We start from the raw sequence: 248,622 nt of genomic DNA, 5'->3' as shown, positions 1-248,622 counted from the left end.
ATACTCTCCCCTCTCCTCTACTTTCTCTACACCAACAACTGCACCTCCACAGACTCCTCTGTCAAGCTTCTTAAGTTTGCGGACGATACAACCCTGATTGGACTGACCCAGGATGGGGAGGAATCAGTCCATTGACAGGAAGTGACACGGCTGCCGTCCTGGTGCCACCGCAACAACTGTAAGTCTTAGGAGAGCTCCCCCTCCCCTCCCCCCACTCACCATCAACAGCACCACAGTCATATCTGTGGAGTCATTTAAGATCCTTGGAACCATCATCTCCAGGGGCCTTAAATGAGGGGGCCACCATCGACTACATAGTCAAAAAAACTCAATAGAGGATGTACTTCCTGCGGCAGCTGAGACAATCTGCCACAGGCAATGATGGTCCAATTCTATACTGCAATCATAAAGTCTGTCCTCACCTTCTCCATCACAGTCTGGTTTGGCTCAGCCACCAAGCATGATATCCGGTGGCTGCAGCGCATCATTCGATCAGCCGAGAAGGTTGTTGGCTGCAACCTTCCCCCCAATTGACAAACTGTACACTGCAAGGGCCAGAAAGCAAGCAGGTATGATCATCTCGGATCCCTATCACCCTGGCCACATACTCTTTGAAGTACTTACCTCTGGAAGACGACTCCGGCTTGTCAAAGCCGCCACAGCCAGACATAAAAAAAGTTTTTTTATCACAAGCTCTACTCAATAGCCAAAAGTCTGTAGCCTCCTTGTGCTCTGGTATTTTCTTTCATTCTTCAAATGTTTAAATTTTAATGTTTTATTTTTAATTGTCTACTGTATATCGTGTTGTTACTTGCGAGCAAAGCACCAAAGCAAATTCCTTGTATGTATACATATTTGGCTAATAACATGTATTCAATTCAATTCAATACTAAATCCCCTCAGTCTTCTTAGACAGTAGAGGTGTTGATGGGCATTCTTTGTAATTGCATCAATGTGCTGGGTCCAGGACAGAGCTTCCAAGATATGCACGCCCAGGAGTTTGATTCCTTCAGGAGTGAAAATATTCTTATCGATCTCTAGATGTAACTCACCAGACAGTTGGTGCTCAGAAGCCATTTGAAATGGCCTAACAAGGCACTGGCTTGTACCAGAACTGCTACTGAAACAAAGAATGAACACAGATGGGCCACACAGAATTGCAGTCAGTTCCAGCCCAGTCATCCTTATGAACCGCTCCTCACAGACATCTGCGGAATTGTATCTGAATTTTAAGAGCTGTCCCGCAGATTAACCAAGCAAAGGGGTCATAGAGCTGTACAGGACATTCGGCCCACTGGACCATGCTGACCAGGTTTCCAGGTTGGGCTAGTCCCATTTGTTTGTATTTACCCCATATCAGGGCTCGAAATTAACAGTTGCCTGGGTGCCAATGGCCACCTAAAGTCCCGCCGGGCAACCTAAAAGCCATGCCGTTTTGCCCGGCTTGGCAAGCACCTGCCATTCAACTCTGAACAGGGCCCCCCTCTCTATCTCTCTCTCTGTCACACTCCGTCTCTGCCCGCCATCCGTGTCCGGGCCGCCGGGTTCCATTCTATGATCTTTGGCCGAGTCTCGGGTCTCCGCTCTCTGGCCACTCCTTATCTGCCGGCACAGCCGGCCGGCCGCCTTGCACATGCGTACTGCCACGGCCTGCACATCCTCCCCCTGCACATGCGCACAACCATGGCCAGCACATCATCGGCCACGGCAACTGGTCGGCGCCGGGCACTTTCTCCCTCCCTTTACATTGTGGGAGATCTGGCCGCCATTGCTGTACATCAATATACATCAATGATTTAGATGAAGGGATTCAAAGTAACATTAGCAAATTTGCAGATGACACAAAGCTAGGTTGCAGTGTTAAAAATGAGGAGTGTGAACTGTGAGGAGGATGCTATGAGAATGCAGGGTGACTTGGACAGGTTGGGGGAGTAGGCAGATGCATGGCAGATTACGTTTAATGTGGCGGCAAAAACAAGGGGGCAGATTATTATCTCAATGGGGTTAAGTTAGGTAAGGGGGAGGTACAGCGAGACCTGGGTGTCCTTGTACACCGGTCACTGAAAGTTGGCGTGCAGGTACAGCAGGCAGTGAAGAAAGCTAACGGAATGTTGGCCTTCATAACAAGAAGATTCCAGTATAGGAGTGGAGAAGTTCTTCTGCAGTTGTATAGGGTTCTGGTAAGACGACATCTGGAGTATTGTGTACAGTTTTGGTCTCCTAATTTGAGGAAGGACATCCTTGTGATTGAGGCAGTGCAGCGTAGGTTCAAGAGATTGATCCCTGGGATGGCGGGACTGCCATATGAGGAAAGATTGAAAAGACTAGGCTTGTATTCACTGGAGTTTAGAAGGATGAGGGGGATCTTATAGAAATATATAAAATTATAAAAGAACTGGCCAAGCTAGATGCAGGAAAAATGTTCCCAATGTTGGGCGAGTCCAGAACTAGGGGCTACAGTCTTAGAATAAAGGGGCGGTCATTTAAGACTGAGGTGAGAAAAAACTTTTTCACCCAGTGAGTTGTGAATTTATGGAAGGCAATTGGTTGCACTGGATTTTATTTAGGGGTATCAAAGTAAAGGGGGCTGAATACTTTTGCTCGCCATACTTTTCAGTTTTTTATTTGTAAATAAATTTGAAAACCATGTATCATTTTTCTTCCACTTCACAATTATGCGCCACTTTGTGTTGGTCTATCACATAAAATCCCAATAAAATACAATTGCGTTTGTGGTTGTAACATGACAAAATGTGGAAAAGTTCAAGGGGTGAAAACTTTTGCAAGCCACTGTAGATAGATCTCTAGGGGTCAAGGGATATATATGGGGAGAAGGTAGGCACGGGTTATTGATAGGGGACGATCAGCCATATTTAAAAATAAACAGCCATATTTAAAAATAAATTGGATAGGTATATGGACAGGAAAGGAATGGAGGGTTATGGTCTGAGTGCAGGTAGATGGGATTAGTGGAAAATTAATGTTCGGCACGGACTTGAAGGGCCGAGATGGCCTGTTTTCCGTGCTGTAATTGTTATTATATGGTTATATGGTTATCTGGTTATATGATCCCAATGAATGGCGGTGCTGGCGAAGGGCCGAATGGCCTCCTCCTGCACCTATTTTCTATGTTTCTATGTTTCTATGGATAAATGTGAGGTTATCCACTTTGGTATCAAAAACAGGAAGGCAGATTACTATCTAAATGGCGTTGTTGGGAAAAGGGGAAGTACAATGGGATCTGGGGGGTCTTTGTTCATCAGTCTATGAAAGTAAGCATGCAGGTACAGCAGGCAGTGAAGAAAGTGAATGGCATGTTTGGCCTTTATAACATGAGGCGTCATGTATAGGAGCAAAGAGGTCCTTCTTCAATTGTACAGAGCCCTAGTGAGACCACACCTGGAGTATTGTGTGCAGTTTTGGTCCCCTAATTTGAGGAAGGATATTCTTGCTATTGAGGGAGTGCAGCGTAGGTTTACAAGGTTAATTCCCGGGATGGCTGGACTGTCATATGCTGAGAGAATGTAGCGGCTGGGCTTGTACACTCTGGTATTTAGAAGGATGAGAGGGAATCTTATTGAAACATATAAGATTGTTAAGGGTTTGGACACACTAGAGGCAGGAAACATGTTCCCGATGTTGGGGGAGTCGAGAACCAGGGGCCACAGTTTAAGAATAAGGGTAAGCCATTTAGAACGGAGATGAGGAAACACTTTTTCTAACAGAGAGTTGTTTATGGAATTCTCTGCCTCAGAGGGTGGTGGAGGCCGGTTCTCTGGATACTTTCAAGAGAGAGCTAGATAGTGCTCTTAAAAATAACGGAGTCAGGGGATATGGGGAGAAGGCAGGAACGGGGTACTGATTGGGGATGATCAGCCATGATCACATTGAATGGCAGTGCTGGCTTGAAGGGCCGAATGGCCTACTCCTGCACCTATTATCTATTGAAAGTGGGATAACGTGTGAATGGGTAGACAAAAATGCTGGAAAAATTCAGCGGGTGAGGCAGCATCTTTGGAGCGAAGGAAATAGGCAATGTTTCAGGTCGAGACCCTTTGAAGTCTGAAGGATGTGAGGGTGGGGGGGACGGGAAGAAGAAAGGAAGAGGTGGAGACAGTGGGCTGAGAGAGAGCTGGAAAGGGAAGGAAAAAGCAGGGACTACCTGAAATTGGAGATGTCAATGTTCATACCACTGGGGTGTAATCTGCCCAAGCAAAATATGAGGTGCTGCTCCTCCAATTTACGGTGGGCCGCACTCTGACCATGGAGGAGGCCTAGGACAGAAAGGTCGGATTCGGAATGGGAGGGGGAGTTGAAGTGCTGAGCCACCATGAGATCAGGTTGGTTATTGCGAACCGAGCAGAGGCGTTGGGCGAAGCGATCGCCAACCCTATGCCTAGTCTCACTGTTGTAGAGCAGCTGACACCTAGAGCAGTGGATGCAATAGATGAGGTTGGATGAGGTGCAGGTGAACCTCTGCCGCACCTGGAAGCCTATTCCTTCACTCCATGGATTTTGCCTCACCCGCTGATTTTCTCCAGCGTTTTTGTCTGCCAACGGGGTCCCACCGCTGGCCACATCTTCCCACCTCTCCCCTGTCGGCTTTCCCTGCTAAATTCATCTTTTTCCACCCAAACCTCCCCCTCTCCTGGCACTTTCCCTTGCAACCGCAGGAAATGCTACACTTGTCGCTTTACCTCCCCCCCTTGACTCCATTCATTGAAGTGCTGAGCCACTGGGAGAGCAGGTTGGTTATTACGAACTGAGTGGAGGTGTTGTGCGAAGTGATCGCCAAGCCTGCGCTTCGTCTCACCGAGGTTGATCATACGCTGAATAATCCAACCACATTTTTGTTTGGAAGTGGAAAGAAATAATAGAAATTGCATTCATTGCAATGTATGAAAAGAGTTGAGATACTGTATTATAATTTTGCTGCATGTCATTTGTGGTATATATCATGTCTTGATTGGTGAATATGTTTAGTTTGTGACTTTATTTGAAGCAGAAATAATATGTGAATGCTTCATTGAGCATAATTCCGACTGGTAACTACGCACTTCGTCCGAGCACTTTATCGCACGTGTCATGCAAGCCGTCTTAGATGACCACCTAAACTGTCATTTGGCAACAAAAAAACTGCCTAGGTTGCCCGGCTGGCAGCAGAGAAATAAAGTTAAGTGTGCTTCTTAACCCACCCTATCCACACATCTGTCCAAATGTATTTTGGAAGTCGTAATTCAATCTGTTTCTGTAAGTTCCTCTGGCAACTCATTCCAGATACAAACTACTGTGAGTGAAAATGTTGCCCATGAGGGCCATCTTAATTTTTTCCCCATTCACCTCTAGCCTATACCTCTAGTTTTAGAATCCTCTACCCTGGAAAAAAAGCTGTGAGCATTCACTTTGTCTATGCCCTACATGATTTTGTATACTACAATAAGGCCATGTCTCTGCCTCATGCATTCTAAAGAAGAAAGTTCCAGTTTATCCTGCCCCCGCCCCCCCCCCTTTAACTCAAGCTCAGAAGTCCAGGCAACATCCTGGTGAATCTGTACACCACCTTTTTCAACAATGACATACTTCATCAAACCAGGTGACCAGAATTGCACACAATACTTACTATTGTAGTGCGTGGGTCTCAAAATGAGGCAAGTAGTCTGAAGTTTGAGAAGCACTATACTTTAATTCCTCCCGGTTCAGGGGAAGATGAAACCAGGAAAAGATGGCACCCAAACCCTGCCTTTTATACCCTCCGGCTAAGGACCGCCTCCGGACTGCGCCACTCCTGTGCCGAGGGGTTCGGCAGTATAATGGCACGACCCTTAGGAGCCGCCACAGGACCCCCCCCCAGAACCAGAGGCACAAAACGCACCGGCGGGCGCACGACCCGGCCGGCCCGCGTGCGGAAGTCAGCAGATCCCGGGGCTTGCGGGGGCGTAGGTGGAGGGACAGGTCGAGGGACCGGCGGGAGGACAGGTGGAGGGACAGGTGGAGGGAGTCATGAGGGGGGGCACCCTCGGGGCCGAGGTTGAGCAACCAGCACCAGCTGGTCAATGTCCAGGTGCGCCGGCTTTAAACGGTCAATCGACGGGCCCTCGTACGGCCTCTGGAGTGGCGTCTGGTGGGCATCACGGTGCAGGAAGACGTATGGGCAGTCCGTGAGGGCCATTGGCACGTGTGGGCGAAATGTCCCATGGCGGGACGTTGGGACGGGTGCGAGCCTGCCAACTCGCTCGCGAAGGCGTTGAAGGGTGGAGGAGGGCGTTTCCTGCTGCTCCGGCGTCGACGGCACGAACTCCCCGGGCACTGTGAGTGTCGACCCGTACACCAGCTCCGCCAAGTCCTCTTTGGGAGCGGTCCGGATGCCCAGCATGACCCACGGCAACTCGTCCATCCAGTCCGGGCCGGTGAGTCGTGCCTTCAATGCCGCCTTCAGCTGCCGGTGGAACCTCTCCACCAGACCGTTAGCCTGCGGGTGGTAAGCCGTGGTGTGGTGCAGCTGCACCCCCAGCAAGCGAGCCATGGCTGACCACAGCTCGGAGGTGAACTGTGGCCCCTGGTCGGAGGAGATGTGCGCCGGCACCCCGAAGCGAGCAATCCAGTGCGCGGACAACGCACGAGCACACGTAGCCGATGAGGTGTCAGCCAACGGAATGGCCTCCGGCCACCGCGTGAAGCGGTCCACCATGGTCAAAAGGTGGGTGATGCCCCGGGACGGTGGAAGGGGCCCCACAATGTCCACGTGGAGATGGTCGAACCGCCGGTGAGGTAGACCGAACTCCTGGAGAGGTGCGCGGACATGGCGCTGGATTTTTGCCGTCTGGCACGGGATGCAGGTGCGAGCCCAATGGGCAACTTGCTTGCGCAGACCGTGCCACATGAAGCAAGCTGCCACCAGTGCCGTTGTCGCCCGGATTGATGGGTGAACCAGTCCGTGGATGACCTCGAACACTCTCCGGCGCCAGGTGGCAGGGATGATGGGGCGCGGCTGACCGGACGACACATCGCACAGGATTGTCACAACCCCAGGACCGAGAGGGACATCCTCAAGACGGAGGCCGGAGATGGCAGTCCTCGTCGTGGGCACCTCGTCGTCCGTGAGCTGTGCCGCCGCCAGAGCAGAATAGTCCAATCCGGGCGCCACCTCGAACACGGCATTTATAGCAGGGCGGGACAATGCGTCGGCCACCCGGTTCTCTTTCCCCTTGACGTAGCGGATGGCTGTGGTGTACTCGGAGATGTAAGCTAACTGCCGCTGCTGACGTGCGGACCAGGGGTCGGAAACCTTCTGCAGGGCGAAAGTGAGCGGCTTATGGTCGGTGTAGGCGGTGAACGGGCGGCCCTCCAGGAAGTAACGAAAATGGCGCACAGCCAGGTACAGAGCCAGGAGCTCACGATCGAACGCGCTGTACTTGGTCTGCGCGCGGTTGAGGTGCCGACTGAAGAAGGCCAGAGGCCGCCAAACTCCGCCTGTCAGCTGCTCCAGTACAGCACCAACTGCCGACTCCGAGGCGTCCACAGTGAGAGCAGTTGGGGCATCTTCCCGCGGGTGCACCAGCAGCACGGCCCGAGCAAGGGCCTCCTTTGCGTCGTCGAAAGCTGCCTCCGCCTCGTGGGTCCACTCAACGCTCTTTTGCTGCCCACCCGCCAGAAGTTGATACAGGGGCCGCATGATGTGGGCCGCGGATGGCACGAAACGATGGTAGAATGCCACCATGCCGACAAATTCCTGCAGGCCGCGCACCGTGCGTGGGCGGGGAAACCGACGGACGGCGTCAACCCTGTCAGGCAGGGGAACCGCGCCTTGCGCAGTCACGCGGTGGCCGAGAAAGTCAATTTCGTTGACCCCAAAACGGCACTTGTCCAGGTTGATGGCCAAACCATGCTCGCTGAGCCGCTGACAGAGCTGTCGAAGGTGAGCGCAGTGTTCCTGCTGTGAACGGCTGGCCACCAGGATGTCGTCCAGGTACACGAACACGAATTCGAGGTCACGACACACCCCGTCCATGAGGCGCTGAAAGGCCTGTGCAGCGTTTTTGAGGCCGAACGGCATCCGAGTAAACTCGTAAAGCCCGAATGGCGTGATGATAGCCGTCTTGGATACGTCATTCGGGTGAACCGGGATCTGATTATAACCCCGCACCAGATCCACTTTTGAAAAAAATGTGGCCCCAGCCAAATGGGCCGTGAAGTCCTGGATGTGGGGTACGGGGTATCGATCCGCTGTTGTTGCAGCGTTCAGCCGTCGGTAATCCCCACAAGGTCGCCAGCCCCCGCTTGACTTAGGGACCATGTGGAGTGGGGACGCCCAAGAGCTGCTCGAAGGGCGAACGATCCCCAAGGCCTCCATCGTGTGGAATTCCCGCCGTGCCAGACGCAGTTTATCTGGTGGCAGTCGTCGTGCTCATGCATGGAGTGGTGGGCCGGTAGTCGGGATATAATGTACAACTCCGTGGCTGGGGGTTGCTGAATGAAACTGCGGAGTGAGATGTCCGGGAACGCAGCCAAGATTCGTGCGAATCGGGAGTCCACGGACGCCAGTGGCCGTCCCACCGGTTGACTCAAGCGCAACGTGATCGGCTCCATTGTAGTTGCGTTGACCAAACGCTGACGCCCGACGTCCACCATGAGGGAATGCGTCCGGAGAAAATCGGCCCCGAGCAATGGTTGGGAGACGTCGTCAACGGTGAAGTTCCATGAAAAATGGCAGGAGCCGAGCACGATGGGAACCATGCGCAGTCCATATGTGCGGATGGGGCTGCCGTTCGCCGCGGTGAGGACGGGCCCCCGCTTACCGGAACGAATGTCGGCCAGCGAAGGGGGCAGGACGCTGAGCTCCGCTCCTGTATCCACGAGGAAGCGGGTCCCGGAGCGCCGATCCCAAGCGAAAAGGCGGTGAATTTGGCCGGCCACCGCGGGGACTATTGGCAGCCAGCCCAGGCGTTTCCCGGGAACGTGCATGGCTGGCGGCATTGTCGTGCTGCAGCACCCCAGCGCTGATGGAAATAGCACCAGCTCCTTGTGTTGGTGCTATTTGGAGCTTGCCTGCCCCTGCTGGTGGTGCCCCGCCCCACCGGAGGAAATCGGGAGCTGCTGGGTTGACGTCATCGGCGTGCCTGCCGACGGCCAGCGCGTTGACGTCATCGGCGTGCCTGCCGACGGCCAGCGCGTTGACGTCATCCGGGCGCGTCGACCTGAGCGCGACCTCGTCTCTGCTGACGCCCAGCGCGCTGACGTCATCAGGGCGCGCCAACCACATGGCGTCGGCGCGCCTCCCGAGGGCCCGAAGGTCGGCAAACGAGGCGTCGGTGAGTTGCAACCTAATGTAGGCCGGCAGCAGATGCAGGTAAGTGCACTCGAACAACAGGCACGGCGTGTGCCCGTCTAATAACGCCACCATTTCCTTTAGGAGGGTAGATGGCCGCCGGTCGCCCAGGCCACCCATATGCAGGATCCTACCTGCCCGCTCCATCCTACTTAGTCCGTAAATTTGGAGCAGGAGCTATTTCAGGCCGAGGTATTTATCATTGTCCGGGGGGGCTGCGAGGAAGTCCGATACTTCTTCCACAGCATCCTGGTCGAGGGCTCCCACCAGGTAATAGAAGCGGGTGGCATCGACCGTGATGCCCCGCAGGTTGAACTGGGCCTCCGCCTGCTGGAACCAGATGAGCGGCCGTGTGGTCCAGAAGCTGGGCAGTTTCACGGAGACCGCGTCCAGAGACAGGGTCGGGCTGGCGTGTGAGGAGGTAGGGCTTTGTTCTGTCTCCATCATGATGCCAATGGAGCGTCGGGGGTCACCAATGTAGTGCGTGGGTCTCAAAATGAGGCAAGTAGTCTGAAGTTTGAGAAGCACTTTACTTTATTTCCTCCCGGTTCAGGGGAAGACAAAACCAGGGAAAGATGGGACCCAAACTCTGCCTTTTATACCCTCCGGCTAAGGACCGTCTCCGGACTGCGCCACTCCTGTGCCGAGGGGTTCGGCAGTATAATGGCACGACCCTTAGGAGCCGCCACACTATTGTTACATTTATTATTCTTACAGCTATCTGTAATTTCCCTATATATCTGCTCTTCTAATTCCTGATGTCTAATGGGAGGCCTATAATTCAGTCCCATCAAATGATCATTTCCTTCCTGTTTCAAAGTCCTACCGATTTAGCATCACGTTGATTCCCCAGAATGCCCTCTCTAAGCAGAGTAGTTATGTCTTCCCATATCAATAAGGCAACCCTTCACCTCTTCTCTTACCTGCATCTCTATCATGTGTGTGGTATCTGTACCCTGGAACAATGAGCTGCCTTCAAAATGTTGAAATGCTGTCCTCATGGAATAATGCCTTATGCTATGCCAGACTCCATGTACACAACTGTTGAATATCCCCACCAATGTTAAGCTGCTGAGAAGGAGTAGGCCTGAGAGTTGGTTGGGGTTGTTTGAGAACAACCTAAGGAATTTGTCAAGCCTGTGCCTTAGACCCACCATCTTCAACTGGTTCATCAATGACGTTTGTTCCATTATAACATCAGAAGTGTGGATACTTTCTCTGGTTGCATAGCATTCATGTGCATGTGGAGATGGGGACTCCACCAGAGCCCAGCCTGTGAATGCAGAGCAGAACAGCAGACAGCCAACCATGTCATCTCTAGGTACCCACCAAATGGAGCTCAGGGCCTGGCAAACATTGACGCAGAGACAACAACCTGGCTGTTCAACACCCGACTTGAGATCTAACTATTCCTTTGGTTTATGTTTCATTCGCATGAAGAAGATGACCCATTCAGAATAGTGAAAGGCTTGAGTAGAGTGGATTTGGAGAGGATGTTTCCATTAGTAGGAGAGTCTAGAACTAGTCATAGCCTCAGAATTAAATGATGTTCTTTTAGGAAGGAGATGAGGAGAAATTTATTTAGTCAGAGAGTGAATCTGTGGAATTATTTGCCATAGACAGCTGTAGAGGCCAATTCATTGGATATTTTTAAGAGATAGATAGATTCTTGATTAGTACAGGTATCAGAGGTTATGGGGAGAAGGCAGGATAATGGGGTTAGGAGGGAGAGATAGATCAACCGATTGAATGGCGGAGTAGACTTGATGGGCCGAATGGCCTAATTCTACTATTCCTTATGACCTTATGACCTTATTCACTTCCTCCTCAAATGATGCAGTCCACAAAATGATGCAACGATCTGAACAACATTCACTGATGCGTGGCAAGTTCCATTTAAACCACAAAAGTGTCAAACACAGCGCATACTAATGTGTGGCATCTCTGTGAGGTATCTCAGCTGCATGGAGGCAGAGACGAGAGCTCTTCAGCGCGTCGTCCACAGAGCACAGAAGATTATTGGGTCACAGCTACCAGCCTTGGAGGGCATCTACTACACACGGTGCCTCAGGAAGGCCATCAGCATCCACAAAGACTCCTCACACCCTTATAATGGACTGTTCGAACTGCTACCTTCCGACAGACGTTACAAGGCCTTCTAAGCCCGCACCTCCAGACTCAGGAACAGGTTCATCCCCAGAGCCATAGCTGCTCTGAACCGGCCCTGCTGAGTGCCCTCCCCCACCCCCATGAACTGTCTCCCCCGGATGGTCATGTCACACATCGACCCGGCACAGATACATTTGCACTTTAGATTGTTTTGACTGTTTTACTGTTTTATGCCCCTGTCCCACTTAGGAAACCTGAATGGAAACCTCTGGACACTTTGCGCCCCACCCAAGGTTTCCGTGCGGTTCCTGGAGGTTTTTGTCAGTCTCCCTACCTGCTTCCACTACCTGCAACCTCCGGCAACCACCTGCAACCTCCAGGAACCGCATGGAAACCTTGGGTGAGGCGCAAAGTCTCCAGAGGTTTCCGTTCAGGTTTCCTAAGTAGGACAGGGGCATTAATGTTCTTTTTATAAATCATGTTTCTCGGGGTATCTAAATCTAAATTTTATTAGTTGTTTAAGTTATGACATCAGATGGAAGCTGCATATCAAATCTCGTTGCACATATGTGCAATGACAATAAAATATAGTATTATTAATATTATTACAAATAACTATTTTTAACAAGGATGAGTGTATTCACCTTCCCTTGATATTTAATAGGATTGTCATTGATGGGTCCTTCACCTTTGATAACTTGGGAATCACATTGACTAGCAACTCAGTTGAACCAGCCACCATCTTTTAGGACAAGTCAGGAGTGTGTTGGAATAGTCTTTACTTATAACCATATAACCATATAACAATTACAGCACGGAAACAGGCCATCTCGGCCCTACAAGTCCGTGCCGAACAACTTTTTTCCCTTAGTCCCACCTGCCTGCACTCATACCATAACCCTCCATTCCCTTCTCATCCATATGCCTATTCAATGTATTTTTAAATGATACCAATGAACCTGCCGACACCACTTCCACTGGAAGCTCATTCCACACCGCTACCACTCTTGCCTGGATATGTACAGTGTCACCCAGATTTAAAAACCATAATAATTAAATAAAATTCCAGAGCTCATACAGACAAAGGGACATGCATTCCTACATCTTTAACAACTCATTGAGAATCTGACAGAATATTACAATTTATTTCTAGGGAAATTGAGTATTTCTTCAATCTTATTGGTCTTGCTTCAATCCTAATGGGGCATTATGATTTGGAAATATATTGGTTTCCTTCATCATTAATGGGTCTTAATTAATTTATTCATCATTAATAAATCCCAACAGCGCTTCCCAACAGCTCTGCAAGTAAGCCTTCACCAGAATATATCAGCCAGTAAGGCCAACTTATTAAATGGCTGAACAGGCTTGAGGGGCCAAAAGGTTTTTTCCTACTCCCAATTGAAGGTTTTGTATGTTGGTATGCAAGAAGGCAGTTGAACATCACTTTCTCAAATGCTTGCATCAAAGCTTGTGATACCAGAAACTAAAATATTTGGATGTATCATATTTTAGATGTAAGAAAAGTCAACAACGAGTCTTATCATCAAGCTTGCATTTGCTCGCTGGAATCAATGGAATGTGTTTCAGACATTGATATTTCATACATAGGCTGCTTTGAAAATTGAATTACTATTTTTTTACAGCATTACAGTTCATTATACTGCATTCAGATTTAAATTTTAAAGGCATACTTTAATGATTAATCTTTAAATTAGGTCAAAACATATGCTTCTTTTTTGTAGGCACAAATAGGATCTTTATCCTACTGTAGTAATGGACAGGATCTTGCCACACCATACCCACAATTATCATGCTTCTGTCTTGTGTTCAACAGTTCAATCATATTTAATTGTCACAGGCATGGGACCGGATATGCTCACATGCATCAGACTATTCATTAGTAATAGCTGATAGTTGAATAAAATATATATTCATCCATTCAGTAATTGATGTCTGTCAAATTAGCAATGGTTACAGTAGGAATGAGTGAAAAGCTTAGCATGTCTTTTTTATCAAAGGGTATAAGGTTTGTATTGTGCTCTAGATATTTGCTTTTAGTATAAACTAGACTAAGTGGGACCCGTTGGGTCCCATGTTCACATGGGAGGGCTGGTCCCCCAATGCAATATTCCACCTCTCCACCAATTACAATATTGGTGGCCAGTGCGATGGGGGGGGGGGGGCTTTCTGGAGCGCTAGTATGGGTGTTGTGGGCTGAAGGGACTGGTTTCCTGAGGTCTAGTATGGACATTGTGGGCCAAATGGATTCTTGGGCTGGCAGCTCAGTCACTCGAACTGGCAGCTCAGACACTCAGGCATGGCAGCTCAGTCACTCAGGCCTGGGGGGCTGGCAGGTCAGTCACTCAGGCTTGGTGGGCTGGCAGCTCAGTCACTCAGAGCTGGTGGGCTGGCAGCTCAGTCACTCAGAGCTGGTGGGCTGGCAGCTCAGAAACTACCAGAAATTCTGCCCAAAACAGGTGAGAGACTCTGTGAGAGAGAAGGAGGGAGTGGGTGCAGAATCAATTTTAGACATTTTTCATCTTTTTCTACAGATCACAATAATGAAGGAGGAAAGTCTCTCTTGGAGTGGATCTCACAGGGAGCTGATGAAGGGAGGGAGAAAAATACTGGGGTAAGATTTAGTACTTACAGGGGGAATACTTACGGATGGGCCGAAGATACACATCCTGGGCTAGTATAGGCCTGATGGGCCGAAGGACTCCTAAAATAAATCTCAGTGAAATCTCAGTGAAAGGCACTTTTTCTGCACTTTTTCTGGCTTTTTCTTGCCCTGGCACTGACCTTTTGGGCCAAAATGCTCCTCCTGCGCTAATACGGGCATTTTGGGCAAAGGGGACTGGTTTCTAGGCTAATAGGGGCCGTGGGCCGAAATGAGTGTTTTCAGGTAGGCCAAGGGTGGACTGGAAGTTGACTCACTCACTCACGGCTGGTGGGCTGGCAGTTGACTCACGGCTGGTGGGCTCACACACACACACCCTCCATCACACACACACACACACCTTCCATCTCACACACACATGCTCACAGCCACCCACCATCTCACACTGACTCACACACACTCACATACACACAACATATATATGATTGTAAAACTCTCTTGAATCTACTCACGAGGCTGAGCGCAGCCTTGGCACTGAGCAGGACTTCTGGAGTGAGCAGGACTTCTGGAGTGAGCAGGACTTCCAGAGTGAGCGGGACTTCCAGAATAAGCGGGACTTCCGGAGTGAGCGGGACTTCCAGAATAAGCGGGACTTCCGGAGTGAACAGGACTTCCGGAGTGAGCAGGACTTCCGGACTGAGCAAGACCTTTGGACCAAGCAGTGGAGGGCCAACAATCCAATCCATTCCATTTCAAGTCAAGCACAGCGCAGGGCCAACAATCCAATCCATTCCATTTCAAGTCAAGCATATTGCAGGGGCAACAATTCATTTAATTTCAAGTCAAACATACTGCAGGGCCAACAATTCAGTTAATTCACGAGGCAGGCACAGTTCAATTAACTCATGGGGCCGGCACAGTTCAATCAGCATGGCACAGGCACAGTTCGGTTCACACACGGCATATAATCATGGTTCTGGACTCAACTCTCACTCACGGTCTTCCAGAGTGACTGACTCATGTCCGGCATCCAGGGCTTTATTCTCCTGGACCCCGGAAGGGGCATGACCTTCATCATGGTGTTGACAGGCGAGAAGACAAATCAGCTGATATCACGATATCAGTAAGAGGCGGAGACAGTAGGTTATGTGGGAGAGCTGGGAAGGGGGAGGGGAAGGAGGGAGAAAGCAACGACTGCCTGAAATTAGAGAAGTCAATGTTCGTACTGCTGGGGTGTAAACTACCCAAGCAAACTATGAGGTGTTGTTCCTCCAATTTGCGCTGGGCCTCACTCTGGAGGAGGCCCAGGACAGAAAGGTCAGATACAGAATGGGAGGGGGAGTTGAAGTGCTGGGCAACCGGGAGATCAAGTTGGTTACTACGGACTGAGCGGAGGTGTTTGGCGAAGCAGTTGCCGAGCCTATGCTTGGTCTCACCGATGTAGAGCAGGTGACACCTACGACAACAGATGCAATAGATGAGGTTGGAGGAGGTGCAGGTGAACCTCTGTCTCACCTGGAAAGACTGTTTGGGTCCTTGGATGGAGTCGAGGGGGGAGGTAAAGCGACAAGTGTAGCATTTCCTGTGGTTGCTGGGGAAAGTACCAGGGGAGAGGGTGGTCTGGGTTGGAAGGGACAAATTGACCAGGGAGTTATCGAGGGAATGGTCTCTATGGAAAGCAGAAAGGGGAGGAGATGGGAAGATGTGGCCAGTGGTAGGATCTCGCTGGAGGTGGCGAAAATGTCGGAGGATTATATGTTGTATGCGCTGGCTGATGAGGTGGCAGGTGAGGACAAGGGGGACTCTGTCCTTGTTATGAGTAGGGGGATGGGGAGTAAGAGCGGAGCTGGGGGATATAGAGGAGACCTTGGTGAGACCCTCATCTATAATAGAAGAGGGAAACCCACATTCCCTACAGAATGAGGACATCTCCGATGCCTTGGTCTGGAACACCTCATCCTGGGTGCAGATGCGACGTAGACAGAGGAATTGGGAGTAGGGGATAGAGTCCTTACAGGAAGCAGAGTGGGAAAAAGTGCAGTCAAGATAGCTGAGCGAGTCAGTGGGTTTGTAGTAGATGTCAGTCAATAGTCTGTTACTTACGATGGAGATGGTTAGATCAAGGAACGGTAGGGAGATGTCGGAAATGGTCCAAGTGAATTTGAGTGCTGGATGGAAATTGGTGGTGAAATGGATGAAGTCAGTGAGTTCTGCATGGGTGCAGGAGGTAGCCCAAATGCAGTCATCAATGTAGAGTTCTGGAATAGGGCCACGGTATGCAGGGATTGTTTGAAGTACCCGACAAAGAGGCAGGCATAGCTAGGGCCCATGCGCATGCCCATAGCTATGCCTTGCATTTGGAGGAAATGGGAGGAGTCAAAGGAAAAGTTGTTAATGGTGAGGAGCATCTCCTCTAGGAGGAGAGCATTAAGACCTGGTCTTAAAGCCGTCCGTTTCTTCCTCGACCGTAGAACCAACCAATTTCCATCTACTAATACTCTCTGCCACTTAGCGGAGATGGTACGTTGAACAATCCCTGTTTGAGGCGTACCTACGACAGCAAAAATTGTTGTCACTGCCTCCGAAAATATTTCAAAATGTTGAAAATTTTATGGCAGTCGCCTGTAGTCGCCCAAAAAATCACCTAAGTGGGACAGGCCCATAAGGCAGCAACTCTACCGTAGCACCACTGTGCCACCATGGCTCCCTACAGGTTTATTTCTCCCTTTGTCCTCTTTGTTCCCCCTTTCCTCAACAACCAGCTGGTGACATCTGCAGTAATGCACACGGACGCTAGTAAACAGGAGATCCATTTCAACTCAACAATTAAAGAAGTAATTCTTCTTCTTATAATATTATATAATATAAACACACAACACATCTTGAAAGTAAGTGAACCTGCCAGTAGCTAGCTTGCAATCCCTGGTAGGCTCCAGTACAAGCTGCTCTAATAATTCATCACTCCACAAACTCCCTTTCTTGGGGTCAAGTTCCAACCTGATTTTCCCAGTCTACCTGCATGTTGAAATCTCCCATAACAACCGTAGCATTACCTGTTTGACATGCCAATTTTAACTCTTGATTCAACTTACACCCTATATCCAGGCTACTGTTTGGGGGCCTGTAGATAACTCCCATTAGGGTATTTTTACCCTTACAATTTCTCAGTTCTATCCACACTGACTACATCTCCTGATTCTATGTCACACCTCGCATGGGACTGAATTTCATTCTTCACCAACAGCTACCCCACCCCTCTGCCCACCTGTCTGTTTTTTTGATAGGACGTTTACCCTTGAATATTCAGTTCCCAGCCCTGGCCCTCTTGCAGCTATGTCTCTGTAATTCCCACAACATCATACTTGCCAATTTCTAACTGAGCCTCACGCTCGTCCACTTTATTTCTTATACTTCCCACATTCATATACAGTACTTTGACTTTGGTATTCACATCCACTCTCACTATTGGCCCTGACCTTACTCTCTTCTTATCCCTTCTCGACCTTTCCTTCCCATTAATTTGGGAGTCTTTTGTAACTTTTGCTGTACTCACTTCCTACTTCCCCTTTAACTCCATCTTTATACTCCCAATTTGCCAATCCCCCCCCCCACTATTTAGTTTAAACCCACACGTGTAGCACTAGCAAACCTGTCTGCCAGAAAGTTGATCCCCCCCTCCAGTTGAGGTGCAACTCGTCCCTTTTGTACAGGTCACCCCTACCCCAGAAGTGGTCCCAGTGGTCTATAAAGTTAAATCGTTGCTCCCTGCACCAGCCCCAAAGCCACACATTCAGATCCCCTATCTCCCTGCATCAGCCCCAGAATCCCCTATCTCCCTATACTAGCACAAGATACTGGAAGCAATCCAGAGGTAACCACCCTAGAAGTCCTGCTTTTCTGTCTTCTTCCTAACTCTCTAAACTCACGTTGCAAAAACTCCTTCCTCTTCTTCCTGATGTTGTTTGCGCCGACGTGCACAACTACTGCCGGCTGTTCACCTTCCCTCTCGAGGATGTTCTGAATTTGGTTTGTGACATCTTGAACCCTGGCACCAGGGAAGCAACAGACCATCTGCGAGTCTTGCCTGCCGCCACTAAATCTCTCCCTGCACTGGAGACCCGACCTTTTCTCGTCGGGTTTCCGTTGTCGTTGGGGCCGCAACGAGGAGCGGCCTCCAACAGGAAGAAGCCGGGGACTCTGGTGCTACTCACCGTCGCCGTCGCGGGGCTGGCCGAGTCCGGAACGGTTGGAGCGGTGGAGGAGCACTGCTGCTGCTGCTGCCGCTGCTGCTGCTGCTGCTGCTGCTGCCGATGCCGCTGCTGAGTCAGAGGCTGCTGCTGCGGGTCTGCGGACGGCGGCACCGGGAGCCCGCGGATCCCTGGAGGGAGACCGCTTTTCGGGGCTCCTGCAACGGCTAATTCTCCCGCCCGTGTTGCGGGGTTGAAGAGCTCCTGGAGCGGGGCCTGACACCACTGCCCCGCGCGGCTTGGAATGGCCGCGGGACTTTGCGAGCGCACACCGGGGGCTCGAACATCAAGACCCGGTGTGCGACCTCGCACCACCCGGCGTGGCTTCAATGGCCGCGGGACAATCGCCATCGCCAGCCGGGGGCTTTGACTTTGACTCTGACATCGGGGGGGGGGGAGAGTGCAGGGGAGAGATAAGTTTTTTTTGGCCTTCCATCACAGCTATGTGAGGGATGTTTATGTAAAATGTAATTATGTTGTGTCTGGGGTCTATTTGTGTGTAATGTATGGCTGCAGAAACGGCATTTCGTTTGGACCTCCAGGGGTCCAAATGACAATTAAATTGACTCTTTGACTCTTTGACTCTTTTTTTTTAGAATCTCCTGTCCGCACCTCGGACATTGGAGTCACCCTCCAGTATGGCTCTGCCCGACGTTGGTCTCGCTAGTAGAGTCTCATCGCTCGGATTGAAGCCACTGACCTGTTCGCCTCGCGGTCTGGAAGCGTCATCTGCCATGACAGCTCCCAAAAGGGTGTACCTGTTTCCATTTGGCACAGCCACTGGGGTATCCTGCACTCCACGGATCCTCCCCTTTCTCACAATCACCTGCCTTCGCTCTTCCTTTATCCTTGGCATGACAACCTCATTGTAGGTCCTGTCCAGGAAACTCTTGTTTTCCCAGATGGCCCTGAGGTCATCCACCTGCTTCTTCAGTTCCCCAACACGTTCATTAATGAGCTGCACCTGGACACAATTTCTGCAGGTGTAGTTTCCAGAAGCACCAGCAGCGTCCCTGTCTTCCCACATCCTGCAGGAAACACACTGCTCCAACATGCCTGCCATTTGCAGTATAATGTGGATAAATGTGAGGTTATCCACTTTGGTGGCAAAAACAGGAAAGTAGATTATTATCTGAATGGTGGCCGATTAGGAAAGAGGGAGATGCAACGAGACCTGGGTGTCATGGTACACCAGTCATTAAAAGTAGGTGCAGCAGGCAGTGAAGAAGGCGAATGGTATGTTAGCATTCATAGCAAAAGGATTTGAGTATAGGAGCAGGGAGGTTCTACTGCAGTTGTACAGGGTCTTGGTGAGACCACACCTGGAGTATTGCGTACAGTTTTGGTCTCCTAATCTGAGGAAAGACATTCTTGCCATAGAGGGAGTACAGAGAAGGTTCACCAGACTGATTCCTGGGATGTCAGGACTTTCATATGAAGAAAGACTGGATAGACTCGGTTTGTACTCGCTTAGAATTTAGAAGATTGAGGGGGGATCTTATAAAAACTTACAAAATTCTTAAGGGGTTGGACAGGCTGGATGCAGGAAGATTATTCCCGATGTTGGGGAAGTCCAGAACAAGGGGTCATAGTTTAAGGATAAGGGGGAAATCTTTTAGGACCGAGATGAGGAAAACTTTTTTCACACAGAGAGTGGTGAATCTGTGGAATTCTCTGCCGCAGAAGGTAGTTGAGGCCAGTTCATTGGCTATATTTAAGAGGGAGTTAGATATGGCCCTTGTGGCTAAAGGGATCAGGGGGTATGGAGAGAAGGCAGGAACAGGATACTGAGTTGGATGATCAGCCATGATCATATTGAATGGCGGTGCAGGCTCGAAGGGCCGAATGGCCTACTCCTGCACCTAATTTCTATGTTTCTATGTTTCTATTTCTTCTTTCTCACGGACTTTCAAGCCAATAGTCTCTTCTCTCTGCTTCTGCTTGCTGCTTCTCCAAGCTCCATGTAAGGACTGGCATCATGTTCAGTACATACATTTTGGGCCAGGGGATCTGTTCCTGTGCTGTACCTTTCTTTGTCCTAGCTACATACTTATAAAACTCTCATCTTGTATATATGTGTGTATATATATGTGTGTGTCTATGTATGTCTTTTTTTGTATCTTCGTCAAAACGCAATGCGGTAGAGCTGAAATATTTCCACATTCTTACACATTTTTCCCGTCCACACCATAATCAAGTTCCCTTCAGATTTCATGCTATATTTCACGTTATTGATGATTAATTTTTTTAAAAGAGCCAGCAGCTTCCAGTGATGATATCACAATGCCATCTCACAAGCCACCAATCACAATGGGCTCTCATTTACACAGGCTACCGAGTGTGACAATGACATCACAATGGGATGTTGCCAACAGAAATGGGGGAGAGGAAGAGAGTGGGAGAGAGGGAGAGAGGGAGGAGAGAGAGTAGAGGGAGAGGGAGAGAGGGAGGAGAGAGGAGAGGGAGAGAGAGAGGAGAGGAGAGAGGGAGAGGGAGACGGGAGGGAGGGAGGAGAGGAGAGAGAGAGAGAGAGAGAGAGAGAGAGAGAGAGAGAGAGAGAGAGAGAGAGAGAGAGAGGTTGTGTCTCCCTCTGTTCTGATGGCTGAGAAGTTTTGAAGCAACCATTCAAGGTTTTTGTCAATGGAAGAGGGACAGACGCAATGAGATTTCAAAGTTTGACAACGTTGGACTGCTGAAACTTTCCTTTGTTAAAGGATTTCTCCATTTATTGAGGAATTCCTGCGTTCTTCTGGAGCGCCGTGGGAGCGGCTGTGGGTGGTGGATTACCAAGAGTGACCGGAGATCGGGGGGTAGGAAAGAGTGCAGTGTTTTTGTCGTTCCTAACACCGTATCTCTGCCCCCATACTGTTTTGCCCGGAGCAGGGTGCCTGGGCTTAATGAGGAGAAGGTACTTTTTATCTCCGGCAGTTTCCGGAAACTCGGAAGGACAATGAAAAGCCTCCCAAGAACTGCTCTCCGCTGTGGAAGTGAGTGTGGGGATTTTCCTTACTTGGCTGGAGAGAACTGACTCTGTTGCTTATTCGGACTGTGACTGACTCTGAGATGACTCTTGAACTGACACTGCTGGTGTCCCTGTTGCTGGTTTGTGCCACTGTCAAGATGACCGGGGCTCTGTCTCGGGCTCGGAGTTACACAGCTGTGGTTTAGGCTGCGGCTTTGGGGCCAATCGAGGATGAGCCTTACATTGACTTGGGTGGAAAAACATACGGAATCTCGGTCCAAACCGGGTTCCTGCGGAGCAGGGATGCTATAATGAAGGGCATGCATGATCTTTTCCAGAAGGATGTAATTGCCTCTGCCGAGGTTGCAAGGGGGAAGTGTGGGATGATACTAAAGTCCCAGGATGATGTGGCCTTAGTTCTGGAGAAGGGGATCACAATGGGGGGTGGGGGTCTTTATACCGGTGGAACTGTGGGTGTCCATCGTGAGACCGGTTTTCCTACGGGACGTTCCCACGTTCATCCGGGATGTGCAACTTTGTCCACACTGGCAAAGGTTGGGGAGATGCGGTCTAGGTTGACTAGGCTTATGCTCCCCTGGAGTGACCCATGTCTCTAAGGGACCTTGAGTTTCAGCAGGAGGCAGGTTTTCATGAAGGTGGAAGTGGGGTCGGGCGCTGAGGGGAGCTTTGTTGTGGAGCATGAGGGTGAACCTTACCACGTGTGTTGGAGTTGGGGAGAGGCACGGTGTCATGCGTGTAGAGAGTTTGGACATCTCCGCAGGGATTGTCCCAATCGCCGGGCCGATGCTAGAATCCTTAACGCAGTGGCTCAGGAATGCACTGCTGGCCCATCCGGGGAGGCCTGTTATGCCTCAGTGACCCGGGGCAGCACTGCTGACCCATCTGGTGGTGCCAACTCCACCTCGGCGGCCCAGGGCTGTGCTGCCCCCCGCCCCCTACGTCCTGAATCTGTGGCGGTGGTTGATGGCGAGGCGCAGGGGAAGGGCGAGGGGAGGGGAATGGCTGGTGCAGAGAAAGAAGAAGTCCAAGAAGAAGAATAAGCACCTCCATGCGAGTCAATCGCAAGTGGATAGGCCCTTGCCCAGACCTGAGCCCACCCAAGGGTGCCTGTTGGCCCCGGTGAGGTCCAATACGTACCTGGTGTGACTCAGCAAGGAGCTGAGGAGGTTCAGAAGGGGGCAGGGGAGGTTGAACGTGGGGTGGAAAAGAGGTAGTGTGGAGGCGGATGGTCCTTCCTTTGTGGAGGTCACCGTACTGCCGCATGCCAGCGGGACTAAAAGAAGGTGTGGGCCCGGAGAGGGAGAGCAAGATCATGGGCCCAAAGTAAGGGGGCAGCCTACTTTGAGACCTTCCAACCATGTTGAGGATGGTGGCCAAGAACTAGTGTCCTCTGGGCCGGAGATTGGCCCTTTGCTTCAGGGACCTTCTGCAGGTGCTACCGTACCAGTTACTGGGGTTGACTCCCCTGGAAATGTGTCCTCTGGGCCGATTGTTGTCTCCTCGTCTCAGGGGCCTTCCGAGAGTGTTATCTCACCGGTTATTGGGGTTGGCTCCCCTGGGAGTGTGTCCTCTGAGTCGGAGGATGCCCCTTCATTTCAGGAACTTCCGAGGGTGTTATCACACCAGTTTTTGGGGTTGACTCCCATGGAAATGTGTCCCCTGGGATGGGGGATGAGCAGAGACAACCCGAAGATGGAGTCTCGGGGGTAGAGGCAGTTTTCCAGTCTGTGCTTCTTATTAGAACCACGAGAGTTGCTGTGGGGTGTTGCCCCACCGGCAGAGGTAGTAGGGGAGACTACAGAAACACCGGCTCTTTCAGTGGGCCTTAGTGAGGTTACTCCGCTGGTGGTGGGAGGCAGAGACGCTCTGGGTGTTGCTGGTGGAGCGGGTACCCTGTGTGCGGTGGGGGTCGAGGCTGTTTTGGGTCGCGACCCTCATTCGGATTCCGGGGTGCCTGCGTTCTGCAGGCCCTGGGGATGCCTCTTATTTTTTCTTCCCCAGGCCCAGACATAGAGTGGGAGAGTGCAGGAGCCTGGCCTTTCACCAGACAGCTCATTGCTGTCAGGGATACCTGGACCCTCCCTCAATATTGATACTGGGGGTGGTGACATGCCGGAGGAGGGGGAGAGTGATGCAGCCAGCTTGTGCAGTGGGGTGGGCAAGCTGACAGCTAGCTGTAGTCCTACAAACTCAGACAATGACCTTGAGCGCACTATAGGGATGGATGGTGCTCCAGATGTCAGTGGGTTGACGAATTGCCCGGATTCCAGTGCTGTGTCTCGAGGGGCCGTTATCTGCGAGATTCGGGACTTTCTGAAAATAAACAAGTACTCTGACTAAAATCGAGGCAGCTGGGAGACGTTGGACGGATCTGCCGGGATTTATTAAAACACTTCATATTATCCTTGTCAGCAAAGACAGTGGTCTTCCCGAGTCTGAGAAACGTCAGTTTGGGAACTTTTTGAAGTTCCTAAGAGAGAGGGTCCCCGCTCCCATGAGGAATGTGAGGAAAAAATTCTAGTGTGTTCGCACATTCACAGTTGCCAGTCTAAACCTAAATGGTGGTAGGGGGGACTTTCGTAGATTTCATCAAGTATCAGTCCTCAGAGAGGGGAAATATGCAGTGACTTTTCTGCGAGAGGCATACTGTTGTTAGTGATGAACACACCTGGCAACTGGAGTGGGAAAGGGGGGGGGGGGGGGGGGGGGGGGGGGAGTCTACATGAGCCACCTCAGCACAAATTCGAGTGGGGTGTCGGGTTTCCTGTTGGTCCGGACTTTCCAGCCAGAGATCCTGAAGATGCAGGAAGTTGTGCCAGGTCATTTGCTCTATCTAGCCTTGAGCCTGGATGGCATACCGTTACATCTTGCAGGCCTGCCTACTTCAGGAGGTGACTGCTCTGTTGAGCACTATTGATAGTGGAGAGTGTGTCTTACTTGGGGGGATTTCAATTGCACACTTGAGGTGCGAGATCGCTCTGGTACTCAGTGTGCCCTACTGTAGTGAAGAAGTTGAGAGGTTTGATTGATTATTTTGAGTTGGTTGATGCATGGCGGAACCCCCACCCTGATTCCAGTGCTTTTTTCGCGGAGGTCTGAGGGGTGTGGTTCCTGCATTGATCGCATGTATCTCTCTGGGGCGTATGTCTCCTGTGTCTCAGCGGCCTCAATGTGGCTGGTGCCGTGCTCGGACCACTGTCTGGTATGAATGGACTTTAATCCAGCGCGCACGCGCGGCTAGGTCCACATACTGGACCGGCTGCTGGGGGATCGGTGTTTCCGGGAGTCATTCAGTCGGTTTTGGGTGAAGTGGAGAGAGAGTCAGCGGGGCTTCCCTTCCCTTAGGCAGTGGTGGGATGTTGGAAAGGCTTACATCCATTTCTTTTGTCAGGAATACACGTGGGGGTCGGCCAGAAGGCGGGACTCGGCCATCGAGAGGCTCAAGAGGGAGTTACTCGACGCAGAATCTCGCCTGGGTCGGATTGGTGAGGACTCCTGTGAGTATCAGGAGAGGAAGGAAGCTTTGAGGAACCTGCTGCTTGAGCGGTCCTGAGGCGCTTACATGAGGTCGCGGGTCCAGATGCTGCACGATCTGGACCATGCATCACCTTTCTTATCTCTCTGGAGAAAGGGTGGGGAGCCCGCAAGCAGCTCGTTGAGCTGCTCACGGATGATGGCTCCTCTGTCACAGATCCACAGAGGATCAGTGCTTGAGTTCGGTCCTTTAATGGGTCTCTGTTTTCCGCTGATGGATTCAGCGGGGAAGCTGAGCGGATCCTGTGGGAGGGTCTACCAACTGTGGACAGGGAGGTGTTTGAACTTCTTGATGACCCCTTATCATTGGAGGAGTTGACTCATGTCCTGCACCAGCTCAGGAGGGGCAAGTCCCCTGGGCTGGATGGGCTGACGGTAGAATTTGTGAGAGCCTTCTGAGATATCCGGGGGGGTGATTATATGATGTTCCTGGGGGAGAGCCTGGTGACCAGAGAGATGCCCCTCTCGTGGCGTAGGGCAGTCATTGTCCTGCTGCCCAAGAAGCACGAACTCCGCCTGTTGAAGAACTGGCGCCTGGTCTCTCTCCTCTGTACAGAGTACAACGTTTTTGCACTGGGCTCCGTGGTGTCCCAACTGTTCCACCTGGACCAGTCCTATACAATCCCTGGCCGGTCCATTCAGGATAACATGCACCTGGTTAGGGACCTGATTCATCTAGCCCAGGGTACTGGTCAGTCAGCTGCATTTCTGTCTCTTGATCAGGAGAAGGTTTTTGACAGGGTAGACCATGACTTCGGGATGCTGTAAGCGTTTGGATTTTGACCGTATTTTGTGAGCCGGTTTCGGCTTTTGTACGCTGCAGCGGAGTGTCTCGTGAAGGTTAATGGTGCGTTGTAGGCTCCCATTCACTTTGGGAGGGGGGTTTGCCAGGGGTGTCCCATATCTGGTCAGTTGTATTCAGTCTGTGTGGAGCCGTTCCTATGTCTTCTTCGGAAGCGGTTGACAGGCCTGGCTCTACCAGGACCGGGACTGGAGGTGTTTAAGAAGAAACTGCAGATGCTGGAAATTCGAAGGCACACAAAAGTGCTGGAGAAACTCAGCGGGTGCAGCAGCATCTATGGAGCGAAGGAAATAGGCAACGTCTCGGGCCGAAACCCTCTTCATGACTGGAGGTGGTTCTTTCGGCTGATGCTGATGATGTACTCCTCATGTTCACTGACCCTGTTGACCTGCGGAGGATGTGTGGCAGCCAGCATGTTTTCTCGGCTGCATCGGCCGCCAGGATTAACTGGAGTAAGTGTTCTGGACTTTCAGTGGGTCAGTGGCAGGTGGACTCCCTGCCGGAGGAGATGACATTGTAGGCATGGAGCACCACGCACCTCCTCTATCTGGGGGTTTACCTGAGTCCCACTGAGGATGCTTTGCCAGAGAACTGGCTGGAGCTAGAGACAAAAGTCATCGCCCGGCTGGGGCGCTGGTCAGGCCTGCTTGGAATTCTTTCTTTCCAGGGTAGGGTGCTGGTCATAAACCAGCTGGTGGCCTCCATGTTGTGGTTCTGGCTGGTTACTCTTGTCCCGCCCTCTATCTTTGCAACTGCATTACAGAAGAAGCTGGTGGATTTATTTTGGGGAGATAGGAAGCACTGGGTTTCCGCAGCGGTCCTGAGTCTCCCGTTAGAGGAGGGTGGCCAGTCATTAGTATGCGTGTGTACCCAGGTGGCGGCTCTCCGTCTCAGATAGCACTCTCTGGCCACGTATTTTTTCCGCCGGGGTCATTGCCTAAGGGGGGGCTTCACGGCTCCCGGTGGTGGGCATCAGTCGACCCGCCTTACGGGGTTTGCCTAGTTTCTATCGTGATGTGCTAAGAGTGAGGAATTTGGTTGTTTTCAGCCAGCGTGTTGCTCCACAGGGGGAGGGCATGTGTTGTGTCTGGGGGATTGGCCGGTCCTCACCCTGTCATGGTGGGTGTCGAGGAGAGGAGTGTGCTTAGCGTAGTTTTGACTGAGCTTACTCCCGCTCTGTCGGATTTGCTCATCGGGGCCAGGATCTGGGATATTGCTCGGGCACCGGGTCCACACAAATTGAGCCGCCTTTCTGAGATTCCCAACGTGCCATTTCATGATGCGAAGAGATGCATACTGTACAGAATGCTCCTGCACATTCTGCACCTCCTTCCCTTCATCTTCCGTCCGGACACACCTTGGCGGTCCGTGTTACCACCTGAAGGCGAGGGCGGTCCCTGGTGGAGGTCCCTCTAGAAGGGAGTCGTCCCCCTTTACATTGGGGACTTGGGGTGGAGAGTGTTGCACAGAGCGGTGGCGTGTAATAAACTTTTGAGTTCACAGACTAGCCGGCCGCCTGTATTTTCTGTGGCGAGGAAGAGACCGTGTTCCATGCGTATATGGATTGTGTGAGGTTGCTACCCCCATACCAATATCTGAAGGGGCTTTTCCTCAAGTTTTGGTTGCATTTTAGTCATACGATCCTGGTGTTTGGACACAAGACAAGGAGTGGGGAGAACCGATCAGGGGGGGTGGAGCTCCCCGTCAGTTTTCTCCTGTGCCTGGCCAAAATGGCCATTTGCAGGTCCAAGCAGCGGGCGGTCGATGGTCACACCAGAGTCGGTTGTCTGCCCCTCTTCCAGGCCTATGTCCGTGCTCGCGTGTCCCTGGAGAGGGAACACACGGTGTCCACGGGGAGGGACTCGCGTGGGGTCGAGAGCATTGTAAATAATGACTGTACCATTGTACATTAATGATTGCTTGATGTATTGTAACCTTTGAATGTGTTTTGATATGCTGTGTAATGCATTTTGCTGAATAAAGTCCTTGAAAAAGAAAAAAAAAGTGAGTGAGAAAGAGGGAGAGAGAGAGTTGCTTGAGAGGGTTTGTTCAAGAAGGAACTGCAGATGCTGGAAAATCGAAGGTAGACAAAAGTGCTGGAGAAACTCAGCGGGTGCGGCAGCATCTATGGAGCTGCATAGATGCTGCCGCACCCGCTGAGTTTCTCCAGCACTTTTGTCTACCAGTGCATAGGGAGTGGCTGAGAAAGTGGGATAACATAGAACTAGTGTGAACAGGTTTTCACTGGTCAGCGTGGACTCGATGGGACGAAGAGCCTCTTTTCATGTTGTATCTTTCAATCAATCAATCAATCAATCAATCAATTCACTAAGTTTACTCTGCAGCCTCACTCTACAATCTCAACAGCGAGATGTACAAACATAACAATATAATTAAAACAACGTTCAGCCCAGCTTCTTTTCAAATCAGACCATCGTGAGTTGAAAAATGTCACAATTCCTTTATTATTGCAAGGTTATCACACTGAAATGCCTGAACTAAGTGCATTACTAAATATTGTATTCAAATTTATTGTCATTGTCTCAATTAGAGACAACGAAATGAATTTCCCTTTATAGTCAGTATCATAAAAATAAATAAATAATAAATATTAAAACATATTAAAAAAATAAAATAGAATTAAAAAAAAGCACAAACACAGAAAGTCCACGACACAACATAACACAGTGGCACCAAGGTGAGGAAGGCACCATAGTCCAGCCAGCCTCCCCTCCGATCTTCCCAGATGTTCATCCGTGGTCGGGGATAAATAACTCAAATAACTTATACGTTATAGTTAAATAAGTTAAAATAACTTTGACTGTTCAAGAAGGCCCACCAGCTTCTTCTCCGGACAAGTATTGATGGAAATAAAAACCTAGAGTATTCTCCACATTCCAAGTATAAATGTGAAAATCTATTTTCAGTGTCCACGTTTACGTGCAATACTTCTTATGCTTGTTGGCAATGCTGTGACAGGCCCCAACAATATTAAAAGTTGTCTAACATTGAATTCCAATAGTGGCATTCACTTAGATTAGAACTCGTTTCATGTAAATGATTCAAAAATAAGTTTGAGGAACTGCAGTCTACCTTCTTTCTAGGCACGTTGCAGGCATTGGAATTCCATTCAGAATTTAAACCAATCACAAATAATTACCCCTTCTAGTCTGTGATCAGTTCTCAACCTTTCACATTATTTTGCATTTTCACTCAAGCCTGCTGGGCATTTCAAGCATTATTTTATTTGAGTTGTTCATAACAGCATATAACATACACAAAAGGACACAAATTTCAGGAACATTTCAGCAGGTTAGGCAGCATCTCTGGAGAACATGGATAGGTGTAGTTGCAGATTAAGACCTTTAGTCAGAAGAAGGGACTCAATCCGAAACTATGCCTATCCATGGACTCTGGAGATGCTGACTGACCTGTTGAGTTTTTCCAGCACTTTGGATTATTTTGTGTATTAACCAGCATCTGCAGTTCTTTATTTCTTTACAACAGTTTTGTTCTGCTTTCTGTTCACATGCATGTCCCTCTGTTGTATCTGCTCCAGAGTGATCAGCTGCATCGACAGACCTTCAACACTCTCACCTTGGTTTGGGAACAGCTCCATCCAAGACCCGCAAGAAATTCCAACAAATTGTGGACGCAGCCCAGACCATCACACAAACCAGCCTCCCTTCTATTGATTCCTTTTATACCGAACGCTGCCTCGGCAAGGCAGCATAGAAACATAGAAACATAGAAAATAGGTGCAGGAGTAGGCCATTCGGCCCTTCGAGCCTGCACCGCTATTCAATATGATCATGGCTGATCATCCAATTCAGTATCCTGTACCTGCCTCCTCTCCATACCCCCTGATCGCTTTAGCCCCAAGGGCTACATCTAACTCCCTCTTAAATATAGCCAATGAACTGGCCTCAACTACATTCTGTGGCAGAGAATTCCAGAGATTCACCACTCTCCGTGTAAAAAATGTTTTTCTCATCTCAGTCCTAAAAGATTTCCCCCTTATCCTTAAACTATGACCCCTTGTTCTGGACTTCCCCAACATCGGGAACAATCTTCCTGCATCTAGCCTGTCCAACCCCTTAAGAATTTTGTAAGTTTCTATAAGATCCCCCCTCAATCTTCTAAATTCTAGCGAGTACAAGCCGAGTCTATCCAGTCTTTCTTCATATGAAAGTCCTGACATCCCAGGAATCAGTCTGGTGAACCTTCTCTGTACTACCTCTATGTGTCCTTCCTCAGATTAGGAGACCAAAACTGTACGCAATGCTCCAGGTGTGGTCTCACCAAGACCCTGTACAACTGAAGTAGAACCTCCCTGCTCCGTTACTCAAATCCTTTTGCTATGAATGCTAACATACCATTCGCTTTCTTCACTGTCTGCTGCACCTGCATGCCTACTTTCAATGACTGGTGTACCATGACACCCAGGTCTCGTTGCATCTCCCCTTTTCCTAATCGGCCACCATTCAGATAATAGTCTACTTTCCTGTTTTTGCCACCAAAGTGGATAAGCTCACATTTATCCACATTATACTGTATCTGCCATGCATTTGCCCACTCACCCAGCCTATCCCAGTCACCTTGCAGCCTCCTAGCATCCTCCTCACAGCTAACATGCCCCCCAGCTTCATGTCATCCGCAAACCTGGAGATGTTGCATTCAATTCCCTCATCCAAATCATTAATATATATTGTAAATAGCTGGTGTCCCAGCACTGAGCCTTGCGGTACCCCACTAGTCACTGCCTGCCATTCTGAAAAGGACCCTTTTACTCCTACTCTTTGCTTCTTGTCTGCCAGCCAGTTCTCTATCCACACCAATACTGAACCCCCAATACCGTGTGCTTTAAGTTTGTATACTAATCTCTTATGTGGGACCTTGTCGAAAGCCTTCTGAAAGTCCAGATATAACACATCCACTGGTTCTCCAATATCCACTCTACTAGTTACATCCTCGAAAAATTCTATAAGATTCATCAGACATGACTTACCTCTTTTATAAATCCATGCTGACTTTGTCCAATGATTTCACCACTTTCCAAATGTGCTGCTATCCCATCTTTAATAACTGACTCTAGCAGTTTCCCCACTACCGATGTTAGACTAACTGTTCTGTAATTCCTCGTTTCCTCTCTCCCTCCCTTTTTAAAAAGTGGGGTTACATTAGCTACTCTCCAATCCATAGGAACTACTCCAGAATCTAAAGAGTTTTGAAAAAATATCACTAACACATCCATTATTTCTGTGGCTACTTCCTTAAGTACTCTGGGATGCAGCCTATCTGGCCCTGGGGATTTATCGGCCTTTAATCCATTCAATTTACCAAACACCACTTCTCGGCTAACCTGGATTTCACTCAGTTCCTCCATCTCATTTGACCCCCGGTCCCCTGCTATTTCCGGCAGATTATTTAAGTCTTCCTTAGTGAGACAAAACCAAAGTAGTTATTCAATTGGTCTGCCATGTCCTTTCCCCCCATGATCAATTCACCTGTTTCTGGCGGCAAGGGACCTACATTTGTTTTAAGTAATCTTTTTCTCTTCTCAAATCTATAAAAACTTTTGCAGTCAATTTTTATGTTCCCTGCCAGTTTTCTTTCAGCATGGATGAGTTGGGCTTGTGATAATCAAGGATGAGTATCCCCTTCCACCTATATGCCTTCCTCTGGCTTCACAATTTGCAATCTTCTATCCTTATCTCACACTGTTTGTCTTTTCATCTCTGCCCTTTGTCTAACCATCCGCAAATCAAAAATCTCCCTCACCAGTATCCACCTATCACTCAGCTGCTTTGTCCAGCCACAACTTTCTTTCAACTTTCTCCTCCCCACCACCACAATCATTCTGAAGAAAATCCTGACCTGAAACGTCACGTATCCTTATTCTCCAGTGATGCTGCCTGACCCACTGAGCTACTCCAGCAGTTTGTCTGTGATGGTTTGGTAAAGCCACTGACACCCATAATAACCTTGACTTCATCACCTCTCACTCTGCCTCTTGCAATAACCCAATCCCTTATTTTCAATTTCTGAATCTCCACCATATCTGCTCCCAAGAAGAAGCTTTCCACTGCCAATTATTCCAGATGTCCTCTTTCTTCAGTAAATGTGGATGGAGCCCTTACCAACATCTCCTCTGTGTCCCATAGTACTGCACTCACTACCTCTCCCCTCAGATGGAACAAGGATAGAGTTTCCCCTGGTACACAAAAATCCTGGAGCGAAGGAAATAGGCAACGTTGTGAGCCGAAACCCTTCTTCAGACTGATGGGGGGTGGGGGTGGGGGGACGGGGAGAAGAAATGAAAAAGGAGGAGAGCCCGAGGGCTGAGGGAGAGCTAGGAAGGGGAGGAGACAGCAAGGGCTAGCAAAATTGGGAGAATTCAATGTTCATGCCCCCCGGATGCAGACTCCCCAAGCGGAATATGAGGTGCTGTTCCTCCAATTTCCGGTGTTGCTCACTCTGGCCATGGAGGAGACCCAGGACAGAGAGGTCAGATACGGAATGGGAGGGGGAGTTGAATTGCTGAGCCACCGGGAGGTTAGGTTGGTTAATGCGGACCGAGCGGAGGTGTTCGGCGAAACGATCGCCAAGCCTCCACTTGCTCTCACCGATGTAAACACGAGTTTTCCCTGATTCTCATCTTTCACTTTACCAGCCTCCATATCCAGCATGTTATTTTCCAACATTTCTGCCACCTTCACCGTGATCCCACCAAAAGTCACATCTTCCCATACCCAGTCCTTTCCGCTTTCCATGGAAATGAGTTCCTCTACAATTCCTTGGTTTGACAATTCCCATCTAATGTGGGCCCTCCCCAGGCACTTTCCCCTGCAACCACAAAATATGTAACACCAGTCCCTACACCTCCATCCGGGGTCCCCAGCAGTCCTTCCAGGTGAGATATAGATGCGCATGCACCTCTTCCAACATTATCTATTGTTTTTGGTGATTCCAAAGTGGCCTCATCTGCATTGGCAAGACCAAGCATAGACTAGGTGACTGGTTCACCAAGCAATAATGTTCTGTCAGTCAAGGTTTGCTGGATCTCCTAGTTGCTAACCATTTTAACTCTCCTTCCCATTCCCATGCTGACCTTTCTGCCCCGGGTTGCCTCCCTTGCCAGAGTGAGGCCACATGACAATGGACGAACAGCACCAAATATTCCAGTTAGGCAGCTTATAACTCAAATCTCTCATTTTTAGCTTTCTCCCCCCTGCTCCACTCAGTCTAAATGTCCCAATCCTAAACGTGGTCACAGATGCTGCCTGTCCCGCTGAGTTCTCCAGTATTTTTCCAGTTCAGTATCGGGCCTAACTCAGATATTTATTGAAGTGGAACCCTCCAAGTGCAAAGTTGCCCCTCCCTCCCCTCATAAGCAGCAGTCAGTAACCATTTGGAAGCTTTGGTTGCATCTCGAATTACATGAAAAATTTAGTGGAACATAAGGACAATATGCACAGTGTGTTTGTGTTTCATCTCATTGTAGTATCTGGCTTCCAGCACCACATTTACAAATGATCATTGTGCATGATTTATTGGGCAGGGTGTGTGGGAGAAATCGGATAGCTCGTCAAGCAGAGAATGTTTTCTAAATCTTTCAGAACATGCATGATTAATTGCAAAACACAATCGCTAGAGGAACTCAGCGGGTCAGGCAACATCTGAGGAGGGAATGGACAGGCGAAGTTTCGAGTCGGGACCCTTCTCTACATTGGAGTCTGTCCGTAGAGGGGGGCATTTTGCTTGAATATGAATCCGCATGCGAACAATAGAATGCATGAAACGTGACCTAAATATGAAACAATACACACGGCCAGCCTATTCACGATAAACAATAACACATATTATACATATAACCTAATATGTTGTCGTTTTATCTTATCTCGCAATACAGAATCCCTTTTTTCTTTTTTGAAAAAGCGTTCACAGGAGGAAATACATTTATTATTAATCAGTTGTAATGTCTTATTTTGTAGCTGGCTACTTCATTCAGCCTTGGTATTTTATTTTATAATTGGACTGGGCCATCGGGAGTACCCGCCCACCAGCAAGCAGTAATTAACACCATTCCGTTCGTTCCACAGATGCTGCTCGATCCGCTGAGTCCCGCCAGCAGATTGTTTGTTACTCGAGATTGGCGCATCTGCAGCCTCTTGTGTCTCCACTCATTTACACTATTCCCACACCGATTCCATTGTATTGTCCCCTTCACCCCATCAATTCCTTCCAGATTTTGCTACTCATCCACACCACGGGATCATTCCCAGCATCGACCAACTTACCAATAATTTAACTCCAACAATCGAATATTTTTATAGATAAATAAATTGTATTGCTGTATTTATTCTTGGAGTAATTACCATTGTTAAAGCCGCTGCCCATTCACAATAGCGAATACGACTTTGGGATTTGCATTCTTCCCATAACATTAACCATCAGCGACTATTACCAAAATCCAAGGTTGAGCCCAAAGAACATCTGCAGATGTTATTTTATGTTCGTACACATAACATTCGGATTGTAATTATCTTGTATTTTGAGCAGCTTTGCTTACTGCTGCAGAGAACACGATGAAAGTAAGACTCCAGTGTGATTTCTAGCGTATGAAGAAAGTAATCTATCACCTGCCCTAACACCTGACAGTTGAGAAAGATCGGAATGTATCATGGACCCTGCAGGAGGCTGCAACGCCGTTGGCACAACGCCATCTAGAAAATAATTGCTAAATTGGCAAATGCATGCCAAAACCATTCAGTGTATGTTCGATACCTTACTGTAACACAATCCTTCTGGATTTATAAATCCATTCGGAAACTCTTTGCAGTGGACGTAATTTTATGTTTAAACCAATTATCCCGTCATGTTCGCATACATTTGTGCTCACCGATTAGACAGAAAAGTCCAATCATCGAAGTTCTGAACTCATTTATTTATCCTCCTGATGCCAATGTACAACAATGTCAGCCAGGTACCTTCTATGGTTTTGCCGGGTATCATTAATACATTATATTGTGCTCCTGCCAAAAACATTGAGAAGTGGAACTGGAAGTCCCGCCCCTTGCATTTCATAAGTTCCATCGTTCCAGGCGTTATACAACATTCTGCCAGTCAGAATAAGTTTAAAAGGAAAACCCTTTTCCCGGCGCCTTATGCCAAGGCTTTTGGCACATACACGGGGTGAAAGTGGCAGGTTTACATGTGTTTGTTCCTGTTGCAGGTTGGTATTGATGGTTGCGAACCCGGCTACATGTATCTGAAGCAGAATGAGAAAGTGGTTCAGATCTGATCTGATCTGACCAGGCTCTGAATTTTAATTAGAGACTGCTCGTCAGCGACCGGTTTCCAGCTTCTAGCGCGGTGCTGATGAATCGGGGACGTGAGCTCGCGTTTAAATCCACCCCTCTCTCTCTCTCTCTCCTTTTCTCAGACCAGACATCTCGGCTGTGTGGGGCATTCTCCGTACTTAAGCCATGGGCGACTCGCCTTCAGATCCAGCAAGGTCTTCATATAACCAGACGGTGACCGAAGCCAGGAACGGCCATTATTCCAGCCAGCAGAACCAAGAGTTCAAGATGGAGAAAGATAACGAAATGAGGATAACTGAAAGCGCGCAGTCGGGAGATATGGTGGAGAACAGAGGTGAGTGTGTGATCCGCAGTTCCAGCAGGTCTAGGGGCTGGTAGTTGGGAGCCAGCGGGCGGAGCGGAGCGCAGAGCTAAATCAAGGAAATGTCTGCCTGCCAGTGACTTAACAGAGAGATGGAAACTTTCCGCTACCTAGTTACATAATGCAAGTGATCAATAGTGGGCACAGTTTCAGTTTAAACAGAATACTATTTTATAATTAATGAGACCATTTAGGTGATTTCATGTATATTATTTTTAAGACTATTTTTATGCGAAGTCCAACCGTCTCTAGCTCCAACAGCTTAAAACTGACGAATAAATATGCATGAATTATTAAATACACCAAGTGTGAAGCTTCAACTAAATTTCAGTTTAGGAAACTTAACATGCCCGAGTAGACTAAATCAGACTGCCGGAATGCACACAGTAAAACACCATCCCGCTGCCAATAGTGCCTCCACTGAGCTGCACACTTGCCTGAAGAAGGGTCTCGACCAGAAACAAGCGTCACCTATTCGTTTCCTCCAGATATGCCGTCTGACCCGCTGAGCTACTGCAGCTTTTTGTGACTATCTATCTGCACTCTTGCCAGCACTGGCGAGACCCATAAAATTAGGACAGAAGATTTATTTCTTCCTCGCCTCTCCCCCAGGTTTACTGGAAAGCAGTCAGAAGCTGAAACCCCACGAGGCTCAGAGTTACCGCAAGAAGGCATTGTGGGTGTCCTGGACCTCTATTGTGGTCACTCTATCGCTCGCCGTCGCAGCTTTCAGTGAGTACAATACATCCAACTTTACGCAGTCCCCTTACCCTCCCTCCTTGCAGTGGGCACACTTGCCATTAACAAACGAGCCATTTTATCACCATAAAAGTGTGAAACGATAAACTCCAATTGTATGTATGTTGAAATGTTCAATTTTGCTGCTGCGGTGAATAAAATGCTCTGGAGGACATTTGTCACATTGAAACATCTTGCATTCATGTCATATATCGATCCTGAAGCATAAGCCGCCGGGAAATGATTTGGCAGGTTGAATTCCGGGGACAAGACACCGACTTTAATGCTGAGCATTTTTATGAAGCAGCCAGATTTCACCACACAGAGATACAAATCCTGTTAAACCAGGATGCCAATAAAGACGGCTTTCTTTTTATTCCAACCGTGCCTCTGAATGTTAAGTATGTTAAATGGTTGACATGATAAATACAATAAAAATTGGACATTGTACTTTGATTAGCTAATCCAATACATGAACACGTTTTTTTATAATCAACAGCGTAACTCAGTGTCTGGATGTCATTTGTATCATGAGCATCTATGTTAATTTATCCTGCGATTATCAGGATGAAAGAGTTTTGCTTTGCATTTATCTGCAATTGCATAAAGCAAGCATACATCTTTTGCCATGATTCAACATGGCACAATAATGTGTTTAAGGAAAAAAATGTAATATTTGCAAAATAGATTTAAGAAAAGCCAGGACAAGATGGAAACTTGTGAAAGCAAATGGTAGAGTTTGGAGAGGTGATGATTGAAATGAGTAATATATTGGATTGTAGTAGAATTTGTGTAAATGGATGCTCAATGGTTAGTGGAAACTCAGCGAGTTGAAAGGCCCATTTTTGTTCCATATAACTCAATGATTCTATGATTCTATAACCGTTATTTTACATACAAGTTACAAATATAAACATGCTTGTGCTTTCACCCATCTTTTCCATTATATGGACCCAAAATGCTGGAGTAACACAGTGGGACAGGCAGCATCTCTGGAGATGCTGAGATGCTGTCTTTTCTGCTGAGGTACTCCAGCATTTTGTGTCTTATCTTCAGATTAGGCCATCAGCTGCAGTTCCTTCCTATACAATTTGTTTTCCCATTGTATCTTCTCTACCTCTCCTCAGTCATTTTCATCTTCATGATGGTTTTTATCTGTATGCCTGTTTTCTAACTTTTATTCTCAATTTTGCTTGGCTGCTTACATTGTTAAATACTCTTGCACTTTCCCCTGCAACCACAGATGTAACACCAGTCCCTACACCTTCTCCCTCACTTCCATCCAGGGGCCCTAGCAGTCCTTCCAGGTGAGGTAAATTGTTTATTTTAAATATAGGATTTCCAGCTTTTCCTTGTATTATTGCTGTCCTCACGAAGGTAATGTGTTAGATTGGAGTCAATGGCAATCCACTGGGAAATTACTGATGTTTTTTTGAAGATAATATACAATTACTAGTGGAAGATATAGCGTTTGGAAATAAAAAATATTGAAATTTTTAATGTATAGGATGTATTAGGCCTTTAAATATATTTTTGAAATAATTTTATTCAGTTAAGGAACCATTTCATATTCTGTCAACATCAAGGTCAGTGACATCCTACAAGCATTACTTTTTCTAAAAGTCAAATTTTTGTGAAACATTGTACAGAAGTTTAACTAATCTGCAATGCAGTCAGCTATACAAACTTGAATTATCTACACAACTTTATACAGTGAAACACCCAGTCACATCAGAGAAAAGTTTGTAACCAAAATCAGTTGGAAGAGAAAAAAGGGTAGGAGGCAGAGCTTCAGGGGGAGAATTACAGAATTTGGAGCTCAGGAAGATGAAGTTATCTGTGGGGAGTGGTGGAGTAAGGAAAATCTGGAAGATTATGCCGTAGTGATCACAGAGGTTTCAGTGATACTGGGTTGTTATATCTACAAGGTTACTGCACTGCTGTTGACATTGTTGTATGCATTTACCAAAAATATTTGATAAATTAAGTGAGAAAATATTGTCAATGGTTGCTTGCAATGGAACAGCAACATAGATGTGCAGGCAGGAGATGCAGGCTCACACCGAAGATAGACACAACATGCAAGAGTAACTCAGTGGGTCAGGCAGCATCTCTGGAGAACATGGATAGGCGATGTTTCGGGCTGGGATCCTTCGTACTGATTGTGCTGGGGTGGAGGGGAAGAAAACTAGATTAGAGGAGAGGACAAGTCAAAGTCATGCAAGTAATAATTCAGTATAGGTGGGGGGGGGGGGCTTTTTTGATAGAGGTGAAAAGGCAGAAGGCGTGAGAGAAAATGATTGGAGTTGCAAATTGTGAAGCTAGAGGAAAGAATGTAGGTGGAAGGGAAGGGGGAGCGGAGATGCAGGTCCAGGTGGGGTACAGGAGAGAGAGGGTGGGAAAAGAAAGGGGGTAAAGTCTTGGAGATGGCAGTCTTTGCCAGGTTAACGACAACCGCTTGCTTTCAATTCACCATGCAAAAATAAATATGGGTGCCGAATACTTATCTATAACTGTAGACTTGATTTGAATGACAAAAAAAATGGAAAGGGAATCAAGGAGAGTTGAAGAGGTTGAAGGTGAATATATTAATGAATGAATAAGTTTATTGGCCAAGTGTGTATACAAACAAGGAATTTGCCTTGGTGCTCCTCTCGCAACAACACGACATACAGTAACAATTAAGAATGACACAAACAACATTAAACATTAAGAATAAAACATTATATTTTAAACATGTGAATGAAATAAAATACCAGAGCAAAAGGAAGCAACAGACTATTGGTTATTGAGGAGAGCTACTGCTTGTGGGAAAAAAAGCAGCTTTGACAGTTCAGAGTCGTCTTCTAGAGGGAAGTGCTTCAAAGAGTTTGTGGCCAGGGTGAGAGGGGTCAGAGATGATCTTACCCACTCGCTTCCTGGCCTTTGCAGTGTACAGTTCGTCAATGGGTGGAAAGTTGCAACCAACAACCTTCTCAGCTGATCGGACGATTCACTGCAGGCTCCAGATTTGTCGTGCTTGGTGGCTGAGCCAAACCAGACCATGATGGAGAAGGTGAGGACAGACTCTACGATGGCAGTATAGAATTGGACCATCATTGTCTGTGGCAGATTGTGTTTCCTCAACTGCCACAGGAAGCACAACCTCTGTTGGGCCCTTTTGACTGTGGAGTCGATGGTGACCGCCATTTCAGGTCCTTGGACATGATGGCTCCAAGGAACTTAAAAGACTCCACAGATGTGATTGTGATGTTGTTGATGTCGAGTGGGGAGAGGTGAGGGGGAGCTCTCCTAAAGTTCTGTTACAAATAAAAAGAGGTGGGATAATGATGAAAGAACAAAATAGGTTGGAGTTAGAAGGGGAAACGTGGGAAATTAATACAGAAAATGTGCGTTGACATTGGTATGGGCCTGTTGCAGTATGTGGTATGATGAGAAATTTGGCAAAATCAAGCTTAGAACTGACAAAAGCATTGAAGGATAATGTGGATCAAAGCACGCAATAATGCAATGATGCCCTGAAGCAAAAAGAACATGACTCAGCTCCTCTGAAGATGATTGACAATATGTGCATTGTGGTTTATGCTCATTAATAAAACTGTAGTTTGGGAATTGTAAGTCCAGCAATGGACCAAGAAAGAAGGACCACTTATAAACTAATTTCTTTGGCAGAGTGGTTAAAAAAAGCATTGGAAAGACAGTTAACAATCCATATCAATGAACTTCATTCAAAAGTGATGAAAAAACATTAATCTGAAATGTGGCGCTGTTTCTCTTTCTACAGATTTTGCCTGACCTGCTGAGTATTCTGTCATTTACAGTTTTTTTATGTCAGATTTTCAGCAGCTGTAATTTTAAAATTTTCAATGATAAAAGAATAGTACTTTTTGGATCATTGTTGCGAACAGATTAACTACAGTGTAGATCTACCTCATCAATTGATTATCTGCATGATGTTATCTTATCAAACTGCATATATTCGTTTTCCAAAATTGTATTTTATTTATAAGCTTTGCAATATATGCAGTGCATTCATATGCCTCTATCATCAACAAAAAAAACAGAGCAATCCACTTCAGGGTAAGTTTCATATTATTTTGACTTGATATCAATTTGGCTTTTACATATTTTCCATTATGAATATATTTTTATGTTTCCCACCTCAGAGCACAAATTTGGGAGGGTTGTAAACCGTGGCTTTTGCCCCACAAAATATTTGCAGTTGCTATACTAGATTTCATTTCATATCTCAGCGTAATGTCTTGGAAAACAAAAGGTGCTGGTGTGCAACATTTGTAAAGGACAGCTCCCTTCATTGAATGACGAGGATTTTTTTTTTGCAAAGCCTATGGGTATGCCTCAGTAAGTTAATAATCTTCTAGTTCATTGTTTACTGTCTCAGTGTACATCTCAGGGAACAGTCCTTGGAGAAGAATCCCATGTTACATAACAATTGGTAATGAACCTTGGGACAGGACATGGCAGTTCTTGGCAAATGTACATCTCAGAATAAAATGGTTACATACCACAATTTTGCCAGGACTTAAGGGCCTGAGTTATGGGTGAGTTTGGACAGACTGGGACTTTATGCCTTGGAGCACATGAGGCTGAGGGGTGATCTAATTGAGGTGTATAAGATCATGAAGGGGTGAATGCATAGTTTTTTACCCAGAGTAAGGGAATCAAGAAACATATGGCATTGGTTTAAGGTGAGAGGGGAAAGATTTAATAGGAGTATTTAATGGAATCTCTATGTTCGCAATATATTTTTGATCTCCAGATAAAATGGAAGAAAGTTTACATAGTTGTTCTGATGCAATATCCAATTGGTAACACCCACATATCATCTAAACTCATGACAACAACACTCAGTGTGCCCAATTCCTGATGATTTGTTTTTCTGAACAAGTTTGTCCTTGTTGTGCATTTCTCTTGCATTGTCGACTGCTCAGTGTGTTAAATTCAACACAGTGGAGCATGGTCGATGAATGGAAGCAGTACACATCTCAAATGAAATTTCAGTCCTCATCAATAGATTGATAATATGGGCAATGAACTCTATGTCAAGGAGCATATTATCTCATTTACTTATGATATCAATGTGTGTTTCATTTGACCATCAGGTGAGATCTTCAATTCATGCTTGTATCCTACCTGCTCAGCATAGCAAAGAATTGCTATGAACTACAAATTCCATTTGGTCACTTCTGTTTATTCACACAGAGACGCATTGCAACGATCAATCTATTATTTCTATGTGGGGAAATAAAATAATGTAAAAATCAGTGTGTGAGATGCGCAGAGACTGAGTTATTTTGTATTACAGGAAGCAATTGAAATGATTCTAGCAATGATTTTCCCAGTGGCAGGTTGCAGGAGACTGTTTTATAAAAATCAGAATTGAACTATGATTTCTTGAGAATGTTCACGATTACTGTGTCGGAGATTCTCTGATATGGTCTTGTATTAGCAGTTGAGGGAGGCGAGATAATGAAGTTGTCCCGTTTGTACTTAGAAGGGTCTCAACCCGATACATCACCCATTCCTTCTCTCCAGACTTTATTTCAGCGGGGGTTTTGTGTGTTCTGAACACCTTCATTTTCAGCTGTTGGATAACCTTTTCAATCTCATGCTGGGCTGTGACAACACTGAAGGTGCAGTGGATAACATGCTATCAGAAGGAATTAATTGAGTATAGAAGCTGGGATGTAATGTTAAAATTGTACAAGGCATTGGTGAGACCAAATGTGGAGTATGGTGTACAATTTTGGTCGCCCAATTATAGGAAGGATGTCAACAAAATAGAGAGAGTACAGAGGAGATTTACTAGAATGTTGCCTGGGTTTCAACAACTAAGTTACAGAGAAAGGTTAGAAGCACAGAAGGTTAAGGGGGGACTTGATAGAGGTCTTTAAAATGATGAGAGGGATAGACAGAGTTGATGTGGATCAGCTTTTCCCTTTGAGAATAGGGAAGATTCAAACAAGAGGACATGACTTCAGAATTAAGGGACATAAGTTTAGGGGTAACATGAGGGGGAACTTCTTTACTCAGAGAGTGGTAGCGATGTGGAATGAGCTTCCAGTGGAAGTGGTGGAGGCAGGTTCGATGGTATCATTTAAAAATAAATTGGATAGGCATATGGATGAGAAGGGAATGGAGGGTTATGGTATGAGTGCAGGCAGGTGGGACTAAGGGAAAATAATTGTTCGGCACGGACTTGTAGGGCCGAGATGGCCTGTTTCCGTGCTGTAATTGTTATATGATTATATGGTTATATGTTAATTGTATTTGCATCAAATGCACCATTTTGCAAGAGGAGGTCTCCCAGAGGGCACTGACTTCATTCTGTCCACTTGATTGCTCCTCTGTTTTTGGCTGTCACTGTTGTAGGAGCTCTGGTGTTTGGTGCATAGGCAGTCTCAACAGTACTGAAGTATCCACTAGCATCATAACTGTTGGCAAGTTTCTAGACCTCCTGGGCTCTTTCCATCTGCCATTTGCCATAGGTTACGAGTTTTAGATTTGATGTTGGATGTAACACTTCAGATACTAATATTATTTATCTAGTTGTGATGGTGGTTTCAGGACATGACTGATGTGTGTTTCTAATTTATTAGCTGGATCTTTTGCATTTTTGGTATAAACCAGCATCTGAAGTTCCTTGTGTAGAAAGTAACTGCAGAAGCTGGTTTACACCAAAGATAGACACAAAATTCTGGAATAACTCAGTGGGACAGGCAGCATCTCTGGAGAGAAGGAATGGGTGACGTTTTGGGTTGAGCCATCTAAAGAATGCAGTTTCTTTCTACACTCTTTTCAATGAAAGAGGGCTGTTGCTGTGGACTGTGCGCATGGACTGTGCAGAACCATGTCTTGGTTCAATAGCATGGAGCTTCAAAAGATTGTGGACCATGACCTTAAGTATTTGCTTGCCAATGACTCACATTCTCCCCAAATGGATATAAACATACTTGACGGCTTCTTCTTTAGCCTTCCTCCTTTAATCTTCTTCCCTCAATGCTCCTTGAAGCTCATCCTTTCCAACCCTCCCTTCTCCATTCCACCAACATCTCACTATCTCTTTTCTTCAACTCTTCCATTCCCCACCACTCTCTCTCCCACCAACTCTCCCTTTCTACTCCTCACACTCTTCTTCCTCATCACCTCATTTGCCAGTGTTGCTGTGTGCCTGAAAAATGAATAAACAATCAAAATATGTGGAACAAATTACTGTTGAAAATGTGTGAGGCAAAACCAAATTGGAATAGTACCTGAGTAAAATGTAAATGCTGAGAGTGTGAGAGGTGAATAGCAAGGGAGAAGATGCATGGAATATAAAATGGAGACCAAATCAGCAGACGAGCCTCTTTCTGTGCTGTATTTCTTTTATTATTCTTTGTAAAACTATCACAAATAAATCTAGTGGGAAACTTCAGAGGGCGTTTCTTTATGAAAGGAGTGATGGGATGTGGAATGGTTAAGATACATAACATGAACATGGTAAAGGGATTGAGTATAGCAGTTGGGAGATTATGTTGCAGTTGCATGAAGGGCCTGTCTCACTTGGCGATTTTTTTGGCGACTGCCGTCATCATTAACTGACGTATCAGGTCACCGAAAAATACGCGGTGCGACGCGGCGTGATGACGTATGACGCACGGTGTTTTTTCAAGTGTCGCAACATATTTTTGTTGCCGCTGGAGTTTGAAATGTTCAAAATCTTTAGGTGACACTCTCATGACGCTGGCAGTCACCGAAAAAACGGCAAGTGGGACAGGCCCTTAAGATGTTGGTGTGGCCACATGCAGAGTATTGTGTTCAGATTTGGCCACCATGTTATAGGAAGAATGTTGTCAAGCTGGAAAGAGTGCAGAGATGATCTATGAAGATGTTGCCAGGACTCAAGGGCCTGATATATAGGGTGACGTTGGGCAGGTTAGGACTTTATTCCTTGGAGCACAGGGGATGAGGGGGCGTACAAAGTCATGAGAGGAATAGATTGGGTAAACACACAGTCTTTTGCCCAGAGTAGGGTTAATCGAGAACCAAAGGATATAGCTTTAAGAGGAGGGAGGAAACATTTAAAAGGAACTTGAGGGTAGCTCTTTTACCCAAAGAGTGGTGGATGTATGGAACGAGCTGCTGGAGAAGTTTGTTGAGGTCGGTATTATCACAACATTTAAGAAGCATTTAGACAGGTACATGGATAGAATAAGTTTAGATGGATATGGGCCAAACACAGGCAGGTGGGACGAATGCAGATGGGGCATGTTAGTCAGAGTAGGCAAGTTGGGCTGTTTCCATTCTGTATGATTCTATGCGTCTATAAAACCTGATTAGATCATACAGGAGAAATAAATAGTAGGGTAGGGTGGGAAGGTAAGAAGATAGGCAGAGGCATAGATGGGTTTTATCTTTAAGTCTGTTAGAACAGCAAACCACTTGAACTAAATCCATTTTTAATGAAGCAGTTCTGATTAATGATTAATGTCAAAAAGTTTTCCTTTTTTCCCAGTGTCAGCGAAATATAACTCATTAAGTTCTCTGTATCCCTATTATCAGCTCTGAACCTGTGCTGGTTGCTTGAATCTGTGACTGACTTAAAGTGCAATTTCGTGTGGCAGAAGGTTCAAATAAGTTTTTTTATACTTACTTAGCTATGCTTTTTTATATTCTTACAGTTACCCAACCTACACAGTTTCTTTTTGTACTTCAACATCAATTGAAAACATTAAATATATTGGCAATTGGCACTGGCAACATATAATATAATGAGAAAAGAGTCAGATAAGGTGACGCAGTGGTTCAGATTGTGCAATCAGGTTAACATTGGCTCAGAGACAGCCGCACACAAAGACATTACAGTCTCTGTGGTGTGGATTCCCCTACACCCAACATAGTTGTAACTCTGGCGTCTGCGACATGAGATATTTGATGTCCAATGATAGTGCTTTCATCAAATAGGCTTTATCAAGGAAAACATTTGCAGATTGTAACCCAGGTTATAATTTTCAATGGACTTGTAGGATGTTTTATAGAGTCAAATGAATTTAGGGACATTTATTGTGGATTAAGATAGAGGCTGAAATATCATAAACAAAGATTAAAAACTAATTATAATAGAAAAGAAAGTGCTGGAATCACTCAGCGTGTCAGGCAGCAAATGTGACGAGTGAAACAAAGTTAAATGTCCTTCATCAGAATCAGAAAAGTGGGAAAACTAGTTAATTTTAAATTATAATGAGGGAAGGGTGGATAGGATAAAGGAATTACTCTGATAGGGTGAGGCCCGCAAAGGGACAGGTAAAAACTGAAATGCAGAGCAGCCTAGCCGATCATCCTTGAGCATGAAGGAGAGTTCCAGTGATCTCATAGGACCTCGTAGGACCACGTGTCGACCATGCTGCGAGTTTGAGTTGAGGGCAAACTTTTCTAAACTCACAGATTAGGTCGCCGCCGTGGGACAGCCCCTTAACTGTGGGGAAGATCCGAAGATTTGGTGGGGAGTTCAGAAAGGTTGACAGGCCATGATTTAAACTGTTACGGGGATTGCCCAACGACAGTGGTTGGCTAAAGCAATGGAAGGCACTTGATTTCTGAATCTGGAAATCCTCAACTAGCAAACTCAAGTAGCCAGAGTTAATCTAACACTGTGGTCAAATAGGAGAAGCGCTGTTCTATTATAAGCTCAACATTTCTAACCCATCTCTCAGAATTTTCTTGGTTGCGCAGTACCACCAATCCTGCCTATATAGCAATTGGTTAAGGGCAGGTTGGTGCCAGGATTCAGGGCTCTATCTTTTAAAATTCATCTCAACTCAAACCCACCTATTTATGGGTATTATATTTCCCCCTCTACTAATGAAAAATGTAAACCCAGTTTTCTGTTTTGCAGGATTCTATTTCCATATGCCAGGGTCTTCCTTATTATTTCCTATAATCTTTGGTTCTGAATGAGAAAGTCTAGCCTAATGTCCTCCTGGACCAGTGTGGTTATTTATGATATCAGTTTTCTAAATTCTAATTCAAAGTAAATGTTTACAGAAATTGCCCATTTTCCTTTTTGATCAATCAGAGGAATTTTGCCTTGATGCCATTTTACTCTTGCTCATATATTTTCTTTCTCCCAGGTGTGTGGTGAGGCTTTGACTGTCTTTTAAATATTTTACGAGATCACTGAATCTGTTCGGTTGCTAACAGAATCTTAAAATCTATTACCAAGTGTCAAGATCGAGAATCTTAATTATGTGTTAAAAGTATTTGCAACGGCACTATTACAATTTATCTGAATGGCCAGGATACAGTATGTGAGGTGCATACGAAATTAAGATTTGAAATTCTGCCGTACTGCAGCAAAACTTGTGAAATTGCTGGCTTAATTGAATGCTAATGGCATGTTGGCCTTCCCAACAAGAGGAGTTGAGTATAGGAGCAAATAGGTCATTCTGCAGTTGTACAGGGCACTGGTGAGATTACACATGGAGTATTGTATGCAGTTTTGGTCTCCAAATTTGAGGAAAACATTCTTGCTATTGAGGGAGTGCAACATAGGTTCACCAGGTTAATTCCCGTGATGGCGGGACTGTCATATGTTGAAAGAATGGAGCGACTGGGCTTGTATACACTGGAATTTAGAATGATGAGATGGGGATCTTATTGAAACTTATAAGATTATTAAGGGATTGGACACGCTAGAGGCAGAAAACATGTTCCTGATGTTTAAGAATAAGGGGTAGGCAATTTAGAACGGAGATGAAAAACTTTTTCACCCAGAGAGTTGTGAATCTGGGGAATTCTCTGCCTCAGAAGGCAATGAAGGTCATTTCTCTGGATGCTTTCAAGAGAGAGATAGATATAACTCTTAAAGATAATGAAGGAATATGGGGCGAAGGCAGGAACGGGGTACTGATTGTGGATGATCAGCCATGATCACAGTGAATGGCCGAAGGGCCGACAGGCCTACTCCTGCACCTATTGTCTATTATTGTCACTTGCTGTGACAGTGATGCCTACACAGCACAATAGCTCCCTACACTATTTGTTCCTTTCATTTTTCCAGGACCATACAACTGAATGGCCACTAAAATCTAGGTATTTGAAGAAAATCACAAAACCCAGATGGCGAAGGGCACCAACGAAAGTAATTGTGAGAAAGCATTTCAAGAGAAACATACATTAAAGGCTTATGAGCATGTTGAAAGAAAGAAACAGGAGTTGCCTCAAATCCATTCTTCCATACACTGAGGTCACAGCTGATGTGTGACCTAATTTCAGACATGTGCATTTTCTTTGTTTCCTTTAAAGCAATTTTAGATTGCAATTAACAATTGATTGCAGTCTACAGAGGAGAGTTCCAAACTTCTGCCATTGTTTGAATTTAACATTGTTCTAACTTTGTTCTTTGAAGGTATAGCTTAAACAATAGTTACCAGTCATAGCCTTCGAACCTGGGAAACAGTCCTCTCTACTTACCCTAACAGCTCTCTTAAATAAACTGATCAAGCCATCTACTAATCGTCCAGACATTAGAAAATGCAACCCTAGGTTTAGTTTAATTTATAGTTACTTTGGCCCTTGAGTCCACGCCGCCCATTGATCACCAGCTCACTCTAGTTTTAAGTTATCCCAACTTCTCACCCACTCCCTTCACATCAAGGGAATTATTAAAGATGCCATTTAATCTACAAACTCGCACATCTTTGGGATGTGGGAGGAAGCCAGAGCACATAGAGGAAACCCATGTGGTCACACAGCCAGCACTCAAAGATTGAACCCGAGTTTCTGGCACTGTGAGACAGCAGCTCTACCAGTTGCATCTCTGTGCCACATGCTGTAATTCCTCACTGTAACCTAACTATTGGGAATAGAGGTCTGTGCTAAAAATCTACATCAGCAAAATCAATATTCAGGGCAGTTCCCAGGGCACCAGTGACAGGGAATGAATATGTATACCTTGGAATCCAGATATAATTTTTCAAAATCCATATTTTCTTCCGTTCAAAGCAAAATTATGGTGCCTAGAATTTGCCATAGTTCCTGACATGACCTAACCAGGATTTAATTTAGCTGTAATATATATTTTAACTCCTTTGCATTCTGAACATTTCGTTGTAAATGCATTTCGTTGTCTCTGTATGAAACCTAACATTCCGGTATGAAACCTAACATTCCGTTCACTTTTCTTTATTTTTTAAACAATCAATGTATGTAAATGGTTTAATCTCTTTAGATCTCTTCCATTCAGAATACAATCTGATTTATTCTACTTAGATTTAAAGTGGATGACTTCACTCTTGCCTATATTGAAATCCAGCCTCACAATTCTGCTCCAAAATTTCATGTGTGGTCTTATGCCTTCATCTGAACAGCTCACACTGCTGCCTATCTTTGTATCATTGGCAAGTATGGATATAAGGCTGTCCATCCTGTCATCAGTTTTCAATAAACACATTGAATGATTGAAGCCCCAAAGCAGATCCAATGTGATACTTTCTGCACCATTATTTAGACTATCTTCTCATCATGTACAGTGTCCTCTCTTCCCGTGTCACATGGCACTCCTAGTGCATCCTAGTTTTATTTTATGTGGAGAGATAAGAATTCAAAAATATATGAAAGAGGATTCCTGGTGAAAAAGGAATCTTGTTTAACATAATTATGGTTAATTCTGTAACAAATTAATTTAACAATCACTGCAAGAGGAAATTTTGCTAATGCATTTACAATGATAACCGACAATGGAAAAAAGACAGACATATTCCTGTCTAACCTTATTGCAGCATCCCACTGGGATCTGTGATGGGTCTTCAATTATTCACTGTATTTATTAATTACAGATGAGTTACATTCATTAATGCTGTTTGTTGAGTAATGTGAAGGTGACCCGTTAAAATTCTACCGCCGCCTTTCGCTCCCAACCTTTCATTGTCTAAACTTTATTTGGTGATAATATATTAAATGATTTAGTGATTAAATAATATATTAATAACCTATGAAGTAATTTCATGATAACAAATTACAATTAAAGCTGCAGACTTGGGGCATCAGAGTCCTGTTGTACTAACACATTGTTCTTTTGGAAAGATAAGTTACTTGCATACAAGTATGGCAGTCTAGCTGTTGCTTTTTGTAGAATCAATGGTCTAACTTGTCTATGCCGACCAAGTTGCTACCTAAGCTGGCCCTATTTGGCTGTATTTGTCCCATGTCCCTCTAAACCTTTTCTACCTAGGTTCCTGTCAAAATGTTTATTAAGTATTCTAATTGTGCCCATCTCTACCACTTCATTTGGCAGATTGCTTCAGCTACCACCCTCTGGGTGAAAAAGTTGCTCCTCAGAACCGCTTTAAATCTGTGGGCCTGTCCCACTTAGACGATTTTTCAGCCGACTGCCGGCGACTGTCAAGTTGGAAACAGGCCATCTCGGCCCTACAAGCCATGCCGACACAACTTTTTTTCCCTTAGTCCCACCTGCCTGCACTCATACTATAACCCTCCATTCCCTTCTCATCCATATGCCTATCCAATTTATTTTTAAATTATACCATCGAACCTGCCTCCACCACTTCCACTGGAAGCTCATTCCACACCGCTACCACTCTCTGAGTAAAGAAGTTCCCCCTCATGTTACCCCTAAACTTCTGTCCCTTAATTCTGAAGTCATGTCCTCTTGTTTGAATCTTCCCTATTCTCAAAGGGAAAAGCTTGTCCACATCAACTCTGTCTATCCCTCTCATCATTTTAAAGACCTCTATCAAGTCGCCCCTTAACCTTCTGCACTCCAGAGAATAAAGGCATTATCTTTGTAAAACTGACATCCTGACTGCTACAACATTGCTCTATGCAGCATTTTGCAGAGCTAACCCTGTTGGCCTGGTCGGTATCGATTTCAGCCCAAATTGCTAAATAAGATTATCCTATTGTTATCAGATTGCAGTTTGTGTGATTTGGCATTAGCAATTTGTTTCTACATTGCAGCACTGATGGCACATCAAATGCAACATTGATTGTAACATGAAATGCATGGTATGAAAAAAGTTATTTTAATTTTAGACTAGTTTGTAACGAAAGCTATGTGACAATTTACAGAATAATAATATCTGTTGATAATTTGAAAAAATAATTGATGTTATAGATTTTGTACAATTACATGGCTTCAAATATGAAATTTTGAAGAATTGTTATAAAATGTATGTTGCTTCAACTCTTCATGAAAAATTAATTTGTCAGAAAATTATGACCTTGAATAGTATATGAATAGTATATAGAGATAATTAGAAGCTTTTGAGGCTTTACATTCTCTGTAGATGTATGTACATTTTGCAAGTGTCTATACTGATGGCCCACATGACCTTATGGATGAAGCTATCATTTTATTCAGATTCAGATTAGTTTATTGTCATATACACCAGGGTGCAATCAAATTCCTAGTTTGCATGTAGCTCATATGCTAATCAGCATAGCGCAGGGGTGGCATATAGTGGCGCAGTGGTGGTGTTGCTGCCTCTCAGTGCCAGAGGCCCAGTTTCGATCCTGACTATGGGCGCTGTCTGTACAGAGTTTGTACGTTATCCCCATAACCGCATGGGTTTTCCCCGGTTTCTCTTGTTTCCTCCCACACTCCAAAGATGTACAGGTTTGTAGATTACTTTCATTTTGGTATAAATTGTAAATTGTTCCTAGTGTGCCGGATAGTGCAAGTATACGGGGACTGCTGGTCGGTGGGCTGAAGGGCCTGTCTTGAGCATGTCGCACTCCACTGAATCAATGCAGTCCTATGGTCTCCTCAGACCATTGCTGTATCATTCTCTTCTTTGGTGCCTTGCACTCCTATCTCTGTCTGAAACAGTACTGACAGATGATTAATCTGGCTGAAATGAGGGTGTAAGATGGATTGGCAGGTGACAGACTTGACAGTGAAATGAAAAAAAAAAATGAAATTTCATTTTTTTTTTCATTTCATTTTTTTCATTTCATTTCATTTCATTTCATTTCATTTCAAATGCATGGTATGAAAAAAGTTATTTTAATTTTAGACTAGTTTGTAACGAAAGCTATGTGACAATTTACAGAATAATAATATCTGTTGATAATTTGAAAAAATAATTGATGTTATAGATTTTGTACAATTACATGGCTTCAAATATGAAATTTTGAAGAATTGTTATAAAATGTATGTTGCTTCAACTCTTCATGAAAAATTAATTTGTCAGAAAATTATGACCTTTTGATATTGTCAGGTGAATAGTATATAGAGATAATTAGAAGCTTTTGAGGCTTTACATTCTCTGTAGATGTATGTACATTTTCGCACGTGTCTATACTGATGGCCCACATGACCTTATGGATGAAGCTATCATTTTATTCAGATTCATATTAGTTTATTGTCATATACACCAGCAATCAAATTCCTAGTTTGCATGTAGCTCATATGCTAATCAGCATAGCGCAGGGGCGGCATATAGTGGCGCAGTGGTGGTGTTGCTGCCTCTATATGCCGCCCCTGCCAGAAACCCAGTTTCAATCCTGACTATGGGCGCTGTCTGTACAGAGTTTGTACGTTATCCCCATAACCGCATGGGTTTTCCCCGGTTTCTCTTGTTTCCTCCCACACTCCAAAGATGTACAGGTTTGTAGTTTATTTTCATTTTGGTATAAATTGTAAATTGTTCCTAGTGTGCCAGATAGTGCAAGTATACGGGGACTGCTGGTCGGTACAGACTCGGTGGGCTGAAGGGCCTGTCTTGAGCATGTCGCACTCCACTGAATCAATGCAGTCCTATGGTCTCCTCAGACCATTGCTGTATCATTCTCTTCTTTGGTGCCTTGCACCCCTATCTCTGTCTGAAACAGTACTGATAGATGATTAATCTGGCTGAAATGAGGGTGTAAAATGGATTGGCAGGTGACAGACTTGACAGTGGTGTAGGATTGGTTCAGAGTGTTACTACTTGTGTGGTGCAGGAGACATGCTGATGGTATTTGGGAGTGTTTTCCTCAAGTTTGCTTGATTGAAGTCTCCAATGATGATGAACAAGACATCAAAGTTTGCTATTTCAAGAGTGTTGATGAATGAGTATAATTCTTCCAGTGCCATCTTGGCATTGGCTTGGGATGATATTTAGACCATCGATAAGAAGCAGATTGAATTTCCATGGGAGATGAAAGGGATGATCTGGTATTCCAAGTCAGGATTGACTGTCACATCGGCACACTGTGAAACATTGATCATAAAGCATATACAACCACCTTTTCCCTTGCCTTAGGATTCCATATGGTCTTTACGATAAATGGAGAAACTCTCAGGTTGTACAGCAGGATCATCTGAGTCATGGGTAAGTTGTGTTTCAGTGAAACAAGGAAGACAATACTTCATGATCTCCCTGTGAACTAGCAGCCTTACTCTCACCTCTTCCAGTTGATTCCCAAATGGTTTAACATTAGCCAGAAGTAAGCTGGGGAAGGAGTGTGTGCAAAATCTCTGTCATTTTTACCACACTTGGAGCCCCCACTGACTGCCACGGTTCCATGGTTTGTTTGTACTAACTACTGTGCCAGTAGATCGGGTCTAATATAGGTCAGTTGATCCAAGAGCTACTTTGTTTTAGCGATGATTGACAGAAGAATTTCAATGCTGAAACTAATGACTTCCTCCACACTGGATTAGATAGATAATAAGGAGAACCAATTGTTTTAAGAGGGGGTCATGTAAAATGTTGACACTCTCTTGCATTACGTTTAAAAATGAATTTAGCAGAAAATACCAGATACCTTAAGTTTTCCCTGTTAACAACACGAGTCAATGCATGTACCCAAAAAGTAATTTTTCAGTAGTCATACTGAGCAGTGGTATTAATTAAGCAATTTCAGTGATATTTCCAATGGTATTAAATTACTTCAGACAAATATTATAAACACGATAAGACTTATTTAGAAAGGAGAAGAACAGTGATTTCCTGGTGTCTTATTTCTCTTGTGTGGGTGTTTGTTCTGCAGGGCAACCAGGCTAGAATTCAATCTGCTCTGTAAAAGAAAGGAAAATCTATCATTATGTGGCATGATTACGTTGGGGGTTAAGATGACCTGAAAACGCAGCTGGGTTTGAACTACGTGTGAAATACTGACGGCCATTCTTTTATAAATCTAATTTGTTAGAATTAAAGCACTGCTGAAAGTTCTATTCATTAAACAAAATTAGTCACAATTCTAATAACCTCTGCTTTACAAGATGATTTGTCACCCTGTAAACTGCTGCTTAACAAGATGACCTATTTGTGCAGTGTACAGAGTTTGCATGTTCTCCCTGTGACTGCGTGGGTTTTCTCCGGGTGCTCCAGTTTGCTCCCACCTTCCATAGACCTGCAGGTTTGTGGGTTTGTTGGCTTTTGTAAATTGTTCCTAGTGTGTAGGATAGAACAAGAATGAAGGGCCTGTTTCCACGCTGTATCTCTAAATCAAACTAAACTAAACTGTGACTATGCAGTCATTAGGTGGGAGCTGCACTTTCCATTTCAAAGTTGTGCTGGCTTGTTAACTAGTAACGAGTTTACCCTATAATGTAGGTCAGTGGCAATATTAATTACATTACCTGTTCTCAAATGAAAAGCTCTAAATACAGGAACAAACTATTTGAGTAGGTAGATTTACGTCATTTAAAAGACATTTGGACAGATTAATGGATAGGAAAGGTTTGAGGGTATGGCATTGGGGACGATGCTCTCGCAGTGAGATGAACTCATAAATATATTTTATTTGTGAGATGATACAATACGATAGAACTTTAATTGCACCAGGAGGCCAACAGTCATGAAACACAAAATACATGAAACACAAAATACACGAAACATGAAATTAAAGTGACGAGTGGAAAAGATTGGGGACGTGCAAAGATTGGGCGGGGGGTGTGGTGGGAGGGGGAGGGGAGTCAGTCTACCCCACGACAGAAGGGGAGGATAACAGTTTGATAGCCACAGGGAAGAAGGATCTCCTGAGGCGTTCTGTACTGCATCTTGGTGGAACCAGTCTGTTGCTGAAGGTACTTCTCAGGTTGACCACTGTGTCATGGAGTGGGTGAGCTGTATTGTCCAAGATGCTCTGCAGTTTGAGGAGCATCCTCCCCTCCAAGACCACCTCCCATGAACCCAGATTACTGTTGATAAGATTACAGTGGTAAGAAAGTCCAGGACCACATGGGGAAGTTGTCCCTCACCAACAGTGCACATGTGCAGTGTCCTGGCAATCTTGGTTTGAAGAGGGGATGCTAACAGTCTCTAGATTACCCTGGCAGCTCAGTCTTTGGCTCTGTGTTTGGCGCAGTCCCTTGTTGTCCATGGGCGGGAAGAAGCACTAGCATCTCAGGCTTGCCACAGCCACTCAGTCTTAGTCTCAATAGAGGCCGCAGCGGCCTAAGATTTCTTCCCGGCAGCCCAGTCTTGGACACCTGGTGGCGCTGGTGGTCTCAGGTTTGTTATAACGGCTCGGTCTTCCTTGGGCCTACAATGGGAATACAGCTGACAGGCAGACCCCCTGGTCCTTTTGGCTGCAACACCTGGATATTGATGGGGAGTAGGCTGACGAAGTTCAGGTGGCCAAACCAATATCAGCTAATTGGACCCAGGTGTTATAGAGTGTTGTGAGCAATTTTGGGCACCATACCTGAGGAAGAATGTACTAGGTATGGAGAGGGCACAGGAATGAGTGGGCTAACATATGATGAGCGTTTGAAGGCATTGGGCCTGTACTTGCTGGAGTTTAGATGAAGAACCTCATTGAAACATACAGAATAGTGAACGGATTGGATAGAGTGGATGTGGAGAGGATGTTTCCACCAGTGGGAGAGTCTAGGAATAGAGGTCATAGAATCAGAATTAAAGGACGTTCCTTTAGTCAGAGAGTGGTGAATCTGTGGAATTCTTTACCACAGAAGGCTGTGGAGGCCGTCAATGGATATTTTTAAGGCAGAGATTGATAGATTCTTGATTTGTACAGATGTCAAGTGTTATGGGGCGAAGGCAGGAGAATGGGGTTAGGAGGGAGAGATAGATCAGCTATGATTGAATGGCGTAGAATTGATGCGCCGAATGGTCTAATTCTACTCCTATCACTTATGATCTTATCAGTCATAGTTGGGATTGGTCTCTCCTGGCATGCCAGCCAGTATTAGGGATCAGAACGACATCTGAGAGAGGGGATATGCAGGTAATGTACTTCGGGCCAAATGCAGCCCGATGCACGTAGTTTAGGAACACACCTTGTATGGCGTGGACAATTTAGGTCGAAAGGCTTGTTTCGATGTGTATCTCTGTGACTGCTTGAGTGACAAAAGCTTAAAAAAGAAATCTTACTGTATACATCGTTACTTATTCATCTATTCTGCTGTGATCGATCGGATGTTAATTTGACATGTGGGAATCCACAGTAATCGATTTCCCTTTAAATAGGCAGCCAATATCGGTCATATTGCAAAGGTGACTTTTATGGGGCTTATGTTAGTGTTCAAACATATGAAACATTGATTTAAATTGAAAGTCAAGATAGGTTGCACTGTTTGCAACTGTAATAATTCTGAATATTCAGTTTTTAAAGAGATATTGATCAAGTGCAGACCCGTTGGGTCTGCTCCCCCAGCGCACCCATCCCCTACCCGTAGCCCCCACGGGTGACGTGGTCCTCCAACTCCACCCATTGCCGAAGGTAAGATTCGAGCACTCCTCAGCAAAGATCATAGCTCGTGATCCTCCCCCAGCACTGGGGTTGAAAAAAAAATCCCAATAGCACCACCCCAATTGCAATACCAATTGACCCTCCTGCTCCTGTTCTGCCAGGAGCTATGATGGCAACATTGTTGCAAATGTGCACTTCCTGTGAGATGCCATTGAGCTGAAAGGTTCAGAGTGTTCCTGCCAGTGGTCCTGTCTTGCAACTTTTTATCGAAGTGTGTTGGAAGCTGTGAGGAATGATTTTAACAGGAAAAAATAAATTAATTCAAAGTTTTTTCAGATTTTTGAACATTTTCATTAATAACTCGAGAAATAAAGCATGACATTTTTAGATAATGTGATTTTGAACTCCAGGGGAAAATCTCTACCAAAATATGTAAACATTTTACCGTTAGTGCGTCGTTTTTTCAAGAAGATGTGATATACACAAACAAATAAACACACACACACACACACACACACTCACATGCAAGATCAGACTTTTAATAGTTATATGATATGATATACTAATTGTTGTACAGTTTAAATCAGCCATGATAATATTGAATGGCCTACTTTTGAACCTATTTTCTATGTTTCTATGTTTCTATTTCAGATAATGTGAAGTGGAAAATGCTTACATTTGTAAATATATAGCTTTTAAAGATATACAATATGAATAATGTGATTTCTGCAGTAATAATAATAATAATAATAATAATAAATAATAAATAATAATACATTTATTTGTATAGCACATTTAAAAACAACTCAAGTTGACAAAAGTGTTTCACATCAGTGCAGGTGCTAATTTGATACACACACCGGTAGACAGACCTAACAACACAGACATAAACATACATAATATTAGGTTAGATATTTCTGAAACAGAGTAAATTATCCTATAATTTACATTGTCCATGCATTAAAATTTAAACACATTTGTCCACATGTGCTACATTATTAAAGTGGTGCTGCAAAGGCAATTTTATATTATCAGATCCAATGAACAGGCCAAACAATAAACAAGATTCAACATGGATTTGTGCCTGGAAGGTCATGTTTAATTAATCTTCTTGAATTTTTTGAAGATGTTACTCGGGAAATTTGATAGGGTAAAGCAGTGGATAATGTCAATGGACTTCAGTAAGTATTTGACAAGCAAAATGGAAGGTTGGTTAGAAATTCAATGGTGACTATTAAGGGTGGAGTAGCAAGATGGATTCAACAGTGGCTGAATGGGAGATGCCAGAGAGTAATGGTGGATGGTTGTTTGTCAGGTTGGAGGCCAGTGACGAGTGGGGTGCCACAGGGATTTGTGTTGGGTCCACTGTTGTTTGTCATGTACATCAGTGATCTGGATGATGGTGTGGTAAATTGGATTAGTAAGTATGCAAATGATACTAAGATAGGTGGGGTTGTAATGAAGTAGAGTTTCAAAACAGAGAGATTTAGGCCAGTTGGAAGAGTAAAGATGGCAGATGGAGTTTAATGCTGATTGTGAGGTGCTACATCTTGGTAGGATAAATCAAAATAGGACGTACTGGTAATGGTAGGGAATTGAAGAATAGGTACAGGATCTGGGAATCTGTGCACAGTTCCCTTGGAATCTCATGTAGATAGGGTGGTAAAGAAAGCTTTTGGTGTGCTGGCCTTTATAAATCAGCAGTATTTTTGTCTACCTTAAATTTAATGCACTGTCATTATCTCTCTTTTTTTCCCTTCCAAACTGACCAATGTCTAATTCCTCCAAATTGAATTTCATCCAAGATCCATTTCCCCATTTCAAACATTTGTAATCTTCTATCGAAATTTTTAAAATGATGAGAGGGATAGACAGAGTTGACGTGGAAAAGTTTTCCCAGTGAGAGTAGGGAAGATTCAAACAAGAGGAAATGGCTTGAGAATTAAGGGACTGAAGTTTAGGGGTAACGTGAGGGGGAACTTCTTTACTCAGAGATGGTAGCTGTGATTCAGAATCAGAATCATTTATGTGTCATTTGGACCCCTGGAGGTCCAAACGAAATGCCGTCTCTAGCCATGATAACACACAAAATAGATATTACAGGTTATCACAACTGTTACATTTAACATAAACATCCATCACATAACTGTGGCAAGGCCAAAAAAGAGCTCCACTGCTGGTTCATGTTCCCCCCCCCCCGATGTCAGAGTCAAAGTCACCCCAGTTGAAGCCACGCCGGGTGAGGTCGCACACCGGGTCTTGGTGTTGGTGCCCCCGATGTGCGCTCGCAGAGTCCGCGGCCATTCCATGCGACACAGGTGCCCGCCTCACAGCTCTTCAGCAACTCCGGAGAAGTCTTTGTGCAGAAGCCCCGAAAGCGGTCTCCCCCCCAGGGACCATGTGCGTTTCCTCGTCCACAGACCTGTTGGTGTGAAACATAGAAAGCAGCAGCAGAAACATAGCACCAGTAGCAGCGAGAGCAGCACCACCAGCAGCGCTCCTCCACCGCCCGCACCGGCCAGCTCCGCTCATGAGGTGAACGACACCTGAGTCCCAGTTGGAGGCACTCCTCGTTACCCACAAAACGACGTAGACCCGACGAGAAAAAGGTCGGGTCTCACAGGGAGAGATTCAAAAAGTCCTGACCCTTTGTGGTTCTTGAACTAAGTTGTGACCATGTGCGTTTCCTCTGGGTGGTCGTGATTCCACTCGCACCCCAAAGACATGTTGATTAATTGACCACTGTGTGGGTGTTGTGGCAAAATCTTTGGGGAGTTGATAGGAACACAGGGAGAACAAAATGGGATTAGTATAGGTTGGTACCGGATGGTCATCCATATTAAGTGGAGCAAAGGGCCTGTTACTATGTTGTGTGACTTTAGAACTCAAATTTTGTTTATGGCAGGTCTAGACATAGGGTGTGTAACATTCTCGGAGTGGAGAGCTCTGTGTAACCTAGAGGCAACTCGCCAGATCCTTTCGGGGGTGCAATAGTTACTACGTCATGACGAAATACTTACCTGCGTAAACTATTTCATTTGCATTCAAAAGAATTAGCACTATCTGTTTCTGCTTTTTGAGCATATCATTCACAGATTTACCACTTAAGTTTGGAAATAGTGGCCTTAATGTTTATTCATCAGGGCAGTGGATGAAGGGAATGATGGTAGATAGAAAACATGAAGGTAACATTGGTGCAAATGCCTGGCAGAATTAATATTAGCCAGTCATGCCCAGAAATGCCCCAGCTAATTGCCCAGAAAACAGTAGTTGACATAGATATAAATGAGTATCATGAGGTGTGATCTAACCCACAAAAAATGGCTTTTATGCAGCTGAAACACTATATTCTCCAAAGATAGACACAAAGCTGGAGTAACTCAGCGGGACATGCATCAGCATCTCTGGAGAGAAGGGTGACGTTTTTCAGAGAGACCCTTCTTCAGACTGAAAGTCACTGAAAAGGGAAACGAGAGGTATGGATGATGATGTAGAGGATGGTGATGATATAGAACAGTGAATGAAAGATATGCAAGAAATTAACGATGATAAAGGAAACAGGCCATTGTTAGCTGTTTGTTGGGTGAAAACGAGAAGCTGATGCAACTGGTGGGGGAGGGATAGAGAGAGATAGGGAATGCCAGAGTTACTTGAAGTTAGATAAATCGATATTCATATCACTGGGATGTAAGCTGCGCAAGCGAAAGATGAGATACTGTTCCTCCAATTTGCATTTAGCCTCACTGACAATGGAGGAGGCCTAGGACAGAAAGGTCAATGTGGGAATGGGAAGGAGAAAAAGTGTTTAACAACCGTGAGATCAGGCCACCATGTTTATTTTCTCATTTGCACTGTTGTACTTATTTATGGTATAATCTGCCTGGATAGTACGCAAAACAGATTTTTTTACTGTAAATCCGTACACATGACAACAATAAATCAATACCAATACCAAACTAATAACGTGTTGTCCTAAATGGATCAATGTTCTTGGCAAGTATCTATTATCTTCATTTTATTTATTTGTCAGCATTATTTTGAACAATATTGTTGGTTATACCATAATTTACAGCAATCCTTCTACGTAATTCCCTGCAGACATACATATTGTGCGACACAAGAGACTGTAGATGCTGGAATTTTGAAAACCAAAAATCTATATTTTTTCCTTATTGGCTATCAGTTACTTTGCATATGTTAAATTAATCATTTTGATAAAGGTACTGACCTGAAACATCACTGATTGTTCTGAAGAAAGGTCCCGATATCAATATAAAGTGAATTTACTTTTCCTGGAAATATTTTGTTACAAAAAAAGAAAACTGCTACAATGCTGATAGCCCATTACTGAAAACAAAACTGAATATTTATTGGAAAATATTCCCATAATTTCACTATACTGGTACAGCTGCTGCCTCACAGCTCCAGAGACCAATGTCCGATCCTGTTTGTGTGGAGTTTGCAAATTCTCCCTGTGACCATATTAGTTTCCTCACAGTGCTCCAGTTACCTCCTCCATCCCAAAGGTGTGCGGATTTTTACGTTAATCAGTATCTGTAAATTGCATAGGGAGTGATTGCAGAAGTGGGATATTGTAGAAGTAATTATCTGGTAAAGGGGCTGTTCTTTCGATCAATTCAATATTTACATATAAAATAATCTATACAAAGAGATAATGAAGGTTTCAAATCATAAGGAGCAAATGCCTTCCTTAATCAATAGGGAACACAGAATAGCAGGAACGGAGAATGACAAGCATTTCTGCATTTCCTTTCAGTCTGTAGCAGCAAATATATTTACCGAATCACAGAGTAACTGGTAACTATGCCCTTGCAGTGTAAAGCTAATGGTTGAAATCGGATACAGAAACATGGATTCACTATCCATTATTACTTCAATATCAAAACAATCACCTGCATCAAATAAAGCTGTTGTAAGGTACAATGACACCAGTTCTATATGTGAGGTGGAGTGGTGGGAAATCACCTGACCAAAGATAAACATATTTGAACATCGTATAGTATATCTGTAATGGAATTGGCGGATTTGCTAATAACACTTGGTATCTGTAAATGATAGGCTACATGATATCCATTGTAGTATATGAGAGGAAGGGCCTTACACTCAACATCCTTAAAACAGGGTACTCTGCCAACCTGCCTCCGCTGCAAGACACTGCCCTATGAAAACAAAGGATCATGGTGAGACCCTGCAAGATGTGCACCACTTTCCGTTGTCCCAGAAGTCACCTCTCAGTAAAGACAGATATTAATGACGAATTTCACCCCTTTTTTCAAGATCAAGATCAAAAGACACAGTCTCCCTGGCAGCACTATAATTCTACTGACAGCTTACATCTCAAGGCATTGGAAAAATGCCACCAATGCTGTGTCTGTCCATTTCTCCAAATGAATTGTAGAAATAAATGAACTAAGACCAATGATCTCTTCCAGCCTGATATTGGACACCTAGATTTCATTTTATGCATTTAAGAGATGCCGATTTCTCGGGCTGACACAGTATTTAATTGCTCATCCCTAAGAGATGGGCAGAATTGAGAAGGTGGTGGTGAGCTGGCTTTCTGAGCTGCTGTAGTCCTTGCGGCGTGGGTACAGCCACAATGTTGGTAGGGTGGAAGCTCTTGGACTTTGACCCAGAGAGTGAAGGAAGAGCGATATATTTCAATGTCAGAATAATGTGTAGTTTAGAAACATAGAAACATAGAACATAAAAGAATAGGTGCAGGAGCAGGCTATTTGGCCCTTTCGAGCCTTCAATATGATCAATACCCCATTCCTGCCTTTTCTCCATATCCCTTGACTCTCTCTTGAAAACATATAGTGAATTGGTCTCCCACTGCCTTCTGTGGCAGAGAATTCCATAGATTCACAACTTTTTGGGTGAAGAAGATGTTCCTCCTATCAGTCCTAAATGGCCTACCCCTTATTCTTAAACTGTGACCCCTGGTTCTGAACTCCTCCAACATCGGGAACATTTTTCCTGCATCTAGCCTATCCAATCCTTTAAGAATTTTATATGTTTCTATAAGATTCCCTCTCATCCTTTTAAATTCCAATGAATGCAAGCCCAGTCGACCCATTCTTGCATCATATGTCAGTCCTGCCATCCTGGGAATTAACCTGCTGCACTCCCTCAATATCAATAATGTCCTTCCTCAAATTAGGAGACCAAAATTGCACACAATACTCCAGGTGTGGTCTCACCAGAGCCCTGTACAACTGCACTAGGACCTCCTTGCTCCTAAACTCAAATTCTCTCGCATTGGCCAACATGCCATTAGCTTTCTTCACTACCTGCTGTACCTGCATGCTTACTTTCAGTGACTGATGTACAAGCAGACCCAAGTCTTGTTGCACCTCCCCTTTTCCTAATCTGACACCATTCAGATAATAATCTGCCTTCCTGTTTTTGTCACCAAAGTGGATAACCTCACATTTATCCACATTATACTGCATCTGCCATACATCTGCCAACTCACCCAACCTATCCAAGTCTCCCTGCAGCCACATAGCATCCTTATCGTAGCTCATACTGCCACCCAGCTTTGTGTCATCCGCAAACTTGGAGATGTCACATTTAATTCCCACGTCTAAATCATTAATATATATTGTAAATAACTGGGGTCACAGCACCGAGCCTTGCAGCACCCCACTAGTCACTGCCTGCCATTCTGAAAAGGACCTGTTAATTCCTACTATTTGCTTCCTGTCTGCCAACCAGTTCTCTATCCATGCCAATACCCTACCCCCAATACCATGTGCTCTAATTTTGCACACTAATCACTTGTGTAGGACCTTGTTAAAAGCTTTTTGAAAGTCCCAATACACGACATCCACTGGCTCTCCCATATTCATTCTACTTGTTACATCCTCAAAAAATTCCAGATTAGTCAAGCATGATTTCCCTTCACAAATCCATGCTGACTTTGACCAATCCTGTCACTGCTTTCCAAATGCGCTGCTATAACATCTTTAACAATCGACTTGAGCATCTTCCCCACTACCGATGTACTGGTCTATATTTTCCCGTGTTCTTGCTCCCTCCTATCTTAAAAAGTGGGGTTACATTGGCTACCCTCCATCCACAGGAACTGATCCCGAGTCGAGAGAACATTGGAAAATGTCACCAATGCATCCACGATTTCTAGGGCCTCCTCCTTGAGTATCCTGGGATGCAGGCCATCAGGCCCTGGGGATTTATCTGCCTTCAGTCCCAACAGTTTATCTAACACCATTTCCTGACTAATGTGGATTCCCTTCAGTTCCTCCCTCCCACTAGATCCTCAGTCCCCTAGTATTTCTGGGAGATTGTTTGTGTCTTCCTTAGTGAAGACAGAACCAAAGTACTCGTTCAACTGTTCTGCCATTTCCTTGTTTCCCATTATAAACTCACCTGTCTCTGATTGTAAGGAAGCTACATTTGTCTTCACTATTTTTTTTCCTTTTTACATATCTAAAGAAGCTATTAGAGTCAGTTTTTATATTCCCTGCAAGCTTTCTTTCATGCTCTCCCCCCCCCCCTCTTAATTAAACCCTTTGTCCTCCTCTGTTGAATTCTAAATTTCTCCCACTCCTCAGGGTTGCTGCTTCCTCTGGCTAATATATATGCCTTTTCCTTGGATTAACACCATGCTTGATTTCCCTCGTTAGCCACGGTTGAGCCGTCTTCCCCATTTTATTTTTTCGCCAGACGGGGATGAACAATTTTTGGAGTTTATCCATGCAGTCTCTAAATCTTTGCCATTGCATCTCCACCGTCAACCCTTTAAGTATAATTTGCCAGTCTATCCTTGCCAATTCCCGTCTCATACCTACGAAGTCCCCTTTCTTTAAGTTCAGGACCCAAGCTCCGAATTAACCGTGTCACTTTCCATCCTAATGCAGAATTCCTTGTGCTTGGAAGACAACTTCCAGGTGATGGTGTTTCCATGCTTTTCCTGGCCTTGTCCTTCTGGCTAGTAGAAGTTGTGGGTGTGGAAGATGCTGACTAATAGATGTTGATGAGATGCTGCAGCACGTCCTGTAGTTGGTACCATCTGCTGCTACTTTGGAATGATTGTATGTTTGTGAATGAGGTGTCTATGAAGCAGTCTGCTCTGTCCTCCATGGTGTCAAACTTCCTGAATGTTGTTGGAGCTGCACTCGTCCAAGCAAGTAGAGAGTATTCCATCACATTCCTTGAGTTGAGATGGTGAACGAGCTTTGGGGTGTTAGATTGTGAGTTATTTGCAACAGGTTCCTAACCACTGACTTCCTAATTACACTTTGATGGATACACTGGGCAGCTGATGTCCACCATCAAGCTTCCAAACTCTGTAATGGGAAGTGACTCCTAAATAGACAGAGGTGAAGATTTAAGAATGTGCTCAAAGCTTCTTCAAAGAAATATATCATTTTAACTGACTACCTGGAATCTCTGACTCAGGATCTAGGAGGAGAAGGGGATGCATTAGGAATGTAAAGTCCATGCATGAGGGAGCACACCAAATGAAAAACTACCAGCATTAAACACTATGTGCCCCACCAATGGAAGAGTACCTGCATTGCCTTTACAAGTCACAGCAGAATGCACCAAACCAAAATGCATGTAAAGAAGCTAATATCTTTCTTCAGTCTGTGTTTTTATGTAGTTAAATCAGCGCCTCTGGGAACAATTTTAGCAGTTCACTGGCAGGAAGCCCATAACATCAAGATAAACAAATGTAATTCTGTGCCTGGTCCCACCAGCTTCCTGAAGAGCAGAGTTAAATTAAAATTTACCACAGTTTGTTTGAGTTAAATGAAATCATTCAAGCATGAAGGTCCCAGGTTACAACAGAGTTCCATATCTGGTAACTGTTCATAAATGGAACTGTTCATCAGTTGGAAATGAACAAATACTGGGATAGGATCGTTTGCCGGCACTGGGCCTGTACTCACAGGAGTTTAGATGAATGAGGGGGGACCTCATTGAAACATATAGAATAGTGAAAGGCTTGGATAGAGTGGATGTGGAGAGGATGTTTCAACTAGTGGGAGAGCCTAGGACGAGGCGACATAGCCTCAGAAAGGATGTTATTTTAGGTAGGAGATAAGGAGAAATGTCTTTAGTCACAGGGTGGTGAATCTGTGGAAATCATTGCCACAGAAGGCCGTGGAGGCCAAGTGAGTGTATACAAGGCAGAGATAGATAGATTTTTGATTAGTACAGGTGTCGGAGGTTATAGGGAGAAGACAGGAGAATGGGGATTGGAGGGAGAGATAGATCAGCCATGATTGAGTGGCAGAGAAGACTTGATGGGCCAAATTCTACTCCTATTCCTTATGACCTTATGATTACAGAAAGTGCAAGCAGGCACGGGAAAAGTGATTGTCAGCCGGCCTTACTGACACGGTGAGTGAGCAGGTGAGTCAGCGTTCCCAGCTCTGCTTGGCTCAACTCAGCCCATGATTGTTGTGGCTTGGGGGGAAGGGGAGAGAAGAAAATGCCCCAATTTCATCAGCAGGCGATGCCCACAGCTCTGCAGCTAATCCATCCCTGTTCATTCCAGCGCTCTCAAAAGCTTGATCATATGTACATGGAGTGAATAAGTTGGGCATTTGTCACCCCAGGAGGACTTATACAAACATAGAAAGTCATAGACAATTAGGTAGCAGGAGTAGGCCATTCGGCCCTTCGAGCCTGCACCGCCATTCAATATGATCATGGCTGATCATCCAACTCAGTATCCCGTACCTGCCTTCTCTCCATACCCTCTGATCCCCTTAGCCACAAGGGCCACATCTAACTCCCTCTTAAATATAGCCAATGAACTGGCCTCAACTACCCTCTGTGGCAGAGAGTTCCAGAGATTCACCACTCTCTGTGTGAAAAAAGTTCTTCTCATCTCGGTTTTAAAGGATTTCCCCTTTATCCTTAAGCTGTGACCCCTTGTCCTGGAATTATATTATGGGAATTCTCGGAAACTCAGTGTATAATAAGTCGGAGGTTAAATGCTACCTTCTCCTTCAACATGAAAAGCAGAAAATAAGTCACGCTGATGTTGCAGTTTGACATTATTAGGAAATTAAGTAGATCCTAATGTAGCATGTGTGATCACTGAGGGTCAGGCAAATGTGATTGTTGATGCAGTTGACTTTATTGAACACTGACTGCATTATAGAGGAAATACACTCTGTACATAAAAAAAACGAACATCAAAAAATAAGTTGAATGGTTCTTTAATCTTGTTCCAACATTTATAGATCATGTTTTATCTGATCTCAGCGTCAACTCCATTTGCCTCATCTCCATAATCCTTGATTCCTGTAAAGTTTTTTTTCAAGGCTGGAATCTAAATTCCAGATTACAGAAATCTGAATTGCCTAAATCAATATCAATGTTTTCTCTTCGTTCTGGAATTCACGTTTGTTAACTTTCTTGACAATGCCTTCCACAGTGTACACCTGGGCAGGTTGCGGCTCAAATGTTCTACGCTAAAACAAAATAACTGTAGCGCATTTCAGGTAGTCAAATGCCATAATCCCGAAAGGGATACCAACCAATATTATACATGCTACTTTCTCCTTCAACAATGAGAAAGAAAGCAGAAAATAAGCATCTAAAATTCTGAGGGCATCTGTTACCGGCCCTGATTTGTCCTGGTCTTTTCTTGCTTCCAGTTTCCCCCTTCCTGCCCCCACCTCCCCCAATTAGTCTGAAGAAGAGTCCTGACCTGAAACATTGCCTATCCATTTCCTCCAGAAATGCAGCCTGACCTTTTGAGTTACTCCAACATATTGTCTATCTTTGGTATTACCTATCATCTGCAGTTCATCTTCATTACATTATATCGAAAATACTTATCCTGTCTGAAGCCAGTCACCCATATTCTTTGCTAATTTTCACAGGTATTTGATTGATGAGAAATAAAGTAGGATTTTGAAATTGGCTTTCAATTTCCAGACTTCTGCATAGCAATGTTTAGCTATGAGGTTCTTGCTTGATAGTTAAATCCATTATTTCAATGGAAATCTATACCTAAGCTGAGTAGATCTTTCCGATATCTGCACTATTCTCCTTATATTCCCTTTTTTCAATGAAACTGACCATCTGCTTGAGAATGTAAACACTATATCTCAGGCAAACATAAAATGCTAGAGTAACGCAGCAGATCAGACAGCATCTGTGGAGGGAATAGATGGGTGACGTTTCAGATCGGGACCCTTCTTCAGACTGATCTGCTACTTGATCCTCCCGAGTTACTTCAGTACTTACAACTCATTTTTATAAAAATCACGCTCCATTGGCCATTACTCAGCCGGCATGCTCTGCTGATCAAGTTCCTGCTGTAATTCTTGAAGATCATTATTCTGGTTTGGAAAGTGCTTCATTAAACCATAAAAAATTTAATAAGGGTTTAATAATTACACTTTGGTAGTCATTTAAATGGTACCAAATTAAAATTGCCCCTTTTCAGGATTTGGTCTTCACTGTAAAACATTTTACTCCCACATAATTGCTACATTATTTATTGAAAGTCACAAAGTTGCATGCACACTGACACTAGTGATGGTCCTGCTTGAATCTGTGTGCTTAAAATGTCAAACGGCTTGAAAAGCAACACCGTAATGGTGATATCCGTATGAAATGTTTATTGGGCTGTTCTTCATAAAAAATTTAATTACTCGCAGCTGCTCTTCGTTAAAGTAATAAAACCTTTAATCACCGTGTTGATTCTCTGAAAGTTTGTCATTTATAAATCCTTTTGGAAGTGGGAAATGTTAGTCTCCACACTGCAATAACAAAGGGTTTACCCCCTTCCTTTGCCTTGGTCACTTGGAGAGCAGGTATATAATTAAGCAAGAGATTTGTCTGTACTTTTAATTGGCAGGTGATAGACCAGTTTTCTATCAATTATTCTAGATTAAGAAAGGATGAAATCAATTTACTTTTGATTCCTGATCATTATGCTCTGAAGCTTCTGGAAAGAGTACATTAAAATATCAGCAAATGTTGTGGTTAGACTGCAGTAAACATACAAAGTATATGAACATATAAAGGAAATGTATTTCCTGGAACAGATACTAAAGGTGAAATGCCACATGATGACACACTTATGGTAGTTCCATGATTCACTGGCAACATGGAGTATGCGCAGGCTGGTCACAAATATTTACTGTACATTGACTGTTAAATATAATAAATGTATTTCTGCATGGACTGAGATTGGGTTGAATATATTTGTATTTCAATGATGCTTTGTGCTCTTGAAAAACAATCACCAATTTCAAAATCAAGTTGACTTAATCTCTATACTGCTGCAGCGTCGTGCCAAATTGTCATCCATCACATTCTATACCCTTGTGCACCATCACTCAGTGAGAAGGCCCTGAAACGATAGACAGTAGGTGCAGGAGTAGGCAATTGGCCCTTCGAACCAGCACCGCCATTCAATGTGATCATGGCTGATCATCCCCAATCAGTACCCCGTTCCTGCCTTCTCCCCATATCCCCATATCCCCTGACTCTGCTATTTTTAAGAGCCCTATCTAGCTCTCTCTTGAAGGCATCCAGAGAACCTGCCTCCACCGCCCTCTGAGGCAGAGAGTTCCACAGTCTCACCACTCTCTGTGAGAAAAAGTGTTTTCTCATCTCCGTTCTAAATGGCTTACTCATTATTCTTAAACTGTGGCCCCTGGTTCTAGACTCCCCCAACATCAGGAACATGTTCTGAGCCTCTAGTGTGACCAAACCCTTAACAATCTTATATATTTCAATGAGATACCCTCTCATCCTTCTAAACTCCAGAGTGTACAAGCCCTGCTGCTCCATTCTCTCAGCATATGACAGTCCCACCATCCCAGGAATTAACCTTAACCTTGTAAACCTCCTCAGCGGCGTGGCCGACTCTGGTGTCCACGCCGCTGAGGACGTCCCGCAGCCCCGACGTCGGACTGGTATCATCTCGGCGAGCGGTCATGGACATCGGGCCGCCCGTAGCTGCAACTGCTGAGGGCTTGGGGAGACCCTGACCACGGGGAACAGTGGAGGAAGAAGACTGACTTTGGTGCCTTCCCACACAGTGGGAAACTTTGGTTCTGCTGTGTGGGGATGTTTTGTGTTGAATTCTATAGTGTGTTGAGTCCTGTTTATTTTTATTGTATGGCTGTATGGGAATTCATTTCACTGTGCCATCTGGCACACGTGACAATTAAATCTATCTTGTATCTTATCTTGTATCTTGTATCTTGCCCTCCCTCAATAGCAAGAATGTCCTTCCTCAAATTAGGGGACCAAAACTGCACACAAAACTCCAGGTGTGGTCTCACCAGGGCTCTGTACAACTGCAGAAGGACCTCTTTGCTCCTATATTTGATTCCTCTTGTTATTAAAGGCCAACGTCATTTGCTTCCTCACTGCCTACTGTACCTGCATGCTTACACCCGCTATTTAGATAGTAATCTGCCTTCCTGCATTTGCTACCAAAGTGGATAACCTCACATTTATCCACTTTAAACTTCATCTGCCATGCATCTGCCCACTCCCCCAACCTGTCCAAGTCACCCTGCATTTTCATAGCATCCTTCTCCCAGTTCACACTGCCACCCAGCTTTGTGTCATCTGCAAATTTGCTAATGTTACTTTGCATCCCTTTATCCAAATCATTGATGTATATTGTAAATAGCTGCGGTCCCAGCACCGAGCCTTGCGGTACCACATTAGTCACTGCCTGCCATTCTGAAAGGGACCCGTTAATCCCTACTCTTTGTTTCCTGTCTGCCAACCACTTCTCTATCCATGTCAGCACTCTACCCCCAATACCATGTGCCCTAATTTTGCCCACCATGTGGGACCTTATCAAATACTTTCATAAGTCCAGGTACACTACATCCACTGGCTCTCCCTTGTCCATTTTCCAAGTTACATCTTCAAAAAATTCCAGAAGATTAGTCAAACATGATTTCCCCTTTGTAAATCCATGCTGACTCGGTCCAATCCTGTTACTGCTATCCAAATGTGCGGCTATCTCATCTTTTATAATTGACTCCAGCATCTTTCCCACCACTGATGTCAGGCTAACTGGTCTATAATTCCCTGTTTTATCTCTTCTGCCTTTCTCCCACCTCCCCCTTTTGTGACAAAGAATTCCACAGATTCACCACCCTCTGGCTAAAGAAATTCCTCCTCATTTCCTTCCTAAAGGAACGTCCTTTAATTCTGAGGCTATGACCTTTAGTCCTAGACTCTCCCACTAGTGGAAACATCTTCTCCACATCCACTCTATCCAAGTATTCGGTACGGTAAAATGAAAAAATAAATAAGGAAACCTAAGAGCTTGTAGTCTTGGCAACTAGAGGTGATGTTGGCACTGGTGGGCATGATCAAGAGTTGGCAGAGAGCAGACATTTCAAGTGTGTTAGAGCTGCAGGAGATTGCAAGGCAAGGCAAGGCTTTGGCATGAATTTTAAAATTGAGGTGTTGCAAAATTCAGGGCCACGAGGTAATGAAATACTCTGATAGGGTGAATAGGACTAATTAAATCAAGTTAGGTTTATTGTCAAATGCACGTACGGTGAGACACATCTATAACAAAATACTATTATTTAAAATGAGTTGTGTAGTCTGATGTGATTTTTTGTTACTGAAACTTAAGCAGAGCTGAGTATTTAAACAAAGAAATACACTCCAATAATCTTACAAACGAGTACTCAAGAAAAAATTGGATCTTAACATTTCAAATCTAATTCATATTCCTGTAAGAATTAATATTCAATAGGATAAATGAAGATAATAACATACAATTAGATTACTATGAGGATGGTTCAGTTCTCTCTCATGAATATGAATATTTCATATGTAGCAGATGGCATAGAGGTGCTTGCCTGTTACTTCAAACTGCTTCACTTAATACCTCAGAAGTGTTACTTAGTTTGAATAATTTTCAAAATAAGTTTAAAGTTTATTTTTTATTTCATTGCTCTGTGCATATATTAATTCCAATTTTAGGTAACCATCTCACATCCCTCCTGCCCCACCTGGACTTGCTCCTATTTCTCCACCCACCCTCCCTCTCCTGAGACGTCACAATTCACTACTCCTCAATTATTTTGTCTCACATTTTCTGTTGTTTTTCCTCTCTGATTCTGCCTATCAACCCCCCCCCCCCCTTGCCCGTGTTCCCCTGTTACCTGCCACATTTTCTCCTGTGCCTCACTATTCCAGCTTTCTTCCCCTTTCTACCATCAGTCTGAAGAAGGGTCCTGACCGGAAATGTCACCTATCTATGTTCTCCAGAAATGCTACCTGACCCTTGGAGTTATTCCAGCACTTTGTGTCTTTTTCTACTTAGGTTATGACTCACTTGCTGTTCTCTCTATGGTCCAGCACCTTTCTGTGTGACCAGTAACTCCACCATGTAAATGGACCAATCCTACACTCCCAATAAGAAATGCAATCCTATATTGCAAATCTCAATTTGTGTAGGTTTCTGCAGTTGGAAGCAAAGAAAGGAAATACGATGAATATTCTTCCCAAGTATCAATGAGATTTTGAAACTCGCAGTGCATTCAGAATGTCTTCAGGCCCCTTCCCTTGTTACGTTACAGCCTTATTCTAAATTGATTTTTTAAAATCACCAATCTACACACAATACCCCATAATAAAAAAGCGAAAACAGGTGTTTAGAAATTTTTGCAAAGTAATTAAAAATAAATTACTGAAATATCACATTTACATAAGTATTTGGACCCTTTACTCAATACTTTGTTGAGGCACTTTGGCAGCAATTACATCCTGAAGTCTTCTTGGGTATGACGCTACAAGCTTGGCACACCTGTATTTGGGTAATTTCTCCTATTCTTCTCTGCAGATCTTCTCAAGCTCAGTCAGGTTGGATGGGGAGCGTAGATGCACAGCTATTTTCAGGTCCCTCCAGAGATATTCGATTGGGTTCAAGTCCCGGCTCTGGCTGGGCCACTCAAGGACATTCACAGATTTGTCCCAAAGCCACTCCTGCGTTGTCTTAGCTGTATGCTTAGGGTCGTTGTCCTGTTGGAAGGTGAAACTCCGCCCCAGTCTGAGGTCCAGAATGCTCTGAAGTAGTTTTTCATCAAGGATCTCTCTGTACTTTGCCCTGTTCATCTTTCCCTCGATCCTGACAAGTCTCCCAGTTCCTGCAACCGAAAAACATCCCCACAGCATGACGCTGCCATCACCATGCTTCACCGTAGGTATGGTATTGGCCAGGTGATGAGCGGTGCCTAGTTTCCTCCAGACGTGACACTTGGCATTCAGGCCAAAGAGTTCAATCTTGGTTTCATCAGACCAGAGAATCTTGTTTCTCATGGTCTGAGTCCATTAGGTGCCTTTTGGCAAACTCCACGCGGGCTGTCATGTACCTTTTACTGAGGAGTGGCTTCCGTCTGGTCACTATACCACAAAGGACTGATTGGTGGAGTGCTGCAGATATAGTTGTCCTTCTGGAAGGTTCTACCATCTCCACAGAGGAACTCTGGAGCTCTGTCAGAGTGACCATCAGCTTCTCGGTCACCTCCCTGACCAAGGCCCTTCTCCCCTGATTGCTCAGTTTGGCTGGGCGGCCAGCTCTATGAAGAATCCTGGTGGTTCCAAAGTTCTTGCATTTGAGAATGACGGAGGCCACTGTGCTCGTCAGAACCTGCAATGTTGCAGAAATTGTTTTATACCCCTCCCCAGATCTGTGTCTCGACACAATCCTGTCTCGGAGGTCTAAGCTCAATTTTGAGTGTCATAGCAAAGGGTCTGAATACTTTCGTAAATGTGATATTTCAGTTATTTCTTTTTAATTACTTTGCAAATATTTCAAAACACATGTTGTCACTTCTTCATTCTGGGGTATTGTGTGCAGATTGATGATAAAAAATGAATTTAATCCATTTTAAAATAAGGCCGTAACGTAACAAAATGTGGAAAAAGTGAAGGGGTCGGAATACTTTCTGAATTCACTGTTTGTATCTTCCCAAGTATCAATGGGATTTCAAAACTCGCCTATTAACCCGAATAACATGCAAAAGAGATTTTCACTCCTGCTTTGTATTATGCCAACAGACCTTACAATGGCTTCATCGACCATCTCAGAATCCACTGAACTGAATTGGAATCAAGGCAGTTACATTCCCGAGAGGTTGTTTCAGATAAAAAAATTCTGGCAAAGCTTTTCCAGGCCAGGCTCTTTCTAAACAACACACTATTTGTTTTTGCTCTAGACATAGAATGCAAAATTAAACGGTAGAATCAGTCGTATAGTCCCTATAGTATAAAGTTAAAGGCAAGACGCTCCATCAAAGAGAGATGAATGCATGCTGTATGCTCTATTTCACAGAAACAGGGTTCACTTCCAGCTCTCCAGTCAGGGGATATGGGGAGAAGGCAGGAATGGGATACTGATTGTGGATGATCAGCCATGATCACAGTGAATGGCAGTGCTGGCTCGAAGGGCTGAATGGCCTACTCCTGCACCTATTGTCTACTGTCTATTGCATGAAATATATAACTTTTGGGGGTTATTTTACTGCTTATGTGTTACAAAGATTCTAAGCATCTATTATGTAAACTACCAGCAGAAAGATTGAGAATCACTTTCAATTTATTGGAAATGCAGGAGCTTCAGGGGGCGTTGCCTCCTGAACCAACACCGGGCGCTTCCCCTGGACCCTGCCGGGGGTATAGCTGGCCTCCTGGACCCCCGGCCAATACTTCCTACTTTTTTCTGGAGGTGAATATCATGCTTAATCCACATTGCTTAAAAATTCTGGGTCTATCGTATGAGAAGGGGTTTAAAAAAAAAATAATATTAATGATATAGTGTGATTCATTACAAAATAATAGTTAAAATAAAAATTTTAAAGTTATTAAAGTATCATGTAGGCTAGCCTAAAACATAAAAATTTCAAATTAAGGATGTTTCATTCTAAATATATTTAATATAAAATAATTATTTTGAGGACCAGACCTCGGGCATTCGAGTCTGGCACTGCAGATTCATATGCGAACTTCATATTCATATTATATTAGATATTAAAATCAAATTCATATTAGATATGACCTTGAAAAGGCAGACAAAGAAGCTGTAAGGTACGTATGTAGATGGATGGTAGAGGGGGGAGGGGGAGGTGGGGGTGGGGCTATATAAAGGATGGGAGAGGAATTGATGAGAATATCGGGAGAATAAAACGGGACTAATGTAAATGGGTGCATGATGGTTTACATGAGCCTGATGGGCCGAAAGACCTGTTTTTGTGCTTGGACTACTTTAAGAGCTTCATACAGATAAATACAGATAGAAATGATTTGATGCTTGGTAGAATATTGTGGAACAACGGGGAAACATCAGGCCAATGATGTAGCCATTTAACAGTAAATAAGATGGAATATAAAGTTACAATATAGTGTATAATATAATATAATATAAAGATTTCCTGGAGTTTCTCTTCATTTGTAGAATTTAACAGTGTAGAAAAGAGTTCAGGGGAAAGCTTATTCATATACTGTAGAAATTACAGTATGCTGAACCATTCCTTCTTGAAATAGTACCTCAGGCATTATATTTATTGTGTCTCATAAGATTGTATATATTACTGTTTTGAACCAATTCTCAATTTGAAGAACTGAGTTCTGTTTAGCCAGAACAATGACCGCGTTTGTAAAATGTTCATCTTCTGGTTGGGTAAGCCAGTTAAATCTGCCTTCTAGTAAAGGTGTCACTCTAGCAGTGGCAACTATATGATGTGCAATAAAGATACCAAGAATGCTTTAGTTTCCGTCGGGTAATTTTGCACTTTGGTGTGCAGTGGCCACTTTTATAAAATAGATTGGAAAGTTCATAGATATTGGTTTGTTGTTGGAAATGACATCTGTCGTTTCAAGTTTGTGTTGTAACAAAATCCCATTTTGTGCACATTTATTGAAATAAATCTGCTGATCAATAATTTTCCTGCTGTAGCCATAAAGACTAGCATGTTTCTTTGCTTTCTTAACAAAATTGCATTATGTGAAAATCCTCACATAGTTGGTTGCTGATTGAAAACATTCTATTTGGACTTTTTTTTTATGATTCTTGCATATTTTATATACCACATTCTTGCAGCTCTCAGTTGATGCTGAAATATCAAGGAAATTAATATTTCATCAACTTGAAAGGATATTTTTATGTCTCCATTATCATTAATATTGTACAAGATTCCAAAAGTCAATGTCAACTAAGGTAGGAAAAGAGAAGGCAAAATTCTTTAGCTTTCGTCTTGCCATCCAGATGGTCAGTTTTAGCGATTGCAGTTTTTCATGCTGTTGAATAAACTTCTGTTGTTAGTCTTTATGGATGGGAAATTTAAATTGACATAAAATTCACATGAATTTATTAACTATACTGCTCTTCATTTGAACTAAGGGGTCAAATGTTCAATATAAATTCTAAATGTTGGTGCAAAGGTATTAAATTGAACACTGCAGCAGACTATCAGAACCCAGAGGAAGAGCATTTTAGATTTTATTTAGAGAATTGATTGGGGTTTCAATACAGAACCTTCTGACTCAAAGGTGAGAGTTCACTCAACTAAACGCTTGTAAACATAATTTATTAATGCATTTGTTGAAATACATGCTTCCTTGATATACCTAGGCTTGATCACGTGAGATTATTTATCTTCCTCAGTTACTTGACATGTTTTTTCAAGAGTCAAGAGTGTTTTATTGTCATATGTCCCAGACAGAATAATAAAATTCTTAGGCAGCAGCACTGTGGAATATTACCGAAACGGAACAATGAAATCCTTGCTTGTAGTAGCATAGCAGGCCTATTAACACAATTATAGCGAGACACACGTTCGAGAACAAGGTGATCTTTATTGGCAGATGGAGTCAGACACTCGCACGCTGAGAGTGAGCACTAACTGATTCCCTTCAGTTGCAGTTGGGCACACCCGTGACTCATGATGTAATCTTCCCGCCAAACGCAGTCATGTGCCCTATCCAGTTCTACTAATGAGGGTTTGATCCATCACTGGCCCAACCACCAGATGGCGCCACACAATATACATTGATAATATTTATAATAAAGAAAACCTCAATAAGTTAATAACCACAAAACTAGTGCAAAAAAGCCTTGAATCCTTAGTGCAACCAAAGACAGTCATGGTTCAGGTTAATGTGTTGTGTCCAAGAACCTGATGGTTGTTGGGAAGATGCTATTCTTGATGCTGGAGGTCACGGTTTTCAGACTTCTGTATCTTCTTTCCAATGGTAGAAGTAAAATGAGAGATTGACCAGGGTGGTGTGGGTCTTTGATGACATACTGTATCTCCTCAATCTTCTAAGGAAATAGAGGCATTGATGGGTTTTCATTATGGGTGTATGAATGTTGCACTAAAAGTTATTCAATTTATCCTGTATCTGTATACTGTGGGTGACTTAATTGTAATTGTCTGTCATCTTTTCACGGACTGGATAGCAAGCAACAAATAAGCTTTTCACTGTACCTCAGTACACGTGACAATAATGAACTATGCGCTGGGCCCAGGACAGAACTTCTGAGATCTGCACACCCAAGAACTGGAAGTTGTTGAATTGTATTTGGCCTATGGAAGATGGTAGTGGAATACCTTTGAGAATGGCTATCGTCTCTTACTGAAAATGCTCCCACAATGTTGTCAGATAGGGATGGACCCAGTAACAAATAAAGACTGGTGATACATTTCCAAATCAGGATGGAGTATGAGTTGCTGCCTTTCCATTTCTGGTGGTAGCATTGACTTCGGCGACTTTGCCTAGTCTCCTTCTGAAAGTGGTGCATGGACTCCTGCATATGCAGAACCTCTCGCTGTTGTTCGTAGAGTCGTGAGGACAATGTTGGCACATTGAGATGTGTGATCGCAAAAATGGCCACCTTTGCCTGCAATCTCCTGCATGCAACACAATGACTTCCAGATATAAGTTGCGTCAATACCCTCTCTTTATTTCAGAGGAATTATTGGGGTCAACTACCATAGGTTATCCTTAGCTGCTATTTTGAGCTTATGGTTAATGTACATCAATGCACAAAATTGGAACTAGTGCTTCTTAAGTGCTCGTGTCTTTGTACAAGTGGCAGAGATGAAAATCCCATGTGAAAAGTCTTTAGAACAAATCCATGTGGTTTCCTCGGACAGCACCATTTTAACACAATTTCATACAATCCACATTTTGTTTAGGTCTTTGTCTCTACAATAACACCCGTTCAATTGCATGCTGTACATGAACGTAGAGTCATCTAGATATTCTAGGGGCAATATGATATTATAGTAGAGGTGTGATGGGAGATGAACTATTAGGGCCAAAGCTCTTGAATAAAGATCCAGAGTTTAAATCCCAACAGGTCCTTGGGGCCCAACTTGCCCATATTGGCCAACATATACCATCTACACTAGTCCTAGCTGCTTGCATTTGCCCCATATCCCTCTAAACCTGTCCTATCCATGTATCTGTCTAATTGTTTCTCAATCTTTATGATAGTCCCTGCCCCAACTACCCCCTCTGGCAGCTCGTTCCATACCCCAACAAAGACTATTGACCATAAATCCATCAAGACCAATTAAATTATTAAACTATAAATCTAGTATTAGTAGTGGAGATCAAGAAATTACCATATTGTAAAATTCATCTACATCACTGATGTCCTTTAGGGAATGAAAAATTATGTTCTTATCTGTAAATAATTCCAAACGTAGACAATGGCCTGGCAAGTCACCCATTCCAAAGGACAGTTAGGGATGAACATTTTATCTTGCCGTTATATTTGCATCCCGTGAATCTATAAAGAAAATACAATAATTTTTTGTAATTTTATATACAGACCATCTGTGATTTAATTTAAATCTACTTAGAGAATTATTTTGCACATGAATTTTTTGGCACAATTTAATCTATTCTGTTCTGGGTACTATTTTGCAACAGTTGATGTTCTTGTGCTGTGGTTCCACTCGCCCAATTCTTCATAATTTTGGGTTGCTGTTAGCTGGAGAATTGCATTATATTTGGCACTCTATCTTTGTTTGCCACAGTCAAAGACATGTAATTGCACCAAATTGAAACAGTGTGCTATTGGGATTAGAAAAAAAATCAATGGTGGATCTGCAATGCTGAAGTTATTTCAGATGATAGACAATTTTCTGCTCACCAATATTATATTTAGGGATTCAAAAGATGAAATGATAATGTACTAATGTTCTTTAAAGAAAACTGATTAGTTCATCTGACATGAATGCATTAAAGAAATTTCACTGGGTTGAAATAGGTGAGAACTAAATCAACACAGAGGTCACTGAAGAAATGGCAAGGACTTTCGTTGAAAATAATTCCCCTCGCTGTAGACCTCAAATGAGTCAGAATGTTCCTCTAGCATAATTACAGCTTACTGCTTAACTGAACTTGTTAATCTTTCACCCTATGAAATGACTTAATAACAAAATACTAGGTCCAAATGTGTTTTCATCAATTGAACAACCTCCAGCAGTCTATTTTTCAATGTTTTGGGAATTAACACATGTTAATATGATAATTACTTGTTATACAGTCAAGTGGAAAAATAATTGCAGCAATAACCTACTTTACTACAGTGAACAGTTGCTGAGTTTGATCTAATGATGCTTTGATTTGTAAAGTGAGATATAGGCAAGGTTAAGGTGGAGAGTTTTGCATTGCCAGCAGAATATAAATCAGGATATATTACTTACGAATGCACCAACTGGATAGCATTAATCTTTTGTTCGCTGTTCCCTACAGCATCAGGTAATTTAAATATCATAGTGGTTGCATTACTGAAAGAAAGGATAATAAGGCAGCTCAAAGTCAATTATAAAATTCTTTTTAGATTATCAAATGAAATAATCTTTAAAATAGTAATAGCTGACGATGGAGACAATATAGTATTTTATTTATTTCATGACACTTTGCCAAATTGATGGTACTACCATTGATCGACAAAGGTAATGCCATTGAAGAGGTGGTTACATATTTTCTTATTGTCCATGGCTATTAACTGGTACAGTTGTGGCATGAATGTTAATGGTTGGGTGTGGTGTCCTAGGTTTGAAATGGTTGACCTCCAACAGCAGCAATCATCTTCATTTCCGGTAGATATGAGTGCAGTCATGGGGAGTTTTCACTACTGATTGCCACCAATTTCCGTTTTACTAGGGGTTCCTTGATGCTCCACTAAGATAAATGAATTTGTACTTTAAAGGCAGGCACTTTCTTGTTGCTTTTACTTGACTTGTATACATCATTCACTTAAGCACACATAACTTCTAATATATTTTCAGAAGTAATACAATTTTGTGAGCCATCAGAAATAATATCTGTTCCTTTTGGTTTGTAATATTAATGTCATAGAGTTAAGCAACACAGAATAGGTCAGAGGATCATAAGTGATAGGAGAGTAGTAGGCCATTCGGCCCATCAAATCTACTCATCAAGACTTAAAAACTCATCTCCCAAGCCTTTCTTGATGTCCTCTGAGCGAGGGCTATATGTATGTAGTGATCTTTGTATTTCATCTATGAACCACTGTTTGTTATATTATTCTTTTACCAATGTAAAGCACTTTGGCCAACGAGAGTTATTTTTAAAATGCGCTATATAAATAAAAGTGACTTGACTTGACTACTCCGCCATTAAATCATGGCTGATACATCTCTTCCTCCTAACCCCATTCTCCTGCCTTCTCCCCATAACCTCTGACACTGTACTAATCAAGAATCTATCTTTGCCTTAAAAATATCCACTGACTTGGCCTGCACAGCCTTCTGTGGCAAAGAATTCCACAGATTTACCACCCTCTGACTAAATAAATTTATCCTCAATCCTAAAAGAACATCCTTTAATTCTGACAAGTGCTCATCATAGGTTAACCTACTCATTCCTGGGATAATTATTGTAAACCTCCTCAGGACCCTCTCCTGACCCAGCTCATCCTTCCTCAGATATAGTGCCCACAATTGCTCACAATCTTGTGGCTCAGTTCGTCCATGCTGACCAAGTGTCTAAACCGAGCTAATTCCACACACCTGCGCCTGACATATCCCTAAATACCTCTCCTGTTCAGGTACCTGTTCACATGTCTTTTGAATGGAGTAATTTTCCCAATGTTTAGCATTTCCTCTGGAGAGCTCATTCCACATATACACCATTCTCCATTTGAAAAACTTGCCCCTAAGGTCCCTGTTAAATCTTTCCTTTCTTAACTCAATTACATTTACTTAACTGCAAATATTCTTTATTGTAAAAAAAAATGAACTTGATATATGTAAGCACCAACAAATTTACAAAGCCATTTTAGCACAAGAATGTTTTACATTTTAGTACGTCATTTCTAATATTAATTGTATTTTATCCCAGATAACTGGCACAGACTTGTAGGGCCGAGATGGCCTGTTTCCGTGCTGTAATTGTTATATGGTTATATGTTATATGGTTATAACTAATCAATCATGCAGATTTTTATTCTGTATGCAGTTTTATTTGACGTTTTATTCTCTCTGGCGTGTCTATTCCATCCTGATCCATATTGCTATTTATATCATACGGTGGACAGGAACTTAGCAGATCCAGATATGTATGCCATTGCGGTTGAGTTAGCCTTAAATATTTAAACAGAACATTCTGCACTCAAAGCATATGCCACCCACTTACTTGACAGAAGCTGTTCCATGGAGATTCAAGTTAAATGCATGCCTCACAACTGACCTCAATTTGAGGTTTGATTCACTACAAATATGGGTACTGAGGAAATAATACTTTGCATCCAAGAATAGATGTAACATGGATATAAATTACTTGGAGAAAATAATTGGAAAGGTTCTGAGGGAGAGCATCAATCAACGTTAAGAGAAACATAGTTTAATTACCAAAAGTCGGCATTAGCTTGAAAGCAAAAAATTACCATGCAGACACCGGAAATCTGAAATGTGAATTGAAAATGCTGGAGGTACTCAGAATGTTAGGCAGCATTTGTGAAGGGAAATACAGAATCAACCTTTCACAATCATGGAGTCATACTGCATGGAAACACCCCTTTGGCCCAACTCGTCCATGCCAACCAAGATGCCCCATTTGCTATTAAATCTTTCCCTTATCATCTTAAATGTATGTCCTCTGGATCTTGGTACCCCTGCCCTGAGTAAAATGACTGTGCATTAACCCTATCCTTCCCCCTTGTAGTTTTATACAGCTCTACAAGATCACCCATCAGACCTTGCATGTCCAGCCTTTTCTTATAGCTCAGTCCCTTGAGTCCTGGCAACCGTAAATATTCCTTGCAGCTTAATAATATCCTTCCTAAAGCAGGGTGATCAAAAATGAACACAATACTCCAAATATATTCACCAACGTCTTGTATAACTGAAACATAATGTCCCTACTTCTGCACTTGGAACCTTGACTGATGAAGGCCAATATCCAATAGCCTTCTTTACCATTCTACTTGTGATGCTACTCCTAGATCCCTCTGATCTACAACACTCTCCTCGACCCTACCATTCACTGTGAAGGTCCTGCCCTCCTTTGACTTCTCACAATGTAACACCTCACACATACCTGAATTAAACTCCATTAGTCATTCATCAGCCCATTTGCCTGGCTGATTATGATCCTGTAGTAATTCTTGATAGCCATCTTCACTGTAATCACCTACTTAGTATCATATGCAAACTTACTAATAATGCCAGCATATTCTCACCAAAATAATTGATATAAACCACAAATAGCAATGGGCCCACTGCTGGTCACAAGCCTCCAGTTTGATAAACAATCTTCCACCGCCACCCTCTGCTTCCTTCCATGAAGCCAATTCTGTATCCAGTAAGCTATCTCTCCCTGGGACCCAAGTGATCTAACCCTCCACACCTTACAGAACCTTATCAAAGGCTTCGGTAAATCCATATAAACAATGTCTATGGTCTTGCTCTCATCACCCTTCTTGGCTACTTTGCAATCATATAACCATATAACAATTACAGCACGGAAACAGGCCATCTTGGCCCTTCTAGTCACTGCCGAACACTTACTCTCACCTAGTCCCATCTACCTGCACTCAGACCATAACCCTCCATTCCTTTCCCGTCCATATACCTTTCCAATTTATTTTTAAATGATAAAATCGAACCTGCCTCCACCACTTCTACCACTCTCTGAGTAAAGAAGTTTCCCCTCATGTTACCCCTAAACTTTTGTCCCTTAATTCTCAAATCATGTCCTCTTGTTTGAATCTTCCCTACTCTCAATGGAAAAAGCTTATCCACGTCAACTCTGTCTATCCCTCTCATAATTTTAAAGACCTCTATCAAGTCTCCCCTTAACCTTCTGCGCTCCAAAGAATAAAGACCTATCTTGTTCAACCTTTCTCTGTAACTTAGGTGCTGAAACCCAGGCAACATTCTAGTAAATCTCCTCTGTACTCTCTCTATTTTGTTGACATCTTTCCTATAATTTGGCGACCAAAATTGTACACCATATTCCAGAATTGGTCTCACCAATGCCTTGTACAATTTTAACATTACATCCCAACTTCTATACTCAATGCTCTGATTCATAAAGGCCAGCACACCAAAAGCTTTCTTTACCACCCTATCTACATCAGATTCCACCTTCAGGGAACTATGCACAGTTATTCCTAGATCCCTCTGTTCAACTGCATTCCTCAATTCACTACCATTTACCATGTACGTCCTATTTTGATTTGTCTTACCAAGATGTAGCATCAAGATACCAAGATCTAATCAAATTCATTAGACATAATGTCTCAACTACTAAACCATGCTGACTTTCCCTAATCAGCCCCAATCTATCCAAATGCATATATATTTTATCCCTCAGAATCCTCCCCAGTAACCTACCTACCTACCACAGACGTTAGGCTCACCAGTCCATAGGTCCCAGGCTTTTCCTTGCCAGAGTTCTTAAATAGAGGCACATTAGCCACCCCTCCTGTCACTTGGCATCTCACACGCGTCTAACAATGACCTATCTCAGCCAGGGCTTTTGTAATTTCTTCTCTAACTTCCAACTGTGTCCTCGGATATATCTAATCTAACATTTTCAAAGGCATCCCACTCTTTAGACATCCTTTTGCCCACAACCTACCTACTCCAAATAGTTTTCGAAAGTTTCTGTCTAAATCATCAAAGTTGACATTGCCGCAATTCAAATTTTAACTTGTGGTCCCACCCTGTCCTAATCATTGAACTCTCATAAAATTATCTAGTTTCCAGAAAACCATTTGCCTGCAAATAACCTACCCCAATCAACTTTAGCAAGTTCTTGTCTAATACCATCAAAGTTGGCCTTGCCCCAATTGGAAAAGTGAGAAATATATTTCAGTTGCAGACAGAGAAAGGCTTGGAGAGACAAAAGGATCAATAACCATCACAAGCAAACAGAAGCCAATTCTGACCCAAGGTCATCGCTGTAACATTAGTGTGCAGGAAGGAACTGCAGATGCTGGTTTAAACCGGAGATGGACACAAAAAGCTGGAGTAACTCAGCAGGACAGGCAGCATCTCTGGAGAGAAGGAATGGGTCACGTTTTGGGTCGAGACCCGAAAAGGGTCTTAAGAAGGGTCTCGATCCGAAACGTTACCCATTCCTTCTCTCCAGAGATGCTGCCTGTCCTGCCGAGCTACTCCAGCTTTTTGTGTCTCTCTTCATTGTAACATCAACTCAGTTTGGTGTTCTCTATGAATGCTGCCTGATCCACTGAGCACATAAAACATAGAATAATACAGTACAGAGTGTGATGACAGGTCTCAACCCGAAACTTCACCTATTCCTTTCCTCCAGAGCTGCTGCCTCTCCTGATGAGTTACTCCAGCATTTTGTGTCTATCTTCAGTGTAAACCAGCATCTGCGGTTCCTTCTTACACATAGAACAGGGCAGAATAGGAATAGGGCCTTCAGTGCACAATGTCTGTGCTGAACACCTATGTGTTTGCACATAAGCCATATCCCTCCATTCCGTGCATATCCATATACAAAAGTCTACCTCCACCACTGCCCCGGCACTCAGCACTCACAACCCACGGTGTAAAAAAAAACTTGTCCTGCACATCTCTTTTAAACTTTGCTCCTCAGCTTAAAGCTAGTCCCGCTAGTCTTTGATGTTTTAATTTGTCAACCCACCCTTCCATCATTCTCTTTCATTCAAATTTCCAGCAAGTGCTGGAATCTGCTTCTTATGGTTCCAGACTGTTTCTCTTTTGCCTTCATTTATCTCCCTCTATCCACATTCTGCCAGGCAGATCAAATATGCTAATTCAGCATTCAGCATGCTGTCTTGGAGGGCAGAAAAGGCACATCACCAGGAAAGTCTATCACAGATATTCCCCCTGTGCTCCTCACCCCTCCCGGCGAGATCAAGCGTAGACTAGGCGACTGTTTCGCCAAATACTTGTGCACAGTCCACTTGGGCCTGCATGATCTCCCGGTTATTGACCATTTTAACTTCTCTTCCAATTCTCATACTGACTTTTCGTCCTGCGCCTTTTCCATTGCCAGAGTGACGCCACGTGCAAACTGGAGGAACAGCGCCTCATATTCCGGCAGCTTTCAACCTAACTGTATGACCATTGAATTCTCCAATTTTAGGTGACTTACCAACAGCAATCCTCCCCTTTTCTTCCACATGCCCCATCTCAATGTGCATCCATTTCTTCCACTATCAAGCTCCTCTTTCCCCTTCCTCCATTCACTTGCATCTATATCCCTTCCTCTGGCTTATCATTTTGCGCTTCTTCTCTCCTTATCTCACATCCTTTTTTCTTCTTTTCCTCTATGGCATTTGTCTACCCATCTGTCAATTGAACCCTCCTCACCTGTATATACTATCACTTGCCTGGCTTTGTTCCTCCTCACCTCTCTTCCAGCTTTCTCCCTCGTACAGCAATCAGTCTGAAGATGGGTTCTGGGCTGAATCATCGCCTATCCAGGGCCAGAAATGCTGCCTGAACCGCTGAGCTACTCCAGCACTTTGTGTCTTTTTTTTTGCAAATCAACATCTACAATTCCTTGCGTCTACATTCTATAGTTTTGCAATTAATCCACACATTTTTCATCTGTTTTTTCCCATTATTTTATGCTCAGTTTCGAATAATAACTTGAAATAAGCAAGACCACGAACAGAGGGTTTCATTGTTTCATGTTATTCACATGCAAGGATGCCTGTGGTGAAAGCAGTTGCCCTTTATCTGCCAGTGCTGGATTTTGCAAAGATTTTAAAGTTGACATCACCAGAAGCAATTTGTTGCTGCTGCTGGCTTCATTAGACAGATTCATTAGATCATACAGCACAGAAATGGGACAAGACTGTCCACCTCATCCTTGCTGATCATCGCCTATCTATGCTAATCCCATTTACCTGCATTAGGCCTGTATCCTTCAATGCCTATCCTATCTGTGTACTTGTCCAAATGCCCCCTAAACATTGTATTAGTATCTGTCTCGTCCTCCTCTTCAGGTATCTTGTTCTGGCCAACCACCACTCACTGGTGAAAAACACACCTCTGATCTTATTTACATATCTCCCTCCTCATCTTAAACACATACCCTCTAGTTCTAGGCTTGGTTGCCCTGGGGAAAAAACCTGATGGTCTATCCTATCTATGAACATCATAATTTTACACAACTCAATATAGATCATCCTTCATCCTCCTAGGTTCCTAGGAGAGTAAACCGAGGTTATCTAATCTCTCCTTACAATTACAACTCTCCATTACCGGCAAGATCCTAATGAATCTCATCTGCACTTTATCGCTCCTGCATCAATTCTGTATTGAATATACAACTGATCTTTTATGCTAAGCACGATGAATAATGTTTGAATAAGGTTCTGGATTGATGGAATTTATTATTTATGAAAAATTAATAGCATCTTCTGTTGAAGGTCATAGCCAATTTGACCTTAATATCCACATGTTTTTTGTAACCAAATTTGATCATTCATTATTCAAGAACATTTCTACAATGTCTTTGAAATATCTTGGACAAATCTTCAAATCTTTGGTTAGTTTCACCTGATTATCAAAGCTTTCACTGTTTTATTTGCCTTTGGTTATTCAGGCACTATTTTAATCACACTGTTCAAATATTAAATTTCATGACTTATATAACAATTACCAGAATGGTGACGTAAATACCTGGATCATTGAAACATGTTTGGAACAGTAGAATTCGGCCTTGGTTGTCTGGTCTAGATTCACTTACAGATTATTGTGGTAATTAGTCAGTTTATCAGATTTGTGGAAAAGAAAGAGCACTTGGTCATAGTAAATAATCCAGCATGTTTCACTTGAACATTTACAAAAAAATTAAGTTTAATTTAATTTTCCATTTAATTAGGCTACAATCCACTAATCTCTACTCTATTCTCTTTCAGCCGTTTCCATAATGAGACACAGTGCATCGTCCTTTGCCTTTGCTGTAAGTAATACTGTGTACATCAACACAGAAGTGACATTGATTTGTCTTTAGTTGCCTGGATTCGATACACTTATGTTGTAGTGTATTGTACTCCACTTCGCATGAAGTAAATATCGTATCTGCCATTCAACATTTCCTGACCTGTATCCACCTATCACTTGCTACCTCTTTCCCTAACCCTCTCCCCCTCCGCTTTATACTGACTACTTCCCCTCTACTTTTTCAGTCTAGATTAAGGGTCTTGACCCAAAACATCGACTGTCCATTCCTCTCCACAGATGCTCTCTAACCAGCAGAGATCCTCCAACAGTTCTCTATATTTTACTCCAGATTCAACATCTGCAGTCACTTGTGTCTCCAATTTTAAGTGGATTTTACCAGAAATAACAATGTACAGGAAATCATATTTCATTGTCTATTCTCAATGTAGTACTTCGATATATAAAAGCAAAACAAGATGAATTATGATTTTGATTTAAGTTAATAACTTTTTTCTGTTTTTTTTAATTTGCAGCAGGAACATTTTCACCATAAAAATGTCATAAAAAAAATATAAATCTATATATTGAATTTCAGGCTTTTGTAATTACATCAGATTAACTCCCATTCTTAAGAAACCTGATGTAAAATGATAAACAGCCATCTAGAATAAAGATTTAACGCATTATCCATGATAATGGATTTGCACTGGAATATATTTAGTAAATCATGTATTCCCATGCCCAATACATAAATAACACATAGATTCATATCTGTGCGATAACGATCTTCTGAAGAAAGTGTCTGTCTCTTCTAGTTTGATGCTGTGTTGGATGTAATATCTTCTGCAATAGTACTATGGCGATACAGTAATGCAGCAGCTGTGCATTCAGCCTATCGGGAGAATATGTAAGTCTATCTGTATTATTTTATGACGATTCTACAAACATTAATGATAGATCACATCTGTAATCTGTAATACCTTCTATTGGTTAAGGCGCTGGTTATGTATCTGACTTAATGCTCTTCAAGACCTCCCAACAACTTCTTAATCTCAAATTCTCCTGGCATTTTAGTATTCTCCTCACCGTTCTCACTGTCCTCCATGTCCTTTAATAAATATGAACTTGGACTTGATCTTTCGCTTGGTGAAAATAGATGCAAAATGCTTGATTAGTACATCATATACATCCCCCGACTCCAAGCCCAAATTCCCTCCTTTATCCTTGAGTGGTCCTATCCTCTCCCTGGTTACACTGTTGATTTTAATGTAGGTATAAAAAGCCATGAGACCTTCTTTAATCTGACTCACCATTTTGTGGACCCTTTTGGCACTTCTAATCGGAGGAGATATTTCCTCCCTTTATATTCCTCAAAGGCCCTGTTTGATTTTATCCTCTTAAACCTTGCTTGTGTTCTTTTTCTCTTTTTGATCAACTTTACAACCTTTTTGGTCATACGAGGTTCCCTTACTTTGCCACCCTTCTTGTTGGAACTTGCCCATCCTGAGCTTTGAATGACTGCCACATGTCAGACGAGGGCATATCCAATAACAGCTGCTCCCTGTGCACCCTCCCAGGCTCCTGCCTAAGGATGATGTAATTTGCTTTACCTCAATTAAACACCTTCAATAAGGACCAGCCATATCCCTATTCAAAGTAATCTTACGAATTATGGAGTTGTGATCACTATCACAATCCCTCTGCACATCAAACCCGTTAAGGGTCTTGTCATTAATTATATATTTTCTCCTTACTCCCAAAATGTAACAGCTCACATATGGTCAACTTAAACTCCATCTGCCAATTTTTCACCCAATTCTGACCAACTACTCTAGTCCCTACCTGCCTGCCTGCCTCTCTAGTTTAAACCCTTCCGAGTAGCTCTGGTGATCTGTCCTGCAAGGCTATTGGTCCCCCACCAGACAAATGGTCTTGACAACTGTTGAAGATGTTTCAAATCTACTTTGTGGATGGAGCTTGTTCTACACTCTGCAGCTAAATTAATTACGTTTTGCTAGATCCAAAATATAATGCAGGACTTCAAGGTCATAGATCTATGGTCTATGATCATAGATCTGTGATCTCTTTATGACCTCTATGACTTCAATCTTGAGGATCAGGACAACATGTGGCAGACAGCTGTTTAATGGCATATATAGAAATGAATCAATCTATATTTACTATTGTAGGTCAGTGGTGAGAATCTAGTCCATTTTTGTTTTTAAATACCCTGATTTTTTTAAATTAAACATTTCTAACCAGCGCCTATGAACTTGTGTTCAATGCCATGTCCATTGAATGTTATTGTATAGAACCAAATGATGCAATAGGTGACATTGTTACAGAGTAAAACCATAAATGCAGACAATTTATATATGATTTTTATGCTTATAAATTCTTTTGAATAGTAATGAAGCAATTTATTTTTGTCAATCCATGTGTAAGGTGCAATCAATGTTTATTGATTGAAAAACAACATCCTGACAAGCCTATTTATAGTTCAGCTAAACTGTTATTCACACAAGTTTGTCATTGTATAATTAATTAATTTAATTCAATCTGTGCGTGTCTTGCCTGCTGATTAGCATTGTTTGGTGTGTAATTATTTCACATTGTTTCAGCTGTTTACTAAGATTATTCCTTTGAAACCAAAATATGATTCTGTGTTTGATTATTGTGATGGAACCATTTGGGTCCTGGTACATTATACTGTGACATTGAACATATCAAACTGCAGTAAATATTGATATACCTATGTACATTTCTCTATTTCCTCAGTGCTATCAATCTCATGCCTTAGTGCTGTCTTACTTCAAAACATCTCTTGTGGAGTAGATATCCCTGCTAGACCACTGCTTAATTGGTCCTATTTTGTTTATCACATAGCAGAATTCTGAACCCATCCAAGCCTAGAATGTTAAGGGAATATCTCATGATCTTGTATTCTTAGTAGGAATGCTATGCTCAAAATGAGCACACCTCAGGGACAGAACTGCAGTATTATTGTCCTGCATTGCATTCCTCCATTACTTGGATTGTCCCTTGCAAGACTCAACATAGCCCAATTCATTCTGAGGGATTTAGGCTGTGTGTTTAATATAACGCAGGGAACATATCAGCATTATTAAAGGGCTGTAGCAATCAGTTGTTCGTATTTCATGGGACTTACAAAATGAATTCACTGGAAAGCATTAGAAACTGTCCTTTAAATAGGAGCTAGATTTTATGATACATGTAATGTGTAATAAGCCATTCATCATTAAGTGATATACTGTAGCGGCACTTGCTGGTGCTCGCAAGAATCGAACCCTGCGGTCGGAATCCGCGCGCACGTGACTCTGGGAGGGGTCGTGTTTTCAGGGCTCTGCCCTTCATTCATTGTGAGACCACCGTTGTGGTCAGTTGTGTTTTCAGTGGCAATTGTCAAGACCGTGATCGGTGAATCACATTGTGAATAAATTTGATTCAAATCAACCGTCTGTTGTCTTGATCTGCCAAATTGGTGACCCCGACTCGTCTAACGGGAATTAGACGGTAAGAACATGCAGGACAATTACCTTCCTGCCGGCGCTGCGGGAGCCCAGCAGGACACGGTCAGCCTCAGACTGCCCACCTCGCCTATATATCCGAGTTCACAACTGACATTCGGCATGTGGCTGGGAGACTCAACGTTGTGGCCGACGCTTTGTGCCATCCGGCAATGCCGTCAGTCTCGGCGTTGGATCAGGGGCGTCGACTATGGTAAGCTGGCAGCGGCCCAATGGCGGGCTATCACGATGTCGATTCTGGCCTTCGGCTAGACGAGGTGCCTTGCGGCGCGGCTGGTGTTAAGGTCCTATGTGATGTCTCCACAGGCAGAGCCCGCCCGGTAATTCCTGTCAGTTGGAGGAGGCGGGTCTTCGATGCGGTCCACGGTCTGGCCCATCCATCCATTCGGACTCCGCAAGCAGGTGGCTGCCTGGGCTCGTGCATGCATTCCGTGCCAGACTTCCAAGGTTCAGCATCATGTGCGGCTGCCCACACAGGATTTTGCTGTGCCTGATGGTAGAGTCCTGCATATACACGTAGACCTTGTAGCCCCTTGTCATATTCGTGGGGTGCCACACACCTGCTTACAGTGGTGGACAGGTTCACTAGATGGCCAGAGGCTATCTCGCTATCGGATACCTCCGTGGAGGCTTGCGCCCGGGCTATGGCATCCAACTAGGTCGCCCGTTTTAGGGTACCCTCCGACATCACCACAGACCGCGGGGCCCAGTTCACCTTGTCTCTGTGGTCGTCACTGGTGCAGCTATATGGCGCCCGTCTGCACCAAACGACAGCTTATCACCCGGAGGCGAATGGGCTGGTCGAGAGATTTCATCGGCACCTTAAGTCGGCGTTGAACGCCAGGCTCACCAGTCCGGATTGGGTGGACCGGTTGCCTTGGGTCCTCTTAGGCATTCGTAAAACGCCTTAGGAGGACCTGGCCGCCTCCTTGGCCGAACTCGTTTACGGCTCAGCATTGCGGGTGCCATGGGATTTCCTGCCTGCCGTCCGCGGTCAGGAGGTTTTGGCTTCGGCGGTGCTGGCCGAGCTTCATGAACGGGTGCGTGCGTTGGCTCCCGTCCCTAACTCCAGGCACGGGTCGGCCTCGGTGCATGTGCCAGCGGCATTGCAGAATTGTGTTTATGTTTTCCTTCGCAGGGATGCTCACCGCTCGCCACTGCAGCGGGTTTATGAGGTGCCATTTTGCGTGCTGCGAACCGGAGTCTCCACATTCACGTTGGACGTGCGTGGCCAGGAGGAGTTCGTCTCCATCGGCCACCTCAAGCCCGCTCATGTGGACGAGGACAGCCCAGTGGTAGTGGCTACACCGTGGCGTAGAGGTCGTCCGCCGGCCATTCAGCCCTTCCCTAGCACTCCTGTTCCCGGCTCTATTTCGCCGGTCCCTGTTGTTACGCCCGCCCCTTGTTCGTGGTTTTCGCGTCCTCCCGGCCCTGTTCTGCCGGTCCCTGTTGTTACACCCATCCCGCGTTCGAGGACCACGCGTTTAGGCCATACCATTCGGCTCCCGGTCCGTTTCCGTACCTCAGTTTCTGGGGGGGGGGGCCATGTAGCAGCACCCGCTGGCGCTCGCAAGTTTCAAACCCTGCGGTCGGAATCCGCGCGCACGTGACTCTGGGAGGGGTTGTGTTTTCATATGATTTTCAGGGCTCTGCCCTTCAGTCATTGTGTGACCAACATTGTGGTCAGTTGTGTTTTCAGTGGCAATTGTCAAGACCGTGATTGGTGAATCACATTGAGAATAAATCTGATTCGAATCAACCGTCTGTTGTCTTGATCCGCCAAAATTCACTCACACAATATTGTTAAAGGGAATTGATAGGGAGAATGCGTAGTCTTTTACCCAGGGTAGGGGAATCAAAAGCGAGAGGATACAGGTTAGAGGTGAGAGGGGCAACATTTTCACTCAGAGGGTGGTGGGTATGTGGTCGGACCCAAAGATCTTAGAGTGAAGCAAGATAGGTTACTCTCACGCAAACGTGAGGTACGGTCATGGGCGGTTTCATGGGTGATTACAGGACACATTTTAGCAAGCTGACTCCGCCATCTTGTTCCGCCATCTTGCTCCGATTTCTTGCTCCCGCCTTCTTGCTTCTGGCCAAAGATTGGATCCGCAGCGGGGAGAAGGAGTGCAAGGCCCGGGGCAGCGGGGAGAGAGAGTGCGGGGTCCGGGGCAGCGGGGAGAGAGAGTGCGGGGCCCGGGGCAGCGGGGAGAGAGAGTGTGGGGCCCGGGGCAGCGGGGAGAAGGAGTGCGGGGCCCGGGGCAGCGGGGAGAGAGAGTGCGGGGCCCGGGGCAGCGGGGAGAGAGAGTGCGGGGAGAGAGAGTGCGGGGCAGCGGGGAGAGAGAGTGCGGGGCCCGGGGCAGCGGGGAGAGAGAGTGCGGGGCCCGGGGCAGCGGGGAGAGAGAGTGCGGGGCCCGGGGCAGCGGGGGAGAGGGAGGGGGGGGCCCGGGGCAGCGGGGGGAGAGAAGGAGGCCCGGGGCAGCGGGGGAGAGAGAGTGCGGGGCCCGGGGCAGCGGGGAGAAGGAGTGCGGGGCCCGGGGCAGCTGGGAGAAGAGAGTGTGGGGCCCGGGGAGAGAGAGTGCGGGGAGGGAGAGGCGTGAGAGAGTGCGGGGCAGCGGGGAGAGAGAGTGCGGGGTCCGGGGCAGCGGGGAGAGAGAGTGCGGGGCAGCGGGGAGGTGCGTGCCCGGGGCAGCGGGGAGAGAGAGTGCGGGGCCCGGGGCAGCGGGGAGAGAGAGTGCGGGGCAGCGGGGAGAGAGAGTGCCCCAAGACAATGTTTCTTATTTACAATGTTTCTTATTTAATGTCCCTTGTCTAGTCTGAAATAAAGTTCATTATTGGTTTAGAAGAAATATAATTGTGTGTGTTATATACATTTATATAATTTTCATGTATGTGTGTTTATAAACATTTTATTCCTTAACAAGAATCAACAGAATTATGAACTAACAGAATTATGAATCTAACCCTATAATCACGCACAAAAAGTCCCCCCCTGTCAATCACCCTGCGAGTCGGGTCGGTTCCGGTTACTACAAAATCAACTCAAACACTGTTTGTGAGCCATTTAAAAAGAAATGATTTAAAAAACATTAAAAAAGACAATTACCAGAATCAAATTTTATTCTTGACAAGAAGTTTGAACTGACAGATTTATGAATCTGACCCACACAAACTGTTGCCCCGCAACATTGATTACAGTGCGAGTCGGGTCGGGTTAGGTAGGCTCAGGTTGCTAAAATGGGCGTGGAAAATGCCCATGATCCCCTCCATAGCGTACTACACGTCAGTCCATTGCATTTAGCAGGAGTAGCCTATCTTGCTTCGCTATAAGATCTTTGGTCGGACCTCCCACATGAGGTAGTTCAGGCAGGTACTATAACAGCATTAAAAAAACGCTGGACAGATACACGGATAGAAAAGGTTCAGAGCGATATGGTCTAACCTGAGGCTGGTTTAATTGGGGCATCTTGATTGGCATGGACGAGTTAAGGGTCTGTCTCACTGTGGCGATCTAATCCGCGAGTTCTGGCGAGTTTGCCCTCGACTCATACTTGTAACATGGTCGACACGAGGTCCTAGGAGGTCTTTGTAACTCTCCTTCATGCTCGAGGGTAGTCCCTGCGTACTCGAGGCCTCAGCTAGGTCGCGGCGTATTTTTCAACGAGTTGAAAAATGTCGCGAGGAAAAAATCGATACTTTTTTTTACTCGTAGGTTTAGTCGAAGTAGGTCGTAGTAGGTTGGCATATTATTCATAGGTAATCGAGGGTAGTCGAAGGTAATCGAAGGTAGTCGAAGGTAGTCGAAGGTAGTCGTAGATAGTCTTCAACATAGTCGAAGGGAGGTCGAAGGGGATCGAAGGAGGTCGTCTTCACTCTCCATTATTCGGAGTCCAATTTTCGTGAAGCGTAGCTAGTCGAAGGAGGTCGAAGGAGGTCTTCTACATAGTCGAAGGAGATCTTCAACATGACATTTTTTCAAACTCTCCTAAACTCTTCTAAACTCGCGAATTAGGTCGCCGCAGTTGGACAGCCCCTTTAGGCTGAAGGGCTTGTTTCCGTGCTGTATGGCTATATAAGAAACATGGGGCCAAAAGTAAGAAATATAGTTCAAAGACAGTGCGCCTGATTCCAGAAAACATTCAAGAACATAAATATATTTCTCAGCTGCTTGGTTCAGTAGCAAAGGCTTAGAAAAAGCACAATCGTCCAAAAGTAATTCATTTAAAATAGAATTATTGAATTATGTTTATTGCATTATATTACATCTCTCAGTTATTGCTAGAGTAAATTGGTGGGAGACAAAAAAAGTACGTAGCGAATGAAGGCTGAAATGTAACTAGATAATAAATTGGAATGAAGGCACAAGGTCAGCTGATATTAGAACCCACTACTTCAATCCAATTTAGCGCAGCAAAACCATTCATGAGATATTTTTAGATTTCCGAACTATTTAGGCTGAACATTTGTGATGTTCAGGCCAACTCGGTTTCAAATTTGGAGAGAGAAACAGACTGAATAGTTCAGGTTAAGGACCCTTCATTAGAATGGAAATAATGAGAAAATATATTTAGTTTAATTTTGGTTAGAAATACAGCTCGGAAACAGGTCATTTCCCCCCCCCCCCCCCCCCCCCCCCCCCCCCCCCCCCCCCCCCCCACCCCCCCCCCCCCCCCCCCCCCCCCTCCCCCCCCCTCCCCCCCACCAATCCACACTGACCAGCAATCCCTGCATACTAAAGGTATCCTACACACACTAGAGACAATTTATATTGATACCAAGCCAATTAGCCTGCAAAGTTGTATGTCTTCAGAATGTGGGATGAAACCGGAGATCCCGGAGAAACCCACACAGGTCACGGGGACAACGTACAAACTCCGTACAGACAAGCACCCATAGTCAGGATTGAACCCTGGTCTCTGGCACTGAAAGGCAGTAACTCTACTGCAGCCCTACTGCACTGCCATGCAGGGGCGGATTAAGGCTCACTGGTGCCCTAAGCACTGACCAATCTTGGTGCCCCCCTCCTTTCCACACTGACCCAGTCCATTTTAGTTGTTGACCTGTCTGACCAGATATACAATGCAGGTTGCAGCAGTACAAAAATGTATTCATATGATAACACAATATACTGTACAAACTAAGCCAAGCTTGGGCTACATAAAGTTCTACAAAAATGCAATACAACATCTATTTTAATATTTCACAAGTTAAATGTATCAAAGTTCCAATATTCATGACCTGAAAGGCATTTTTCTACATTTCATTTTCGCAAAATCACTGATAACATCCTCGAAATTAATACTTCTCAGAATGTCTGCTTGAATTGTTAATATACACAGTGAGTCGAGTCTTTCTTGAAGCATAACTGATCTATTTGGGTTTTTTACACGTTTCAGTTGTGAGAAAGACCTCTCTGTTGTGCAGTTGGTGACCATTAATGTTAAAAATATTCTTAAGGCAATTTCAACATTTGGAAAGGCACTCTCTAGTTTGTCTTCTGTAATTGTGTTGTAAAGTTCCATGTGAGTGAAAGATGTTTTCTTGGTTGTTTTAAACCTATGAAGAACATATGAATGGAACTGCTGAAGCTCTGTAGACAAAGTGTTGTTCATGTCATCTGGATAAGCATCAATGAGTGTCTGACAAGTCTTTGAGTACCTTTCACTTTCTGATAATTGGGAATTAGCACCTTGTTGGTGGCATTAGGAACATCTGTCAGACAAGAGAATCTGTCTGCTATTTCAGTGACACCTTTCGTCTCCTCATTTCCGTTTCTAACTTTTCAACAATTACATAAAAAGTGGAGATTACGGAATTTGCCTCTGGCACTGAGAATGACCTCTGGTGCATTTCCATCGTTGGGCATTCTCTTTCTTATACGCTTACGCGTTTGAGTTGCTTTATTCTACATCAGGGAGCATGTCCTTTGCAAGTGATTCAAATCTCTCAAACTCATCTCTTGATGTGTGCAACTGGTCTGCCAATGATGAATACAAATCAGCACATGTTTGCAAGATCACATTTTCACTTTGAAGAAGTTGACTTGTTCTATGAAACTTTTCTAAAGTTTCATTCCAAAAATTCAGCATGAACACAAATTCCAGTTCTTGCATCTTGTTTGCAATATTCTTTGCCTCCCTTCTAGTGTCACCTTTTTGCAACTGGTCATCTGATAAATCTTCCAAAGCTTCCAGAATCTTGAAGAAAGAGTTGATAATTGCTGCAGTTGCCACAGCATGTGCTTCCTATCTGGTGTCTGAAAGTGATTTCAACACTTTTTCATTTCCAATGCAATCTTGGAGAATTCTCCACCGAGCAGTTGAGGCTGAAAAGATTGTGTAGCGCAGTTGTACAGTGGAAAAGAAATCTACTGCAACTTGACAGCAATCCACAACATTTCGTCCAACTAAATTTAGTGAATGAGCTGCACAGGGTACATAAATGGCAAACTGATTTGCATCCAAAAGTTTTTGCTACATGCCATTGTAACGTCCAGACATGTTGGCAGCATTGTCGTATGACTGCCCTCTGCATTTAGCAAAATCCAATTTACAATCATCACATAAGTACTTCAATACCTGCTGTGCCATAGCTTCACCAGTGTGGTTTTGTAATTCCAAAAATGTGATAAATCGTTCAACTGGCTGTCCACTTGCAAGTATCTGAGCACTATGCTCAGTTGGTCAACATACGAAAGATCAGGCGTTGAGTCCACAGACAGACTGAAGTACCCAGAAACATTAATTTTGTCAATGATGACGGAGTGCACTTTCATTGCCATTAACTCAATAAATTCCTCACATATCATTTTGGACAGGTACGAAGGGTTGCCTTTTCCAGCATTGCCATACCGTGATATGTGAGCAGCCAAGAATGGGTCAAACTGACTTATCAATTCGAGTAGCCCCAAATAATTCCCATTATTGAGACACCTAAATTTTTCCACTTTTCCTCGGAATGCCAATCCTCGTTCAGCCAGTGTGCAAATGACTGCTACAACACGCCGAAGCACATTCTCCCAGTAATTGTACTCCTCTTCAATTTGTTTTTCCAGTGGCTGTGTCAAGCCTAAGCCTTGTTTCCGAGTTAAATATGTCGGTAGGTTGTACTTTTTTCATGGTTGTCAATTACAGCAGTGTTTCGCCAGTCACTGAATCCTTCATTTCTAACTAAATGTGTTGAACCTTTGGGCGCAAATAGTTTACAAACAAAACAGTAAACTGATCCTTTTGAAGGAGAGTACAACAGCCATTCTCTCTTGTAGTGTTCACCATTGGCTTTTATTCCAAAAAAGATTTTCTGTGAACAGTATCTCTTTGGCTTCCCGCTGATGAAATTGCGACACGATTTGTCAAATGGCCCATTGTGGTGCTGACATTCACTGGGTCCACAAGCAACCCAATAAGTCACATCATCACCATAAAATTCATCCCACAACCCTGGGTCCTTAGCTTTGTTCATTTCATCCTTGGTCAGTTCTCTAAACTCCTTGGACAGTTCAAAAGCATTTACACATCTTGTCGTAGAACTAGGTCCAGGTTGTGGCACTTCATCATGTGCAACGTCATCATGAAAATCTGGCCTTGCACCAACACTGCCTGTTTCTGATGAAGGAGATAGATTTGATTCACTTGCTGTCTCTGAGGACTGAGACTGGTTTTGATCTGGATCATCTTTCTCTGCAGTTTGTAAGAAGAAATCTGTCAGCTTTCCTGTCTTGGCTACAACAGACAGATTATTTTGCTCATTCTCTTTTGGACGTTTTCTCTTTTGCGCACCACTCAACTGAACACGCTTAATTTTTGACGTTTACATGGGGCTGAAATTAAAAAGGGGCAGAGAGGGTCATTGAAATGACTGTCATGACAACTGAATTTGGCTCCATCATTTTACTTTTAAACACATGCTATGACACTGCACCTCGTCAACAAAAAATAGCTTAAATCAGGCAAAAGTAGACACAAAAAGTCTCAAAAAAGATCGACAGATAAGAGACGACTATGTATACTAATTAAATAAAGGATCATTGAAGCTGTATGACATCTTACCAGTGCAGTGGCCTTAGATTTCCAAGGATATCGCACACATCATGTCTGAGGCACAGAGGTCAGTCAAGAATATTCCACAACAGGAAACATGTGACAGTGTTAATGATCTTACTGACCAACAGAGGTCCGAGTGCACTGCACCAGCAGTGCCCCTTGTGGTACACCTGGGAAGATAACCCTAGGGTGCACCATGATCATGAAACAGAACATTATGATCAATTTGCACTAGTTTTATCCATTTTTTTTTTTACAAATCTTCATTCGTTTTTTTTCTTTTCACCCTTTTCCCAACTTTGTGGTGCCCCCTTTGGCTCTGGTGCCCTAAGCACGTGCTTAGTCAGCTTAATGGTTAATCCGCCCCTGCTGCCATGCCGCACCACCATTTTTCAAGTCACAGTGAAGGAGAGGTGTGGAGAATGAATCTCTGCAAAAAGTGGTAGATCTCCACTGGGAGATATCTGGGAGCTGATGTTCAGAGTGGCAGTGCTCAGTTCACCAGATTACAATGACATTAACCTTGTCAGACAAAAATGCTGGAGAAACTTGATCCTTAGTCAATTTGTCCCTTCCCACCCAAACCACTCCCTCCCCTGGTACTTCCCCTTGTAACCACAGGAAATGCTACCCTTGTCGCTATACCTCCCCCCTCAACTCCATCCAAGGACCCATGCATCCTTTCCAGGTGAGGCAGAGGTTCACTTGCACCTCCTCCAACCTCATCTATTGCATCTGCTGTTCTAGGTGTCAACTGCTCTACATCGGTGAGACCAAGAGCAGGCTTGGCGATCGCTTCGCCCAACACCTCAGCTCAGTTCGCATTAACCAACCTGATCTCCAGGTGGTTCAGCACTTCAATCCCCCTCCCATTCCATATCTGACCTTTCTGTGCTGGGCCTCCTCCATGGCCAGAGTGAGTCCCACCACAAATTGGAGGAGCAGCACCTCATATTTTACTTGGGTAGTTTACACCCCAGCGATATGAACATTGACTTCTCCAATTTCAGGTAGTCCTTGCTTTCTCCCTCCTTCCCTTCCCCTTCCCAGATCTCCCACAGCCTACTGTCTCCGCCTCTTCCTTTCTTTTTTCCGCCTCCCCCCCCACCTCCCCACCCCCACATGAGTCTGAAGAAGGGTCTCGACCCGAAACGTCACCTATTCCTTCGCTCCATAGATGCTGCCTCACCCGCTGAGTTTCTCCAGCATTTTTGTCAACCTTCGATTTTTCCAGCATCTGCAGTTCTTTCTTAAACTTCACCTTGTTAGAGGTTTGATGACAATGCTAGGGATGGTCTTTAGTAAAAGCTTAGAGGTGGGAAAGTTAAACTGAGTCAGGGCAGAGGAAAAATTGAGATTGGCAGTGTTAGTTAATGATAAATAGATCAGAGGAGCCTCGGCTTCCATCTGCTATGTCATCATCTCCTTGAATTTTGAGCTCATTTTCATAGTCTTCACCTCCATGCCTATAACTTGGCCAGAAATCTTCACTGCAAACTGTGGACCTTTCTGTAACTTCAACCCATCCTTCTGGCCTTTAGCTTTCTCCCAATCAGTTCTTCACCCTCTCACTGCATGCGGTAAGCCTTCTTCACCCGACTATCAACTTGTGCTGGTATTCTCAGGGAACTATGGACTTGCACCCCAAGATCCAATTGTATAGCTATGCTCTGAAGGATTTGGCCATTTTCCATATACATTCCTCGTACATTCAAGCTACCAAAGTGAAACATCTCATACATTTTTGGATTATCCATCTGCAGTTACTCTGCCCTTATTTTAAACTATTCTATATCCTACTGTATACTTTGACAATCTCTCTCATTATGTACATGTCTGCCAAAAGGGACCATGAAATGTCCCTGTTTTGTAAGATTTAGTGGAATCCCAAGCCACTTTATTCATATATTAAAACAAGAGTGTTTACTACGGAAAGGATAGGATGGGATCATTTAAGGAGGGAATTTATGCCTGGAGCCAGAGTATGTGAATGAGGTACAAAATGAATACTTTGCATTTGCATTCACCAAGGAGAAGGGGTGAAATTGGAAAGGGTGAAACCAAGGTGAAATTGGCGATGAGTATGCTGATGTTTTAGGGCATGTCCCCAGGGCTTATCCAGGGTGGATAAGTCCCCAGGGCTTGATGAGACCTACTGCAGGTTTTGAGAGAGGTTATGGAGGAGATTGTTGGAAGCTTGACACAAATAATTGTACAACTACCAATGGAGACTAAAGCCCCTGTCCCACTTTCGTGAGTTACTCACAAATTCTCCCGAGTTTTCCCCTTGATTCAAACTCGGAGAATTACGGTAATAGCCAGCCGTAGGTACTCGGGGCTATTTATTTTACTCGTGGACATTTTTCAACATGCTGAAAAAACGTCCCGACTTACCTGATGCCCCAAGTACCTACGGCTGGCAATACGAGCCACTACGAAATACCTACGGACGCCTACGGCCTCCTACGGACACGCTGCGGACTCGCTACGGACATTCTCCAAGTTTGAAGCAAGGGGAAAGCTCGGGGGAGTCCGTGAGTAACTTGGGAAAGTGGGACATGCCCTTAAGCATTTCTGACTGCTTGCTGTAGTGGCATGTTTGCTCTTTGCTTTATGAACATTGTCTTGTGCCATTGCAATGGACATATGTACAAGTGAATGCTATTTTGCTGGGACCTAGGTAACAAACTGTGAGTTATTCCAGTTTCACAATTTGATTGTTTTAAGCTTGTGACTATAATTTTACCTCAGAGTGAAAGCTAATAACATTGGAGCTTGGAAAGAAATTATGAGATTTTGACTTTCCTGTTCGATATTACTTTGATTTTAGTAAAATAAATAAACAGACTTCTTGAACTGCTTCGTTAATGAACAAAAAACACATTCTATTCAAATAATGAGCTACAATAAAATCTGTCAAGATCTAAAAATATCGAAAACTCTTGGAATAATCTTGGAAAAATTGCTGTGTCCAATATTTTTTATTGCCCCTGTCTTTACAGGAGACTCCTTTTGCCATCCTGCTGTGGGAGATACAGTTCAGAAATGCAATTGTTTAATACAAATTTAAAGATCTGCAATTTAAATATGAATTTAATTATGAATTATTTCTCTGACAGTGATGTGTGTTTATTTCCTCCAGTAGAATATATTAAAATATGATCTAAATTAAACTATGTCAGCATCATTCCCAAGGGCCTGTCCCACTTTCCCGAGTTACTCACGAATTCTCCCGAGTTTTACCCTTGCTTCAAACTCGGAGAATGTCCGCAGTGAGTCCGTAGTGATTCCGTAGGAGGCCGCAAGCGTCCGTAGATATTTCGTAGTGGTTCGTAATTCCAGCCGTAGGCACTCGTGGCATCAGGTAAGTCGGGACGTTTTTTCAGTATGTTGACAAATGTCCATAAATAAAAATAATAGCCCCGAGTACCTACAGCTGGCTATTACCGTAATTCTACGCGTTTGAATCAAAGGGAAAACTTGGGAAAGTGGGACAGGGGTTTAATGAGTGAAGATCTATTTATTCAAGAATTCAAAAGGCTCAAAAGAAAATATTCACTAATATAGGCATTTAATATTGCAAATATCATAATCAAATATCACATAGATCAGAACAATGTACCCCAGAAATTATTCCTCCACTTGTTACTTTGTAATTAGATTTTCTTAGTCGTTGTTTGTCAGTTTTGTAATTTACACTCACAGATGGTGATGAGTTGAAAATTGAATTATCTCTGCTAAATTGGCACTTGGCATGTGTTAATCAACATGTTATGCTGCGTTGTCAATCCTTATTAATGGTGTTAGGAGCAGAAAGCGATGATGGAGGATTCCAATGTGTTTATTCCTCACAGCCAGTTTCTTTCTATTAGGTATTTATTCTTGGTTAGTTTGCCTAATTAATGTCTTGTTCACTGGATTATGTAATATGATTTGGTCCATTTATAAACTATTTATAACATTTTTTGTCACTAAACACTTTCATAGTACCAAAATTAAGGAACAACTACTCTTTGAACTCTGAGTCTGCGCATTCTCTGCAGTTGATGACCAATAATGCACCGTCCATTAAAATGCTATTTATAGGCTTCCATCCTATAGTTGGCAGAGAATTTGGCAATATCAGCTCTTGAGTAGTTGTCAGACATCACTAAATGAGAATCAGGTTCAGTAGCTGAAGAACTGATACAGAGCAGAAAATAATCTCAAAAGGTTGCTCTGGTGGTGAGTATGTGGGAACTGCGACATTGAAGCTTTTCTTCTGAAGCTGAAGGTTATCTCGAGAGAGGAGCAGTTTGAATGGAGATGACAGAAATGTTAATGTTGTGTCATGTTAGGTGCACACCTGGGAGCAGGAGAGGGACAATTGCTGGAATATTTGGAAGACAAGCTATCTGATTGGCATTTCAATGTCAGCATGGCACAGCATACCAATGGCTACAATACTAGAACTCATTTAACTAATCTTTAACTGCACAGGGATCACAGGGCATTCTAGGGCTGCTATCAAAGTACATTTGTTCTTTGAGCATTGAAGTAGGTCAAGCTGTAAACACCAGACAACACTATTCATTATGCTGCATGTCAACATAGTTACATAAAGTGGATGAAAGAAGACCCTGATCCAAAATGTCACCTATCCATCTTCTCCAGAGATGTTGCCTGACCAGCTGAATTACTTCAGTGTCTTTTTTTCCTAAACTAGCATCTGCAGTTCTTTTAGTTTAGAGATACAGCCCCTTCCACCCTTCAGCCCACCGGGTCCGCGCCGACCAGTGATCCCCGCACATGAACACTATCCCACACCCACAAGGGACAATTGTTTTTTTAACATTTACCAAGCCAATTAACCTTCACAATGTGGCTGTTGATGTGGGAATCTAATCATGCTTTTTTCCACTTCATATGCATATCCCAACCATATTTACCTATTTGAGAAGACTTTGTATAAATGGCACTAATGAATGTGAAGAGGTGTGAGAAACAAGTAACTGCAGATGCTAGTTTACAAAAAAAGACACAAAGTGGGTAATGCAGCATTTCTAGAGTAAATATGATTACAACTTTAAAAAAAAATTGTACTGATATATATGTATAGGAAGGATTTGGAGGGATATGGACCAAAAGCAGGCAAATGGGACAAGCCCAGAAGGCCAGATTGGTTGGCTTGGACATGCCATGATGAAACAGGTGGACAAGAAGATGTGTTTCTGTGCTGTACAACTCTATGAATCTCTGCGCATGTGATGCTGTTGCAAGCAAGATTTTCATTGTGTCTGTACCTCACCGCCCTTGTACATACAGTATGACAATAATCTTGATCTGACTTGACTTCATCTGGTTCTACCCATTAAAATGAACGGTCCTGTTTGGCTGTGCCAGGTTGAGAATGGCCTGAGAGCAGCAATCAGTTGTGTGCAAGTTTTTTACTTCTGACTGTGCTTGGAAATCCTTATTTTTTGCAGTTACATAAGTGAATATCAGGAGTTATAACTGGAACTAATGTCTTTTAGCTCATTAAAAAAAAAATTTGGGCTGACTCATTACTTTTACTGTCCAGCTCATAAAATGGCCACTTTTCATCTTTGATGGAATATAGAAGGTGGTGTCTGCTCAGCTGGAAAGTTCATGAATATGGGTCTATTATTCTTAAATAAAAACGAGTAGGTGCAGGATGATACTAAAATGAAAGTTACATGAACATATTAATCTAATCAATCACCAAAGCAAATGCTGGCCATTGGTGAAAAATGTTATCAATTCTTGAAAACAAATCGAGTTTTGCTTTGTCACTATCACAGCTGATGGTTACATTTTCTTCCAAGTTACATAATTTTGCAGATATTCCCTCATTGATCTTCACTTCAGCTCTACTGAACGTTGGGCTGGATTCCCACTTTATGTGCTCATCAGCAATAAGGCAAAATTCTGAAATGAATGTACTCTTCTGTGTTTGGAAAGAGTTTACAAATCGTGTCAGGACGTGGACTTGTCATGTTGTTTCAGGAGATACGTTGGCAGGCAGTCAGATGTTCTACTGAGCCCATTGACTGGCCAGCCCCAAATTGCTGTATGTTGTACTGTCACCTCATTTTTTTTGTTTACTCTCACAAAGACAGCACATAAGTATTTAAACCTTGTACTTTAGTTTGGTGGCCATGAACTATTGTCTGGGGCTGTAGCACAGCAGTATGTGGATTTTCTGGTCATTTTAGAGAAATGATAAAATATTGCAAAATATGCAACCCTTTTGGGTTCACATCTAATTTTATCTCTAGCCTTTGCCCAACAATATGCCTATCTGGGAACCCCATCCCTCACCTGAGGTCATCTCTTTGCTGACCGTGATTTCTCTGGCCCCTTCTTGGTACCAGTTTTTTTCCCCACTCCCCCTTGCAATCAGTGTGAAGGGTCTCAACCCGAAACTTCACCTATCCATTTTCTCTAGAGATGAAATGGATGTCTATCTTTATGTCTATCTTTGGCATAAACCAGCATCTGCAGTTCCTTGTTATTCCAAAGTAAGTGTTGTTTGTTTGATGCTCGTGTAGATGACAGGTATGAGTGAATAAAACTTGTTTTTGCTTCCCTTGTTAGTCTTATTAAGATAGCCAATCACAACTAACTAAAAGCACTGTTACAACTGTTCTACCCTGTATTAGGTGTGGGAGTCAGCTATTACAAAAAATGCTCAAATAGTCAACCTTTGAATTAAATAAACCTAGAAGTCTCAAAGTGATCATCAATTTTTGCTTTTTAAATTCAAGCCCCATTCTGCTTACTAAAAGTGGACTTAGCATCTGAACATGAATCATAATCACATCACCTGACTCATCCACCGACCAATTACTTAATGATGATTCAGTGTTTATCACAAGTGCTAACTTAACCCAATATGATATAAATTCCACCTATTGTGCTGGCAGGTTGTGCAGATCCGTACAGACCTTCCACTTAAGTCTGAAAGATTGCTCCATATTGTGAATGTGTTCAGCAGGTAGTAAGGCCATTAATAAAACCTTTTTTTTAAAATTGTGGATATTTTGTGTACTTCATGAACCTAAACTAAAAAGGGTTTGTGTAATATTTTGCTGGCTTTTCTCTAATTTTGAACTAAAAATAAAATTAATGTACAAAATTATTCTTCTGAACTGGAATTTCCACACTACCTGTGGGTCTCCTTGTTCTGATGTCTCCACGAGATTATAACTGGAGAATTGTACTGAGTTCCTTCTTCCCCTTTTCTGATGCGGATTGAGCCATGATGAAACAAAGTCCCATTTGAGAAATAAATGTACTCTTTGTTGTGACTATGAATTAGTCACAAGGAGATTGGCCCTCTAGGTGTAAAATGTCTTTATTTAGCAGGACAAGCAGATAATTTGGAGAATGTATCTGAAAAGTCTTGAAATAATCTTACTGAAGTCAAAGTACATCCATGTTTTATACCTTTTCAGCACAAAGATAACCGAAGATTGATGAACGAAGTTTCAGTCGTTGTAATTACATAGTTTAATTCAATATTTTTGGTATAGACAAGTAACTTTGTAGAATTACATATTTATAATGGGACACGTCTTAACTGACACGCCACCTGTGAATATTCAAAATCTATGGATGTTCTGAAGCCTTCTGAGTCCAAAACTCCATAGTATTTGTGGGACAGCTCCCTGGATTTATAATCACACTAAATATTGATTGATAGAACAAATAAATCTTTAATTAAGTATTAATTCAGAGGATGGCTACCTGATCCATTCCCTGATCTCATCCTGCGAATTTCAATGTTGGCCAATCTGAAGAAAGGTCTCGACCTGAAACGTCACCTATTCCTTTTCTCCAGAGATGCTGTCTGACCTGCTGTTACTCCAGCTTTTTAACCATATAACTATTACAGCACGGAAACAGACCATCTCGGCCCTACAAGTCCGTGCCGAACAACTTTTTTTCCCCTTAGTCCCACCTGCCTGCACTCATACCATAACCCTCCATTACCTTCTCATCCATATGCCTATCCAATTTATTTTTAAATGATACCAATGAACCTGCCTCCACCACTTCCACTGGAAGCTCATTCCACACCGCTACCACTCTCTGAGTAAAGAAGTTCCCCCTCATATTACCCCTAAACTTCTGTCCCTTAATTCTGAAGTCATTCCTCTCATTTGAATCTTCCCTATTCTCAAAGTGAAAAGCTTGTCCACATCAACTCTGTCTATCCCTCTCATCATTTTAAAGACCTCTATCTGATCCCCCCTTAACCTTCTGCGCTCCAGAGAATAAAGACCTAACTTATTCAACCTATCTCTGTAACTTAGTTGTTGAAACCCAGGCAACATTCTAGTAAATCTCCTCTGTACTCTCTCTATTTTGTTGACATCCTTCCTATGATTTGGGCGACCAAAATTGTACACCATACTCCAGATTTGGTCTCACCAATGCCTTGTACAATTTAAACATTACATCCCAGCTTCTATACTCAATGCTCTGATTTATAAAGGCCAGCATACCAAAAGCTTTCTTTACCACCCTATCTATATGAGATTCCACCTTCAAGGAACTATGCACGGTTATACCCAGATCCCTCTGTTCAACTGTATTCTTCAATTCCCTACCATTTACCATGTACGTCCTATTTGATTTGTCCTGCCAAGGTGTAGCACCTCACATTTATCAGCATTAAACTCCATCTGCCATCTTTCAGCCCATTTTTCCAAATGGCCTAAATCACTCTGTAGACTTTGGAAATCCTCTTCATTATCCACAACACCCCGTATCTTGGTATCATCTGCATACTTACTAATCCAATTTACCACACCTTCATCCAGGTCATTGATGTACATGACAAACAACAAAGGACCCAACACAGATCCCTGAGGCACCCCACTAGTCACCTGCCCCCAACCCGATAAACAGCCATCCACCATTACCCTCTGGCTTCTCACATTCAGCCACTGTTGAATCCATCTTGCTATTCCTGCATTTATACCCAACAGTCGAACCTTCTTAACCAACCTTCCATGAGGAACCTTGTCAAAGGCCTTACTAAAGTCCATATGGACAACATCCACTGCTTTACCCTCGTCAATTTCCCTAGTAACTTCTTCAAAAAATTCAAATTTTTGTGCCTATCTTTGGTTTAAACCAGCATTTACATTTCCTTCCTACACATAAACATTTATCTATTGTTTTTTTTCTACATGTAATTGACAATAGTACAAAATTGAGATGTCCTACACCCAATGACTAGTTTCAATGTCCTTAAATGGATGGACGTGAAAGGTGAACAGATTTCATTTATATACATGTCTACCATCTATATAGTCACTGATTAAAATTGACAATCATTCCTTACACTTTAGAAGTGCTCAAAAAGAGGTCACCGCCCTTTCCAGCCCCTGGAATATAAACAAAGAACAATTTGAACAGTCTTTAGTAGGATCATTTTTTATAAGGTTTGTCTCCTCAATGTGAATTTCTCCTCCGCAGAGCTTGCATCGTCTTGGGGGTTATTTTTCTTGTATCAACCATCTGTATTATTGGCAAAGCCATTCATGACCTTGCTACAAAGCTGCTTCCAGAAGTGGTAAGCTGAATATTTCAAAGAGACTTACGTTTACTGCTGTAACTTGATATGAACCATTATGTCTGAACTGTTGGATAGTCACCAATTATCAAGTATGACTAAGTTTTTAATAATAATTTAAAAACTACTTGTTGGATATATCACATTTGTGGAGTGTTATTAAATATTTTTCACCATGGTTGTTTAAAATAATAAACATTTATAAGATGTTACATTAGGACAAGTTTGTTACCATAGCCCACTCATAAATAAAGGACAACACGCACTGTGAAGGTTAATGAGGTGTACTATACTATTGAAAAGAAACAAAGAAAAAAATCATTAGACTTTATGAATTCTGCATTGTCTACAGATGATATAAGATGTATGGCATTATGGACTTCCCTGCATTGTGGTGACCATTGTTATCTATTGTCTGGTATAGGGGGGGGTTGCACGCAAGGTCATCGGGTCAAAGGGCATGACGCACAGAGCAGCTCAATCCATGTGGAGGACATGGCAGCCTACGGCATATACTGTTAATACACAAAACGCGTACTTTCTTACCAGTTCAAAACCGCCGAAATGGTCAATTTTTGTGCTGTAAATAATTGTGGAAATCGGGGTAACCGTGAGAGACATTTATCCTACTTCAGAATTCCAAAAGTGAGGAGAAATTATGTTTGAGAGAAGCGACAGCTGAAGGGACAACAACAGCTAAAGTGGTTGGCGAACATTGGCCATGCAGATATCAAGATTGAAAATATTGGGAATTATTGCATTTGCTCACTGCATTTCATCAACAGTAAGGCATTATTTCAGGGTTCAGGATGTCATGAGCCGAATTCAGAATATCCTCGAGAGAGAAGGTGAACAGCCGGCAGTAGTTGTGCACGTAGGCACAAACGACATCGGGAAGAAGAGGAAGGAGGTTCTCCAACATGAGTTCAGAGAGTTGGGAAGTAGACTGAAATGCCGGACTTCTAGGGTGGTTATCTCTGGATTGCATCAGTACCTTGTGCTAGTGAGGACAGGAACAGGGAGATAGGGGATCTGAATGTGTGGCTGAGCGGCTGGAGCAGGGAGCAAGGATTTAGATTTATAGACCACTGGGATCTCTTCTGGGGTAGGGGTGACCTGTACAAAAGGGACGGGTTACACCTTAACTGGATGGGGACAGACATTCTGGCAGGCAGGTTTGCTAGGGCTACACGTGTGGGTTTAAACTAAATAATGGGGAGGAGGGATTAACAAATTGGGAGTATAAAGATGTTGAAGGGGAAGTGACTACAGGAAAAATGACAAAAGATTCTCGAATTAATGGGAAAGTTCGAGAAGGGACAACAGAGTAAGGTCAGGGCCAATTGCGAGCGGTGCGAGGGGGGAAGTGAATACGGAGGTCAAAGTGCTATATATGAATGCGCGAAGTATAAGGAATAAAGTGGACGAGCTTGAGGCTCAGTTAGAAACTGGCAAGTATGATGTTGTGAGAATTACTGAAACATGGCTGCAAGAGGGCCAGGGCTGGGAACTGAATATTCAAGGGTATACCTCATATCGAAACGACAGACAGGTGGGCAGAGTGGGTGGGGTTGACCTGTTGGCGAGGAATAAAATTCAGTTCCTTGCAAGGGGTAACATTGAAACAAGAGATGTGGAGTCAGTATGGATAGAACCAAGGAATTGTAAGGGTAAAAAGACCCTAATGGGACTAATCTACAGCCCCCAAACTGTAGCTTGGACATATGGCACAAGTTGAATCAGGAATTAGAATTGACATGTAGCAAAAGTAATGCTGTGGTTGTTATGAGAGATTTCAACATGCAGGTAGACTGGGAACATCAGGTTGGTACTGGACCCCAAGAAAGGGACTTTGTAGAGTGCCTTCATGATGGATTCTTAGAACAGCTTGTATTGGACCCTACCAGGGAGAAGGCAATTCTGGATTTAGTGTTATGTTATGAACCGGACTTGATAAAGGACCTCAAGGTTAATGAGCCATTAGGAGGCAATGACCATAACATGGTCAGGTTTAATCTACAATTGGAGAGGGAGAAGGTAGATCGGAGGTGTCAGTGTTGCAGTTGAATAAAGGGGACTATAGGGTCATGAGGGAGGAGCTGGCCAAAGTTGACTAGAAAGATACACTAGCAGGGATGACAGTGGAACAAAAATGGCAGGTGTTTCTAGGAATAATACAGAAGGTGCAGGATCAGTTCGTTCCTAGGAGGAAGAAAGATTCAAAGAGGAGAAAGGGACGACCATGGTTGACAAGGGAAGTCAGGGAAAGTATAAAGATTAAAGCGAAGAAGTACAACATAGCAAAGATGAGCGGGAAGCAAGAGGATTGGGTAATGTTTAAAGAACAACAGAAGATAACCAAAAAGACAATACGGGAAGAAAAGATGAGGTACAAAGATAAGCTAGCCAAGAATATAAAGCAGGATAGTAAAAGCTTCTTTAGGTATGTGAAGAGGAAAAAATTAGTTGGACCATTAAATACAGAAAAAGGTGAATTTATTATGGGGAACAAGGAAATGGCAGATCAGTTGAACAGGTACTTTGGATCTAAGGAGGACACAAGCAATCTTCCTGATATAGTAGTAGCCAGAGGATCTGAGGGTGACAGAGGAACTGAAGGAAATCCACATTAGGCAGGAAATGGTGTTGGATAGACTGATGGGACTAAAGGCTGATAAATCCCCAGGGCCTGATGGTCTGCATCCCAGGGTACTTAAGGACGTGGCTCTACAAATCGTGGATGCATTGGTGATAATTTTCCAATGTTCTATAGACTCAGGATCAGTTCCTGTGGATTGGAGGGTAGCTAATGTTATCCCACTTTTTAAGAAAGGCGGGAGAGAGAAAACAAGGATTTATAGACCAGTTAGCCTGACATTGGTGGTGGGGAAGATGCTGGAGTCAATTATAAAAGATGAGATAGCCGAACATTTGGATAGCAGTAACAGGATTGGTCTGAGTCAGCATGGATTTACAAAGGGGAAATCATGCTTGACTAATCTTTTGGAATTTTTTGAAGATGTAACTAGGAAAATGGACAAGGGAGAGCCAGTGGATGTAGTGTACCTGGACTTTCAGAAAATATTTGATAAGGTCCCACATAGGAGATTAGTGGGCAAAATTAGGGCACATGGTATTGGGGTAGAGTGCTGACATGGATAGAGAAGTGGTTGACAGACAGGAAACAAAGAGTAGGGATTAACGGGTCTCTTTCAGAATGGCAGACAGTGACTACTGTGGTACCGCAAGGCTCGGTGCTGGGACCGCAGCTATTTACAATATACATCAATGTAGATGAAGGAATTCAAAGTAACATTTGCAAATTTGCAGATGACACAAAGCTGGGTGGCAGTGTGAACTGTGAGGAGGATGCTATGAGAATGCAGGGTGACTTAGACAGGTTGGGGGATTGGGCAGATGCATGGCAGATGAAGTTTAATGTGGATAAATGTGAGGTTATCCACTTTGGTAGCAAAAATAGGAAGGCAGATTACTATCTAAATGGCGTCACGTTGGGAAAAGGGGAAGTACAACGGGATCTGGGGGTCCTTGTACACCAGTCTATGAAAGTAAGCATGCAGGTACAGCAGGCAGTGAAGAAAGCGAATCGCATGTTGGCCTTTATAACAAGAGGAATCGAATATAGGAGCAAAGAGGTCCTTCAGCAGTTGTACAGAGCCCTAGTGAGACCACACCTGGAGTATTGTGTGCAGTTTTGGTCCCCTAATTTGAGGAAGGACATTCTTGCTATTGAGGGAGTGCACCTTAGGTTTACAAGGTTAATTCCCGAGATGGCTGGACTGTCATATGCTGAGAGAATGGAGCAGCTCGGGATGAGAGGGAATCTCATTGAAACATATAAGACTGTTAGGGGTTTGGACGCGCTAGAGGCAAGAAACATGGTCCAGATGTTGGGTGTCCAGAACTAGGGGCCACAGTTTAAGAATAAGGAGTAAGCAATTTAGAACGGAGATGAGGAAACACTTTTTCTCACAGAGAGTGGTAAGTCTGTGGTATTCTCTGCCTCAGATGGCGGTGGAGGCGGGTTCTCTGGATGCTTTCAAGACAGAGCTAGATAGGGCTCTTAAAAATAGCGGGGTCAGGGGATATGGGGAGAAGGCAGAAACGGGGTACTGATTGGGGATGATCAGCCATGATCACATTGTCCGGTGGCGCTGGTTCGATGCACCTATTGCCTATTTCTGTTTTTTCTTGATTCCTTTGGTATCTAAAAAGTTTCAGAAGTGATAAATCTGGTTGTACAATTTTAAAATCGCCCATTGTTCTCAAGTGGGTTTTTACATGCAAAAAGAAAACGCTTCTGAAGCTAAATTTATCATTAAAAAAACTTCAGACTTACGAGTGGTGTGTGTGGAAAAGTAAGTTTTCTATCATTATGCTATTGAGATGTATATTTTGGTAAATAATAAAATGTGCTGACAGCTTAAACACCCACTATCTTTCATAGATATTGTCATTTTGCTGAGGTTGATTATGTCCAATTAACAGCTAACAATTATGCCATTCCTTTACTTGCATCTGAGTAAAATGTAATTCAAAACCCACGTATGGTTTGCGATTTTTTTAATGATAAATTTAGGTTCAGAAGCGTTTTCTTTTTGCATGTAAACGCACTTGAGAACCATGGGCGATTTTACAGTTTTACAATTTTACGGCCAGATTTATCACTTCTGAAACTTTTTTGATACCAAAGGAATCAAGAAACAACACAAATAATGCCTTGATGAAATGCAGAGCATACGCGATAATTCCCAATATTTTCAATCTTGATATCTACACGGCCAATGTTCGCCAACAACTTTAGCTGTTGTTTTCCCTTCAGCTGTCGCTTCTCTCTACCATCATTTCTCCTCACTTTTGGAATTCTGAAGTAGGATAAATGTCACATGGTTACCCTAATTTCCACAATTAATTTCAGCGCAAAAATGGACTATTTCGGCGATTTGTAACAGGTAAGAAAGTAAGCTTTTCGTGTATTAACAGTGTATGCCGTAGGCTGCCATGTCCTCCGCATGGATTGAGCTGCTCCGTGCATCACGCCCTTTGACCCAATGACCTTATGTGCAACCTCCCTATAACTGGGTGTGGAGGGTAAAGATTGACTAGTTCAACCCAAGGCTGGGTGGGAAGAAACGCGGTGTTGGGGGGGTAAAACTAGCGAGAAATCACTGGCCAGGAAGCCACAGAGCCCTCAGCCTCATACGTGTTGCACCAGGGACACGCCCTGTACTCACGCAGCATTCGCTGCTCAAACTTGCTCCCACAACTGGAAGCACGTCAAGTGGTGCCAATGCCATTGGGTAACCCGGAGGAAGTGGGAAGGGGTGGGTGCAACAGGAGCCTCACAGTTACCAGACGACTGAGGCATGCATCGCCAGGACTTCGCAGGAGTAGTTGGACTCATTGCCTCTTCATCCAGCACTCCGTGATCTCGTTTCGTGGCAGCCCCTGCAAACCCGTACCCAAATGCAATGCTCTTTAAGAATGTTTTACTGCTGCTTAACACATGCCACCTCCCACCACGAGCAGGTGCCTCGGCCCATAAAAAAAGAAATCCATTATATAGAGATCCGTAATTGTGAGGATTTGCTGTACAGTAGTTTTCTAGACTTGCAACTACATATGTCGTTCAAGGAATATAGTTTTGTTTACATGTTTAAAATGTGTACATTTCTAAATTAATCAGATCCTTAATAAAGGATTGGAAAATAATATATTTGGATCATATTTGATACCCTCAGTGCATGCAGAAAAGTAAATATGTGGTCATTTGTAGTCATTGAGCTGCATTTGGCTCTTCAATGTATTGCTCCTTCGCAGTGTGTACCTGAAGAGCCTCTTATCTCCCTGCACATAGAATTTTCCCTGCATCCCGTCTTCTCAAGCTATGCCTCATACCCTGGGAAAAAGACTATGACTGCACACTTTATCCAAGTCCCTCATGATCGTATACACCTCAATAAGGTCACAACCTCATGTGCTCTCACACAAAATTACCAGCCTATCCAACTTCTCCCTGTAGATCAGGCAACATTTGGAAGAATCTCTTCTGCACCATTTTCAACTTAATGACCTCCTTCCTATAGCTGGGCACTGCACAGAATACTTCTAGTGTGGTCTCATTAATGACTTGCAGTTGCATCATGATGTTCCAATCTTTTTACTCAATGCACTTCCCAATGAATCTAACGCCTTCTTCACTACACTGTCCACCTGACTCTCCATTTTCAGGAAGCCATCAGCTGTACTCATTATCAGTTATCTGGAACTTCCTGGCCGATTAATTTGTTGAAGAGATGGGAATAGAATTGAGCATTGAGCATTAATCATCAGCACATATACCAACTTTTAACCTTGTGATTGAAGAAAGGTGATATGATGAAGAAGTTGTAGATAGTTGGCCCTAGAACCTTGATCTGTGGAACTCTTTTAGTGAAGTCTTGAGGCTGGGATGATTGACCTTCATCAATAACTTTTACTGTGAAGCAAGTTGCAATGTTTTGATAAATTACAACAGCAGTTATTGGTGCTGGTAATTTTGTTTTACACTTTTAACACTAGTTAATAATGTAATTGACAGTTTTGATACCTTTATATGTCCATGGTATATCTGTATATAAACAAGATACCTTATCAGACATTGTTGCACTAAAGAGGTATTCTTTTGTTTTAAAGGATGATTTTCTTTTTAGTGTATCCATTATTAGTGGAATCCTCTGCAGTATTTTGGCTGTGGTTAAATTTATGCTTGGTAGAGTCCTCACAAGCAAAGCCCTGATAACCGATGGTGAGTATTGATAATTTGTGGATGTTCTGTACTGTTATGTGGTCAACTTAAATACTTTGTTTTAAAAGAGTTCATCGAATACTAAGGGGAAATTAGAAACATGAGGTAAAGACTACATTATATGCCTAAAATAATGTAGGATCGTTACATCAAAAAAAGCACCGAAAGACACTTTTCTTACCCTTGAATTATTTTTATTGAATTATTTTGTATTTTTCTTTTGTATACCCGATTTTATTTATTTATTTATTTTAATTAATTTTATTTACATAATTTGCCTTGTTTAATTATTTCCCTCTCCCCCCAAAAAGAAATATGGCTAGAAATTCTGCATCTAAATTTTAAACTACGTAGAACAACTTTCATTCATGTTGAACCATTAATGGGGGAAAATATCTGAAGGGAATTCACAGAACATTACAACATTAAAAAAATGGTAGGGGTGGGCTATGCAACCTCTACAGCTTGGTCCACCATTCAACAAGATTATGATTTTTTTTTTTACCTCAAGGCCCCTTTCCTGCATTAGTCCTACATTTTTTAATTTACTTAATAACAAAATAATCTACTGATTTCTATCCTGAATATTCTTGGGGCTGAGCCTTCACATCTTTCTTGGTCCCTCTGCTCCAGAGAAAACAATCCAAGTTTGCCCAACCTGTCGTTATAGGTAAATACTCACTAATGCAGGCAACATCCTGATGAACCTGTCCTGCACCCCTCTTCAAAACCTTTGCATTCTTCCTATAGCAATGGTGACCAGGATTGCACACAATACTGCAAAAAAAAGGTCAAACCAATGTTTTATACTATTGCAACATTGCTTCCCAACCATTATACTCAATGCCCTGAGTGATGATGGCAAGTTTACTGCATGCCTTCAACACCCTTTCTACAGAAAGATCATGGCATGCAAGCCCATAGCTCCATGAAATTAGCCAATTTGGTTTGCTGATTTCATGGAGCTATGAGCTTGTATCCCAAGATCTATCTGTACATCAATACTTCCAACTATCCTGCCATTTACAGTATATTTTCCTCTTATAGTTGCAACACCTCAACTTGTCATTGAGTCTTGGTGTACATATAGCTGCTGGTGTACATATGGTGTACATATAGCTGCTAAATTTGTATAAGATAATTATAAGCAGTTGAATAAGGGGTGGGAATTAATAAAAGCTTTTGCTTCTTCCTGCTCCTTTTCGGACACATTCGATTTCATTTATTTATAGATATTGTTTATGACACTTTATAAATATTCTTGTTTTGTTTTTTGTATGCTGTTTCACACTTGCCTTTTATTCTTTTATTCTGTTCGAAATAAAGAATTAAATAAATAAATAAATAAATAAATGAAGTATGTAAGATCATAAGGCATAGGAGCGGAATTAGGCCATTCAGACGAGAGTCCACTCCGTCGTTAAATTAAGCCAGATTTATTTTTCTCTCTCAACCCTATTCTCCCTCTTCTTGCATTTGAGGCAGCAGAGGCTATGTAACGCCCTTCAGGCGCTGCAGCCAGTTCAATGTGCTGTTCTCCTGTCTTATCCCCATAATGTTTGAAGCTCTTCCTGATCAAGAACCAATCAATCTCTGCCTTAAAAATACCCAATGTCTGTCTCCACAGCCATCACAGAGTCACACAGTACGGAAACTGACCCTTCGGCCCAATTTGCCAATACTGACCAAAACGTCCTATCTTTGCTAGTTCCTTTGGCTCATATCCCTCTAAATCTTATCTATCCATGGACCTGCATTAATGTTAAATGTTGTTATAGCACCTGCCTCAACTACCTCCTCTGGCAACTTGTTTCATATTACCCACCACCCTGTGTGAAAAAGTTGCCCCTCTATCAAATATTTCGCCGCTCACTGTAAACCTATGTCCTCTGGTTCTTGATTCACCAACTTTGGGTAAAAGACTATGCATTCGCCCTATCTATTTATGTCATGATCTCATATACCTCAATAAGATCACCCCTTAGCCTATTGCACTACAAATTCTTAACCTGACGAACCAGGACTTGAGTACAGACCCCCAAATCCTGGCAATATACTCGTAAATCTTCTCGCCACTTTTTCCAGCTTAACATCCTTTCTATAGGAGGGTGACAAAAACTGAACAAGTGTGGCATGACCAACATCTTATACTGCTGTAACATAACATGCCAACTTAAATTGGTAGATCGGGCAGCATTATTAGATAATGAAAGAGCCAACACTTCAGCTCAATTACTTTTTAATTAGGACTCAGGGGTGTTGGTCTGAACAAAAGACGCTGCTCCTCTATCTACAGATGTTGCCGAACCTGCCGAATGTTTCTAGCAATTTCTATTTTTTTTAACAAATATTAAATAGCTTGTTTTTTTTGCTTATTGTAGACCAAGTTGTTTAGAAGAACATCTCTGAAGCACTTCTCATTCAGCTATAATTTGGCAATTGTCCAACTTCTATTTGTATTTTGTGTTTTGCAGGTTTTAACTCGTTAGTCGGAGGAATCATGGGATTTTCTATACTGATCAGTGCAGAAGTCTTTGATCATTATGCTGCAGTCTGGTATTTGGATGGTACCATAGGTATTCTCATTGGAGTGATCATTTTTGCATATGGAATAAAGTAAGCTTCACTTTTCTTAAGGATAAAATTGTTATAGAAACTGGAAACACACTGATTCAAATTACTTCCCTTATTGTTTGTTTTAAATACAAGAGTACAAATCTGTCCAACAGGTTAATTTGAATCATTGAAATACATTCCAAGCGTCATAGAACTCATAGAGTGATACAACTCAGAAACAAGCCCCCCGGCCCACCTAATCCATACCATACTGAAAACTATACAAAATGCTGGAGTAACCCAGCTGAACAGGCAGCATCTCTGGATCGAAGGAATGGGTGACATTTGAAGTCGAGACCCTTCGTCAGACTTGACCCAAAATGTCACCCATTCTTTCTATCCAGAGATGCTGCCTGTTCTGCTGAGCTACTTTGGCACTTTGTGTCCATCTTTGGTGTAAACCAGCATCTGCAGTTCCTTCCTACACCATAGAATGTATTGATCAGATTTTTTTAGGCACTCAGCTAAGTGTCAGCGATGGTCAAATGACAGCACACTTAACATTTTGGATTGTAGCAGTCTCATCTCCACAGCAGATATCATTGCAGAGTTTACTGCATTGTTAGAGGTGTCATTCAGTGGATGATATGGCAAACTCTATCCATTAACAGGCAACATGCCAACTGTTAATTACAAGGCAGGAATTGCCAGTTATTATAATGGTTACCATTGGGGTCACAGTAATGCTGTTACATAGTTTCACTTTTGGTGCAAAGAAAGCATTGTGATAGTACATTTTTACAGCTGATATGTCAACTCAGTTCCCATACTAGTTCCATGATTGGCATGATCTTTTGGTGGCAATTCAATATTAAGTGAGATGATTCAATTGAAGTGAGGTGAATTAACATTGGAAGAGCCATAAAAATGGGGCGGAAACAATAAATACTTGACCTCGAGTCCCTGCCTAAAGAAGCAGAGATACCAATCTCACCCAACGTGTCTACACCAATGGTTACCAAATGCCGAATGACAGGATTGTTTTGAACTGGAAGGGAATAATGAAAGACTTAGAGAAAGTGGACATGGAGAGGATGTTTCCAGCAGTGGGAGTAGAACCAGCGTCAGAATAAAGAAGGAGACATTTGTTTAGCCAGAGGGAGGTGAATTTGTGTATTTCACTGGCTACAAAGATGGTAGAGGACAAGTCATTGGGTATTTTTAAAGCAGAGATTGATAGGTTCTTGATTAGTAAGGGTGTCAAAGGTTATGGGGAGAAACCAAGATAATGGGGTTGAGAGGAAAAAATAGCACAGCCATGGCAGAACGGACCTGATGGGCTAAATGGTCTATGCTCCTATGTCTTTTGAACGTTTGAGCCATTTGGCTCACTTGCTTTATGAGTACTCTCTGTATAGAAATCTAATCATGCCCATTCTCCTATTTTTTCAACATAGTCCGACAATATGTTTTAACCTTTAACCTTATCCAGAGATTTAAAGGTCACAATTGAATCCTCACTTTTGAACATTTAATACACTGTATTAAAAAAATATCCTCATAATTCCTGGATCTTTTTTCCAATTAATTTTATACCTGAGATGTGCAAATTTGCATTGGGTCAGTATTTCCATAAGATCAGATAGTTGAAGGCAAAGTTAACAAAGAGGAAATGATTTCAATTCATGGACTCTGTCAGTGGTACTACAGAAAGAGGGTTTTAAGCTTTAATTTGTAAAGTTTCAAAGTAAATATTGGTAGGAGGTGAGAGGAAATTTAGAACGTTAAAGAAAAAGGATAGGATGATTCAGGGTAGTGAAACAGATAATGATAATCAGAAGACACAAGAGAACCCATTTGGAGCAAAACCAAATGCTGGATGAAGTCAATGGGTCAGACAGCATCTATAGAGACAGAAGGATGGTCGATTTTTTGAAGATGAGAACCTGCATTAAAAATTAAGCTGATGGAGCCAAGTGGGGGGAGGGATGGGGTACTATAGAGATAAAGGAGTGATTAATATCAGATTGTGTCAAGAAGCATAAGAGTTGGGAAAAATAATACAAAGATAAATTGGATGCTCTTTATCCAAATGCATAGAATGGAAAACGCACAAATGGAAATAAATGAGCCATTACACAGAAGGTTGTGGTTACAAATTGACCCATGTTAGGTTAATTCCAGGATACTTTCCGAAATGGAATACTTTCAGAGAGGGTAAATGGAATGGGAAGAAAGGTATTCCTAACAATATTAGTTAGATTCCAACTGGTGAACAGACTATTTACAATCTAATATTGTGCAATGAGGAAGGTTTAATTACTAATCTTAGTTCTAAGGCTTATAAGGAAGTTATATAACTTCCATATAAAGACTGGAACTGATTTAGTTAAATGTGAAATCAGTTTCTTAAATCAAAACAATGCAAACCATGGCAAAGAGTTGTCAACAATAAATAAACTAAGAGACTATATTTAAAGACATGATAATGGACTGTCAATGGCTAGTTTTAGTTATATCCAATTTGTATATCATTTACAACAAATATATATCCCTCTTCAGACATAAAAATCCAACAGGAAAGGTAGTCTAACCAAGGCTAATTAGGTTAATGATCGCATTAGATCAAAAACAACGTTTATGAAAAAGCAGGAAGCTTGGGAAATGGCTACATTTTGGAAATCAGCAGTGGATCAATTGAAAGAAAAGGGAAATGAGAATACCAGAATAATTTAGTGAAAAACATTAAAAAACAAAATGTTTGTGGTAGTGTAAATATTAGCATAAGTTAATGTAGATTACACATGGACCAGCAAAATTATTTTGGGAAGGAAATGGCTGTGATTTTAAGCAAATAATTGATGACATTTAGAATGCCTTTAATAAGATGCTACAAGTGAAGATATTGAACAAAAATTGAGCCAAGGGAGATTGGAGGTAATATATTTAGAATGGATTGAAGATTTGGGGATATTAAGCGTATTGAAGAACACATTGTGATATTGTTGGCCAGATAGTTATCAAAGGTCACAGCAGCATCTTAATCAGTTGTGTAAGTGGACAGAGGAATAGTTAATCAAGTTTAATGCCGATAAATGTGATCTGGTGGATTTTGAGAAGTCTAACCACAGTAGGAGGGATCTAGGAGTGCAGATATGGCGTACCTTGAAAGTGGCATCACAGGTGGATAAGGTGGTCAACTTGACTTTCAGCACATTAACCTTCAGCAGTCAGGGTATTGAGTATAGGTCGAAGATAGACTCAAAATGCTGGAGTAATTCAACGGGACAGGCAAAGCGTCTCTCCAGATGCTGCCTGTCCTGCTGAGTTTAGCATTTTGTGTCTACCTATTCAGTATAGAGGTTGGGTTGTTTTGTTACAGCCGAACAAGACATTGGTGGGGCCATTGCCCGTCATAGGTAAGCTGGGCTGAAGGGCTTATTTCTGGGCTGATGCCTGGGCTTATATTCACTGGAATTTAGAAGGATGAGAGGATATCTTATAGAAACATATAAAATTCTTAAGGGATTGGACAGACTAGAAGCAGGATATATGTTCCCGATGTTGGGGGAGTTCAGAACCAGGAGTCACAATTTAAGAATAAGGGGCAAGTTATTTAGGACTGAGATGAGGAAAACATTTTCAGCCAGAGAGTTGTGAATCTATGGAATTCTCTGCCACAGAAGGCAGTGGAGGCCAATTCATTGGATATTTTCAAGAGAGAGTTAGATATAGCTCTTTGGGCTAACGGAATCAAGGGATATGGGGAGAAAGCAGGAACGGGGAACTGATTCAGGATGATCAGCCATGATCATATTGAATGACGGTGCTGGCTTGAAGGGCCGAATGGCCTACACCTGCACCTATTTTCTATATCCCCAAATAAAAAATCAATTAAACAACTGCAGCTTATCGAAAATGCCGCTGCCAGAGTCTTGACCAACACCAAGAAAATGGACCACATTACACCTGTCCTTAAATCTTTGCACTAGCTCCCTGTGTGTAAGAGGATAGATTTTAAAATTCTGTTACTGACATACAAGGCACTGAATGGTCTAGGTCCAAAATACATCTCTGACCTACTTGTTGTATATGAGGCACCTAGACTCCTCAGGTCTTCAGGGACAGGTTTACTCTGTGTTCCCAGGGTCAGAACTAAAAAGGCTGAAGCAGCATTCGGTTTTTATGCTCCACACCTGTGGAACAAGCTCCCTGAACACCTGAGGTGTGCACAGACTGTAAGCGCATTTAAATCAGGCCTAAAAACACTGTTGTTGACTATAGCTTGTCCATAACCCGACATGCAGGTAATCTTAACCGTCTAATTTTAACCCTTTTATGTGCTTTTTAAAATCGTTTTATTGTTTCATTGACGTTGTTTTATTATTCATACATTTGTCGTATTGCTTATTTTGCAATTTTTAATTATTGACTATTTTATTTTTTCTTTCTTGTAAAGCACCTTGAATTGCTGTTTGCACGAATGGTGCTATACAAATAAACTTGCCTTGCCATGTGTGATTGTATGACAAAGAAATACATGTAACCATGAATTGCAAACCAGGTGTGAGGTGCTAAAGTGTGCAATTTAACTTTTCTGCTTTCTTCTAGGCTACTGGTTGACACAATCCCACGAATAAAAGCGACTCGTAATTATGAAACCTTTGAATGATGGACATAATGATGGTATATAGTGATGCTCAATTCTACAGGAAGGGAGAAGTTATGACGTGGACAGAATCACTAAAGCTAACCAAATCAAAGCAGTAACTGGAAAAAAAGGTTGCAATTGTTGCCCCAATGCTCAGTTTGTGGACAAGAAAACATTTTTTTCTGACCAAACACATTTGCTAAATTTGGTGGACTTCTAATATTTGAGGCTGAAGATTATACTTTGTCCTTCATATTTTATAAACAGAGGTAACATACACATTGTCATTCATAGAAATTGTAGACTACAACTGTCAGCTGTCTGACCAACAAATTCCACGTCAATTGCCCATTCTGTTATCTGATGTCCCATCTACCTTGAAGGATGTAACTAAATTAGTCCCATATACAAAACATGTGTGGAGAGAGCATGTGGTCAGGGTGCCAATAGGTGGTGGTGGGGGGGCGGGTATAGGCACCAACTCCCCTCCCTTCCCAGCTGATTTGGTTTGCAGGTAGTAAATTAGCAATGTTGAAACCCAGGTCAACTCACAATCATGTGGAGCACACCAGTGCTATTCCTTCTTGTGTGCCAACAAAGATGTTAAAATACCCCTTTTCAGTATTTTTTTTAATGTACAGGGCAGAACATATATGTGCAGAACCCTGATTCTAATTGACAACCAGAGCATTGTACACTAATTTGTTTATTAACAATGTAAAAGCAATTATTGCTTGAACTAACTGTTTACTTTCTTTGAGCATGGCAACCCCAGTACTAGAGTAATTGGAATGTTAATCTGCCTGGTGCTTGTCTACTGGAATGAACTGTTAAAATCTTTACCCAAACATTATTTTCTTTGAGCTCCTGTAATACCTAAAAGAAAAAATAAAACATACAAAAATACATTTCTTATTTTTCATTAAGCATGTTTTTAATGCATTAATAAGCACCCTCAAAAGCAGTTTCGCCTACCATCTTCCTAGTATTTCTTCCAACAAACAATTGAGCTAACGCTAACTCGCATGATTTTCATTGTTATGATTAGAATCTCAGATTTGAAATTCAAATATTATGGCAAAATATGAGATACATTTAAAGTATTAAAAGTAACAAGAAGGTGTGAATATATTTTGAATATTGATCAATTTAATTTCACTGAAAAATTTGATGGCAATTAAGTTTAAACATTGTCATTGATAGACTACGTTGCCATGAAAGTTAACTGGGTATAGAATCCATTTCCATCACTAGGCATGCCGTGTCAAACATTTGCCTCATTCATTGGTAGTTATAACTTTTTTAAGTATTTGCAATTTTGTGAATAAAATAGCATTTCAATATATTTACTAGAAATGTTGCAGTGGGTCTGATTCTATTTAGAGAACCTGACATAATGAACTCTCTTATATATAATTCCTCAATCAATATCAGATTTTAGGATGCAGGGTTGTACAGCAGAGTCAAGAGACAATCTGTATTCCAAATTGTCAAAGCATGCAAAATTCTATCAGCTTGAACTAACTTACATCCAAACTATTGGAAAACCTGAAAATGCTATAATACAATTCAAAAGAATGCTAGATGCTGTTAAGGGATGATGTAAGGTACATATTTTCCTACAATGCGGTGATCATTACAGTTGGGTTGAAGATTGAGATTTCACATTCTGAATTAACATAAATTCCAGCATCATTCTTTTTGCCTTCCAGAATTTAAGCCATTTGGTTGCCTTAAAATGTTGGCCAGATTGGAATAAACTATTCAAAACCCTCTTCTGGGATCTAGAAAATAGGTGCAGGAGGAGGACATTCGGCCCTTCGAGCCAGCATTCTTTATGGGAAACAGTCCTTATTCAACACAGAGTGCTCATCTAAAATCAGAGATGTAAATGAGAGAATCAATGCATTTGATCATTGCATCTGCTAGTTCTTTGGTTGAACAAAATTATACGCTGGGGACAGCCCGTATGGCTTCTTTCGTGGCAGGTTATGTCTTACAAAATTTATTGAGAGGTAATGACGATGATTGATGAGGATAGGGCAGTGGATATTGTCGACATGGATTTTATCAATGCATTTGATACCATCCCTCATGGTAGAATGATCTAGAAGATTAAGATGCACAGGGCCCATGGTGACTTGGTTGTTTGGACTCAGTAGACTTACTCAGAAGGCAGAGGTTTGTGGCAGAATGGTGTTGTTTTGGCTGGAGGTCTGTAACCAATGAAATTCTGCAGGGCTCTGTGTTGGGACCTTACATACAAACAGTACATACAATTTGGATGTAAATGTAGATGGGTCAGTTCAGTAAGTCTGCAGAAAATTAGTGGAGTTGTGGACAGTGAGGAAGACTGCGAAAGTATGTATCAGGATACAGATCAGCTATAGAAATGGCAGAGGAATGACAGATAGAGTTTAATTCAAGCAAGTGTGAGGTGTTGCACTTTGGGAAGTTGAATGAAAGGAGAAAGTATAATAATAATAGTAATACATTTTATTTATGGGCGCCTTTCAAGAGTCTCAAGGACACCTTACAAAAATTTAGCAAGTAGAGGAAAAACATGTAAGGGGAATGAAATAAATAGTAGAGACATGACTAGTACACAAATTAAAGACAGAATTCCAATCAAAACACAATATGAGGCAATTCATGCACAGATGAAAAGGGAGGGGACGTGGGGCTAAGGATAGGCAGAGGTGGAGAGATGGGTCTTGAGGCGGGACTGGAAGATGGTGAGGGACACGGAATTGCGGATCAGTTGGGGGAGGGAGTTCCAGAGCCTGGGAGCTGCCCTGGAGAAGGCTCTGTCCCCAAAACTGCAGAGGTTGGACTTGTGGATGGAGAGGAGACCGGCTGATGTGGATCTGAGGGACCGTGAGGGTTGGTAGGGGGAGAGGAGGTCAGTGAGATATGGGGGGGGGGGGGGGGGGGGGGGATGGTGGAGGGCTTTGTAGGTGAGGACCAGGATTTTGTAGGTGATCCGGTGGGAGATGGGAAGCCAGTGAAGTTGTTTGAGGACTGGAGTGATGTGATGCCAGGATTTGGTGTGGGTGATGAGTCGGGCGGCTGCGTTCTGGACCAGTTGGAGTCGGTTGATGTAGGTGGAGCTGATGCCAAGGAGAAGTGAGTTGCAATAGTCCAGTCGGGAGGAGATGAAGGCATGGATGAGTCTTTCAGCAGCGGGAGGTGTGAGAGAGGGTCTGAGTTTGGCGATGTTGCGGAGATGAAAGAAAGAGGTTTTAATGACATGGCGGATGTGAGGCTCAAGGGAGAGGGTGGAATCAAAGATCACGCCAAGGTTGCGGGCCTGGGGAGATGGGGAGACAGTGGTGCCGTCGATGGTGAGAGTGGGGTTATTGATTTTGCTGAGTGTGGATTTGGAGCCTATGAGGAGGAATTCTGTTTTATCGCTGTTGAGTTTGAGGAAGTTATGTTGCATCCAGGTTTTTATAGCTGACAAACAGGTGTTGATATTGGAGAGTGGGGGGAGTTGTGGGGGGATTTGGTGCCGAGGTAGATCTGGGTGTCATCGGCGTAACAGTGGAAGTCCAGGTTGAAGTGGCGGAGTATCTGACCAAGGGGGAGGATGTAGATGATGAAGAGGAGGGGGCCAAGTACGGAGCCTTGGGGAATGCCTTGAGTGACTGTGGCTGTAGCAGAGGTGTGGTTATGGAGAGAGATGAAGTGGGATCTGTTGGAAAGGTAGGAACGGAGCCAGCTGAGTGCAGAACCTTCAATGCCGAGGTCTTTGAGTCTGGTGAGCAGGATGTTATTGTTCACTGTATCGAAGGCTGCGCTCAGGTCGAGGAGGATGAGGATGTTGAGGGAACCAGTGTCAGCAGAGGTGAGGAGGTCGTTGAGGACTTTGAGGAGAGCAGTTTCTGTGCTATGGAGGAGGCGAAAGCCAGATTGGAGGGGTTCAAGTAGGTTATACGCCAGTATGCATTTAATGGCAAGCATTGATGTACAAAGGATCTTGGGGTCCAAGCGTATAACTCGTAAAACTGGCAACACAAGTAGGTAGAGTGGTAAAGAAGACATATGGTATGCGTGCCTTCATCTGTTAGCACATTGAATGTAGGGGTGAAGACGTTCTTTTGCAGCATGTTAGAACTTTGGTTAGGCCACATTTGAAGTATTGTATGCAATTCTGGTTGACCCATTACGGGAAGCATATGGAGGCTTTAGAGGATGACAAAGAGGTTTACCAGAAAGCTGCCTGGATTAGAAGACATTACCTATAAGAGAGATTGGTCAAACTTGAACAATTTCCCCTGGAATGCACCAGGTTGAGGAGACCTGATGGAAGTATAAAAAAATGAGGAGAAGCATATGCACAGTGCAGAGTCAGAACCCCCCCCCCCTCCCCCCTCCCCCGGGTGAAAATGTCAAAGCCCACAGGGCATAATTTAAAAGCATACTTCAAAGATGTGCAGGGGATTATTTATTTTTTTTGAACAGGGTGGTGGATGTCTGGAACTGTTGCCAGGGGTGGTGGAGTATTCGATGGAGGCATTTAAGAGACTTTAATAAGCACATTGAACATGTGCAGACAGATGAGATTAATGGAATTGTGGGCCAAAGGGTCTGTTCCTGTGCTGCACTGTTCTATGTCTGCTTTATATTATTCCTGTTGAGAATTTTGCAATCTTATACTTCTAAAATGTCTAACTTTTCCTTTATTAATTGCAATGATCCTTTTAATTCAGCTACTTGCTGTGACAAAATATACCAAACTCTTAAACATTTACTTGCATAAAGAAATATATTGCTATCTCCAGTGATACTTGATATTTTTTTTTTAAATTGTCGACTCCTCATGAGCAGAAGTAAGTTTAAATAAAAAATTATTCACTCTTTGAAAGATCAAATGAAAGGGTGAACTACACTTCAATAATTTTAATGTAAATTTAACAATAATGAAACTGCATGGTGAAAATTTGTTGTTTTTTTTAACCCATGGCAATTAACATAACATGCAGATAAATAGAATAGGACAGAACTTTTACCTGCCAATCATTTCAGATAATTGATGTTGCAAAAAAGGTGGCAAACTACTTCAACACAATCTACATAATATAATATTAATTAGACTATAATAATTGTGACAAATCAAGATAAGTAGAGTTAGCTAATAGACCCGAGCCAATATTAGATCAAAAATCTTCAAGAACCTGGTCCTAAACACATACTTAAAGATTTGAAAAATCTCTAAATAATGCAAATAAAAGTTGATTAGAACCTCAACTCTCTGAACTCATCAAAAATAAAGCAGAAACTTTTAAAATTCAGTACAACTGAAAGGACGAACCAAATATATATGCCAAACTATTTCATTAATCTGAATACAATGTTTTACATTTTGGCAATTGTAAAACATGCAGATGGCACATGCTAGGAAGTGCCCCAAATTGATCAATTGAACAACATCAAATTACAGGTGTGTCATTCTGCAGTTTTAAAAGAGTTATTTTTAAAGAAAGGTGGCATAGGTAGTCTACAGAATGCACAGGTTAAAGCACAAGACAACTTCAAAACCAAAACCATGTAATGTTCAGTGTGTAAAAAAAAATAACACAAACTTCCATATTGGCAAAATGTTCATCAAACGTAGCGTTATGTGCACAGAATGTTTTTTGTACTTATTTTAAGCTGCAGGAAACTTTGATAAAGATTTAAGTTCAGCGAAAGGAGTGAACAGCCACTTTTGTTCTTTCTAATGTTTATGTCATTCTTGAACAATATTGAAATCCTCAATTTTTGTCACATTTTCATGTCAGAAACAATATGAACATTAGATTAATATAAGACAGCCGAGAAGAGTTTATTGAAGCAAAATTCCCAACCTCGACGAAGGCCTGATTTTAAGTTTTTAGTGTAAATAATAGCATATTGTGAGAACAATAATTGGGAGTTAATTTTGATTGCACTTTGCTGGATTCCTCAACTTTTTAGTCTAATGGAACAATGAAAATCTCATTGTTCCGTTGCCAGTACAAATGACAATTAAACACTCATAATATGATGCAGTTGAATAGGATCTGTGCTGCACAATACATGTGTATGAACTGTGCTTGGAATTTCAAGTTGTAATATACAAAAGTGATTATTAAACTTAAGCTGTGTTTATTTTAAAATGTATTCTGTATGTTTACAAATTATAATGTACATATCAGTTGAAGAAATTCTCTTCACAGAAAAGATTTATTGAAAAATAAAGTTTTTTCTCCTGCTGATCAAAAATTGGAAAGAATTTATATGCTTGCAAGTACAGCTTTCAAAGCACATTTCAATATATGCCATCTGCGAAAATATACAGGAAAATCATTTTCTATTTCCTCACTTAACAACACTATGCACAATCTAAATTATGACTGCCATTAAGTGTAGATTTTTTTATACGTTGATAAAGTAATACTACCCTTAAAAAGGCACATAATTGACATAACATGGCAGCATATCTACAGAAAACATTTAATATTTACAAGCACAACAAAGCAAAGAAAGCAAGTTACAGAATAGCTAAAAAAATTATTCTTTTATATACAAATACGCAACCCTGTTTGGATAAATCTGCTGTTAATGAGGTTTAGCTGCTACTGTTGAAATAAATGTCACTGCTTTTTATTTGCCAAAAGCCATACCAGTACTTATTTTTAAACATTACTGTATTTACATATTCTTCAACCATTAAATTTCATTCAGATTAGGGTTTATAATCAGCGGTATCAAGATATGCATTGAATTTAAGTAAAAATGAATAAATGCAAATTATATATCAATTGTTCGAAAAGGTTTTGTCACCTTTACAACTCACCCATCACTAGGCTGATATCTTCATATTGTTTACAATATAACTGATACCAATCCTCCTTCAATAAATAGTGAACAGTTTTGAAATTTACATTTGTCTCCAGTTGATAATGATTTCTAACCACTATCATTAATACAATGAAAAGAAATCCAGATTGTTACAATGCTGTACTTTAGAATTTCAGCTACAATTCTCTCCAGCACTTTTTGCTGATGGGTCAAACACTGATTCAATTTAGTTTTAGAGAAAGATGATTGAAATTTTGTAACATACCCAAACAATCTGGTGACAAGAACATTTGTTGCTTATTTCCTGTATGCCTAAAATATGTATACTCCTGAGCCTGAAAAGAAAAGTGCAAATATGTAATTCTGCTCAATTTTTATGGTAAACATGATGATTATAGGGAGATTTAAAAAAAATAACACTTTACATCACGCTGTCTATGTACAATTTACAAAAGGAACGATTTCAGCAGGTTGCTACTTAAAATGCCCATCTAGCCAACTTATTTGTGGCCTGAAATATGCCCACTTAACGTCATTTGACAGTTTGGATCAGTAAGTTGGGAACACTGTCAGTATCTTAAACGATGTCTAATAAAGCCAAAAGTACATTTCTTATTTGATGTTTACTTTAATTTTAAAAAATCCTGCAAATGTTTAAATCAAATCTCAAAGCAGGATTTAAAACAATTAACATCTATATTTTAAAATTATTACTGTCAGCAATATCAGCATACAATCCTTCAAATAACTGCCTGTAGTGGTCATAACAAAGATGGAAATAGCATCTGAAATAATGATCATCAGGATTCTCTTATCTGGGTATAATTATATTGAAACATTCCAGTGACGTTGCTTTCAAACAGATGTTAAAACCCTTCGATTCGGATTCTGTTTATTTCTCATGAATTTTAAAAAAAAAAAACCTATTAAGCAGTCCCTTATTTATTTAGCTGGCAACCTTTAATTTTATATTTATTAACATAACTTTCTGAATTTAGAATATTTAGTAGTGCATCTTTCATTTACATCTATACACCAAACCTTGTCAAAAATGACTTTTATAAATGAGAACCCTTAAAAAAAAATTACTTCTTGTTTCCATTGGGGAGATATTTTTTTAATCCTCAACCTCGTTAACCTAGGGCTGAGGTCAATCTTTGTGTAAGAAAGAACTTTAATCACTTCAAGTGAATTAATGTTCGTGATTCAATTTTTTTCTCTCATCAGTGTCCTTTTTGAAGGGATCTTCCAAAAATTAATGACTGATGTTAAGACCACCTAATATCCAAGTTTTCTTTTGCACAAACTAGTTGGAAAAGCAAGTGCTATAAGCATTCTTGACATAAGGCGACTTGTCCCTTCATATAGTCTCTGCATGGACAGACCCTTTTGAAATGTTCATTTGAACCTGCACAACTGAAAAGCAACAAATCGCTCTGGAAAAAACAGTGCTTCTTCTTTTCATCATAAGCTGGAACAACAATATCATTTAGAGATTCAAATGATTGGCATTCAATTCCATATCTGTAAGCAACAACAAAATATCTATTAATTTAAATGCAATTAAGCTGCAAAGCAGTTTCTGTATTTAGAATTATTAATTTTTGCTATTTATTTTCTAGGAACACAAACTTTTCAGAAAAGCTTGTCAAAATATTAGCACAATATAGAACATTGTGTATGATCTTTATTATATAAACACTAGTTAAAGTTCATTAGAACACTCATAAACTTATTATCAATTGGGATTATTCAGGAAGGCAATAAATAACTGCACCGCATTCAATTTAATAGGATACGTATACTTACTTTTGCAAGTCACTGTCTTTATTCAGATGTTGAAAAAAGGATGGTTCACATATGAGCTTATTCTCTTGACAGATCTGCTTGCACGATTGCTTGCGAGGTGCAATTTTAACTTGGAGTGCACTCAATGGAGGCCACATCACTTGACCATGGCAGAAATCCTGCAATGTTGATTTAAATATTCAGACTATGATATATATCATATCTTCAGCAATTAAAAAAAATCCCATTCAGCAAAATATCTATACCATTCATGGCTCACCGTAAGTTTTAAAGTAGTATATGCAAGAAATAATAGTGCTAGTGCAATCCCAGTTGGGCAAATTTCATATTTAAAACAGCTAAATACATATTAACATAAAATTTTATTTTAAATTCACAAAACCAAGCAAATATTCATGCATTGTGTTCGAGTCAGCAAACAATGAATTGCCCTTACCTCAAGGGGCATATTCCCCGGACAATAAGAACAGGAGTGAAAATAATACTTTCACGATTTTTAGTGTTTATTTCAGCAAAGAAATGGAGCTCTTCTATTTTTACATTCTACTTATGGTGAAAGTCAATATAAAAGTGCTTATGTTCTATTCAAGTACTTCTGATGTTATAGAATTTATCTAATATTGTAGAATATTCAAGTGTCATCATAGCTTTGAATTGGATTTGCTGGCGCAAATAGGACAATATCCAATCCAATCCAACTTTATTTGTTAAACACTTTAAGACAACCAATGTTGACCAAAGTGCTGTACAGAAGAATAAACAAGACATCATAAACAGACAACATAACAGAACATAACATAACAGCTCACATAAAGCGCAAAAATTACATATGAAATACAACAATAAATTAAAAGACATAAAACATGAGTAAAAATAATAACCACGCAATAAAGCAATCAAAATAAGAAATTAAATCAAGTAAATAAAGTCGACATCTTACTGGGTATCAAAGGCCACGGAGAAGAGATGGGTTTTAAGAAGTGATTTAAAAACAGACAGAGAAGAGGCCTGTTTAATGTGGAGAGGCAGATCATTCCATAATTTGGGTGCCGACACAGCAAAGGCACGGTCCCCTCTGAGCTTCCGCTTAGTTTTAGGCCCACTCAGGAACAGCTGATTATCTGACCTGAGAGAGCGGGCGGGTGTATAAGGGTGTAGAAGCTCAGATAGGTAGGGCCGGGGCAAGACCATTTAGGGATTTAAAAGCAAATAAAAGAATTTTAAAATGGATCCTAAACTGAATAGGCAAGCAGTGAAATGAGGCTAAAATGTGTGAAATGTGCTCATGTTTACGTGTGCCAGTTAAAAGACGTACAGCTGCATTCTGTACCATCTGGAGACGGGCGATGGAGGACCCACTAACCCCCACATACAGTACATTGCAGTAATCCAGCCGAGTGGTAACAAAGGCGTGGATTACCGTCTCAAAGTGCAGGAGTAGGCCATTTGGCCCTTCGAGCCAGCACCGCCATTCAATGTGATCATGGCTGATTATCCCCAATCAGTATCTCGTTCCTGCCTTCTACCCATATCCCCTGACTCCGCTATTTTTAAGAGCCCTATCTAGCTCTCTCTTGAAAGCATCCAGAGAACCTGCCTTCACCGCCCTCTGAGGCAGAGAATTCCACAGACTCACCACTCTCTGTGAGAAAAAGTGTTTCCTTGTCTCCGTTCTAAATGGCTTATTCCTTATTCTTAAACTGTGGCCCCTGGTTCTGGACTCCCCCAACATCGGGAACATGTTTCCTGCCTCTAGCGTGTCCAAGCCCTTAACAATCTTATATATTTCAATGAGATGCCCTCTCATCCTTCTAAACTCCAGAGTGTACAAGCCCAGCTGCTCCATTCTCTCAGCATATGACAGTCCCGCCATCCCGGGAATTAACCTTGTAAACCTACGCTGCACTCCCTCAATAGCACGAATGTCCTTCCTCAAATTAGGGGATCAAAACTGCACGCAAGGTGCTGGTCTCACTAGGATTCTGTACAACTGCAGAAGGGCCTCTTTGCTCCTATATTCGATTCCTCTTGTTATAAAGGCCAACATGCCATTTGCTTTCCTCACTGCCTGCTGTACCTGCATGCTTACTTTCATAGACTGATGTACAAGGACCCCCAGATCCCGTTGTACTTCCCCTTTTCACAACTTGACGCCATTTAGATAGTAATCTGCCTTCCTGTTTTTGCTACCAAAGTGCTACCTCACATTTATCCACTTTAAACTTCATCTGCAATGCATCTGCCCACTCCCCCAACCTGTCCAAGTCACCCTGCATTCTCATAGCATCCTCCTCAAAGTTCACACTGCCACCCAGCTTTGTGTCATCTGCAAATTTGCTAATGTTACTTTGAATCCCTTCATCCAAATCATTGATGTATATTGTAAATAGCTGCGGTCCCAGCACCAGGCCTTGCGGTACCCCACTAGTCACTGCCAGCCATTCTGAAAGGGACCCGTTAATCCCTACTCTTAGTTTCCTGTCTGCCAACCACTTCTCTATACAAATATATCAAAATACAAATATGATAGATTTTTTTCTCCCCCATCCGGCGAATTTAAATGTTGGTTTCATCAACAGGAAAAAAAAGTTTAAAAAACCTTAAATATAAAAGAGGAAAATCAGAGAATTTGGATAGGAAATGTAATATGAAACAGTAAAACACAGGAATGGGCCCTTTGGCCCACAATATTTGTGTCGAACAGTGAGCCTATTTAAATTTATCTAATCTGTCTGTACATATTTACATCTCTCTATTCCCCGTACTTCCATGTACCTATCTAACAGCTGCCATCGTATCTGCCTCCACCACCACCCGTGGCAATACGTTTATAGCCCCCACCACTGTGTTTAAAAAAAATATGCGATGCACATTTCCATTAAACGTTTTCCCTGATAGTTATCTAGTTATGATAGATCCCTTTTGCCACAAGGGCCACATCTAACTCCCTCTTAAATATAGCCAATGAACTGGCCTCAACTACCTTCTATGGCAGAGAATTCCAGAGATTCACCACTCATTGTGTGAAAAATGTTTTTCTCATCTTGGTCCTAAAATATTTCCTCCTTATCCTTAAACTGTGATCCCTTGTGCTGGACTTCCCCAACATCGGGAACAATCTTCCTGCATCTAGCCTGTCCAACCCCTTAAGAATGTTGTACGTTTCTATAAGATCCCCCCTCAATCTTCTGAATTCTAGCGAGTACAAGTCGAGTCTATCCAGTCTTTCTTCATATGAAAGTCCTGACATCCCAGGAATCAGTCTGGTGAACCTTCTATGTACTCCCTCTATGGCAAGAATGTATTTCCTCAGATTAGGAGACCAAAACTGTACGCAATACTCCAGGTGTGGTCTCACCAAAACCCTGTACAACTGCAGTAGAGCCTCCCTGCTCCTATACTCAAATACTTTTGCTATGAATGCTAACATACCATTCACTTTCTTCACTGCCTGCTCCACCTGCATGCCTACTTTCAATGACTGGTGTACCATGACACCCAGGTCTCGTTGCATCTCCCCTTTTCCTAATCGGCCACCATTCAGAAAATAGTCTACTTTCCTGTTTTTGCCAACAAAGTGTATAACCTCACATTTATCCACATTATACTGCATCTGCCATGCATTTGCCCACTCACCCATCCTATCCAAGTCACCTTGCAGCCTCCTAGCATCCTCCTCACAGCTAACACTGCCCCCCAGCTTCGTGTCATCCACAAACTTGTAGATGTTGCATTCAATTCCCTCGACCAAATCATTAATATATATTGTAAATAGCTGGGGTCCCAGCACTGAGCCTTGCGGTACCCCACTTGTCACTGCATGCCATTCTGAAAAGGACCCGTTTACTCCTACTTTGCTTCCTGTCTGCCAGCCTGTTCTCTATCCACTTCAATACTGAACCCCCAATACCGTGTGCTTTAAGTTTGTATACTAATCTCTTATGTGGGACCTTGTCGAAAGCCTTGTCGAAAGCCTTCTGAAAGTCCAGATATAACACATCCACTGGTTCTCCCTTATCCACTCTACTAATTACATCCTCGAAAAATTCTATAAGATTCGTCAGACATGATTTACCTTTCATAAATCCATGCAGACTTTGTCCAATGATTTCACCACTTTCCAAATGTGCTGCTATCCCATCTTTAATAATTGACTCTAGCAGTTTCCCCACTACCGATGTTAGACTAACTGGTCTGTAATTCCCTGTTTTCTCTCTCCCTCACTTTTTAAAATGTGGGGTTACATTAGCTACCCTCCAATCCTCAGGAACTACTCCAGAATCTAAGGAGTTTTGAAAAATTATCACTAATGCATCCACTATTTCTGGGGCTACTTCCTTAAGTACTCTGGGATGCAGCCTATCTGGCCCTGGGGAATTATCGGCCTTTAATCCATTCAATTTACCTAACACCACTTCCTGGCTAACCTGGATTTCACTCAGTTCCTCCATCTCATTTGACCTCCGGTCCCCTGCTATTTCCGGCAGATTATTTATGTCTTCCTTAGTGAAGACAGAACCAAAGTAGTTATTCAATTGGTCTGCCATGCCCTTGTTCCCCATGATCAATTCACCTGTTTCTGACTGCAAGGGACCTACATTTGTTTTAACTAATCTTTTTCTCTTCACATATCTATAAAAACTTTTGCAGTCAGTTTTTATGTTCCCTGCCAGTTTTCTTTCATAATCTATTTTCCCTTTCCTAATTAAGCCCTTTGTCCTCCTCTGCTGGACTCTGAATTTCTCCCAGTCCTCTGGTAGGCTGCTTTTTCTGGCTAATTTGTATGCTTCATCTTTTGTTTTGATACTATCCCCGATTTCCCTTGTTATCCACGGATGCACTACCTTCCCTGATTTATTATTTTGCCAAACTGGGATGAACAATTGTTGTAGTTCATCCATGCAGCCTTTAAATGCCTTCCATTGCATATCCACCGTCAACCCTTTAAGAATCAATTGCCAGTCTATCTTGGCTAATTCACGTCTCATACTCTCAAAGTTACCTTTCTTTAAGTTCAGAACCCTTGTTTCTGAATTAACGATGTCACTCTCCATCTTAATGAAGAACTCAACCATATTATGGTCACTCTTGCCCAAGGTGCCACGCACAACAAGACTGCTAACTAACCCTTCCTCATTACTCAATACCCAGTCTAGAATAGCCTCCTCTCTTGTTGGTTCCGCTACATGTTGGTTTAGAAAACTATCCCGCATACATTCCAAGAAATCCTCTTCCTCAGAACCCCTGCCAATTTGATTCACACAATCTATATGTAGATTGAAGTCTCCCATTATAACTGTTTTACCTTTGTTGCACGCCTTTCTAATTTCCTGTTTGATGCCATCTCCAACTCCACTACTACTGTTAGGTGGCCTGTACACAACTCCCACTAGCATTTTCTGCCCTTTAGTGTTTCGCAGCTCTACCCATATTGATTCCACATCCTCCAAGCTAATGTCCTTCCTTTCTATTGTATTAATCTCCTCTCTAACCAACAATGCTATCCCACCTCTTTTTCCTTTCTGTCTATCCCTCCTGAATATTGAATATCCCTGGATTTTGTGATGGACATTTCTACCCCGGGAAAAAGGTTCGAACCGTCTATCCTATTCTTGCCTATCATAATTTAAAACCATGTTTGTCAAGTTTCCCCTCAACCTCTGATGTTCCATCGAAAACAATCCAAGTTTCAACCTCTCCCTGTAGCGAAAACCCTCTAATCCAGGCAGTATTCTGGTAAACCTCTGCTGCACCCTCTCCAAAGTCTCAACATTTTTCCTGTAATGGGTCAACCTGAACCACATACAATACTCCAAATTTGGCCTAATCAAAGTCTACAGAGCTGCACCATGGAGTCCTGACTCCTAACACTCACATTCAAAGCCCCTAGCAATGAAGGCAAGCATACTTTATACGCCTTCTCTACAACACTGTAGATTAGCTATTGCATGCTAACCAATCATAGTGTTTGTTAGTAGTAGCTCCGCCTACATAGTGCTTAATAATATCAAGAGCTTGCCTACGCCAGTCAGTAGATGTAGCAGCTCGGAGTTGTAACGTACTGGAGATCCTATGCTGTAAGTGATGTAATAATCATGTGTTGTATCTTAATGTGTGTTTGGGTCACATCATTACATGGTGTCAGAAGTGGGATTCGAACCCATGCCTCCAATTGGAGGGTGGGCTTTCAAAACTCTCAAACCGCAGCTGGCTAGCGCCTACACTCGCCTACTTCGATCTGGAGTTACCGGTAATGCCCACCTGCGATGCATCCCAGTACGGGCTAGGCACAGCGTGCCTGCAGGCCACTACTGACGGAGATTTCAAGCCCGTGTCATATGCATCCTGTACACCAACTGACACTGAACAGCGCTATGCCCAGATCGAAAAGGAACTGCTCGCAGTGATTTTCGTCTGCATTAAATTCAAGGACTTTATCTTTGGTAAAACCGTGACCATCGAGACTGACCACCAGCCTCTGGTCACCATTTTGAACAAACCGATCCACGCTGCGCCAGCACGACTACAGCGAATGATGATGCAACTGCAGCGATTTGATTTCAACATCGTCTACAAGAAAGGTAAAGACATGTGTATAGCAGACACGCTATCCAGAGCCCCGCGCAGAAGCAATGAACAACAATTCTCCGAACAGGACGAATTCTCAGTCATGAAGGTCCCGTTTGTGCCAACTGACCGTTTAAGCAGCCTACACACGGCTGCTGATGAGACTTTACAATTGCTGTCTAGTCATCCGGCGCGGTTGGCCCAACAAACAGTCCAACACCCCGCTTGAAATAAGCCCTTACTTCCTGGTTCGTGACGAACTAGTGTTACAGGACGGAATCATAGTCAAGCGCCACAAGGCAGTGGTCCCGGCCGCCCTCCGGGACAAGTACTATAACGACATCCACAGGGGCCACCCCGGCGTGGAGGCAACCCTCCAAAGGGCGCAAAGCATGTTTTACTGGGCCCTGTATGACCAAATACATACGCGAAAGAACCGAAACGTGCGCTGTCTGCAAAAACCTGACGCCACATCAGCAGAAGCAGTCTTTACTGCCGCAACCAGTCCCTCCTCTCCCGTGGTCCTCGTTAGACACCGACATCCTCAAGTGGCACGGGAAACACTATCTGGTTCTTGTTGACTCTTAATCGGGCTGGTTCGAAATAGACCTATTGCAAACTATTTCTTCAGAGGCAGAGATTGAGAAGCTGCAACGGCACCTCCCCGTGCATGGCTCCCCTGCGCGCATCCAGTCTGACAATGGCAGACAGTTCACCAGCCAAGCTTTTAAAAACTTTGCTAAACAATGGGACTTTCAACACGTCACCAGCAGTCCCGAGTTCCCGCAGTCCAACGGACTCGCCGAGTGTGCCGTTCGGACTGCAAAACAACTCATGGAACGATCATACCTTGCCAGATCTGACGTATACCTGGACCTACTTTTTTTAATTTCAAAATAGACTTTATTCAATTGATAAATATATACAATTCCTGAACCATTCAAACAAACAAAATTCATCCGACATTTTCGGAGATTATACAAGTTTTTTTCAGTACAATTTTTTTACATCTGTCAAATTTCACCAAACAGTCCCCCACCCGTGCCACTCTGTGGCCCCTGTCCAAGTAATAAATATATACAGTGTTTACAGTGCGAAAATTCCTTCTTACATTTTCATTTCCACAAATAATGTCCCCCACCCGTGCCACTCATGTGGCCCCCTGGCGTGGGCTACCTTCCCTTAATTTAATTTGAGGGGCGTCTCCACCATACCGTGCCCCCCTATGTACCTGGACCTACTTAATCTACGGAACATTGCACGGGATCCCATACTAGGTTCTCCAGCCTAACGACGGATGTCTCGCCAAACCCGTGCCCACCTGCCTTTCTCCCAGCAGCTGTTGCAGCCACAGGTTTGTTCCCCGCCTGGGGTTCAGAACCAACTACAAATTAAACGTGACACGGAAAAGTTTTGAAAATAATTGGTTGGGGAGGGGAAACAAATAATGTAACCAAAGTCCTGCAGAGCTGCATTATGGAGCTTACATATTATGTTACTGTTGGTCATGATAAATTGTTAAAAGCTAAATTTGATACTCAATTATTATTTTTTACCCAGGGTAGAAATGACTAACAATGACTAATAATGGGCGAGGGGGCGGAGAGAGAGAGTTAACATTTCAATAGTTAAAATGGGATTAATGTGAGGAGGAGTGTTAACATTTCAACTAAAGTTAATAACTAATATCGTAGCTTTCTGTCACAGATGTGCATGACTTGAGATCCAGTAATTGTTGTGTATAATATGTTAAGAACATTTTTCAATACTTTTTCAATAAATAAACCATAAACCCACCCCAGGCAGATGTTCGGCTTGCACACCATGGTCAATAAGCACTGGTCACACACCCCAACGCCATTCTCATCAAAGCCAAGGACTTCAAAAAGAGCAGTTTGAAGAAGTCACTTCCTAACTACCACCAGCATGTGTACTGCAGCACCACAGGATCACAGTTGTTTCGGCTTCATAAGGTAATTGCGCGTGTTGAAGCACGTGTTCTCACCAAAACAGCTGAGTGCTCCTCAATAAGAAACCAGGAAGTCCATAATCCACTGAGGTCCATATCTCAGGCATTCAAGTCTGGTGATGCAAGTTCATATAGAATATTCAGGTATGACCCCAATAATGCCATTAGAAAGGCAAAAAGGCACTTTTGCTTTATACCTTGGATGAGTAGGACGTTCGACAGCTGTGACAGAGGCATCACTCTTGGATGAATTCAATGCATTCTAGGCTCAAATCTGAAAGGGAGAAAACCAATGAGCCTTCTTGGGCCACAGGGCTGCCAACAGCATTGTGAATGCAATCACCGAGGCTGATGTCACAAGATCCTTCATGAGGGAAAACCCTTGGAAAGTGTCCGATTCTGTACCTGACCTCAATCTTAAAATCTGTGTGGACCTTGTTGAAATTTTTACAGACATCATCAACCTCTCATGACTAAAGTCTGAGATTCCCATATCCTTGAAGCCTTAATACCAAGAGTAAGATTTTATAACTCAATGACTACCAACCAGTGACGCGAATGTCCGTGGTGAAGTGTCTTGAGACGTTGGTAATGACACACATCAACTCCTACCTTAGCAAGGACCCAGATCCAGTACAATTTGTCTATCAGGCGGATACAAAGTCGCTGGCTCTCAACTCTGCACTGGAGAACTTGGACACAAGAACATGTACGTCAGGCTGTTGATCATTGACTGCAGGTCGGCATTCAACACCATGATTTCCTCCAAACTTGTTATCAAACTCAGCGAACTGGGTCTCTGCTCATCCCCAGAGAACTGGATCCTCTCCTTCCTCATGGGCAGACCCCAATCACAACAATTTGAATTGGCAACAAAACGTCCCCCCCCCCAAAATTATCTGCACAGGAACACCTCAGGGCTGTGTGCTCAATTCTCTGCTCTATTCACTCTATACCCACGACTGCGTAGCCAAACACAATTCCAATCCCATCTTTAAATTCTCTGACAATACCACTGTTGTTGAACAAATGAGACACAGTATATGAGGAGATAGGAAATCTGATTGAATGGTACCAGAACAACCATCTTGATCTCAACATTCTCAGCAAGGTCAAGGAGCTGTTTGGGGAAAGCCGAAGATCTATGAACTTGTCTTTAGTGATGGGTTGACGTTCGAAAAAGTGATCAACTTCAAGTTCCTGGGCATGCACATCCCTGAAGATCTGTCCTGGGCCCAGCACATTGGTGCATAAAGAAAGCTCATTAATGCTTCTATTTCCTTTGAAAATTGAAGAGATTCAGTATGTTGGCAATACTCGCTTGGTGCATCAGTAGGTGCATAGTAGTCAGTATATTGACTGGTTGCATTACAATGTTGTTGGTTAACTTAAACACCCAGGAACAATGTAGATTACTGGAAATGGTCATCACTGCCAGGTTTACCACAGGTATTCAACACAGATCTCCCCACTAAAGAAGGGATCTATAGGAGGCTTTGCCTCAAAAATGCAGCCAGTATCATCAATGGCCAACAGTGCACTGGCCACACTCTCATTTCATTCCTACTATTGGTAAGGTAGAGGACTCTGAAAACCTTGACCATTAGATTTAAGAATATCTTCTTCCGATGAGCTCCGACCACTGGCCGACAACATCCTGAAACCGGGGTCTTCGGTGGGAAAGTGGCCGATTCGGGCACTCCTAGCCCAAGTGTGTGTTCGACCATCCCGACGTCGGAATTTCGATCATCCCAACGAGAGGGCCTGTACATCCAGCCATCCCTAGAGGCGACTACGGAGGGTTCATGGCCCCGACCGCGGATGAACAAAAGGAGGAGGACTGCCTGAACTTTGTTGCCTTCCACCACAGTGAAGAATGCTGTAGTGGATGTTTATGTTAAATTCTATTGTGTGTTCTGTGTTTTTTTTTCCCAACTGTATCGCTGCATGGCAAATTCATTTCACTGAACCTTCGTTGGTGCATGTGATGAATAAATTTGACTTTGACTTTCCCAACAATCATCAGGCTCTTAAACACTGTACGATACTAACCTCAACTATGAACAATGGACTGACTTTGGTAGCACAAAGGACTTTGGGTTTTTGCCCCGCTAGTATTATTGTTATTAAATCTATGTGTATTGCGTTTATTGGCTCACTATGCTGCTGCAAGCAAGAATTTCATTGTTCCATTGTCGGTACATTGAACACTCAAGACTTGACTCTTAAATGTTGGGCTTGACATCCTGAAAAATACAGCCTTTATTCAGGTAGCCATAGATTTATAGAGCACAGAAACAGGTCATTCAGCCCATTCCTATCAATGTTCCAGTACAAATGTATTTTAAATGTTGTTGTAATACGTGCCTCAACGACCTACTCTGGCAGCTCGTTCCATATACCCACCACCCTCTGAATGAAAAGGTTGCCTCTCAGGTTTGTACTAAATGTTGCCCCTCTCACCTTAAACCTATGTCCTCTGGTTCTTGATTCCCGTAAAAGATTGTGCATTCATCCTATCTATTCCCCTCATGATTTTATACACCTCTAAGATCACCCCATCAGCCTCCTGCGCTCCAATGAATTAAAGTCCCAGCTAGCCCCATCTCTCCGTATAGTTCAACCCCTTGTCCTGGCCACATCCATGCGGGGATGACCAAATCTGAACACAGTTCTCCAAATACAGCCTCACCAATGTCCTGTACAACTGTAACTTAACATCCCAACTTCTATACTCAATGAAGGCCAATGAGCCATTGTCTACTTGTGATGCCAGTTTCAGGGAACTATGTACCTGCACTCCGAGATCCCTATGATCTACAACACTTACAATGACATTACTTAATGAGTTGGTTAAACCAAAACCAGCTTTTTCTTGGAAAAAGTAAAAACGGTGATAAATAAAATCTACTACGATTGTTTTCATTATTTTTAGTCAAGATTATTGAATTATATGTACCAAGAAAATGAAAAATTCAATATTTCATACATTTATGACACACAGACAAGATAACTGTTTTCATGTTAAAGGATAATTGTTTTCATGTTAAAGGTAGACGAAAAAGCTGGAGCTGGTGAGGCAGCATCTATGGAGCGAAGGAATATGTGACGGCTGGTAGGGTGGAAGGTGAGGACAAGGGGGATTCTGCCCTTGTTACGAGTGGGGGGGATGGGGAGTGAGAGCGGAGCTGCAAGATTTAGAAGAGACCCTGGTGAGAGCCTCATCTATAGTCGAAGAGGGGAACTCCCGTTCCCTAAAGAATGAGAACATCTCTGATGCCCTGGTTTGGAACACCTCATGTTAGTTCCATTACATTAAAAATAACTAAATACTGCAATTGTCTCAAGCACCATTCCTCTACTGTAAGTTAAAAAAAAATTATTATAATTAATTTAAAACTCAAAACAGAGAAATTACAACATGTAGTTTTACAGAAATTTGCCTGAAAGTAAGCATTTCTACATTGCCCTTGAAGAGAAAATAAAACAAAATTACCTGATTTTCAATAAAAGCACTGACTCTTTGCAACATTCCTTCACAGTTAAATTCATAGGGCAAATACGGTTCAATCTATTGAAGAGAAAAATATGGCTGTCAAATATTAAATACTAACAGATTATTTTGAAGGCTGTCATAGAAAGCTTCAACTCTAGTCATCATTCCCAATAAATCCTTAGACATTGACACTCAGAAAAGGTGCACATTTGTTACATTATGTTCAGGAGTTGGACAAACTTATTTCATTTGCTTACATCAAACTCTTAACTGAAAAGATTGGATGAAATTTTAAATCATGATCTAGTGCCAACAGAGCTGCTGCATGCAAATTGATTGCAGCTAATACCATTGAGAATGCTCCTACAAATAAGAAACAAGGGCAGCACAGCGGCACAGCAGTAGAGTTGCTGCCTTAGCTACAATGATCTGGGTTAGATCCTGATTATAGTGCAGTCAGTGCGGAATTTGTACATTCTCCCCAAGACCGCGGGGGTTATTTCCGGTTGCTCTGGTTTCCTCCCATGTTCCAAACAAATCCAGGTTCGTAAGTTAATTGGTTTCTGTAAATGGTCCCTAGTGTGTTGGATAGAACTAGTGTATGGGTGATCGGTGGTCAGCATGGACTCAGAGGGCCGAAGTGCCTGTTTCCACCCTATCTCCAAACTAAAGAAGATAAATATTCGTTAATAAGTTTTTGCAGATCATGGGATGTTAGAAAAAAGCATACATTATACCTCACAATTTAAAGTACTTTTCAGAAAACCAAGCACCTTCACAAGGAGTATTAACTGCCAATGTATGCACAGAAACTTCCAAATAGACAATGATACAGTGACCAAATAATCTGTTTGTGTGATATTATTTGAATAATAAAACACTACCTTGGACACTACGGTCTATTACTTTTGATATAATCTATGACTACTAGGATATGTATGACCAGTGTCATAGTGATCCTTTGGATACTTCTGCATTTGGTAACCATCAATAATGCATGTCCCAGGGACCAATAGAATAATTTCAGTCCAGTGCACACTATCGTCGCACCAGACCTACTTATGCTTTCCTCTTTTCTCCTTAATTGTTCTTTAAAGTTTTTTTTTAGATGATGCCCGTCCCCAAAATACAGCAGAGGGTGGTGGGATGTGGAGGATCTGACAAGGCCGGGGCTTATTGGCCCTGGTTAACTTCTTAAATCATTGAAATTTACTGTAAAGGAGGCATCCATTTGGTTGATCATGCCCATTCTAAACTGCCTTGAGAAAATTGTAGATCTGTCACCTTCTCAGACCACTGCCATCATGTTATTTTCGTGTGCGGACGTGGCGCCGACGGACGAGAAGCCGAAGCAAAGAAGTCGAAGCCAAAGAACGGAATGGAAATGAGGACGAAACGACAATAAACCGAAAGAGTCCAAAGACGAAATGCCTACTAACCGAAAGGATGGGACGCCTAAATGCAAACTAACCGAAAGGGTGTGACGCCTAAAACCCAAGGAACCGAAAAGCTGCGTCGCCTAAGAGCAAACTTACCGAATGGCTGCTCTGTTGAAACGCCACCTACCCGAAAGGCTGCGTCGCCTACAGGCCAAAGGACCGACTGCCGCTCAATAGAAAAGTCCAATAACGAACTTTACGTTGCCGGGGAGCTAGACTTGTCAGCGATTGGTCCAGACCCCCGCGTCCATCATATCACAGTGAAGGCATGAGCATGAACAAACCTCCACCCCACCCGACCCGCAGCCCGCGGAGGGTGATCGTGGGAGAGTGGTGGCTGTCCCGAGTGATGCACACCTTCGGCCGCTTTCAACTTGGTGCTTGGGTTCAGATTGGCCAGTCACCAATGGCTTGTGTGGGAAAATGAACCCCACGCTCCCGTCTCCCCTTCTCTCTCCCCTCTTCTCTCTATCTCCTCCTCTCTCTCTTCCCCTCCGCTCTCTCCCTTCTCTCTCTCCCGCATCTCTCCCCACCCCCTCCCCATCTCTCTCCCTTCTCTTCCCCTTCTCTCTCTCCTCCGTCTCCACCCGCGGGAGCGTCCAAGTCACTGACCGCGATGCACCGCCATCGAATCCCAAACTCCACACCAGGGTGATTCCCGCCCCCCCCCTTCTCTCCGACCGCGGTCAGTGACTGTGGGACGCTCCCGCAGGTGGAGGCGGAGGAGGGAGAGAAGGGGGAGAGAAGGGGGGGGAGGAGAGAGAAGGGGGAGAGAGAGGACAAGAGAGAGAAGAGTGGAGAGAGAGGAGGAGAGAGGGAAGAGAGAGAGAGGGGAGAGAAGGGAGAGAGAGAGAAGAGGAGAGAGAGAGAGAGAAGGAGAGAGAGAGAGAAGGGGGAGACGGGAGCGTGGGGTTCATTTTCCCACACAAGCCATAGGTGACTGGGCAATCTGAACTCAAGCACCAAGTTGAAAGCGGCCGAAGGTGTGCATCGCTCGGGACAGCCCCCACTCTCCCACCTGCGGGTCGGGTGGAGCGGAGGTTTGGGACAATGTTCATGCCTTCACAGTGATGTGATGGAAGCGGGTCTGGACCAATCGCTGACAAGTCCCGCCCTCCGGCATCGTCAAGTCCGTTATTGGACTTTTCTGTTGAGCGGTAGTCGGTCCTTTGGCCTGTAGGCGACGCCGTCTTTCGGGTAGGTGGCGTTTCGACAGAGCGGCCATTCGGTAAGTTTGCTTTTAGGCGACGCAGCTTTTCGGTTCCTTGGGATTTAGGCGTCCCATCCTTTCGGTTAGTAGGCATTTTGTCTTCGGACTCTTTCGGTTTATTGTCGTTTCGGCCTCGTTTCCATTCCGTTCTTTGGCTTCGACTTCTTTGCTTCGGCTTCTTGTCTGTCGGCACCACGTCCGGGTACCGTTATTTGTTGGCCAAAAGGTTGACCAGTTGGCCAAAAAGCTGCTATTTCATTATAACCATTAGCTCCAATCCAGGCAACATTCTGGTAAATCTTCTGTGCACTCTAGCATAATTATATCTTTCCTACAGTGACCAGAACTGCACACTATAGCTCAGCTGATCTCAAAAGGTCTCAGATATTAGAAGCTAAGTCCAAAAGATGTAATGAGATGTGCGACAAAGGCTAAGGACTGAGAAAATATTGCCTGCATGAAGATAAAGTCACCCAGGAGTTGAAAATATATGCATAATTCTGAAATAGTTGATATATTTTTCTCCCTACTGGGGGTTTTTTTTCTCCCTCTTAAATGGCAAGTGACAACAATGATACTGTGGAAGTATGCCATGGAAAGTTATTTCAGTCCGCACCAAACTTGTAATTCCCTACACATCCAGAAGAGGTCACTGATAGTTGGGAGTGGAAATAACTATTCATGAAGATTATAATAGAAACAAGAAACTGCAGATGCTGGTGTATACAAATGGACACACAGTGCTGGAGTCACTCAGCTGGTCAGGCAGCATCTCTGGAGGACATGGTTAGGTCAGGACCCTTCTTCAGATAGGTTGGGGGGGGGGGGGGGTTGGGGCATGGGAAACAAGAGAGAGAGACAGGTAATAGGTGGATACAGGCGAGAGAGGTTTTTTGAAAGGCAGATGGTTGAAACAAAAGCCAGAGATTAAAGTACAAAGTGTGAGAAAGACTGGGGGACAGGGTGCATGTTAGAGGTTACCTAAATTTGGAGAATGCAATGTTCATACGGTTGGGTTTGTAAGTTATTAGGGCAAATCCTCCAAAATTATGGAAGAATTCGGATAAGGACATGGACATTTTAAAAAGCCAGATTTGCTGGCTGCAACTGAAAAAACCCCAATCCACAAAGAAAGAATCAGTTTCAACTTTCAAACATGTCTGGCCTGTGGACTTGGGCATCACACAACTGTGCAAATGTTGTGGGCAGGAAAGGCTGAGACGGAGATAAGGAGATTATCTTGGATATACAAAGGAAGGAACCGAGTCTCAGCAGACGGTGGTAAACAGGCCAGCAGCAAGCACAATCACCATCGTGGATGACCCATCCATCGGGACAATGGGAGCCTATCCAGGCGATGGGATAACGATCAGGCTGAGGGATCATGACATCAGCAAACCCCTTATCATCGGAAGCCTATTGTTCATGCCAGATCGAAACCGGGAATCATCAAAAGAACCCTTTTATCCAGAGGACCACCTGGGGGTTTCAAAGGAAACTCAGGTATAAAAGCCAGAGTCAAGCCAGAACTCGCTCTCTTTCTGCTCTGCTGGACGGCTCGTGAGCCCAACCGATCGACCTAGCTGTAAGTATCCCGGTGACCTGATGAAGTTCCCGAAATAGGATAGTTGAGAGAAGAAAGGGAAAGGGGGAGTATACTTGCAAGTAAAATTGTGTAAAGTAAGTTTTACGACGTGCCCGATAGTTTTCCGTCCATAGTCTTAGTTTAAAGCATAAGTTTAGCCACGTATTATGTAGTGTTGGTGAGATTCAATTTCTCATTGTTTAATAAAGCCTGTAAATTTTAGACTTGCTTTGAGTCCATCTTGGTTTCTGTTTTCTCTCATCAGCACACTCTGGTCAATTCAACCTTTTATCATATCCCACCATAATTCCGAGGTCTAGAACCTTTTGTTGTATTCTCTCTCTTGGAAACCGCTCGAGTGGAGTGGTGGCCGTTTGACCCTCTGACAAGGGAGAGAATAACTCGGGCAGTTGGGCCCCGAAGTGGAGTAAAGGGAAACAAAACCCCTACAGGTTGTAAGTTAGCCAAACAGAATACAGGGTGCTGTCCTGCTATTCCCCCAGTTTGCATGCAGGCAGAAAGTTCAGTATGGGAATGGAAAGGAGAGTTAAAATGGTTAGCAACTGGGAAATCCAGTAGGCGGACCATGGAACTTGTTCCAGAATCGCAAACACTGAAGAGAACTGTCAAGGTTTGCTTAGAGTAGAAATAAAGATTTACTTGAATTATATTTGGCATTGTAAACAAACTACTAGGCCCACACACTCCATGCCAGACCTTATGCTTAATTCGGATTCCTCCCGTAATTTATCAGTGCAACCCTCTTTTTATGTTTCTCCCTTATTTACTTGTCTAGCCTTCCCTTAAATGTATCTAAGTTTTTGCTTTCCTCCCTGCAGTATTCAGTTCCATATACTTGCCACACATTGTGTGAAGGCATTTAAAAAAAATCCCCTTTGGATAACTTGGTAACAATCTTATAATGGCAGTCTTTAATTATAATCTTTTCTGCAAGTGAAGCCATTCTTGCTGTATCCATTCTATGTAAAAGCTTCACAATTTTGATGATCCCCCTCAGCCTCCTTTTCTCAGGAAATCCATTCTATATATGGTTTTCTGTTATGCCTACCTTTGTATTTCTAACAATATTGTAAATCTTCTCTATCTTTTCTGGTGTGTGTCTATAACCTTATTATTGAATGGAAAACAGAACTGGAAGCAAGCAATGTAAAGAATCCACACGTTCAGAATATTTTCCTTCATTTCAATTCTATCTCTTTAGAAATAGACCTCACTGCTCATCATTTTTCTCTTTTTTTTTCTTTCCTGTACCACAGCAGTTAGTGATTTAATATATTTAAATACTATCTCCTATGAACTTCCACCCCATCTAGACCCATTCATCCCAAGGAAGAAGTAATCTCTCTATTCTTTCTACCAAAACATATTATCTTGCATTTAGACAAGTTGAACTTCATTTGTCAATTACTTGCCTGTTCCACACATGCATTAATTCCCTTCTTTCATCGATTATAATTGTTCGGAGAAAAGACAGAGCCCTCCATTTTTGGTTTAGTAATTACGCTTTTGATTCCAAAGATGGAATTGCCATTGCCAAAGTGAGGCCACATGCAAACTGGAGGAACAATACCTAATATTCCGCTTGGGCTGCTTACAAATCAGCAATGAGAACGCAGATTTTTCCAATTTCAACTAACACCTCCCCTTTACCTTCTTTCCTGTGTCTACCCATCGCCCCTCACCAACACATTTCCTTCCACCTATAACCCTCACTCTAGCTTTACATTTAATTCCTCTTCTCTTATCTGAACATCTTTCATTTCCTTTCCAGCTGCAGCCTAGCCTTAGTCACTTACTCCACCCATCTGCCAATCAAACCGCCCTCAAATGTATCCACTTAATATTTGCCAAACTGTCACACCCCAGCCTCTTCCAGCTTTCTCCTACCCACTACAATTAATCTCACGACCCCATCCATTCCCTCCAGCGATACTGCCTGACCTGCTGAGTTACTCCAGCACTGTTTTGCATCAATTTTATTTGAAATTTTATTTGTTAAGGAAAATATTGCGAGCAATTTTGGGCACCATTTCTGATGAAGGATGTGCTGGCTCTGAGAGGAGGTTTACAAGAATAATCCCAGGAATGAGTAGGTTAACCCTTGATGATCGTTTGTCGGCACTGGGCCTTCACTTGCTGAAGTTTAAACGAATGAGGGGGAATCTCATTGAAACATACAGAATAGTGAAAGACTTGGAGAGGATGTTTCCACTAGTGAGAGAGTCTAGGATTAGAGGTCATACCCTCAGAATTAAAGGATGGTATTTTAGGAAGGAGATGAGGAAACATTTATTGTCAGAGGGTGGTGAATCTGTGCAATTCTTTGCCACAGAAGGCTGTAAAGGCCAAGTGTGGATATTTTTAAGGCAGAGATAGATAGATTTTTGATTAGTACGGTTGTCAGAGGTTATGGGGAGAAGGCACTAGAATGGGGTTAGGAGGGAGAGATAGCCAAGATTGAATGGAGTAAAATTGATGGGCCAATTGGCCTACCTACCTCTACTCTTATCCCTTATGACCAAAAACTATACATAGCATTACAGGTGAGACCTCAACAACAGTCTATATCATTGCAACAAAAGCTCCCCATTATTTTGTTAACACTAATATCACTAAGGTGAAATGCTTAATTACTTGTCCAATTACTCGTTGGACCTACATATTAGCATAAGACGGAGGCCCCCAACCCAAAACGTCACCTATCCATGTTCTCTATAGATGCTGCCTGATCTGCTGAATTACTCCAACAGTTTGTGACTTTATTTTGTAAACCAGCATCTGCAGTTCCTTGTTTCTATATTCTTTCTCACCATTGACTCAATCTACACTTTACACTTCCTCAAAAAAAACATGGATCATAATGAAAGGTGTACCACCCTAGTCATCTTCCTCCTCACTCCCATTAGGCAGAAGATTCAGAAGCTTGAAAGCACACACTACCAGGATCAGGAACAGCTTCTTCCCCTCTTATCAGGCTTCTGGATGGTCCTTCCATAAGTTAGGGTACTGTCCAATTCAACTATAACCATTTACAGACATTGGACGTTGTCTCTGGAACTGGTACGCTACAATGCTGAGAACTATATTCTGCACTGTATCTTGCCCTTTGCCCGACCTATTGCACTCGAGTTTGACTTGATTAATATATATAACATTTATGTAGAATGTTATCTGATTTGACTGGATAGCATGCAAAATACTGTACCTCAGTACATGAGACAATAACCAAAAACTTAAAGGTGCATAAGAATTCTGCATGCTTCAACATCACATCTAAATCATTTAAATGCTATAATCATAAAAGGTACATTTGGCTAATTTCTCATAATAGGACAATTTCTGCAGATTCCAATATGGACCAATACTTGCGCTTTCTCAGTTTTACTATTTTTAAGCATCATAAAATAATGGAGCAGTCTAAAGAAAAACAATCTGTCCATTTCCCTCCACAGTTGCTGCCTGACCCACTGTGTTCCACCAGCAGATTTTTGCTTTTTCAGAAATAATGGTCTTCTTGTCCTGTCCCAAAGTTCTCAACGAAACATCAAGATATTACTTATTCAGATTTGTGTTTCAAAGTTAACTTTACCTTCTGATTAAGAATAGCTTTGACTGCATCCTCAACCTCAATAGGATCATCAATGTTAACGGTCCAGACATGAGGTTTTCCAATATATACTTCAGCATATGGATGTTGTGAAGTCAGCTGCAAAAACAAGTTAGACTGTGTGGGAAAGAACTTCATATGCTGGTTTAATTTGAAGAACACAATGTTGGAAGAACTCAGCAGGACAGGCAGTATCTCCGGCAAGAAGGAACGGGTGACGTTTCGGGTCGAGACCCTTCTTCATCTGTCCCGCTGAGTTACTCCAGCAGTTTGTGTCCACCTAGAACAAGTTAGACTAATTGTCACAGTAATACAAGAATGAATGAAATTGAAATAAAAAAACAAAAATCAATGACAATATAACCATATAACAATTACAGCACGGAAACAGGCCATCTCGACCCTTCTAGTCCGTATTCTCCCCTAGTCCCATACACGTATTCTCCCCTAGTCCCATATACCTGCGCTCAGACCATAACCCTCCATTCCTTTCTCGTCCATATAACTATCAAATTTATTTTTAAATGATAAAAACGAACCTGCCTCCACCACCTTCACTGGAAGCTCATTCCACACAGCCACCACTCTCTGAGTAAAGAAGTTCCCCCTCATGTTACCCCTAAACTTGTCCCTTAATTCTCAAGTCATGTCCCCTTGTTTGCATCTTCCCTCCTCTCAGTGGGAAAAGCTTATCCACGTCAACTCTGTCTATCCCTCTCATCATTTTAAAGACCTCTATCAAGTCCCTCCTTAACCTTCTGCGCTCCAAAGAATAAAGACCTAACTTATTCAACCTTTCTCTGTAACTTAGTTGCTGAAACCCAGGCAACATTCTAGTAAATCTCCTCTGTACTCTCTCTATTTTGTTGACATCCTTCCTATAATTAGGCGACCAAAATTGTACCCCATACTCCAGAATTGGCCTCACCAATGCCTTGTACAATTTTAACATTACATCCCAACTTCTATACTCAATGCTCTGATTTATAAAGGCCAGCACACCAAAAGCTTTCTTTACCACCCTATCTACATGAGATTCCACTTTCAGGGAACTGTGCACAGTTATTCCCAGATCCCTCTGTTCACCTGCATTCTTCAATTCCCTACCATTTACCATGTACGTCCTATTTTGATTTGTCCTGCCAAGATGTAGCACCTCACACTTATCAGCATTAAACTCCATCTGCCATCTTTCAGTCCACTCTTCCAACTGGCATAAATCTCTCTGTAGACTTTGAAAATCTACTTCATTATCCACAACCCCTCCTACCTTAGTATCATCTGCATACTTACTAATCCAATTTACCACACCATCATCCAGATCATTGATGTACATGACAAACAATAGTGGACCCAACACAGATCCCTGTGGCACCCCAATCGTCACTGGCCTCCAACCTGACAAACAACCATCCACCATTATTCTCTGGCATCTCCCATTCAGCCACTGTTGAATCCATCTTGCTACTCCACCATTAATACCCAACCATTGAACCTTCTTAACCAACCTTCCATCAGGAACCTTGTCAAAGGCCTTACTGAAGTCCATATATACAACATCCACTGCTTTACCCTCATCAATTTCCCAAGTAACCTCTTCAAAAAATTCAAGAAGATTAGTCAAACATGACCTTCCAGGCACAAATCCATGTTGACTGTTCCTAATCAGACCCTGTTTATCCAGATGCTTATATATATTATCTCTAAGTATCCTTTCCATTAATTTGCCCACCACTGACGTCAAACTAACAGGTTTATAATTGCTAGGTTTACTCTTGGACCCCTTTTTAAACAATGGAACAACATGCGCAGTACGCCAATCCTCCGGCACTATTCCCATTTCTAATGACATTTGAAATATTTCTGTCATAGCCCCTGCTATTTCTACACTAACTTCCCTCAATGTCCTAGGGAATATCCTGTCCGGACCTGGAGACTTATCCACTTTTATATTTCTCAAAAGTGTCAGTACTTCCTCTTCTTTGAATCTCATAGTTTCCATAGCTACTCTACTTGTTTCCCTTACCTCACATAATTCAATTCAATATCCGTCTCCCTGGTGAATACCATGGAATATACATTAATATAGTAGTAGCTTTACATATTAGTTTTTAAAAATCCCATGGCGCTTCAGGAGCATTACCAAAACAATATTTGACAGTAAGCTACATACTAAGGAGATGACCAAAACTTTGGTCAAAGAGGCAGGCTTAGAACAAGTCATTGCATATTTGAAAAGGGGAGTATATTCGCCAATTACAAACATGTTCTCCAATTATTAGTATGAAAAGTTATAAAAATAGACCAATAACTTTAGCTTGAATAGACAATTGTTTTCCAGTAGTTCTACAAGAGGCGAGGAAGGCCACAAGACTTCAACGAATGGTGATGTTAACTAACTTGTCCCTTTTCTATTCTTCATGAATCTTTGGAATTCTCTGCCCCTGAGCATGATGGAAGCTAAATCATTAGATATATTTAAGATTGAGATAAATAAATATTTGAAGGATTGAAGAATTGAGGGTTATGGGAAACTGACTCAGCAGAGTTGAGGCCAGCAAAGACCAGTCATAATAATACTGAATGGAAGGGCAGGCCTGAGGGGCATGTGTGCCCTACTACTGCTATTTTGTGGTTTTCCTCATTTGATATTATATCCCATGGAAAATTGATCAGCCCTCTATAAAAGATCAGGAATCAGAGTGAACAGGAGAAGCAACTACATCTCTTAATAACCAACCAGGTTGAGTGCAATTAAAAGTCCTTGGTATATACAAGGAAGTACAGTATGATTTAAAAAGACAAATACAACATCAATCATACACAGAAAATGACATCAGTGAAGGGGTGGGGGCACGAGGGAATGTGTTGATGATATGGGAAAGATTGTTTCTCCCTCCCCAACGCCAGGAAATAAATTTTTCCCTCCTCTAAACTCAAAAAGATATCGTGCAAATAATCTTAAGCAATTAAAATCTGAAGAAATGTGATGCCCAATGTCAAAGGTTCAAATTTATTTGTCACATGCACCATAAGGTGCAGCGAAATGAATTTACCATGCAGCGTTACAATTAAAAAAGGACATAATACACAACATAACTCAACACAGACATCTACCACAGCATTCTTCACTGTGGTGGAGGGCAATACAGTTCAGACAGTCCTCCTCCTCCTCCTCTTCCCTTGTTCACCCGTGATCGCGGCCTTGATCCTGCGTAGTCGCCGCTGCGGACGGCCTGATGTTCAAGCCCTCTGGTCGGGATGGTCGGAACGCCGATGTCGGGACAGGTCGAGCACACCCCCTGTCCCGGAGCTCCCAAATCGGCCACCTCCTTACCGGAGACCGCAGCTTCAAAATGTTGTAGGCCGGCGGTTGGAGCTCTTCTCCTGTGACCCCCAGCCAGGGATCGCCTGCTCCACGATGGAAGGTCCGCATCACGCCTGCCGCCAGAAGCTCCACATCCGAGGCTCCAAGATGTTGTAGGCCGCAGGCCAGTGGCCGGAGCGCTTCTCTGGCGACCCCGGCAAATGGTCGCTCCGCTCCCCGATGTTAAAGTCCCCGCTAATTGATTGGTGATAATTAACACATCATAACTTTACAAAGGTATTTAGTAGACATAATTTTTAGTGTTGAGTTTGCTTTGTAAACACAGTGAAAGCACAGCAGCTTCACAGGACAACTCATTTGCCAATAACATGAAGGGGTAAGAAAATAAATTGTAAGGAGGTTACACGAGGACAAGGATATAGAGAGATTTAGTGAGTTGGTAAATATCTGACAAATTAAATAAAATATTAGAAAATCAAAATGTTCCCTTGAAATAAATGAAGAAACATCTTATCTGAATGGTGAGAGGTTGTACAGCTCTGAGATGCAGGGATTTGGGTAATGTATTACACAATTTCCAAAAGGCTAGTTAGTAGAACAGAAAAATTAAGAAAGTCAACAAATGTTATTACATTGTGAAGGAATCAAATATAAATGAGAGAAATTGGACTTCATTTGAACAGATAATCAGTGAGACCATATGTACAATATTGGTCCCCTTTTTTAAGGAAGGGTTTTGATGTATTAGAAGTAATTCAGAAAACATTTACACGACCAATGCGTGGAATGGGTGTATTGTGTATCCATTTGAATTGAGGGGAGTGAGAGGGGATTGGTCTAAAATACACAGTCTTGAATGGTCTTGACAGGTGGGTGCACAGTGGAAATTTCCTCTTGGGTACAATCTAGAATTAGCGTTCACTGTTTAAAAATAGAATAACCCACTTAAGTAAGAATGTAGGTGAATATTTTCTCCCAGATCATTGAGGGTCTGGCACTCTGCTTTGCAAAGGTTTGTGGGAAGAGCATTTAAATATCTGTGGGAAAGCAGATAACTAATTAATCAGGTAATAGCAAAGCCAAAGTTATAATCAGATCAATTACCTTAGTAACTGAAAAGCAAGTTTGAAGGGCTGTATGGCTTATTCCTGCTCCTAAATGGCCGAATGGCCTGCTCCGCAATATACATAAATGATTTAGATGAAGGGATTCAAAGTAACATTAGCAAATTTGCAGATGACACAAAGCTGGGTGACAATGTGAACTGTGAGGAGGATGCTATGAGAATGCAGGGTGACTTGGACAGGTTGGGTTAGTGGGCAGATGCATGGCAGATGCAGTTTAATGTTGCTAAATGTGAGGTTATCCACTTTGCTAGTAAAAACAGGAAGGCAGATTACTATCTAAATGGTGTCAAGTTGGGAAAAGGGGAAGTACAATACAGTCTGGGGGTCCTTGTTCATCAGTCAATGAAAGTAAGAATGCAGGCACAGCAGGCAGTGAAGAAAGCGAATGGCATGTTGGCCTTTATAACAAGAGGAGTATAGGAGCAAAGAGGTCCTTCTGTAGTTGTATTGGGCCATAGTGAGACCACACTTGGAGTATTTGGTTCCCTAATTTGAGGAAGAACATTCTTGCTATTGAGGGAATGCAGCGTAGGCTTACAAGATTAATTCCCGGGATGGCAGCACTGTCATATGCTGAGAGAATGGAGTGGCTGGGCTTGTATACTCTGGAGTTTAGAAGGATGAGAGGATATCTCATTGAAACATAGAAGATTATTATGGGTTTGGACATGCTAGGGGCAGGAAACATGTTCCCAATGTTAGGGGAGTCCACAATCGGGGGCCACAGTTTAAGAATAAGGGGTAAGCCATTTAGAACGGAGACGAGGAAACACTTTTTCTCACAGAGAGTTGTGAGTCTGTGGAATTCTCTGCCTCAGAGGGCGGTGGATGCCGGTTCTCTGGATACTTTCAAGAGAGAGCTAGATAGGGCTCTTAAAGATAGCGGTGTCAGGGGATATGGGGAGACGGCACGAACGGGGTACTGATTGGGGATGATCAGCCATGATCACATTGAATGGCAATGCTGGCTCGAAGGGGCGAATGGCCTACTCCTGCACCTATTGTCTAAATTGCATATGTGCATGAATCACGAGCATTAGATAACGAGATGCCATTTTCATAAAGTCAGCTTTTTAATTTCTGCATTTAATCACTCATTGGCTAAATGGATTTGGCATTTGCACTGAAACACGTTTTTCCTTTCATCGATTTGACTGCAAATTTGGAGCTTTTTATCATTCAAGGTAAGGCCATTTTTATTATTCATGCAGAGGCCATTACCAAATGAACAATTATTTTAAACTTGAGTAACTGCTGCCTTTGTAGAATATTAACCGAGCAGACAAAGCAGTGTAGATTTGTTTCCACATTTTAAACTCAGAATAAAAACTCACCTCTCTGAGAGTTGGCTTGCCTTTGAAAAATTCAGTGTTTTTACTGCTTTTAGGTGGACTGAAGCGTGGATTTAGGAACGCACATCCATTTGCAATGGCTTCCAGAGGAGCTGGGCCTTCGTATGGAAAACCAAGACCAACAAACAACTGTAAAACAAAAACAATAAGTTGCTACATTGTTAAAAATAAAGTTTCAGATTTGTAAAGGATATCAGTTCTAGATAAACAAGTTTTCAAAAAGAAACAACGTCAAAATAAATTGATATGCTAGGTCAGTGTTTAAGAAGGAACTGCAGAAGCTGGAAAACCGAAGGTAGACAAAAATGCTGGAGAAACTCAGTGGGTGCAGCAGCATGTATGGAGCGAAGGAAATAGGCAACGTTTTGGGCCGAAAAAAGGGTTTCTGCCAGAAACGTTGCCTATTTCCTTCGCTCCATAGATGCTGCTGCACCCGCTGAGTTTCTCCAGCACTTTTGTCTACAGTCATGCTAGTTCAGTTACTGGACAAGTATTAGGAAGCACGGAACACTGATCTGTAAACCAGTGTTTGAATCCCACCACAGCACTAATTAGATAAAATAAAGTATTAACAACGATGATCATGAATCTAGAGGATTGTTTTGATAATTGACATTGTTCATTAATTCCCTTCAAGAAGTACACTATTTTTGCCTCAACTAGCTTCTGTGCAACTAACTATTCTGAAATGACCCAGCCAGACACTCAGCTCACGTATACTTAAGAGAGTGGACTAGTCAGTGCAGCTATACAATGGCAATTTAAATCTTAAGAAACTATGATATTAGTATTGATGTGTTCAAAGTATATATATAGAATCACAGTGCAAAATGTGCATTGAAAAGTTGAGAAACCAGAGAATAATTGGGTCGACCAGTTTGTCAAGCTGGGGGACAGTGTCTCTGCCACTGGTGTGCAATGTTGGTGCCCCACAGGGAACGGTTCTGGCCCCGTTCCTCTTCACCCTGTATACAGCAGACTTTAACTATAAGTCTGACACATGCCACATACAGAAATATTCAGATGATACAGCGATTGTGGCATGTGTAAGGAACGGGCAGGAGGAGGAATACAGGAACTTGGCCAGTTCCTTTTGTGCCTGGAGTGAAGAGAACTGTCTCATCCTGAACACAACTAAGACTAAAGAGATTAAGGGTTACACAAAAAAGCTGGAGAAACTCAGCGGGTGCAGCAGCATCTATGGAGCGAAGGAAATAGGCAACGTTTCGGGCCGAAACCCTTCTTCAGACTGGTAAGACTAAAGAGATGGTGGTTAACTTTGGCAGGTCCAAGCTCCCCCTTCAGCTGGTCAACGCTGCTGGGGCTGACATTGAGGTGGTGCAAACATATAAATACCTTGGAGTGCACCTTGATAACAAACTGGACTGGTCTGTCAACTCTGACTCCCTCTACAAAAAAGGCCAGAGCAAACTCTTTTTCCTCAGAAGGCTCAAATCCTTCAATGTGTGTAGTGATATGCTGCACATGTTTTACAACACTGTGGTTGCAAGTGTTATTTTCTACGCTGTTGTCTGCTGGGGCAACAGCATTAGTGAAAAATACAACAAGAAGCTGATCAAACGAGCTAGCTCAGTGCTGGAGGGGAGAGTAGACTCTGGGATGGATGTGCTTGAGAGGCGTATGAGGCACAAGGTGCGGGTCATCCTGAAAAACCCCGGGCATCCCCTCCAGGTAATTCTGGAGAGTCAAAAGAGCACTCGGAACAACAACCGGTTCCTCTCCCTGCCCTGTAGAACGGAGCAGTTCAGGAGATCCTTCACCCCTGCAGCCATTAGATTTTATAATTCAGACCGCTAGGCTGTAGGGGGAAGCATTTTGCAATTTTTAATTTTTAACTGTTAATTATTGGTCTTTTTAAGTATTTATTGCTCTCATGTAGTGTCCACATTGTATTCTATGTATTTTCTGTCTGCGTTCGTTTTGAATCTGTGGGTTTGTTGGTTGTGGGCTTCTGGACATCTGAACTTCTCTGAGGGGATCAATAAAGTATTTATTATTATTAAATTATATCCTCCACTGAATTTTTCGTAGAATTTTGTATACATTATTAAAATTACCTTATTTGAGACCATCTTTTCCCTCTTCCTATAATTTATCCTGCTTCGTCCCTTTTCTCTACTCTTTCAAATGATACTTGCATTCTGTTTTGCACCACCCATCCTCCTCCCACCCCACCAACAACCTACAATAGCTTAATTCATTCTCCCACTGTACTTTCACAAAAGCACTGCTCTTCATTAATTAATTTCTCACCCAACTTGAAACTATTACTGTATTGAAAACCCTTCAATTGCTCAAGAAAAAGGGTAGGTTATCTGGGTCTTTGCTTCAACTCTTCCATTAAGATTATTGCTATCCTTTAGTTTGGTGTCATTTTCCTTCACAAACCCCATTTTCATTGATATTCGAAATGTCTGAACATTGATCAATCTCTGTCTGGAAAATACTCTGCAGTTGAGCTTCCACAACCCTTTTGGGTAGAGATTGTGGAAGATTCATTGTACACTGGGTAACTAAATTTCTTCTCATTTCTTTCCATAATGGCTGATTGTTTATTTAGAAATGGTCACCTTTGTTCGTATTACCCCAGTGAGGGATACATGAACTTTACATCCATCAACAGAATTCTGTGTGTTCAATGAAGTCAATGAAGGGCTCTTAAAGAAAGTCAGGCGATATGGGGAGAAGGCAGGAACGGGGTACTAATTGGGAATGATCAGCCATGATCACATTGAATGGTGGTGCTGGCTCGAAGGGCCAAATGGCCTACTCCTGCATCTATTGTCAATTCTCATTCTTCTAATATTATACGTGCAGGCCTAGTTTTATTCTCTCATGGCAAACAACAAACCCAGGAATTAATTTAGAGAAACCTTGCCACAATTCTTCTATTGCAAGAATATCTTTCCTTAGACAGGGAAACCCAATGTATGCACAATAATGCATGGATCTGAGCTTTGGTGACTCCTGTAGAATTTGTGTACGATCTTTTTACTTTTGTACCCAGACCCAAGAAACATTTGTGCAACATAAATGCTTCCTGAACCTTCATATTAACTTTAATTTATAGCATTCAAAGAACACCCAGGTCCCTCCAAACACCAACTCTTACTATTAAAAAAAAGATAAATCTTTTATTTAAAAACAAAGTGAATGACCTAACCTTTTTCAACATTAGATTAGATTTGCCCTGTCCTTAACCCATCACTTCGCCTTTCTACATCCTTTGAAGCATCTGTATTTTTTTCAGTTCACACTGCCTTCTGGGTTTGCATCATCAGCAATGGACTGGATGGGGGCACACAAGTGGCAAGGGTATTTTGTTTAAAAATGGGTGTGAACAGTACCAAGAAAGACACCATTGAATGTATAGACAGAAAACATATGAAGTGTCTGTGGGAAATCTTTCACTAACAAATACCAATGCACAAAACATTTTTTCAACATACATTACCCAAATTGTGAAAAGCAACCATTTCAAAGTTTAAATCCTAATAACGCATCTGAATGAAATTAAAAATAACTGAATCGCAGTCATGGATAATCAGTTGCACAACAAGAAAACAAACGCATCGCGCAACACATCCATGCCTACTAAGGTGCCTTCCTGAGCTTGTTCTGATTATTTGCATTTGGTCCGTTATCCCTATTCATGAACCTGTCCAAATGTCTTTTTAAATGTTGTAATTGTACCTGCCTCTATCACTTCCTCTGGCAACACATTCCATATACTCACCATCGAGTGTGAAAAAACGTGCCTGTTGGGCCATCTTTAAATATTTCCCTCTCACCTTAAATGCAGGTCTTCTAGTTTAAGACCTCGCTGCTTTGGGAAAAAGACTTGCAATCCATCTAATCTGCACCGATCATGGCTTTATATATCTCTGCAACCCCCCATCCCCTTCAGTTAAGGGCAAACAGTCTCAGCCTATTAATTCTTTCCTTATAACTCAAGTTAGACAGGCTTTTCAGCACCCTATTTAGTTTAATCACATTCTTCCAGGATACAGCAAAGAACTGCACACAAGCGTCCAGATGCACTCTCACCAACATGCTATACAGCTGTAACATGACATCCCAACCTTTAATAAAGACAAACATGCTATACACCTTCTTCGCCAGTTTATCTACCAGTGCTGCCACTTTCAGGGAACTATGTACTTTAGCTTTGCCCCTCTGTTCCACAATGCTCTCCAGGGTCCTGATATTTACTATCCAAATTCTGCCCTGTTTTACCTTCCCAAAATGCAGGTAACCCAGCACCAATCCTTGCAGCATATCACTGGTCACAGGCCTCTAATCTGAACAACAGCTATTTAATACCACCTTCAGCTAAGCTAAACCACCCCTACATCTCTTGTGATCTAAACTTCTGGACATATCCACAGTATGGGACCTTGTCAAAAGCCTAGCTATGGTGCATGTCAAGAAAGTCTACAGCTCTGCCCTTATCAATCCCCTTGGACACTTCTTCAAAAAAAAATCAAATTCATGAGATACGATTTTCTATGCTCAAACCACGCTGACCATCCTGAATCAATCTTTGCCTTCCCAAATGCAGTTAGAATCCATCTGTCAGAATTCCCTTCAGTAATGTGCCCACTAATGTCCTGTCCACTAATATTAGGTTCGCCAGACTGCAGTTCCCTTGCAGCTCTTAATTAAAAGCATAATATTAGCTACCTGTATTGGCCATTTGGCTTAACTTAGTATGTTATAAATTATGGCAATTGCCTTTAAATTTTGTCTGCCTGTAATTATGTGGGTGGGATTTATTACGTAGTCGGAAGCGTGTTTGCTGCTGGGATTCTTGCACAGAAGCTTGTAGTTTTTTAGTTTAGATCGGAAGAGGCATAGCTTTCGACCATTTTAGGAGCTTTTGAACATTTCAGAGACACATGCTGGAGTTTGACTATGAGTAAGATTAAATTGTACTTAACAAGAAGAAGTTTGGATGAATATCTTACTGTTTTACTACGACAATAAAGAAACTATTAATCAAGAGATTGTGTTTTGAAGATTTATCTTTGGATGGCTTTGACATTCGTCTCTTGGAGAGCTCCCATGCGTGAACGACGCTATCTCCTTACCCCCTTGTCTTTTCATAGTGGCTAAAGGGAGAAATTCCTTGAACAATATAATAATCTGCCACTAAATCAAGTTGAAAACTACCTTACAGACAGGTGGTAGAATTAGTCCCAAAAAAGAGGGTCAGAAGATTGGGCTGGATCTCTGGAGAGAGATTAGGCCAGACAAATTAATTCCAGAAGAGGAACTGAAGACCGGTTCCTAGGAAGAGGAACTGAAGAAAATAGATCTCAGCCAGCGATTAGCTTCGAGATTTATTGCGACTTATCTAAGGGAGGAAAACTTCAACAGGGAATCGTGAGTAGAATTTGAAAGCTGGAAAGCTTTAATTTAGAGCAGCTTCTGAAGAGTCTGTAAAAAGTATTAGAAGTAAGTTCTACTAAGTTGGAAGGCTGCCAAGACGTGAAGAAGGGACGGAGGATCCTGGTGCCTGGCCTTGGTTTGTTTTGAAGTTGAGATAAGACACATTCTTTCTGAACTGAAGTCACTTCTATACTTCGAAAATATTTTGGATGTTGTCTGAAAGTCCAGTTTGTTTTAGTTTCTTATCTGAAACATTCAGGCTAATGTTTGTCAATAAAGACTGAAGCAATCTGCCAAGACCTGTTTACATCCATGGAGCAAGATGGATCAGGTGAGTCAGAGGAGCCACAAGGTGGCGAAGAGAGGCCAAGATATGAGAAGAGACACGTTAAATTCACCGAAACGGCCCGAGTTGCATTTCTGAAAGAAACCCAGAAGGAGAGAAACAAGTTATGGAGGAAGATGCTGAAGTTATTTGATATCCAGAAGGAACTAATGGAATCAGATAAGAACGTGAACAAAGTGCAATCTAATTTGGGCCAACTATTCAGCTTCGGTAAAGAGGTTGGAGATAAGCATAAAGCACTGCTGGGTTCACAGCCGCCTCAGGAAGAAAGCGAAAGATATATCCAGTGGTTCAAACAAAAGGTGAAGTTATTTGATGATTCTATAGAAGATGCCAAGAGATGGTTAGCTGAAATTGAACAAAGGACCGTGTGTGTTATAGAAGGAGATGCTACTCAGCAAGGTGTCGAAATCAGACAACTTACTTATGGTACAGTTGAAAGTGCGATGCAACAAGGTGCTGAAATGGAAGAGGAGATTACACCACAAGACAGTATCTCGAATGTATCTGCACGAAGATCAAGACATAAATCTGGTTCTATAGCCAGTTCAGCGTCAAGGGCCTCTGCTCAAAGGGAAGTTGAAGCTGATGTAGCCGCTCTCTCAATAGAAGCGGATGCCTTGGAGAATAAACATGGAGCGACAAGAAGAACAGCTGAAAGGGAAGATGAGGCGACAAGAAGAGATGAGGCGACAAGAAGAAGAGATGAGGCGACAAGAAGAAGAGATGGGGCGATGAAAAGAACAGCTGGAACTAGCCACAAAGTTACCGGTTGTCAAATCGAAGGAGGAGAATGGAAAGTGAGGGTTCAAGATGTAGCTCTAAAGCATCTGATGGGATGAGCTCTTATTATAGAAAAGAAATTGCTCAAAAGGAAATAACAGCTAAATCAAATCTGCAGCCAGAGGATATCCGGCCTCGTGACTCAGAACTAGCACGTAGCAAAAGATGGACAAAACTTCATCTCAGCAACTGGGTGCTAGACCTAAGCAAAACTCTGTCGAGGCTCGGGCCAAACCAATAACTCAGTACGCTTTTCCAAACCCTGATATACATGCTCGAGCAAGCCAGTATGATTATCGAAGGTACACAAAAATGCTGGAGAAACGCAGCGGGTGCAGCAGCATCTATGGAGCGAAGGAAATGGGCAATGTTTCGGGCTGAAACCCTTCTTCAGATTGATTATCAGTGGCCTGTCTATCATTTGTTTGCGCCAAACAAGGATCTCAGGATGGATTATTTGAATTGGCGAATAGTCAAGCTGAATTCAACAGGCTCATAGCTCAAATAAATCTCTCTTTCACCCTACCACAAATAGAAATTCCTACATATAATGGTGATCCTTTGCTGTATGAAGCTTTCATAATGGCGTTTGATGAAGTAGTAGAAATGAAAATTACTGATGAAAAAGAGCACTTACGATTTCTGGCGTATTGCACAAGCGGAAGTGCTAAGGTAATTGTAGAAAGTTGTCTAAATAGGCCTGAAAGCCAAGGCTATCGAGAGGCAAGAAGGTTACTTAAAGAACGTTATAGTAACGAACGGAGGATTGCTAATGCATACATGGAGAAGGCCTATGCTTGGAAAGATATTAAGCCAGAACATGTGGAGACATTAAGTGAGTTTGCGATATTTCTTAGAGGTTGTTGTAGCTCAATTAAAAATATCAACCACATGGAGATGAATCTTGTTAGTAATACTAGAGCCATCATTCTAAAACTGCCCAGACAACTTAGAGAAAAGTGGAGAGATAAAGCAGGCCGAATAATGGAAAAGAACCGAATAGCCATGTTGGCAGACCTGGTCGATTTCTTAGAAAGGGAAGCACGGTTTATGTTAGATCCACACCAAGGGAGTATTCAAGATCATAAACCAATTGCAACTGTCAAAGGTTCTACCTTTACTAAAACTAAAGGATGATCAGGACCCAAGGGAGGCAGTTTTGCTACCGATATGGTAGACAAACTCAGCGGGTGCAGCAGCATCTATGGAGCGAAGGAAATAGGTTTTGGGCTGAAACCCTTCTTCAGAATGATGGAGGGTCACTTGCTACCGCTATAATACCTGTGGAAACAACAGATGTAATGAAAGGAGATGTATCTACTGTCAAGCAAAAAGGATTTTGTTTGTTATGTGATGAAGTTGGACAAACCATAAGGTGATGTTGAAGAGTCAAGAAGAAGGAATATAAAGAAAAGGTGGATTTCGTAAAAGAGAAGGGAATCTGTTTTGGATGTCTGAAAAAAGGACACATGGTTAAAGACTGTGAGAGTCCTGTAACTTGTGATAAGTGCAAGCAAAATCATCCTGAAGCACTTCACACTGTAAAGAAGTAGCCGGAGCAAATAGAACAGAAGGAGAAGCCAGTTACTAGTGATGCTGTCACCTCACCTCACCTAACTGCTCATATTGGGGCCGGGGTAGAAGCCCGTATATTCTCTACCTTACTAGTACAGGTAAGGAATAGCAAGATGAATACAGTGTTGCAAACATATGCATTTTTGGATCATGGAAGTTCAGCTACCTTTTGCACAGAAAGCTTGATGAGAAGGCTGGACATCACAGGAGAAGAGGTTAAGATTCTATTGCGTACCATGAATGAAGAGAAGGAGTGCGTTAGTCATTACATTACAAGTATGCAAATATTTAGTCTGGATGAAGATAATTTTATACCAATATCTGAAGTGTACACACATGAAACCATGCCTGATGGTCGTCAAAATATACCCAGACGTGAGGACTTGAGACAATGGCCTTACTTGAAGGATGTCAAAATATCTAAAATAAATTCTGGTATTGATCTACTTATCGGAACTAATGCTTTGAAGGTACTGGAACCTATACAGATTGCGAGGAGCCAAGGTGATGGACCGTTTGCTGTGAAAACCCTACTAGGATGGGTTATTTATGGCTCCTTGAGCAGGAACAACGAAAGCGGGAACCAGAAGAACTACCTTGCCGCTGCTGTTAATCAAATATCTACTGGTAAATTAGAAAAGCTATTGATCAAGCAATACAATCATGACTTCAATGAAAATACCAGTAAGGAATCTGAAGAAATGTCCAGGGAAGTGTTAAAGTTCTTGGGTATTATGAACTACTCCGTAAAGATGATAGACGGACACTATTGTCTGGACTTACCTTTCAAACAAGAAAGTGTTAAGTCTGCCGAATAATCGTCGTATGGCAGAGCAATGCACCCAGAATTTGAAACGCAAGTTTGGCAAGAATACAAAATTTCATGAGGAATATACGTACTTCCTAAAGGATATGATTGATAATGATTATGCCGAATTGGTACCAACAAACCAACTGAATCGAAGTGATGGAGAGCTATAGTACATTCCGCACCATGGGGTGTATCACTCGAAGAAAGGGACCTTGAGGGTGGTCTTTGACTGTACTGCAGTCTTCAAAGGACCATCACTTAACTGTCAACTACTGTAGGTCCAGACCTTACCAACTCACTCATTGGAGTTCGCATTAAATTCGGACAAGAACAAATTGCTTTGATGGTTGATATCAGAGTGATGTTTCATCGTCAAAGTATCAGAAAAACACATTGATTACTTGCGATTCTTATCGTGACCTGGACGCACAACAAGATATTGATGAATACCGGATGAAGGTACATCTCTTTGGAGCAGTGTCATCACCAAGTTGTGCGAACTTTGCATTAAAGAAGACCAGAGGACAATAAATTCACTTTCCAGAAGAAGTGATATCCACTGTGAAGAATAGAAACATAGAAAATAGGTGCAGGAGTAGGCCATTCGGCCCTTCGAGCCTGCACCGCCATTCAAAATGATCATGGCTGATCATCCAACTCAGTATCCTGTACCTGCCTTCTATCCATACCCCCTGATCCCTTTAGCCACAAGGGCCACATCTAACTCCATCTTAAATATAGCCAATGAACTAGCCTCAACTACATTCTGTGGCAGAGAATTCCAGAGATTCACCACTCTCTGTGGAAAAAATGTTTTTCTCATCTCAGTCCTAAAAGATTTCCCCTTTATCCTTAAACTGTGACCCCTTGTTCTGGACTTCCCCAACATCGGGAACAATCTTCCTGCATCTAGCCCAGTGGTTCCCAACCTTTTTTTGGCTATGCCCCACCTAATCACCTCTAAAATCCTGATGCCCCCCCCCCCCCCCCATGTGGTGATATATAATTCTTATCATTTAAAAAGTGAACTCCGTTTCAGCTGAAGAAGCTTAAAACGCCAATACCTTGGTTTAAACAAGTTTCAAAAGAACATGGCATCCATGAAAAATAAAAATGAAATAAACAAAAGACAGTTAAAGTTCTGAGCAAGAAATTACTAAAAAATTGTAAAAAAAAAAGAAAACAACATTAGGTGGAAATTGCCCCCCTTAAAAATCAAATTGCCCCCCTGTGGGGCGTACGCCCCACGTTGGGAACCACTGATCTAGCCTGTCCAACCCCTTAAGAGTTTTGTAAGTTTCTATAAGATCCCCCCTCAATCTTCTAAATTCAAGGGAGTACAAGCCGAGTCTATCCAGTCTTTCTTCATATGAAAGTCCTGACATCCCAGGAATCACTGGTGAACCTTCCTTGTACTCCCTCTATGGCAAGAATGTCCTTCCTCAGATTAGGAGACCAAAACTGTGTGCAATACTCCAGGTGTGGTCTCACCAAGACCCTGTACAACTGCAGTAGAACCTCCCTGCTCCTATAATTTCTATGTGGATGATTGCTTACAATCCATGTCTACGGAACAGGTAGCAATTCAAATGGTAAAACATCTGACTTCCCTCTGCAATAAGGGAGGATTCATGCTTTCCAAGTGGATCAGCAACAGTTGTGTTGTATTGGAAAGCATGCCAAAGAGACCAGGGAGTTGTATTTGGACAAAGACAATTTGCAATTTGAGACTGCCAATGGAAAGAGCATTGAGACTGCACTGGTGCGTTGAAACAGATGTGTTCAAGTTCAGAATCTCGATTCAAGAGAGACCATGTACTAGAAGGAGTATCCTATTCGTGAATGGTTCCGTTTACGACCCTTTGGGATTTCTTGCACCATTTACACTGCCTGCCTAGTTGAGTTTGTAGGATCTTTGGAAGGAAAAACTTGGATGGGATGAGGGTAGGCAGACAAAACCAGGGCAAAAATCAAAAAGGACCACTTTTCAAAATAATTGTATAAGGGGTAAGAGCGTTGTAAAAACAAGCCTGAAGGCTTTGTGTCTCAATGCAAGGAATATTCGTAATAAGGTGGATGAGTTGAACATGCAGATAGCCATTAATGATTATGATATAGTTGGGATCACGGAGACATGGCTCCAGGGTGACCAAGGCTGGGAGCTGAACATCCAGGGATATTCAATATTCAGGAGGGATAGAGAAAAAGGAAAAGGAGGTGGGGTAGTGTTGCTGATTAGAGAGGAGATTAACGCAATGGAAAGGAAGGACATTAGTTTGGAGGATGTGGAATCGGTATGGGTAGAGCTGCGAAACACTAAGGGGCAGAAAACGCTGGTGGGTGTTGTGTACAGGCCACCTAACAGTAGTAGTGAGGTTGGAGATGGTATCAAACAGGAAATTAGAAATGCGTGCGACAAAGGCAAAGCAGTTATAATGTGCAAGAGTGACCATAATATGGTTGAGTTCTTCATTAGGATGGAGAGTGACATTGTTAATTCAGAAACAATGGTTCTGAACTTAAAGAAAGGTAACTTTGAGGGTATGAGACGTGAATTGGCCAAGATTGACTGGCAGTTAATTCTAAAAGGGTTGACAGTGGATATGCAATGGAAGACATTTAAAGACAGCATGGATGAACTACACAAATTGTTCATCCCAGTTTGGCAAAAGAATAAATCGGGGAAGGTAGTACATCTGTCGATAACAAGGGAAATCAGGGATAGATAGTATCAAAGCGAAGGATGATGCGTACAAATTAGCCAGAAAAGGCAGCATACCGGAGGACTGGGAGAAATTCAGAGACCAGCAGAGGAGGACAAAGGGCTTAATTAGGAAAGGAAAAATAGATTATGAAAGAAAACGGGCAGGGAATATAAAAACTGACTGCAAAAGTATTTATAGATATGTGAAAAGAAAGAGATTAGTTAAAACAAATGTAGGTCCCTTGCAGTCAGAAACAGGTGAGTTGATCATGGGGAACAAGGATATGGCGGACCAATTGAATAACTACTTTGGTTCCGTCTTCACTAAGGAAGACATTAAATAATCTGCCGGAAATAGCAGGGGACCGCGGGTCAAAGGAGTTGGAGGAATTGAGTGGTGTTGGGTAAATTGAATGGATTAAAGATTGCTCCCGATGTTGGGGAAGTCCAGGACAAGGGGTCACAGCTTAAGGATAAGGGGGAAATCCTTTAAAACCGAGATGAGAAGAACTTTTTTCACACAGAGAGTGGTGAATCTCTGGAACTCTCTGCCACAGAAGGTAGTTGAGGCCAGTTCATTGGCTATATTTAAGAGGGAGTTAGATGTGGCCTTGTGGCTAAGGGGATCAGAGGGTATGGACAAGGCAGGTACGGGATACTGGGTTGGATGATCAGCCATGATCATATTGAATGGCGGTGCAGGCTCGAAGGGCCGAATGGCCTACTCCTGCACCTAATTTCTATGTTTCTAAAGTACAATTTGGTAGTCAGATCCACGCTATTCTGAAATTCTGGTCAGGGAAAATAGCGAGAATCAAGAACGGAACAAATCAGACCAGGCACCTGCTAGTTTCCTGTCATGGCCATAATTCGAATGGAAACATGTACAATAACTTTTATATTTGTTAAGTTAGAAATATATTACAGGATGATGTAGAGGCATAGTGATAGCTAATTCATTGGCAATAAATCCAGGCTCAGAATGGGGTTATATTGTCTTCCAATTTTCTAGTCACATTCAAGTCAAGTCACATTTATTTATATAGCACATTTAAAAAAACAACTCTCGTTGGCCAAAGTGCTTTACATTTGTTATAAGAATAGTATAAACAAACAAACTACATACAACCCACGCTCAGTGGACATCAGGAAAGGCTTGGGAGTACAGATAAGTTTTTAGTCTTGACTTAAAGGAGTCGATGGAGGGGGCAGTTCTGATGGGAAAGGGGATGCTGTTCCAGTCTAGGAGCTGCAACCGCAAAGGCGCGGTCGCCCCTAAGCTTATGCCTAGACCGCGGGATATTCAGCAGCTCCAAATCGGCCGATCTGAGGGACTTGGAGGTGGAGTGGTAGGTGAGAAGACTTTTAATGCAGGAGGGGGCAAGCCCATTGAGGGCTTTGTAGACATAGAGGAGGGTCTTGAAATGTATACGGAACCGCACAGGGAGCCAGTGGAGAGAGGCCAGGATCGGGGTGATGTGATCCCTTTTTCGGGTGCCCGTCAGGGGTTTCGCTGCGGTGTTTTGGACCAGTTGCAGGCAGGACAGGGAAGATTGGCTGATGCCAGTGTAAAGAGAGTTGCAGTAACCTAAGCGGGAGGATATAAATGTGTGGATGATCTTTTCAAGGTCATCAAAGTGGAGGAATTGTTTTATTTTAGCTATCGTCTGAAGCTGAAAGAAGCTAGCTTTTACCACGGCATTGACTTGTTTGTCAAATTTCAGTGCTGAGTCAAATATCACGCCAAGGTTTTTGATGTGAGGTTTGAGTAGTGGGGTAAGGCTTCTAAGGCTGCCTGCTATCATTTTGATTGAGTCCGAGGGGCCGGGAAGGATGACCTCAGACTTACTCTCATTTAGTTGGAGGAAGTTCTTTGCCATCCAGCACTTTATATCCTCGAGGCAGCAGGTAAGGTTAAGCAGATTTTACAACCTTCTATACTGAATAGTTACAGTTGAATTTGGAATAACAGTGGTTCATTTGAATATTAAGCCTAAATGATGCAATGTGATTATTTGAGAAATGCTTCTTCACATGAAGACATCAGCTATAACCAATGCACCACAATTTGCACCTTAGTTTCTCGTAGCAGAAGTTGAAGGTCACGCCCACTCAGTATCCCGTGGTTTTTCACATAATTAGGAATGTGGACTGTGCTAGTTCCGTGAACTGTGCCATGGACTTCTGTGTACGTGTGAATTATATCCAAGAAAGACCTTTTATCCTGTGAGCAAAAGATGAAAATAATTAACTTTTCTTCCAGCAGCAGATAAAACAAATTAGGAAAAATAATTCTGAAATACCAAGGTCCTTGCCGATGGACTGAATTTTTTATTGTACTAAATTGCAGTCAACTGCTCTTGAGAAATTTCTGTGACACGGGCCTGTAGTTTCATTATGATCATAACTAAATGTTCTATTATAGTGCATCTAACTTGCCAATCTCAATAATGTGCTCAAAATTAAAATGGCTGAAAATAAAGTGGAGTCCAAAGATGTGCCAAGTCCATACCATGAATTCTCTAAGTTTATAAATTTCAATGTTTCTAATTTAACCATTATGTTTCTCGATCAGGCACAGCTTGTTCAGGAGAACAAAGGAGAAAAGGAGGAGTTTGGCTCTCATTATAAAAGAGGGCTCAATAGACAATTGGTGCAGGAGTAGGTCATTCGGCCCTTTGAGCCAGCACCTCCATTCAATGTGATCATAGCTGGCCTGCTGCAATATTTTGCAAGCGAATAGCGTGTAGGTACAGCAGGTAATTAGGAAAACTAACAGAATGTCATCCTGTATAAAAGGAGAATTGAATAGAGGCTATGCTTCAATTATGGCGAGACCATATTTGGAGTACAGTATTAGTCTCTATGTTTAGGAGGAATGTTATTGCTTTTGAAGCAGTTCAGAGAAAGTTTACTAGATTAATACCTCTTAAGGAACCTAGTAAGTCCCTGAAGCCAAAATATTAAAAAGTCTGGTCTTTTATTTGGAGGAGTTTGGAAGGGTTTGAATGATTGAAAAGCAAGATCCTGGGAGTTTGACAGGGTAGCAAACTTTATTTTCTGAAAGTATCTAGAACTAAGGGTCACTGTCCAAAAGTAAAAATGCCACCTGCTTAAGACAGATGAGACAAATTATTATTTCTCACTGTTGTGTATCTATGGAATGATCTTTATAAGGCAGTGGAGTCTAATGGGCCTGTCCCACTTAGGTGATTTTTCAGCGGGTTGCCGGTGACTGTCAAGTTGCCGACAGTCGCCTGAAAAAACGGGAACTGGAACGGCAACCGTCAAGAGTGGAACACACACACACACACACACACACACACACATCGATCGCTTCCTTCATCAGCCCGTGTGAATTTTTTATACAGCGCTCCCCTCGCTTACCCTGTCTAAAACATTCACACGGTGCAAAGCCATGGTGTTAGACATACCATGATGATCAAGAAGGTTGGTGCAGTAAAAAGACGTCTAAAGCACAGTGTACGGTAAGGGGGGAGAGGGGCTGGGAAGGGGGGGGGGGGGAGAAGGAGTAGAGACAACGTTTAAGAAGCAAGAGATACATTGCTGTGAAGCTCGGTAGACATTTAACATTTCCGTCAGGAGGCGTGCCAATCAGAAACCTTGGCTAACTGGGGAAGTGTGTTCCCTACTGAGAATCCGGAATGCTGCATTCAAATCTGGGGACAACGCAGCATACAAACTGGCAAGGAGTAACCTATCCCGGGGGATCAGGGAAGCGAAGAGGCTGTATGGGCAAAAACTTAATAGCCACTTCGAAAATGACAAAGACACACGTCGCTTGTGGCAGGGATTTCATACCATCACTGACTACAAGCCCCCCCCCCCCCGCTGCGGATATGCCAAAACGACCCCTTCTCTACCAGATGAACTGAACTAGTTCTACGCACGGTTTGAGGTTAAAAACAGCACCCAGACATGTGCACTACTGCCATCTCCCAGTGACCAGTCGCTCAGGCTGTCCGCAGCCGGAGTTAAAAAGGCCTTTGCCAGCATCAATCCACGCAAAGCTGCAGGGCCGGACAACATTCCTGGATGCGTTTTAAGAGACTGCGCCGAGCAACTGAAAGATGTCTTTACAGACATTTTTAACATCTCACTCAGCCAGGCAGTAGTGCCCAACTGTCTTAAGAGTGCCACCATCGTCCCTGTCCCGAAGAAACCAAAGCCATAATGACTTTCGACCAGTGGCTCTAACACCCATAGCAATGAAGTGTTTTGAGCGACTGGTTATGCAGCACATCAAAAAGAGTCTACCTGCCGACCTAGACCCACTGCAGTTCGCCTACAGAGCCAACCGATCCACAGAGGACGCAGTGTCAACAACACTGAACCTCGTACTGTCACACCTTGATCGGAAAAATACTTATGCCAGGATCCTCTTCAAAGACTTCAGCTCTGCGTTTAACACAATCATTCCGCAGCAGCTGGTGGAGAAGTTGGAGCTATTGGGGGTTGATGCTGGCACATGTAACTGGGTCCTGAACTTTCTATCACAACGGCAGCAGACAGTCAGGTGGGCAGTAGGACATCAAAAACCATAGACGTGAGCACTGGCTCGCCCCAAGGCTGTGTCCCAAGCCCCCTGCTGTTTAGTCTGCTTACACACGACTGTACTGCTAGACTCAATAACAACTTCATCAACAAGTTCGCTGATGACACAACAGTGGTGGGTCTCATCAGTGACAATGATGAGTCGGCGTACAGGATGGAGGTGGAGCTGCTCACAGGATGGTGCAAATCCCACAACCTCATTCTCAACGTGGGAAAAACTAAGGAGATGGTGGTTGACTTCAGGAGGGCGGGAAAACAACACCATACACCTCTGCACATCGATGGAGCTGATGTGGAAAGGGTCAGCAGCGTGAAGTTCCTAGGACTCCACCTGTCAGATGACCTGATGTCCACAACCAACACCACAGCACTGGTCAAGAGAGCCCAGCAGCGACTACACCCTCTCCGAAGACTACGTAAAGCAGGTCTCCCCACTACACATCTACGAACTTTTTATAGGGGGACAATCGAGAGCACATTAACCAACGGCATCACTTCCTGGTTCGGGAGCTGCAAGGCGTACGAACGGCACCAACTTGACAGGATTGTGAAGACCGCCAGCAGGATTATTGGTGCTCCACTCCCTTTCTTGCTGGACATATACAGGAAGAAATGTATCAACAGCCATCTCCATCATCAAAGACCCCTACCACCCATCGCATCACATATTCTCCATCCTGCCATCTGGGAAGAGGTACAGGAGCATTAGCTGCAAAACCAGCAGGATGCTCCTCAGCTTCTTCCCACAGGCTATAAGACTGATAAACGGACTTAGTCCCCCCTGTCAAAGTATCGCGCACCAACCATCAACCTGGACACACTGCAGCAGCTGTCGATCGGAACGCCTGTTGATGTTTAGTAGAGAGTAGAGTGTTTAATTTAATTTGTTCATGATATATGTATTTTTATTTCTATTTATTTGTTGTTATTTGTACTGCACACTGAATGGACACTGCTTGAGCAACGTTTTTTTGTTTCCTCTGGGTATGTGAGTACTCAGGAAAATGACAATAAAGATATACTGATACTGATTTGGTTATCCTTGGTTCTGAAAACTACTGCTTACTTTTTTTTCCCCCCAATGAGCAAATGAAATCCACTGGTCAGCACCGGCTCTAACCTATGAGTGCATCCAGGTAGAGCTCCTGAAGGGCCGTGTTGGGGAACTGGAGAAGCAAGTGGACGACCTCCGGTTCGTACGAGAAACGGAGTCGTTCCTCGACAAGTCCTACAGTACGATTGTTACACCTAAGGTACTGGAAGAGAGAAGGTGGGAGACAGTGAGAAAGGGAGGGAAGCATGGAATGCCAACGTCCCCGGGTGGTGTACCTCTTGTAAACAGGTACATCCGCTTAGAAGCCGTTGGGACAGAAGACGTGAGCGGCGGACTGGCTTGCGATGCGAATAGGGCTGTTGAGCCAAAACCAAAAAGGCCTAAGGGAGGCAAGGCCATTGTAGTGGGAGACTCCATCGTGAGAGGTACGGACAGGGGTTTCTGCGGCAACAGACGGGATGCGAGGATGGTGTGCTGCCTTCCCGGTGCCAGGATGTCACGGACAGAGTGCAGAAAATCCTCAAGGGCGAAGGTGAACATCCGGAAGTGGTAGTGCATGTCGGCACAAACGATGTCGGAAAAAAGGGGATGAATATTCTACAGCGTGACTTTAGAGAGCTCGGAAAAATGTTGAAAAGCAGGACCTCCAGGGTTGTTATCTCCGGTTTGCTTCCAGTTCCCCGTGCTAGCGAGAGCAGGAACAGGGAGATACGGGACCTGAACGTGTGGCTGAGGAACTGGTGCACGGGGCAGGGATTTAGATTCTTAGATCACTGGGATCTGTTTTGGGGTAAGGGGGAACTGTACAAAAGGGACGGATTGCATCTTAACAGGTGTGGGACCAGCATTCTGGCAGGCAGGTTTGCCACTGCTACATGGGTGGCTTTAAACTGAATAAGGGGGGTGGGGTGTTGAATGGGATAGGGGAGGATAGAGTTAAAGGGAAAGGGTTTCTTAAATGTGTGAGCGTAGAGACCGAGGGGTGTAAAATGAGAGTAGAAGAAATAGGTAGCAAGGTGAAAAGAAAAAGTGGCAGGCAGACAAAACCAGGGCAAAAATCAAAAAGGGCCACTTTTCAACATAATTGTATAAGGGGTAAGAGTGTTGTAAAAACAAGCCTGAAGGCTTTGTGTCTCAATGCAAGGAGCATTCGTAATAAGGTGGATGAGTCGAATGTGCAGATAGCTATTAATGACTATGATATAGTTGGGATCACGGAGACATGGCTCCAGGGTGACCAAGGCTGGGAGCTAAACATCCAGGGATATTCAATATTCAGGAGGGATAGACAGAAAGGAAAAGGAGGTGGGGTAGCGTTACTGATTAGAGAGGGGATTAATGCAATGGAAAGGAAGGACATTAGTTTGGAGGATGTGGAATCGGTATGGGTAGAGCTGCGAAACACTAAGGGGCAGAAAACGCTGGTGGGTGTTGTGTACAGGCCACCTAACAGTAGTAGTGAAGTTGGAGATGGTATCAAACAGGAAATTAGAAATGCGTGCGACAAAGGCAAAACAGTTATAATGGGTGACTTCAATCTACATATAGATTGGGTGAATCAAATTGGCAGGGGTGCTGAGGAAGAGGATTTCTTGGAATGTATGCGGGATAGTTATCTAAATCAACATGTAGAGGAACCAACGAGAGAGCAGGCTATTTTAGACTGGGTATTGAGTAATGAGAAGGGTTAGTTGGCAATCTTGTTGTACGTGCCCCCTTGGGCAAGAGTGACCATAATATGGTTGAGTTCTTCATTAGGATGGAGAGTGACATTGTTAATTCAGAAACAATGGTTCTGAACTTAAAGAAAGGTAACTTTGAGGGTATGAGACGTGAATTGGCCAAGATTGACTGGCAATTAATTCTAAAAGGGTTGACGGTGGATATGCAATGGAAGACATTTAAAGGCTGCATGGATGAACTACAAAAATTGTTCATACCAGTTTGGCAAAAGAATAAATCAGGGAAGGTAGTACATCCGTGGATAACAAGGGAAATCAGGGATAGTATCAAAGCGAAGGATGATGCTTACAAATTAGCCAGAAAAGGCAGCATACCGGAGGACTGGGAGAAATTCAAAGACCAGCAGAGGAGGACAAAGGGCTTAATTAGGAAAGGGAAAATAGATTATGAAAGAAAACTGGCAGGGAACATAAAAACTGACTGCAAAAGTTTTTATAGGGTAAATTGCATGGATTAAAGGCCGATAAATCCCCAGGGCCAGATAGGCTGCATCCCAGAGTACTTAAGGAAGTAGCTCCAGAAATAGTAGATGCATTAGTAATAATCTTTCAAAACTCTTTAGATTCTGGAGTAGTTCCTGAAGATTGGCGGGTAGCAAACGTGACCCCACTTTTTAAGAAGGGAGGGAGAGAGAAAATGGGGAATTACAGACCAGTTAGTCTAACATCGGTAGTGGGGAAACTGCTAGAGTCAGTTATTAAAGATGGGATAGCAGCACATTTGGAAAGTGGTGAAATCATTGGACAAAGTCAGCATGGATTTACGAAAGGTAAATCATGTCTGACGAATCTTATAGAATTTTTCGAGGATGTAACTAGTAGCGTGGATAGGGGAGAACCAGTGGATGTGGTGTATCTGGACTTCCAGAAGGCTTTCGACAAGGTCCCACATAAGAGATTAGTATACAAACCTAAAGCACAAGGCATTGGGGGTTCAGTATTGATGTGGATAGAGAACTGTCTGGCAAACAGGAAGCATAGAGTAGGAGTAAACGGGTCCTTTTCACAATGGCAGGCAGTGACTAGTGGGGTACCGCAAGGCTCAGTGCTGGGACCCCAGCTATTTACAATATATATTAATGATCTGGATGAGGGAATTGAAGGCAATATCTCCAAGTTTTGCGGATGATACTAAGCTGGGGGGCAGTGTTAGCTGTGATGAGGATGCTAGGAGACTGCAAGGTGACTTGGATAGGCTGGATAAGTGGGCAAATGTTTGGCAGATGCAGTATAATGTGGATAAATGTGAGGTTATCCATTTTGGTGGCAAAAACAGGAAAGCAGACTATTATCTCAATGGTGGCCGACTAGGAAAAGGGGAGATGCAGCGAGACCTGGGTGTCATGGTACACCAGTCATTGAAAGTGGGCATGCAGGTGCAGCAGGCAGTAAAGAAAGCGAATGGTATGTTAGCTTTCATTGCAAAAGGATTGGAGTATAGGAGCAGGGAGGTTCTACTGCAGTTGTACAGGGTCTTGGTGAGACCACACCTGGAGTATTGCGTACAGTTTTGGTCTCCAAATCTGAGGAAGGACATTATTGCCATAGAGGGAGTGCAGAGACGGTTCACCAGACTGATTCCTGGGATGTCAGGACTGTCTTACGAAGAAAGACTGGATAGACTTGGTTTATACTCTCTACAATTTAGGAGATTGAGAGGGGATCTTATAGAAACTTACAAAATTCTTAAGGGGTTGGACAGGCTAGATGCAGGAAGATTGTTCCCGATGTTAGGGAAGTCCAGGACAAGGGGTCACAGCTTAAGGATAAGTGAGAAATCCTTTAAAACCGAGATGAGAAGAACTTTTCTCACACAGAGAGTGGTGAATCTCTGGAACGCTCTGCCACAGAGGGTAGTTGAGGCCAGTTCATTGGCTATATTTAAGAGGAGTTAGATGTGGCCCTTGTGGCTAAGGGGATCAGGGGGTATGGAGAGAAGGCAGGTACGGGATACTGAGGTGGATGATCAGCCATGATCATATTGAATGGCGGTGCAGGCTCGAAGGGCCGAATGGCCTACTCCTGCACCTAATTTCTATGTTTCTATGTTTTCTAACTTCTGACCTCCTGGCAACCCACTAGGACCTTCTGCCAACCCACCTATGGCTCGCGAAATCTCACTATTCCCCATGGCGGAAAACATGTTGAAAAATTCATGGCGACCATAATGAGGCCGCGACTAGTCCTCAGACTGTGGGAACTCCTCACGACCACGAAGGCGACTCCCTGGCAACCACCCGTGACCATGTGGCGACTGCATAGTCTCCCGCAGTCGCCTAAATGGGACAGGCCCATTAGAATGTATTTATTATTTAAAGCTGCTTGCAGTGTAGTTGCTGCTGCTGACAAAGCTACCACGGTGTACTGCTCCTTGCTGTTTTGTATGTGTTTGCTCGTTTGTGTTGTCTGTGAAAATCCTACAAGGATTACTTTCACGAGAGAGGTAATCATTAACATCGGACATACAGTACATCTCTCACTCGCTGGATTATTTGGACATACTCGTCGGGGGACTGTATCTGCGTTCAAGGTCTTCAGACAGAGGAGGACCCGTGGGAAGTGCTCTGGAGCACTCGTCCGACTCCGGCGACGAGGATCACGCACATCACCCCCGAGCATATTCCTGGCAAACGTAGTTCTCTCAATAACAAAGTGGACGAACTGCAACTCCTGCGCCGGACAAACAAGGACTTCTCTCGAGCCGCTGCCCAGTGCTTCGCCGAGACCTAGCTGTGTGAGTCGACCCCGGACAGTGCGCTGCAACTGGCTGGCTTCCAAATTCACAGAGCGGACCCCGAATGGAGGCAGCGGGGAAATCAAGAGACGGTAGAATCTGCTTCTATACGAACCAGGACTGGTGCGGCAACATCACGGTACTGTCAAACTTCTGCTCAACCTAGAATATTTCTTTATAAACTGCAAACACTTCTACTTTCCGAGGGAATTTAACTCCTTTATTCTCGCTGGAGTTTACATCCCTCCCCCCATGCTTGCGCACGTGAGGCACAAACGCAGCTCGTTGACCAAGTAATGAGGGTAGAGAGTGACTCCATGGTCATTGTTTTGGGGGACTTTAACAAAGCAGTGAAATTTGACTTGCCATTGCTTATTCTTTAATAATTTTTAAGTTAATGGCAAGCAAGTTAGTTGAATCATCTAAAGAACGGTGTCAGCGCAGAGAAACTTAAATTAACCTGCTCCATTAAGACAATTAAATGACTGAATAACATAATAATGATAATGTGCACAGTTGAGGAACTACTAGAATGCAGAATAAAATGATTAGCTAGAACAATCAGCAAAAAAGAAACAGTACAGCATGCAAGCTGCTCCTCAGAATTGTACGAAAAACATCTAAAATGTCAAGTTCCCACAGACCAGTTAAAGAGATACAACTAAGGATTACATTCGGATCAATCAAAGATACCAGGAAGCCACAGCTATTTATTGCACAGTTCATTGCAAAGGATACATTAGTACTCAGCCACTAAACATTTGTTGAGGGAAACAAGAGGAGAGAACGAGACTTCATTGCCAAACAGAAAGAGGGGCTCTACAGCAAACCACCGGGTGGCGCTAGCAATGGCTGCCTCGCCAATAGTCTGTCTGTCCCTTCCTTCGCTGTTGTTTCTTCAGTATTTGTTAAATGCATGTTTTTAGCGTTCTTTAGCTTGTTATATGTGGGGGATGGTACGGAAAAGTTAGTTTTTTAAATCTCTCAACTCGACGGAGATGCAATTTTTTTTCCATATCGCATCTCCGTCCACACTGTGGCCCAACATCGAGGAGCTGGAGGCCTTTGCTGGCGACCGACTTCGGGAGCTCCAACTGCGGGACTTTAACATCGTGAGCTGGTGATCCCTTTGCCAGGGATTGACCTCTGAGCTCCAACCGTGGGAGCCTGCGGACTTTAACATCGTGGAGCTCATGGTCTCTGATTAGAGACAGACTTTGGGAGCTCTAAGCTTTGAAGACCCCGACGCGGGGACTTCGACCGCCCCGACGGGGAGCTTCGACCACCAGCTGCGGGAGCTTCGATCGCCCCGATGGAGAGAGAAAAATGAGGGAAGAAGATTGGACTTTATAGCCTTCCATCACAGTGAGGAATGTGGAATCCACTGTGGTGAACATTTATGTTAACTTATGTAGTTGTATGTCTTGTTGCTTTTTTTGGTATGGCTGTATGGTAATACGAATATCACTGCACCTTAATTGGTGCACGTGACAATAAAATACTTTTGAAGTAGGCCTAACCTTAAGGACATTCTGGTGAATTGAACAAATGACAATGGAAGCATTGAGGAAAGACAAATACGTGACCTACTGGATTAATTAATCCAATATCAAGAAATTGAAAGATACAAGATGCATCTTTAACTTTGGAGTCATACAACACAGAAACAGGTCCTTAGGCCCAACTCGTCCTTGCCGAAGATTGACACAAAAAGCTGGAGTAACTCAGTGGGACAGGCAGTTTCTCTAGAAAGAAGAAATGGGAATCATCCCTGCTGATCTAAGCTGACCTATCTGGCTGCATATGACCCATCTCCCTCTAAACCTCTCTGATCAATGTACTTGTCCAAGTATGTTTTAAATGCAGTTATACTATCTGCCTCAACTATCTCCTCTGGCAGTTTATTTCATAGATCTACCACCCATTCAGGCAAACAGAGAATTTTGTAAGACATGACTTAAGTTTTGCAAGAACTAAAATATTGATTAATGGGATAGCCAATACCAGTAACAGCAGGATTTAACATGTTAAAAAAAGGAGCACGTCATTGAAAGTTGATTGCATTCCTTGAGAAGAGCAGAAGGGTGATCCAGTCAAGCAGTATAATGTGTCAAAGGGAATAGATAGTTGATTGTTATTTTTGATGGTAGTGGAAAGAGGTGACAGAGAATGGAGAAAAGTAAAATTTAAAAATGTGGAAGACAAATGCGCAAATCTGCAATTCGACTCGCCCTCACCAGAATGCTATCATAGTGTCTTACCCACACCAGCTGACATGTCCCATCTACACTTGTCTCACCTGCCTACATTTGGCCCATATTACGTTGCAGGAGTCAAATTAAGCCATTCCGTCCATCGAGTCTACTCCGCTATTCAATCATGGCTGAATTCTGCCTCCTAATCCCATTTTCTTGCCTTCTCCCCATAACCCTTGACACCCGTTCTAATCAAGAATTTGTCTATCTCTGCATTAAAAAAATCCACTGATTTGGCTTCTACAGCCCTCTGTGGCAATGTTCCACAGATTAACTATCTTCAGACTACAGAAGTTGCTCCTCACCTCCTTTCTAAAAGAGCGCACTTTTATTCTGAGCCTACGACCTCTGGTCCTAGACTCACCCAGCAGTGGAAACATCCTTTCCATATCCACTACCTATACCTTTCATTATTCTGCATGTTTCAATGAGATCCCCCCCTCAACCTTATGAACTCCAGCGAATCGAGGCCCAGTGCTGTCAAACACTCATCATATGCTAACCCACTCATTCCTGGAATCATTCTTGTAAACCTCCTCTGGACCCTCTCCAGAATCAGCATATCCTTCCTCAGATGTGTGGCCCAAATTTGCTCACAGTTCTCCAAATGTAGCCTGACCAGTGCCTTTTAGAGCCTCAGCACTACATGTGATTTTGTATTCCAGTCCTCTTGATATAAATGTTAGCATTGAATTTACCTTCCTTACTACCGATTCAAATTGCCAATTAGCTTTATGGGAGTTCTGCACCAGCCCAAGTCCCTTTGCACCTCTAATTTCTGGATTCTCTCTCCCTCTAAACCTGTCCTATCCATGTACGTGCCTAAATTTTTATTTAACGTTGTGATTGTAATTGCCTCAACTACCTCGGGTGCGGCGTCACACGGGAGAGCTGGACCCGAACTTAATATTCCATCACTCACCCATAGCTCCCAACTGTGCAGGCGCAGCTGAAGGATTCCCGTTGTGACATAGAAGGAAGCATTTCTGTGCAGGCTAAGGGGTAGAGAAGGAGAGGGGAGCAGGGAGGGAGCGGGGAGCAGGGAGGGAGTGGGGGGGAGCAAGGAAGGAGGGGGAGGAGCAAGGAGGGAGGGGAGGAGCAAGGAGGGAGGGGAGGAGCAAGGAGGGAGGGGAGGAGCAAGGAGGGAGGGGGAGGAGCAAGGAGGGAGGGGGAGGAGCAGAGAGCAAGGGGAAGCAGCAAGGAGGGAGGGGGAGGAGCAGAGAGCAAGGGGGAGCAGAGAGGGAGGGGGGCGGAGGGGGAGAAAACAGAGGGGGGGGGGGAACAGAGAGGGAGGGGGAGAGAGAGAGAGAGGGGGGAAGCAGAGAGGGAGGGGGGGGGAAGCAGAGAGGGAGGGGGGAAGCAGAGAGGGAGGGGGGAAGCAGAGAGGGAGGGGGGAAGCAGAGAGGGAGGGGGGAAGCAAGCAGAGAGGGAGGGGGGAAGCAGAGAGGGAGGGGGGGAAGCAGAGAGGGAGGGGGATAGAGGGAGGGGATAGAGAGGGAGGGGATAGAGAGGGAGGGGATAGAGAGGGAGGGGATAGAGAGGGAGGGGATAGAGAGGGAGGGGATAGAGAGGGAGGGGAGGGAGGGGAGGGGAGGGGATAGAGAGGGAGGGGGGTAGAGAGGGAGGGGGGGTAGAGAGGGAGGGGGGTAGAGAGGGAGGGGGGGTTAGAGAGGGAGGGGGGTAGAGAGGGAGGGGGGTAGAGAGGGGAGGGGGTTAGAGAGGGAGGGGGTTAGAGAGAGGGAGGGGGTTAGAGAGGGAGGGGGTTAGCGAGGGAGGGGGGGTTAGCGAGGGAGGGGGTAGCGAGGGAGGGGGTAGTAGCGAGGGGGGGGGGGTAGCGAGGGAGGGGGTAGCGAGAAGGGGGTAGAGAAGGTGGGGAGTGAGGGTAGATAGGGAGGAAGCATCAACCCCCCCTGCCCCCCCCCCCCTCCCCCTACCACCCCACTCCATCTCCCTCCTCCTCATTTCCTTCATCCACCTCCCCTCATTCCCATTCCCTGCCCCAGGACCTACCCAGGTCGTGGAGCAGCGCCAGGGTCTGGAACTCGGCCTGGTTCTCGTACTCGGCCCAGCACTGACTTGGTTCCAGCGGCGGCTTTTTTTTTTGGCCCCGGGCTCGGCTCACTCGAGCTCGAGCACCAGGCTGGGTTCCAACCAGGGCCCGTGGCACCCCCGTCGCCACCAGGTGTCGGGTGCCGGCCGCCACGCGAGTGCGCTGGAGTGCCTCTCCCTCCCAGAATGTCCATCCTGCCCTGCGAGTGCATTGTGACGTCACTTGGGTGCGCTGGAGTGCCCCTCCCTCCCGGAGTGTCCCGTCCTGCCTTGCGAGTCGATTGTGACGTCACTCGGGTTTTTTTCCCCGAAATGGGCGAGTTTTCTGGCTTTTAAAAAAACTTTAAACGATTAAAAAGTGCGGAAATGTAGGTGGGAATGTGACGGGAAGATGTTTATCGCCTCGATGGGAAAAATGTGAGTAGAATGAAAATGTGAAGGCTGTGGCCAAGCGTTTGGAAGAAAATATAAATTAGCACACAAACATACAATACAGAAACAAACAAGACAAAGTGTTTTAGTAATACTGGTGCACAACCTTTTATCCGAAAGCCTTGGGACCAGACACTTTTCGTAATTCGGAATTTTTTCGGCTTTCGGAATGGAAGATTTTTAGCGTAGATTTTAACGGCTGGCTCATTGATAGAGTGCTCGGCTCATATCCGCAAGATCGCGAGTTTGCGCCTCGATCCCGGCAGTTACTCGATCGCGAGTTTGAGTCATCAATGTAGCTTTTTCTTGCAGAATAGGAGAGAATAGGGAGGGTTAGGCTGGGATCATTCTCTGTGAGATTATCTTAGTGCGGGAGACAAGTGTAGGAGAGGTGTACTGACTGTATGGGCAGAACTTTGGAAGTGATTGCCCACCATTCTCAAAAACCGCTGTGTCTCCCTGTCCCTGGAATAGTAGGGGGCGATCGAACAGCACAATACCCCCCTCCCCCTCCAACTCCAGAGGAACCCACTCCCCGATGGGCCGCTACGGCGACAAGTGGCAGTTCGCCCACAACCCGAGCTGCGCCACTCCAAGAACAAGACGTACCTTGCACACCATCAGCTTCTGCCCCTACGGGAAGCGTGTTCCTATGGAGTTGGAGTGGGGCTGGAGTTGCTGATCTGGGATCTCCGTGCTTGCAGTGGGCCTGGGGGTTGGTGTCCCGATGAGAGGGCACAGCTCGGGTTGTGGGCGAACTGCCACTTGTCGCCGTAGCAGCCCATCGGGGAACGGCTTCTGGTGGTCCTGAAGTCTCCGGCCAGTTTGCAGTTTTCCTCTGGAGTTGGAATGGGCCTGGGCTGCTGCTGGCTGTGGGTCTCTGGGATCTCCGTGCTTGCAGTGGGCCTGGGGGTCGGTGTCCCGTTGGTCCTGACGTCTCCGGTGACTGGCACTGACCTGCTGGCATCACCGACGTGACGACAGTGCAAAGCCCCCACGCCAGTGCAATGGGCGGGGAGCTGGAGAGGGGAGGGAAGGGGTCACACACATGGCTGGGAAGCAGAGGGGTGTAGGTGGGGTGAAACTGAAGGGAGCGACAATCTGCTGCTGCCTGCACACCGAGTTAAAAAGTTCCCACGCAAGACTCACAATACACTGTGTATCGTGAGTCTACCGTGGGAACTTTTTAACTCAGCGGGCAGGCAGCAGCAGATTGTCAATTATTAACCCTCCCGCGCAATATACCCTCACCTTCTCTTTTATGAATGGGGATTTAGTTCCCCTTTCTTCGAGGACCGACCGTAGGTTCCGTTGTCACCTTTGCGGCCCGCCCTCGGTGAATGTCTTCAAGGACCTTTCTTCAAGGACCAAAAAAATGTCCGCTATTCGGAGCTTTTCGTTATTTGGAATTTCGGATAAAAGGTTGTGTACCTGTAGTATACATTGACAGTAATGTGCTGTGTTTGATTGTGCAGATCACCCAATTAAATTATAATACAACAATGATTTCATTAAAATACAACTGAAGAAGTATTCTTGAAAGTATGGAAACATGGATGTATATACCTTCCAAAAATGATCCACTTTGCCATACACCAAGGACTGATTCTGTCTTTTAATGTCATCGGGATGACTAATATCACTGGCGTTAAGATGTTGTTCAACTACAAATCCGAGGAAACTGTTGTCTGGTGTGTGAGCTGCACAACACAAAATAGCACTGATTTAACACCTTGATCAGAGATAATACTATATGATTGAACAATGTTCATTGCAAATTAGTAATCAACACTTGACACAGGTACATCTTTGATAAACTGGGCAACTGCTGGTATAACTAGGTCCATTAAAAAATAATAATTAGCATTAAACTGCATAAGGTAGCATCAGACATCTTGCACTATATTTTAACGTTATTTACAGTAAGTTTACATTTTTTAGACTAAAACATTGTTTAATAAAAAAATAAAATTACTTCAAGAAATAAATGAAAGGCTCAGCAAACAAGATCATTATGCAAGTACCGCTACCTCTCCAAAACTGCTAACCACTTTCATTTAAATCAATGAAATACTGCATTCAGACTGCAATGTTCTGTCTGTTAAAATGCTGACATTTTTAATTCCATTCTGGTCGATTAATGCAGATATACTTAATGAGAGTAATCAAAGTAATGATCAGGATTATGCTGAGTAGGTTTACCATTTGTGCTCAGATAGTCCAAACGATTTTTACTAATCTGCTTCACATCAAGTATGAAACTGGCGTAACCAGCAAAACCGGAAAGGATCAGTGTGTAAATAAGTGATCCAGAAGCATTTTACCCCACACACAGTAATAGAGTGCATGACATAGTCTGGTGTTTGAAGACGTAAAAAATCTACCTCCTGATACTCCCTTTGCTTGTATCTATCCAGTAAGTGGTCCTTCAGTTCACAGATTTCAAGCCTAGTGCATTCTTGAAAAGCCAACTAACCTGAAACATTAATTCTGCTTCTATCTTGACATATGCTACTCAACTTTGTGAGCATTTCTAGAATGATCTATTTTCGCTTCTGCGTAGATGATTCATATTTTTGGCATCTACGCTTTAAAAAAATGTTTCCATTATGCTTAATTCCAGTTGCAACTTAATTGTAATGGGAAATAAGTGGGTTTTAGACAGTATTTTTTACCTTGTATTGTTTTAAACAAGTTGGAAATGTTAACTTTAGAATCATTTATCTTCCATAATAGATTATGGAACAATGCAATTGTTGTTTCCCCAAGTAAAAATGCAAGTGACAAAGGTTTGTCACACTTTCCCCATCAAAAGTATGAACTTTGAAGATCCTACCTGCACTCAATTAAATATTTATATACATTTGGAAGTATAAAAATAACATCTATTGAGTTTTAACTTTTCCAGAACTTTTTGAAACTATTTTAAGAATATGTGATAAAGTAAAACAATGTTTAAACTTGCTGTATTGTCACGAGTGCAGATAATGAGGCATAGCAAGATGGAAAATCGTGATGTGAACCATTTTCTTGGAACACAACCACACGCTCAGCAATTGTTTGTACTTATCTTATATTCGACTTAAATGGAGCATGTGGCTCTAATAGCAAAAATACCTGTAACGCTAATATTTCCGGAGGAACTAAAATTAATATAATTCAGCTGAGCAATATTTGTCATTTATTCAGAGGGAATAAATGCATTTCCTCAAAAAAGTTGCATTCGAGTTATATTTGCTTTAACTCTTACTCCAGTAATTCCAACTCGTAAGCAAAATCTAGTTATTCTCTTTAAAATATACAAACCTTTAACCATTTTTTTCAGCTTTCAAATGTAAGGGTATCCCTTTTCAACACCACTATTCAACACTTTGCAGTACAACATGTTCCTCCCTTATTATGGAAATGAAAACAATGAATTAAGCTATAATCAGAATTAACTTGATCAACTGTTGCCTACACTGGAAATTTACTGATAAGCTTGGAACTGCAAAATGGTGAGATTACAGTGACTTTAAAGTAGCAAAAAGATTCAATGGACAGGTTCTTGTCCTGCTGGACCTATCTGCTGCCTTTGATACAGTGGATCATGATATTTTAGTATTGTAGTGCGTGGGTCTCAAAATGAGGCAAGTAGTCCGCAGTTTGAGAAGCACGTTACTTTATTTCCTCCCGGTTCAGGGGAAGACGAAACCAGGTTAAGATGGCACCCAAACCCTGCCTTTTATACCCTCCGGCTAAGGACCGCCTCCGGACTGCACCACTCCTGTGCCGAGGGGTTCGGCAGTATAATGGGACGACCCTTAGGAGCCGCCACAGGACCCCCCCCCAGAACCAGAGGCACAAAACGCACCGGCGGGCGCACGACCCGGCCGGCCCGCGTGCGGAAGTCAGCAGATCCCGGGGCTTGCGGGGGCGTAGGTGGAGGGACAGGTCGAGGGGCCGGCGGGAGGACAGGTGGAGTGACAGGTGGAGGGAGTCGTGAGGGGGGACGCCCTCGGGGCCGAGGTTGAGCAACCAGCACCGGCTGGTCAATGTCCAGGTGCGCCGGCTTCAAACGGTCAATCGACACGGCCTCCGGCCGGCCCCCCATGTCCAGGACAAAAGTCGACTGCCCGTGTTCCAGCACCCGGAACGGGCCCTCGTACGGCCTCTGAAGTGGCGTCCGGTGGGCATCACGGCGCAGGAAGACGTATGGGCAGTCCGTGAGGGCCATTGGCACGTGTGGGCGAAATGTCCCATGGCGGGATGTCGGGACGGGTGCGAGCCTGCCAACTCGCTCGCGAAGGCGTTGAAGGGTGGAGGAGGGCGTTTCCTGCTGCTCCGGCGCCGACGGCACGAACTCCCCGGGCACTGTGAGTGTCGACCCGTACACCAGCTCCGCCGATGATGAGGCCAAGTCCTCTTTGGGAGCGGTCCGGATGCCCAGCATGACCCACGGCAACTCGTCCATCCAGTCCGGGCCGGTGAGCCGTGCCTTCAATGCCGCCTTCAGCTGCCGGTGGAACCTCTCCACCAGATCGTTAGCCTGCGGGTGGTAAGCCGTGGTGTGGTGCAGCTGCACCCCCAGCAAGCGAGCCATGGCTGACCACAGCTCGGAGGTGAACTGTGGCCCCCGGTCGGAGGAGATGTGCGCCGGCACCCCGAAGCGAGCAATCCAGTGCGCGGACAACGCACGAGCACACGAAGCCGATGAGGTGTCAGCCAACGGAATGGCCTCCGGCCACCGCGTGAAGCGGTCCACCATGGTCAAAAGGTGGGTGATGCCCCGGGACGGTGGAAGGGGCCCCACAATGTCCACGTGGAGATGGTCGAACCGCCGGTGAGGTAGACCGAACTCCTGGAGAGGTGCGCGGACATGGCGCTGGATCTTTGCTGTCTGGCATGGGATGCAGGTGCGAGCCCAATGGGCAACTTGCTTGCGCAGACCGTGCCACATGAAGCGAGCTGCCACCAGTGCCGTTGTCGCCCGGATTGATGGGTGAGCCAGTCCGTGGATGACCTCGAACACTCTCCGGCGCCAGGTGGCAGGGACGATGGGGCGCGGCTGACCGAACGACACATCGCACAGGATTGTCATACCCCCAGGACCGAGAGGGACATCCTCAAGACGGAGTCCGGAGATGGCAGTCCGGTAGGTGGGCACCTCGTCGTCCGTGAGCTGTGCCGCCGCCAGAGCAGAATAGTCCAATCCGGGCGCCACCTCGAACACGGCATTTATAGCAGGGCGGGACAATGCGTTGGCCACCCGGTTCTCTTTCCCCTTGACGTAGCGGATGGCTGTGGTGTACTCGGAGATGTAAGCCAACTGCCGCTGCTGACGTGCGGACCAGGGGTCGGAAACCTTCTGCAGGGCGAAAGTGAGCGGCTTATGGTTGGTGTAGGCGGTGAACGGGCGGCCCTCCAGGAAGTAACGAAAATGGCGCACAGCCAGGTACAGAGCCAGGAGCTCACGATCGAACGCACTGTACTTGGTCTGCGCGCGGTTGAGGTGCCGACTGAAGAAGGCCAGAGGCCGCCAAACTCCGCCCGTCAGCTGCTCCAGTACAGCACCAACTGCCGACTCCGAGGCATCCACAGTGAGAGCAGTCGGGGCATCTTCCCGCGGGTGCACCAGCAGCACGGCCCGAGCAAGGGCCTCCTTCGCGCCGTCGAAAGCTGCCTCCGCCTCGTGGGTCCACTCAACGCTCTTCTGCTGCCCACCCGCCAGAAGTTGATACAGGGGCCGCATGATGTGGGCCGCGGATGGCACGAAACGATGGTAGAATGCCACCATGCCGACAAATTCCTGCAGGCCACGCACCGTGCGTGGGCGGGGAAACCGACGGACGGCGTCAACCCTGTCAGGTAGGGGAACCGCGCCTTGCGCAGTCACGCGGTGGCCGAGAAAGTCAATTTCGTTGACCCCAAAACGGCACTTGTCCAGGTTGATGGCCAAACCATGCTCGCTGAGCCGCTGACAGAGCTGTTGAAGGTGAGCGCAGTGTTCCTGCTGCGAGCGGCTGGCCACCAGGATGTCGTCCAGGTACACGAACACGAATTCGAGGTCACGACAAACCCCGTCCATGAGGCGCTGAAAGGCCTGTGCAGCGTTTTTGAGGCCGAACGGCATCCGAGTAAACTCGTAAAGCCCGAATGGCGTGATGATAGCCGTCTTGGGTACGTCATCCGGGTGAACCGGGATCTGGTTATAACCCCGTACCAGATCCACTTTTGAAAAAAATGTGGCCCCAGCCAAATGGGCCGTGAAGTCCTGGATGTGGGGTACGGGGTATCGATCCGCTGTTGTTGCAGCGTTCAGCCGTCGGTAATCCCCACAAGGTCGCCAGCCCCCGCTTGACTTAGGGACCATGTGGAGTGGGGACGCCCAAGGGCTGCTCGAAGGGCGGACGATCCCCAAGGCCTCCATCGTGCGGAATTCCCGCCGTGCCAGACGCAGTTTATCTGGTGGCAGTCGTCGTGCTCGTGCATGGAGGGGTGGGCCGGTAGTCGGGATATAATGTACAACTCCGTGGCTGGGGGTTGCTGAATGAAACTGCGGAGTGAGAATGTCCGGGAACGCAGCCAAGATTCGTGCGTATCGGGAGTCCACGGACGCCAGTGGCCGTCCCACCGGTTGACCCAAGCGCAACGTGATCGGCTCCATTGTAGTGGCGTTGACCAAACGCTGACGCCCGACGTCCACCATGAGGAAATGCGTCCGGAGAAAATCTGCCCCGAGCAATTGTTGGGAGACGTCGGCAACGGTAAAGTTCCATGAAAAATGGCAGGAGCCGAGCACGATGGGAACCATGCGCAGTCCATATGTGCGGATGGGGCTGCCGTTCGCCGCGGTGAGGACGGGCCCCCGCTTACCGGAACGAATGTCGGCCAGCGAAGGGGGCAGGACGCTGAGCTCCGCTCCTGTATCCACGAGGAAGCGGGTCCCGGAGCGCCGATCCCAAGCGAAAAGGCGGTGAATTTGGCCGGCCACCGCGGGGACTATTGGCAGCCGGCCCAGGCGTTTCCCGGAAACGTGCATGGCTGGCGGCATTGTCGTGCTGCAGCACCCCAGCGCTGATGGAAATAGCACCAGCTCCTTGTGTTCGTGCTATTTTGAGCTTGCCTGCCCCTGCTGGTGGTGCCTGCAGCTTGCTGGCGCTGGACTGCAGGTGCAGTACCCCTCACTGCCGCTGGGGGTAATCGAGCGGGCCGTCGGGCTGGAGCTGTCACTCCTTCCACAGCTCCCCCGCCCCACCGGAGGAAATCGGGAGCTGCTGGGGTGACGTCATCGGTGTGCCTGCCGACGGCCAGCGCGTTGACGTCATCGGCGTGCCTGCCGACGGCCAGCGCGTTGACGTCATCCCGGCGCGTCGACCTCAGCGCGACCTCGTCTCTGCTGACGCCCAGCGCGCTGACGTCATCAGGGCGCGCCATCCACATGGCGTCGGCGCGCCTCCCGAGGGCCCGAAGGTCGTCAAACGAGGCGTCGGTGAGCTGCAATCGAATGTAGGCCGGCAGCAGATGCAGGTAAGTGTACTCGAACAACAGGCACGGCGTGTGCCCGTCTAATAACGCCACCATTTCCTTTAGGAGGGTAGATGGCCGCCGGTCGCCCAGGCCACCCATATGCAGGATCCTACCTGCCCGCTCCATCCTACTTAGTCCGTAAATTTGGAGCAGGAGCTGTTTCAGGCCTGAGGTATTTATCATTGTCCGGGGGGGCTGCGAGGAAGTCCGATACTTCTTCCACCGCATCCTGGTCGAGGGCTCCCACCAGGTAATAGAAGCGGGTGGCATCGACCGTGATGCCCCGCAGGTTGAACTGGGCCTCCGCCTGCTGGAACCAGATGAGCGGCCGTGTGGTCCAGAAGCTGGGCAGTTTTACGGAGACCGCGTCCAGAGACAGGGTCGGGCTGGCGTGTGAGGAGGTAGGGCTTTGTTCGGTCTCCATCATGATGCCAATGGAGCGTCGGGGGTCACCAATGTAGTGCGTGGGTCTCAAAATGAGGCAAGTAGTCCGCAGTTTGAGAAGCACTTTACTTTATTTCCTCCCGGTTCAGGGGAAGACGAAACCAGGTTAAGATGGCACCCAAACCCTGCCTTTTATACCCTCCGGCTAAGGACCGCCTCCGGACTGCACCACTCCTGTGCCGAGGGGTTCGGCAGTATAATGGGACGACCCTTAGGAGCCACCACAGTATCTTGGTTACAGCACCTAGTGGGCATTTGTGGTAGTGCCCTGGAATGGTTCAGATCTTATTTGGCAGACAGAACTATGTGTGTAAGCCTTGTTGGTTCTGAATCCTCCTCCGCTCCTCTGTCATATGGGGTTCCACAGGGAAGTGATAGTGTTTGGTCCCAATGGCTCCCGTGAACCTCCCCCTGTTGACTTGGGTCCCTTGGCATTGTATGTGAAGCCAACAGTTTTCAACTTGGGTTTTAAGATGGACAGTGATTTTAAATTAGATCGTCAAATAGGCGTGGTAGTTAAGTCCAGCTTCTTTCATTTAAGGCAGCTGGCAAAGGTGAAGCCCATTCTTGAACAACAGCATTTTGAAACAGTAATCCATGCCTTCATCACGTCTCGGCTGGATTATTGTAACGCATTTTATTTTGGAGTTAGCCAATCTTCTCTTGCACGTCTCCAGTTGGTTCAGAATGCTGCAGCTCGCCTTTTAACTGGAACACGTAAGAGGGAGCACAGAACGCCTATTCTGGCCTCCCTTCACTGGCTGCCTGTGTACTTTAGAGTTCATTTTAAGATTATTTTATTTGTTTTTAAATCTTTAAATGGTCTCGACTCGCCTTACCTCACTGAGCTGCTTCATCCCTACGCTCCTGCTCGGTGCCTCAGGTCAGCTGATCAGCTGCTCCTGGAGGTACCGACGTCTAAGCGGAAGCTCAGAGGGGATAGAGCCTTCTCTGTTGCTGCTCCGACATTATGGAACACTCTACCTTTGCACATTAGACAGGCCCTTTCACTGTCCATTTTCAAAACTAGTCTTAAAACCCTTTTCTATTCCTTGGCTTTCGACCCTGCATGAGACTTTGTTCCTGTTTTAGTGTTTCTATTTTTTTTATTGTTTTTACTGCCTTTTAATGTTTTTATTGTTTTGTTTTATGTTTATGATTAGTCATGTACAGCACTTTGTTGCAACAGTGGTTGTTTTTAAAGTGCTCTATATATAAAGTTCAGTTCAGGTTAAAAATATTAAAAGTGAAGTTAAATGTGGACTTTTATCTTGCAGGCCAAAATACAAAAGGCCATACAAATACAAATACATGTCAGAAACAACTGTTAAATCCCATTTAGAATATTGCAGCAAATCTTGGCTGTTGACTGAGTGTAGTTTAAATGCATCAGAATAAACCACACGAAAGCATCAAATTACAAAGGCAATTTGCATAGTCCAAATTGCATTTATGATGAGTAACGACTAATGAGCGTTCTAACGGCTTTTAAAATTATTAAATATGTCTCTTTAGGATCACTGTAAATAAACATAATATCTTCAAAGTAGATTAGAGACCGCAGATGCCGGAATTTGGTACAAAACAGAAAATTGTCAAGCAGCATCTGTGGAGACAAAAGGTTAAAGCCTACATTTTGGGTTGAGACAGTTGCTCAGAACTGAGGGAAGAAGATTGTCAGTATATTGTAGTAGGAGGGAGGGGTGAGATAGAGACTGGTAGGTGGAGTCAGATGAGGAGAGGGAAGGTAGAGATGACGACTAAATGGGATGAATCAAAAAATAAATAGAGGACAATGGGAAGTTCCATCAAGCAGCTGAGTGTTAGTGGAAGAGAACTGGTTGAATCTTTGTTCAGGAAAACAGAAGGCCTTACGGCCACCCTGTTGGGGAATGGAGGTGTATAGAGATTAGAAATTGGAAATTATTGAAATGGGGAAGGGTAGAGGTGTCCTAGATGTTACCTTGATCTTCATCTCTTCCCTATCACCTCTCCCCTGGCATTTTTTCCCTGCAGTTATGTATAATATCTTCAAATGTCATTAGAAACGGGAATAGTACCGGAGGATTGGCGTACAGCGCATGTTGTTCCATTGTTTAAAAAGGGGTCTAAGAGTAAACCTAGCAATTATAGACCTGTTAGTTTGACGTCAGTGGTGGGCAAGTTAATGGAAAGAATACTTAGAGATAATATATATAAGCATCTGGATAAACAGGGTCTGATTAGGAACAGTCAACATGGATTTGTGCCTGGAAGGTCATGTTTAACTAATCTTCTTGAATTTTTTGAAGATGTTACTCGGGAATGTTACTTTGCTTCCATTGCTAAATCCCAGATATGTATAGGTCTTATTAATCATTTTTTCCACATGCGCTCCCTAGCTTCCTATTCACTCAACATCTCTTTTAAAAAACTATCCTTCATTCTATATTATCTCTCCTTGTTGAACTGATCAGTTCTGATCCAAATAGTAAAGGAAGATTTTAGCAAAAATTGTTGAATTCAATATTGATCCCAATGGCTAGCATAACCAGATACAAGATGATATATTGTTTGTCAAGATCATGTTTGGACTCTTGCACTGTTACAGCAGAGCCTAAGATAGAAACATCAAAGTGAAAAAGGCATGTAGAATTAAAATGACAAGTGACTGGAGGTTTTGGGTAATCTTTCTGTACTAAAAGATGCTTAAGTGGCCATGCCACGTGCACGCTTTATCAGTTACAGGACATAGAATGCAAAAATGTAATGATCCTCAAGCATAAACATTCTATACAAGAACAGAGAAGAATTTACCTAGAAAAACCCCGTCGAATTTGACCCACTTGTTCCTGATTAGATAAAATTGAATGCTTTTCTACGCTCAAATTATTATATGCAAAATAAATCAGCGTAAATGCATTACTTACGAAACATCGTGTAGAACTGTTGTGGGTTAAGGTTCCATTTACCCCACGGTGTCTTATGACCCTTTGACTGAGCATAGTGAGCACTATTAAATTCTGGCTCTGTACCAAATGAATCCAGCACTCTAAGCATACACCTGGAAAAGGAGAAGGTGGGGAAAAGTAGCAGCGATCACAGAGGTGAATTTTTAAAAAGCTACCAAAATTGTGCCAACACCAGGACAGACATGTCCTTATATTGTAAAAAAAAATTGGTATCATGATAACAAAATACTTAAGCCTATTTTTGTTAAAATACTAGCTGTGGGATAGAACGTTACAAGTCGATAAACAAGAGTAAGATTAAATGTCCACAAAGTCATTTGAAATGCCACAAGAATGTGAACAATTTTAAGATAACGACTAAGAAAATGTAATCAATGTCAAATACAAGTTTTTCATAGTTACAGCCTAATATACCAGGAGTTTTTTTAAATGTTTATTTCATATTCTATCAACCAACATGTCACCAGCATTATCATTAACTCCCATTGAAGGATTGTTTTGCACCATTTCAGATCGCATTGCAATGTTGGCCTATTTCTGGTCTAATCCTTTGATGTCATAGTTTATTGTTACATCTACCATTATCACGTACAATGTATACTGCATGAACTACGCATGAACAAGAAATTTCACTAGACCCTAATATATATGACAATAAGCTAATCAGAGTCTGAAGGAAATACAGATTATGCCATATACCATAGACAGAGGGGGCGCCGGAGGAGGGAGATGGCAGTCTGTTCGTTTTTTCATCCTTTTTGTTATTTTTAGCGTTTGTTTAAAGTTTGTTTTAATGTTCTTAGGTTTGTTTTATGTGGGGGTGGGGGGAGGGGGAGGGGATCGGGGTTAACTTTTTTTCAAGTTCTTACCTTCCCGGAGAGGTGATCAAGTTTCGGATCACATTCTCCAGGCTCTGCGGCCTACCATCGCTGAAGCTGGAAGCTGCCCCAAAGGCAGCCAGCATTATCAGAGACCCACACCATTCTGGCCACACACCATTTTACCGCTGCCATCGGGAAGAAGGTACAGGAGCCCAAAAACTGTAACGTCTAGGAACAGCTTCTTCCCTACAGCCACCAGGAATTTAAACACTACAACCTCAAATAAACTTTGAACTTCAATAGTCTATTATTATAGCACTACTATTGTTTGTTTTTTGAGTGCATGTGTGTGTAATATATATGTACACTGAACTTTTTTTTCTGTTGTTTATCATATTGTTTCTGGTGTACTATGTTTACATATTCTGTTGCGCTGCAGTAAGTAAGAATATCATTATTCTATGTGTGTGTGTGTATGAGAGAGAGAGCGAGCTAGATAGAGCTCTTAAAGATAGCAGAGTCAGGGGGTATGGGGAGAAGGCATGAACGGGGTACTGATGGGGGATGATCAGCCATGATCACATCGAAAGGCCGAATAGCCTACTCCTACACCTATTGTCTACCCCCCTCCCTCTCTAACCCCCCTCCCTCTCTACCCCCCTGCTCCTTCTCTACCCCCCGCTCCTTCTCTACCCCCTGCTCCCTCTCTACCCCTGCTCCCTCTCTTACCCCCCCGTCCCCCTCTACCCCGCACCCATCTCTACCCCCTTCCCTCTCTAGGGATTGATGGGGGAGGGTGAAGAGGAGGAGGGAGTGCTGGGGGATGAGGAGAAATGAGCCGCACCTGCGCAGTTGTGGTGTATGCGTGAGTTGTGCAATATTGCGTTGGGGGAACAGGTTGCATTGGGGGAGTGGGTGAGTGGCAGAATCATGCATTGGGGGAGCAGACCCACGGGTCTGCACTTGGTCTAGTATGACAATAAAACACTCTTGACTCTCATCAGGAAAGTACAGTGCAAAAACCATGACCATAAAGAGTATCTGTTTCCCAATATCCCAATATCCACCAGATTCTTGAACACTAACTTTCTCGGCATCAAAGAGAACCTTTTCACAATACTGATGTTTTTTTTTAATTCAATGCTATTATAGCAAATTATCTTGGCGCCCACCCCAATACTTGGATGTTTTTCCTTAATGTGATGTCTAGAATTGGCTACATTATTATATCTGGAGTTTATTAATGACTTCCTTGCTCTTTAATTCTTGATTTATAAAGTCAGATATCCCAAATGGCTCTTAAATACCTCCTTACCACACACAGTTTTGTAGTTAGTTGATTATCATCTCTTATGCTCTTTAGCATTGTTATATATTATCAGCTTTATATAATCATTTTTTTGTCTTTGGGCTTGTGTTTTTTTTTGCTACTGGAATTTTTGTGTAAAAATATTCAGAGTTTTAAAAAGAAAGCAGTTAACCTGAAAAAAAAAAACAAGCAACAGCTTTTTAAAAATATTCTGCTCTAAGTTGACTCTAAATGAGTCAGCACCTCCATTCACTAATAGCCATCTATGTAGTCAATTCTAGGCAGACACTATTCTTCCTACCAAAATGAATAATACTACATTTTCGACACCAAACTCCCTCCTCTCTTATACCCTCACCAAATCTGCTTCATCTTTCTGATCACAGCGCATACAGCTCACAATTGACTTTTCCATCAAACCTAGTTTCAAAATACTTAATCTTTATTGATAATTCATTAAAAAGGATGTAGACAATCATCCCATTGTCAGTTGAGAACACCATTTAATGAGGTAGTTCATACACATATCTGGAAGGATAACATTCTCAAGTGGTAAATAGCCACTTACATATGCACCACACAAGGCAAATGATAACATGTCCAACACCCAATGGCTTTATATCTCCACTCCTTTACCAACACCATTCTGGAGTTCACAAATAACCAGAAACCAACCTAGTCTTGAAGTTAATTACATCAATTAAAGTATTATGAAAAAAAGGATACAACGCCCATAGATTATTTTGCTTTCTGCAAGGGACATTTACTTTGAAATATGTTCTGCATTTGCTCAAATAAGTCTTGCTTCAACCACAGAAATACATTTTCTCTGCTTAAATGAACATAATGCTAAACACAGAGAAAAATCCTGACAAATTACAAAGCAAACCACATGTTTGCTACCCCCAAGAATCACTCTGTCATAACTATGGTGTATCCTCTTGCAGTATCTGATCATGTCGACTTGCTCAAGGATTCTTCAACACCATCTAGAATGCAGCAGCAATCTTATGGATGCATACCCATTCAGACTTTCAAATGTACCGAGTGTCTCCTCTGTTCACGAGGCTGCAATTCTGAACAGCCTACCCAGCAGCCATTACTTTCAAATGTACCGAGTGTCTCCTCTGTTCACGAGGCTGCAATACTGAACAGCCTACCCAGCAAATGTAATATGTCTCCTCATACCAGAGAGACAATTAGAGATGTTCAAAATGTTGAGCTGCTGGTGATGCCCTTGTCCTATGATAAGGACAATGACAAACTAAAATTCCCACAAAATTCCCATTGTTACCTTCGCTCTCTTGTTTATCTAATCTAACATTCAATAAAACCATGAAAATTAAAAAGAACCATTACAAAATGACAAATATTTGTAAATCTGTTTAGGAACATAATTGAGTGATCACCCTCATTCAAAGTCAGTACTTATTTTCAACATAATCCTCCCACTTTTTCTCCTTAATTGCAATTCCAGAGATGCAGCCAAGGTGGTGAAATGATGACCTACCCACAGTGAAAGTGCCTTTCGATATCAGAAAGATAATATCAAGCAATTATGAGTTACAATTGTTTGGCTCCTAGCAGCCACAAAAATAACAGTTTTATCTTAAAGTAAACTGAAGGACGTTCCAATGATGGATTTGCAGCGAAGAGATTACCAGTGGCAATATCCTGGAATAGAAAAGATTTATAAATGCTCCAAGGGATCATATATTTCTTCAGATAATCATTCCCTCCACCATTGCTGAAATGCAAACGGACCACAAAATGTAATTATCGGCATAACTAAACTCACCTAAATTCACAGCCCTGAACATTGAGGACATGCAGCAGGTGCATGGGAGTACCACCTAAAAAATCCCCCTCCATGCCACATTCCACCACGATTTGGAAAAATATTGTTCTTTCACGTTTGATGAATCCAAGTACCAGGACACCTGACCCAAAATCACAGTGAAGTTCCCTTAATCAGAAGTTCAAAAATAAAGCTGCTTGTTGTTTATCTCAAGTATTTATGGATGGGTCTTATGTCAGTAAAATCCATATTTCATAAATAAAATACAAACAGCTTTGCTTGTTTGGGAGTCGATAAGAAGAAAGGCAGAGAATAAAAAACAGAATAATTTCTATTGTTAAGTTTGGATCCTTTCCTACAATAATGGGTGGTCATACAGCTGCAATTAATACAAGGTCAACTGTTGATTTAAAATCAAAGATTGAAGTTTGCCTTGTGACCCCTGATAGAACTAAAAATATCAGGGGTCACAAGGCAAACTTTGGGTACAAGAGTTAAAGTACAGATCAGCCAATGTGGTATTTTGTTATTGTAATGTTTTGTCGAATGTGGGTATTTTGGGATCCTGTCTTAATATCCCTTTTTTCACCCCTCGTCTTTTTTTTGTGATGCTGTAAATGGAGCTTCTGTGGTGCAAAACAAATTTCAGACTCGCTCTGACAATAAAGTATTATCGTATCGTATATCACAAAGTAGACAATTGAGTTTACTAGCCTACTTTACTCCTTTTCTAATCCAACATCCCAAATCAAAAAATAAAGAGCAACACTTACTGATAATGAACCCAAGATGGACCAAGTGTTTTTTTAAATTGTGTTAAGCCAACAATGTCGATATAGATTAGTTCTACTATCTTATCACCACGGGTTGGACAACCCGATCTGTTACCCATCACCTTCTTCATTATCCTGCAAGTAGAAAACACACACTAAATAGTTGAAAACACAAAAATTTAAATCCTGAAAATTCAAAAATCATTAACGTCAATCCAAGACTGATGTGGTTTTAGATTTAGGTAATGATGTTCTGTTTGGTGCAGTAACACCTCCAGAAAATAACCAATATACCAAGGGCACTATCACGCACAACTCTCAATTATTTACAAATTGTTTGGCAATGTTCTTAATTTTATATTCTCCGTTTTTATTTATTTTAAGGAATTTAAGCACTTTTTAAATTCCATTATTTTGCTGATTTACTCCCATTTCAGTTAAGAACATATAACAGGCTCTTTAGCCCATTGTCTGTGCCAAACTGAACTAATCTTATCTGCCTGCACAATTCATATCGCTCTATTCCCTGCATATCCACATGCTTATCTGAAAGCTTCTTATACACCACTAGAGTTTCTACCTTTACTACTAGCCCAGGCAGCTTGTTACAGGCACCCAACACCTTCTATATTAAAAAGATACTTCCTGCGCATCTCCGTAGGACTAGCTGCGATTATTTAATTTAGTTTAGAGGTATGATGTGGAAACAGGCCCTTCAGCCCACAATGACCAGTGATAACCGTGTACATGAACACTATCCTACACACTAGGGATAATTTACAATTTTACCAAAGCCAATTAACCTACAAACCTGGACGTCTTTAAAGTGTGTGAAAAAACTGGAGCACTTGAAGAGAATCTACACGGTCACAGGAAGAATGTACAAACTCTATGAAAACAGCACCCGTAGTGAGAATTAAACCCGGGTCTCTCACGCTGTTAGACAACAACTTTAGTGTTGCGCCACTGAGCCGCTTCCTTATCTACTTTTATCAGGTCCCCCTCAACATCCAGCATTCCAGAGAAAATAATCCAAATTTGTCTAATTTATCCTTGTAGCTAACACCTCCCAATGCAGGCAGCTCTCTGGCAAACTTCTCCAAAGCCTTCATATCCTTCCTGTAATCAGACGACCAGTATTGCGTGCAATACTCCAAAGGCAACCTATCAAAGTCTTGTAAAGCTCCGAACTCATACTCGACGTCCCGAACAATGAAAGCAATTCATGCACCTTCTTTAGCATTCTATCTACCTGTGTTTCTACTGTCAAGGAGTTGTCAACTTGGACCCCAAGATTAATCTATACATAAAACAATAGAGGCCCATAATTGTTTATGCTGAACATGCCAAGTTAATCTCCTCTGCCTGCAGGTGATTCATATCCCTCCATTCCCTGCTCATTCTTGAGCCTATCTAAAAGCATCTTAAATGCCCTTCACTATAATTTCTGCTTTCATTACTACCCGTTCAAGCTCGTTCCAGGCACCTACCACTTAAAAAAAAAAAAATTGCTCCACTCAGCTACTTTAAATTTTCCCCCCTCCGACCTTGAATTTGTTTCCCTAAGCTTTGACATTTATTCCCGTGGAAAAAATGTTCTGAGGATGTACCCCAGCTGTGCATACCAAAGCCCTATAAAGCTACCACACTGCTTTCTTGTAACATCATTATTTTTCATACAATAACTCTACTTCAGAGAGTGATACAATGTGGAAACAGGCCCTGCGGCCCAACTTGCCCACACCAGCCAACATGTCCCAGCTACATTAGTCCCACCTGCCCACACTTGGTCTGTATCCCTCCAAACCTGCCCTATCCATGTGCCTGTCTAACTGCTTCTTAAATTTTGGAATAGCCCCTGCCTCAACTACCTCCTCTGGCAGCTTGTTCCATATATCCACCACCCTTTGTGTAAAAAAGTTACTCCTCTGATATCTATATGGAACAAGCTGCCCTTTCCCCCTTCTCCTTGAACCTATGTCCTCTGGTCCTTGATTCACCAACTCTGTGCTATGAACTACTTTTCCCCTTCTCCTTGAACCAATGTTCAAGAAGGAACTGCAGATGCTCGAGAATCGAGGGTAGACATAATTGCTGGAGAAACTCAGCGGGTGCGGCAGCATCTATGTACGAAGAAAATAGGCAACGTTTCGGGCCGAACCCTTTCTTCAGAAGGGTCTGAAGAAGGGTTTCGGCCCGAAACGTTGCCTATTTCCTTCGCTCCATAGATGCTGTCGGACCCGCTGAGTTTCTCCAGCAATTATGTCTACCTCCTTGAACCTATGTCTTCTGGTCCTTGATTCACCAACTCTGGGCAAGAGACTATGCATCTACCCTATTTATACTTCTCATGATCTTAAACATCTCAAATTCAATCAACCATCCTCAGCCCATTTGGCCAATTGATCAAGATCCTGCTGCAATTTTTCACACCCATCTTCACTATTTGACAATCTAAAATGTAACAAACCTGAATACTTTACATACATGAGTAAAAATCGATGTAAATCTAGGTTACATTACATACTTTTGTTTGTAAAAAGGGCTTCAAGTAATCAATAACAGCAACAACAACAACAAAAAATTACTTGACAACTGCATGGTGATATGATATAGGGCTTGACGATGGAACAATACCCAGTGGTGGATAGTGATGTCCAACAAAGAGATCAAGGAAGAGCATCGACTCTACATCCGACCTGTCTGTCTGAAAATGTTATATTTCCTACAAGGAATAGTAGGCAAAGAAGGAACCTACACAAGTACTTCCTACTTAAACACAGCATTGTTTCCAATAAACATTGTGTGGACTTTTGGCTAAAGAGAGCAGATAATCTGAAGGAAACTCAAAAGGGGAGTATATAAATTTCAATTAAGTTTCATTAAAAAAATGTTTTCCTTTGCTTAAGGCATAGTTTTAAGACTTGGAAAAGTGCTGATTGTTTTTGGAAAATATAAATTAAAATGAGGACAAACAAGTACTAGGTAAGCATAAAGCATAGAAGTTTTGTCTAACTAACACTGGTTCTGTAAAAATTATTTGGCATGATTTGAGTATAGTAAATAAGCCTTTGACAAGTTACACAAAATCAAATGTTTTAAATTCTTTGTTCAGACTATTTACAGGACTGTAGTCATTGTAACAACTGGAAGGTTGCATAACATCAATTCATGCAACATTTTTAAGATTACTGTAGCTAATAAGGAAATTTACAATATAATTCTAACACCCACAATATGAAAAATGCAGAATAACAACATTTTTGAAAACTAAAGCGCAACAAAAAGCAAATATTGAAGTTGAAAAATCGACACATTGTCCCAAAAATCCATTGTATCATAGTAAGAACAAGCTGTATATACTCAGCAAGCGTCGAGTACTCAGCAAATGCTGTATATAGAGAAAAAAAGTGTTAATATTTGAGGACAATGATCAGAAAACTTGTGAAGGTCTTCAAACAGAAATGTTAACCCTCTCAACATGTGCAGCCTGGCCTATTGATTATACCTTGCATTTTCTGCCTCAATTTCAGATTTGCAGCATCTGCAATTTAATTTTATATTGGAACATATCCTACATAGGCAACTGTGATGTAACTTGGAACTAGTACCAAAAAGAGCAAAAATATTTAAACATAATTAAACAATATCATTCTTCAATATAAACAGTTTTTCATTTTTAGTTTATACAACAGTAATGAAATTCAAATCTCCTTACTCTTTTAATTCAGCCAAAGAAGCAGAAATCCGAATGTCATGGCCCAACAGGTAAAGAGTTGTAATCAGATCACTCCACTGCACTAATTCGCCAAGAGGGCCACCGCTGAAAGCATTCTCTGCTATCTTAAATCCAGATTCCTTGGTTAAAAGCCCAAGATGAATAAGAATCTAAATTTAAAAAAGAATACATTATTGTATAATATAGACACTTGTGCTTCAGCAGCCTTGGCTTGCTGGATCTCCCAGTTGCTAACCATTTTAACTCCCTTTCCCAAACCGACCTTTCTGTTCTCCTCCATTGACAGAGTGAGGCCACATGCAAACCTGAGCACCTCATAACAACTGGGCAACTTACAATCTAACAGTGGCGCAGCGGTAGAGTTGCTGCCTTACAGCGCTGGAGACTTGGGCTTTCTGTACGGGTGCTGTCTGTACGGAGTTTGTACGTTCTCCCCGTGAACGCGTGGGTTTTCTCCGAGATCTTCGATTTCCCCCCACACTCCAAAGGCGTACAGGTATGTAGGTTAATTGGCCTGGTGTATGTCCCTTGTGTGTAGGATAGTGTTAATGTGTATGGTATGTGTCCCTTGTGTGTAGGATAGTGTTAATGTGCGGGGGATTGCTGGTCAGTGCGGACTGGGTAGGTTGAAGGGCCTGTTTCCGTCATATATCTCTAAACTAAACAAGAATATAAAATTTTCCCTCCTACTGGCTTTATAATTCACTCCTCTTGTAAAACTCTTCTCTCCTTATCAATGACCTTTGTCTCGTCCTTTTTGTCACCCTTTTTCACCTCTAGTCTTTATCCACCCATTTTCCAATATTAAAAAATTCTACCTGTATTCAACTATCACTTGCTAGGTTTTGTCCTGCCCCCACCAATTTTCCAGCATTCCCCTCCCACTGCAACCTGTGTGAAGAAAGGCCCTGATCCGATGATATCACCTATGAACGTTCTCCAGATATGCTGCCTGACCCACCAAGTTACTCCAGCACTTCAAGTTTTTACTCATTATCGTTTAAGCGTACAATCTAGAGCTGTCTAGACAGAAAGAGCTTTTCTGCTCTTTAGAAATTATTTTATATTTCACTGCTATGCAAGTTGAGAACAATTCAGTATTACAACATACAATACTTCAGGGGATATTGGGGACCTTACCTTTTTACGTTTGTTTTCTAGATTTTGTTTCTCGGCAAGTGATTTTATAGCCTCAATCCAAGCGCTTGCCATTCGATTTATTCTCAGTCGCATCCATCGAAACTCGTCGTGTGCCGACATAATTTTAAAGAGGTAATTAAAATCCGTGCGTATTTCAGCCTGGAATAAACATAATATTTTAATTGTTCCCTTCATTCTGAATAGTCGTACTTTTATCTCTTTCAGAACAGATTTTCTAACTCCACATGCTCTCAATTTTTCAAAGATAATTTGCATTAAATGATCAGATGCAAATTTGGGTCTACTAAATACAATAGTTCGTTCTTTGCAAATAATTTCAGAAATAGATCCATTCCTATTTAAAAATATGGAATGGTAATTATCTGACCTCAAAATTTGCATATCAAATATATAGCTATATATGACAGGTACCAAAGCTAGCAAATTCATTGAGAATTAATGTCTTTCCTCCAGAGTGTTAGAATGTCTGTGCAGTGTCTGAAACTTGTGCTTCAAATTATTGGCGACAATAATCTCGCTATTCAATACCAATAATTATTTTTTATTTGTCTACGCGTTAGTAATCTACACAAAATGAGTGTGCTCACAATGTGCAACAGAGATACTCCAAAGAGAAGGCTTTTGTATGGAGGTTTAATGTGGCTTTAATCTTTACAGCTAACAATTTCCTTGTAGGGATAGACAACACATAATCCTGCAAAAATTCACAATTCTACTTTGATGCCCTTCAGGCTTCTTCGATTTGTGTACGCAAATTTCTTATTCAAGACCATGAATGCCATTGCATTCAGAAATGACAATGCAAAGTGTTAAAGCAGTGTCTGATTCACATTTCCCATCTTTCTATAAATGCTGAAAAATGATTGGAAGGACATTCATAGCTGCAAATGAGAAAGAGACATATTTATTTTTACAAACATGTAAATGTGTCTCCAAGATGCAATATTGTCTTTCTCACATACTAAAACACAAGTATATAGATGTTGCAACAGTTTTAATATGCACTTTTAAAACTGTGCTAAAATACAAAGAACCCAAAGGAAACAGAACTCTTTCTTAGTACCATTTTATGGATGTAATTAGATTAATGAGTGCAGCAAATTATGAGGAATTATGAAACTGTTTTAATTACATTAAAATTTTTAATCAAAAAGTAAATTAACTTCTATTTATAAGACCTTTCGTATCCCTCTCAGAATGAAATCTAATCCCTCCACATTAACTCAAGGATAAATGGTGCCCAGGGTTCTAGGAAAAAAACCTCATTTGAAATAGTGCCACAAGACCTTTTGCATTCACCTGAAAGAGCAGCTATTTCTTCTGTTTTCTTAATCTAAAATATGGTACTTGTTATCAAGCAGCACTACTCAAATATGCACGAGTTTCAATTAGATTATTGTACTCAAGTCTACAGAGGACTTGAGTGAAATTTAGAATGCGATACCCAAGCTGAAAATACTAAAGAAATTCAGCTTTGGTCATTGGTTCGGTACTTAGAACTTTGGGAACTGCTGAATTATACTTCTTTCAAAGCTGTTCTTGGGCTTAATTAGGAAAGAGACCAGCTCTTTAGGGATAGTAACAATCAGGGAAAGATCATTAACTTAGGAGGCGTTTTGGGGAGGATTAAAAAAATTCAATCGGCTCAGCTCTTTTTCAAGGGTGGGATGACATGGGTTCAGTGAAAGCAAGCAATACATTTATTCACAGCAGGAGTGTGGGTGTGCATGCATGAGCATTTTGTCTCAGGAATGCCCAACCGCATGGTCAAATTTTCTCATAATACTCAGGAGTTTCATGCAGAAAATGTTATAATTTCCTGTAACACGACATGGAAATCACATCAAAATTATACGGGTGACTGACCAGGAAGTGTCCAGTAAAAATTTTTGATTAAAAAATAAATGTTAACTTCCATATTGCTGGAAAAGAAACAAGCAGATAAAACGCCCTTAGTGTTTAGGTAAATGGTGGCATTGGAGGGGAATTGTCGGGTGTTGAGAGAATATAAAAGGGCAGAGAAAATTGACACAATGCAAGTCACTGGTGTCCATTACTATGCTCTGTGACCCTGCTTTCTCTGAAACTGAAACTGTAAGTAACACGAAGCATTATAATAAAGCAGCACATTATACACCAATAACATGTAGCGCTGTCAACAGATTAGGTCCCATGTCCATTTAATCAACACCAACCAAAGTCTGTACATCAGTCTCTTCCCGAGGACTCATTGCTCTCCACGGCAGAGGAGGACACCAATTTTCAACCTATGCCATGAAGAAATAATAAAATTAGCATATATGGAACTGACATGTTTAAAATCTCGAAAATTAATAGGGACAGGTGCTAAGAGAGATAGGGTAGGGAGAGAGAATGGAAAAGGGAGAAGTGTATTGTGATAGGGAATATGTTGATTCTGTGCCATGTTTCTGCATTGAAATTGGCCAGATAAATGCAGATTTACGAGTTCAAAAAACAAAATACATTCCACATAAAGTAGGTCATACTGTCACTGACCTCACTGAGGTAAATAAAAAATGAGCAAATGGACCCATCCACACCATAGCTGGTATAACAGGGATCTGACCGCCACATCGTTTTCATCCACTGAAAAACAAAAGCCACAATTAAGCTTAGTTGCTTCCTCCAACCTCAGCCAAATAGAAAATATAACCCAGCTTCACTTTTGTTCAGTGATGTATTTCATCTAATTATGTAAAACATTAAACATACTTGCCAATGAAAAGGTATGGACAAGTCAACCTTTAGCTTCATATTTACATAACAGGGGTACCCAAGACTGCTCAAAATTTACTTTTTCGACCCAAGGTGATTTAGGTATTTGTACTTCCACTTTGTTATTGGAAGTCTATCATGAATATTGTAGAATCACTGAATTCCTATGATTACTGTATGCACTAATCTACAAACTTTTCTGAAGTGAATTTGGACGTTGCAATATTCGCAGAATTTATTTTGGATCGAATTCCTGGGATAATTTGTGTGTAAAAGAAAATTATCCCAGGAATTCGATCCAAAATAATTCTGCAAATATTGCAACATCCATAAAGTAAAAAAGTATAAAAAAGTAAAGTTCTTCAAGCTCACCCATTTTGTAGAAGAAAAAAATCGAACTGGCGTCAGAATCCATTCACACGCACCGGGCGCATGGGGCACTCCAACCCGCTTGGCCCTGCTAGGATCCCTCGCCCAATCCATCTATACCCTCCCTCCCCCGACTCTACCTCCCTTCTCTCTAACCCCCTCCCTCTCTGTCCCTCTCCCTCTCTTACCCCCTACGAGGAGTACTCCATCACTCCAACCCGCTCGGCCCCGCACTCTCGGCTCCGCTTGGACCCGTTAAGCCCAGCTCCATCAGCTCCGCTTGAAGAGGTGAGGGCGGGATTGGGGGAGTGGAGAGGAAAGAAATCCTGGGGAGTTGAGGAGGGAGAGTGGGGGGGGGATTGAGGGAGAGGAGGGGATAGGGAGAGTTGTACAAATGTCTACACTCCCTCTCATGCCCCCTCCCTTCCCCCCACTCCAACTCTACCTCCCTCCCTCTTTGCCCCTCCCTCTCTACCCCCGTCTCCTACCTCTACTCTCCCTCCCTACCCCATCACCTCCCTCTCTACCTCCCTCACCCTCTCTACCCCCTCCCTCTATGCCCCCTCTCCCTCTCTATCTTCCCTCTCCATCCCTCCCCCTCACTCTCTACCCCCTCGCTTCTCCACACCCCTCCCACTCCCCCCCCCCTCCATCTCCATCTCTACCCCCCTCCCTCTCCCACCGTGCCTGTGCAGTTGGGGGCTATGCATGAGTGGATAGGGCAGGGGATGGGGGAAAAGAAGTGAATGAAAGCGTTACTTGAAATTAAAGAAATCAACGTTCAAATCCTGGGTTGCAAGCTGCCCAAGAGAAATAAAAGGAGCTGTTCCTCCAATATGCGATTGGCCTCACACTGACAGTGGAGCAGGCCCGGGCCAAAAAGGTCAGTTTTGGAATGGGAAGTGGAGTTAATTAATTGACCTGCTCCATTATAATACATTTGATATCAACACTACATTTGTAAAGATCCCAGAACCTGACTGCTGTTAGACAAAGCTCCAGATTTAATATATTTAGATGAACAGTCTGCCAACTACAATTGGTGTCATGATTCATGTCATGATTATAAAACACACAATGGAAAATCAGTTTAAAGAGAACCGTAGACCAGGTTCAGAATCAGAATAGTATTTATTTGCCAAGTATGTTTTGCAACATACGAGGAATTTCATTTGCCAAGACAGTCATACAAATAAAAAGCAACAGGTCGCCCAAAACACATTTTAACATGAACATCCACCACTGTGAATCCTACACATTCCTCACTGTGATGGAAGGCGAAATATAGTTCAAGTCCCTTCCCTTTGTTCTTCCGCAGTCGGGGGCTTCAAGCCCTCTGTTGATGGGATGACCTTGACTCCTGTAGCCAGCGGCGTTCAGGCCCTCTGCGTCGAGGTGATCAGCTCCCGCATCGGAGGGATGTCAGCTCCCCCACGCCGGGCGATCTGACCTCGCGTGGGGGCTGGTCGAACCTTCTGCGTCATTGGAGCTTCCTGACTAGCCTCTCCTTAGACTGCGAGCTCTTGATGGTAAGTCCGCAGGCTGCAGTTGGAGCTATCCCAGGCAAGGGATCGGCTCCGATGTTAAGTCCATGCCCCGCGGTGGGACTCACAACAGTCCGAGGAGGCCTCCAGCTCCATTCTCTGGCCGCAGAGCGCCTGGAGAATGCTATCCAAAAATTAATCATATCTCCGGCAAGGTAAGAACCTAAAAAGGTTTCCCCTGATCCCATCCCCCTCCCCCCACATAAAACAAACCAGAGAACATTAAAACAAACTTTTAACAAACACTAAAAATTAAAAAAGATGAAAAACGAACAGACTGCCGGCAGAGTCATCGTACAGCGCCCCTGGTGGTATTCCAGAATGCAGATGGGGAACTGATCGCTTATACTACAAACCTTGCAGCACCATCCACCTTTGACGTTGAGGATTCCAAGTGCACCATGGTCACTTTGTGCCAAAGCCACTAATTTTCTACAACATTTCAATATTGGATATTTTCAAAATTGGAATTTTCAGATTTACACCACAGGTCAATGTTCCTGATCAGTAAACTATGTGCTTGATAGTGCAAGGAACCAGAGAGGTGTTCAAATCCTTCTAAGGCATCTTTAGGATTTAAATCTAACTAACTAAATAAATCTGAAGAAGGGTCTTGATCCAAAATGTAACATTCACGTCTTCCAGAGATGCTGTCTGACCCACTGAGCTACAACACCTTGTGTCTTTTTTGATAAACCAGCATCTGCAGTTCCTCCTGTCTCTCGCTTAATTTAATATTAATTATAATATTCATATAATATCAAGGGGGGGGGGGATTAGTGTGTCTGCGTGTGTGCGTGTGTGTGTGTGTGTGTGGTGGTTAGTGTGTGCATGTGACGCCGCAGGCCGCCGCCCCCCCACGTAACCGCGCGTTGAGGGGACGGGTCCCACTTGGTCTAGTATTAACTAAATTCTTGTCTTTTATTTAAGTTGGCATAAGATCTTGTGCTATTAGGATTTGTAGATGATCCTGATAATACCACAAAAAAAGTGGTTATTTATTCATTTACTACACTTGCCATATGCAAACTGTGGTATTTACCTTCATAACAGTAAATCATCAACTGCTGCTATATTTGTGCCAACACCTCTTTAGCAAAAGTTAATTAGTTGATTTGTTGACTTCGGATAACTATTCGAGTTTTCTGTTTACAAAGTTTTGCTTCACACTTGTCATGTTGTTGCAATTTTTTGTGTATTTGTTCTGGTTGCAGGTTTGAGAGAAGCTACAAAATAAATTCTGAATGTATACAAATAAATAAATGTTGCGATTTCAACAAAATGGATAACTTTAGTTTCCGAAAACTTAAAATACACAAACACCCAGTAAATGCATAGCAATTATTAAACTGATGAGAAAATTGTAAATTAAAGTTAATCACCTTTCAGAAATAAGGAATTAATGTGGAAAGTTATTATAAACAGAACTAGGAAAAGGGATAGGTACAGGAAGATAGTCTGTGATTCAAGTGGAGGATTATAGACAAAGTGAAATTATTATTTCACTGCAGACAATTTTTTTTAAATCTGCAGAAATCACTATTGAAAGGTCATCCAAGTGAATAGGAGATGAATTTTAATAAGTTACCAATATGACAAACAGCGCAGTTAAAAATTAGCCCCCTAGTCCCTTGCATTAGCTGTGCATACACAGTATAGGTAGTTACACAAGGGTTCCAATCCTGCAAACTATCTGTAAGCCAATTTCTCCTTAAAGCAGAAATGTCTGTTTTCTATAGGATTCCATATTATTTCACTCTACAATCATTGATAATTTATATTATTTAATTCAATGATCATCATTTGATATGGGGAAAACGTTTTCTGCAACCTCACAGTTCTCTCTCAGTTGACGGAAGAGCGCTCTTTCACACTGAACAATATGAAGAAACATCAAAACAATCAGGCACAAGAAAGGAACTTCAATGCACAGCACCAAAAATAGCTTGGTAGCACCATCACAAGTTCTGAAAATCAGTTGCTTGATTGGGCTTGCGACAGAGCCATCGCTTTGTCCAATCTGATGCTCTTCTACCCCAGAGTCATCAACGTCTTCCATCTTGGAATAAGCCAGAAACTATGGTGGAGGAGGAAGCTGCGGCAGAGAGGGGAGCAAACAAAGTGACGACAACAAGAAGAGAGGGGAGGAAGCCCAACGGTGATCAAGCGTGCGTGGCCGGTCAGTGGTGCGGCCTGAAGAAAGCACTGTCAGCCAGGGGCTACACAGTGAACAACAGTCATGTCAATTTGATGGTGCAGCAGCTAGTGAAGGGGTTGCTGGTGAACCTGGTGATAATCACACAGCTGCCTTTTAGAGAAAGGCATAAAGAAGTTACCAGCTCCTGAAATAGATTGATCCTGTGGGAAGATGAAAAGGAGTCATAGCTTGCTCCTAAAACAATTAATCTCTACAGAAATGTCAGGAGAGATAGGAAGTCTGCTGAACACAGATGGTCACAGGTGGAATACTACTTGGATTAGGCATTACTGATTAACAATGAAATTGACAAGATAATAAGACTTAAATAGGCAATGGTGAATTAATAGATGGAATTAAGAAACTGACAAGCATTTGGGGAGGAGTCTGTCACCTCTCTAATAGCAGCTGTGAAGGCGTATAATTAATACTTGAAGAAATTAGCATGTAGCAAAGACAGGATGATTTTATTGAGGGAATTTAATACTTGTATAGTCAAAATACTAAAGGTCATCAAAAGTTAAGTGTTTTATTGCTACGTACAGGAACGAAACAATGAAATTCTTACTTGCAGCAGCAGCTCAATAGTTTTGTACACACTATTCAATAGATAATATAATAAGGAAAACAAAAGCTCAATAAATAAAAAGCCCCAACATTAGGCTTTTTATTTTTGCACTAAGTCAGGACGAGGGAACAGGAGGTATGAAAAGGTTCAGAACAAATCAGAGCGGACACCAATGACCAAGGATACCCTGGGCCTCCACCACCGTCACAGCGAGGCCACACGCAAATTGGAGGAACAGCACCTCAAATTTTGCTTCGTCAACTTTCAACCCAGCTGTATGAATATTGATTTCTCTAATTTCAAGTAACCCCTGCATTCCCTCCCTCGTCATCCCTCCTCCACCACCCAAGTCGGCTGGCAGTGCTTTCTTCAGGCCGCACCAATGACTTGGTCACCGTTTTACTGTTTGCATCCATACATCCCTTGATTAATTGTTGGCTGGGGATAACTTGATAACAATGTGGACTCCACCTTTCCAATCATCGGTGCCGGCTCTGATTTGTTCTGAACCATCTCATATCTCTAGTCCCCCCCCCCAAAATCAGTCTGAAAAAGGGTTTTGACCGAAAACATCCGCTTCCTTTTCTCCAGAGATGCTGCCTAACCCGCTGAATTAGTCCAGCATTTTATGTCTATTTTCAGTGTAAACCAGCATCTGCAGTTCCTTCCGACACCAAAAGCCCAAAGTTCCTAGTGCAATTCAAGAAAGTTTGCAGTTCAGTCGGAGTTTCTAGTGTTCAAAAGCCTGACGGTCGTTGGAAAGATGTTGTTCCTGAATCTGGATGCTACACGTGTGGGTTTAAACTAAATAATGGGGGGGAGGGATTGACAAATTGGGAGTATAAAGATGGAGTTAAAGGGGAAGTGAGTACAGGAAAAATTACAAAAGATTCTCAAATTACTGGGAAGGAAAGCTCGAGAAGGGACTAAGGTCAGGGTCGATCGCGAGCGGTGCGAGGGGGAAATGAATTCGGAAGTCAAAGTGGTGTATATGAATGCGCGAAGTATAAGAAATAAAGTGGACGAGCTTGAGGCTCAGTTAGAAATTGGCAAGTATGATGTTCTGGGAATTACAGAGACATGGCTGCAAGAGGGCTAGGGCTGGGAACTGAATATTCAAGGGTATACCTCCTATTGAAATGACAGACAGGTGGGCAGAGGGGGTGGGGTTGCTCTGTTGGTGAGGAATGAAATTCAGTCCCTTGCAAGGGGTGACATTGAAACAGGAGATGTGTAGTCAGTATGGATAGAACAAAGGAATTGTAAGGGCAAAAATACCCTAATGGGACTTCTCTCCAGGTCCCCAAACAGTAGCCTGGACATAGGGCGCGTTGAATAGGAGTTAAAATTGGCATGTAGCAAAAGTAATGCTGTGGTTGTTATGGGAGATTTCAACATGCAGGTAGACTGGGAAAATCAGGTTGGTACTGGACCCCAAAAAAGGGACTTTGTAGAGTGCCTTCATGATGGATTCTTTGAACAGCTTGTATTGGAGCCTACCAGGGAGAAAGCAATTCTGGATTTAGTGTAATGCAATGAACTGGATTTGATAATGGACCTCGAAGTTAATGAGCCATTAGAGGTAGTGACCATAACATGGCCAGGTTTAATCTACAATTGGAGAGGGAGAAGGGTAGATCAGAGGTGTCAGTGTTACAGTTGAATAAAGGGGACTATGGGGCCATGAGGGAGGAGCTGGTTAAACTTGACTGGAAAGATACACTAGCAGGGATGACAGTGGAACAAAAATGGCAGTTATTTCTTGGAATAATACAGAAGGTGCAGGATCAGTTCATTCCTAGGAGGAAGAAAGATTCCAAGGGGAGTAAGAGGCGCCCATGGGACGTCAGGGACAGTATAAAAATTAAAGTGAAGAAGTACAACGTAGCAAAGATGAGCGGGAAGCAAGAGGATTGGGTAATGTTTAAAGAACAACAGAAGATAACTAAAAAGACAATACATAAGATAAAAGCTTCTTTAGGTATGTGAAGAGGAAAAAAATAGTTAAGAGCAAAGTAGGACCCTTGAAGACCGAAAAAGGTGAATTTATTATGGGGAACAAGGAAATGGCAGATGAGATGAACAGGTACTTTGGATTTGTCTTCACTAAGGAGGACACAAACAATCTTCCTGATATAGTAGTGGCCAGAGGATCTGGGGTGATGGAGGAACTGAAGGAAATCCACATTAGGCAGGAAATGTTGTTGGATAGACTGATGGGACTGAAGGCTGATAAATCCCCAGGCCCTGATGGTCTGCATCCCAGGGTACTTAAGGAAGTGGCTCTAGAAATCTTGGATACATTGGTGATAATTTTCCAATGTTCTATAGACTCAGGATCATCTAATGTTATCCCACTTTTTAAGTAATGCGGGAGAGAGAAAACAGTGAATTATAGACCACTTAGCCTGACATCGGTAGTGGGGAAGATGCTGGAGTCAATTATAAAAGATGAAATAGCGGCACATTTGTATCGCAGAAACAGGATCGGTCCAAGTCAGCATGGATTTACGAAGGGGAAATCATGCTTGACTAATTTTCTGGAATTCTTTGAAGATGAAACTAGGAAAATGGACAAGTGGATGTAGTGTACCTGGACTTTCAGAAAGCATTTGATAAGGTCCCACATAGGAGATTAGTGGGCAAAATTAGGGCACATGATATTGGAGGTAGAGTGCTGACTTGGATAGAAAATTGGTTGGCAGACAGGAAACAAAGAGTAGGGATTAACGGGTCCCTTTCAGAATAGCAGGCAGTAACTAGTGGGGTACCGCAAGGCTCAGTGCTGTGACCGCAGTTATTTACAATATACATTAATGATTTGGATGAAGGGATTCAAAGTAATATTAAAAAATTTGCAGATGACACAAAGCTGGGTGGGAGTGTGAACTGTGAGGAGGATGTTATGAGAATGCAGGGTGACTTGGACAGGTTGGGGGAGTTGGCAGAAGCATGGCAGATGCAGTTTAATGTGGATAAATGTGAGGTTATCCACTTTGATAGCAAAAACGGAAGGCAGATTACTATCTAAGTGGCGTCAAGTTGGGAAACGGGGAAGTACAACGGGATCTGGGGGTCCTTGTTCATCAGTCTATGAAAGTAAGCATGCAGGTACAGCAGGCAGTGAAGAAAGCGAATGGCATGTTGGCCTTTATAACAAGAGGTGTCAAATATAGGACCAAAGATGTCCTTCTGCAGTTGCACAGAGCCCTAGTGAGACCACACCTGGAGTATTGTGTGCAGTTTTGGTCCCCTATTTTGAGGACATTCTTGCTATTGAGGGAGTGCATCGTAGGTTTACAAGGTTAATTCCTGGGATGGCGGGACTGTCATATGCTGAGAGAATGGAGCTGCTGGGCTTGTACACTCTGGAGTTTAGAAGGATGAGAGGAGATCTCACTGAAACATAAGATTGTTAAGGGTTTGGACATGCTAGAGGCAGGAAACATGTTCCCAATGTTGGGGGAGTCCAGAACCAGGGGCCACAGTTTAAGAATAAAGAGTAAGCCATTTAGAACGGAGACGAGGAAACACTTTTTCTCACAGAGAGTTGCGAGTCTGTGGAATTCTCTGCCTCAGAGGGCGGTGGAGTCAGGTTCTCTGGATGCTTTCCAGGGAGAGTTAGATTGGGCTCTTAAAAATAGCGGATTCAGGGGATATGGGAAGAAGGCAGGAACGGGGTACTGATTGGGGATGATCAGCCATGATCACATTAAATGGCCGTACTGGCTCGAAGGGCCTACTCCTGCACCAATGTCCATTGTCTAAAAGGCATGCTCAGGTCAGGTGATTCAAGATTGGCCACTCAAGAATTTACCATTTTATTTCAGTTTTGAAAAACTCCTTTGTTGCTTTAGCAGTATGTTTAGGATCATTGTAGAATGAATCGCCGGCCAATGAGTTTTGAGGCATTTGTTTGAACTTGAGCTGAAAGGATGTGTCTATACACTTCAGAATTCATTATGCTACTACCATCAGCAGTTGTATCATCAAAGAAGAGAAAAGTAGGCCAGTACCTTTAGCAGCCATACATGCCCAGGCCATAACACTCCCACCACCGTGTTTCACAGATGAGGTGGTATGTTTTGGATCTTGGGCAGTTCCTTCTCTCCTCCATATTTGCTCTTGCCATCACTCTGATGTGTTAATCTTCGTCTCATTTGTGCACAAGACCTTTTTTCAGAACTGTGGTTGCTCGTTTAAGTATTTCTTGGCAAACTGTAACCTGGCCATGCTATTTTTGCGGCTAACCAGTAGTTTGCATCTTGCAGCGTAGCCTCTGTGTTTCTGCTCATGAAGTCTTCTGTGGTTAGTGGTCATTGACACATCCACACCTGACTCCTGAAGAGTGCTTCTGATCTGTCGGACAGGTGTTTGGGTATTTATCTTTATTATAGAGAGGATTCCTCTATCATCAGCTATGGAGGTCTTCCGTGGCCTTTGCGATTAGTAAGCTCACCAGTGGCATCTTTCTTCTTAATGATGTTCTAAACAGTTGATTTTGGTAAGCCTAAGGTTTGGCTGATGTCGCTAACAGTTTTATTCTTGTTTCCCAGTCTCATAATGGCTTATTTGACTTTCATTGGCACAACTTTGGTCCTCATGTTGATAAACACCAATAAAAGTTTCCAAAGGCGATGGAAAGACTGGAGGAAAGACTCGGTGCTGAGAGCTCTCTTGAACCGGCATTAAGGAGGCAATTAAACACAACTGAACAATTACAAACGCTTGTGAAGCCATGTGTTCCAAACATTATGGCGCCCTGAAATGGGGGGACTATGTATAAGCACAGCCATCGCATTATTCCACCGCTCATTCGTTCCTACAATGCAACCCGTCCCACCAATGCAATATTGCACCACTCACACATAGCCCCCAACTGCACAGGCACGGCTCATTTCCCCTCATTCCTCCTCTTCACCCTCCCTCTTCTTTCCCCTCTCCAACCCTCCCTCACCTCTCCGTTTCCCCTACCCCCAGTCACCCCCTCCCTCCCTAGCCCCCACCTGTCCCTCTATCCCCCGCTTCCCCTATTCCCCCCACCCCCCCCCCCACTGCCCTCCTCTCCCTCTTTTCCCCTCCACAGGTCATTCATTGTTAGCTGTGGTTTAGATCCAGTTGACGTGACGATTGGACCGTGGGGGGGGGGGGGGGTGTGTGTGGGGGTGTGTGTGTGTGTGTGTGTGTGTGTGTGTGTGTGTGTGTGTGTGTGTGTGTGTGTGTGTGTGTGTGTGTGTGTGTGTGTGTGTGTGTGTGTGTGTGTGTGTGTGTGTGTGTGTGTGTGTGTGTGTGTGTGTGTGTGTGTGTGTGTGTGTCTGTGTGTGTGTCTGTGTGTGTGTGTCTGTGTGTGTGTCTGTCTGTCTGTCTGTGATTGACTGTGTGTCTGACTGTGTCTGCGTCTGCCTGACTGTGTCTGTTGGTACACAAAAAGGCTGGAGAAGCTCAGCGGGTGTAGCAGCATCTATGGAGCGAAGGAAATAGGCAACGTTTCGGGCCGAAACCTTTCTTCAGACTAAATGTTGCCTATTTCCTTTGCTCCATAGATGCTGCTGCACCCGCTGAGTTTCTCCAGCATTTTTGTGTACCTTCGATTTTCCAGCACCTGCAGTTCCTTCTTAAACACATGACTGTGTCTGTCGGTCGGTGTCTATCTGTCTCTGTGTGTGTGTGTGTCTGTCTCTGTCTGTCTGTCTCGGTCTGTCTCTGTCTGTCTGTCTGTCTCTCTCTGTCTGTCTGTCTGTCGGTGCGCGTGTGTGTCTCTGTGCGTGTGTGCACAGGCATGAGACAGAAACTGAAAAAAAGAGGATGAGATATAGGGGTCCAGAGGCAGCGTCCACTTTATGCAGATTTTTTTTGATAATTGTACCTCGAAATGACAATTTTCTTGCCTGTGTACCCTTAAATGGTCGCCGGGGGCTCCAACACCAAGACCCGTAGCGCGGCCTTGCATCGCCTGGTGCGGCTTTAATGGCCGCGGAACTTACTTACCATCGCCCGCCGGGGGCTTTGACTCTGACATCGGGAGGAGAATGAGAAGTGCAGGGGAGAGATAAGACTTGGCCTTCCATCACAGTGAGGAGGAGATTCACTGTGATGGGATGTTTGTGTAAATTGTGTTGTATCTTGTTTCTTTTTCTTGTGTGTATGACTGCAGAAACCAAATTTTGTTTGAACCTCATTCAAATGACACCAAATAAATTGATTCATTGTATCATTTCTGCCGGTGGGACAGGAAGGGGCATAGCCATCCCGGCCGTGGCATTGACTGACAGGGGAAGAGACCAATCTGCGTGGCGCTGACTGAAGGAATCTGCGCAAGCATGTTTTTAAAGATTTGTAAACCTCAATAACTTTTACAAAACACCACCGAACAGAATAAAACTTGCACACGCAGCACATGAGAACAGTGAGTAACCTGGCGAAAAATCGAAGCGCTATCGCGTACCGTTTTTTATGCAAATAGAAAAACCGCGCAAACCGGAAGAGCACAAGATCAGAATTTTAGTTATGCATAGATAAAGAAATTAATAGAACAATATCGCACAAATTAAGGTTACCTTCAATTTGCTCTCGCAATGAGGGAAGCCATCCATAGGAGGCAATTCACACTGCTCCTGCGCACCATTAATTAAATCTGCAGAGACAGAAGAAGAATGTTCAATTGAAAGTAATAGGAGAGAGTTGGGTAGAGGATTTACAGATCATGTAGCTGTTCTTTTTACACTGCTTTCCATCCTTAAAATGTTATGACAAGAATGTGCTCAACCAAACTAACAACAGTCTACATTTAAATATAACATTATCAGTCTTTAAATATACGTCACAGAACCATTTTCTTGTTTTCCTAAACTCAGGCACGGAAATCGCTATAAAAACATGGGGGGTACACAATTTCTTGGCGGCCACGTGCGTGTGCACACACACACACACGCAAGTGCACTCAGGCGAGGCTTCGGCTGTGGGCCCTGTGGACGATAACATCGGGAGCTGACCTGGTTGGTGACCGACTCCGAACTCCAACAACAGCAGCTTCGTTCGCCACGAATCGTGGGGCTTGAATCGAGCTGTTCGCGGGGCCTTTCATGGGCCGGTGGGGGCTTCATCAGGAGCCTCGATCGCCTCAATCCTGCAGTTTGATTTTAAGCCGCGCCGGGCGCTGGCCCCGCGAACAGGCAGATTCAGCCCTTAGAAAGCACCTGCTAAAGTCCGGATTACAAAACATGGGGGGGGATTATCCCCCACCTCTCAAAGCATTGGGGGGGGGGGGGTGCACCCCCCCCCCCCCCCCCGCCGCCCAGGATTTCCGCCCATGCTTAACCGATGGACTTAAAGCCTAAACACAAAAGTGTGATAACATTTTCTCCAATGTCAAGTAGAGGAAAGGTTAATATCTAAAGCTTTAAGCATGAATGGAGAAAGGTTAAATGTTCATCAATAGAGAAGAGACAAATCAACTTTATAAGAACTAGCTTTTTGTAGAGGAAGTGGAATCAGATTGCTGCAGTCTTTTGTAAAAGTTGCTCAACCTCTTTGGAGGTGCAGATTGTTAATTAAGGATGGAATAGGGAACAACTTAAGTCGTCCCATTTATCTGACCATTGAATGAATGTTCTTGCAGTCTTGGGCAAGGGGAAGTCAACTTGTTAATTTTCTTCGAAGATAGACATTAAATGCTGGAGTAACTCAGCGGGGACAGGCAGCATCTCTGGAGAGAAGGAATGGATGACGTTTTGGGTCGAGACCCTTCTTCAGACTGATTTTTTAAACTTTCTTTCTTCCTTTATGCCGACAGCAATTATTAACCATACCAATGATGGTATAAGTCAATTATCTTAGTGTTGGTATTCCCACAAGTCAAAGTAGTGGCAAGAAGGTAGAGCATGGACTCTTAGATAATTTTAGATAGTTTGCGAGATCAATATATTGATGCAATGAACAGTTTATATATATTATGCAAAAGGATAATTAAATCTCATTGTTGTAAAGAGACCTCTACAGAATAGTTTACAATGTGATAGAATGTTGTATTATTCAGAAGCCAAGTAGTTTGATCTAAAACTAGGAATGCAAAATAAATTATGAAGGTGTGCACAGTTGGCTGTGATTTGCATAGACAATTGTCGTAGTCGGCAGGATCTGACGAAAAAAAAGGAAACGTTTGGTAAAAAGAAATCAAACGGTCCAGAAGAGTACTGCATTCCGAGGTATACAATACAAATGGATTTGGGTCTCTGCCAAAATATCCTGGCAGCTCATGGGACGCTGGTCAACTGGTCAGACAAGACCGATCCCAACATGTTAAATTTGGTTACCAACTCGTTTTGGTTCTGCAGGATAGTGCATTTCCTCGATAAAAGGGAGTCAATAGGGGGCTTTCTGGTTCCTAGCCACCATAATTAAGAACCAACATGAGACCATGAAAACAGAAGAGACAAGAATAATTGAATTGGAACAAAAAGTAGAACAATTAAATCAACGGCGCATAACTATGGCCGAATCCGTGCGCTGGGTTCAAACTTGAGCCCAAGAAATGGAGGATGAAAATGTAGATGTGGCCTGTGTTAATTAAGGTGAAACAAGACACGGCTCGGAGGTCCAATTGAATTCCGGACACGGTCAAGGTTTGTGCCTTGGGAAAAAGGGGAGAAGACCCGGAAATGTGAGATGGGGACATATGGTGCGATGACCGACAGGAAATCCTAGTTAATGGTCCGGTAATTTCCCCGGCCCCATGCACACCACTTGTCCCATTGGCCCCCTATTCAGATAAAAGAGAAGTGAAGCAGGCCCAGCCGACCCGCAAGACGACCCTGGTCGAAAACATGAGAAATGGGGAGGAAGAGGGGGGTACTTTGGCAACCACCGTCACTACCCGTGATCTTCCAAATAAAGCACAAGAAGAATTGGGGGACCAGATCTGCCAAAGGACATGCAAATCCTTAGCATCTGGTTATTAAGGATGTGGGATACGCGAGGAGGGGGGGGGGGGAAGAGAAGGCCTATGGAGCAAATAATATGATGCATTCAGACAGGAACAGAGTGTCATTCATGGCAGCGTGAGAAAGTTCCACTCTTTGTTGGATTGGGACCTGAAGACTAGAGAGCAGTGATCCACGATGGAGGGGAGCAGTTTCTTAGACAGTGGGCCCTCATCAGCGGTATCTGTAATGGGCAGCTTGGATTTCCCGAGGAGCGAGCGCGAACTCCCACTATGGTAGGATTCCTAGTGAAAACAGTGGCCCCCCACTTGAAGGGAACACTCTGCTTCTTCTTCTTCTTCTTCCGTGTGGCGTCCAGCCTAAAGTTGTTGGACAACTTGTTCTATTTGATCTTCCATTTGTGCACGTCGAGTTGATTGCATTAGTCGAAACAGGACGGAACACGTGAAGGTTGCAATCTACTGCCCCAATACATCTGCTCATTTTGGGACTGACCGTGGGCAAATCTGTGGGGGAGGTCCCAGTTCTCCTAGAGGGGCTAGAACACACGACAGGACCTCACAGTAGCTGGGTGCGTAAGATTGAACATGGTAGAAGCAGGGACTGGTGGACATTCCATCTTAGCCATAATGAGATTTTTTTGGCTTTGTTGAGGGACAGGGTCCCCAAGAAGGTGGATGGGATACCTACTCCCGCCCTCTATGTTTTGTGGAAAGATCAGTCAGAGGAGGACTAGCGAGTTGAGGAAGAAAGGAACAAACATCACCTGGAAAGAGGAATGGGGGTCTTCTCTCGACCGTTTCCCCCAGATACCCTACAGACGGTCGGTCGCGATACCCATGGGGTCACATCACCCGGTGGGGGAGGTGAGGGACAGAGACCCCCTCTCCTGCTTCTATACGGGTGTGGCCAGGTTCCCTGGCAGATGTACTCGACAGGCCTTTCTCAGCCGGGAGGCCAGAGGCCATACATACCCATTGCAGTACAATGGGGTGGAGGAAAATGTACAGCACTAGTTGGCCCTAGTAGACACCGGGAAGGAACACACAATAGTCCAAGGAGATCCCGGGAAGATACATAGCCTGAGGATGCTGGTGGAGAGACCAGGGGTGCCCTCACATATGCCCAATAAACTACCCTTCGGGTGTCGATTGGAAGCAGGCAACCTGTAACCATTTTGATGCTCGTTACCCCCTCCTCCGGGTCCATATTGGGAAAGAACGTGTTGCAAGGCCTCTCCCCTTTTTATGCATCTAGGAAATGGGCCGAAGCACGAGGGGTGGCACTAACACACGATGCAGCGAAAACGGCAGTTACTAACTGCAAGGTTTGCCAACACATAACGCCCCGGGGATGCCCAATAGGCTCATGGGGTCAAATTAGGCATGGTACCGAGGCCGGCCAAATTTGGCAGGTTGATTATATCGGGCCACTCCCACAACATTCAGGAGTATTGATGGCGCACTCCTGCAGCCAAGCAGATCAGGACAGCACAGTAAAAGGATTGCAGCAACTACGGGTGCTGTCTGTATGGAGTTTATACGTTCTCCCCGTGACCATGTGGGTTTTTTCCCAGATCTTCTGTTTCCTCCCACACTCCAAAGGTCACCTGCAGATCCTTCTTGCACAGGTATATTGGTTAATTGGCTTGGTGTATGTGTAAATTATCCCTAGTGTGTGTAGGAAAGCGTTAATGTGTGGGGTGATCGCTGGTCAGCGCTGACTCGGTGGGCCGAAGAGCCCATTTTTGCGTTGTATCTCTAAACTAAGACACCTCCAGGGGTGGTTGGGAGTCCTGCAGCAAGCCGCGATCAATCTGAACTCTCGGCCATTAAGCCATGGAGGATTACCTATGTCGCAGCACTTGGCAGTGTTGGACCCACCGAAGACCGAGGAAGTGGGATTGGTGGAGCAAGAATCAGGAAAGGTCTGGGTACAGGTTTCCTAAAATTATGCTTGTGGCGCGCAGACCAGGTAATACGAGATGGGTAGCGTTGCCGGGGGAACAGCAGGTGGTATGCTTTTTGTTTTATTGTTTTTATTTTATTAGAAGTTAATACAGTACAAAACAGTACAGTGGAACCTAATTTTAGGTGCCAACTATGTCATACCGTAATCCATTCTATGTACAACCTCTAGTTTTATGTTTTGAGAAGGAAGCAAGCAAGACAAGAAAACAATAGAAAGGGGAAAAAGAGGAAAAATAGATGGTAGAGAATAGAAAAACGTGTATATATAAAAGTGTGTATATATATATAAAAAAAGAAAAAGTGGAAAGTAGAAATAGGAGAGAAGGCCCCTTAAAAGAGAAATTTTCAAATCTTGATTCGGAGATGTAGATCTATCCACGGCATGAACTGAAATCAGCAATCTTTACGGTACCACTGCATCACATGATTCCAAAAAGTCGATGAAAGGAGACCAACTCCTTAAGAATTGGTCATATTTATCTATTAGTCGGAGTCTCATTTCTTCAAGGCGTGCTATGTCCATCATATTCCTAATCCACATTTTAACAGTTGGTATGGTTGCATTTTTCCAAAATTTAAGTATCAATTTCCATAATTAAAAAAAACGTTTTGGTCTTTATTTAAATTGATATCTTCTACTATTATTCCAAATATAATCCATTCCGTTTTAGGTTCTATTCTGGACTTGAAAAGCTTTGTAAATATATCAAATATATCGCTCCAAAATGTATTCAACTTTGTACATCCTACAAATGAATGTGTTATATTAGCGTTTTGAAACAAACATTTATCGCATCTGGGAGAAATGTTTGGATAAAATTTATTCAACCTCGTTTTTCAAATAATATAGTCTATGTAATAATTTGAATTGAATTAAATTATGTCTTGCATTGATAGAACAATTATGTGTGTTCATCAGATACTTTTCCCATCTATCCTTCGAGATCTTTATCATTAGCTCATGTTCCCAATCTTCTCTTAGTGCTTCTGTTGAGGGTAATTCTCTATTTAATATATTATTATAAAAGTATGATATTAGTTTTTGTGAATCAGCCTTAATATTCATTGCTTCTTCTAAAGGGTCTAAAAATATAGTTTGAAATCTATGTGTATATTTCTTCATAAAGTCACATATCTGTATATATTTAAAATATTGATTATCCTTCAGTTTAAATTTTAATTTTAAATGTTGAAATAACAGTTTGCCCAATTCATACATATCCCCTACTTTCCTAATCCCCAGTCTATCCCATTGTTGATATGCTTTGTCGATGAGAGATGGTTTGAATGCGGGGTTGTTCAATAGTGGGGTTAGTACTGATATAGATTATTTAATTTCAAGGATACTTTTATTTGTTTCCAAATTCTTATTGTATTGTGAATAATTGGGTTCTTCTTATATATTATACTATTCAATTTTATCGGTGAGAGCAAGATCGTTCCCATATCGTGCGGATAACACTCCTCTTTCTCCATTCTTATCCACTCCAACTGCTGAGTGGTACTATCCAACCAGTACATTATGTTCTTAATATGCACTGCCCAGTAGTAATACATAAAGTTAGGTAATGATGCTAGGTGGTATGCTTAAACACCCAGAGGCTAACTAAAAGAGAGTGAATGTGCCTTTTTCCCCCATTACAAGGCAACAACTGATCTGATATGCTGAAGGCCCGGCACCATATGACAGTGGAATACCCAGACCCAGTCTAGTCAGGCTCTAGTCGATAAACAAGTCTATCAGGCATCTCTGGACCACCTTGTTGCCTATGTGCTCCAGAGACATGTTTATTGCCAAGGAGATGCTGTGATTGACAGCAAGCAAACTGCAGTGTATCAAAGCTGTCTAGGTGGCTGGGATGTGCAGCACTTCATGATGGTGAACGTCAGGGCCAGTCCACTTCTGGCCAAAATAGTAACTTGAGGAAGAATAGTAAGTAAAGAAAGACTTACAAAATTGCCAAAAAGTGGTCAACCTGAAAACAGGAAGCATTTTGGAACTTAACTAAGGAGGACTAAGAAATTGAAAAAGGGAAGATTATATATCCATGTAAATAGGCGAGAAATAAAAATAGGAATATGGGTATGCAAGAAGAAAAAAACAAAACAATGGAAAATGTGGGCTGCAAAGCAGAGGCAAGAACATTTCGAACGAAGGGCCGAATGGCCTACTCCTGCACCTAATTTCTATGTTTCTATTTGAGGAAAAAGGAAATGATAGATAAAAGCGATTTGATGGACAACTTCACGAAAGACGAAAACCTGCCAGAAATATCAGAGAACTGTGGTATGGCAAGAACAAGGAACTGAAAATAAACATGAAGCTACTGGTCCATTAGCTTAAAATTAGTGACAGGAAAAAAGTGCTAGCATTTTTAATGTGCATTATAGTAACGGGATATCCAGAAAATTAGATTGATCATGGACTTATGAAAGGAAAATCATGTTTGACTAATCTGGATTGACCAATGAAGTGAGAAAGAACATGGTAGGTGTTGTCCATTTTAGAGTGCAGAACTTTTTTTTTAAAAACTGGCTTTAAAGGTAAATGTTGATGTTGAAAATGATTCAGTGTAGGTGTTGCAAAAGGATCAAAGGGAATTGATGTGAATACAAGTAAAATAAGTTGAATCACCACCATGAAATGGGAAAGACAGGAACCTGGCCTAGACATGATAGACTGAAGACCCACTTCTGTTTCATGAGAAAATTATATGCTTACCTGCTACATTAACTTTCTCTACAGTCCCAGAGCTGGGGATCACTGTAGCAGTAGCATTTGTAGAGTTTATTCCTGTCCCATTTGAAATAATCAAGTTGTCTACTTTAGACTCCAATTTTCCAAGTCGCTGCAAAATGTTGTCAAGAAGAACAGCTAATGTCTTCTTCAAATCTGGAAAATTTAATTATAGTAACATCATTAACGGTTATAGAACTTAACACACTTATAATTTCTTTATCATTAAAGCTTTTAATAATTATTTGTACACAGGCTCTGTGCACAGCATTGTTTTTTTGAAAATGCGAAATTTAATTTCAAACACAAAGCACGCCATTATTTTAAGATTTTCTCCATTGATAAAATGGCTCATATTATGCGGCAGGGTGCAAGCATGGAACTTTATGTTTATCATGGAAAAAAAAAAACACTTTCTAAAGCCTGTGGAAATAACTATTTTTTCAATATGTTGTTAGTGGAGAATTCCTAGCTCGTGTCAGCTGTAATCTCAGTAAACTGGCTCAGCAGCTAGTCATAGTAGGCTATCAACACGCGTCCACCCTATCAATCTGACTTGTCACCCACAGGTTGTGTCCAGACATATCAGCTCAGATGTAGAAAGTTACACTAGCAGACCAATAGGAGCATACCAATGGGAGCTGCGCAACAATGCAGTTTTCCCTCAGCCATAACCAAGCTTCAACCAGTATACCCAATATTGGAATGCTTTAAATGTTATTTGCAGGAAAAGATTGGGAATAGAGTCTCACCTCTTTTAACCTAGTGTTTAAATAAAATGCATCCATAAGGTTTTTCTAAATTCTGTGATATTACAGATTTTAAAACTGGGTTTTATGATGGGCTTCTTCAAGTCCAGGACATACCCACTTGCTCATAGCTGCAATTGAACTGAAGTGTGGTTACAAACATCACAATTCCGCTCAGTAAAGAATTCTCACAAACAGGAAATGGGCGTTTAAACATCATAAAATGTGTTAATAAAGTGTGGGCGGCACGGTAGAGCTACTGCCTTAGAGCGCCAGAGACCCGGGCTCGATTCTGACAACGGGTGCTGACTATACGAAGTTTGTATGTGTCGCCCCCCCCCCCACCCCCCACAGGGATATTTGGTTTCCTCCCACACTCCAAAGACGTACACGTTTGTAGGTTAATTAGCTTGGTACAAATGTAAATTGTCCAGAGTGTGTGCAGGATTGTGTTAGCGTGTGGGGATCGCTGGTCGTTGCGGACTCGGTGGGCCGAAGGGCCTGTATCTGTAAACTAAACGACCAAGAGCGCACATATCTTAAGATGTTGAAATAATATTTTAAAATGCCTTACATTATAGGCAAAAATAAAGTGCTGGAGCAACTCAGTGGGTCGGGCAGCATCCATGAGGGGAATGGATAGGGAATATTTTGGGTTTACATATCAGTGCCAAAAATAAGCACGTGGATATGCAGCAATTGAGTGATATGGATCATGTGCAGACAAAGGAGATTAGTTTAATTTGGCATCATGTTCAGCATTAAAATTGTGGGTTGAAAGGCCTGTACTTATGTAAATACATTTCCATTACGCTTTGAATATATAAATTAAAAGCAGAAGTAGGCCATTGAAGCCCACGGCCCTGCTCTGCTATTCAATAAGGTCACATTTGATCCGATCACAACCCCAATTCCACATTCCCATAAGACTACAATAATCGTTAAGTCCTTTGTTTACAAATATTCAAAAACTCTCAAAGAGCAGTGGAAGCAGAGTTCCAAAGACTCATGACCCTTCCGGAGAAAATATCTTTCTGCATCCATCTTAAATCGTTAACCCATTAACTTTAAACAATGACCGTTATCCTCTGCTACAAGAGGGGCTTTCTTTTGGCATACACTCTGTCAAGACCTCCAAGAATCTTGCACATTTCAGTCAAGTTCACATATTTCTAAACGTTAGTGACACAAGTCAACATTTAAAAAAGAAAATCAATGTAATCCAGTAAAATATTATAGAGAAAAATTTAGGACCAGATAATTTGTTAGGCAGTAATGATATCTCAGAAAATCAATTATATTTCACGACAGTACCCAATTAAAATAAAATTACATGATATGTTATGAAAATCTTTCATTTACATATCGATTCGTGACTTATTTTACATTTGCAGTTGAAAGCAAGGGAAATTGATGGGAAATTCAGTATTTCAGCCATTACACAACTTATGCTTCAAAATATGGAAGTCACTATCAGTTGCACATAACAATATCTTGCTTTCATATTACTACTGCAAAACCTCACCCAATAAGAAACAAATGTTCCGTTTCTCTGATATCACCCAAAGAGAACTGCATTTTACATTGATCTCAACATAAAGAATTCCAAGTCAATACCCGTTTAGGATTAAAATATTTTGCTTTGGGTAGCAATGTTACAAAAATTTGAGATTTAAAAAATCAAGTCTGCAATTTATCCCATCAGATAAAGCATAACAATAAGTTTAATTTGACACCAAATTCACTTTCATATCTCAAGTATTAAAAAAGTTGTGACCATTTTCATACTCGGAAATTAGCATCTTGTTCCCTGTTGATTTTCAATGGACATTACAAAAAAGCTGTGATCATGGACAGTCAACAGGCCATTTCTTAAGGAAAGATTAACATTTTTATTAAGTGTCCAAAGATTATTCACAAATAATTCATATAACATGATTTTTATATCTAATTTACATTAATTTATAGGCCAAATGGAAGGAATTTAGTGTTCAATTGCTGTAAATATGCCCATTTGGCTTTCTAGGGGTTCATGTGGAACGCGCCGGTTTAGAATGTTGACAGTGCACTAGATTAGTGCCCTCAAATGCCGAGAAAAATACTGCAGGATATAAAAAGCCCAAAATGAGCTATTCGTTATAGATAATTTGATATATAGGGTTATATATATGGCCCATTTAATGTAAAAATAAGGTACATACCTTTAATTGTTTGCTCTATAAAACCCTGGGGCTGCGAATGGTTGCGAGATGAAACAGTAATTTTAAATCTATTAGAACTATATTATCGAGGCCTATAAAACTAATAATACCTTTTGCGACCGGGTCTTGCAGCGATTTTTCGTTAATGATTTACTAGGCTGAACATGTGCGATTAGTACAGCCTAGTAAAAATCGCGTTTTAAACCCGCCCCCTCCAAACAGCGCCAAAATCGCCGACCTGGCTGAGGGCAGATTCCCAATGGCGATTCAGGTAGGTTTTGTAACATACCTACTTTGGGTGAAAGAAATATGGGCACGTGGGTTAGTATATTTTCAGTCATTATCCAACAAACGTTTTGGTTCAACAATATCCTTTGGAAATATTAACTAAAAGGGAACTGCAGAGTGTGATTAAAACAAAAACGTAATCTAACAAAGAGTATCCATCACCTGCGAAGAACTCAATTAAAAATTAACCAATTTAAAAATACGACAGGACATTTTGCTAATTATATTGGTAAGTAGAGCTAGAGCAGCTTCAAGCTGTGCCTACCAGGGAAAAGGCAATTCTGCATTTAGTATTGTGTAACTAACCAGATTTGATTAAGGAGCATGATTAAGAAAGAACCTCTAGGAGGTAGTGACCATAAATAATATGATAAAATTCAATATGCAGTTTGAGACGGAGAAGATGAAATCAGATGGGTTGGTACTACTGGTGAGTAAAGGTCGATAAAACAATAACACTCAATCAAACTAAAAGTAAAAATTGTGGAAACCGAAGAAAAGAGCAGACTCAAAGTTAAGTCTGCTTTCCATATCGCGGCAACCTACATGAACACCAAAGACAAATAGTGACGACAATCACTTGCAGCAAGAATTTGAATGGATTATATAATTTAACTGTACAACGATTGGTGGATGGTCTCTTAGAGATTGTCTGCAAAGGCAACTGTTAATCATTTTGCTAGCTTTCCTCTTTGGTACAATCATAATATTGTAGTGTGATATCAGAAATGGGTGTTGTAAAATATGTTGTATAATTACAAATGGGATTGCGTCAGTTGCTGGATATCAATGAGGGAATTGCAATAGGAATGAAGTTAGAAGCATCATGGTAGCCAGCAATTAATGACTTAAATTGGTACGTGCTGAGTGGCATGTCTCGCAGCACGAAATCACCATTTATTTATTTGTTTTTATTAGGGGCAATTTTCGAGAGATAATACATTCGGCATCTAAAATTATACAATTATTGTACAACTTCATTTTTATCCTTATAACCTAAACCATGAAAATGAAAAAAGAAAAGACAAAGAAAACAAGAAAAAAAAAGAATAGAAAGTGAAAAGATAGATCAAAAAGAACAAAAGAAAGTCCCCTAAACTACCAAGGTAGTGGCGGATATAGAAATAAGAAAAAAGAAAAAGAAATGTGGAGATATACCTTGCCCCTCGCCCGCCCCCACCGCCCACCTCACCCAACCCAGCATCGGATTTAAATTTGTGTTGCGCCATGCTATTGTTGTAAGAATTTGGTAAAGGGTGTCCATGTCTGAAGAAATTCATCCGTTTTTTCCGCTAAGACAAGCCTAATGTTTTCCAAATCTAGTGTCTCGGACATGTTTGTGATCCACATCTTCACTGTAGGGACTGTTGTCTGTTTACAAAATTTAAGTATTAATTTTTTTGCCGTTATCAGGCCATAGTTAAGGAAACGTCGTTGAAATATCGTTAGCTCAGAACAGGCCTCTGACATACCTAGTGTGATCAATTTTATGGCGGGATCCAATTTAGTTTTAAGTATTTTGGAAAAGATATGAAAAATTCCCCTCCAGAAGTTTTGTAATTTTGTACAGGAAAAAAAATAATGGGTTATGGTTGCTTCTTGGAAGAGACATTTATCACAAATAGGAGAGACATTTGGGAAGATCTTGTTCAATTTAGACTTTGAATAATAAAGTCTATGTAGTATTTTAAATTGTATTAGTGAATGCCTAACATTAAGAGAACAGTAATGTTTATATAGAAGACTTTCCTCCCAACTATCCTTTGAAATAGTTAAACCCAATTCGTCTTCCCAAGCTCGCCTAATTATTAACTTATTTGAATCCGCCTTTCTGTTCATGCATTCATCTAGTATATCTGGACCCATGGAATGACAATCTTGCGTGTGTATTTTCACAGTCTCGTATTTGAAGATATCTGAAGTAGTGACTACCTTTCAAATAATATTTCAACTGTAATTCTTGAAACAAGAGGAAGGTCCCCATCTCATAAAGGTCTCCCAGCTTTTTAATTCCTAAGCTTTCCCATTGTACAAGCGCCTTGTCTAAAGTAGATGGTTTAAACGAGGGATTATTGGCAATTGGTAAGAGGAAAGATACATTTCTCAATTTAAGGGTCGATTTTAACTGTTTCCAGATTCATAAGGTGCTATGGATTATCGGATTTTTCTCATACGTTGATTTCTTCAGATGTATTGGATAGAGAAGAATCGCGCCTATATTGAAAGGCGAACAATCTTCCCTCTCCATTTTTAACCAGTTTACTTGTTGGCATGTATCGTCCATCCAATAGATTACATTTTAATATTAGTTGCCCAGTAATAGAGAAGAAAATTAGGGAGAGCCAATTTACTGATTTCTTTAGGTTTGCATAATTGTGGATTGTGAATTATGTGAGTTTTATAATCCCAGATAAAGTTTGTAATCACAGCCGAGTTTAAAAAAAAAAAAAAAAAAAGGTTTTTAGGGAGGAAAATCGGTATTGATTGAAATAGGTACAGGAGTTGTGAAAGGAAAATCATCTTTATGGCATTTACTCTACCATTAAGGGAAATCGGAAGTGTTTTCCAAAATTGAATAAGGGCATTTAATTTGGCGATTAATGGTGGAGAATTTGCTTGAAATAAGGAAGGATATTTTCTAGTCACGTAGACTCGAAGATATTAGAATTACTACAGAAAAATTTAAAAGGGAAATTTTAGGAGGTGTGAAGAGTCTTGAGGTTTTATCGGCATCATTTCACGTTTGCTCCAGTTTATTCTATACCCCGAGAAGGGGCTGAATTGTTCTATGAGATTTAGTATATTTGGGATACCGACTAGAGAGTTGGTAATATATAATAGAACATCGTCTGCACATAACGAAATCTTATTATTAGTATATTTAGTATTATAGCCATGAATGCTCGGATGTACTCTTATATTCAGCTAAGGGTTCTATAGCAAGGGCAAATAACATTGGTGATAATGCACACCCTTGTCTATTGCCACTGGATAATTGAAATTTAGGTGAGAGAGTTTGATTAGTCAGTATTGGTTGTCGGGTTGTTATATAACAAATTTATCCATGAAATAAAATTTTCCCCTAGTTGGAATTTTTGCAATACTGTGAAGAGATATTCCCATTCTACTTTGTCAAATGCTTTCTGCATCTAAGGAAATAATTGATAAGTCTTCGTTAATCGTTCTGTGTGAGTACATTATATTAAACGAGCGTCTCTGGTTATTGAACGAATGTCCCTTGGATATAAACCCAGTTTGATCAGAGTGTATTCATTTACTAACGTACTTACTTAGTCTTCTTGCCAGGGTTTTAGCTAATATTTTCTGATCTGTATTTAAAAGAGCTATTGCTCTATATGATCCTGGCTCTTCAAGATCTTTATCTTTTTTGGGTATCAGTGCAATAGTTCATTCGGCTAAAGTTTATGGTAACGTCTGTTCTTTAAATGCGTGTATATAAAGGGCTTGTAAGAGGAGAAATTAATTCATAATTTTTTTAATAAAATTTGTTACTGAACCCATCTGGGCCTGGCATTTTACCATTATTCAGTGATTTAATAGTCTCTTCAATATCTTTTACTATAATCTGCGCTCCCAATGCTTCACATTCCGCCGCGTTGAGTGACGGAAGTTTGCAATTGTCAAGGAAGTTTTTAATCTTTATAGTTTCTACTGAAGTTTTAGATGTGTATAAATTTTGATATAATTGTAAAAATCTTTCATTGATATCTTTAGGGAGTGTAACCAGCTCACCTTTTTCGGATCTAATTTTTTGAATGGTGTGATCTTTTTCCACATTTCTCAGCTGACATGCTAGGGGTTTGTGTGGTTTGTCACCAAATTCAAAGTTTTTTTGCTTAGTATATTGAAATAACTAATGACTGTCGCAGAAAGAATTTGATTTAACTTGAATTTTAATACTGCTATCTTATTTTGTTTGTCAATAGTGGGATCGGTAGCATTTTCTAAATCAAGCTGTCTAATCTGTTCTTCTAATTCCGATTGTTCAGACCTGTTTATTTTGATACGCTTGATGTGAGATAATAGAACCTCTGATAAAGGCCTTAAAAGATTCTCATAATAAAGAGGCTAAAATACCAGGTGTCATTTGTCTCATAAATTGTTCTATCTGGTGCTTCACATATTCACAGCAACCTAGATCGGTTAACATTTGAGGATTAAATCTCCAGAACGTTTTTTTATTATGCATTCTTAATTTTAAGGAGATTGTTAATGGACAATGATTAGAAATAATATTATTATGATATTTGGGATTTATTGTGAAAGGGATTAATTTTGTGTCCACCAGAAAATAATCAATAATTGTATACGTTTTGTAAATGGCTGAATAAAAAGAATATTATCTTCCGGATGGATTAGCAATCCTCCATACATAATCCTCGATTATGTTTTTTTTTTTTAACGTTTAGAAGTTTGCTGGATTTTGATTTTGTATAATATCTCCTTTGCTGTGAGGATTTATCCAGATATTGGTCCAGTACACAAATGAAGCCCCCCCCCCCCCCCCAATCCCCCCTAAAGAAACAGATTTTTTTTAAAGGAACACAGCTACTAATATTCTTACAATCGAAAAGTGCAACTAAGTTTTCATATCCCCTTCAAGGCCAACCAATGAATGGAATTTACACAAATTCCCAACAATTAATTTGTCTTCAGCGTATGACTAGCTTTGTGGGAAGGAATGATTGAATTATAATAAGGGATTAAGTAGTAATGGGACTAGTCAAAAAAATCTGCATTTGAACATCATTCAAAGAAGAAGTCAGAACATGGCCACAGGGAGCTACCGCAGCACTACAAGACTGTTTCGAAACCACACAGTGGGCCATTTTCAGAGAGGCAGCAACAGATGACAGTGGCATCAACCTCCAAGAACACACAGAATCCGTCATCGGATACATCAATAAATGCATACAATTGATGATGTAACGGTGGTCAAAACCGTCAGGAGGCGTGCCAATCAGAAACCTTGGCTAACTGGGGAAGTGTGTTCCCTACTGAGAATCCGGAATGCTGCATTTAAATCTGGGGACAACGCAGCATACAAACTAGCAAGGAGTAACCTATCCCGGCGGATCAGGGAAGCAAAAAGGCTGTATGGAAAAAAACTTAATAGCCACTTCGCAAACGACAAAGACACACGTCACTTGTGGCAGGGATTTCATACCATCACTGACTACAAGCCCCCCCCCGCTGCGGATATGCCAAAACGACCCCTCTCTACCAGATGAACTGAACAAGTTCTACGCACGGTTTGAGGTAAAAAACAGCACCCAGACACGTGCAGTACTGCATCTCCCAGTGACCAGTCGCTCAGGCTGCCCACAGCCGGAGTTAAAAAGGCCTTTGCCAGCATCAATCCACGCAAAGCTGCAGGGCCGGACAACATTCCTGGATGCGTTTTAAGAGACTGTGCCGAGCAACTGAAAGATGTCTTCACAGACATTTTTAACATCTCACTCAGCCAGGCAGTAGTGCCCAACTGTCTTAAGAGTGCCACCATCGTCCCTGTCCTGAAGAAACCAAACCCAGCCTGCCATAATGACTTTCGACCAGTGGCTCTAACATCCATAGTAATGAAGTGTTTTGAGCGACTGGTTATGCAGCATATCAAAAATAGTCTACCTGCCAACCTAGACCCACTGCAGTTCGCCTAGAGCCAACCGATCCACAGAGGACGCAGTATCAACAACACTGAACCTCGTACTGTCACACCTTGATCGGAAAAATACCTATGCCAGGATCCTCTTCATAGACTTCAGCTCTGCTTTTAACACAATCATTCCGCAGCAGCTGGTGGAGAAGTTGGAGTTATTGGGGGCTGATGCTGGCACATGTAACTGGGTCCTGAACTTTCTATCGCAACGGCAGCAGACAGTCAGGGTGGGCAGTAGGACATCAAAAACCATAGCCGTGAGCACTGGCTCGCCCCAAGGCTGTGATCTAAGCCCCCTGCTGTTTAGTCTGCTTACACATGACTGTACTGCTAGACTCAACAATAACTTCATCAACAAGTTCGTTGATGACACAACAGTGGTGGGTCTCATCAGTGACAATGATGAGTCGGCGTACAGGATGGAGGTGGAGCTGCTCACAGGATGGTGCAAATCCCACAACCTCATTCTCAACATGGGAAAAACTAAGGAGATGGTGTTTGACTTCAGGAGGGCAGGAAAACAACACCATACACCTCTGCACATCGATGGAGCTGATGTGGAAAGGGTCAGCAGCGCGGAGTTCCTAGGACTCCACCTGTCAGATGACCTGACGTCCACGACCAACACCACAGCACTGGTCAAGAGAGCCCAGCAGCGACTACACCCTCTCCGAAGACTACAGAAAGCAGGTCTCCCCACTACACACCTGCGAACTTTTTATAGGGGGACAATCGAGAGCACATTAACCTACAGCATCACTTCCTGGTTCGGGAGCTGCAAAGCGTATGGACGGCACCAACTAGACAGGATTGTGAAGACCGCCAGCAGGATTATTGGTGCTCCACTACCTTTCCTGCTGGACATATACAGGAAGAGATGTATCAGCAGACTCATCTCCATCATCAAAGACCCCTACCACCCATCGCATCACATTCTCCATCCTGCCATCTGGGAAGAGGTACAGGAGCATTAGCTGCAAAACCAGCAGGATGCCCTCAGCTTCTTCCCACAGGCTATAAGACTGATAAACGGACTTTGCCTCCCCTGCCAAAGTATCCCGCACCAACCACCAACCTGGACACACTGCAGCAGAGCCACTGTGGTGCCGTTGCCGATCGGAATGCCTGTTAATGTTTAGTAGAGAGTAGAGTGTTTAATTTGTTCATGATGATATAGTGTATTGAGCGGAAGTTATTTCAGGTGTCATTTCAAATTTTTACTGTATATCAGAAAGTGGACAGCTAGTAAGAGGCAAACATTTTTTGGTTTCCTCTCTGGGCCGCAGCCCTCGAGTACTCAGGAAACCATTACACACTTAAAGATATAGTCTGACTGGAGGCGTCCCCTGCTGTGTGTGATAACTCGCAAATTTTTTGTTGTACAGTTCGCTATGCAAGCTTAATCCCACCATCTGCTTATGCCCCACTTGTTCCATGCACGGCGATTTGATCATTTTAATCCGCGAGTTCTCTCCTTTTTGACGAGTTTGTTGGTCTCAAAAGCCCTCATACTCGAATGATGCTGGTCGGCTGTTTAAGAGGTGTTGCCCACTGTAGGACCATCTGTTATCGCTTTGTAATAGCAGTCTCCTTCATGCTCGAGAGTTTTTAAACATCAGTAGTACAACCCTGATTAAGAAACCTGCTCTTGACCCTGCAGTTCTTGGGAATTTCAGGCCTATCTCCAAACTGCCTTTTTTATCAAAAGTCTAGGTCGTAACATGGCCTTTTGAAAAACATGACGTTTTGGAGGTTTCCGTCCGGTTTTAAGTCCCGGCAAAACAGAATCGGCCCCTTGAGGGTTTTTTTTTGGCTATGATCATGACTGTGTTGTCCTCGTGCTTTTAGATTTGTCAGCTGCTTTGATTTTTTGGAGCAGTGGGTGGGTATCAGGGGCATAGCACTGGCAGGTCGTACTTTGAAAAAAAATTGATATTTTGTTTACTCGTAGGGTTAGTCGTAGTAGGTCAGCATGTTAGTCGTAGGTAACTCGAGGGTTCAGGTCGTAGTTGTAGATAGTCTTCATCCTAGTCCTCTGGGAGGACGAAAGGTCAGTTCTTGGCCCTCTCTTTTCACTCTCCACTATTCGGAAGTCCAACTTTCCCTGATGACAGATTTAGGCGGTAAAGCTACACTTGAAGCTGAGTCTTCAACAAAAGGCCGAAGGACTGAACTTTTTGCATAATGATCAAAGACAGAGGTCTTCAACTCTGACTTTTTTCTTTGTCTGCAAATCTCTCCTAAATCACGCCAATTAGGTCGCCCAGCTTAGATTTGACTGTCAGGTACAGGCCCTTGTTAAATCTGCTCTTTTCCATCTGACAGCTCAAAATAAATCTACTGTCAAAAGCACTTCACGGTAATCCATCCTTACCACCCGGCTGAGGCCTGCAATGCACCAAGTTCACTGCCAAACAGAATGCAGTATAGGCACACGAAAGCATGATCATGTTTCTCACCTTTTGGCAAGGCTGCCTATTCAGTATGGATTCGTTTTTAAAATTATTTTATTTAATGAAGTGAAATCTGAGCTTCTTCACCCTTATTCGGTCAGATGATCAGCTGCTTTAAGCGGAAGCTCAGAGGGGACCGTCAAAATTTCCCAGATAGAAAAGGTGTCTTGTAATAAAAATGTAATTTATGCGCCTCGTGTTAGTTGTATGTTCTGTTTTTTTATTTTTTCTGTGCACTGGAGGAAGCCACCAAGGATACATTTAATTAAAATAGCTTAAAATATTGCAACTATAAGGCCACAAAAATTACCATTCCTCACGTACTTGAATATATACACAATGTTGAAAGCACCCACAGCAGCAAAAACAAATAAACAAATTAAATTTTATTTCCACTGTATACTGAATGGACAGGTTGAAGATTTTTTTGTTTTCAAATTATGCGATACTCAGGAGGCAGGGATATACTGGACTTGATATTCAATAAGCAAATTTGCAACAGTTGTGCCCCAGGAAGGAACGAGTTTGCCCTCAGCATGCGACACGAGGTGGTGGTTTAAATGCTGAGAGTAGTTCTCGTGTAAACACAAAATGTTGAGCCCGAGTTAAAAAATAAATAAAAAAAATGGATATTTTGTTTACAGGCAGTCGTATCTCCATGTTAGTCGAAGGGAGGGTAGTGTAGATAGTCTTCATCATAGTCGAAGGGAGGACGAAAGGTCGTCTTCACTCTCCACTATTCGGTGTCCAACTTTCCCGAAGATAGGCGGTAGCTAGTTGAAGCTGGTCTTCAACAAAGTCGAAGGAGGTCTTCTGCATAGTCAAAGGAGGTCTTCAACATGACTTTTTTTTCCCAAACTCTCCTAAACTCGCCAATTAGGTCGCCCAAGTGGGACAGCCCCTTTACTGCTCTCACACATCAAAATAAATCTACTGTCAAACATTCACACATCCTTACCAACTGAGGCCTCAATGACCAATTCACTGCCAAAAGAGGTATAGACTACATTATTCACATGCAAGATATTAATGCTAAACCCAAATGAATGAAATGGTAACTTTTGTCAAATTTCCCAGATAGAAAACTTGTAATAAAAACTGGAGGAAGCCACCAAGGATACATTTAATTAAAATAGCTTAAAATATTGCAACTATAAGGCCACAAAAATTACCATTCCTCACGTACTTGAATATATACACAATGTTGAAAGCACCCAAGCAAAAAAACAAACAAACAAAACCACAGCAGGAAGATATTCAAATTTGATCATAGGCAGGGCCATTCTGGTTGATAAATAAGATAAATTGTGCAGGAAGGAACTGCAGATGCTGGTTTAAACTGAAGATAAACACAAAATGCAGGAGTTATTCAATGGGACAGGCAGCATCTCCAGAGAAGGGATGGGTGATGTTTAGGATTGAGACCCTTCTTCAGACAAAGAAGGGTCTCGACTCGAAACGTCACCCAATCCTTATCTCCGGAGATACTGCTGTCCCGCTGAGATACTCCAGCACTTTGTGTCTAATTTCAATAAAGTAAACTTTTTGGTGCATTGTGGTTATTTGTGTAACTCACTTATGTTTGAAATTCCATAACCCTATCAGCCACATTAATTAGTTGACACCCAAATATGCAGTGAACACCAAGACAAGATTTCCGAGATGGTGTTATCTGCTAAAGCACACTGTCATAGTTATTAACTATCTAACTTAGAATTAAACATGTTGATAGTCATAACTAACAGTTACAAAGGAATCTTTGAGTATCTTTTGATTTTGAGTATAGAAGTTAGGAGGTCATGTTGCATTTCCACAAGACAATTGTGGTACCGTATTTAGTGTAATGTGTTCAGTTCTGGGCACCATGCTATAGAAAAGATGTTGTCAAGTTGGAAAGGGTGCAGAGAAGATTTACAAGGATGGTGCCAGGACGGGGGTCCGAGCAATAGGGAGAGGTTCAGTAGGCTGGGACTCCATTCCCTGGAATGCAGGAGGATGAGGGGTGATCTTATAAAGGTGTATAAAATCATGGGAGGAATATATCAGGTAGTTGCAGGAGTCTCTTGCCTAGAATAGGGGAAATAGAGAACCAGAGGGTATAGGTTTAAGGTGAAAGATTTTATAAGAATCTGAGGGGAAACTTTTTCCACACAAAGGGTGGCGGGTGTATGGAACATGCTCCCGGAAGACGGCTGGGACAGGGACTATGGCAACGTTCAAGAAGTAATTAGACAGGTACATGGATAGAACTGGTTTAGATGGATACGAACCAAATGCAAGCAAGTGGGACGAGTGTAGATGTAACATGTTGGTCGGCTGAATGCCCCTTTTCCACACTGCATGACTCTAAATCTGGTGTGCAGCAGCACTAGCCCAATAAAGAGGCATCAATGACTTTTGAACGGCATTGATTAAATATGATGGCTAACGACAGCTCAATTTAATCTAAATAACAGAAATTGTATAGTGAAATACAGATTAGTTTCCAAACACTACAGGAAAATAGTTTAAAACACATATACCACGAGCAATTTTTCAAACTGAATGATAAACTTACCGTATGCAGTCATTGTGCCGACATATGGTCCATCCGCTACATTTTGGTTTTCTTCTGCCAAAGCTTTGATATATCGTTTACTAAGGTCCAGGATTTGTTCACGAAGCATAGCGCTGCTTTCATGTTGCGTTCGTTGTTGGATTGTAAAGTGCAGAAGCATCATTCCCCATATGAATCCAAATGCCACCAAAAAAAAGCCTAGTTTTTGTGAAGATAACTTCCAGAGATGAAAGTTTGCCATTGTTTTCAATAGTTAAGATATTCTGGGGTAAAGTACTCATAAATAAAGCACACAGTCTTACAGGTTATGTACCCACAATAACTTGTTCACATCCATAAAGTGCTCCATTTGAAAAATAATCTTCAGTATGGCAGCCCAGATACATCTGTCATTCTTGTCCTAGGACTATAGAAAAATATAAATGTCAGGAACTAATCAAAAACATCACCATTTAAGAGGTGCAAACATCCATAAATTACACAAGGATTGTTATAATTACAGATAATTCAGTGAATATGATCATTAGGTGACATTTAATTTTCAATCCAGATGATTGGAAAACCTTTTTAAAACCCCCTTGGAAATTTTATTTTTTATACATAATTTAGATCAAGTGGTTAAGGATAACATTATGATACAAAACTGGCTGGAAGCATGAACTGTGAGGAAGATGCAGCAAGGCTTCAAAGTGATATGGCCAGGTTAAATGAACAAGCAAAGACATGATAAATTGATCATAAATGTAGATTAGAAAAGTAAATTTTAAATGTTGATAGATGAAAGGGCGGTTGTGTTCAGAGGCATGCATATCACGTAATGAATCATGGAAAGTTAAAATGCAGGTGCAGCATGCAATTAGGAAAACAAACAATATTTTGGCATTCATTGTACATCATTGGATCTGGAATTAAAGTCTGGTTTTACTACCCGAGGATGGACATACTTGCCAACCCACCATCCCAGATCAATTTCTGGGATGGTGGGTTTTCCCCATGGAAGGACTGATGGCCTATACAACTTTCTATTTCATATGTAACTAACTTCCCTGATGTCCAAGTTATTTTAATCTTCAACTAAATCCACAGAATTAGCTCTATTGAACCATACATGTTGATGATATGTACATCGTTTATTAAACATACTGCATCAAGGTACACCAAATTAGTTAATTTCTGGATCAAATAATTTGAAGTACCAGGGGAAATTTAAACTTCACTCTCCCCACAGAAAAATAATATTTTTTTTCAATGGAAATTTGCACTTAGCCATGTTCGCCTGGTATGCTGCCTGACCTGCTGAGTTACTCCAGCACTTTGCATACTTTGATGGATTTTATCAGTGCATCCTTCAATGGATTATCAGTTATTTTTCCCTCTAGCTCCCTAATTCATTAATTTTCTATGATTATAGGCGTCATGTTATAGATTATAGAAATATTTCTCCAAATCATGTGCGTTCTGCATCACGTGATGTAGAATACATAATGAAGTAATACATTTATACAATCCAAAAAGACACACATTCCCACTTTATTGAGCTCATTTTATTAGTTAACTCAAATTTTAAAGAAAAAAAAATACTCTACAAGAGGAGAAAGTATCCAATAACTTACCTTTCTTTTGGAGGATAGTAAATACAATTGTTCAGATTTGATATTAGAACTTTAAAGTTATTCAGGAATCCCCCAGGAACCATGGACATCAGCCAACCTTTCAACATCTCTCCATCAACCTGAACAAAGTTTATGATTCCATTCCAGCTAATACATCATCGTTCCCGATAGCAAATCGTGCCTGCAAACAATAACCTTAATTACCCAAACATCTACACAGCCTGTAAAGACTTTTATTACGTGTTGAGCTTAGTTGACTCCAACCATGGGCTGAGATCACTTTTATAACATATGGGGGGGGGGACACACACAATGAGGCCTGACATCTAGGACAGGGGTCGGCAACCTACGGTCCACGGGCCGGATTGGGCCCGTAACCCGAAATCATCCGGCCCGCAGATGTATTTTGTTCAATTAATTTTCGTGACCTGGTAACTGCAGCCAGTCCCGGGGAACGCAGGCGACTTGGGCGCTACAGTCAGACCTGGGGAACTGAGCCGACCTGGGCCCTACTGCCAGTCCCGGGACAGGCAAGCCGACCTGGGCGCTACAGCCAGTCCCAGGACAGGCGAGCCGACCTGGGCGCTACAGCCAGTCCCAGGACAGGCGAGCCGACCTGGGCGCTACAGCCAGACCCCAGACAGGCGAGCGAACCCCCCCCCCCCCCCCCCCCTCCCCTCCCCTCCCTTTTTCTTGATCTAGTTTTTGATATTGGGAACAAAACAGAAAGTTTTTGTTTTCAAAATACATGGATAACATAGAAATAGTGTGAAGAGGTGATCAATGAACAGAGTGGAATCGGTGGGCCGAATCCACAACACCCATTGATCACCTGTTCTCACCAGTTCTATGCTATCCCACTTTCTTATCCATTCCCTGCATATTAGGGGCAATTCACAACAGTCAATTAACATGCAAACCCTCATGGTTTTTGGTATGCAGGAGGAAACTGGACCTCACACAGCAAACCCACGCGGTCACAGGGAGAATGTGCAAACTCCACACAGATAGCACCCGAAATCAGGATCAAACCTGGGTCTCAGATTCCGTGAAGGAGTTCTACCAGCAGTGCCACTCTGCCATCCTTAGTTTGCAGATAATACAAAACGTATCCAACAAGTAAAAGGTGAACAGGATAGGAGCAGACTTGAGGGGATATTGATAGACTAGTGTGATATTTTAATGCAGATTTTGAAATGACGCAGAATTGCAGTGTACTAATAATCTTTTTTTTTTTGGAGGTGGGAGATGAAGAAGAGGGATATATTAATAAATTTGAAAATGGCAAGGCAAATGGGGAAGATCAGAATCAAGTAACATCAGGACAGAAAGGCTCATGGGAATCATAGTTATATGAGATACATTTGGATGGGGAGAAATGTCTACCCAGAGAATTGTGAGTCTGCAGAATTCTCTGCCACAGAGGGCAGTGGAGGCCAATTCACTGGATGTTTTCAAGAGAGTTGTATTTGTTCTTGGGGTTAGAGGGATCAAGGGATGTGGAGATTGGCCAGGTACTGATTTTGGATGATCATCCATGATCATGTTGAGTGGTGGTGCTGGCTCAGGGGGCCGACTCATGCACCTATTTTTCTATGTTTCTATGTCCTTGGTTCATCACCTTTGTTGGTTAGATTTTTATTTTTGGGGGCATACCATTCACCTGTCCATCTCCATCTGTTTATCAGACTGGAATTATATCTTTCTGCTTATGGTGACACTGCAGTAACTCTCTAGGAAGGGTTATGTGTCAAGCCGTAATCTGAATTACGGGTTAAGTGATTTATTATGGAAATGTTTGACATTAAATGCATAGAAATACAAATTATGTATATTGTCAAAACAAAAGTGAACTGGAGAGATAGCCAAAAGTGGTTGAACATATTCATGGTTCAATTATTTGCCCTGCCGTAACACTTCCATGATTAACCCACAGACACATTTTTCTGTAGTTAAAATTCTTCACAGTCCAGTTCCATTACGAAGATTTTTAATAACGAGGATTCTCTCAAACACCTACAGATCTGCTATAGATAATATTCTGATGGGATGCATCGCAGCCTGGCATGGCAACTCCTCCATTATCTGTCTAAACCTGCAGAGAATGGTGAACACAACCCCGTCCATGATCGCCCAGTGAACACTTGGGCGATCATGTTGCAGTTGTATAAGACGTTGGTGAGACCGCATTTAGAGTATTGTGTTCAGTTTTGGGCATCATGTTATAGGAAAGATAGTCAAGCTTGAAAGGTTTCAGAGAAGATTTACAAGGATGCTGACAGGACAAGAGGGTCTGAGCAAAAGGGAGAGGATGAGTAGGCTAGGTCTCTATTCCTTGGTACACAGGAGGACGAGGAGTGATCTTATTAAGGTGTATAAAATCATGAGAGGAATAGATCAGGTAGATGCACAGAATCTCTTGCCCAGAGTAGGGGAATCGAGGACCAGAGGACATAGGTTCAAGATGAAGGGGAACAGATTTAATAGGAATCGGAGGGGAAACTTTGACACACAAATGGCAGTGGATGTATGGAACAAGCTGCCAGAGGAGATGGCTGGGACTATCCCACTTTATAAGAAACAGTTAGACATGTACATTAGACAGGACAAGTTTGGAGGGACTAGTGTAGCTGGGACAAGTTGGGCAGAAGGGCCCGTTTCCACACCGTATCACTCTATGACTTGTGCTAGTTTGTTAGAGCATTAATAATATAAGCAAGCGAGTACTAACCCTTTGTAAAATTGCTGGTTATGTCTTACATTAAGCACGGTGTACAATTTTTAGATATAATCTTAACAAGAAATGTAGCTTCGTGTATAGTTGCAAATTGTGGCTTTGATAGCTGTAGAGATTAGAGAAACTTGCGTTTTTCTCCTAGAAACAATAATGGAAAAGACCAGACATAATAAAACACCAAAACTGCAGGAACTTTGATAAGCTTAGTTGGTTACAACTAGTTGGGAAGTGGGGGGGGGGGGGGGGGGGGGGGGGGGGGGGGGATTCCTCCCCCCAATCTGAATGCACGACTAGGCGGCGCGACTCTGGTCAGCAGCGGCCTCTGCAGCCTGTCCGCGTTTTTATTATTTTTTGTCTATGTTTATATGTAGTTTTTGTTATTTTATGTTGGGGTGTGTGTGTGGGGGGGGGGGGGGGGGGGGGGGGGAGGGAGGGGGGGGAAACTTTTAAATCTCTCCCTGCACTGGAGACCCGACCTTTTCTCGTCGGGTCTCAGTTGTCGTTGGGGCCGCAACGCGGAGCGGCCTCCAACAGAAGAAGCTGGGGACTCTGGTGCCGACTCACCTCACCGTCGCGGAGCTGGCCGAGACCGGAGCGGGTGGAGCGGTGGAGGAGCGCTGCCGCTGCTGCTGCTGATGCGGGTCTGTGGACGGCGGCACCGGGAGCCCGCGGGTCCCTGGAGGGAGACCGCTTTTCAGGGCTCCTGCAACAGCGACTTCTCCCGCCCGAGTTGTGGGGTCGAAGAGCTCCTGGAGCGGGGCCTACATCACTGCCCCGCACGGCTTGGAATGGCCGCGGGACTCTGCGAGCGCACGCCGGGGGCTCTAACCCCAAGACCCGGTGTGCGACCTCGCACCACCCGGCGTGGCTTTAATGGCCGCGGGACAATCGCCATCGCCAGCCGGGGGCTTTGACTTTGACTCTGACATTGGGGGGGGAGGGGAGAGTGCAGTGGAGAGATAAGTTTTTTTTGGCCTTCCATCACAGCTATGTGATGGATGTTTATGTAAATTATGTTGTGTCTGGGGTCTATTTGTGTGTAATGTATGGCTGCAGAAACGGCATTTCATTTGGACCTCCAGGGGTCCAAATGACAATTAAATAGACTATTGACTATTGACGTGAAAGAATAACGGAAGCAAATCCTACTGGAACATGAGAAAAAACAGCTGAAAGAGGATTAAATTGCAGGGGTGAGAGTAGACAACAGGTGGATTATGAGGCATTTAATTTAAGCAGAAAGGAATTAGGTATGGAAGGGTTATACCAATGAAGTGGCTAAAGAAGTAGATACAGAATAAGTAAGCTTTTTAGACACAAAATGCCAGAGTATCTCAGCAGGATAGGTGTCATCTCCAGAGAGGAGGAATGGGTGACGTTTCAGGTCGACGTCCTTCTTCAGACAGATTCTGAGGAGCCTCGACCCAAAAATCACCCATTCCTTCTCTCCAGAGATGCTGCCTGCCCCGCTGAATTACTCCAACATTCTATGACTATCTTCGGTGTAAACCAGCATCTGCACTTCCTTCCTACACAGGAAGGAATTTACTTGTTTAAAAGTGGAATAAGACTCTTGTACGAAGACTATTTAAAGAAACAGTGGCTTAGGATAAGCCACCACAGACATATGAAGACCACAAGTTGCTACCTACTTCACAAACAGATGAAATACATGACAACTATTTAACAACGTGCAGGTATTCAAATTGCACTACAACTTGCATTTATAAAGCATATTTAACATTATAATGCTTCTCAACCCCCTACAGAGGTACCAGAAGGCAAAATTTGATGTTAAAAGGGGGACCAGGAAAGGCAAATCAAAACATTGACCACAGTACATGGAAGAGGACAGGAACTCTACCCTTTCAGATGCAGGTATCGACAGATAAAGCCATAATTGATAAGAGAATGCAGGGTGACTTGAACAGGTTGGGGGAGTGGGCAGATGCATGGCAGATTAAGTTTAATGCGGATAAATGTGATGTTATCCACTTTGATATCAAAAACAGGAAGGCAGATTACTATCTAAATGGCGTCAAGTTGGGAAAAGGGGAAGTACAATGGGATCTGGGGGTCCTTGTTCATCAGTCTATGAAAGTAAGCATGCAGGTACAGCAGGCAGTGAAGAAAGCGAATGGCATGTTGGCCTTTATATCAAGAGGAGTCGAGTCTAGGAGCGAAGAGGTCCTTCTGCAGTTGTACAGAGCCCTAGTAAGACCACACCTGGAGTATTATGTGCAGTTTTGGACCCTAATTTGAGGAAGGACATTCTTGCTATTGAGGGAGTAGGCTTACAAGGTTAATTCCCGGGATGGCGGGACTGTTATATGCTGAAAGGAGCGGCTGGGCTTGTACACTCTGGAGTTTAGAAGGATGAGAGGACATCTTATTGAAACATAAGATTGTTAAGGGTTTGGACACCCTAGAGGCAGGAAACATGTTCCCGATGTTGGGGGAGTCCAGAACCAGGGGCCACAGTTTAAGAATAAGGGGCACGCCATTTAGAATGGAGATGAGGAAACACTTTTTCTCAGAGAGTTGCCTCTGGAGGCCAGTTCTCTGGATACTTTCAAGAGAGAGCTAGATAGGGCTCTTAAAGATAACAGAGTCAGGGTATATGGGGAAAAGGCAGGAATGGGGCACTGATTGGGGATGATTCAGCCATGATCACATTGAATGGCTCAAAGGACCGAATGGCCTACTCCTGCATCTATTTTTTATTGACCAAAGTAAATTATAAAGCAAACAAAAGATGGAAAACATTGGAAAGATGAAAAAAGTGGAGGGATTCTTCATTGAATGTATTGTGCAGAGCAGACATTAAATTACAGAGGTGGACATAGATGGTATACATGAGTACAAGACACAGATCACAGACTCCTAGTTTCATAGGATTTAAATTCTAGAAACATAGAAATTAGGTGCAGGAGTAGGCCATTCGGCCCTTCGAGCCTGCACCGCCATTCAATATGATCATGGCTGATCATCCAACAGTATCCCGTACCTGCCTTCTCTCCATACCTTCTGATCGTCTTGGCCACAAGGGCCACATCTAACTCCCTCTTAAATATAGCCAATGAACTGGCCTCAACTACCCTCTGTGGCAGAGAGTTCCAGAGATTCACCACTCTCTGTGTGAAAAAAGTTCTCATCTCGGTTTTAAAGGATTTCCCCCTTATCCTTAAGCTGTGCCCCTTGTCCTGGACTTCCCCAACATCGGGAGCAATCTTCCTGCATCTAGCCTGTCCAACCCCTTAAGAATTTTGTAAGTTTCTATAAGATCCCCTCTCAATCTCTAAATTCTAGAGAGTATAAACCAAGTCTATCCAGTCTTTCTTCATAAGACAGTCCTGACATCCCAGGAATCAGTCTGGTAAACCTTCCCTGCACTCCCTCTATGGCAATAATGTCCTTCCTCAGATTTGGAGACCAAAACTGCACACAATACTCCAGGTGTGGTCTCACCAAGACCCTGTACAACTGCAGTAGAACCTCCCTGCTCCTATACTCAAATCCTCTTGCTATGAAAGCCAACATACCATTCGCTTTCTTTACTGCCTGCTGCACCTGCATGCCTACCTTCAATGACTGGTGTACCATGACACCCAGGTCTCGCTGCATCTCCTCCTTTCCCAATCGGCCACCATTTAGATAATAGTCTGCTTTCCCGTTTTTGCCACCAAAATGGATAACCTCACATTTATCCACATTATACTGTATCTGCCAAACATTTGCCCACTCACCCAGCCTATCCAAGTCACCTTGCAGTCTCCTAGCATCCTTCTCACAGCTAACACTGCCCCCCAGCTTAGTGTCATCCGCAAACTTGGGAGATATTGCCTTCAATTCCCTCATCCAGATCATTAATATATATTGTAAATAGCTGGGGTCCCAGCACTGAGCCTTGCGGTACCCCACTAGTCACTGCCTGCCTTTGTGAAAAGTACCCGTTTGCTCCTACTCTTTGCTTCCTGTTTGCCAGCCAGTTCTCTATCCACATCAATACTGAACCCCCAAAGCCGTGTGCTTTAAGTTTGTATACTCATCTCTTATGTGGGACCTTGTCGAAAGCCTTCTGGAAGTCCAGATACACCACATCCACTGGTTCTCCCCTATCCACGCTACTAGTTATGAACTGTCCAATCCCACATAAAAGAGTAGACAGGGAGGAAAGATGGAAATGGTGGCTTCCAGGACATTGATTCAAGAGGGCAAGTGGAATCAGGGACCAAGGTAATAATCTAATTGGAGGAAACATCTATTTGTGTCACTGAATGTTAGACATACAATGCAGTTTTGGGAAAGATGGTAAAGGATTAAACTGTAATTCCAAGAACACGCCACGATTAATGCTGCTACTTTTTTTATGTGCTGCATTGGCAAGAAGCATTCCACTACACCTATGGTGTATGTGACCAATAAATAACCTTTGAACCTTTATACGTCCATTCCACATCAGCTAGCTAAAAGTGCTGAGCCATCCAACCAACCAAGCACCAGGCTTGTCCTGTGGATGTATTCTAGTTGTTATCAACGATGAGACAAGCCGCAGGAACATGTAGCTGGCAGAAGACATTTTTCTCTTCAACTTGAACTGCATTTGATATTTTTCAATCCCTTAATACAGTCGCCTCTTTGCTCTCATACGAACGCAAATCCCATCATGAGATTCGGATAAACACTGTAATCAGATTTTGAGCTTTCAAAACAAAAATCACGTCCGCCGAATTGGTTCTTGTTACACTTATGAGCCCAACAACAACCTTGCCAATACCAGCACCATAGGAATTTTCACTTCGGGTCCGCTCAGTGTAAATATATAAATTGCTTGTATTGAGTAACCTTGGAGAGCTCTTTCCTCACGATCTGGCTACAGTACCAGCGCTCACGTTATTTCGCCGCTTGGGCAGACAGGGTCTCTCTTTGTTGCTTTTAACCAAGGATAAATAGATACATAAATAAATAAATAAAAGGCTGCCAGCTCGGTGATAAACAAATCTTGAGATAAATCCATCAGTTCTCATACCACAATAAAACTACAAGCCCCGTGTTGTTAAATCGAGAATAACACGATTGGCAACAAAGGATGACGAAAAGATATTGTAATGATCCACCCTTGGAAGAAAAATTGCGGAAGGAAAAAATACCACACACACACACACACAGCAAGGGTTCAGCGCGGTTTTCATCCTCACCTGGTTTGCGATCTCATGCTACAAACAAAAACACTGTAGTTTTTAATTCTCCAATAGACGTAACTACAGCTAGTTGAAGTTAAACGCGTGTATTTAAAAAAAAATGTACCCCTGCATGCCTTACCCTTCCTCGTGCCCTGAGCGCGGATGTGTAGATTTAATTTATTTCTCTCACACACACACATTCAGCGCAGTGCCAGCCACCTCCCTCCTCGTCTCCGTTTTAAATCGCTCGAGCGCAAGCGGCCGAGCAACGCCAGTGGGCGCAGTGCGCGTGCGCACGCACCCCGTACCGGCGGGGCGGGGCTCCCCTCGCGAGATGGCGTCGCTGCCTCTCACCTGATTCGACTGGTGTATTCCGTCGCCTCGCTCCCCTCACACACCAAAAAAAACACATCAACTATCAAACCACGTGGAAGGTTCCAGAAGGGCGAGGCGAGGCGAGCCGATATCTCGTGCAACAGGAACGATCGCCCGCCTATGCAAAGTCCTCGCCGCCCTGGCTCCTTTAGCTCTCTCGCTCTTTGCCTGCATCAATTGCGGCTCAACAACGACGACGATATTAATCAAAGATCTTTGATACAGGCAGACATGCGCTGCCGGGCGAAATACTGCCGGTCAGCTGAGTCCCTTCATTGAGCAGCCGCAGTGAGCCAAGATCGTAGAGCTTTGGCAGTGAGCGCCACCGCTGCTAAACACAACGAAGGTACTGTTTGTGTAAAAGGGGAAGCTGATAACTATCTGAGGTTTACAGCCAAAACGAAGGCGGCGAGTACACACAATTACTCGTTGAATCTGACTTTCACGCTTAACGTAATCATCACATATATCTATTTGCGTTCTAACCGTGTGCTTTTGTTGGCATGTTAAATACTTTGCCCTTACCATCTTGGAAAAGTTGCAAAATCGCTCCCCGTTGAAGAAGTACGGAACTTCTTTGCTCAGTCGCCTGTATGACTCATCGGTAAGGACAGAACAAGAACGTCAGTCAGCCAGCGGAGCCGGTTTCCAACAAGAGGCCTTCCTTCTGGTAAATCTATCCAGCCCATTCTGTTCCTGTATGGATTTAAAGTTTTCAGCAGAAGGCATCTCATGCAGTGCTATAAGCCAAAAACGGCCAAACTGATACTTAAAACATTTAACAAAAGCACCACAAACAAGACCCGTTATAAAAACGATTTGCTTTGTAGTTCATCTACACTTTGAACTAAAAGGATTTAAAAAAATGTTTTATACAACTACTTATTTTTCAATAAATGCATTTTGACTGCTTAGGATTTATTATCTACACGGGAACAAATAATTTGGAAAAACAAATGAGTCAAATTCTGAGGGATATCATTGAGAATGTCTCTCGCCTTAAACCATCAGGATAATGTCTTCAGATAGTCTGCTGTTGATCCTTCCGTCATATGTCAGAGACTGAAAGATGTATC

General features: G+C 43.1%; 2 protein-coding genes across 5 annotated transcripts; one reads left to right on the top strand and one right to left on the bottom strand.

Annotated features, from left to right (window-relative positions):
- The first annotated feature begins 24,115 nt into the window (after window positions 1–24,115).
- tmem163a (transmembrane protein 163a) lies at window positions 24,116–122,249 on the top strand. Of its 2 annotated transcripts, none has more exons than XM_055638620.1 (9): window positions 24,116–24,784; window positions 35,069–35,280; window positions 35,920–36,039; window positions 86,126–86,169; window positions 86,966–87,057; window positions 107,230–107,326; window positions 114,023–114,134; window positions 116,609–116,750; window positions 121,302–122,249. In XM_055638620.1, exons 2-9 carry the CDS (start codon window positions 35,112–35,114, stop codon window positions 121,360–121,362), a joined length of 837 nt encoding a protein of 278 aa, XP_055494595.1. In that variant the 5' UTR covers window positions 24,116–24,784; window positions 35,069–35,111; the 3' UTR covers window positions 121,363–122,249. The 2 variants fall into 2 exon arrangements, with proteins under 2 accessions (XP_055494595.1, XP_055494594.1); XM_055638619.1 differs by lacking the exon at window positions 24,116–24,784 and adding an exon at window positions 34,045–34,858.
- Window positions 122,250–127,107: 4,858 nt separating this feature from the next.
- mgat5 (alpha-1,6-mannosylglycoprotein 6-beta-N-acetylglucosaminyltransferase) lies at window positions 127,108–247,965 on the bottom strand. Of its 3 annotated transcripts, none has more exons than XM_055638616.1 (18): window positions 247,526–247,965; window positions 239,252–239,432; window positions 237,639–238,044; window positions 223,699–223,869; window positions 216,625–216,701; window positions 205,171–205,260; window positions 204,849–204,920; window positions 202,633–202,791; window positions 201,472–201,641; window positions 197,754–197,888; window positions 193,011–193,144; window positions 183,715–183,848; window positions 169,382–169,531; window positions 155,659–155,805; window positions 149,852–149,968; window positions 142,008–142,082; window positions 129,976–130,133; window positions 127,108–129,690 (listed from the first exon to the last, which is right to left on the bottom strand). In XM_055638616.1, exons 3-18 carry the CDS (start codon window positions 237,877–237,879, stop codon window positions 129,492–129,494), a joined length of 2,229 nt encoding a protein of 742 aa, XP_055494591.1. In that variant the 5' UTR covers window positions 237,880–238,044; window positions 239,252–239,432; window positions 247,526–247,965; the 3' UTR covers window positions 127,108–129,491. The 3 variants fall into 3 exon arrangements, with proteins under 3 accessions (XP_055494591.1, XP_055494590.1, XP_055494593.1); XM_055638615.1 differs by lacking the exon at window positions 247,526–247,965 and adding an exon at window positions 247,311–247,446; XM_055638618.1 differs by lacking the exons at window positions 239,252–239,432; window positions 247,526–247,965 and adding an exon at window positions 247,311–247,418.
- Between the last annotated feature and the right edge of the window lie 657 nt (window positions 247,966–248,622).

The sequence above is a fragment of the Leucoraja erinacea genome, chromosome 7, assembly GCF_028641065.1.
Source record: "Leucoraja erinacea ecotype New England chromosome 7, Leri_hhj_1, whole genome shotgun sequence".
NCBI classification, from domain to species: Eukaryota; Metazoa; Chordata; class Chondrichthyes; order Rajiformes; family Rajidae; genus Leucoraja; species Leucoraja erinaceus.
The sequence above is the reverse complement of the archived record's forward strand: the minus strand, read 5'-3'. Positions and strand labels throughout refer to the sequence as shown.

Excerpts from the sequence above, each read along its gene's own strand:
- mgat5 (XM_055638616.1), bottom strand. The coding sequence starts at position 237,879 with ATGGCAAACTTTCATCTCTGGAAGTTATCTTCACAAAAACTAGGCTTT. Across the intron at positions 193,145-197,753 it reads CCATCTTGGGTTCATTATCA|GTGTATGCTTAGAGTGCTGG; the intron begins GTAAGTGTTGCT and ends CTCCTTTTCCAG. Across the intron at positions 142,083-149,851 it reads AAGCTATTCTTAATCAGAAG|ATTGAACCGTATTTGCCCTA; the intron begins GTAAAGTTAACT and ends TCTCTTCAATAG.
- tmem163a (XM_055638620.1), top strand. The coding sequence starts at position 35,112 with ATGGGCGACTCGCCTTCAGATCCAGCAAGGTCTTCATATAACCAGACG. Across the intron at positions 87,058-107,229 it reads TCAGCCTATCGGGAGAATAT|AGCTTGCATCGTCTTGGGGG; the intron begins GTAAGTCTATCT and ends TCTCCTCCGCAG. Across the intron at positions 107,327-114,022 it reads CAAAGCTGCTTCCAGAAGTG|GATGATTTTCTTTTTAGTGT; the intron begins GTAAGCTGAATA and ends TTTGTTTTAAAG.